Source organism: Xenopus laevis, chromosome 2L (genome assembly GCF_017654675.1).
Source record: "Xenopus laevis strain J_2021 chromosome 2L, Xenopus_laevis_v10.1, whole genome shotgun sequence".
Taxonomy (NCBI): Eukaryota; Metazoa; Chordata; class Amphibia; order Anura; family Pipidae; genus Xenopus; species Xenopus laevis.
In genome coordinates this window covers 13,118,965-13,407,322 of record NC_054373.1, presented here as the reverse complement: position 1 = coordinate 13,407,322, position 288,358 = coordinate 13,118,965, and the positions used below count along the sequence as shown (strand labels likewise).

General features: G+C 41.1%; 4 protein-coding genes and 1 long non-coding RNA gene across 13 annotated transcripts in view; 1 reads left to right on the top strand and 4 right to left on the bottom strand.

Moving 5' to 3' along the window:
• Positions 1–65,514, bottom strand: part of rcan1.L (regulator of calcineurin 1 L homeolog) — a 76,698-nt gene extending 11,184 nt beyond the window's left edge. The window contains exon 1 of one of the 3 annotated variants that reach the window (XM_018244784.2): positions 65,131–65,514. In XM_018244784.2, the coding sequence (XP_018100273.1) occupies positions 65,131–65,514 (384 nt within the window). 3 annotated transcript variants of the gene reach the window in all.
• LOC121399814 (lamina-associated polypeptide 2-like) lies at positions 44,575–46,051 on the bottom strand. Its single transcript, XM_041581557.1, has 2 exons — positions 45,942–46,051; positions 44,575–45,841 (listed from the first exon to the last, which is right to left on the bottom strand). Exons 1-2 carry the CDS (start codon positions 45,986–45,988, stop codon positions 44,575–44,577), a joined length of 1,314 nt encoding a protein of 437 aa, XP_041437491.1. The 5' UTR covers positions 45,989–46,051.
• LOC121399815 lies at positions 63,068–65,030 on the bottom strand. 4 transcript variants are annotated; one of them, XR_005965283.1, is made up of 4 exons: positions 64,838–65,030; positions 64,504–64,807; positions 64,246–64,359; positions 63,068–63,719 (listed from the first exon to the last, which is right to left on the bottom strand). It is a non-coding gene; the product is annotated as an uncharacterized LOC121399815 (long non-coding RNA). The 4 variants fall into 4 exon arrangements; XR_005965281.1 differs by having other exon boundaries at positions 64,246–64,397; positions 64,694–64,807; XR_005965282.1 differs by having other exon boundaries at positions 63,068–63,681; positions 64,208–64,807.
• A 1,587-nt stretch (positions 65,515–67,101) lies between the features above and the next one.
• LOC108707869 (chloride intracellular channel protein 6) lies at positions 67,102–93,833 on the top strand. 2 transcript variants are annotated; one of them, XM_018245921.2, is made up of 7 exons: positions 67,102–67,154; positions 72,576–74,653; positions 88,017–88,126; positions 88,970–89,095; positions 89,611–89,717; positions 89,950–90,131; positions 91,002–93,833. In XM_018245921.2, the coding sequence occupies exons 1-7, from the start codon at positions 67,106–67,108 to the stop codon at positions 91,161–91,163; spliced, it is 2,814 nt and encodes a 937-aa protein (XP_018101410.2). In that variant the 5' UTR covers positions 67,102–67,105; the 3' UTR covers positions 91,164–93,833. The 2 variants fall into 2 exon arrangements, with proteins under 2 accessions (XP_018101410.2, XP_018101409.2); XM_018245920.2 differs by lacking the exon at positions 67,102–67,154 and adding an exon at positions 67,839–67,909.
• Positions 93,834–121,230: 27,397 nt separating this feature from the next.
• runx1.L (RUNX family transcription factor 1 L homeolog) lies at positions 121,231–280,474 on the bottom strand. 3 transcript variants are annotated; one of them, NM_001086497.1, is given in 8 exon segments: positions 121,472–124,218; positions 129,124–129,291; positions 150,375–150,566; positions 163,230–163,334; positions 184,443–184,599; positions 193,811–194,064; positions 279,975–280,087; positions 280,325–280,474. In NM_001086497.1, coding segments are annotated over 7 exon segments (1,431 nt in total). In that variant the 5' UTR covers positions 280,033–280,087; positions 280,325–280,474; the 3' UTR covers positions 121,472–123,721.
• Between the last annotated feature and the right edge of the window lie 7,884 nt (positions 280,475–288,358).

Below are 288,358 nucleotides of genomic sequence, written 5' to 3'. Positions count from 1 at the left end.
CAGGTTGCGGAAGTGCATGTTTAAGGCTGATATTCCTTGGCCAAGGCAGACGGCTCTGGAGGTTCTCTGAGCTGTTGAGTTTTTACGAAAGCTGAGCTAACGCTCATGTGTGTTTATAAAGCAGCCGGTTAAGCCCCTCCCTCCCGGGGTAAATTATTCACTTCTTGGCAAATAGGGAAGCAAATTCCTGAGCTGAAGTGTGAGCAGTGCTCCCAAGTACACAGAAACTGCTCCTGCTCTGTAAGCTGACGTCAGCCTTAGTCACTTTCCCTATGCTAATTCACTTGGCCTTTTTTTTCTTCTCTCTCTCCCTGCTTTGGAGAATGGAAAGAACAGCTGAGTTTTGCATAGCTGCAGCTTTATCAAGAACTCTTACTGCATAGTTTCCACTGCTAGTAATTCTATTCAGCCGTCGCTCTACATGCACTCGCTCTCTCTCCGCTCCCCAGCTTGTCTTGAGATGGAAAATGTTACTGCAGGTGTCTGTCAGGGGGGCGTCAGGCTGTAAGGAACAAAATATTTACGATAATCCAAAAATAATGGATTGCTCAGCATTATCGGAAGGCAAAATGAGCTCTAAAATGATAGGGAAACAAAAGAATTTAACTGATTTCTATGGCAGAGTTTTTTGGTTCAAATATCTGCCTACACCCCTGACAAGGTTATTGATATGTAAAACATATTGTTAACATATTTTAACAATCACCCTGCTATAGTTCTTGGCCAGCAAATAAGCACTCACCCCAAATCTCCCCCTAACTGGCCTTCAGGCTGGGCCCCCTTAGCTCATAACAAGGTTACAGATATATAGAAACATTGGGGTAACAGTCACCCTGCTATAGTTCCAGGGATACCCAGGGCACAAATAAACACTCACCCCAAATCTCCCCCTAACTGGCCTTCAGGCTGTGCCCCCTTAGCTCATAACAAGGTTACAGATATATAGAAACATTGGGGTAACAGTCACCCTGCTATAGTTTCAGGGGTACCCAGGGTATAAATAAACACTCACCCCAAATCTCCCCCTAACTTGCCTTCAGGCTGGGCCCCCTTAGCTCATAACAAGGTTACAGATATATAGAAACATTGGGGTAGCAGTCACCCTGCTATAGTTCCAGGGGTACCCAGGGCACAAATAAACACTCACCCCGAATCTCCCCCTAACTGGCCATCAGACTGGGCCCCCTTAGCTCATAACAAAGTTAAAGATATATAGAAACATTGGGGTAACAGTTACCCTGTTATAGTTCCAGGGGTCCCCTGGGCCGAAATAATCACTCACCCCAAATTCTTTCCTAACTTGCCTTCGGGCTGGATCCTCATAGCTCATAACTGGTTTTGCTTCCAATAAGGATTAATTATATCTTAGTTGGGATCATGTACAAGGTACTGTTTTATTATTACAGAGAAAAATGAAATCATTTTTAAAAAATTGGATTATTTGGATAAAACTGAGTCTATGGGAGACGGCCTTTCCTTAATTCAGAGCTTTCTGGATAATGGGTTTCCATACCTGTATTAATCTACATTCGACCTTTGATAAATAACCTAAAAAACCTTTAAAATCGTCCTTTAAAATCGTCCATAAATGTCAGTATACGGTTTCTTTAGCCAGTGTAGCCGCTTTCATCTACAAAAACGTAGCCAGAACCTGTACGGTGAGGGATGGATTGCATCGTATATATATTATATAATCCCATGGAGCCACTGACCCAGTTCTGCGGAAGCTGGATACAGATTTATATGGACACGCTGCTAAAACTATGGAAAACACAACTTTTCTAAGGAGCAGCAAACACCAACCAGTAATTCCTTTAAAAGGAACACTGCTTATTAATCTCACACTTGCCTTACATGGTGTATTTACATAACAGACCAGAAAAGAAACTTCTATTTAGCCAAAGCTGTTCCGCCTCAAAAACAGTGACTTTGTGGTACGATCCAGCTCCAACTTGTAACAAACATCAAACGTTTGGTTCGAGGCTGCCGACCTCACATGTGGGAATACTGGACTTTACTGGTGCGTGCAGGAGGGTTGTACGCTGCAAGCCATAACTTGGATGCTGGTATAGATATTGCACATAATGATAATAAGAAAGCACAAGAGAGAAAAGAATAAGAACAGACGCAATGTTTTGCACACATTTTGTTCCTTTATTTCACAATCTTTTTAGATTGTAAGTTCTAATGTACAGGGCCCTCTTTACCCCCTGCACTGAGCAGTATTTTTAAGTTTAATTGCACACCTCTGTGGAATATGGGCTGGGCCAAATATTTTCCCAAACTTTTTCTTTTGTGTCCTTTATTTTTTGGGATACCACTGTTTGATTTCCCACTAAAGCAGGCGGAATGTAACAGGTGTAAAGTTTGCTCCAACTTTACAGTCATCACAAGAGGGGGGTAGCAGGGATTGTTGTAGGGGACCTAAGGAACATATCCAAAATACAATCATTTATCACCCAAGAAGCTGCCAAAATTCTTATTCACTCTCTCGTCATATCACGTCTAGACTGCTGTAACTCTCTTTTAATTGGCCTCCCCCTCCAGAGACTGTCACCTCTTCAGTCCATAATGAACACTGCTGCGAGGCTCATACACCTCAGCAACCGCTCCTCCTCTGCCTCACCATTCTGTCAATCCCTGCACTGGCTTCCACTACCTTTCAGAATAAAATTCAAATTAATGACCCTGACATTCAAAGCACTTCAAAACTCTGCCCCACCCTACATCTCTGAACTCATCTCTATATACTCACCCAACCGCTTACTAAGCTCCTCTACTGACCTGCTCCTGAACTCTTCTCTCATTACCTCCTCACATGCTCGCATTCAAGACTTTGCAAGGGCTGCACCCCTCCTCTGGAATTCTCTCCCATGGTCAGACTTTCTCCCAACCTTTCTGCTATCAAAAGGTCTCCTAAATGCACTTCTTTAGAGAGCCTTCCCTCACTCTGCTTAACTACCAAATGCAACACCTCATACAGACAGGGCGAATTGACGTAATTCCGGGACTTCTCAGATTTACTAACGGGTGCTGGCTAAATTCACTAGCGATGGAGATAGATTGTAGCGCTACTTTGCACTCTGCCAAGTGAATTTTCGCTCTGGCGAATGGACGTAACTACGCAAATTCACTAAGATGCGGATTTTAATGAAAGTTACCAGATTTGCCTTCGCCACCTCAGACCAGGTGAAGTGCAAGAGTAGATAGGAGTTTCTCAAAAAAGTCCCAAAAAGTCCCAAAAAACGCTGGCAACTTTCCAGTTTTTCAGGGTGATAGGCTGCAAAAGATCGTAATTTTTTTTGGGTACCCGGCTTCCCCCCTACATTTCCTAACATATGACACATAAACTATACACTGGACACATGTAAAGGCCAATATAACAACTTGGAAAGTTTTAGGGCTGGGGGCACAGACAGTAACATATATATATATATATATATAACGTCAAGCCATTTTGCACAATTGTACAAATGGAACTCTTGCTGTGGAAGTATAGAGGTTCAGCAAGATTTCGGTAACCTCAGAACCTAAGAAAGATGAAAGCATTTACTGGTCAAATTGGTTTCTATAGGAAACTAGAATGGAGGCAAGTTTTCTTCTGTTACTACATTGCCCATTAGGCCCATGTAAATTTGTTTGTGACTGGCCAACGTTGCATCGGGCGCAATACTTTTTGACACCATCAAACACAACATATTGTGGAGCACACAGACGATTGCGCATGTGGAGACCCAACGTGCACACCAAAAATCAAGACCAAGGACCTTCGTTGTTCAGGTTTCCTGGAGAAAGCGTCAAGTGGAAGCAGTCACTAGGGGTGCCCCGAATCCAGGATTTGCTTCGGGATTCGCCCTTTTTCAGCTGGATTTGGCCGAATCTTTCTGCACGGCCGAACCGAATCCTAATTTGCATTTGCAAATTAGAGGTGGGGAGGGAAATCACGTGACTTTTTGTCACAAAACAAGGAAGTAAAACATGTTTTCCCCTTCCCACCCCTAATTAGCATATACAAATTATGATTCGGTTCGGTATTCGGCCAAATCTTTCACAAAGGATTCGGGGGTTCGGCCGAATCCATAATAGTGGATTCAGTGCATCCCTAGCAGTCACACAGCAACTTCTACTCTCTGCGATGATGGAACGATACACATGTAATATTCCAAGCCAGGATTTTATTTTATCCCCTTGGGTTATTTCCAGGTGTGGGTGGTAGAACAAATCCATAACACCGGTGGAACAATTGCCCAATGCCTGTCTCATAGAAACAATGGAACGATAGAATTTCAGAATAACAGAGACCTTAAATAAACTCACAGAGACAAATTAACAGGCAAGAAATAGCATCAACAGTGCACTCGCCGTCCTACGTTGTGCGAACTCATCGATAAATGGTAGATTGCAAGCTCTTAGGAGAAACTCTACAACACTTTTATGAATCCATGGCTCTTATACGGAGACGTATTGCCAGTCAGCACGTACTTCGTTCTATTGTTCTAAGGAGATGTACCCATACATTCACTGAGCACCACTTTGCTTGCTCCTTGGACCCTCAAACACTATAATCCTTCATATACAACTATTTCTCATTCAGCAAGAGGCTAAAGTTTGGCTGGACATCCCTAATCTCTGCACTTAATTCCTTGGTTGGTCATGCTCGGTCCCTTTCTAGAAAACAATTTACCCAAGTGAAGAGAAAATATTTACACTACAGGCCACAACAACCTACAGTAACTTATCTGCTCACAAAAAACAAATTTCCTTCAAGCCAGTAAACACTATTAACCCAGATAAGAACCGGTTACAAACAAGATGACACTGATTTGGACGGCAACTGAATGTTGTGTGACCCTGAATCTCTCAGGAATCACATTAGTGTGTTTGCCAAATGACACTTTTATACACACACATAAAAAACCTGCAGCAATGAAACTGTGAGGTCTAAAATTACTTTGAGGAACCAACATTTCCAACTGATAAGAGATGTTAAAGCAGTTCAGCCCACCCACATAGATATCTGGTCAGAGAACTTGCTGGAAAAAGTGAGTCTGCTCATGTTGCTGATACTTTTATTCACACTAAAACACATTCGCATATTTTAAACTGGGGTAACAGCAGCTTGGGTTTAGGGTCAGGGCACACGCTCAGATTCGGGGAGATTGGTCGTCCAGCGACAAATCTCCTCTTCTTCAGGGCGACTAATCTCCTCGAACTGCCTCCCACCGGCTAGAATGTTAATGGCACTCTGAGCGCTTCGTTTTCCGAAGTCGCTCGAAGTTTCCTTGTGGGGCGACTTCGGAAAACAAAGCGATCTGAGTGCCATCCTGTCGGCAATTTACATTCTAGCCGGCGGGAGGCAGTTCGGGGAGATTAGTAGCCGTGAAGAAGAGGAGATTTGTGGGGCGATTTATCTCCCCGAATCTGAGCGTGTGCCCTGACTCATAGGGGCAAATTCACTAAAGGACGAAGCGCCTAACGCTAGCGTTAATTCGCAAGCGTAGCGCATTTTCGTTAATTCGCTGATTCACTAACAGAAGCTGGCGTAAATTCGCTAGTGTTAATTCGCATATTTCTGAACGCTACCTTTTACGCCAGACTTCCTTCGCCACCTCAGACCAGGCGAAGTGCAATAGAGTAGATAGGGATTGCTTCAAAAAAAGTTAAAAAAATTTCCAAAAAAGTCCCAAAATTTGAATTTGCATAGCGCTGGCGAAAATACACCTGGCGAAGTGCGGTGAAGCGGACGCTGGCGCAACTACGAATCTTAGTGAATTTGCCCCTTAAAGAGTAGCATAATAAATGATAGTTCCCCTTTAGCAGTGGATAAGGTACACTTAGGGTTTCCACCTGGCCGGTATTTTACCGGCCTGGCCGGTAAAAATGATGGCTGATCCCAATGTTATTAATAGGGAAAAAGATAAATATATAGGAAGGCCGGTATTTTGTTCCATAAAAGGTGGCAACCCTAGGTCCACTAAAGGGAAAAACTAGAGGAAACAGATACAGGAGGGGAAAACCTCAGTGCCCAAAAATATCCCAGTTTGCAGTAAAATGCAGCTGACGGCACAAATATTTCACATAAATTCTGTGCATATTTTCTGGAATGAGAGCTCTTGAGATTTACTTTTTTAAGCATTTCCTTCCTGTAATTCTGTCTTTGGGAAAAAGAAGCTTCCTTCCTGCTGTTATATAAACTACAGATGTTATATGCAGCATTAAATGAGCTCCGCTGGTAGGAAATATTGATTGCTGATGCATGCTGTAACCCAAGCTCTGAAAGGCACACTGCGGCTTCCAGCAGATAAATCTTATTTCATGCTTAGGCATCCTGTGGAATTAGCTAATAAAATTGGCGAAACCGATCCTTCGCTTGACGAACCCGCCCCATAGAACAACATTGCATAAAGTGCCATTACATCATGAAAGAGCCAATAATTAGATAAAAAGTGAGCAAACAGAGAAGACTGATTGGCAGAAAAGCACAAACCACAGTCTAGCCTTGAGCCAAAAATTGCCCTTATTTAAAGGGGAAATAAAAGCATGTGTAATAGTTGTGTAAAATGTGGTATACTCTAACTTTACTTTGTTTCAAACTTAAAAAATGCAGTTTTACAAAATCTTTGTTATTGATATTGGTACATGGCATGTTTTACATTACAGACCAAACTTGGCTGCTGGAATCCTCCCCAAACAAATGGGGATGCACCAAATCCTGGATTTGGTTTGGGATTCGGCCGAATCCAAGAACCTGGCCAAACCGAATACAAACAGTATATAACTTGAAAAAAAATCAGTTTGCAGCGGGAATTTCCACCCGTGTGCTGGATTTTTTGGCACTGAAGGGTTCAGATTCGGTTCAGTACTGGTTGAACCCTCAAAAGCAGTATTTGGCAGAATTCCGGATCCTTTGTGAAAGATTTGGCCGAATACCGAACCCAATCCGAACCCTAATTTGCATATTTAAATTAGGGAAAGGAGGGGAAAGAGAACCACAAGCTACGGAAAAGGTTAAAAAATGTTTGGTTTCCGTGTTTGTGTGATGAAAAGTCATGTGGTTTTTTTGGATTCGGATTTGATTCAGACAAATACGAATCTGGCTGAAAAAGGACAAATCTTGGTCGAATCCCGAACTGAACCGGTGCATCCTTAATCTCTACAAACAAAAATGTCATGCAACATATGCAAACATATTCTTGGGGCCCCCTTTTACAGCAAATACAGGAACATCCCTTAATAATAATAACACTCAAGACTATGAATTTCTAATCCTTCTTAGTCAGGCCAAAGTTTTGATTTTCATAACTTCAATTTACTAGAAAATCATGTAAACATTAAATAAACCCAATAGGCTGGTTTTGCCTCCAATAAGGGTTAATTATATCTTAGTTGGGATCAAGTACAAGCTACTTTTTTATTATTACAGAGAAAAAGGAAATCTTTTTTTTTTATTGGATTTGGATAAAATGAAGTCTATGCCTTTCCGTAATTCAGAGCTTTCTGGTTTCCCGATAACGGATCCCATACCTGTGTGTACAATTTCGGGAGCCAGCACTAGACTGCTGTGTCTGCTGAAACTCACTAGTACCAAACATCCGCACTAGGAACAGATAAACATATTTCATGGGAAGCCTCTAGCAAACAACTAATGATACCCTATGGTCTAGCAGCCGACATTACAGTTACAGGTGTCTGGCCCACGGTAATTATAGGTGCAAGCTCATCAGGCAAATGAATTTGCTGTATCTGTTTGGAAGATATAGTGCAGCCAACCAGTCATCTTAATTACAGGTTTCTAGTATCCAGCTCTGAAAAAATGTTCCATTACATAGGCTGAACCATATTGTTATATGGAATTCATTATCTCTCAGCTAGTTAGCCATAGGTGGATGACCTGGGGCATATTCAAAAGGATTGTGCAATATACTGTATGTTCTTAACTGTAGCAAGTATTTATAATTGTAGATTCTTTCCACTTTTCATTAACTCGGGTGTTGTTAAGACACAAGGTTAGGATAGGAAACTCATGGAGATTCAGCTGTTGTCGAACTACATCCCCTCCCAGGTTCTCCGAGATCGGCTAGTTAGCTGTTTGCTAGGAGGTGTTTCAAGTTCAGACGGTTGCCTATTTCCATTTTAAGGTGAATCAGCAAATTCATATTTTGTCAATAGAAAATAGTTCTATTTATGAAAATAGAACTACCACCTGTATAAATAAGGATTCTTCCTGGATCTGTCCTGGGATGGTCATTGTCAATAATTGGGATGTTTTGGCCTGATCCACCAGGTAGAGTCAAATATTCAGCATGTGCAAGTGTCCCAGAGCTGAGAGAAGCCATTGTGAATAACTGGACCCCATGGGCAGGGCCGGAACTAGGGCGAGGCAGGGTAGACACCAACTTAGGGCCCAATAGGGGGTGCAATTATAGAATTATTTTTATTTTTTTTCCAGTTTTTACTTGGCCTTTAATCGTGGTTTTTAAATCTAAGTGATCGCTGACTAACTTTTTTGACCACCCCAGCCCTGATTTCCATCTGACACATGTACTTTTAATTTCCTTTGCGCTCCCCTACCCCTTTCATGCTGGTCGGAACCATCTCTTGCGGTGTATGGGTGTGTACGTCATTATCATGGCTGATGGGTAGGGTTGCCACCTGCCCGTTATTTTACCGGCCTGGTCGGTAAAAATGACGGTTGATCCCAATATTATTAATAGGGAAAAAATATAAATATATAGGAAGGCTGGTATTTTTTTGTCCAGGAAAGATGCAACTCTATTGATGTTAGAGGAGGCCGAGACCTGGTGCACTGGGGTAAATAATGCTGAATAAAGAGCCAGAATGTTGCAAATTTTTTTTCGTCATTGGCTGCTGACTGCTGCCACAGGTATATGGGGGCAATCTGAGGGATGAGTTTATTTGGCTGGATGACTGCTGGCATAGGTACATGGGGGCAATCAAGAAGGGGGTGAACATTTTATTTGGCTGGATGAGGACTGCTGGCACAGGTACATGGGAGCAATCAGGGGGGTGAGTCAAGGGGCGATTCTGGCCCCACAGCCGCCTGAGGCAGTTTGCTGTTGCTGCCGCCCCCTACCCCGTGCACTCAACTTTTTGCGTCGGAGGGGGTCTGGCGGGGTCCACGAGGGCGGCAGAGAGGGCCAGGACACTAGTGCAGAGAGAATAATTGCGCTCTATGCGCAAGAAGAGCCAAATTTCCAGTTTAAAGAACTAATTTGGCTTTTAAAGTACCAGGAGCGGCATTTTTGCGACTCCTTGCCGCCTCGCTCAACTCGTCTCATTGGCGCAGCGCCCCTGGGTGAGTCTATTTGGCTGGATGATGACTGCTGGCACAATCATACCCTGTTTTTAAGTTTTGCCACATTTCGCACTGCTTTTCTGTGGTTCCACCAATATATAATGCATAATAAATTTCTCTGATGTTAATTTTTCCTGGATTTTTCACCATTACACCCCTGAAAAACTTAATATGGGGATTCTACTGTATTCCACTTTTTGTAGCCATGTTTACATTTTGTTTTGGTTTAACTGACTAATAATATTTGTATTGTCAATATTTATAACTACACAACTTGAATGTTTCATTTGTTAATGTGTCATGAGAATTCACAATGGTAATAGAGAACCTATTCCTTGGCCCTGCCCATGGGCAACATTTAGGATATTTTGTATACAATATGTCAAGGCTGCTTGCTCTGAGCTACAGAGATGGATCTAACTGGGTCACTTGGCAGCTACAGCTCATTTGAGGATTTCTAGCTCTTAAATTTTCTTTGGGATTATCTAAAAAAAAATATAAACCAGGAGCTACAGGGGCTACTGAGCAGATACCTTCAGTCTGTAGTACTACCTAATACTATAGGTATGGGACCTGTTATTCAAAATTCGCAGGACCTGGGGTTTTCTGGATAACGGATCATTCTGAAGTTTGGATATTTATATCTTAAGTCTACTACAACAAATAATAATAATAATATTAAATAAACCCAATAGGCTTGTTTTGCTTCCAATAAGTATTGATTATATCTTACTTTGGATTAAGTACAAGCTACTGTTTTATTATTACAAAGAAAAAGGAAATCATTTTTGAAAATTTGGTTTATTTGGTCGAAATGGAGTCTATGGAACACGAGCTTTCTGTAATTTGGAGCTTTCTGGATAATGGATCCCATACCTGTACTACTACTTCTAGTATTCTAGAACATGATTAATGATCCCGAAGTTAGGACAGAATGTATCCCAGTTCCTTCCAGTATTCGGGAGAAGTTAGGTTATTGGTCAACTTTTTCCTCCACTTAAACCGACAGCTGAAGATCGGGATCAATGTTGAATTTGTTGGTATAAATGGAGGGCCAGAACGGTTTATAAGGGCACTCGTGGTCTTTTGTATGTTCTGTTGGAACTCTGGAGGCACCCTAGTAGCCTGTCTGGCTGAAGACCACATACACAGGCATAAAACATATTATCCCAAATAATTTGCCAACACATCAGTTTTTGAATAGATCAATTACAAGCAGAGTACACTTAGAATGTTGATGAGTTTTGGGGCCTATACATGGGTAAATCTGATGTAACTTTAGTCTTTCCATGTTTGGAATAAACTGGTTAGTATCTGCTCCAGCTAATAAGAAGTTCTAGCTTGTCTCAAGGAACATTGCCACCATATACAGTGGGTATCAGAAAAGCATATCTCCAAACCACACACAAACATAACACTGTTTATAATGAAAACACACCTCTCGCATGTGAACCGCCAGGAAACCAACATGTGTTTCCACGAACATGAATAGGATTATCTCATCAAGATATACAGTGTCGTGCAACCATAAATACCAGTATGGGCACAATGTGTCTTGTTTCCAACAATAGAAAGGTTACTTCACACTTGTTCTTCCACTGTGTATACAATAAACAGGTAAATAGATGTCATGTAGGACTGAATGAATATATTTAAAAAGCCACTAAATTCTGCTACAAATTATTCGGCCTTAATTATTTAATCTCTATGATCCTTAAGGAATGTTTGCAGGAGTGCAAGCTCTTATGCAATCAATAGCAACGGGTGTGCAGATACATTAGATAAAGGAATCTGTAGTCAACTGCAAAATTAGATTATATAGCTAAGAAGCCCATAAGAAATGTCACATCATTGGCAGACAGATGACATCCAAGGTGTTTTGACCAGAGGTTTGTGTGCTTGACCAACAACCAACCTGATACAAATATAACATGTGTGCCATTAGTCTTTAACCATACCTCCCAACATTTTGGAAGTAAAAAGACCACACCCCTTTCTGTGGCCACACACCCTAATTTCCATGTTTGTTTTAAAAAATTTGGCAGGTTATGAAAGTTTGAAAATATTTCTCCTTATCTAAACTGTGTTTTTGTGTCTCAAAATTGTTACAAAGTATCTTATTTGCACCTGTTAGGTGTTCTGGGCTCTCTGCTAAAAGCCAATTAAGTGAGAAACTTTGTTTCTTTTTCTGGCTGTTCAGTGCAGAGAAAAGAGGGACTTTCCAGTACAAATGAGGGACTGCGGGTTGAGCTGTCAAAAGAGGGACTGTCCCTCCGAAAAAGGGACAGTTGGGAGGTATGCTTTAACTCGTGTATATAATGCAAGGTGCCTAGCTAACATTTTGGCTCCCATTGTTAGAGAAGATGAGCTCAGTGACTATGAAACAGGTATAATTACAGCCGGGGGATACAGTGGTGAAGACTCCAAACTTACATAGAGATTCCTCAAGTATATACTAAAAATATCTCAGGACTGTTAAACACTATAATGTCTTTTCATTTACAAAGTACCAAGAACTTGCTAAAAACAAATATGGCACCCATGCCCACAAATAACCTAAAGATTCAGCACCTTCAAAGCCTTTATCCAGACTAATGACACACACACGGTTTATGTTTAGCATAATTACCCAAACACTCTGGAAAATATTCTATAGATGACCCGTTTCGTGGCACCGTTTCAGAAGCTCTAAATCTGGCATCTTCGTTCCTTATAATTTATTTAATTGCTTAAGTCGGCTTCGCCAGCTGCTTATTTCTGGATCCCAATTGCAGGTTATGCGTCTCGTCTGAAATAGCCGACCTCACTCGTGTGTACACGGCCGGGCAATTATATATTACATATGTGGGGTGTGTCATTTTTCCAACTTCTTAAAAACATAAATATGTGAGATATGTCTTTTTTTTAATTTTTCTTGACCTTATGCACTGGGAATATAGTTCACTTCTGAGGAACGGTGAGACAAAGAACTGTAATTAAACAACTCTCTTTTGGGGGCATAAATAAAACTCTAGTTTTAACAAGCGCAGAACAGTGCAGAGTTGTAAAATATCTATTGCATTAACGTTTTCTTTTACATGATTCTGTACCACAGTAATAATAGAGTTTATGGGCCCTGCAGCAAATCATCAGTTCAGCCGGGCCCCAACGTTATTTGGTTAGAGCTAAATAACCAAGAGACAACTATTTAGCACCTGCAGGAGGAATCAAATTGACCTCACAATGGGCAGCATTGCAGTAGGGAGCCTTCTCCTGATGGACACACATTTCAGGGATGTACCAAATTCAGGATTCCCCGAATTCCATTAGATCTGGCCAAATAATTACCATGTAGCTACACCCATGTCTTTTAGCGACTCCTTTTTCCTGTCTTGCTGCTAAAAATTGTCTATTTTTCCCAGAATTTAGAAAGCCCCAAATAAAATTGTTGCTGATCTAGAAAACATGCCAAGAATGCTTAAAGGTGTATTAGAACCAAAATCTTGCATGCAAAAAAGTCAACAATACAAAGCAGACCTGAAACAGTCTTTCCAAAAAAAATTAAAAGTTTTATGGAAAAAGACAGATATACTGGAAAAAGAGCAGAAATACGGAAAAAACAAACTGGAAAACCAGATAAAAATATCATTAAGGGGAACAAACTGAAACTTGAATAGACACAGACAAACTAACTACTACTCAACTTTCTTAAATAGCTGAAAATTCACAAAAGAATACAAAATATTTTTTCCAAAAAAACTCAATTAGAATGTTAATGAATAAGCCACCTAAAGTTATGCGACTCTAATGGTAATGGCACATGGTAAGATTTGTCACTATCGCTGGCAACAAACATTTAGAAAATTGCTTCCCATGATATAACATCAGGATTGCTGCAAGTTGGTGCCTCCGACTCAAACTCCAACTCTTCTGTAAAGGAACAGTAACACCAAATATTGAAAGTATATCAAATTAATTTAAATATAACAGTTGCTCTGCACTAGTAAAACTGGTGTGTTTGCTTCAGAAAGACTACTTTAGCTTATATAAATATGTTGCTGTGTAGCCATTGGGGCAGTCATTCAAGCTGTAAAAAATAAGGAAAGGCACAGGTTACATAGCAGATGACAGATAAGCCCTGTGCAATGCAATGGTGTTGTATCTGTTATTTGTATGTAGAGATTGAGCAGGCATTTCTAGAAACCAATATTCCAGGCAGACTTTTCAGTTAAAAAGTATTTACTTTATTGAAGAGCACTAGGACACAACCGGACGCGTTTCGTATCAACAGGATACTTAATCATAGGCTATTGGGCAGGATTGCATTGGCTCATTGATACGGCCCTCTCCTGATGGCTTTTCTTGAATAACGGCAAATGAAGCACATGATCCTCCAGCTTTTCCTTTAAAGCATTTTTATTACAGCGGAAAAGTAACAAGCTTTCGGAGAGAACCCCTTCCTGAGGGTTCTCCCCAAAAGCTTGTGTTTCTTTTCCGCAGTAATAAAAATGCTTTAAAGGCAAAGCCGGAGGATGATGTGCTTCATTTGCCGTTATTCAAGAAAGTATTTTTGTTGTCTCTGAGGCAGCTTGGGAGTGGATGCACCCTAAAAGAATTAAGTTGTGTGCTGAAAAAAAAAAGTGTATTGGACTCTCCTGATGGCCTACATTTACCTTCACTATGATCCGATTGTTGATCTAAGGGCTGGCAGCAACTCCATTTCCACATAAACCCATGGAGCTGCTTCTACATGGTCACCATAATTCCACATTATCCATCAAGCCTGCCACTACATCAACATTAGTCCATGAGGGAACCAGATACCTTAATGAGTTTTGCTCTATATTTAGCTGTCTGTGTCTGCTTCATATCTTGAGATTACTCTGTGGTTGGGTTTGTCCTAAGCACCCGATGAAGAGCCATGGAATTCTCACTTCAAATCCTATCAACACAGCTACCCCTTTCTCAGCATATTTTTATTTATATTCCACATGTTTCCACCCAGCAGCTTTGAAGTTGCTTGTGGGGATGCTGGAGTCCCCATTTATGGGTAGGATGGATCTGAGGGACATGACATTGTATAGGTAGACAGGCTTGTGTTTAGAGAGGTGGCAACAGGGAGCGATGAGCTTGCAATGATTAGCTTGTTCCTTTCCATTGCCCGGCTGTACTTGTTGGAGCATATGCATTAAGGAACTTGTTATGTTGTGGATATTAATAGCACTGCTGAGATTTGTTATGTGTTTGGCTCCTTCCCATCAACATTTTTGGCATTCAGATATATAAAAAGCTGCATGTACAATGACCAATTCAAAAAACAAATACAGCGACCAGATCAGCTCAAAAAGGGTTCCTGTGCTTTCAAACAGAAAAGCAGTACTTACATAGTTACATAGTTACATATTTAAATTGGGTTGAAAAAAGACAAAGTCCATCAAGTTCAACCCCTCCAAATGAAAACCCAGCATCCATACACACACCCCTCCCTACTTTTAATTAAATTCTATATACCCATACCTATACTAACTATAGAGTTTAGTATCACAATAGCCTTTGATATTATGTCTGTCCAAAAAATCATCCAAGCCATTCTTAAAGGCATTAACTGAATCAGCATCACAACATCACCCGGCAGTGCATTCCACAACCTCACTGTCCTGACTGTGAAGAACCCCCTACGTTGCTTCAAATGAAAGTTCTTTTCTTCTAGTCTAAAGGGGAGGCCTCTGGTACAGTGATCCACTTTATGGGTAAAAAGGTCCCCTGCTATTTGTCTATAATGTCCTCTAATGTACTTGTAAAGTGTAATCATGTCCCCTCGCAAGCGCCTTTTTTCCATAGAAAACAACCCCAACCTTGACAGTCTACCCTCATAATTTAAGTCTTCCGTCCCTCTAACCAATTTAGTTGCACTTAGTCTCTGCACTCTCTCCAGCTCATTTATATCCCTCTTAAGGACTGGAGTCCAAAACTGCACTGCATACTCCAGATGAGGCCTCACCAGGGACCTATAAAGAGGCATAATTATGTTTTCATCCCTTGAGTTAATGCCCTTTTTTATACAAGACAGAACTTTATTTGCTTTAGTAGTCACAGAATGACACTGCCCAGAATTAAACAACGTGTTATCTACAAAGACCCCTAGATCCTTTTCATTTAAGGAAACTCCCAACACATTGCCATTTAGTGTATAACTTGCATTTATATTATTGTTGCCAAAGTGCATAACCTGCATTTATCAACATTGAACCTCATTTTCCAATTTGCTGCCCAGTTTTCCAGTTTAGACAGATCACTTTGCAAAGTGGCAGCATCCTGCATGGAACCTATAGTTCAACGGTTCAATGGTACTTGCGACCCATTGAACGGTTACTATATGTGAAGTAAACGTTGCATCTTTTATTACATTTCACTAAAGAGTATCAGCAGCCAAAATGCTCATCTAACAGAAGTATTGGTCGGACGCCCAATAGCCTGGTTTGTGGATTGAGCATGGATGGTTAGTGGAAAACTTGAACAGATAGCATCTTCATACCGTTTTTATTTTCAATCACTCATCTTATAACTTTTTGCCCCAAATTAAAATTTATAAAGATTTATTTTACCCAACGAAGAATTCCAGGAATTAGAGGAGGGACCTATTCAATACAATTGAAGGTAAAGTAATTGCTGTCGAACTGGGCCTCCTAGGACCCGACAAAGAAACTAGGACCCACTATCACAACAATCAGATGAAGTTAGTGCCAAATAAAATAAGAGGTTAGTTATACTGGCTTTTGGTTGAAATAAGAAAGGCCTGGTGAGGATTGTCCCAAACAGAGGCCCACTGGTATATCCTCTGGTACTATGTCACGACATTCTGAACCTGGAGTTATTTGTTTATCCCCACAATGCCAGACAGAGAAAGAGAGAGAATCAGAAAAAACAGCACTAAACTCATTGTTGCACAGTAAAAAGAATTCTACAGCTGAACCCCATATGAATATGAATGAATGGCTGAAATATCTACTGTATATGAAGTACAACCAACCACATATTAAATGGTATATACAGTATATTGTATAGCCACACAGTGCAAAGAACTGTGCCGGGTGAGATCTGCCATATTGTTTCCTATTACTTTTGAAAGGGCGTTCCTTAAAAAAACAGCAGCACTGTGCAATGGCGTCTTCTGTAAGGAGAATAAAATATAACCCCTAAGAAACACAATATAGATATCAGTACAAAATCTGATTATTGGAGGAGGCTAAATATGCCAAGATAAAGGCAAAATGCAATGTAGCCCACGTGATGGTCACCGTTTTTTCCATCAATACAGCAAAAGCCACAAGAAAATATTACTCAGTTCCCACAATCTGGATTGTTTCAGAAGAAATTAATAACGGCCCCCTCTAGTTTTTTTCTGTTTAAGGTGCATAGGAGTCAGAGGAGAGTTAAAATGTACAAAGTCAATGGAAATTGCTAAATGAAGACCACATTTTCCTGTGTGCTGAAATCACTCGTGGTTTCTTTTCAGTGCTCCGGAGGAACCTGCAATAGCCACACAAAGTAACCCCTTCAGCACTACTAGTTCTACTTGCCTGGTACACATCTAGTTTCTACTGGGGATCTTGTAATTTTATATAAAAGCCCCTACAAGCAACCACGGTTACCTTCTGTATTCCTCCAGTGCTTTCCTTAGCTTATTTCCACATTGTTATTCTAGAATGACCTGGACAAAATTAGTTGCACCTTTTAGAAGTTATTGGGATTTCAAGCCGGTTCTTCCTCGTTAATTTGTAAGGAAACTCACCTGTAAGGGCAGAGACACACGGTCAGATTCGGGGAGATTAGTTGCCTGGCGACAAATCTCCTCTTCTTCGGGACAACTATTCTCCCCAAACTGTCTTACCGTCGGCTATAATGAAAATTGCTTCTTTTTCTGAAGTTTCTTCGTGAGGCAACTTTGGGCGTTTTCAGAAAACGAAGTGGTGCATTTTAGCCGGCGGGAAGGCAGTTAGTCGCCCCGAAGAAGAGGAGATTAGGTAATGTGGACTCTAGCAATCACATTGCTGAAATTGCAAACTGGAGAGCTGCTGCATAAAAAGCTAAATAACTCAAAAACCACAAATAATAAAAAATAAAAACCAATTGCAAATTGTCTCAGAATATCATTCTCTACATCATTCTAAATGTTCATTTAAAGGTTAACAACCCCTTTAAAGACAAAATCAGGCCGGATTTGTGGAGAGGCCACCAAGGCCCGGGCCTAGGGTGGCAGAATTTTAGGAGGCGGCATGCTGCCCAACCACACCCACATTGGTTCAGATATACTGGTGATGAAAAGGAGATATGATAGTTTTTTAAATCTTCCATGTGGCAATTCCCATTGCTCTGGTCCCAATGATAAAAATTTGAGTGATTTTAGAGAGAGATCTGAAAACTACAGTTGGGAAAAGACATCCTTCAAATATGGGAGAACTGGTGGTAGAGGAGTAGAAAGCTCAATCATGGCTATCTGGTGTGTCTAATTGGTAACTGTGGCACTGGTTAGCGTTCAGGCTCTGTTACTTGTGTGATGTTTTCCCTGGATGCTCCGTCTCCGGCACCCTGCATAAATCCAATTTTATCCACAGAATGGGAATCACTCACAGAGGCAGATTTTCCTGCAAGTTAGCTTTTTATTGTGCATCCACACGACATGTTTCGGACCCACTGGTCCTTTTTCAAGGACCACTGGTCCTTTTTCAAGTGAAAAAGGACCAGTGGGTCCGAAACATGTCGTGTGGATGCACAATAAAAAGCTAACTTGCAGGAAAATCTGCCTCTGTGAGTGATTCCCATTCTGTGGATAAAATTGGATATCTGGTGTGTCTCCAAATATTACGTCTAGGGGTGGGGCAATCATTTATGTCATTCTCTTTGAATCTGATATAGATATGTAAAGTACTAATTTGAAAGTTCTGTAATCTTAACAGAGAGACAAGGAATTGTGGAAAGTAGGCTTTGTCGCCAGACTTATTCTGCAGTTCTTTACTTATAAAGAAGTGCAAAAATTTTATTGGCCATAACTGTGTAAAATCCACAACCTTGCATAATTTAAAATGTACGTCCTAGTGATGCAGACTAAACGGTTTTGCAGTCTACAACATGCACCTGAAATGAATCTCTAATTATGCAGTGAGCTATTAAATATAATAATATATAGCCTGATGGAAACATTCTTGCGGTGACATTACCCAATGCTTACATTGGCAGGTAAAATCTGCTCAATTGCTTTATAGGACTGACAAAGTCTATATTTAATCATTAGGAACCTGTCAGACCAGTTGCGGCTGCTGATGGTAAGAGTTCTATTCCCGTAAGTTAACAATAGCAAAATACAAATAAACAAAGCGCATTCAAACCACAACCTGCGCAAAAATGTAATTAAGCAAAATTAAAAAAACCTGTCAGGCACCATTAGAAAAAAAAGAATAATATCAGAACCAAAACCACAATTTAGGCAAAGAACAGTGCTTTTTTGAAGAATATGGATTTTGGCCAAAACTTTAGTGACACATAGTTATGTAAGTTTAAAGCTCTAGGGGAAAATACCAGCTAAGGCTAAGGTTGCATGTGTCCAGATTTCTTAATTTGGAAATCCGGACAGGCAGTTTTCACCCAGACAGCCCTCCTGAAAACCAGGCTGTCCGGGTGAAAACTGCCTGTCCGGATTTCCAAATTGGGAAATCTGGACAGGGCTTTAAAGTGAATGGTGCAGTGATCAGCCAATCAGCGGTTGCGACAACATCGAACCCACCCCCAACATCATCAGGCCACCCCTCGAACCACCCCCATCTGGTTTACCACTCGGCAAAAGATGGCAACCCGAGTCAAGGCTGGGGCCAGTATTACAAATGCAATGTATTTGCCAATAAACAGTGTCGTAACTAGATATTACTGGGCCCTACAAAAAAATTACTTTTCAGGCCCCAGAGGTTGTCCTGTTTTACCAATATTTGTTAAAATTATATATGAATTAGGGCCTCATGGGGCCTATATATATAGGGTCGCCATCTTTGTGCAGCTCACTATCCTGGCCGAGGGTGGGGCCATGACATCACCGGAGCAATACAGTGATGTTGCAGCCGAGACGTGTTAGGTCACATGAGCGGGGCTATGATGTGGCTATCAGCGATTGGCTGATCGCCATGTCAATCAGGAAAGATCCTGCCCAGTTTTCCTTTTTTGGAAAACCGGGCAGACTGTCTTGATCCAGGCAGCCCTTCTGAAAACCGGGCATGTCCGGGTCAAATCCATACAGGTCGCAACCCTACCCCTATACCTCCTGGCCCCAACTGCAGCTGCAGGGTCTGCTTACTCTGTAGTTAGTCCCCTGCCTGTAAATTTGTAACTATCCGCCATTCTGTCCCTGGTCCATCTTTAACTCACCACAAACTCCTCCAGCCAATCCACTTACATCACTACTCCTCCCCCTTTTTGCATCACCACCTGCCCCCCATGTCATTGCTCCACCCCATAATATCACCAATCCACTCCTCGTTGTCCCGTCCCGGTCACCGCAGGCCAGAATTTTTCTAAAAGAAATGTGGCGACCCTATTGTAATTTTTATCAGATGATCTATTTTTTTCACATTTCTCAAGTTTCCAATTTGGTTTCAGATTTTCGGCTAAAGCATTTGTCATAGATTCAGAATTTGGCTGAAGACAATACTTCTGGATTTGAATTCCTAGACAATGGCACGTTAAAGGCCTACGTCCGAAAAACACTTTCACATTTTGTTCCTGAATATTGCAGTGAACATTTAAAATTTCGGTCCATTTATTATTATGGCAACATTTTTTCGAGCATGAAATGCAACTTTCCAGTAAGGGTTCATTAAATGTAATGTAAACATCTGGCAACGGATCATTGTTTATAAGTTACTTAGATGTTTTTGAATCCTAAATCCTTTTTGAAAGATTTGGCCGAATACCGAAATGAATCCAACCCCTAATTTGCATATGTAAGTTAGGGAAATGAGAGGGAAAGAGAGTAAAAAAAATATTAAACATTTTTGACTTCTTGTTTGTGTTTGTCACATGATTTTTGTATTCAGATTCGGTTCGGCCAGGCACTTGGATCCTGGATTCGGTGCATCCCTATTTATAAGTCTGTACAATTGTCAAGGCAAAAAAAAGCATAAGATGATCCATAAATCTCATCCAGAAAGTACACACTAGTCAGGTTGTACATCACATTCTAGTATTTCTCCAATGTCTGAAACACCTCGTGCCATGCACCTAAAACTAAACATAAATAATGTGGATTTTATAGTTTTTGTATTGTTTAATACAAACTTTCTCCAACTCTGCAGAACAAGTGGCCGCAGCAAAATAATTCTCCAAATAGAATCCCAGTTTATCTGTTTAAATCTGGCTCCATGATCTTTGTCCCTGCAGCTGGAGTTGGAAACAGTAAAGGGGATGTTAAGGCAAAAATAAAATCCAATACAAATCTCTACACAGTTGCCGACTGCTCTACAGGGAAACAAACAAAGCTGCTTGAGTTCTGCATGGCTGGGAAGTAAGGCGGGGGCTCCCCCTGCTGTTCATAAGTATGATTGTTTCCCTGCAGAGCAGTTAGGGACCATCTGACAATTCCTATCCACAGCAGTAAATGAATTGAGAATTTTACTGCATACAGTCAGGTTTCTTATAAAAACAGTACACATTTTTTTAATAAAGTATATTGGTTTCTTTTTCATTTAAGAAAGTAAAAATGTAATTTTATTTCTTTGCATTTACATGCCCTTTAATAGGTTTTAAAGGGTTGAGGTGACAATTCTGCTTGTGTTTCTGTCATTATTTCCCCTCTAGGCCTACAGAAAAGATGAACACTCAATAATGTGAGAAAATCACTACAATAGGAACTGATTGCTTAAGATGGAAAGTTTGGTGAATATTCCCTTTCCTGAAGCCAGTATTGGACGGGATTGGCTGGGGTTCATGATAAACAGTTATGAGGTCATGTAAAAAGCCCAATGTAATTAATTTCCTTTACTTAGAACTTCTAAAGAATCCAAAGTGAAAACAGCGTTATGGGAAAGAAATCTTCTTTACCTGGATGTGCCCTCCTTACTAATAAAAATATTAAATAAGGAAAATGCCTTTATGAAGAGGTCCCTCAGGCTGATTTAACAAGGGATAGGTGTAGGCGCTAACACGATAAAAGATAACCCCTCTAATAGTACAGGGATGAGAGTCCGCCCATACTCTTCTTGGATTGTGAGCTTATAAAAAAAGATTGGGGACATTTCAATAAACGGCAGTTATTCCACAATTGTACTGATGATGGAAAAAGTATGTGCAAGAAAATGGCTGAAGCATATATTCATATTGTAGGTTACAGCTATCTTTAAGTCATTTTGGACTACTTCACCAAATTGTTTTTGAGCTGCAAAAACTTGAGAATTATATTTAATCTGTATTAAAAGTCACTGAACCCCTCAGTGACTTATAATATCCTTATTATTTACAGTAGGGGGTACATTATCCCTTATAATACATGAGTGATACTCAGAGTTCCCTGTATAACTCAGCCTGCAGCCTTGTGCCTTTATATGGTTACAGAAACCCTCAGTGACTTCTAATATCCTTATCATTTACAGCAGGGGGTATATTATCCCTTATAATACATGAGTGATACTCAGAGTTCCCTGTATAACTCAGCCTGCAGCCTTGTGCCTTTATATGGTTACAGAAACCCTCAGTGACTTCTAATATCCTTATCATTTACAGCAGGGGGTATATTATCCCTTATAATACATGAGTGATACTCAGAGTTCCCTGTATAACTCAGCCTGCAGCCTTGTGACTTTATATGGTCACAGAACAACCCCTCAGTGACTTCTAATATCCTTATCATTTACAGTAGGGGGTACATTATCCTTTATAATACATGAGTGATACTCAGAGTTCCCTGTATAACTCAGTCTGCAGCCTCGTGCCTTTATATGGTCACAGAACAACCCCTCAGTGACTTCTAATATCCTTATCATTTACAGTAGGGGGTACATTATCCCTTATAATACATGAGTGATACTCAGAGTTCCCTGTATAACTCAGCCTGCAGCCTTGTGCCTTTATATGGTCACAGTACCCCTCAGTGACATCTAATATCCTTATCATTTACAGTAGGGGTACATTATCCCTTATAATACATGAGTGATACTTAAGGGGACTGATGTGGATGATAAAACATATACTATAAACCACTGTCCAACATCCAGCCCCATATCAAGGACAGAAATAATAAAGAGAAGACATGGATGACTTCAACGGTGCCACTTTATTATTATACATGGCTTTACAGGCGCGTGTTGAACACATGTCATATAATGGCACAGGAAACAACTTAAAAATAACCAAGTTCTCCTTCAGTGCAAGACCCAGTAACAGCTCCATTCACGGTGCCTGGTTCAGAGGAAGCTTTTCCATTTGCTGCAGATTTAATCATTCGCTTTCTTTAGAGCCACGAAGGGCCCGTTCTGTCTCTCCACACGGCCGCACTGTCGGAACACCAGCTAATTACATGGCTATGACATGGCCTTCAGCCGGTGTCAGAGAGAGATGCAGAGAACATGAAGGGAAGGTTCCATTCTTGCCTCAGGTGGGAAACCATAGCCTCTTTTCATCTCCGGAAAATCTATTTACTATTTAATGGCTTGGTTTACCCAGTTATAATTAACAGACAATAACAACATTGTTCTTTATTTCATCTCCTCCCCTCTGCAGGATTCGGGGAATTGTATAATAAAAGTATTCTTTCCACTCGTATCTCCCGTGGGTGATTATTTCAGGAGCGAGAATGTCAGACATGTGCTCCCAGCTCTATTCTAACCTACTGTTCTGCTCCTCAATAAATCTCCTGGTTCTCTGCTTAGCATTAATAAGGCACATTGCCTGGCGTCTCTCATTGTAAGAAAATGTTTCATGTTGTATTTTGCTTTTTTAACTCTTACTTCTGCTTCACACTAAATGGTAACATGTAATAAGGTCTCCGAAATGACCAGACTGAGTTATCATTCCCTAATGACATGGAAGTAGTGGTTGACATCAGGGCCGCCATCAGGGGGCGCTGGGGTGACAATCGTCCCAGGGGGCACGGCCATGCTATGTTTCCAGGATTAGCCGGGACCCCTTGAGCTGCCAAAGTAGGAACTGAGTTTCGCCAAAGTAGAAGCCGAGTTGCGCTGAAGTAGAAGCCGAGCTGTGCCAAAGTAAAAGCAGAGTTGGACCAAAGTAGGAGCCGAGTTGCGGTGAAGTAGAAGCCAAGTTGTGCCAAAGTAGAAGTCGCGCCGTGCTGAAGGAGGAGCTGAGCCATTGCTGAAAGGAGCCGAATGCCACAGAATGGAGCAGAGGAAGAAGAATGGTAAGTTCCACTGAACTCCAATGACCTTTTTTTTTAATTAAACCATTGGGCACTATTTTTTTTTTTTACTTGTAGGGGAGGCCCTGGTCACTGATGTTTTTTTTTTAACTTGGGTAGGGGATCTGGCCACCAATGTTTTTTTTTTTACTTGGGGGGGGGGGGCCTGGCCACCAAGGGTTATTTTAAATTGTATGGGTCCTTGGCCACCAATGTTTTTTTTTAACTTGTAGAGAGGCCCAGAAAATTTTGTTTTACTGGGCCCCGCAAATTCTGATGACATCCACTAGTCTATGGGACATACAGTGAAAGTGTAATTTCAACAAAAATGAAGATTCCCCTCAACATCACCACTGTACTAAAAGGAGAATTCACTAAGTTTTGGAGAATTAACTTCTCAGTAGTGAAAATGGACTTTGCATTGGCGTCAATTCTCCACTCTTCTCCAGGTTACATTTCTCCAGTGTTCTCCAATTTACTAAGAGCAGAAGAACGAATTGTCGCCAAGACAAATTCTTCCAGGTTCAATTATAAAGCTAGACCAGCTTTAAGATCTCATTATCAACATCACCCCCCCCCCTCAATGTAATTTTTCCACATGGCGAAAATATACTGGTAAAGTTTCACAGGGGATTTACTCCAGGAGAAAATTTGTCACCAAATTGATTTTCAGTGAAAATGGACCTGGCAAATTGAGGCGAACTTTGGTGACGTTAGATGAAGTTCTATGGTGCCCCAAAATGTTCTCCATAAACGGACTTCGCCCACTTACACATCATGACTCTACTTAAATATTTAACATGGAATGAATGACTCAGTGGCTGCATATCCAAGAATGAGGAGAACTTCATATAAACATGTTACTATTAATAATAGTACTAACAATTAATATGGCTTATATTGCTAGCATTGTCTACAAAGCCTTTAAAGAAACCTTTAAGAGGAACAAGACACAGACTAAAATAATTCCATTAGGCATTTATAAAGGGAACGAGAACACGTAGGTATAGCAGGTGTTTAAGTCAGGGATGTCCAACAAAAGCCCTTCCAGCCATCCCTGAAGTTAAAGGTGGTGGAACATGCCTAATATATTTTATCATTGTTTTAGAGTTCATTCCTTGAATTGACTTCAGGCCTGTAACCGATACGGTTCTTTCTTCTGTAGAGGTTTGTCCTAATTCGCCCTTGATCCCCTGCTTACACTTCTACTTCCTTTCACCTTGTCATTACCGAGCAGCTGCCAAAATTCTATCTGCCAACTCAATAACCTCCGTAAAGAGTCCGAGATATTGTTTAAACCCAGTTTAAACTCTTGTCTACCTGCCAAAAGATCTCATCCTTCACATAGCTGCTTTATGGAAAACATATTGGATTTGTCATGAGTACACATTCCAGATTATTTAAAGCTCAGTGGAAGTATATGTTTGTCATGGAACCCACGAAAAAAAACAATCCATCTATTTTAAGTTGATAAAAAAAATTCCCATAAGGCTCACCAGGGCTTAGTATGAAACATAATAAGCTCAACTCACCTCAACAGTCTGAGGACTCCAATCACTTATAGACTACTGTTAATGTTTTTGTCTATTCTAAGGCCTTAGTCACAATGGTGACTTCTTGCCTGCCGGTTCTGACCCAGGAGTAATGTGCCCATTGCAGCTCAAAGATCTCAATGTTCTCTAGTCATGATATGTCCATGTATCAAACATACAAGATTAGGTGGGTCTATTTATCAGACTGTGTAAAAAGTGGAGTGAAACATTGGAGCAACCAATCAGATCTCTGCTTTTCTTTTCTAACTGTTGAAATCTAATTGCCGATTGGTTGCTCTTGGCAACATCACCGGTAATGCTTCAATCCACTTTTTACACTGCATGATAAATAAACCCCTAACGGACATGTTTATTAACATTAGAGATAAATATCTCCACAGATTTCTGGAGATGTTGCCCATAGCAACCAATCAGATATTTGCTTTTGTTTTCTAAATTGTAGGTGATTGTTTAAATCAAATTACTATGGAAATCTGTGGAGATATTTATCTCCAATGTTAGTAAACATACTTCTAAAGGTGGAAATACGCAAAGTGATCTGCTTGTTTGGCGAAGTTGCCAAATGAGCGCATCTCTCCCCGATATGCCCACATGAGGTGGCTGATATCCGACTGATCTGATTGTGGGCCCTAGGCCCGACAATCGGATCATAATGCAGCAGTATGGGTGGTCGGAGATTTTTAGCTCTGCCCGATCGACATCTGGCCGATTGTCGGCCAGATATAGATGGAGGATGCCCGTCGGAGGGCCCCATACATGGGTCAATAAGCTGCCGACAGCTTTTATCGACCCGTGTATGGCCAACTTTAGTGTCTCTGCAACCAGCTGGGAGGGAAGCTACGGCAGTTGGTGCCCAGGATGACACTGTTTAAACTCATCCACAGAACATGAAAGAATGGCTGCTCAGTGATCCCAAATGATAACAGTATTTCTCATCATGGCAATCCAATTATTTTACTCAACAATCTGCTAAACAATGATGGGCAGCAAAATGGCTCTATAAAGCTCAGCCCCTTGCTATTATGTTGGATGCAGCTTTGTGGGTTTTTTGATACGGACGACTCAGCACCAAGAATCTATGGCTTGTTGGGGGTCATTTATTTAAAAAAATTAGCTGGGAAAAAATTATCATTATCTTAGGAGCCACTAACAAAGAACTGCCTCAGGCTCCAAAAGGACTGCTAGTTATTATTACTATTGACTACAAATCTCCAGTTGCTGAACAATCAGATCAGATCATCTCTGTGTCAGAAGAGCTCCACTTGGCGGGCAAGAAGCAGCGGCCACGATCACCTGATGTCATCACTCCGCGTTTTGGCAGGAATATTTTTAACGAAAGGACACCAGAGACCCAGGTTTAATAGACAATATAGGTCTTTCTTGGTAAAGCTCCTGGGTGCTCCTAAATTGCTATTTTGCCTTGACCCTTTGATTCCTGGCTTCCTGCCTTGTTCCTGAGTACGTTACTTGCTGAATGCCGTGAACTCTCTTATTCAGCTTCCTCCCGACTCCAACCTACTAGAACAGCTAGGCCCTGATACCCTGTAACATGCAACTTATTCCACTTGCAACTCCAAAGGGACATCAACTACAAGAAGAAGCAACGGTTGACATCATATCAAGACAGATGGAGTCAACCTCTAACTCTTCAGATGCTAAATTACTCCCAGAAATTGCCAACAGCCTTTTGACTGGGACTTGTAGTGAGTAGCTCTAGCCATAGTTCTTCCACAGCAACCCATGTGTGCCAAAAGCCTTTGATGATGATAACACAATAGAAGTGCTATGGGAGACGATAAGAAACCCTTGGCTTTTCTCCCTCAGCTTTGAGGCAGATGAACATATCACTATTTAGGAGTAGTTATCCACAAAAAGATTAAGGCTTAATCCAGGTGATTCGGGGAGATTTAGCGCCTGGCGACTAATAGCCTCTTCTTTGAGGCGACTAATCTCCCCGAACCGCTTCCTCCTCTTTTTCCTCGTGAGGCAACTTCGGAAAACGAAACGCCGGGTGTGTCAAAATGCAGGCGACTCTCATTACAGCCGGCGCAGGAGGAGAAGAAGCAGTTCGGAGAGATTAGTCGCCTTAAAGAAGAGGCGATTATTCGCCAGGGATCTAATCGCCTGGTGTGGACTAAGCCTTAGACAAGCAATAGGCAGCTTGTGATCCTCTGTCTCCTGGTACCATCCCAGGTGTCAGGGTCACTTTAAAGAAACAATCTTGCTAAAGAAACAAACAGATGTGATATAACCCGACACCTTGTGACACGCACAGATAACATTCTAACAGTTTCCATTACTTGACAGAACTGAGCGCTTTCATGTGAATCTCTCTGCCCTAATTTGTGCTGTTCGAGTAAACAACATTTTTCCACTGGTTAAAGGTGAAGCGACAAGGGTGAATCTGGTGCAACATATTGCAAAATAAAGCGAGTTCCCCGACTCCAACAAGCAGACAGCAGGTAGAACAACAGATTGTGGGATGATTAACAGAGGAGCACAAGGAATAACAGAAACAATACAGTCTTATTGTTAGTGGTGTTTAGCCATGGAGGGCAGTAAATAGTCAACCATTGGAGGGACATCATTTGCTTCTATGGGAACCCTCTGTCCAAAGCAGTTAAATAAACCTATATTAACTTAGAGCTCTACTTGCCCTTTTAATTGCTAAGCCAGGTATCCTTTAGAACAGTGATCCCCAACCAGTAGCTCGTGAGCAACACGTTGCTCTCCAACCCCTTGGATGCTGCTCTCAATGGCCTCAAAGAAGCTGCTTATTTTTGAATTCCAGGCTTGAAAGCAAGTTTTAATTGCATAAAAACTAAGTATAGTGCCAAGTAGAGTCTCTTGTAGGCTGCCAGTCTACATAGGGACTACCAAATAGCCAATCACAGCCCTTATTTGGCACCCCAAGGGACTTTTTCATGCTTGTGTTGCTCCCCAACTCTTTTTACATTTGAATGTGGCTCACAGGTAAAAAAGGTTGGGGACCCCTGCTTTAGAAACTGTGAGCAACATTCAGAATTAAAAGGAGTTGGGGAGCAACACTAGCATAAAAATTGTTCCTGGGGTGCCACATAAGGGCTGTGATTAGTACATTTAGTAGCCCCTATGTGGATTGTCAACCTACACTGAGGCTTTGTTTGGCAGGACACCTGTTTTTATACAACCAAAACTTGCCTCCAAGCCAGGAATTCAAAAATAAGCTCCTGCTTTGAGGCCACTGGGAGCAACATCCAAGGGGTTGGTGAGCAACATGTTGCTCGCGAGATACTGGTTGGGGATCACTGTGCTAAGCATTGAATCCAATAGGAACCCAATATAAATATGCTGGTTCCAATAATACTTCATATTGTTTGGGGGATACAGGTTTATTTCCATTCTGTCATATTATTTCAGGTGATGTTTTTTTTTTTTATTTCTGATCACCGAAGAGCACTACTAAAAAGAATATATAGTGGCATGGCTTTAAAGGAGAAATAGCTTAACTAAAGAAGTAGCTAGAAATGTTTTACATTATGTTTTGTGCTTCTGTACCAGCCAAAGGCAACCACAGCCCTTTAACAGTAAAGATCTGTGTCTCCAAAGATGCCCCAGTAGCTCCCCAACTTCTTTTCTGCTGATTCACTGCACATGCTCTGTGCTGCTGTCACTTACTGAGCTTAGGGACCCACTCACAATATACAGTACACATATAATAGAAATGTCACAATATAAGGCTGATTAGTAATTAATACAGATAATTACTACATGGCAGCACAGAAACCAGTGCAATTAGCATCAGAATTTAATAATCAGCAAACCTGTAGCATCAGCTTATATTACAGGGGAAGCTCATTTTCTGCTGGATAATTAGTGACGAGCCCTAAGCTTAGCTTCTCAACAGCTGCTCAGAGCCCACTGAGCATGTGAGTGTCACAGACACTTTCCAAGATGGTGACCCCCTGTGACAAGTTTGAAGTTCTGGATCATTGCTGCTATTGACAAGCTGAAACTTTAGGCTGGTGTGATAGTTTCCCTATATAAAATATGGCATTTTTAGCCATATAAAATTTTAGGGTTTAGTTCTCCTTTAAGGACTTGAGCGTCTGGGTAGGCCAGTGACAACATACAACTGTCAGCTCCAACCATCAGCCAACATGGTCTTCCACGTTGGTTAATCATTTCTGGTGCCATAAATGCAAGTTCTTGTACATTTAAAGAAGTCAATTACTGCACAGACAGCCAGTTGCCTCTAAAATATATCACATACAAAGGAATAGTCAACACCTTTCAAACTGGGATTTAGGCTGCATATTACAGATGCTAATCTTCCCATCATGCCACACCTACTGGATGCCGATGGCTACAAGCAAAGCTCTACATCAGCAAATAGTTCATAATAGCATTTCATTATGTAAAATCCTGGTGCCAGGGCCAAATCACCTACATGTATGCAGTCACGTATATGATCCCATGTGAGAGTGAACTTACTGAACTTAGAGGTAGAACTCTTGTGGCCTCCAACATTTCATGAAAATACATGGCCAAAAAATAACAAAAAGGTGGTATAAGGGGGATACCGTTAATGGCTAATTAAGATAATCGGAGAACACTACAGCTTAATCATATTGAGCTTGAAAAAGGAACTAAAATGTTCTAAAAGCTTGTTATAATTATCTTAGTTAGTCAATAAAGGTATCACCTTTTATACCAGCTTTTTGTAATTGTTTTGCCCTGTGACTGGTTAACACAGTACAACAACTTTACCTGCAATAAAAAACATGCAATCACTGTATTGAGAATTACTACTTATCTAATATGCCAGAGGTCACCCAGACTAGTTGCTGGCTACTGTTTGCTATCTGATCTTGGCCTGCTCTTACAAAGTGCATGCTGAAACACTCTTTTAGGATATGCAGTGAATTAATAAGAATGAGAGGTTAATGTTCAAAACATGAGACTTGAAGGGTTATATACCGGTAAGTAAGACAAGGTCTGGTATTCTATCCAAAGAAACTTCTTCATGATAGTTAAACCTATGGGTCACCAGCACTGCAGTGATCCCTGAGCCTTGCAGTGATCCATGTTACTTCCCTGAGCCTTTCAGTGATCCCGGAGCCTTGCAGCGAGCCCTATTAATTCCCTGAGCCTTGCAGTGATCCCTGAGCCTTGTAGTGATCCCTGAGCCCTGTAGTGATCCCTGAGCCTTGCAGTGATCCCTGTAACTTCCCTGAATCTTGCAGTGATCCCTGAGCCTTGTAGTGGTCCCTGAGCATCGCAGTGGTCCCAGTTACCTCCCTGAGCCTTGCAGTGATCCCTGTTACTTCTCCGAGTCTTGCAGTGGTCCCTGTTACTTCTCCGAGTCTTGCAGTGGTCCCTGAGCCTTGCAGTGATCCCTAAACCTTGCAGTGATCCCTGAGCCTTGCAGTGATCCCTGAGCCTTGTAGTGGTCCCTGAGCATTGCAGTGGTCCCTGTTACTTCCCGAGCCTTGCAGTGATCCCTGTTACTTCCCTAAGTAACCTTTCAGTAAGCCCTGAGCCTTGCATTGTTCCCTAAACCTTTCATTGAGCCATGAGCCTTGCAGTGGTCCCTGTTTCTTCCCTGAGCCTTGCAGTGATCCCTTGAGCCTTGCAGTGCCCAACAAATGGAGCTGAGAAGAAACCCAAAAGCTGAGTCCACCCCATTGCTGTGTCTGTAGAACAAACGTGATGATATCAGCTCATAGACGGAAGCCACTCTTGTCTTTAATGGAAGTTAAGTAATACAGATGTCATGCTCCTTACATACAAAAAGAACTTGAGTGATTGTCAGTGTAAAATGGCACAACAGCCTGAAACTAGAATTCTGACCATATCTGTGTCACATTATTCTTGACCTGAATAAGGACCCCTGTGACTAAGTTCTTCCACTGGGCAACTTTCCACAGGCAGAGATAGAACATAACAAGCTGTTCTTCAGAAACAATAGCCAATAAGGAAAATGTTTTTTGCGTAATAATGCCCCAAATAGTTTCACATAATGAGTCCCCTGTAGCACATGGCCATATGCAACGCAGCCACAAAGATCTCAGCACTGACAGATAAAAGGCAAATGCCTCAATGTCATAATTCCCAGTGATGAATAAGCCCAAAATAGAGCTAAACTCCCCAATGGAGTGTGCAGAACAGAGGGACTCACTTATAAATATATATATATATATACTTGTCTCTTTCCAGTGAACATCAATTCTTTCCTAACCAATTCTACCCATACAGCTCACTATATAACCATATAAACCCAGTCAGTGATCAGCTGCACATTGTGACATCAGCTACAGTGAGTTCATCAGTAATTCAGTAGAGACTCAGGCCTATTAGTCAGGTTAGAAACACCGGCTAAATTGGGCCAACTTCCCTCTTTCATTGGCAGGACACATGTGCACTTGTTTTCTATTTTTTTTTCTATTTCAAGAACAAAAGTATTAAAAATGAATTCCCCTCCTTCCCTCCATGGTTGCAAGTAACAGTGCAATAATCAAGAATTTTCTAAACTTTTCTAATTTGATACAATAAGGGTGGCCATATGTTTGGTGATTCAAGCCGGGCTCATATCTTGCTAAGGCAGGCAGTGGCGGAACTAGATATTACTGGGCCCCACAGCAAATTCATATTAGGGCACCCAACATATCCAGAGTTGTCCAGTTTTACCAATATATGTTGAAATTGCTCTTTATTTGGACCCCATGGGGCCCCCTATACCTGGGCCCCCCTGAAGCTGCAGGGTCTGATTCATCTGTAGTTACACCCATGCAGGAAAGTTAGAAAATTCTGGTGGACAAGTAAGGATTAAATGATAAGCTAGTTGGGATCGAGTACAAGCTACTGTTTTATTATTACAGTGATAAAGGTAAGAGTTTTTTAAAAATTACAATTATGTAATGAAAATAAGAGATGGTTTCCCATAATTCAGAGCTTTCTGGATAAAAAGAATTCTGTATTACAGATTCCACACCTGGTAATACTAATAACGCTTCATGCAAGTGCAAAATTTGGGCACAAATTGACCAATGCCTGATGTTATTGTTCACCAATCTGGATGCAAATTAGTGTCTGCTTTGGCAAATAAGAACAAGAGTTTGGTGCAAACAATGAAATGTGCAATTTTCTGTCCACTGCGGATGGAATTCTGGGTAAATTCTTTGGCTGGTTTGCAAAGGCACAAAGGAATTTGCATTTTAGTTCTGGTTTGAAATATTTACACACCTTTGTGTATATACATTATGGTCCCTTTGTCCCCTATTTTTAGTATGGACCCGCACGCTCTCTATGTCAGCATTAAACACAACTGCACATAGCTGGCCCCTTTTCGTTGGTGACATTAGGACCTTCGGTGGTCCAGAGTGTATTTAGGATTAATCATTCTTTGAACCACATCCAGACCACCGGCCAGTGGTTATAAATAAATCCAGCCCACCTCATGGAACAGTTGGATAGCAATGTACTGGAAAATAAATGAAGTTAACAAGGTCACCCAGACCTTTGCTCATGGAGAAGGTGGAAAAAATAATCTCAGCACTTCATGAAGAACCGTTAACTGGCCCAGTGGAAATCCCACTAGCTTTCCAGCCAAGGAGCCACATTTCACCAGGCAATGGAAATAAATGTTGTCTCCTTACACGGACAATAAATGATTTCCATTTGATGCGGAGTTATGAGGACCTGAGTAACAGGATACCTTTAGGACCAATACCACCATAAAAGGTAACACTGCCATTTACTCCAACCCATCAAATATCAACATCAAACATCGCACTAGAGAAGGTGTTTGAGCTCAAGTGAATATGCACTTGTGTTCCTAAATGAGCTCTCTAGTGTCTGCCATGGTGAAAGTAGCATGATATCTGTGTCTTGAGCATGGTTTCCGTTAAATAGTTTTTTTTGGACGAGAGCAGGAAAAATGGCTGATGCGTCTAAACAAAGCATAAAATCATGTTTTAACACAAATTTCTCTATATGCACAGGTTGATGTGTGCTCATGCAGATGTCTAAGAACAGCGGCTCACAAACTGTGGGGCTGGCCCCCCTGGAGGGTCTTGCAGCAGGTGTAACCTGTTAGGGTGATATTTGGAGGCATGCCTCCAAGACAAAGCCCAGCTTGAAGGTCAATTAGGGTCAGATTTAGGGTGAATTTGCTGTTATAGAAATTTGTAGACTGAAAGGACTGAAATGTAAGTGTTTTCATACAGTATAATACTATAAGCTAAAGTGATCCTTGCAAAGGAAGGGTTCGACCTAAATAAAGTCCAACAGTCATTGGCTAAAGCTCCCCATAGACGCGAGGATTCTTCTTGCCGAACGACCGATTTTAGGGAAGCCCGACCAATCCTTCGAAATTATCGTGCGGTTAGTGGTATCCTTACGATTTTTCGGCCGACATCTGTCGGGAAATTGATCGGCCAGGTCAAAAAATCTTTGTCGGTCCCAGTGCAATCTATCTATGTTTGCAGGGCCAAGCAGGCAGCTCCCCTTTGTTTTCCTGGTAAATTGGTCTTTTTAGTTGATGGTAAATTCGTATGATCGTTCTGAGAAGATCGTGGTCTCACGATCAGGATCTGATCTTTTAAAAATCTCAACATCTATGGTCAGCTTTAGGGTTAGTCCAAGGTGGTCTGGGGTGGGCCAGCAGGACATCTATAAGAAGTTCCAATAAGCTGAATGATGTGGTATTGTGGGTTGTGGCTATATGCAGAGATATTGGGCTGATCCAATTGTGGGCCCTAGGGCCCAATGATCAAATCATGACGAAGAGCAGTGTCAGACTGGAAAGCCAGGGGCCCATCAGAAGACCTTAGGCTGAGGGGCCAGTTTCCAAACAATTATTCCTCCTCCCCTCACTCAACCTCTTTATTCTCCTAGTCTTTTATCTCTTACTATACTCTATTCTTCCATTATTAAGCCTCTTTGTTCCTATAAAGAAATAAGGAATGACCATAAAATAGGCCAAATGGTTAGAAGCAAGAGGCCCACTGACACCTGGGCCCACCGGCAGTTTTCCTGAGATCCCAGTGGGCCAGTCCGACACTGATGACGAGAATATGGGCGGTCAAACCAAAGACAGCATCAACACACTGATTTGGGCCTTCATCTGATGGGGATTTTTAAACCTGGCTGATCAACATCTGGCCAATTTTCCACCAAATATCGATTGGGGGTAGCTGTCGGAGGGCCCCCATAAACTGCCGAATATTAAGGCAGCCCATATTAAATCGGCAGCTTATATTGGCCCGTGTTTGGGGATCTTAAGGCTTATTTGTTTATGTAGCTGGGCAGAGGAGGGTCTGACACAGTTTGGGCACAGTTTTTTGTTACCATCAATTAATTGAAAGTATTTTTTGACTGCCTACTTATCTCAAATACTTTACAACCACACATTAATCTCATAACTTAAACTTATTAAAAGGACATAAAGCCAAAGCACAGGTGAAAGAGTTTGGGATCTGGTATAACGACATTAACCTGCATTTAAAAGGAAGTAGGATAAAGTGAACTGCTTGGCAATCAGGAAGGAGAGAATACAGAATAGAGGTTATAACTTTCCCTGATTTAAAAGGAAATAGATCATTTTTATTCAGGTACAATGGTGTATTTTGGGGTTTTAACTGGGAAATTTGTTTAGACTAATAAGGGTACACTAGTTTCCTCCATGACTGACCCGTAGTGTGTTCGGCAGAGGCTTTTGATATAGAGGCTTACAAAAGCAGAACTATCAGCAAAAAATCATCAACGTGACCTATATAAAACTTTTAATGTAGAATAATATTTTGAAAAGAACATTTTCAATATCAGTATCACTTTAAGTCTACTAGAAAAAAAAAAAACCCAATAGGCTGGTTTTGCTTCCAATAAGGATTAATTATATCTTAGTTGGGATCAAGTACAAGGTACTGGTATCATTACACAGAAAAGGGAAATCATTTTTAAAAATTTGGATTATTTGGATAAAATGGAGTCTATGAGAGACGGCCTTTCCGTAATTCTGAATTTCTGGATAACGGATCCCATACCTGTACAGGATTGTTCCCGTTCATTCCCATTTAAACAAAAAATTCTAATTGATTTGCTTTCTTGCTTAAAGGAAAACTATACCCCCAAACAATGTAGGTCTCTATAAAAAGATATTGCATAAAACAGCTCATGTGTAAAATCCAGCTTCATGTAAATAAACCATTTTCATCAGGTCTGGATTGGGAGTCAAAATATGCCCTGTAATTCCAAACACACAGAAGCCCAAACAGCCCCCTACCAGCCCACAACATGGTAACTTCCTATGGAACCGTACAGCAGCATCTCTGGCATTTGCCAGAACCCACAGATTGCCAGCCGGGGCCTGATTTTCATAATAACATACTTTTTTTAGTAGTATGTGCCATTGGGTAATCGTAAATAGAAAACTGCCATTTTGAAAAATAATGACCATGATTCATCATGGTGCACACAAACATACCATACATTTTAGATCACATGAGCCAATAAACAGACAGAGTTCTGTCTTTTGCTTCCTCACTTCTTCCTGTTACAGTTAGAGTTGTAGTATTTCTGGTCAGGTGATCTCTGAGGCAGCACACAGACCATCACTGGTGGTTCAAGGCAAGAGATGTAAAAGGACAATGTTTACTTATATATATATATATATATATATATATTTTCCAGTTTGGTAAGATTCTTTATTATGTCACTTAATTCGATATAAACGATCTGGAGTAAAGTTTTCCTTAAGGGTTGGGGCAGACGAGCAGATTCGGGGAGATTTAGTCACCTGGCGACTAATCGCCTCGTCTGCGTGGCGACAATCTCCCCAAACGCCTTCCGTCTGCCTTCCATATGCTTGAATGAAGAATCGCCTACGCTAATGCAGTTGAAGCGCCGCGAGTGTATTAGCGCAGACAATTCTTCATTCAAGCAGATGGAAGGCAGTTTGGGGAGATTGTCGCCACGCAGAAGAGGCGATTAGTTGGCAGTCGACTAAATCTCCCCGAATCTGCTTGTCTGCCCCAACCCTTAAGATCATTTTTGAACATTGATTGTATCTGCACCAGGGCCCAACATATACAGTATAACAATATATTTAGCGCAGACCATTCAATGGAGTTATCTCTCCTTGAGTGTGTGGAGAGGAAGAATCTCAACAAAGGAAATATTTGCAGCTGATAGTCTCCACTTAAAGTGTCCTGGTATTCTGGTCATGTCTCTTTGGTTAGATAGCGAATGGCCCGGCCCTCTCGGAAACACTGATTCTATAGCAGGGATATGCAAACCAGCTGTTGCGATGGCCAGTGGAAAAAAGTCTGTGGAATATTAGGCCGGGCCTGTGTAGGCAGAGAAAATACATGTACCATATCTTTTCCTTATGCCGGGTGATGCATGTCTGTTGGCAGAACATTTTACAAGCTGCTCTCATTTATAAGGTCATCACTATAAAATATAATGTTTCTTTTAATGTTTTGTATTCACTCTGCCAACTATTTAATGCAGTGACTGGGGAAATGATCTTGCTGCCTAATATATGTGGAACTATAACTCCCAACATCTCCAGAGCAGGGCAGTCCTTGGTGGTTGAGGGGCCCTAGCATGCATTGAAGTGTAGGGCCCCATATCGATGCTGGCTGCTCACTCACTTACTGCATGGACATCAAGAGTTAAGGTAGCCATAGACGCTGGCGTTGTGGCCAAACGAGCGGATCTTTCCCTGATATGTCATTAACAAGCATGGCTATATCGGGCCGTATGGCCGAACGATCAGATTACGATGCGCAATGGGCTCCGGCGGGATCAGTCGGGTCAAAATCAAACTTGTCCAATTGACCAAACGACCGATCTCTGCCGGACGAAAGATGTCGGCACTCTCCACACATGATCTGAAAATCGTACGGAAAAAGTTTTGGGTAAAACTACAAAAGACATTAAATATTGCTTTCCCATTTATACAAAGTGAGAGGCAACTTCGGGCGACTTCAGAAAACGAAGCGTTTCAAGTGCTGGAAGCAGTACGAGTGTGGGAGGCAGTTCGGGGGGAATAGTCGCCCCAAAGAAAAGGAGATTTGTCGCCGGGCGACTAATGTCCCCGAATCTGAGCGTGTGCCCTGACCCTAAAAAGATTAGGAATGCGATGCTCGAGGCCTTCCAGCTGTTCTTTCTAGGGCAGCAATTTAAACCTTTTCTGGTGTTCATGTCACTGTGGGATAAAAGGGGGAAAAGATAAAGAAAAAAAAAACATCAGTCTTATTTTTGCTGCATGTTATTCCAGGGGGACTCATTGGTGGGGGAAAAAAATAGGAGCTGGGCTGATCAGGTATATGACAATGACCCCCACTGACTTCTTGTAAGAAAAATATAACAAAGAAGGATGGTACTGGAAGGTTAAAGATTGACTATTTGTATGCTAGGAACCTGTGATTGAGACAATTTGTAATTGATTTTCATTTTTATTATTTGTAGTATTTGAGTTATTTTTCTTTTTATTCAGCAGCTCTCCAGTTTGCAATTTCAGCAAATCTGACTACCCTAGCAACCATGCAGTGATTTGAATAACTGGAATATGAATAGGAGAGGCCTTAGTAGAAAGATGAGTAATAAAAGTAGCAATTACAATACATTTACAGCCTTACAGAGCATTTGTTCTTTAGATGGGGTCAGTAACCCCCATTTGTAAGCTGCAAACAGAAGAAGAAGACAACTAATTTTAAAACTATAAAAAATAAATAATGAAGACCAATTGAAAAGTTGCTTTAAAACCACCCCTTTTAACTATGGCGCTGCTTCCATGTCGTCAAAATAGCCCCCATTATTAACAGCCGTGGGCCTTAGTGTCAATAGGACGACTGGTCACCCAATCATTTGTCCTTCTATCCCTGCACCATGGCCATTCCTCATTTTTGTATGAGATCAGGCAGAACAAATACAGAATAGAGTCTGTGGTTCATCAGTTTAATAACAAGTCTGATTAAATATAGTAATACTAACTGGTTTTCATACAGGACTGTGGTCAAGGCCAGGCTTGCATCAGATTTACTTGCCCTTTATACAGCCACGGTGACAAGGCAACAACTGTACACACCAAGTCACGTGATGTTTGTCTACTTTTTTTTTTTTGGAAATAATGACAGTGTGTGGCGGGTTGCATGACAGCGCCTAAACATTCTATAGTTTCATGCACGAATATAGCAACAGCACAAGATATGCAGACGAAGGAATTCGCTTTCAACAACACATTTCTGCAGAAGGAAAATAATGAGATTCCGCTGACAAAGGCCGAGCGAGGGTTGGAAGAGATATTTGTGATTTCAGTGTTTCTATGTACCTTTGACTCATTGTAAAATACAGCCCAGAATAATATCACCTCGCCTGACTTGCTATAAGAGAAAGTAGGCTTAAAGGAAATATATTCGGCAAAAAAAAAGTCTGAGGTCATTGTATAGTTGGCACGACAGTTGCTGCTCTGCAAGGCCCCACTATGCCCACACCCAGGGTTGTCACCCCTAAACAGTTTTGGGAGCCCAGTGCTCTCGATTCCCATGTCCAAAGTGGCGGCTTTTTTTATGACACTTTCCTATCAGATGACTTTCCATCCACAGTGGAACAAACCACAAGTAAGAGTTTCTGCTGTGCTTTGCAGTGAGTAACCTTCCCTCTGCCCATTGTTTATATTTCCATGTGAAATGTGTAAGCAGCCCTGCAGTCACATGAGCACTGAGCTTTAAAGGGGTTACGTTAACTTTCAGTATGATGCAGAAATTGATGTTCTAAAACAAAGCATTACGACAAATGTGTAGCCTTACAAAGCATTTGTTTTTAGATGGGGTCAGTGACCTCACATTGTAAAGCTGGAAAGAGACAGAAGAAGAAGAGACACAACTCAAAAACTATATAAAAATTAAGTCCAATTGAAAAGTTATAAAATTAGCCATCCTATAACTAAATACTAAAAGTTTAGCGCAGCGAAATATGTTGGCAATATATAAATATATGTTAAAAATAATAATAATTATTAACAAGTTAAAAGTTAACCACCGGGCAGAAAATGCATTGCCCCATCAACCCCCATGGTGCACCAGGCTATTGTAATGCTCAAAGTACAATCTGCTGTGACGTCAACTTCACAGATGGCCAATAGGTTGCACCCATAAAACTTGCACGCAGACTATTGGCCAGGGCATTGCAGCAGTTCATGCAGTTGTGTCCTGGAACTTATCTGACCATACCTGACCCTAAGGGCAGAGAAACATGGTCAGATCGGGGAGATTAGTTGCCCGGCGACAAATATCCTCTTCTTCGGGGCGACTAATCTCCCCAAACTGCCTTCCGCTGGCTAGAATGAAAATTGCCGGCAGGATGGCACTTGGAGTGCTTCGTTTTCCGATGTCGCCGAAGTTTCCTCGTGAGGCAACTTCGGAAAACAAAGCGCTCCGAGTGCCATCCCACCGGCGATTTTCATTTTAGCTGGCGGGAAGGCAGTTCGGGGAGATTAGTCCTAAAGTGGCCAAACACTCACTGACTCACAGTATGTTGCTACTAACCTCATATTAAAAACCCCACAAAAAGTTCTATCCCTCCATCTGTACCCCAAATGTATGTCTCCATGCCATGTGCTATTAGATACACTGCCAGGATCAGGACTGCCCCTGAATCTACTAGGACGCTGCACTAGGTGCATTGTTGCCCTAAGAGCCTTACATTATCCTTATAATATATATATAATATCAAAACAGGGGGGTTGTGGGAGCACTCTAAAGGCTTTAAAGTATATATATAAGTATAATAAATGCTATTGCATATGTACCCAAAACAGGGGTTATTTTGTTACAAAGTTATGATCATAAAATTGATAAGCCACCATACCACGTCAAGGTAAACCCCGAATGGCGGTCCCTAACTTGTTTTATATTTTATGTGCATTTTAGCATTACCTGTAATCAATGTCCGTTGAACGCTGTTTTTTCAGTGAGGGCTAAATCCTCCCCAGCCAGCAATCAGGCTTTTAAAGGAGAGATATTCCCAAAACAATATTTTGGGAATATCTCTCCTTTAAAAGCCTGATTGCTGGCTGGGGAGGATTTAGCCCTTAGTGAAAAGAACAGCGTTCAACGGACATTGATTACAGGTAATGCTAAAATGCACATAAAATATAAAATAAGTTAGGGACCGCCATTCGGGGTTTACCTTGACGTGGTATGGTGGCTTATCAATTTTATGATCATAACTTTGTAACAAAATAACCCCTGTTTTGGGTACATATGCAATAGCATTTATTATACTTATATATATACTTTAAAGCCTTTAGAGTGCTCCCACAACCCCCCTGTTTTGATATTGTATATTTAGCCAGGAGCTGTGGCATAGCTTCAGTGGTTGTAGCACCCCATACCCCCCCTTTAAACTAGTGGTGATCCTATGCTTTTAAAATTGGGCGTTTGTTTTGGGAATATCTCTCCTTTAAAAGCCTGATTGCTGGCTGGGGAGGATTTAGCCCTTAGTGAAAAGAACAGCGTTCAACGGACATTGATTACAGGTAATGCTAAAATGCACATAAAATATAAAATAAGTTAGGGACCGCCATTCGGGGTTTACATACATACACACATATACGCTCAAGCCCTAAACACAGCTCTGCTTGCATTTAAAGTACCTTTTCCCCTTTGAGTTAACGTTTAGTATGATGTAGAGAGTAATATTCCCAGACAATTTGCAATTGGTTTTAATTTTTTATTATTTTTGTGGGTTTTCAGTTATTTAGCATTTTATTCAGCAGCTCTCCAGTTTGCATTGCCAGCCATCTCCATGTTACCCTAGCAACTATGCATTGATTTAAACAAGAAAGATTAATAAAATAGCAATAGTAATAGTAGCAACATTTGTAGCCTTACGGAGCATTTGTTTTTAGATGGGTTTGGTGACCCCCATTTGAAAGCTGGAAAGAGTCAGACGAAGAATGCAGATAATTGAAAATATTGAAAATAAATAATGAAGACCAACTGAAAAGTTCTATAACATACTAAAAATTAATTTAAAGGTGAACCAACGCTTTAAATATAGTTAAAACAGGAAATTGTTATACTTACCGTAATTTCTGTTTCCTGGTCACATTCCATGGCAGCATTCACCAATGGGTTAACTGCCCTGCGGGCCTCTGGACAGGACCTCCCCTAACAAGTTTAAAATGAGAGCACACCCCCACTTACTTGTCTTAGTCTAAAGCCAGACCCCTGGGGTGGGAAATTCCTTGGTGAATGCTGCCATGGAATGTGACCAGGAAACAGAAATTACGGTAAGTATAACAATTTCCTGTTTTCCATGTCACTCCTGGCAAGCATTCACCAATGGGAATTCCAAAGCTTCTGAAAAAAAAAAAAAAAAAAAAAAAAAAAGGGGAGGGCACACAATATAGCGACAAAGAAAAACAACTGCTCTATTCAGCAATGTATAACTGATTCCAAAACTCTTCTGCCAAATCTAGCCTCTTGGGAGGCAAGGACATCCAGTCTATAATGTCTTATAAATGTATTGACTGACGACCACCTCGCTGCTCTGCAGATTGCTTCTGGCGATGTTTTGGCTTCCATTGCCCAGGAACTCGCCAGTGCTCTTGTAGAATGGGCTTTCAACCCCCGGGGAACCTCCCTGCCTGCTATATTGTAAGCCTTGACAATTGCAGCGACAATCCAGGAACTCAATGTCCTCTTGGAAGGGGCTTGACCCTTTCTGAACCCACAGGGTATGACAAACAAATGATCAGATTTTCTGTATGTATCAGTCCTTCTCAGGTATGTTTTAATTGCTCTGACTACATCCAAAGTGTGCCAACGTACTTCCTTTTCCGACTTCGGAGCTGGACAGAAGGAAGGAAGGGCTACTTCTAAGTCCATGTGGAATTTAGACACCACTTTGGGCAGGAACTTGAAGGCAGGTCTTAGTATAACCTTATCTTCAAACACTATTGTATGTGGTTCTGAAGCAGACAAGGCAGCCAACTCTCCCACTCTACATGCTGAAGTGACCGCCACCAGTAAAATGACCTTTAACGTGAGGTTCCACAACGAGGTTTCCTCCAAAGGTTCAAAAGGGGCTTTTGATAGGGTATTCAACACAAATGGCAAATCCCATGGGGGTGAAAACGTCTTTATGCAAGGCTTAACTCTCATAAAGGCATTAAAGAATCTTTGAATCAGAGGATCTGATGCCCAACTGGCTCCTGTTAATGCAGAAATGGCTGACACTTGAACTTTAAGTGTACTTAACTGGAGACCTCTTTCATAGCCTGAATACAAGAAATTCACCAGCAGAGGTGCCGTCGGGCAGGCTGGATCTTGCCCTTGAGATAGCGCAAACTGAACAAAGACATCCCAGATTTTATAGTACTGAGTTGAGGTAGAATTTTTTCTTGACCTTAGAAGAAAATTCACCAGATCCTCCTTTAAACTCAGCTTGTTAAGCCTCTGCCTTTCAATCTCCAAGCCACTAAGGCTAGGTGATCCTTCTCCTGATACAGAAATGTTCTCTGTGACAGCCATCCTGGGAATTTTGGAATTTCTTTGGGGCCTGCCACGGCCAACTTGTGCAGCAATGGAAACCAGGGTCGTCTCGGCCAGAAGGGAATTACTGCTATTGCATCCACTGCCTCTCGATCCACCTTCTTCAAGACTTTCCATATCAGTGGAATCGGAGGAAAGACATATATTAGGTCTTTGGACCAATCTTGTCTTAGACCGTCTACGGCCAATGCCTCTTTGCAAGGGTATCTTGCGTAGAACTTCTGGCACTTTCTGTTTTCTGCCGAAGCCATGGCATCTATCTGTGGTCTTCCCCAGACTCCTACTAAGTCGTGGAAGATGTCTTCGTGGAGACTCCACTCTCCTGGATCTAGGGTCACTCGGCTCAAGAAATCTGCTCTGAGATTCTCTGTGCCCGGCAGGTGCACTGCTGACAGGCTTTTTAGGTATCTCTCTGCCCAAAGAAATATCGGTACGGACTCTTCCAGCAACGTAATACTCCTGGTTCCCCCTTGCTTTTGTATGTAAGCGACTGCCGTGACATTGTCCGACAATACTTTTACGCTCTTTCCTTTCAGCATTTCCGAAAAAGCAAACAGAGCCTCTCCGATTGCTCTTAGTTCCAGCACATTCGAGGGAGTTTCCTTCAGGGACCATGACCCCTGGGCAAATTGATTCTCGCAATGGGCTCCCCAACCTGAACCTGACGCGTCGGTAGTCAGTACTACCCAGTCTGGTTCTTCTAGATGTAGACCCTCGTCCAGGTTTCTTTGTCTGCACCACCAGCTTAAGCTGTGTTTCACTTCTTGAGGCAGATGTATCCTTCTGTGCAAATTTAATTGTGGGTTCCTTACTTTTCTCAATAGAAAATTCTGCAGACCTCTTAAGTGCCATCTTGCCCACTTTACCACTTGTATGGTAGAAGACATTAGACCCAGAATTTTTAAGCAACAATGCACTGTCACAACTGATCGGCCCCTGAAGTCTGCTATCGCCTGAATTATTTTTTGCTGTTTTTGGACTGGAAGGCTCACCAGATTCTTCTCTGTTTGAAAATTTGCTCCCAGAAAGATTAGTGACCTTGATGGAATAAGGTGGCTTTTTTCGATGTTGACAAGCCAACCGTGTATCCCTAGAAATTCTAGCACTCTCTCTGTGTGTTGCCTTGCCACTTCTCTTGAGCTCGCAGTCACCAAAATATCGTCCAGATAATGGAAAGTTGATATGCCTTCTTTCCTTAACTCTGCTATCAGGGTAACTAGAACTTTTGTGAAGACCCTTGGTGATTGTGACAGCCCGAACGGTAGGCATCTGAACTGCACGTGAATTTTGCCCACTGCAAATCGAAGGAACTTCCTGTGCTCTGGACAGACTGGAACGTGAAAGTAGGCATCCTTTAGGTCTATACTTGTGAGCCAATCTCCTACTGACACAGCCTGAATGATGGAGGCCAAGGACTCCATCTTGAACTTCTTCTTTTCCAGAAACTGATTTAGTTTTCTCATATCTAATACCGGTCTTAAAGCGCCGGATGCTTTCTTTACTAAGAACAGCCTTGAATAGAATCCCCTTCCTCTTTCTTGAGACGGGACTACTTCTACTGCTTTTAGTGCCAACAGCTGATCCATGTATTCCTGAATCAGGTCTTGACTTTGTTTTGCATTTTGAAATGAAGAAATTAGACAATAATCCCTCCTGGGGACTTTCAAAAACTCCAAACGAAAACCTCTTTGAATTGTATCGTACACCCATTGGTCTTGTACGGACTTGGCCCAGATTTGAGCGAACAAGGTCAGCCTGCCTCCTATCTCTGTCTGGGCCAAGGTAATCTCATTGTTGTTGCGTTGAGGCTGAAGAAGAGGAGAAAAAACTTGCTCTCTTCAAATTACTTCTGGCACCCGGGCGTCCAGCCCTCCAAGAGGATTGTCTTGAATATTCTCTCCCGGGTCTGTATTGCCTTGATGCCCTAAACGATTTATCTTTATCTCTGAAGTATGGAGGTTCAAACCTTCCTCGCTTCGCCTTGTTTTCTTGAGGCAGAAAAACACTTTTGCCTCCTGAGACCTTTTTAATAATGGCATCCAGTTTTTCCCCAAATAACATGTCTCCCTCGAAGGGAAGTTGGCACAAATTCGTCTTTGATGCTGCGTCCGCTGCCCAAGGTTTCAGCCACAGAGCTCTTCTTGCTGCCACCGAGAGCGCCATGGACCTCGCTGTGAAATGAACCAAATCCAGTGAAGCTTCTGACATGAAGTCAATGGCTAGTTTACAATCAGCCAGCATCTCTAGTAATTTTTGTCTTTTAATATTAGATGAAATCGCTTCTTCTATATTTGAGAGCCATACTTTCACTGCTCTTGAGACAGATGTTAGAGCCACTGCTGGTCTGCAGGCTGCCCCTGCTGCTGCAAAAGATTTCTTTAAATTAAACTCCATTTTCTTCTCCATTGGCTCTCTAAATACTGCTGCGTCATCCACTGGAAGAGTCGTCTTCCTAGCCAGCCTGACCACAGCTGCATCGACCTTGGGAGGAGAGTCCCAGAATTTAGCATCCTCCTCCTCAAACGGATATTTCTTTTGAAACTTCCCAGCCGTCTGAGGTCTCTTCTCAGTCTTCTTCCACTCTTCTTTAATAATCTCTTTTATTGAGGCATGCACTGGAAAACCTGCCGACCTCTTCTTTAACGAAGGAAAAAGCTTATCCGCCGATGAAACTTTTGAAGAATCTGTGGGAAAGGTCAATGTTTGCCTCACCGCCTTGATTAGAGGTTCAATCACTGATACATCAAAATTAGATTCTTCCTCGGACTCAATTTCCCCTTCGTCTGAGCCTAAGGGTGAGTGTACTTCAGACAACTCTGACAATTCCCCTTCTGAGATTTCCGACAGTGATTCCAACTGTCTGGAGTATGAATGCCTCTGTCTCTTCTTAGAGCCAGTCGCTTCCTGAAAACCTTGCACTACTGCTTGTTTTATGACCGAAGCTAGCGACTCTACAAGGGCTTGATTAGCCTTAGAGCCTGAAGGTACTGGCTCTTCCTGGACCACAGGAGAACTTTTCTCTGGTGTTTTATCTTTCTTTTCCGAGACAGGGAGGCTGCAATAACAACAAAACAAAATTTAGAACCATGGTACACAATAATTATTTCGTAAACTTTCTCTCTCTATCCCTTTTTTGCAGGGAAGTAAAATCTCACCTTTTCCCTTTGGGGTGAGGTGTCTTGCCCGTAGTACTGGATTCCATGCTTGTGAGTACCTGCAACAGAATGCCACTACTCAATTAGAGACCTGCATAAGCAGTCCTGTCTTCCTTAACATTGCACAACTGCACAGTATACATCCCACAGTGCAACATTTTGCAAGGGTTGCTATGCATATAATTACTATAGTTACTATTATTATTAGGGCTACACGCCATAGCCACAGGCTGTTTGGCGCCAAAGAACACTTCCGTGTTCACATAATGCTGCCGACATCGCCGCTGCCCTGAGGCAACCTTGGCGTTCACGCATCTCCTGCGCTATACAGCGCTACTTGCCTTACCCCCAACAACAGGATGGCCGAGAGGGGTTCCTACCTTCCCTCCTTACCGGTTTTCCTTGTGTGCTAGCGCACGAACACCGAAGCGCACCTCGCGTCTTGTTATGACGTCACTTCCGGTTCCGCTTGTGACGCTTCTATACAGGCGCGTCCGCACCTTGCAGCATCGCCCACCTAACCCGTTTAAACGGGAGGTAACAGCTTGGCCCTTAGGCTGTTCTTGCCCTCTACGGCCCTCCTCCACTAACCCCTACAAGGGGAGTATCGGACTTCAGCATCGAGGATGCCAGAGAGAGACAGAGAAAGCACCCTCGTGCTGGAAATAAGGCACTTGCTTCAAACGCCTTCTTCCATCCATCCGGCCTCTGGACAGGACAAAAAAGACAAGTAAGTGGGGGTGTGCTCTCATTTTAAACTTGTTAGGGGAGGTCCTGTCCAGAGGCCCGCAGGGCAGTTAACCCATTGGTGAATGCTTGCCAGGAGTGACATGGAAATATAGATACAAAGGGATATTTCCCCTTTAAAATCACATGCTAGGGTCTCGTTGCTGTATTGCAGCCCAGTTCCGTTCACCAGTTCTTGCACAGTATGAAGCTACAATTTGGATTTGGGTGCACTTGTTGCCGGCTGGGCCAGACAAAGCCCACGTAGCCACAAAGCTTGTCTGAAACAGCGATGATTTATTTCCAGTGACAGCTGCTCAGGTGAGTCTCATGATGCTGACCCAATGGAAATCGCTGCTCTCCCAGCTCTCCAGCTAATGTACCGTGACAGTTGCGACGTATCCTCACCAGTCTCTCTGCACAAACAATGCCAGGCTGGCCAACGGCTCGGGAATTTCATCAGAAAAACAATTTCGCTTGTTTGGATGTGAAATTCAAGTAGAACAGAATTGTTTGTAAAGCTGAACGGAGATGAAGCCGCCCTGACGCTTGCCTGTCTGGCAGAGGGACACTGAATTGATTGATGGGTTCTGCCCAAAGATTGTGACACAGGTGATGTCAAACTCAGAGCCAATCAGAACGCAGGAGTGTCTGGATCATTGCCTATTATGCTTGTCCAAGAGATCATCCAAGCAATGCTATGCAAAAAGAAAGAGTACCATCACATTTTGTGACTTAAATTCGTCAGGCTTAGGCCTACCCCTTTGCAGACATTTACTCAGGCCCCATCTGACCAATAACAGTGACCATAACTAGTCCCTCATCCCCCTTACATTGGTTTGGGAGCCAATACTTTACAGCTGGGATTGGACTTTCTGTATCAAGGTGCGAGACATATGAGAGAGAGAGAGAGAGAGAGAGAGACTGTATGTTAAAGGGTGCAGTGTTACTATTGTTTACACCACCGTTGCACAGAAACCTTCAGGGCTAGTCCACACGGGGAGATAGCGACGCGTTTGCGGTCGCGGCGACAAAGCGCCGCGACAGTCGCCGCGACCGGCGCAGGCGACAGTTTTGTATGGGCGCCTATGTAAAAACGCCTGTGCTAACCACACGAGGCGATGCGCTTTTCAACAGTCGCCTGAAAAAGCCTGGCGAGGCATTTTCAGGCGACTGTTGAAAAGCGCATCGCCTCGTGTGATTAGCACAGGCGTTTTTACATAGGCGCCCATACAAAACTGTCGCCTGCGCCGGTCGCGGCGACTGGCGCGGCGCTTTGTCGCCGCGACCGCAAACGCGTGGCTATCTCCCCGTGTGGAATAGCCCTCAATGAATACAGTAAGAGGGTGGGAAAGAGATAAGAAAGCTGTTCAGGGTTATTCTTCTACTGCCAATGAACTAAACAACTGCTGGAATCTGTCTGTGTGGGTGCGACTAATTGTGCAGCGGTGTCTTAGTTCCCAGACAGTTGTGGGTACAGTATGGGCAACAACGTTGTACAAGGCTGCAAAGAGGACTTGTGTTTGTTTGGGGCAGGTCACAATAAAAAAAAAGAAGAAAAAATGTTATTTCTTATTTTCAATCACAAAGGAGGAAGAGATATTTACTCCATTCGAGCTTAAAGGGGTTGTCCACCTTTCAATGAACTTTTAGTATGATGTAGAGGTTGATATTCTAAGATGATTTGCAATTGGGTTTCTTTTTTTATGATTTGTGGTTTTGGAGTAATTTTTTGGAGCTTTTTATTCCGCAGCTCTCCAGTTTTCAATTTCAGCCATCTAGTTGCTAGGGTCTAAATAACACTAGCAACCATGCACTGATTTGAATAAGAGACTGGGATATGAATATGAGGGACTGAATAGAAAGATAAGTAGCAATAACAATACATTTGTAGCCTGACATAGTGTTTATTTTTAGATGGGGTGAGTGACCCCCATTTGAAATCTGGAAAGAGTCAGAAGAAGAAGAAGGCAAATCATTTAAAAACTAAGAAAATAAATTGCTTAGAATTGGCTATTCTATAAAATACTTAAAGGTGGACGACCCTTTCATGGAAAAAGAGAACAATGCTCCATTACTGTGACCTGTAAAACTGACACACGCAAGTCACTTGTGATTCCCTCCACTCAACTAGCAAAGGATTGTCCCCCAAAACTGCACCTTACTGACCAATTTCTGATCTGGGGCTCAATTTTGGGGTGGAAAATCCCATCAACTGACAAACCCTCAGCTGGCATTTCCTGCTACACGCTCCAGGTCTAGTAACCCAAAGCAACCAACTGAAAGCTGTCATGCATTGCTCTACTGCAGTTAGAATAATGAAAGGAGACATGTGATTGGTTAATATAGATTACTCAGCCAGTCTGGCCAGTCTACACGGAATTGCTGGCTGGGAGCGTGAATAGAAAGATGATGTTTTTCTTTTTTTTTTATAACATTATTACTTAATTGCGGAATGGAAAAATGCAAATATGTCTGAGCCATAAACATTAGCAATTCATTAGTGGATTTTAATTGGATGGCAGTGACATTCGGGACGCTGCCATGTGACACAAACTCTTTGGAGGGGAGAGGGGTTCACAGTACTAAACTTTTATAGCAAGTCTTGCGAGTGAGAACGCGGCCCATATTAAACCTCTGGGAAACATCTGTATTGTAAACAAGGTGGCCCCGCAGGGCCTATTTACCAATCTAATGGCTTTTGCATCATCCCATAACGTTCCTGGCAAGACGGCTGGAAACTCTCTGCCTCACTGTGATGTTCAATGGCTCTTTACTAACAAGGTGACGGCAGATAAATCACATGTCGGTGGAGACGCAACGACCTGTGTCTATGGCTTTTCTTCTTTACAACGGGAGCGGATAATGAACGAGTTGTTTGTGGGCAAATACATAAAATAAAAACACTTGGAAGTGTCAGATCCCCTGTGTCTCCTCCTGCACCGTCAGCCATGGATTAGAGAACTGCCTGAACTGCTTCACTTGCTCTTATTCACACTGCCAACTGGGCCCCACAGTAAATTCATTATAGGGCCCCCAAAACTTTGAAAGTAAGGCATTTATGATACACTTACATTGAAACTGCTGATCAGTCAGTGCCCCGCTGAGCCTCTCTATACCTCCAGGGCCCCCCAAGCAGTCACAGGGTCAGTGTTGGAGCACATATGTAAGAAAGAATAAATGTTATATCTTATTTTCCAGCCAGGAAGCCTCTGATCTCTGTCCTCTGATTGGTACAGGGTACCAGCCACATGACGGGTACAGCACCCCTTTAATCACAAAGAAGGAAGAGCTATTTACCTTATAGGAGCCTAAAAGGGTTCTTAAAGGAACAGTTCAGTGTAAAAATAAAAGTGGCTAAATAGATAGGCTGTGCAAAATAAAAAATGTGTCTAATATAGTTAGTTAGGCAAAAATGTAATGTATAAAGGCTGGAGTGACTGGATGTCTAACATAATAGCCAGAACACTACTTCCTGCTTTTCAGCTCTCTAACTCTGAGTTAGTCAGTGACTATAAGGGGGGCCACATGGGACATAACTGTTCAGTGAGTTTGCAATTAATCCTCAGCATTCAGCTCAGATTCAAAAGCAACAGTTGTGATCCATGTGCCCCTCTAGTCTCTAATTGGTTACTGCCTGGTAACCAATTAAGGGAAACCAAGAGAGCTGAAAAGCAGGAAGTTTATTATGTTAGACATCCAGTCTCTCCAGCCTTTATACATTACATTTTTGCCTAACTAACTAAATTTGATACATTTTTTTATTTTACACAGCCTATCTATATTTACCCAGTTTTTATTTTTATACTGAACAATTCCTTAAATTAAATTTTAGTATGATGTAGAGAGTGATATTCTGAGACAATTTCCAATTGGTTTTCATTTTTTATTATTTGTGGTTTTTGAGTTATTTCACTTTTTATTCAGCAGCTCTCCAGTTTGTAGTTTCAGCAGTCTGGTTGCAAGGGTCCACATTACCCTAGCAACCATGCACTGATCTGAATAAGAAACTGGAACATGAATAAGAGAGGGCCTAAATAGAAAGACGAGTAATAAAAAAAATCTCAACAACGTTAAATTACAGAGCATTTATTTTTTTTTAGATGGGGTCAGTCACCCCCAAAGCTGGAAAGAGTCAGAAAAATTCAAAAACTATATAAAAAAAGAAGAAAAAAATGAAGGCTAATTGAAATGTTGTTTAGAATTAGCCATTCTATAGCATACTAAGGGGCACATTTACTAAGCTCGAGTGAACGATTCGAAGTAAAAAAAACTTCGAATTTCAAAGTTTTTTTTTGGGGGGTACTTCGACCATCGACTCGAACGATTTGAACTAAAAATCGTTCGACTATTCGACCATTCGATAGTAGAAGTACTGTCTCTTTTAAAAAAAACTTCGACTACCTACTTCGGCACTTTAAACCTACCGAGCATCAATGTTAGCCTATGGGGACCTTCCCCATAAGCTATTTTTGATCGAAGGAAAATCGCTCGATCGATGGATTAAAATCCTTCTAATCGTTTGGTCGAAGTATTTGCGGTAAATCCTTCGACTTCCATATTCGAAGTCGAAGGATTTTACTTTGATGGTCAAACATCGAGGGTTAATTAACCCTCGATATTCAACCCTTAGTAAATGTGCCCCCAAAAGTTAACTCTAAGGTGAACCACCTCTTTAAATAGGAGCGTACTATACAGTATAGGGGTGAAGAAGAGGGGATAGTGCCAGAATGGTAATATTCTCTTATTTCCCCTACAGAAATACGGATTGGCAGGTTTCTAGTATATTACATACATTTTTTTCTTAATTTCTCCAAACCCAGTATTTACTGGGGACACAAATCCCAAGCCATGGGTTTATCTCAGCTGAACTCTGAAACAGAACATCATGTAAGTACATAAGATTCATTTGAGTTCTGCAAAGCTGAAAATCACAGGGTGGAAAGAGCTGAATCGCAGCACTGAGTTCCTAATGATGTTGCATTAAAAGGCACTTTGGATCACTAGAATTGTAGGATAATTACTGGTAGTGCCGGGCATGTATTAGAGCAGCACAATACTCTCAGCCAACTCACTAGAACATGTAATGGAGCAATTTCTGCTGGTTATTCTCTGCAATCCTCACTACACTGGCAACTCAAATCTATAGCAAGTGCTGCCGGTTCAGTTGCAAAGAGCCCATTATATCAGTATTTTAGCAGGGGGGACAGAATTCACCCGTCCTGCTGACTCATGTTTGGATGTTGGCTCCGCTCATAATTGTTGGGAATGAACAATCAAAAGCTTTCATCACAGTGACTGCAGAGTGCGGTTGGTCTTCACGTTCACAATCGGGTCATTCAGCCGACAGTTTTACATCTTAAAGGGATATGACTTTTCATTATTCCGGTTGTTCAGTTTTAAATGTAACTTTTAGTATGCTGGAGAGAGTGATATTCGGAGACAATTTGCAATTGGTTTTCATTTTTTTTTTTCAGCAGCTCTCCAGTTTCAGCAATCTGGTTGCTAGGATTCAAATTCCCCGGGCAACCATGCATTGATTTAAATAAGTGACTGGAATATGAATAGGAGAGACCTGAATAGAAAGAGGAGAGATAAAAAGTAGCAATAACAATACATTTGTAGCCTTACAGAGCATTGTTTTTTGGGTGGGGTCAGTGACCCCCATTTGAAAGCTGGAAAGAGTCAGAAGAAGAAGGCAAATAATTAAAAAAAAACTATAAAAAAAATAATGACATATTTAAAATTTAAACCAATAACCAACGCAAACACATCACTTTACATATATGAGTCCACAGGTCCCTCATTAGGGCCATTATCAGAAATCAGGGGGCTCATAAAAGTAATTGTCATATTTGGGCCAAACCTCCCCCCCAACCACACCATGTATAACATTTGCTTAGGCTCTAAGCATTATACGTAACAGTAACGGATGTTGGAGCACGAGTACCAGGATACACACTCCTCAACACAAGCACAGAAAGGGACTACAGGTGTGGGATCTATTATCCAGGATGCTTGGAACCTGGGTCTTTCCAGAAGTCTATGCATGTTTGTGCTTGATGCTGACATAGGATAAAATCTATACCTGGGGCCACTAAGGCAGAAGCAAATCTAATTGGCTGTGGTTGGCTCGGACTGGAATAATTACACAACTTTAATCTCTAACCAATGCTCTCCTGTTCCCTCTTGGGATTGTTTAGATTGGTGACGTGCCAGTCATTCATTTGTCTTGGATTTTATGGCTTTGTTTGCATGGAAAATGATGATGAAACAATTCAGGAGAAAAAAAACGTCTGGCTCCGAGTTCATTGGCCTGAAAATGGGACATCGGCCTCTGTGGTGGAAACTGCATCGACAGCAAGTAGATCCCAGAGCCCTGGGCATGGGTAACACACAGACTTCCCGGGGTCTTCTAAACAACTATGTCCAGGAAAAGACTCTCAGGGGTGCTGGGAGTTGTAGTTTAGCTTGAAAGTTACTGGTATAAACACACACATGCTGATGGGAGCAAGCTGCTCAAAAAAGAAGAACCTGTAGATATATCTGCTAGAGACCATTAGGATCTCTGGGTGGGATTTAGTAATATAATAGATATAGAATGACAAGATGGGGACACCAGGGCAAGACTGAGTTGCAGGTAGGAAAAGAATAGGACAGATGATATAGTAGGGCAAGATGGGAGACAGTGGGAGACAAGCTGGGTCCAAACTGAGTCACTGAGCTGCAGGTAAGGAAAGTATGGGACAGTAGATATTTTAGAGCAAGATCGGAGAAAAACAGGACCAGAACTGCAACTTTCCTGTTACTGATTTCGGGGAAAGAAATGGACAGTAGGTCAAAACTGAGAAAGAAGGGCAAGATGGAGAAAAAAGGGCAAGAATGTATAGAGAATGAATAGTGTACCCCAATTTATGGCCTTTTATTATTATTATTATTATTAGTATTACTATGATGTATTTATAGAGCCAACATAGTCAGCAGCACTGTACAATTAATGACCATGGGTATATACACTGAACAAGATCTACATACAGAGCAGCTAATAACTGACCACAAAAGGTATAGAGGTGCAACCCTCCCGAACCCACAGACAGCTGAAGGCTGTCCCAGACTGGGGAGAATAGTATTACAATTATATATATTAGTACATATAGTATTACAATTATATATATTAGAAAATACTAGGAGCACTCAAGGATGTAGCAATAAATGAATTTATTGAGGTTTTACAAAATCCCCCACATCAACACGTTTCGGTTTCGGCCATGTTTCAAATGAGGAGCACCCAGGATTCGATTGTTCGATTGAAGTTTGGTGAGTGCCGGTGTACATATTGACTATATATATATATATATATATATATATATATATATATATATATATATATATATATATATATATAATACACAAAAGCCATGAATATCCTGTAAATTATATCCTTATAAATGGTGAGTTGTGTATTATAATAAATAAAGTACCCCCTGTTGCAAAATATGAGGATATAAGAAGTTACCTCGGAGTTCCATGACTTGTATAAAAACACGAGGCCTTCGTTTTTTGCTTTTATATGGTCATGAAACTCCTCGGTAACTTATAATATCCTTATATTTTACAAGAGAGGGGACTTTATTCACTATATAAAGTCCCCTCTCTAATAAATATATATTTATTAGGGTTGCACCGAATCCACTATTTAGGATTCAGCCGAACCTCCGAATCCATCGTGAAAGATTGGCCGAATACCGAACCAAATCCTAATTTACATATGCAAATTAGTGGTGGGAAGGGGAAAACATCTTTTACTTCCTTGTTTTGTGACAAAAAGCCCCACCCCTTGCATATGTAAATTAGAATTCGGATTCGGTTCGGCCTGGCAGAAGGATTCGGCCAAGTATCTTTTTGAGATAAACCCTGGTGTGCTTCAGCTTTTTTTCTATATATATATATATATATATATATATATATATATATATATATATATATATATATATATATATATATATATATATATATATATATATATATATATATATATATATATATATAAAGCTAATTTTGCCATGGCACCCTGAGTCCCACCCAAGAACTGCTTGTAGCCTATAGAATGGATTGATGTGGCGATTACAGCAAAATAAGCACAATTCAACAAACTTTGTCCAGAGTCAATCCAGAAGCATTTCAGAACAGAGGCAGTGTTATTAGCCCAGTCACAGCTCAGCCTATGGATCATAATATTGACAATGTGCAAATAAATAAAAAAACTAAAGAACTTGCTCCCTCTAGTGGACATAAAATACATTGACTTTCAACACAAATTTCTAGCAAAAAAAAAAAAGGTGCCAGCTGTTAACTTCAATTACTATTTCTTATCACTGTGATTATATACGACGCTATTCATGAACAGGTGAACCTCATATTTACATTGTGTTGCTCAAGCAACTCTGGCATTCAGAGGGTTAAAAGCCACCCTATCAAACATGAAACTACAGCATTCTATATATACTCTCCACTGCAGAGTCCAACCTCACAAACCTTCGATGATAGAAAGCAAGATGCTTCTGATTCAGGTCACAGTTGCTGTATTCTTTGTGGCTGTGGATTCAGGTGTCTGTGTTACACCCTTGGTAATCGATAAGGCATAAAGGTGAATCAATCACAGCTCCAAGCAGTAGTTTTAAACTGCAAAATATTTATTAGCAGTGTTTGCGCACTACATGTTTCGGGCAGTGCCCTTTTTCAAGTGAAAAAGGGCACTGCCCGAAACATGTAGTGCGCAAACACTGCTAATAAATATTTTGCAGTTTAAAACTACTGCTTGGAGCTGTGATTGATTCACCTTTAAACCTTCGATGATGGAAATACCTTGTAATGGTTATTATGGGAAATACTGGGCTAAACCCATGGGGATTTGGAAAATATTGTAATAAGTGGAACACTTTGGGGTCATTTGTGGAACAAAATCAAATGACCTAATGATGTTGCTCAATGTGAAACAGTTACTTCTGCTTTTATGCTGGAAACTGTACCCTAGATTTTCCTTCAAATATAAATCAGCAGGTTCATTTTTTCTTCTTCTAAGAGGCAGATATTTATCTATTACTTTAACTCTCTTTCTTACCAGTTTAAGTTTTATTCTCTTTAAAGAAACAGTAACACCAAAAAAAAGTGTTTTAAAGAAATGACAATTTATGGCACTGTTGCCCTGCACTGGCACAACTGGTGTGTTTGCTTCAGAAACACAATTATATTTACAAGAACATTATATTTAAACAACCTGCTGTGGGAGCAGCCATTCAAGCACAGGATACACAGTAGATAACAGATAAGTACTACTATAGTTTATATAGCCATGGGGGCAGCCATTCAAGCACAGGATACACAGTAGATAACAGATAAGTACTACTATAGTTTATATAAACAAGTTGCTGTGTAGCCATGGGGGCAGCCATTCAAGCACAGGATACACAGTAGATAACAGATAAGTACTACTATAGTTTATATAAACAAGCTGCTGCGTAGCCATGGGGGCAGCCATTCAAGCACAGGATACACAGTAGATAACAGATAAGTACTACTATAGTTTATATAAACAAGCTGCTGTGTAGCCATGGGGCAGCCATTCAGTCTAAAAAAGGAGAAAAGGCACAGGTTAAATAGTAGATAACTGAAAAGTTCTCATTGTATTCTACAGAGCTTATGTTATCTGCTATGTGAACCGGAGCCTTTTTTCCTTTGAATGGCTGCCCGCATGGCTAATTCTAAAACAAACAAATTAAAATCTCTAAAACTCACCTAGATTCAGTGCTTATTCATTAAAATACTAGAAATATAGACTAACGAATAATGGCATTCAAGCATTCAAATAATTATGTGCTAATTCAATAAAATACTGAAGTATAAAAACAGTATAATGAAATACAATGCGGTAAAATATTGCAAGAATAAAAGTGGGTTAAATATTGAGCTACTACGTTACTGGAAGTATAAATGCTGTAAAATGCTGGCACAGAGTGGGTTAAAGAAGAAGGAAAGCTAATGGGGCATTTTAATGCCAATAGATTAGCTACAATAGTGCAAGATAGAACACTATATTTATTCTGTAGAATGTTTTACCATACTTGAGTAATCAGCTCTAGACACTGTCTATGTTTGTTTAGGATAGCAGCTGCAGTATTAGCTTGGTGACATCACTTCCTGCCTGCGTCTCTCACTGATAGCTCTGGGCTCAGATTACAGCAGAGAAGGGAGGGGGGGAAGAGGAGCAAACTGAGCATGCTCAAGCCCTAGCCCTGGAGGTTTAAGATGAAAATAGGAAGTCTGATACAGAAGCCCATGAGTACACAATAGAAGGAAAGAAATGCTGTGTTTCTTTTGACAGAGGACTCAGAGCAGCATTACTTTGAGGATTTACTGGTGTATTTAGGTGGACCTTTCTGATAAGGCTTACTTAGTTTTAACCTTCCCTTCTCCTTTAAATGCAAATCCAATAAATTGCTAGATGTATAAAAACAGTGGAGCTAATTGGGTTAAATGGTGAGCCAATAAAATGCAGCAAAGAAAGTATAAAGCTGTAAAATTCACACTGGGTTAAATGCCGAGACAAAACTTTTCTATACAGAGTACAGTATAGACCAATAACACAGGCACTAGATGGGTTAAATGTCAAGTCAACGAAATGCAGGAAGCATAATTTACACTGGTAATGAAAGAGTTAAATATCAAGCAAACAAAATGCTAGAGGTATAAAAGCTGTTCAGCACTGGCAATGAGTGGGTCAAATACTGTGCCAATAAAGTATAGAATCTGTATAATTCTGGCATTAAATGGGTTAAAACTAATCCAATAAGGCACTGGAGCAATTATCTATCTATACCTGGAAGGTCAGACGTGGAGCAAGGAGGCAGCTGTTGTGAAAACTAGGGATCGACTATTTTGGATTCGGCCGAACCCCCGAATCCTTGGTGAAAGATTCTGCCGAATACCGAACCGAATCCTAATTTGCGTATTTTTTAGTACCTTGTTTTGTGACAAAAAGTCACGGATTTTCCTTCCCCACCCCTCATTTGCATATGCAAATTAGGGTTTGGATTCGGTTCAGCCAGGCAGAAGCATTCGGCTGAATCTGAATCCTGCTGAAAAAGGGCGAATACCAAACCGAATCCTGGATTCAGTGCATCCCTAACTGCCAACTGAACTGGCAGTTGCCCTTAGCAAACCATTCTTAATAGGGCAAGGGGGGATGTCAGCATTCATCTCCCCCTAGTTGAATTAATGTGTAACAGCAGCGGGATTGACTTGCAGAAGCTAAAAATCATAAAATATTATTTTAATTAAAAAGAAAGCATTAAAAAACAAACAAACAAACATAACTTATCAAACAAGTGTATTTTTGTCTGATTATAAAACAGCATTTCTCTTCCATTTTTAACATAGTAAAACAATACAGGGTATGGGCCTTTATTTCTCAGTATAGCTGCATTAGCTGTGGTGCATTCTATATAAACCACAATGATTTCTATACACAAGTGCAGGAGAGCTGAAAACACTGGGACCCAGTCATTTCTATGAAGCCTGACAAGTTCTCCAGAATAAAGGTCCCTAAATATCTGTATATGTGAGACAGTTAGAGCAAAATATGTGCCAGAGCCCCCTCTAGAGGATATGTAGCGTTCCTACAATACAGATGGTAAAAGAGCTGCACAAATACTGATTAAAGAGGTTGTTCACCTTTATGTTAACTTTTAGTATGATGTAGAGAGTAATATTTTGAGACAATTTGCATTTGGTTTTCATTTTTTTATTTTTTGCGCTTTTTGAGTTGTTTACTAGCTCTTGCAATATCAGCAATCTGGTTGCTAGGGTCCAAATTACCCTAACAACCATGCATGCATTGGAATATGAGACTGGAATATGAATGGGACAGGACCGGAATAGAAAGAGAAGTAATAAAAAGTAGAAATAAAAATACACGTGTAGCTTTACGGAGCATTTTTTTTTTAGCTGGGGTCAGTGACCCCCCATTTCAAAGCTACAGTGATACGCGTTATGTTGGTGCTATATAAATACATGTTAATAAAAAATAATAGAAAGAGTCAGAAGAATAAGGCAAATCATTTAAAAACTATAAAAAATAAATAAATAATGAAGACCAATTGAAAAGTTTGTTAGAATGGGTCATTCTATAATATACTAACTTAACTTGAAGGTGAAGCACCCCATTAAGTAAAATTGCATTCAGGAAAATCTTCTTGAAAAGACATGCAGCTTTCCATATGTCATACAACTGCAACTCCAAGCAACATATGGCAACAGATGTTCCCACGCCCGTAGCCACGTCTGCTCACAGTTGGCACCCAGTATGGCCAGTTTAGTACCATGGGGAGAAACTGGTAAGATTGGCAGATATACTAGTGCTGAGAACGGGTTTGGGGCTGGCGTGAAGGTCAGTAAGCAAATAAATGAAGACATAAAGGGGTTAACTTTTAGGGCAGAGACAGATGAGAAGATTCGGGGAGATTTAGTCACCCGGCAACAAATCGTCTCTTCTTCGGGCGACTGATCTCCCCGAACTGCCGCCCGCCGGCTAGAATCTATATCGCCGGCAAGATGGCACTCGGAGCGCTTCGTTTTCCGGAGTTTCCCCGAATCTTTTCGTCTGCCTTGTACTAATGTAATAGAATTCTAAGCAACTTTCAGTTGGTCTTCATTATTAATTTTTTTTTTATAGTTTTAGTTTTAACTCAAAAGCCACAAATAATAAACAATGAAACCCAATTGCAAATTGTCTCAGAATATCCCTCTCTACATCATGACCAACTCCTTCAATGCCATTGAATTGTAAATGGATGTTATTGGATGTCACGGTGCCATTCCTGGTGACAAATCCCTGTAAATAAATAGAATAAAATAAATCCCTGTCTGTAAATTGTGCCAGCCTTCTAATAAATCATGTCCCTTTCATATCTCACCCCTATACCACAATCTCAGCATTCTTACAATGGGCTGGGCGTGCGAGGATCTCCATGGCAACCATCCCAGTTGTCCTGATGTGCACTCGCAGGGAATAGCAAATCTAAAACGTATAACGGAGCTTATCACTCCCTCCTGGCCGGAAGCTGCGTTCCGTCTGCCATTACTGCCCATACAGAACTTTTAGGGTTAATGCTTAGTTAACAGCCCCCCACTCTTTAAGGGACACTTATGAAATTCCCCTAAAGCGTCCTAAATAAATGAAATGATAGTCAGCCCTCCTGCACACCCACGGTATATAAAAAAATATGTATAATGTGCCAATGGAGCTAAGAATCCACTGTAAGACGCCATGAAACATCTAGCTCCACCCACACAATCTCACATGGTGGAACACACGACGGACTATTACAGGTGGGTGGGGTTATGTTAAGCCAACATACGGAGACTGTTCACTTTTGTCATTGAACCTGATGAAAGGGAGAGTCCCAGGCATCTATGTTTTATCTACTAAGATTATTCTAGTATCAGAGTGAGACCAAGCCCAAAATCACTCAACTCCACCCACTTTCCTGTAAGTCCCACCCAGCACTGTAATCCAAAACTCCGGTCAGTACAGCTATGGGATTTGTTTTCCAGAAAGCTCCGAATTACGGAATGGCAGCCTCCCATATACTCCATTTTATCCAAATTTTCTCTATAATAAGAGAACAGTAGCTTGTACTTGATCCCAACTAAGATATAATTAATCCTTATTGGAGGCAAAACCAGCCTATTGGGTTTATTTACTGTTTACATGATTTTCTAGTAGACTATGAAAATCCAAATTACGGAAAGATCCCTTATGCGGAAAACCCTAGGTCCTGAGCATTCTGGATAACAGGTCCCATACCATCAGTTATGCAACAAATCCAGGATTGGGGTCGGGATTCTGCCGAATCATTCTGCCTGGCCGAACCACATCCGAACCCTAATTTACATATGCAAATTAAGGGCAGGAGGGAAATCACGTGACTTTTTGTCACAAAACAAGGTAGTAAAAAAAGTTTTCCCCTTCACAACCCTAATTTGCGTATAGGATTCCGATTCGCTTTGGTATTCGTCCAAAATAGTGGATTTGATGCATCCCTAGTTAGGAGATACGCTCTGCAATATGCAGTTTCTATAGGTGTCCTGCTTTCGAGTTTGGATGTGGGCAACCATAGTCGAGGCAAACAACATGGCAGCTCCCACTTACACGTTTAACGCATAGAAGCATTCTGTATGCGCAGTACACTGAATCCTTATGTTTAGTTATCCTAAATTTAGTTTCCATTTAAAGCCTAACGCACACGTAGCGACACACGGGGGGATTATAGATATTCTGAGAATATTACTACTATCTATAAAATAGGCAGTAACCAATGAAATTCTGTATCTAGTACATCTGCCCCCCCCCCCATGCCGTTGTTTGAGCTTGCCCAATTTTTGGCAAAATAATTTCCACTTTTAATAGAATAAAAGCCAGAGAGCGTGATGGGGGGGGAAGGGGGGAATGACGAGCTCCCGTTATACTAATGAGACAATTAGATGGAGGGGGTGTGAGCACTGGCAGCATTAGAGGGGGATGTGCTAAGTCATTAGTTTATTGCCTTTATCTGATAACTTAATGCTAATTGGAAATGTGAGTGACAGGCTATAGTTTCCTCCATTTAGCTGATTAATGCCGGAGATGGAAGCTCGGGGGAGGGGGGCAGCTATTTTAAGGACGAGCGTTTGAAGCTGCGCTCCCCTGCATCCCGTTTTTCTGCGTTCAGCCGCAGGGGAGCGCAGGAGTAGACGCATTCAGTTTTTTTCAATGGGGCTGTACTCACACAGGCGCCTGTAGGCGCCGAACGCAGGTTGAGACGCAACATGCTGCATTTTTCTCGCGTTCGGCGACTACACGCGTCTGTGTGAGTACAGCCCCATTAAAAAAAGTGAATGCGTCTATTCCTGCGCTCCCCTGCGGCTGAACGCATAAAAACGGAACGCAGGGGAGCGCAGCTTCAAACGCTGGTCTGTAAGAGCCCTTAGGATTGGGGTGGGCAGCAATCAGAGAATGCCCAGTAACCAGACGACTCCTTGTAGACAATGGGTCATGAGTCTGACACCAGCTAGAGTGAATATTCACCCATACCTGCAGCTGCCATTCATAGTCGCCACACACAGAGCTCTGGTCGGAATTGAACCCCAGCAAATGGGCAAAGCCAAGAACCAGACTGCCTTGTACATGGTCTTCTATAATGTAAAAGGATCTGCATCAAATGTCAATGTAAACTATATTCTACCTGTGATAACTAGGGATGCACCGAATCCACTATTATGGATTTAGTCGAACCCCCAAATCCTTCATGAAAGATCCGACCGAATACCAAACCAAATCCTAATTTGCATATGCAAATTAGGGGCGAGAAGGGGAAATCATTTTTTACTTCCTTGTTTTGTGACAAAGTCACAGATTTCCCTCCCCAAACCTCATTTGCATATGCAAATGAGGGTTTGGATTCAGTGGTGTCTTTCAGTTCAGCCAAATCCTGCTGATAACAGAAGCACATAAGGCAGTGACTTAACTAGATATTACTGGGCCCCACAGTAAATTCTTTTTCAGGCCCCCAAAATGTCTAGAGGTTGATTTATTTTACCGATATTGAACTTGTATGTGAATTAGGGCCTCATGCGGCCCCTATACCTCCTGGACCCCCTGCAGCCACAGGGTCTGACGGGTGCTCCTGGCACCAATATGCACCAATGGGAATGCAGAGTGAGGGAAGCTGAGCCAGGTGCACATACAGCTAAACATACAAAGCAGAATATTCGCTTGTCTGTGGGGCCAAACAAGGGCCCCAAGCAGATCCTTTCTGTGCCCCCCCCTTCCCACATGGCTTCTATTGCCCCTCTTTATTCTATCTGCCCACATGTGGGTGGAGAGAAGTGTGTATCTCCGCCTACAATGAGCAACATGGCAGCTCTCACAGGAAGCCTCTGCAAACTGGTCAATTTTAAAGGGAAGATAAACTCTAAAGATAATGAATAAGGATTCAACCCCCCCCCCCCCAACCAGCCATCATCTTTAGGGCCACTGCTCTTTACAAGTGGCGTCACTACATCCACATTCCATTGTTTCACACATATAAGGGCAAGTAATTCCCATTGCAATAAAATCATGTGATGCTCCAGGTTAGCACTCTAGGGGCCACACCTTAAGGCTTCTTCCCTGCCCCAGAAGAGTTATCTGTGTTTGATTAATAAAATCCCCCTGTGTACAGCAGCCCATGCAATATACCCCCCCCCCCCCCGCACTGATACCCGGCTGTGTATAACCCTATCAGCTTGTACATTAATAAGCCACTGTGTGCAGCAGCCTGAGCCACTATATCCCCTGTACCCCATAATGCACCCCAACTCCATACCTACATATACACCAGCTGTCTGCACCCCAACTCTATACCTACATAAACACCAGCTGTCTGCACCCCAACTCTATACCTACATATACACCAGCTGTCTGCACCCCAACTCTATACCTACATATACACCAGCTGTCTGCACCCCAACTCTATACCTACATATACACCAGCTGTCTGCACCCCAACTCTATACCCGACATATACACCAGCTATCTGCACCCCAACTCTATACCTACATATACACCAGCTGTCTGCACCCCAACTCTATACCTACATATACACCGCCTCTCTGTACCCCAACTCTATACCCGACATATACACCAGCTGTCTGAACCCCAACTCTATACCTACATATACACCACCTCTCTGCACCCCAACTCTATACCTACATATACAGCAGCTGTCTGCACCCCAACTCCATACCTACATATACACCAGGTGTCTGCACCCCCAACTCTATACCTACATATACACCAGCTGTCTGTACCCCAACTCTATACCTACATATACACCAGCTGTCTGCACCCCAACTCTATACCTACATATACAGCAGCTGTCTGCACCCCAACTCTATACCTACATATACACCAGCTGTCTGCACCCCAACTCTATACCTACATATACACCAGCTGTCTGCACCCCAACTCTATACCTACCAGCTGTCTGCACCCCAACTCTATACCTACATATACACCAGCTGTCTGTACCCCAACTCTATACCTACATATACACCAGCTGTCTGCACCCCAACTCTATACCTACATATACAGCAGCTGTCTGCACCCCAACTCTATACCTACATATACACCAGCTGTCTGCACCCCAACTCTATACCTACATATACACCAGCTGTCTGCACTCCAACTCTATACCTACATATACAGCAGCTGTCTGCACCCCAACTCTATACCTACATATACACCAGCTGTCTGCACCCCAACTCTATACCCGACATATACACCAGCTATCTGCACCCCAACTCTATACCTACATATACACCAGCTGTCTGAACCCCAACTCTATACCTACATATACACCACCTCTCTGCACCCCAACTCTATACCTACATATACAGCAGCTGTCTGCACCCCAACTCCATACCTACATATACACCAGGTGTCTGCACCCCCAACTCTATACCTACATATACACCAGCTGTCTGTACCCCAACTCTATACCTACATATACACCAGCTGTCTGCACCCCAACTCTATACCTACATATACAGCAGCTGTCTGCACCCCAACTCTATACCTACATATACACCAGCTGTCTGCACCCCAACTCTATACCTACATATACACCAGCTGTCTGCACCCCAACTCTATACCTACCAGCTGTCTGCACCCCAACTCTATACCTACATATACACCAGCTGTCTGTACCCCAACTCTATACCTACATATACACCAGCTGTCTGCACCCCAACTCTATACCTACATATACAGCAGCTGTCTGCACCCCAACTCTATACCTACATATACACCAGCTGTCTGCACCCCAACTCTATACCTACATATACACCAGCTGTCTGCACCCCAACTCTATACCTACATATACACCAGCTGTCTGCACCCCAACTCTATACCTACATATACACCAGCTGTCTGTACCCCAACTCTATACCTACATATACACCAGCTGTCTGCACCCCAACTCTATACCTACATATACACCAGCTGTCTGCACCCCAACTCTATACCTACATATACACCAGCTGTCTGCACCCCAACTCTATACCTACCAGCTGTCTGCACCCCAACTCTATACCTACATATACACCAGCTGTCTGCACCCCAATCTGCCCCCATAAGCCCTAATTTAACCCATTCTTGCACCCAGACCTCTGACTGTGAGGCTATTGGAACATATGCTGAGAAATAACAATTCTTTACATTTATCTCCAACACACAATTCTGTTATATTTCATTATTATTATTAATAACAAGCAGCAAAATGGGGATTAAGCACCATATTGGGTGTTCTTTCTGTAGCCCCCCAGTGACCCCCAGTCTGTGTAAATTCCCCCCTCCCCCCAGGACTCAGCCAAACAAGCAGCTCACCCGGTACATCGCATCGTAGAAGAGACAGGGCTCCAGGCTGCAGCCGATGAGAGCGGTGGGCAGGGCTCGGAGGTCGATCGCTTCCATGTCTGTGTCCAGGAAATCCCAGTCGCTGGGTGTCTGATGCGACTCTGCGGCTGCCGCTGTCGGGAAGGCTCCTATGTGCGCTGCCAACTCCCGGAAGCCTTTATCCATTCTGCACTCTCCGCTTCTAAACGGCCGAGCGGCCACGGGCTTCTCCCATTGTCTGTCCCGGAGGGGCACGTTGTGTATTGGGCCCAGTGTGAGTTGCCGCAGAGCTGTCACCGGCTCCCCCTCATACAATGTAGCAACTTCCACTGCTGTGACGTCATCTGACAGGGACTTGTGCCACCACAGCGACATCTAGCGGTCAGAATTAGTAATTGCCACAGCTTAGTCTTATGGCTCACGTGGTGCAGCCCAGGCCAACTGCTCCTCCCATCATAGAACTACAGCTCCCACAATCCTCCCTCACTCGCTGCTTTGAGTTTTCAATAAACAGCTGGATATCATGTACGTCTGGATACTGTTTCTAATAAGCCTAATATATATGTTTTGTTCCATCGTTCACCTTTGAGTTATAGTAATGCAGTTGTGTAACTAGATGTTACTGGGCCACAAAGCAAATTATTTTGTGCCTAGAGGTTGACTTGTTTTACTAATATTTATTGAAATTGTATATGAATTAGACCCTCGTGGAGCCCCTATTCCTCCTGGGCCCCCCTGCAGCTGATTTTATGATATAGAGAGCTTTTTATTCAGCAGCTCTCCAGTTAGAAATTTCAGGAATTTGGTTGCTAGGGTCCAAATCACCCTAGCAACCATGCATTGATTTGAATAAGAGACTGGAATATAAATAGGAGAGGCCTGAATAGAAAGATGAGTAATAAAAAGTAGCAATAACAATACATTTTTAATAGTATTTGTTTTTTATAAGATGTCAGTGACCCCAATTGAAAGCTTTAGGGCTCTCACACACGGCCGTTTTTGCGCCGAATGCAGGTGAAATGCAACATGCTGCGTCCCACCTGCGTTTGGCGCTTACATGCGTCTGTGTGAGTACAGCCCCCTTCACAATAATTGAGTATGTCTTCTCCTGCGCTCCCCTGTGGCTGAACAGAAGAAAGCGCAACACGGGAAAGCGGGCAAAAACGGCCGTGCATGAGCCCTTAAAGAGCCAGAGGAAGAAGGCAAATAATTCAACAACTATAAACAAATAAATAATAAAGCCCAATTGAAAAGTTGCTTAGAATTGGCCATTTTATAACATACTAAAAGTTAACTGAAAGGTGACCCCCTTTAAAGGACCAGTAACATAATTAAAAAAAAAAAATTAGTTTTTTTTTAACGAAAAAAAAAAAAAACCACCAACACAGTTTAAAGCTTTTATTAAGAAATTACTTACCGATTCTCTGCATGCGCTGCTCTTCAGAAACGGCGACTGGGCAACGATCCATCGTGTGGCGCTTGATTTTTCCTCCCTGCCTCCTATAGGAGTTATGTGCCTTTTTCTTCGGACTCTTTGCAGCTTTCAAATGGGCGTCGCTGACCCCTTCTAAAAATCAAATGCTCTCTAAGGCTAAACGTTATTGTTATTGCTACTACTATTGCTATTCTTTCTATTTAAGCCTCTCCTATTCATATTCCAGCCTCTTATTCAAATCAGTGCATGGTTGCTAGGGGAATTTGGACCCTAGTTACCAGATTGCTTAAAGGACCAGTAACATGAAAAAATTTTTAAGAAAAATTAATTTGTATCCAACGAAAAAATAACACCAACACATGTTAAACTTTAAAATCGCAAAGTCTTTATTTAGAAATAACTTACCGATTCTCCGCTTGTGCTCCACTTCAGAAAAGGCAGCAGGGCGACCATCCATTGTGCGGTGCTGAATTTCTCTTCCCTGGCTATCTCCTGTAAGGAAGACAGGGAGGAGAAATCGAGCGCCGCACAATGGATCGCCGGATCACCTTTTCTGAAGAGGAGCACAAGAGGAGATTCGGTAAGTTACTGTATTTCTAAATAAAGACTTTGCGATTTTAAAGTTTAATATGTGTTGGTGGGTTTTTTTCATCGTATACAAACACATTTTTTTTAAATATTTTTTGATGTTGCTGGTCCTTTAAAATGCAAACTGGAGAGCTGCTGAATAAAAAGCAATATAACGCAAAAAAACACAAATAAAAAATGAAAACCAATTGTAAATTATCTCAGAATATCACACTATACATCATACTAAAAGTTATCTCTAAAATGAACAACCCCTTTAATTGATACAAGTTCATTCTGTCCGATATCCGTTGATAAAAGAGCCCTGGTCACAAGAGCTTGCCATCTATTATTATAATATAATCATATATTAATTGTGTTTCTATAGAGCACCAGCAATCTTGACATACCGTGGGTTAAACAGCTGTTGGGCTGATATTCTTGTTTCCCATGGGTGGGGCCCTAGGGCAGTCTAAGCAGCAAAAATAGGCACCATTTCTTCAGTCTGAATAGACACAGAGATATAAACTATCTCTTTAAAAGTCTTTAAAAAGCCAAATAACTGGCTCATGACTATGTAACTACTATCTAACGATGATGTCATAGCATTTGAATATAAGCCAATCACATGTATGCATTGCCATTGTAGGAAAACATCCCATAATTGCACATTATATGTCAGCAGCACCCAGTAGTTGTTTGTATTCACAGGGGACTGCCCAGCTCCCCCCACAACAGCCCATAATATGCACAAGCCCATGGCTACAGGTGAGCTCATTAGTCTTAAGGAATCACCTGTCCTTGTCTGAGGCTAAACCTTAGGGCAAGGCCAGATGTGGCGTTTTTACGTTGCGTTTTTAACTGCACTACCACTGAAACTAATGGAAAATGCACTATGGCAATTCACACAGGGCGCTTGCAAGCTCAAATCCGCGACGGGACGCAGTATTGGCGTTTTTTATCAGTAACTCCAATACGTCAAGAAACTACCCAATCAATAGACTCTATGGGATCTGCACGTTTGAAACCACACTTTACGTAAATACGCAGTGGATCCGACAGAAGCGCACAGAAATCGTGCGTGTAGTTCTACCCCAACACCCGACCTAGTAAGATCCTTAGGGCTTTTACAGACGAGCGATTTTACCTGAACTACCCTGCGTTCTGGTTTCATGCGTTTACACAGGTGAAATGCAACATGCTGTGTCCCAACCTGCGTTCGGCATTTACATGCGTCTGTGTGAGTACAGCCACATTGAGAAGAATTACTTGCGTCTACTCCTGCAGCTGAATGCATGAAACCGGAACGCAGGGTAGTGCAGGTAAAAACGCTTGTCTGTAAGAGCCCTTATACTGGGAGTGATAGCCGTGCATTAACCCTTACGTGTTCCAGTGATTCATAAAAATGCTGTGTGCTCTCTCTGTGCATCTATGCAAAGCCTTAAATGGGTGGTTCACCCTTAAGTTAACTTTTAGTATGTTATAGGATGGCTAATGCTTAGCAACTTTTCAATTGGTCTTCATTTTTTCTTTTTTATAGTTTTCGAATTATTTGCCTTCTTCTTCTGTTCTGTGTCTTTCCAGATTTCAAATGGGGGTCAGTGACCCCATCTAAAAACAAATGCTCTGTAAGGCTACACATTTATTGTTAATTTTTATTACTCTTCTTTCTATTCAGGCCTCTCCTATTCATATTTCAGTCTCTTATTCAAATCAGTGCATGGTTGCTAGGGTAATTTGGACAAGCCCTTTAGTGCTATATACAACAGTTGAAGTCCAGACCTGTATCTGACACTCACCCAGTGGGTCAACCAATCAGTGATTAGATTTTTCCAGCCAGCTGCAAGAAAACAATTATCTGATTGGTTGCTGTGGGTAACTGCCCAGGTGCAAATTTGCCCTGAGTTTATAAACGACCCCCAGTAACCGACAAGTTGACCCGTATTTTGCCCCTGCAGACCCACCAATTGCCGTTGCCTGTTTCAAACGTTACACAGAAGTGATGCCACTCCAAGTCGCCCGCATTCCTCCCGACTCCTGTGCAAAAGTGATTAGACAAGCAATTTTACCTGAATTTTTTGTAAGGGTTTATTTTTGCTTTAAAGGGGTTGTTCATCTTTAAAGTAACTTTTATTATGATGTAGAGAGTGATATTCTGAGACAATTTACGATTGGTTTCATTTTTTACTATTTCTGGTTTTTGAGATAATTAGCGTTTTATTCAACAACTCTCCAGTTTGCAGTTTTAGCAGTCTGGTTGCTGGGGTCCAAAGTACCCTAACAACCTTGTATTGATATAAATAAGAGATAGGAATATAAATAGGAGAGGCCTGAATAGAAAGATGAGTAATAAAAAGTAGCAATAACAATACATTTGTAGTAGTGATGTGTGGGCCTGCACTATACCCGTGGGTCGGGCTGATTCGGGCTGACCTCGCACCCCCTTTTTCGATGACCTTACAACTGCCGGCTTCCAACTTACAGGTTGAACTTTTATAGCTGCAAGCCTGCTTGTCCCGCCCCTTTTGTGATGTCATTGGCAGGGCGGGTCTATAAAAGGGACCCCGGAAGTCAGGTTCGGCGGACGCGGGTAGGGGCGTGAGCGGGTTGGGAAAAACCCGACCCATCACTAATTTGTAGCCTTAGGGTGGTGGCAGACAGGGAGATTAGTCACCCAGCAATAAATCTTCTCTTCTTCTGACGACTAATCTCCCCAAATGCCTTCCTGCCGGCAACAATACGAATCGATAGCGGGATGGCATAAATTTCTGAAGTTGCCTCACGATTCGTATTCTTGCCGGCGGGAATGCATTTCGGGAGATTAGTCGCCCGAAGAAGAGAAGATTAATTTCCCCGTCTGCCACTACCCTTACAGAGCATTTGTTTTTTTAGATGGGGTCAGTGACCCCCATTTGATAGCTGGAAAGAGCCAGAAGAAGAAGGAAAATAATGAAGACCAATCGAAAAGTTGCTTTGAATTGACCATTCTGTATAACATATAAAAAGTTAACTTAAAGGTTGACCACCCTTTTAAGTGAAAGGGTTGACTGTTTCGTCACAATATAAAGTACCCTCTTAGGGTGGGCCGTACGTTAATAACTCACTGTCCTCTTATTGTTTGTCATGGAAAAAAACCTACTCATTCCTGTATTCACCTCACTACTCACTGACGCACTTACTATTTGTAATGGCAAAGACAAACATTACACTGATAGCTCTCACCTTGTCGTGTTCTCACTCCCCATTGCCTCCCGGGCTTGTCAGATGCAGCTTCACAAATAGCCAAGAATTACAGAGAAGGGGCAAATTAAAGGCGATTCCAGATTTAGAAGTGCTTTATATAGAAGGGACTTGTAATTAGGCACAATGGAATCTCTTTCAGGTTTTCCCTTAATCACTAGATCTGTCCCTTACCAAATAACCCAGCGCCTCTGATCCAAAATCACAGCATCTATTATGGCATATTTGTGGCTCAACCTGATCTTTTATTGGCTTCTTACATCAAGCTCACCCAAAATGTTGTCAAAGAAATGTTGTGCTTCGGAAAAGAATCTGCATTATTTTAACTATTTATGATACCTCAGTGGTCATGTGTTTGCACTGTCATTGGTCCGTTCTCACTCATATATATTGTTACTGTCTCTATACAGGGTTATTCATATACTGCACCATCTCTCCCTACTATCCCTGCTATCCCACAGTCACACTCCCTTCCCAGAGACTATTATCCACTGTTACTATAGGCACCATCTCTCCCTACTATACCTGCTATCCCACAGTCACACTCCCTTCCCAGAGACTATTATCCCACTGTTACTATAGGCACCATCTCTCCCTACTATCCCTGCTATCCCACAGTCACACTCCCTTCCCAGAGACTATTATCCACTGTTACTATAGGCACCATCTCTCCCTACTATACCTGCTATCCCACAGTCACACTCCCTTCCCAGAGACTATTATCCCACTGTTACTATAGGCACCATCTCTCCCTACTATACCTGCTATCCCACAGTCACACTCCCTTCCCAGAGACTATTATCTACTGTTACTATTGGCACCATCTCTCCCTACTATACCTGCTATCCCACAGTCACACTCCCTTCCCAGAGACTATTATCCACTGTTACTATAGACACATCTCTCCCTACTATACCTGCTATCCCACAGTCACACTCCCTTCCCAGCTTCCCAGAGACTATTATCCACTGTTACTATAGGCACCATTTCTCCCTACTATACCTGCTATCCCACAGTCACACTCCCTTCCCAGAGACTATTATCCACTGTTACTATAGGCACCAGCTCTCCCTACTATACCTGCTATCCCACAGTCACACTCCCTTCCCAGAGACTATTATCCACTGTTACTATAGGCACCATCTCTCCCTACTATACCTGCTATCCCACAGTCACACTCCCTTCCCAGAGACTATTATCCCACTGTTACTATAGGCACCGTCTCTCCCTACTATACCTGCTATCACACAGTCACAGTCCCTTTCCATAGACTATTATCCCATTGCTACTATAGGCACCATCTCTCCCTACTATACCTGCTATCCCACAGTCACACTCCCTTCCCAGAGACTATTATCCACTGTTACTATAGGCACCATCTCTCCCTACTATACCTGCTATCCCACAGTCACACTCCCTTCCCAGAGACTATTATCCACTGTTACTATAGGCACCATCTCTTCTTACTATACCTCTAACCCACAGTCACACTCCCTTCCCAGAGACTATTATCCCACTGTTACTATAGGCACCATCTCTCCCTACTATACCCGCTATCCCACAGTCACAGTCCCTTTCCATAGACTATTATCCCACTGTTACTATAGGCATCATCTCTCCTTACTATACCTCTAACCCATAGCTACTATTCCTTTTGGAATTCAAGAGACAGACTCAGCAACAACTGAAATAAATGCACCCCCTAAAGAAATCTCTTGTGCATAGCATAAGCCTTGCTGGGTGGTCTGTGGCTTCAGAAGTCTTGAAAACAAGTTCTGTTAAACAATGTAAAAACATCACTAGAAGGGATTTGCTGGGCCCTGTGTAGCTGTCACATACTTGCAGTCTCATGATCAGTTATCAGTCCAAACATTAATGTCCCAGCTACTGTATTACAGTGGGTGTTGAAGGTGACTTATTGGCAACTGCAAGAACTAAACAAGAGCTGCATAGGCTAATGAATTTAAATGCACCTCAGTTTTATTTCAGTGACTTAGAGAATATCACAATCAAGCAGCTACTGTTGTGTCCCAGAGCCTATTGGTACTGTGGGAGGGGTGTACAACTGGGTGTGGTGAGATTTGGAAAGTGCTGTTAGGGGACAGAAGCACAAGGACCGCACTGCGCAGACTTAAAGGATTTGGAATGTGCAGAGAGCTGTGACTTTAAAAGCACTAATCCTTTATTTATCCAGGTCGTCGCCTTAATCAGCAGGGAAACAGCAAGCTCCGCAAGCAGAGGAGAAGAGAATCTGTGCTGGGTGAGAGAACTGACACTCAAAGGTGCAAAAAGGTGACAAGCATGGCAGAGTCTGCAGGACAGCCACATGTTCAACTTCAAGCAGCAACAGACCTGAATGATAAGGAACCAAAATCACATGGAGGGGAAGAGTCAGGGCAGGTGGCGGAAGAAGCAGGCCCCACTATCCACATAGATAAGGACCCTAATGCTGAGGGCAGCCATGGATCTGGGGGTATGAATGGTGAAGCAGTGAAAGATCCAGATGAAATAATGTCAAATAGTCCACAGGAACCTCCAGAGAGACAAGGAGAAAAGCAAGTGGCAGAGGATGAACCTCCTCAGCCTCAAATTGAACAGGAACCTCCAGGGGTTCAAGAAGAAAAGCAAGAGGCAGAGGAGAAACCTCTTCAGCCTCCAATGGAAAATGAACCTGCTGGTGATCAGCTCTTACAGTTGGACTTGGGAGACATCTCTAAGGAAGGTAGTGAGGTAGAAGTTCCACAACTAGAAACAGGGGGTGAACATGCTGATAAAGAAGAAGAGATAAATGAGGTAGAAAAAGGAATTGAGAATGAAAGCAGTGAAAGCAGTGAGAGCAGTGAAGGGTCCTCCAGTAGTGACGAGGAAGAGGAGAAGGACCAAGATGCAGCTGGGGAAGAGGAGAGGGAGCAAGTTGTAGAAGCTGGGGAAGAGGAGAAGGAGAAAGTTGTAGCAGCTGGGAAAAAGGAGAAGGGGCAAGGTGCAGCAGCTGGGGAAGAGGAGAAGGGGCAAGGTGTAGCAGCTGGGGAAGAGGAGAAGGGGCAAGGTGTAGCAGCTGGGGAAGAGGAGAAGGGGCAAGGTGTAGCAGCTGTTGAAGAGGAGAAGAGGCAAGGTGTAGCAGCTGGGGAAGAGGAGAAGGGGCAAGGTGTAGCAGCTGGGGAAGAGGAGAAGGGGCAAGGTGTAGCAGCTGGGGAAGAGGAGAAGGGGCAAGGTGTAGCAGCTGGGGAAGAGGAGAAGGGGCAAGGTGTAGCAGCTGGGGAAGAGGAGAAGGGGCAAGGTGTAGCAGCTGGGGAAGAGGAGAAGGGGCAAGGTGTAGCAGCTGTTGAAGAGGAGAAGAGGCAAGGTGTAGCAGCTGGGGAAGAGGAGAAGGGGCAAGGTGTAGTAGCTGGGGAAGAGGAGAAGGGGCAAGGTGTAGCAGATTGGGAGGGGGAGAAGGAGCAAGATGCAGCAGCTGGAGAAGCAGAGAAGGAACAAATTGTAGCAGCTGGGGAAGAGAAGAATGTGCAAGATGGAGCAGTTGGGGTAGAGCCAAAAGAGCAAGATGTGGTAACTACAGAGCATGCAGGTGAGGGAGAAATTAAAATAGAAAAAGATTTAGCAGCTGAGGAGCAAGGGGTTGAGGGGCACACAGAGGAGAATCAGCAAGTAATTGAGGACAAGGAGGATAGTGAGGATGAAGAAGAAAAAGAAGAAGCTGAAGAGCAATCAGGAGAGGTAGGAGAACAAGAGTATTTAGAAGACGATAAGAAAGAAAAAGCTGATGGAAGTGCAGAGGGTCCTACTGCAGGGGAAGGAGATGTGGGGTCAGACACAAAAATGCAGGACAAAGATAGGAAACAGGGAGAGAGTGTCCCATCAGAAGAAAACAAAAGTGGGGAGAATGAAGTGAAAGAAAGCCAAGGAAACAATGCAGAGTTGGTGGAACCTTCTGGTGCAGGAGAAGATGTGCTGGATGCACCTCAGGTGGACAATGTAAATCTAAAAGAACCTTCAGCAGAAGATGAAAACAAAACAAATGTTCCATCTCAGGTAGACTTGGTGATAGAACCAAGTGATGTTCCTGAACAGTCCCCTGAAGATCCCTATGCTAGAACAGAAGAGAGTGTATTACAGGAGGAAGGACACACAGCAGAGGAGACTCTGAATGCAGAGCCTGACACTGGAGGTGAAACAAATATCAAAGAAAATGGTATGAGCCCCACCAGTAGCCCAGAGACACAATTTCTGACCCCTGAAGCCCTCCAGGAACATGACATATCACTTTTTGTCAAGGTAAGGGTTCATCTCCTTCAGTTGGGTATGAATGAGCACAGCGGTGTCTATAAATCCCAAATAACTGTATTCATTGGATATATTTACAAGTAGTTGAGCAGGCACTCCATTGTCGTATTTGCTGTGCCAGGTCATTAGGCATGGGCAAATTTTGTCTCAGAGTTTCGTTGTGGAAATGACGCCCATAGACTCCAATGGGAGAAACCATTGTCTCGCGTCACCCATAGACTTTAATGCATTTCGGCGAATTTTCGCTGACAGCGTATTTTTCGGCAAAGATTCGGCAAATGTCTGATTTCATCTCTACTTCCACAATGTGGCTCTAAAGGGGCTATAACTGTGATAGGCTATCACAGTTATAGCCCCAAGCAATTTAGACTTCACTGTCTAGGAAATTAGAGTATGTCCTCCCTAAAGTAGGACACTTTCCCTTTAAAAAAAACAAACTAAAAAAGCTTAGGTTTGTGCTACTGCCACATAACAGCAAATATCTATGGTACCACTCAACAAATAAGTATTAAATCAAAAATACGAAAATATGGTGAAAATAATAAAGGAGAATACACTCACAGTTCACCTCAGTCCCAAGGTGCAAAGACCAAAAACACTGTATCCAAAAGGATGTGAGGATCTAAAAAAAATAAAGAAACAAATGTAAAAAGTAGAAAAATTTATTAGGACATGAAGACCTAACGCGTTTCGTGCATATTGGGGCACTCACTCATAGGCTCATTTTTGGAGCTCCTCACATCCTTTTGGATACAGTGTTTTTCACTTTCCCTTTAAAACTTTCTTCTTGTGAGGTGGAAATTGATCATTTTGCCAGGGGTTTGCCTCCAGCTAAGGAGCTGAAAGGGAGAATATCCATTGCACTGGTTACTAAGTTCCTAAAATTAATTGTTATTAGAATGGCACAACTGAAGGCTGTCTGGGGGTGCTGGGAGTTGTAGTTAGTTAAGAGGTCCAACAAAGTTTGTTTCGCCCATGGCGAAGATATTGTCCAAACAGATTAAAGGGGTGTTATATATATAGAATGTTATAGAATGTCTAATTCTAAGCAAAGTTTCAATTTGTCTTAATTATTTTTTTTCTTCATAGTTTTTTAATTATTTGCCTTTTTTTATAAATCTTTATAGCCACTGTATATATTGCTCAGTGCCTGTGATGGATTACCTAAAATATCCTGGAATGTTTGGAGAACAAGCCGAGTAAATGAAACCCATAGCCTTCTGACCACTGAGCCTTTCCCCCCTATAATTTGAGGTTACTTCTCTGGACTGTAATTTGCACAAGTCTGAGCTTTAGAAGGATTATTTCTGTACTTTGGAGGCACTTTGGAGAGCAACGAGTAGAGTGAGCACACGATAGGTCTTGTCCTTTTACTGAACCAAACTGTCAGTGAAAAGAAATGGAACAGAAGCTCCCAAATGTCTCATTAAATTAGAGAACTGGGGCTCAGTTGGTAATATATGTGTTAAAGGAGTGGTTTGCCTTTAAAGGAGAACTAAACCCTGAAAATTAATGTGGTAAAAAATGGCATATTTTAGATGCTGAACTTATTGCACCAGGGTAAAGTTTCAGCTTGTCAATATCAGCAATGATCCAGGACTTCAAACTTGTCACAGGGGGTCACCATCTTGTAAAGTGTCTGTGACACTCACATGCTCAGTGGGCTCTGATTGGCTGTTGAGAAGCTAAGCTTAGGGCTCGTCACTAATTATCCAGCAGAAAATGAGCTTCCCTGGCTGTAATATAAGCTGATGCTACAGGTTTGCTGATTATTAAATTCTGATGCTAATTGCACTGGTTTCTGTGCTGCCATGTAGTAATTATCTGTATTAATTACTAATCAGCCTTATATTGTGACATTTCTATTCTATGTGTACTGTATATTGTGAGTGGGTCCCTAAGCTCAGTAAGTGACAGCAGCAAAGAACATGTGCAGTGAAGAAAGAAGAAAAGAAGATGGGGAGCTACTGGGGCATCTTTGGAGACACAGATCTTTACTGCTAAAGGGCTGTGGTTGCCTTGGGCTGGTACAGAAGCTCAAAACATAATGTAAAACATTTATAGCTACTTCTTTAGTTAAGCTTTAGTTCTCCTTTAAGTTAACTTTTCGTATGTTATAGAATGGCCAATTCTAACCAAGTTATCATTTGGTCTTCATTTTATTTTCTATAGTTTTTTAACTATTTGCCTTTTTCTTCTGACTCTTTCCAGCTTTGAAATGGGCGGGGGGGGGGAATAAAAAAATAACAAATGCTCTGTAAGGCTACAGATTTATTGCTATTGCTACTTTTTATTACTCATCTTTCTATTCAAGGCTCTCCTATATATATTCCAATCTCTTAGTCAAATCAATGCATGGTTGTTGTTATAGAATGTGTTAAAAGTAATCACGGATTGGTTGTTATAAAAGGGGTTGTTCAGTTCAGTTGTCTTCAGATTGTTCCCCAGAAATAGACTTTTTTCAATAACTTTTCATTAATTATTTTTTACTGTTTTTCCAAAATCTAAGTGTAAAGTTTAATGTCCGTGTCTCCGGTGTTTGAGTCACGGACAGAGTAATTCAGTAATTCAGGTGCAGATTCGTGATCTGCTCCAACCCGTGCCCACCCGCACCCGCTCTTCCGGGGTCCTTTTATAGACCTTTTATAGACCTTTTATAGCAGTGCAAGGTCGACCCGAACACGCCCGACCCCCGGGTAAACCGTGGGTATCGTGTTGGCCCGCACATCACTAGTGCAGATTCTAAACTGTTACAATTTTACAACATTTAGTTGATACATTTCTCAGCAGCATCTCTGGAGTATCAGCAACTATTGTATCAATTCTAACAGCTGCCTGTAATGAAACTCAGGGATTCTGCTAAGCTAAATGTATCAATTTTGAACAATTTACAGGGTCGGCGACCCCCCTCCCAGGCCTGCTTCAGAAGGCCGAAAAATGACACTTTACACTTCAATATTAGAAAAACTGTGACACATAGAAAATAGAAAGTCATTGGAAAAAGTAATTATTTCTGGTGATCTATCTGAAACCAACTAGTTGTTTGAAGGTGAACCCCCCCCCTTTAAAGATAACGGCCCTGGTGCAGTCTAGTCCTCATGTTAGTAATGAACCCTTGTTTTTTTAGGATCTGTTTCTAGGAGTTTGCCCAACATGTTTTTTTTCAATTGAAAGCATGAAATCACCCTAGTTACACCAGATTCTAAACTAACATTTCTCTTAATTCATTTTATTTTAAACTGGTTGTTCTCAGCTGAACTTAAGAGGAGTATGTTTAATTGGTATTACTGTCTCACCCTCCAGTTATAGCCTTCCATACTTCCATTGTCTCTCAGTCTCTGCATGACTCTCTTTTGTCTCTGCAGCCACTGGGTGCACTTATCTGTGTGTGTGCCATTTTTACACATTATGGGGCACATTTACTAAGCTCGAGTGAAGGATTCGAAGTAAAAAAACGTTGAATTTCGAAGGTTTTTTTTGGGTACTTCAACCATTGAATAGGCTACTTCGACCTTCGACTATGACTTCGATTTCGAATCGAACGATTTGAACTAGAACTATTCGACCATTCGATAGTCGAAGTACTGCCTCTTTAAAAAAAATTTGACTACCTACTTCGCCACTTTAAACCTACTGAGCACCAATGTTAGCCAATGGGGACCTTCCCCATAAGGTTTCTAAGCAATTTCTGATCGAAGGAAAATCGTTCGATCATTGGATTAAAACCCCGTTCGATTCTAAGGATTTAATCGTTCGATTTGTTAACTCAACCCTGTATGTCTGTGACCTGCTTGAGTGTAGCCCAATGTTGTACACGTGTTCCCATGTAATAAGCACAATTCTGCAGGAACAGCCTCAAAGTTTGTTTTGCTCACAGCCTGATGCCATGAAACTTTATCAGCACAAGTATTCCCATATTCAGTTACAGCCCCTTAAGTTTGCTTATAGCCTAAACACAGAGAATTAGGGACTGGAATGGAAAAAGTGGAAAAAACATTTTGTACTTCCTTGATTTGTGACAAAAAGATTTCCCTTCCTGTCCCTAATTTACATATGCAAATTAGGATTAGGATTCAGTTGAGCCAGGCACGAGGATTCGGCCCAATCCAAATCCTACTGAAAAAGGCCGAATCCCGAACTGAATCCTCGATTTGGTGCATCCCTAGTTTCTACGGGACAGTCCAGGTTTTGACAGCTTAGCCCACAGTCCCGGATTTTTATTGAAAAGTTCTGAGTTTCTCTATGATCTCCTGCACTGACGCCAAAAAAGATATAACGTTTCTGAAAATTAATTAAAGGAAAACTATACCCCCTCGAACAATGTAGGTCTCTAGAAAAAGATACTGCATAAAACAGCTCATATGTAAAAACCCTGCTTCATGTAAATAAACCATTTTCATAATAATACACTTTTTTAGTACAGGTATAGGATCCGTCATCCGGAAACCTGTTATCCAGAAAGTTCCGAATTACGGAAAGCCCATCTCCCATAGACTCCATTATAATCAAAGAATACAAATTTTTAAAAATGATTTCCCTTTTCTCTGTAAAATATAACAGTACTTTGTACTTGATCCCAACTAAGATATAATTAATCCTTTTTAAAAGCAAAACCAGTATATTGGGTTTATTTAATGTTTATATGATTTTCTAGTAGACTTAAGGTATGAACTTCTAAATTATGGAAAGCCCCGTTATCCGGAAAGCCCCAGGTCCCCAGCATTCTGGATAATAGGTCCCATACCTGTAGTATGTGCCATTGGGTAATCATAAATAGAAAACTGCCATTTTAAAAAATAAGGGCCGCCCCCTGGGATCATATGATTCACGGTGCACACAAACATACCAACAAACCATACTTTTTAGGTCACATGAGCCAAATAACAGACAGAATTGTGTCTTTTGCTTCAACACTTCTTCCTGTTACAGTTAGAGTTGTAGTATTTCTGGTCAGGTGATCTCTGAGGCAGCACACAGACCATCACAAAATGGTGGCTCAAGGCAAAAGATGTAAAAGGGCAAGATTTACTTAAATATATATCCCAGTTTGGTAAGATTCTTTAATATGTCACTTAATATGATATAAAATATCTGTTGCTTAAATATTCATATATAGGGGTGGGGCAGGTGCGAACCTATAAAACAGGAAGTTGGAAGCCAGTAGTCTATGGTCATGGGAGGGGAGAGCAGGCAGAAAAGATCAACCGGAACCCACCCAAGACCCACAAGAAGAGCAGTGGGGTCGGCCTGAACTCGCCCGACCCGTGGGTATCAGCCCGGCCTTCACTTCACTGATAGTCAGGTCCCTTGGTAGAAATGAGACTCACAGCTTAAAGGGCCATTCACCTTCATTAGCAAAACTGTAATAACACATAAAACGTGGACCTAAAACTCCCAGAAATGAGTTCAGACCTGCCAGATTTTGTAAAATGGACATGGTATTTCGGGGTGACCATAAAATGGACGTTACGCACATCAGATCTTTTTGTTCCCATTTTTTTAAATTTTGGGAGGCAGGTACACATACCTCTCCTGCCTACCCCTAGTTCAATGATTATCCCATTTCGTTGGCCCTCCCTCTACTCTAGGCCCAGCACATCATATGGCAGAATAGGTATTGCCCTGTACTAAGGACAATGCTGCAGAACCATTTGAAGATACAGTGAACATATACAATTAAAACCCTACAATATAAATGAAAACCAACAACAACTGATCATTTAATCACAGAAAGCAAACATACTTGAAAGTTGAGTCCGTTTCCTTATCTCACCTTTGAAACTTCTGCGTTTCTGCCCATTTTCTGAGCTGAAGGTTATTCAGAAGGTGAGGGGTGCGCTGGAGTGAATGTTTCCCTCTAGGCTCAAATCAGAGTATTGTATGGGAGAATGAGGAAATATTATAATACAGAAAATCCCATAAATAACCTGTAAAACATGTAAAATCATTTTTACAAGAGAAGCCCAACTAACAGCTAAACTGAGCTCTATGACTCCATAGATCAGAATGGAGTCCAAAAGCTCAGAAGCAATACAGAAGGGGGTACATTATCCCAGCAGCCTTGTGCCTTTATATGGTCACACTACCCCTCAGTGACTCCTAATATCCTTATCATTTACAGTAGGGGGTACATTATCCCTTATAATACATGAGTGATACTCAGAGTTCCCTGTATAACTCAGCCTGCAGCCTTGTGCCTTTATATGGTCACAGAACCCCTCAGTGACTTCTAATATCCTTATCATTTACAGTAGGGGGTACATTATCCCTTATAATACATGAGAGATACTCAGAGTTCCCTTTATAACTCAGCCTGCAGCCTTGTGCCTTTATATGGCCACAGAACCCCTCAGTGACTTCTAATATCCTTATAATTTACAGTAGGGGGTACACTATCCCTTATAATACATGAGTGATACTCAGAGTTCCCTGTATAACTCAGCCTGCAGCCTTGTGCCTTTATATGGTCACAGAACAACCCCTCAGTGACTTCAAATATCCTTATTATATACAGTAGAGGTTACATTATACCGTATATAGTGATAGATACTCAGAGTTTCATGTTTGTTAATTTTGAAGGAAGACTTAAAAGTGTTAAAACAAGAACCCTTATTAAAATGCCTTGGTCTAATCTGCTTTTCTGAGCCCCAGTGTTCCAATACAAGGCACCCTTATTTACGTTCTAATTCCTCCTAAGCAATGAAAGAGGATGGAGGTTTCTCTGCAGTGATGGTGAATGTGTGGCTGCTATTTTGTCAGGTTATTAAGAAAGGATTAGGCCTAACAAAGAAAAAGAACCCAATAGAATTTACACTAATCTATTCCAACACAGCATAAATTCCTGTTAGTGCTTAATCACATGCCCGAGGGCCTTGCACAGGATTATTGTACCTCCCTGACAGACACTATTCCTAGACTTTATTACTTAGATTTGACTCTTCTTGCATTGCTGTGGGACTGGTGTGCATATGGTATTACACGACACTAGCAGTTCACTCTTGTGAACTCTTGAGCTTTGTACGTTTTTATTACTTTGTATCCCTGCGTCCTGACACTAATTAAAGGGGTTGTTCATCTTATATTAACTTTCAGTTCTGGGCCCCGCAAGAAAAGCTGATATCCAGGGCCCACTAGAGAAGCTGACATTCAGGGCCCACTAGAGAAGCTGACATCCTGGGCCCACTAGAGAAGCTGACATTCAGGGCCCACTAGAGAAGCTGAGATTTATGGCCCACTAGACAAGCTGACATTCAGGGCCCACTAGACAAGCTGACATTCAGGGCCCACTAGTAGTGCATACCTCCCAACATTTTGGAAAGAAAAAGAAGAGCAAAAAAGTTGGCACGTGTAGCGTTGCAAAAATCTTTCGACCACACCCATTTTTGTCGCCACACCCCCTAATTACCAGGTTCATTTTACAAAATTTGGCAGGTTATGAAAGTTTGAACACATTTCTGTGTTTTTTTGTTCAGTTATTACAGTTTTGCTAATGAAGGTGAATTGCCCTTTAAGCTGTGAGTACAGTTTCCCCAATAGACCTGTTATCTTATATTGTTACAATTACTTATTTGCTTATCTGAAATTGTTACAAAAGTTTTGCCACCTGGTGGCTGTTCTGGGCTCTCTGCCAAAAGCCAATTAAGTTAGAAACTTTGTTTATTTTTCTGGCTGTTCAGTGAAAGAAAAACAGGACTTTTCAGTACAAATGAGGGACTGCAGGTTGAGCTGTCAAAAGAGAGACTGTCCCTCTTAAAAATGGGACAATGGGGAGGTATGCACTAGAGAAGCTGACATTCAGGGCCCACTAGACAAGCTGACATTTACAGTGGTGTAAATACCTCACGCCACATCACCTGCCTAAAATATTTGAGGGGTCAGATGCTTTGTCATGCTTCACAAAGGGATACTACCCTGAAACGTTGCACAAACTGCAAATAAACACACAAGGGTCTTTCCCTGCTTGAAACAGCCGTGAGTGGCAATGATTTTCTTGGAATCATATGTTTGGGAGGGTGCCGATCCCCCCTTCACTGTGCACCGGACGTTATTTACAGAAGGCCAGGGTGTGTGAGCGGCCATACGTTCTAGTCAGGTGCGCTCAAACACGACAACTGGCAAACCCAAGTACATGGCAGCCTGTCCTGCTTTCCCCACCAGTTAGAGATGCTTTTAGGTAGATAAGAGGCTGGGGATCGGGGAAAGGAGCGGGGTGGGTGGCTGGTCACTAGTTTCTACAACTATAGAGGAAGCAGTCCCTGTGGTGCAGGCCCCTTGCATCCGTGGGGTCTGCTTCTTCTATAGTTGTCACTGCATTCAGGGCCTACTAGAGAAACCGATTTCCAGGGCCCATTAGAGAAGCCACATTCCTGGGTCCACTAGAGAAGCCAATTTACGTGGTCCATTAGAGAAGCCGATTTCCATGGTCCAATAGAGAAGCCGATTTCCAGGGCCTACTAGAGAAACTGATTTCCAGGGCCCACTAGAGAAGCCGCTTTCCAGGGTCCACTTAGGGTTGCCACCTGGCCGGTATTTTACTGGCCTGGCCGGTAAAAATGATGGTTGATCTCAATGTTATTAATAGGAAAAAAAGATAAATATATAGGAAGGCCAGTATTTTTTTCCAGAAAAGGTGGCAACCCTAGGTCCACTAGAGAAGCCGATTTCCAGGGCCCATTAGAAAAGCCGATTTCCAGGGCCCACTAGAGAAGCTGACATCCAGGAGATCCTCTGATACTCTGTCTTGCCGGCAAGTCCAACCCTGACAAAGCCATTTATTCTCCTTTCTGCCTCAAAACAACATTTTGGGTTAAATTTGCCTTTTGCTCCTCCTTCTGACCCCCATGTACCTGTACACTATAATTAACAATTGGTTAAAGGAAGTAGCAGAGCGATCCTTGCAACACACTGTACTCCTTTCTAGCAAATACCTGTACCTAAATAATCCCCTGTATGATACAGAATAACCCCCGGTATTACAAGTCACCTTGGAGTTAGGTGACCTTTGTGGAAAACCGGCCTCGGCATGTACAGACACGTAGTTGCTTTTTTTTCAACTCAAGGCTTTAACCCTTTCCCTGATGACAACGTAATAGCACACACCATTCCGGGTTCAGGTTTACAGGAAAAATGCTTCTCCCCCTGAATCTGGCAAAACTGTTGTCAGGGCAAAGGTTAATCATTTCATTACTCGGTCTCTCTCGTTCTTTCTTTCTGAATTCAGCAGAAATACAGGGTCAGAAAGTGCTGCAGTTATAGTTAGGGTTGCCACCTTTTCTGGAAAAAAATACCAGCCTTCCTATATTCTTGCCATTTTTTCCTATTGATAACACTGGCGTCAAGCATCATTTTTACCAGCCAGGCCTATAAAATATCGGCCAGGTGGCAACCCTAGTTATAGTATATATTTCTATTAGGTGCTAATAGAAAAGAATAAAAGCCATTATTTCTAATGAGGCCTCAGCCATGTTCTCGGCAGCATGATCACATTATACAAACAAGTTTTAGCAATTGTGCCACACTCTGTATATTTATAGTACCCTGGGGGCACGGCTCCACCAGAACATGTAATACCCTCCTGTGTACACTAGGGGGCAGAGTGTTACTTATACACTACACAACTCTCTCTTGCTGGGAAGGCTGTGATCATTACAGTTGTTCTCTCTCTGTTGGTTGCAGGAGACAGCTGTGCCTCTAAATATGCAAATGTAACCTTATCCGTGTATCATCAGAGTCTTTATCTTGTATAGAGGAACAGGGTCATTGCAAAGTGTGTACATTCTGCATTTTATTAATTGCATAAAACAATAATTGCATTTTACCACCCCCAGCCCATACCTAATAAACACAGATCTGTTGCATGCAGGCAGCACAGTATTTATGTTAGAACATCTCCCAACTTTTGGAACTTTGCCCCCTGCCCTCCAGTTCTTAAATGAAGCCTTGGTGTGTAGTGCATTATGTTTGGGATTAAATGAGAAGGAAACCCTAAAAATTAACATGGCTTAAAATGCCGTATTCTATATACTGAACTTATTGCACGAGGCTAAAGTTTCAGCTTGTCAATAGCAGCAATGATCCAGGACTTCAAACTTGTCACAGGGGGTCACCATCTTGGAAAGTGTCTGTGACACTCACATGCTCAGTGGGCTCTGATTGGCTGTTGAGAAGCTAAGCTTAGGGCTCGTCACTAATTATCCAGCAGAAAATGAGCTTCCCCTGTAATATAAGCTGATGCTACAGGTTTGCTGATTATTAAATTCTGATGCTAATTGCACTGGTTTCTGTGCTGCCATGTAGTAATTATCTGTATTAATTACTAATCAGCCTTATATTGTGACATTTCTATTCTATGTGTACTGTATATTGTGAGTGGGTCCCTAAGCTCAGTAAGTGACAGCAGCACAGAGCATGTGCAGTGAATCAGCAGAAAAGAAGATGGGGAGCTACTGGGGCATCACAAATGCCCACCTGCGATCAAGCAGGTCCAGATGGACAAATCCAAATGTCCCCTGCCCCCCCCCCAGTTTGGAATTCTTTTGGGTGACAGTGCACCTTGAATTGCTACCAAATGTGTCCCGGGCATGGTGCCTTCAACTCCCGGCACTCCCAGCATCCTATTGAGCTTGAAACATCCATTCTGTATATTTGGAAACCAACTAACGATAACTGCATTCTACATATTCTACACATAGAAGCCCTCTGGTGCTGGAGTCTCAGGTAGCTGTAGAGGAAATCGCACACCCACGACACCCGTCCAATATGGTAGTACCTGGTGCCCGGTGATGGAGGAATCGGCAAACCTCTAAAGTAGATACGAAAAAGCACACCGGCACACAGGATTTGAAGCTGCAGGGCGAGCCCTTGCAATTTTTTAATGCAGTGCAGGTGCACTGGAGTCTCAGGGTAACCCTATGGGTCTGAGCACACGCTCAAATTCGGGGAGATTAGTCGCCCGATGACAAATCTCCTCGTCTTAGCGGCGACTTATCTCCCCGAACTGCCTCCCCTGCCTTCCCTGCTAAAATGTAAATCGCTGGCGGGATGGCACTCGGAGCGCTTCATTTTCCAAAGTTGCCCAAAGTTGCCTCACAAGGAAACTTCGGGTGACTTAGGAAAACGAAGTGCTCAGAGTGCCATCCCGCTGGTGATTTACATTGTAGCTGGCGGGAGGTAGTTTTCGGGAGAAAAGTCGCCCCGAATCTGAAGAGATTTGTCGCCGGACGACTAATCTCCCCGAATCTGAGAGTGTGCCCTGACCCTAAAGGTGGCCAAAGACGTAACAATTACGATCTTTCCTGGAAAAGTTCTTTCCAAGAAAGATGGTTTGTTTCAATACACACGTGTAGAGCTGAATTGTCAGATATACATATAGAAACAATAGAATTCTACCTGTATCTGACGATTCAGCACTAACAATGGCCGATGTTCTGGTGCCTTCAAAAGTGCCAAATCAAAATTTTCCACTTGGGCCGATCAACGAGCCAAATCTTCTGGCAATATTAATCAGCTCGTCTCCTACTATAGACGCACCGAATATCTTACGGAAATTAGTTTTGTGTGATAGAATCGGTGCGTGTATGGCCACCGTTTCTGCCCTCTGGGGGCCCCTCTCTAAAACTGGCACTGGTGGATGCTGGCATTTCATAGGTTAAACTACAAAGCCTATATATATTGGTTTGTACTTGGCTGTGTTGCATTAAGCTCAGGCCTTGCACTATGGCAACTCTCAGCATTGCCATGTGAGCAGCTTGTCCCTGCTTATGGAAAACTACTCTGTCCGGCCTCATCCGACGGGGGACAATTTACTGTTGCCAGGACAATGGGGCACAAATGAGAGAAACGTGCTTTCCCAGGCACTTGTCCTACAGCAGTAAATTGCATTTTACAGCCCAGCTGGAAGGCTCTTTGACGGGACAGGAGTTTACTCGGCCGAGGTCACTCTCACTTACAGCTCGGGCATGTTCTCTGATTGTTATGGACTTGCTCCAGATTATTTCACATGTCCCATACAATGAGCAACGGGAATCCCATTTTCTTTTGTCTCCCGAGGGTGCCCTTGTGTTGCTGTAACATCTCTGCTGCTGCCATACCGGCTTTTATGGGCTCTAATTGCAGGTATTTCTCTTATACACAGTATGGGGAATCTCCTGGAAATGCCAGAACTGGAAGAATTTGAAGAAAAGGTTCTATTTCATTTCAGTTAAATATTTATGGATTTCTGCATCATGGTGCAAATATGCCCAATAATGGTTTTCCTTAGCAACCAGCAATTAGCTTTAAATTAAATGTCTCATTGGTTGCTATGGGTTACTGGGACGCAAGAATACTGCTGTAACACAGAGGATAAAAGGCACAGAAGAGGGCCAAGTAGCAAGTCCCTGAAATCAATATTTTGCAGTTCTGTTCCGTCTGATTAAAATGAGGAGTTGGTGGACATAGACGCACCGATGATATCGTACAAAATTTTTTTCGTACGATATTCAGTGCGTGGGAGACGAGCCAACACATATTGACAGAAGACTTGGATATCGGTTGGCTCGTCAATCAGGCTGGCCGGAAAATTTTGATTGGGCAACTTTGAAGGCACCCAAACATAGGCCATTGTTAGTGCTGAATTGTCAGATACAGGTAGGCCTGGCCAGTAAAAACGATGGTTGATCCCAATGTTATTATAGGGAAAAAAAAAAAATATATAGGAAGGCCGGTATTTTTTTCCAGAAAAGGTGGCAACCCTAGATACAGGTAGAATTCTATTGTTTCTATATGTATATCTGATGATTCAGCTCTACAGGTGTGAATTGAAACAAAACGATATTTCTCGGAAAGATCTTTCCCAGAAAAGATCGTAATTTTAACGTCTATGGTCACCGGATTTCTGGGAGAACATTGATTTAAAGGTTCAGTGCAGTTCACAACCCCCGTCCTGGTGGACTCTTTGCCAACGCCCCTATTACTCAGTAATTAAATTGGTCCCAGATCTGTTTGTATAGGGGGCCTGGAACACTATCTCCAATCTCCTCATTGTTAATCTGTCTCTGTACCCCACACTTTATTAGGAGTATGTTTGCCATTACAGTTGCTTCTTGGAGATAATTATACAGCCTGACAACTCTCCCTTTAAGAGCAATGGAACACATTGAGATTTGGAGTGTTTTGTTTTCCCAACTATTAGCTCCATGGGTGGGGGACAAAAGGTTCATAATTGCCACCCGTTCACTGGAAATGGTCCAAAACAGTTTAGATACACACAGAACTCATCAGACCATCCTATATTTGGGAATGTATGGAGGTCACAATGGGCCGGTTGTAGTTCTCCGAGCATTTCTCTGAGCTGTTTGTTTTCCCTGTCCCACAGGCTGGCAGCGATGGAGAAAGTATCGGCAACTGCCCGTTCTCCCAGCGTTTGTTTATGATCCTTTGGCTGAAGGGTGTGATATTTAATGTCACCACGGTGGACCTCAAGAGGTAAAGAAGTGATAGCATTGGATTGAATTTGTTTAGTTGAAAATAATAATGTGCCAATTTTTAATTTTTAACATTGTCTCCATTAATGCAATTATTTGGAAGAAATCTGCCAGAAAAATTTCTGTTTTGCCACATTTTAATACAGTATACTGCCCTGTCATAAATACAGCCCATATCATAAATTCATTGAAATTCACTGGAATTGATCAGGTTTTTCATTTCCAAGGTGGGACAGATTGGTCAGTCATGTAAAGGTGGCCATATACAGGACATTTGTGTACACCTTCTTCTTGATTGACCAAAGACTAAATGGACGCTGAGCATATGAGGGGTCACACGTGGTATGGTCATCATCCTATTTTCACGAGTGATTGGAACAGCAGGAAATAAACAAGAGCTGTGGCTCCTCTTCCCATCCTCTTCTGCTGATTATTAATTATTATCATTAACTGGCCAATGGTGCGTTGGCAGAAGAAATTTCCACTGCCCAGTTGCCAAACCGACAGATATTCATAGTACGTGAGACCAGTTGGGATCTAGAGGCCACCGCAGGCTCCGACTGGCAATCTGTGGGTTCTGGCAAATGCCAGAGGGCTACCATAGAAAGTAATAATTTAGTGGGCTGGTTTGGGCCTCTGTGTACTTGAAATGCCAGGGCCTATTTTGAATCCCAGTCCATTGCTGGGCCTCCATACACTTAACCAACAAGTTCTCCTTGAACTATAGAATTCAGGGCATGTTGCATGTTTCAGCATCACTAGTAATGTTTCAGCATCACAAATGTGCACAGGAGCAGTTCTTCCATTCTTGTTCACTTACTTACCTTTGTGTTCTGCAATGTAGAAAACCGGCAGACTTACAGAACTTGGCTCCCGGGACAAATCCACCTTTTATGACATTCGACGGAGAAGTTAAAACTGATGTAAATAAAATCGAAGAGTTTTTGGAAGAAAGATTAACAATGCCCAGGTAATATACACCTTAAATTAAAGTAATGCTCCTATATTGGTGTGCCACGGAATAGTATAGGAAACAGAACAATGTTCAAGTGGTTCGATTTTTGGCCCTTTTTTAGGAGTAGTTTGTTCTTTCTAAGTCTGCTGTAGGAACCATTGAAATAAAACCATTTTCAGGGTGGTAGTTGCAGGGCAGAGCATGCTAGAAATGCTAACTGCTGTGGGTGACCAGACCTGGACCTGTTTCCCTGTTTATATCTAGTTCACCAGCATACCTTGAAAAATGCCAGTGGACCTCACAGCACCTGCTCTCCAGCATTGGGGAGTATGGCATTGGCAGCATCCAATGGGGGGGGGGGGGGTGATTGGCAGAGCAGGAGGAAGAGTGGTCAGCGAAGGAGACTTGGAGGCTAGGACCTCTGGTGTATTCAAGGTTCTCCAGTCTGACACTGATGTTACCTCCTATTACTACCTTTGGTCTAATATGCAATTCTGATCTGATTTTATCTGGTTTTATTCTTTATTCAGATACCCCAGACTTGCACCAAAGCACCCCGAATCCAGCTCAGCTGGGAATGACGTATTTGCAAAATTCTCAGCCTACATTAAGAACCCTAGGAAAGATCTGAATGTTGGTGAGTTGAAGCCACTCACATGCCCACTCTTAGCAATCAATTCATGCTCTGTGTACCCTCAGCTTTGTAAAGTAAGTCATAGCAGCCAATCAGTATTTAGCTTTAATTTATCTACTTGGTCTAAATGGCAGGCTTTGTGTCCCACTTTGTCTGAATATGGTCTTCGTGATCTCTTGTTAAGAAGCACTTGGCGTTGGGGTGGTTGCTGACCATATGCTTCTCTGCTTCTCAGTTTTAGAGAAAGGCTTCCTAAGGTCCTTAAAAAAACTAGACGACTTTTTGAATGCACCACTGCCTGATGAGATTGATGCCTACAGCACTGAGGACATCACCGTCTCCAGCAGGAATTTCCTGGATGGGAATGAACTGACTTTAGCAGACTGCAATCTTTTACCCAAGCTCCAGATTATTAAGGTTTGTATTATAGATAAACTGATGCTGAAAATGTGTTCATAAACCAGAACAAAAGTCCCAGTATCAACGAGAATGGGAGGGAATGAATTAGGTAATATGAAAAGATGAGTCACAAGTCTGACAGAGGGGGACCACCAGCTGGCGGTGGGAATGGGGTAGTTTGGTTGGATGCCGGGCCAAGTCATAATTCCTTGGGCATCTGAAAGTAACTAGTTCATACAGAATTTGTACCAAAGATAAACCCTGTCAGTAACCAAGGTAAGTGGTACATACAGGATGATTAACATTGATGTGTTTTACCCAGAAGTAAGATGTTTGGCTCAAAAAGAATGAGTAATTACTTTTGCACCATGCCCAAAGAGTGAGAGAGAGGGCAAGGTGAGTGGTACATATAAAATGGGTCATCAAAAAAGTGGTAGGAGTTTTGCTGGAGTTTTTCTTTTACTTTTTACCTTTTTTTTTGCCCACAAACTTGAATTATGATAGATTTGCCTCCTAGATTCAGATGAACTAAAGCAGGAGTCCCCAACCTTTTTCACCCGTGAGCAATATTCAGATGTTAAAAGAGTTGGGGAGCAACACAAGCATGAAAAATGTTCCTGGGTGGTGCCAAAAAGGGCTGTGATTGGCTATTGGTAGTCCCAATGTGGACTGGCAGACTACAGGAGTCTCTGTTTGGCAGTGCACCTGTTTTTTATGAAACCAAAATGTGCCTCCAAGCCTGGAAAAATAAGCACCTGCTTTGAAGCCACTGGAAGCAACATCCAAGGGGGAACCATCAGAGAACGTATTATATATCCACACTGTTTTTAATATTGTATAATGGGAATAATCTCATGCATCGCCTTTACAAATGTTTTTCTTTTCAAGGTTGTAGCCAAAAAGTACAGGAACTTTGAGATCCCGACCGAAATGATGGGCATTTGGAGATACCTGCATAATGCTTACGCCCGAGATGAGTTCACCAACACGTGCCCGGCTGATTCTGAGATTGAATATGCCTATTTGGGAGTTGCCAAAAAAATCCAGTGAGAATGAAAAGCACACAGGGCCCATGTATCAGAAACACCTCCAAGCAGTAAACCCCTTCTGTTAAGGTTACAACGTGGGTCAAAACTGATACTATTTACCAAACGTGGCAGAAATTAAATTGATCACATCTATGTTTGTTTGATGGAAATGTACAACCTTGGCAACAGATAATGGTCATGTATGGGGGTATGGGATCTGTTATCCAGAAATCTCAGTTAATGGGATTCTCCATAAAAGAGTTCCTTGTGTCATGTAAAAGCACCATACCTTAAGACTACTAAAACATTTAAGTGTTAAAAATCAGCATCAATTTATGCAGTTTGATCACCATGAAGAACAAAGTATGTTCCTATTAATACAGAGAAATAGCAAATCTGTCAAAAACAAGACCCTTTTGTATAAATAGGAAATGCAAAAGTATGGCTGCACTTTGGAGCTTTCCTGGAAATCACATTTCTGGAAAACAGATCCCGCACCTATCCCTTTGAGGAACTAGAGTTTAATGCTTGAACTTGATTCAAACGATGGAATCCTGACAAGTCCAATGTTTTACTTCTTGTTTGCCAAAAATGTATTTATATTGCCACATTCTACATTATACCTTGCTGAGGGTATGACTAGTTTTAAGTTTTTTACAAATTAAGCAATGTGTTTGACATATGTAGAATTTTGTCAGGGAAATCAATGACTTGAGCCCATAATCTCTAAAGTCAACCTTGGGAATTGTTAGCAAAGAAGAGGTTCCTCAACTGTGGGGTTGTCCATCTTGGAGGCTTGGAGTATGGGCAGTTGGGTTCAGCCGGAAGGCCAATTAACATGAGAATTGGAGAGACTAGAAACTTGCTCTCCTAGATACACCTAAAAGCCCAACTTGAGGGTCAGTAAGGATGAGATACATGAGTATGAATGACTGATTATATTTTTCTATATTGTTGCTCATTTCATGAGGTTAGGGAGACCCTTACCAAAGGTGGGTCCTTCAAGTGGGACTTGACCTGAGTTTGATAACCAGTAATCTAAAATGATGCAATGCCCATGAAAATATCAAAAGAAAAGTGTTAAAGGATATCCACTAGTTTTTTTGTTTTATTCAGTCTTGACTCCTATCATCCTTACAAGATATTGAAGACCTCTCTGGACTCTGCTGTAAACAATTTCATTTTTGTACATGATTTACCTTTGGAGATGAATCACTGCATCACACAAAAGCCACAATGAAATCAAAGTAAATTAAACCCATATTTTTGGGATCTGGGATTCTGACATCTTACTTATGATGCCCCACAATGCCAGATGGAGCACTAGGGACTAGGTGGAAAACGGTTCTATTTATGCATTATAAAAAGCTTCTGTCCTTAAAGACAAGATGTTCTACCTTTTGCAAAGAGTGATTCATTCATTCATATGTAGGGGATGGGAGCAACCATTGTCTTTGCCTGACTCGGAGATAGATTAGGCAGATATAGCAGAGCTTCTCCTAGGTTCCAAGAGCAGATGGCCCTCTCCTCAATTTCAAGGTAATAACAAAGTACAATATATTTGGCAAAGGATATAACTCATTTCTGTATTTAATATAAGGACCACATATAAGGTCTTTTCCTCCAATATAGTAGAATATTATAGGAGATCATTATAGGAGTTATAGCCTTTCTTTTTTTTTACTTGAAACAATTATAGATAACAGTTCTTATTCGTATTCAACATAGCTCAGAAGGACCACAAGTGATTTTAACCTATATACTCTGGTATGTTGATGACAAAAATGAATCTGTTTTCTAAGCTTTCTAGGATTTTTGATCATTATGCCATGTTCTAAACGGGCAGCGAAGGTGAATGGTGTTCTTCTACAATTGCTAGAATATCAAAGGTTGCCTCCCCTTTCATAATGCAAACCTGCAAAAATGTTTGTAAGTCCAAGTCTACTACAGTTGATGTACTGGAAGACCATTAAAATGACCAGTATCCTGATCACATATATATATGCTAATAATCTCCAACCTGTGCAGTTCATGAATCTTTGACTGCAGTATATCACATTTTGCTGACATTACTAATAGTCTTTGCTCTTGGTCTAGTATCCCAAAGGGACCAATGATCAATCAGATTATTTCAAACAAAAGACCTGTGTATGCTACATGCTGGTTGCTATTGTGGTTACTAGAACTGGGGATTACAGAGGTTTTGCATATATATATATATATATATATATAATAGTGACATAAATAAGGATGTGGCTGCCACCAGAGAGCAAGAAAAGGTCCATTGACTGGAACTACCTTGAGTCTGGAACCTGTTGGACAGCACTGCCTTAACCCTGAAGACCCCACACGTGTCAGCATCAGCGATGTTAATTGACTTAAGTTGAAATATTCTACTTAATCGTTGTTTAGCCAAAAACCTGGCCTGTTTCTAGATCTGAACTTGGAGACCCAACCTAATATGCCGAGGCCCTACTATTGCTTATATTTAGCCTTCTACCAATTCTAGACTTGTTTCTCGGCGACACGTGTCCATGTAAGCTGTGAGATCTCTAAGGGCTAAATGTAGGTGTTGATATACTGTAGCTGTAAGTTCCATTACTGGTCACTCTCAGTTGTTTCTCATGTACCTGATGTATTCTATGCTCACATGCCTTAAAGATTTATAATGAAATAAAAGATCTAAACCATATTGTTATTTTTTTGGTCTTTAGCATGTCAATTAAAATGGTTCTTCACACTACAATAAAATGGGGAAGACATAAAACCTCTAATAACGTTGTACAGTAGAGCAACACAAAAGTGGTGTGTGGGTCAGGAAAAACTCAAGCCACACCCACCCCTAACTTGCAAATTGTTGCCATTGTATACCCAGGCCCAAACCATACCTGTGTCTTCTCACTCTGTACATTACTTCTGTGCACACCTCTGGTTCCTAGGCAAGGGAATCTTCAGGAGAAGAGGAGGAATATACTTCCCCAGTCTGACCCGCACCCAACCCTAATCCACAATGGTTGGCCAAAATTTCAACCAGAACTCGTGGTCAACCCACAGTGGGATTTGGGTCAACCCGCTAATCACTACTACGCAACAACATACCTTTCACTCACTTTAGCAAAAGCAGATCTACACCAAGTCCCCAGCTCCAATGTGAAGGTCACTATACCCAATAACAAAAACAGTAGAGACGGAGTCTGGACATTTGTCCACCACGGACTAAATGTGTTTGTTATACACAGAATGATTCCCATGATTTGCTACGGGAATGGTGACAGAGGATTTGAGGTGTTTTATTAGTAGTAATAATAATAATGTGAAAACAAATTCTACAAACACAATTCAATATTTATTACATACAAATTTGGCTACTTATCTTCAATAGGCACAAGAACATATCGTACCAAGTTAGACAACATGCTTAATAAAGCTATGTACACTTTATACAATTAATCCATAATGACTAATATCAAGTCTAATTAGGATCTATATTAGCACAGGAATGATGAAAAATAAACCAAATAATATGATGCTAAAAATAAGACACACAAGCTCTACATTAGGAATTAAAACAAAAAGGATGACAATATATTTAGTTCATTGTATTTGACCATCGGTGCAGCCGGCTTGGAAACGGTATTAACAAAAATATCTGTCATATGATTAATCTGCCAATTACCCTTTGGGCAATGTATTCTTCCATTCCTATATGACGGCTTTACTTACACATACACGTTAGCAATAAATAATATTTGCATGTCATTCATATTAAAATCCAAATATACTCAAATATACTCAACATTAAGGGGCAGATTTATCAAGGGTCAAATTGAAAATTCTAATTTTCAAGTTATTTTTATGGTCAAAACTAAAAAATTAGAATTCTATTTCGAGATTTATCAAACTCTGGCCCTTCAAGAACTCAAATTCGACTATTCGCCACCTAAAATCTGTCGAATTGCTGTTTAAGTCAATGGAAGAGGTCAGGGATCAATTAAAGCCATATAGCCATTGAAGCACAGGATACACAGTAAATAATATATAATCCCATTGTATACTACAGAGCTTATCTGCTTTGTGAACTGTGCCATTTCTTTTTTTTCAGCTTTGAATGGCTGCCCCCACGGCTACACAGCAGCTTGTTTATATAAACTATAGTAGTACTTATCTGTTATCTACTGTGTATCCTGTGCTTGAATGGCTGCCCCCATGGCTACACAGCAGCTTGTTTATATAAACTATAGTAGTACTTATCTGTTATCTACTGTGTATCCTGTGCTTGAATGGCTGCCCCCATGGCTACATAGCAGCTTGTTTATATAAACTATAGTAGTACTTAGCTGTTATCTACTGTGTATCCTGTGCTTGAATGGCTGCCCCCATGGCTACACAGCAGCTTGTTTATATAAACTATAGTAGTACTTATCTGTTATCTACTGTGTATCCTGTGCTTGAATGGCTGCCCCCACGGCTACACAGCAGCTTGTTTATATAAACTATAGTAGTACTTATCTGTTATCTACTGTGTATCCTGTGCTTGAATGGCTGTCCCCATGGCTACACAGCAGCTTGTTTATATAAACTATAGTAGTACTTATCTGTTATCTACTGTGTATCCTGTGCTTGAATGGCTGCCCCCACGGCTACACAGCAGCTTGTTTATATAAACTATAGTAGAATTTCTGAAGCAAATACACCAGTTTTAGCAGTGCAGAACAACAGTGTGTTATATTTTAATTACTTTAAAATGCTTTCATCATTTGGTGTTACTGTTCCTTTAACTAATTTGAACCGGACACAGTCAGCAGAAGATACATTGAGTAAAGGAAAGTCACTCTGCTCTGCTCAGAACTGACCAGAGAAATGTCAGGCAACTTTTCTGTACTCACTACCTTCATTTTCTGAGCAAAGACTTTCCTTTTGTCACAGACATAATTTCTACCCACTGTGTCCAAGCAGCCAATATGAACAGCAGGTGGTGCTGTTATTTCAAATTCATTATATTAGCAGTGTGAAAACTGCAATTATTTTAAAGCTAGAAATCAAAATGTTACAAACTGCAGAAGTGTCCGAAAAAACTTATCTGAGCTATTTCACATTCATTTGTTTTGAGATCCATTATCTGGAAACCCATTATCCAGAATGCTCCGAATTACGGAAAGGCCATCTCCCAGACTATTTTATCCAAATAATCCAAATTTTTAAAGATTTCCTTTTTCTCTGTAATAATAAAACAGTAGCTGGTACTTGATCCCAACAAAGATATAATTAATCCGTATTGGAGGCAAAACCAGCCTTTTTGGGTTTATTTAATGTTTACATGATTTTCTAACAGAATTAAGGTATGAAGATCCAAATTAAGGAAAGATCTGTTATCCGGAAAACCCCCGGGTCCCAAGCATTCTGGATAACAGGTCCCATACCTGTATTATATTTTGGGCTACTTCTGGGATCAGAAAAGGTAGTCTAGATACCAAAAATGATTTAGTCTATTAGCAACAGGACAGTTTGTCTCCAGTACACAAAGGTTACCAGCCCCCAGAGCAGTTCCTATCATTCCCAGCCATTGATTGTTGTTTGACAACCCCATGCTGTTGGTGGTCATATCACTGGAAAAGCTACAAAAGCATTTACTTAGATTTACTTTTCAGTATTTGTTTCCTGATGAAAGTGCCACAATATGCTGTATGTGCCATACATTTTATTATGGTCATATATATATGTATATACTGATATGTATATACTGACCAGGTCTCCAAACTAATGGATGATCACTGTGTTTGGCTACCCTCATCTTATTTCTAGTTGGGTGTTTCTGTATCCTTCAGTTGGGAGTCTACATACCCAGACTAATGCAGTCTTCATCTAATGGAAGATTCAGGCTGGCCTTATTGACATCTGATCAAAACAGATAGATATCAGTTTAGAGAAAAATCCCGGTGGGTCCCAAAGCCACTGTCGACCCAAGTCAACGTCTTCATTTGGGAACTACAGGCACCAATCATGGTCCCCACCCATAATTGTGTCTGCATGGGGTTAAATACGCAGTATGTGTAAGGTACTTGGTGTGTATCAGCGTGGTGGGGGGGTGGTGGCACTCGTGACTGTGGTGGGGGCCCTGAGGCAGGAGCCCCACTCCAGTCCAACACTGAGAAATATAGAGATTTATGTGCATTCATTGGGCTGCCCAAATAGTCAAGAAGGTCTAGATAAGCACCATCGGCCAATGTGTAATCAATTTAAACCATTTGCCCCCTCCTATAAGACATTAAAAAAAGCAAATTAACTAGTGAACAGGTTGTATACAGGTATTACATTCCATATAGTAACTAGGAATGCACCGAATCCAGGTTTCAGTTCGGAATTCGGCCAGGATTCTGCCTTTTTCAGCAGGATTTGGATTCTGCAAAATCCTTTTGCCCGGCCAAACCGAATCCGAATCCTAATTTGCATATGCAAATTCTGAACGGGGAGGGAAATCACGTGACTTTTTGTCACAAAACAAGGAAGTAAAAATGTTTTCCCCTTTCCCACCCCAAATTTGCTTATGCAAATTAGGATTCAGAAAGATTCATGGGTTCGACCGAATCCAAAATAGTGGATTCGGTGCATCCCTAATAGTAACATTCATAGAGATTTTCAGTTATGTTGCACACTGGTATGGTCAGTGTTTCTAGTCCCTGTAAATCAGATTATTACTGATAGTAATAATAATTCTATTATCACCATGGGTCTTGCTACAATAAATGCAATAAACCAGGGTTTAACAATTTTCATGATAACAATAACACTAACAGTCCTAAGAATTGCACACTGGTATGGTCGGTGTTTGTAATCCCTGCAAGTCAGATTTTTTACTGATAGTAATAATAATCATTATCACTATGGGTCGTGTTACAATAAATGCAATAAACCAGGGTTTAACAATTTTCATAATAACAACAACACTAACAGTCCTAAGAATTACAACTAAAGCCTAGCTCCCTATGAGCCTTTTGTCTTGTGTCATTCAACACAATGTCGTCCCCGAAAAGTTTCAGAATAAAATGACTTGGAAAGAGTTTTTTTCCCCCCATTTCATTACATTACTCGGAAAAAAAATATTAATATTACGATTTTTTTGTTTCATAAAAATGAACCAATGCAAAAAAAGTCATTCACCACACGCGTTTCGCTTCAGTGCGGAATCTTGAATTCCATTGTCGTGTTCCATTCCAGTAATCGCCGCGTTGGGTCGTTTCAAAGAGAGAAGGCTTGAATTACTTGTTTTGAATGCAGTATTTCCAAAAGCAAGCTGCAACACAGGGAGAGAGATTTAAGAAATTAGTCACTACTATTTCCATTTCATACACGCAGTTACTGGTGTCATTCTCTGGGGGATATTACTATTCTGCTTATCTGATGCATGGTGGAACTATTCCTAGGACCCGTTTTAGCACTGACGTCACCTGCTCACATCAAGTATGTTTATGGCAGTGCTATAATCTCAAAATGGGAGTCATTTCTTAGAAGGGTACTTTTTTTTCTTTTTCTTTTGATTTTTGACTCTTAAAGAAACGGTTTGTATCATTTATATAAACATGATTTTCTAAATGATTTTTAGAATTTATTTATAAATTATTTCAATTATTTTATTTAACTTTAATTAACTGAATGAATGATTTGAATAATTATTTTAAATAATTTATTTTATTTGTTGAATCCATTATTTTCATTATTTATTTAAATGAATTCAGTTTTTAATGTTTTGTTAATTGAATTTTTTTTCATTTATTTTCGATTAATTTAATGCATTTATTCAATCAATAGTTTTTTATTGTTTATTTTGAATATCTGAATGAATACAATTTTAGCTAATTTCATTAATGTATTATTTTAATTTCATAACATACTATACTTTTTTAAAGTATTAATTGTTAATTAACTAAATGATGCATTATTTTAATAATTATTCAATTTAATTGCATTTATTTTCATTGATCAATTATTTTTAATTTTACTAATTGTGCCTTTTAAGTATCTCAATTTTAATCAATTGAATTGATGCATATTTAAATGTAATTAATTATTTTATTTGTTTTAATACATTTGTTTACTAATGGCAATTCATTTTCTTTACCCAGCCTTATTTATTTAAAATTTCTTTGTTAATATGAGTAGTAACTGTTACAGAGGAAGTGTTTTCTATATTGAAAGAAGCCAATATATCATCAATATAGCTCTAGTAAATTAGTTCTTTTGTTGGCCACATCACTATGAAAAATGATAAAATACTCCGTAAGAAAAAAAACAAATTTTTCTTTGTTGTCACTTAACATAGGAAAACTTGACAATAATGGAAAGTGGGGTAAGTAATTTAGAACCCACAAATATCACACTAAAACACAAGTTTATGAGTTCTTTAGGTTGCTTTCAATTCCCAGTGTATATTTTCAGTGACATCTGTGTTTAATCCCACACTTTCTGTGTTTTTAATCATCCATTAGGCTCTGTTCAGTTCTCAATGCAATGGCAACCATAATGGCTAGTGCATAGTGTTGCCTTGCTCAATCTTATGGGACTTTTTGCCTGGAGACCACACTTTTGGGTAAGTACTTTCTTGAACATCCATCACACTTCTCATATAGCTTCAGTTCATAAAAATAAGCCAGGAAGTATTTTCAGATGAGAATCACCTGCCAAGTACTAGTGCTAATTATGACTACCAGAGAGCGAATGGAGGCCCATTTTGAGCTGTGAAAACACCAGAAATCTCCCCGATATTACCCTAAAGTGCCATCAGCCGAGTGACTTTGCAGATGGAGGGCCAGAACCAGTGATAGACAATTTCTCCATTTTCCCCCGACAAATTCTTTTCAGTCATTGATAACTCCTATGTCATTTACTGACCCCGTTTTTTTGATTTCCTGGGTAAGGACTGGGAAGCCTTCCTAAAGTGTTTCCCTCGGACAGGATTCAGCTCCGTCAAGTCTTCAGTCTGGTCAACTGACTCTTCCAGATGTAGGATGGGATTGGAGTGCTCCTCTCGCAGTTCCTCCTGCACAGAACCGATAACAGAAGAAAACCAACAGAATGAAATGGCCTTCAAAAACATCACAAGGAGGAAGCTTATCAATAGGAAATATAAAAAATTTGAAATCTTCTCTGGTCTACATTTCTACAGAGGACTTTATAAAGCAATGTCCATAGTCTAAATCTAGATGCATTAATGTAATGCTTATGTAGGATAATTCCTCTGGCATGGTTATTATATTTTGGCAAGTCACCAGGAATCGGGTTTAGGCAGCAGAAGCATGTGCCTAGATTGCAACTTGGAGGTGGGCAACGAAGGCCCTGGGCACTTGCCTCTTCTTGAACTTTGCCCCTGTGGGTATTGCACATATGGAGGCAGCACTGTACAACATGGAATGGGAGAGCGAGCTTGAGGAAGGGTTAGAGGGGTTTGGTGGAAAATAAGCATGCAGCCTATCATGGGATGGATTTGGTAGCAATCCAAAGGGCATATGAGTAGGCATCCTTTCCTTGAATGCCAGTACCTCTTGAGTGGTTTTTGCAAGTCACTTCCTATTATCACTTTGGGGCTAAATTATTTTAGCTTTGTTCTTCAGTCTTTTTCCAGTCTCCCCTTCCCTCCAAGGAAAGCTGGAGGGCTGCCACTACCATTCACTGTCATGCCTCAATGGTCTCTAAAGAGACCTAAGTATTATAGAATCATTAATACGTCAACACAGAGCTTTGCTTCTCTGCATAATTCCACTTGTACATATGTGAGCACTGCTAAATGTTGCCCTGACATCTCTGTAGAAGAATGCCCCTAGGGATCATATTTTTGATGCCTATAGATAATGCATCAGCCGAGGCAAGCAATACATGGAATCAAATAAACTCGGATACATATACAGGCATAGGATCCCTTATCCAGAAACCCAATTTCCAGAAAGCTCCGAATTACGGAATGGCTGTTTCCAATAGACTCCATTTTATCCAAATAATCCAAATTTTTAAAAAATTATTTCCTTTTTCTCTGTAATAATATAACGGTAGCTTGTACTTGATCCCAACTAATAATATAATTAATCCTTATTGGAAGCAAAACCAGCCTATTGGGTTTATTTAAAGTTTAAATGAATTTCAAGTAGACTTAAGGCATGAAGATCCAAATTATGGAAAGATCCCTTATCCGAAAAACCCCAGGTCCCGAGCATTCTGGATAACAGGTCCCATACCTGTACCAAACATGAATGAATTCCTCTTACCATTCTGTTCTTCTTTCCAAATAATTTGGGGTTCGCTAAAAATAAAATAAACAGAATATCAATTAAAGTGTGATCTCCAACAGCTGCCCACCTATTGTATAAAAAAATTGCATTAATATCTATCTGCTGTGTATGTTTCAGTTACATAGTTGTTATTTTAAGGAAGGCTCTCCTATCTGATACCTGATAAATAGTGATGGCCAATTGTATTAAAGTCAATGGGCATCTGAATAATTTTGATGCGCGACAATGTTTATGCATGTGCCTACTCTGATGTGCACCCAAATTTTTTCTACGCCCCAGATTTTTTGCTGCCAAATTTTCAAGGCAGTTTCATGAATTTAGAAATTTTAGAAATTCACATCAAATTTTTGCCTGGCAAATGTATTCGTCCATCACTACTGATAAAGGTTCACCAAGGGCATCTAAAGGGCCTCAAATATATATATGGAGTCTTTCCAGATCTACGGAGACTCTCAATAAAGGCCATGCACAAACCTAGGGATACTCCCTGCAATATAAATAAATATAAATCCATCTTATGATCAGACACATACATAAGAAAATCTTTTATTTATCCTATTTAATGTAAGGAATATAGTGATAATGTAATGTCCTGAAAGTGGGTCTTGCCATATAACATTCTACCCCATAAACCCTTCAACCCCATATACCCTTCTATTCTATCCTTCAATGATGGGCTTATGGCTACACTACTATTTAGCACTGGAATTAAGAGTCCAATTTTCACTCTACACATTTGTTTAAAGGGTCAACTCAATGGTGCCCTGGGGCTCATATTTGATTTGTTTTAGGAGCAACTCAGTGGTGACCTGGGGCTCATTCTACAAATGGGTGTTTTATGACAGTTTAAATCATTTTCTGTGCAACGAGGGCAAAGAATATATTAAGTAGTAACATTTTATTTTCTGCCAGAAATGGCGTAAAGTACTCTTTAAAGTCACCCTAAAGTCTTATATATAGATATATAAAGAATACAATCCTAGCCTTCAATGTAATGGTCTAAAGTACAGAAGGAATTATGAATTTCTACAGTACTTTGGAGATTACTACTACTACTACTGGATATTACTACTACTAGTGTCTGTCCTAGACACTATGGGGCAAATTCACTAACCTGCTGAGTTGCGCTAGCGCAGCCTTCGCCGAACTTCGCCAGGGTGCCGCTAATTCACTAAAATCCTAAATTGCACTCAGGGAGGTGAAAGGTAGCGAAGTTGCGCTAGCGTTAATTCGTCAAGCAAAGGGAAATTACACTAGCGATGCCTAATTTGCATACGGTGCCAAGTTAAAGTACAATGGACATATTATGTAGCAGCAAATACATTACACTACACAAGCCTGGGAAAGCTTCATAAAATAAAATAGAGGTTTTATTTTGCCCTACACATGTGGCTACTGTATAGTTTAGGTGCCATATGTTAGGAAATGTAGGGGGGAAGGAGGGTACCCCCAAAAAAATTCACCCTTAAAAAAGGAAAAGACATCAACTTTTTTTGAAGCAAGCCCTATCTCCTCTATTGCACTTTGCCTGAGGTGGCAAAGGCAAGTCTGGCGCAAGAGGTAACGTTCAGTAAAATCCGCAAGTTAGTGAATTGGCATAGTTATGTCCCTTCACCATAGCACAACTTCGCCTGGCGTAAGGGTGCTAAGTAGCGCTAGAGTAGGTCCACTTTGCTAGCGAATTTACGCCAGTGCCCATTAATAAATCAGCGGAGTAACAAAATGACGTCACACGGGCGAATTTGCCATATCGTTAGCCGCTTCGCGCTTTAGTGAATTTGCCCCTAGGGAAGTCCATTTATGGATCTATATATAAGCAATTTTTCAGCTGGTCTTCATTTTTGTTATTATTAACCATCTTTTTCTACCTTATTCTGGTCTGCAACTGAAAATGCTATCTGGTTGTCCAGGTCAGTGACCCTGGGGACAGCAAAAAACAATTCTAAAGATTTACTGTAAGGCTTTAATTTTAATCATTATTCTTATTTGCTATTTATTTTCTTTCTATCCAGGCCCTTTATCATTCATCTCCTATTCTGAACTCCCAACTGCTGCCTGGTCATTAGGGCAATTAGGCTGTTAAAATTCCAAGCCTGGCAGCTGCACAACAAAAAATGTTAATAATTCCAAATAACACCAAGAAAAAAAAGTGTCGGAAAATCATAACATTTGATAACATTTGATTTAAAGGCAAACTACACCTTTACATTTCCAGTCAATCAGAGAATTAAATGACATTTCCTTTACAATAAAGAAAGCAAAGCTAAAAAAATACAATATAAAGTTTGGAGACATTAATACATTAGAGATTTTCTTGCAAATCGAATTTGCAAATTATAGACAATTAGATGAAGAAGAATATCTTATTTGAGGTGTTCTGGACGGGCCAGTGGCATTTGATAAACTGTAGGAACATCTGACCTACTGACCCAGGCCTTGCACAAGCTTTTCATTGGACGGGTCCTTTTTTTCCCTTGACTTTATGCATTTATACACAAATAACATTTACATCAGCGACTCAGTCCTGTTCCCTCGTTTAGGGCCCTTAATGTACATAGTTTCACATTCTTCCCATTTATAAAATGAGTATCCAGGCAATAAGTCTGCCTAAACAACCTGTAATACAGTTCACAAGCTCCTCCGCTGACAATGCCAGGCACACAATACTCAGCCCTATACAAAGGGTGGTGGGAGGTGCCGCATGGATTTACTGTATGCAGAATTCAGGGAGTTTACATTTGCCCATGATTTGGCATTACCAAATGTCTATTGGTTTATCCCAATATTTCACAAACATGTGCTATTGTTCCATTCATGTACGATTCATTCTTAGGTTTCACCAATATTGATGTCAACACATTAACTGGTAGTGATGGGGCCCATAAGGCCAATCACAGTGTAACCAATCAGGATTGACGGAGAGTGTAACCAATCAGGATTACCCTTACAGGACCATCAGTTGAATTGTTCACTGTTTCGTAAATTTCACGGGAAATTTGCGAATTTTCCGGCGAAGCGAAATGGCCCAAATTAGCCCATCACTACAATTTAGGTATATCAAAATAAAACAGGTTGCCATTACAAAGTGCCAATTGGTCAGTTTGGCCTCGGGAAATGGAACATTAACACTGGTGATTAGTATGATGGCCATTCCTATCCAAAGATACTGTAGACTGAGAACGTTCAGTATCCAGTGAATTTCCTATGTGACAATGGACTGGATGGTCCTGGAGATCCACGGATATGGGTACAGGCCCCAGATAAGATTCATCTTCTCCATTTGGCTCAGTATGTGTGTGGGCTTATTAGCCAGAAATTCACTGATTCAGCAATCAGAAATGCTTAAAGGGTTGGTTCACTTTAAGTTAACTTTTAGTATGTTATAGTTTTTGAATTATTTGCCTTCACTATCAGTGGCGTAACTACTCACCGGCAGGCCCTGGTATAGGATGAGCACCTGGGTCCCCCTGTCGGGCCCTCCCCCCTATGAATTGTGTGCACTGTACAATCTCCCCCTGCCCAACCACCCACAATATCAATTATCGTGGCTCCGGTGGGCCCCAAGAGAGTGCGGGCCCAGGTGCCATCGCACCCCTTGCACCCCTGGTAGTTACGCCACTGTTCACTATTCAGCTTAAAAATGGGGGTCACTGACCCCATCTAAAAAACAAATGCTCTGTAAGGCTACACATGTATTGTTATAGCTACTTTTTATAACTCATCTTTCTACTGAGGCCTCTCCTATTCATATTCCCGTCATATTCAAATCAATGCCTGGTTACTAGGGGAAACTGGAGAGCTGCAGAATGAAAAGCTCAAAAAACATAAATGATAAAAAATGAAAACCAATTGCAAATTGTCTCAGAATGTCCCTCTCTACATCATACTAAAAGTTATATGTTTTGCTATAGATATGTTGGAGTTCTGTATATAAAGGATAATAGTAATAATTGTTACCTCTGACTCCAGTAATTCTGGCGGCGAACCTGGAACTGGCACTTTTCTCTGCTTTATCCAACAAAGCTAAAAATGTCACCATGATCTTCTGCTGCTCTGGCTCCATCTCTTCCATTTGTGTTTCTTCCTTTACCTCTGATGAGCACAACACAACAGAGATGCTCAGTAAATAAAGGCAATGAATCTTATATAAATTTGCTATCAGAATCTCAGCATCCATGGCAATACATAGGAAGGAGCTGGTAGATATTGCAGCATTGGGGCATATTGTTATTTATTTGTTGGAGTTTCCAAACTGCTGTCTCTTTCATGCATACACAACACAGACACTAATAAACAGCACCCACTAATGAGTCAATAGGGTTTAATTATTACCAAGGAGGAAGTGTTAGAATTCTAATGGGAGCAAATTTGCACCGATAAGTGCCCAAAACTTGTGCAGGACGTGCTGTGCACTGGATTAAGAATCCGGCTGGAGGTACAGAGTAATCATAGAGAGGGAACCCCTTACAGCTCCGGGCACTCCCTCGTCTGTGTTACGAGTCTTTCCAGAGGATTCCCACGTGCTACCCCATTAACCACCCTCTCTGAATGCAGAACTGGAAAATGTACCCAGCATAGTGCAGTGCAAAAAAAATACTGGGCTTTGTGTGTTGCCCCACATATGATCTAAAAAAATTTTTGCATAGTAAAAGAAAACACAATTCTAAACAACTTTGCAATATATATTCATTATACATTATCTATGGTGTTTAAGTTATCTGTATATGTATTGCTATTGAAAGCAGCGTCTGTCCCTTTCTATTCTCAGCACTGGTGGTTCAGACTGTTGATACAACGTAAGACAAGGCAGCTGATTAACAGCCCTGTCTTTGCTGCTGGGGAGCTAAGACTTTTGCAATATTGTTTAAAAAGTAACAAACGGGAGTTCATTAAATGCTGCTTCCCATAGAAATTGTTTTTACAAATAATTTGAAGGAGGTAATTTATTAAGACTCAATATTTTCTGGTCTGAATTGTTGGGGCAAAAATTCTAATAGAATGTTTCGAGACTTATTACAGTATACCCAAATGCTGCAAAAAGTCAAAATCCTAAAAATTCGCCATCTCAGACCTGTCGAGGTCCTGTATAAATATATGTCTGTGCTGGGTTTAGCCCAAAAATCTGATCTTTTAGGGGGTTTTCGGGCAAAAAAGTTGATTGATTTGGGGAAAAATCCCAAAAAATTCTGGAGATTCAGATTTTCCCTCGATTTTATTGAGTTTTCTCACGATCCGATTAAATCAAGTTTTTTTTTATTAAGAAATAAGCTAAAATCAGGCATGGAAGGTTTTTAACTAATATTATGAGATGAATTTGGATTTTAGCAAATCAGTTAATCAACGTATATTTGTTTTTTATATGTTTTGGGGTTGACTTTAAGTTGCTTTTAGGGGGTTATTTAACTAAACCACAAATTTATCTGGTTCGGCTTTTTGTGGCAAAAACTAACATTTTTAGTGAAAAAAACCCTTCAATTTTTATTATACCCCGATGCAGCAAAAAGCCCAAATCTGAAAATCTGCCATCTCAGACCTGTCGAGGTCATGTATAAGCCAATGGGAGATGCCTCTATCCCAATTGGAAGTTATCATGGCTATTCAGGGGCTGATTGATTAAAATTAGAGAAAACCACAAGGAACTGGAGTTTTTTGCATCTTGGATTTTTGAGATTTATCAGTCGAATAAATCGTGAACATTGAAATGAGAAAATAGGTGATTAAAACCTTTTGCACTTCGACAGCAGTTAGTGTGGGGAGGGTATATTTTAACATTTAAGCAGTTTTGTTTACTGAGATTGGAAACACTGGGATTTTCATTTGCAATCAAATTTTTTCTATAAATCTACTTATTACAGAGAAAAAGGAAATATTTTTAAAAAAATGTGGATTATTTGATTATATGCTGAGCTTTCTGGATAACGGGTTTCTGGATAACGTATCCCATACCTGTACCAGCTAAGATATAATTAATCTTTACAGAAGGTAAAACAATCCTATTGGGTTTAATTAATGTAAAAATTATTTAATAATAGGCTTAAGGTATGGAGACCCAAATTACGGAAAAATCCTTTATCTGGAAAACCACAGGTCCCGAGCATTCTAGATAACAGGTCCCATACCTGTACAGCACCAACACATTTATTTTGAAAATGTTTATTTGATTTTCATATTAAACAAATGAAATCAGAATGACAGCAAATGTTAGGCAGATGAAGAGAATATGTTCTATTCAATATAATGGCATGATATTATAAAAACTGTATACCATTCAAGAAAACTAACAAGAACTAACTAAAATTAAATAAGCCAGTGGATGTACAACGAAAGAAAGAAAAACGCCCATTCATCGACTGGAATGCCGGAAAGAACATCTTACAATTGAAGAAACCGCATTATTTGATACTAGTATTAGAGTTACAAATTTCAAAAGAAGGAGACCAAATCAGCCTAAAAGAATCTTTGGAATTATTCCCTTTGGTTTAAGTTAATAAACTGGTTCATATAAGAAATGGTTAGGGATGGGCGAATTTTCTCGCCTTGTTTCGCCGCGAAAATGATGCCCATAGGCGGCGTGCGTCTGAAAAAACCCACACGACCAAATTTTTTTGACGCCTATAGACTTTAATGGGCGTCCGCGACATTTCACCGGCGGCAAATTTTTGGCGAAACGAAAGGGGTCAAATTCGCCCATCCCTAGAAATGGTGTCCGATAATGAGGGGGGTTCTGTTGGTAACCAGGAATTAAATAAAGCTTTCCTAGAAGCAGCTAGAAAAAAAACAGGCAATAATTTAATCTCATGGGAGATAAAATTTGTTTAAAGAACTGAAGAAAACATTATATTATCTAGATGCAATAAAGAAAAGCACAGAGACAATAAAAATAAAAATAAAAATTTAATTTTTATTTAATTTTTATCTTCAGTTTAAAATTCAAAAAACTATTGACTTCCCTCCAAATAGATCAATCTTTGGACAGGACCATAAATAATGGAAAAGTGACACATTCGGGGTGGATTTATCAAGGGTCGAATTTCGAGGGTTAAAAAACCCTCTAATTCGACCCTCGAAGTAAAATCCTTCGAATTTGAATATCGAATTCAAAGGATTTAGCGCAAAAGCTTAGATCGAACGATCGAATAAATCAATATAAACGATTCGAATGATTTTATGCGATCAATCGAAGGATTTTTATTCAATCAAAAAAAACTTAGAAAAGTGCTGGGGAAGGTTAATCTGGCCAAGTATGAAGTCAAATTTTTTTTAAGGGACGGTACTTTGATTATCGAATGGTCGAACGATTTTTACTTTGAATCGTTCGAATCATTCGATTTGATCGAATTTGACCAATTTGATGGTCGAAGTACTCAAAAAAATACTTTGAAATTCGAACATTTTATTATTCGAACTATTCACTCGAGCTTAGTAAATCTGCCCCATCAGTCTCGTCACATTTAGGACAATATGATATAGGGCTATTAGAGGAATTTTTCGAAATTGTTTTTCCATAGCCTTGGTGGATAAGCTTAAATTGTTGTATCTTCCAACTCTCTGCTCAAATTAATTAATTGTAATCATTAATAGATTTCACCAAATCTGAAAAAATTCAGTCCATTTGATGGAAGGTTTTGATAACGGGTGTGAGTCTCTACTATAAACATAGCAACACATTTACACAGTGCGTTGCTACTGAAATAGGTAATGGCAGGTCTGATAAACATGGCATGAAATAAATTAGACACCGTTATATAATTAATTCAGAGCAACTTCTACATATTTTTAGAAGTTAAATTATTTTAAGAGACTTCATAATTAAGTACCTATTTCTTGCAACAAAAAAAAAGGAAACTTTATCCTTCTCCGATCTTGAATCAGAGAACAATTTTTTTATAACATTTGCGACTGAAATCATTTGGGGAATTTTTTTTTTTAGATTTAACATTTATAGAAGATAAAATATATTTTCAGCGGAAACCGAATTTTCAAATGGATTTAGCATTTAAAAAATTCTGACCAATGCAAACAACGTAACTTCTAAATATTACATAATACAAATAAAATGCAGAGAAAAAGAAGTCCCAATGCCCCAAGCCAATGGCAACTACAGATAGTACATACCATGCAGACTAAATAAATCACAAGCAGCTACTAATTACATTCCATGTTATCCGTCCAGTTAAATATACAGTATATGATGCCAGGTTCCATTCTGATGCCATAGCAGATGGGCAAGGGAGGAACATACCTTCACTAAGCTGCTGGTTCTGTCCCATGAGTGGAGAAGACCTCACCTGGCGAGTCACAAAAGCAATGGTTGCAATAATTAAACCAAGAATTGCAAGTCCGTTCATTATTGGATTCCTCTAAATTAGCATCTAACGGAGCACTATGCGCCTCTGGGGAAGGCTTGTCAAGAGGGTCGCAGATTTCTGCCTGTCTGTATGAAGCAGCCGCTCTTTTAAATCTACCTCTACCCTCATGACCGGGGCCAACAAGACCCCAATCAAATTCCACTTTACTCGCTCACATTTCTGACATTTGGTGATGTGTCTCCGGCTATTTTGTGTGGTTTGCATTGTGCCTTTCTAGTAATAGAGTTTCCAACGTCAGAGTCCCTTTCTCTGCTTGTGCAAACACATTAAATGTGTGTTATCACTGCTTGCACAGAAGAATCCCCCAAACTTTGGAAAGGACTCCTGTCTCGGCTATCTGGATGTTACAAACTATCTACCCGTTGCCATTGTCTCCTTCTGCATGTTAATAAGGATGCTAATTGAAAAAAAGGGATTTGAAGCATGCCATTGACGTGAGTGGTTGGCATAGCAAACGTCCCAACAGTGCAATACATAACTAAAAGTCATAGAAGTTAGACTCAGACGCATCACTGAACAGCTGCGTGGCACATATTCCTCTTTCTTACATCATATATATATATATATTGGATGATGTAACCCCTACTGTAAATTATAAGGATAGTAGAAGTCACTGAGGGGTTACGTGACCATATAAAGGCACAAGGCTGCAGGCTGAGTTATACAGGGAACTCTGAGTTTCACTCATGTATTATAAGGGATAATGTACCCCCTACTGTAAATGATAAGGATATTAGAAGTCACGGAGGAGTTATGTGACCAAATAAAGGCACAAGGCTGCAGGCTGAGTTATACAGGGAACTCTGAGTATCACTCATGTATTATAAGGGATAATGTACCCCCTACTGTAAATGATAGGGATATTAGAAGTCACTGAGGGGTTATGTGACCAAATAAAGGCACAAGGCTACAGGCTGAGAAACACAGTTCCAGGATCTCTGGCTATTACTGGTGACTGTATTGTTTCAAAATTTAAGCAAATACATTATTGTCCCCAAAATGACCCTAATTGCTTAATATTACCTATCATTTTAAGGCACAAAATATTTTTCATGATGTGTCCGTTTCAGTTGTGCAATGACATATAACCAGGTAATGTCACTATGACAAATACCCCATATTCAGTATTTACATGTCTAAACATCCAACAGCTTTTTATAGCCTAAGGAGCCTGATAATCTTGAATATGAGGCAGCTATAATAATATGTAGCTTGGAATAAATAATTCCTTTTAAGCCCTATACATATTTTACCTTAGTGTCTATGAGCTTCCATATAATTATTCTTATTATTATCCTGGGTTCTATAAAAATGTTACTAATTTAGCTTTGAGTTCAGCTTCAGTTACTAAAACGTGTCAAATATAATAATAATACACCCCCTGTTGTAAAATATAAGGGTATTAGAGGTCATACCCTGCTCCATGACCTGTAAAGCTCTCATTCTTCAGGATCTTACCTTTATATGGTCATGGAACTCCATGGTGACTTTTGATATGCTTATATTTTACAATAGGGGGTAAATTATTCATTACGTAAAGAACAGCAGTAGGTATGGCCTAGTGGTTAAGGCTATGGAACCTCACCTTAATGTAATTAAGGTGAGGGACTTATCCATCTTTGAGTTCCAATCATTGATCAGGGTCCCCCTTAGCTCATAACAAGGTTAGAGAACTAATGAAACATTGGGGCCTTAGTCACTTAGCCATAGTTTCAAGAATATCTGGGTAGAATAAATATTCTCTCTCCCCAAATCTCACCCTAGCTGGCCTTTCATCTGAGGACCCCATGAGGAGAGGACTACACGCATCCTCCAATGCATTCACAACATGACTTGGTATCTCATCAATGTAGAGGCTCTTGTTCTGTTCACATTGAGTTGGCCAATGAGTTGGAGCTAAATATCTATTGTAAGCTTGTGGGATCCACAGCAGACACTTTCTTCACTTTTTATTTACACACAGGGGTGACCATTTTAACATACAAAACCCTAAATCATACAAAATAAATCCACAAATGTGATGAGTTCCCTCACTAAACTGGACCCTTTGTGGACTACCAGTGAGGAAACACTTGTATTGGGGTCACCCCTGTACTCACTATCCTTCTTTGGGGGATTTCTCGATTTCTCACTCAGACAGACTCTAGTCTCTCTGTCACTTTGTCATGGGCTCCCCCTGCTCCTTGTAGTGGCAAGTAGCACCCCAGTCCCTCTGGGAGTCCCTAACACAGACAGGTAACTTTTCTAATAGTCCTCTCATTAGCATTTAATACTTTCCCACAGGACAGTCTCCCTATGGAAAGTGAGCTCCAATACGTGAGCTGGACTACTGGATCAGAATACATGGACTACCTGTTCCTTCCAGAATACTCCAGCTTCCAAGATCTGGCCACCAAAGGGGCAAATTTACTAAAGGGCGAAGTGACTAACACTGGTGAAAATTCGCCAGCGTGATGTCATTTTGGAACTTCGGCGATTTACTAACGGTTGCTGACGTAACTTCGCTAGTGAAGGAGATAAACTCTAGCGCTTCTAGCGCGAGTTTCTGCTCAGACCAAGCGAAGTGCAATAGGACTGCCTCAAAAAATTGTTGAAAATTTTTCTAAGTCCCAAAAAACGCTGGCGTCTTTTCCTTTTTTCAGGGTGATAGGCTGCAAAACAGCGTAAAATTTTTTAGGGTAACCGGCTTCCCCCCTACATTTCCTTACATATGGAACATAAACTATACAGTGGGCTCATGTGTAGGGCAATATAACAACTTGATTTTATTTTATTAAGGTTCCCTGGGCTTGTGTAGTGTAATGTATTTGCTGCAACATATACGTCCATTGTACTTTAACTTCCCGCCGTATGCAGATTAGGCAACGCAAGCGTAACTTTGCTTCGTTTGACGCAGTAACACTAGCGTAACTTCACCAGAGTTCGTAGCCCTGGATGCAACTTCGGATTTTAGTGAATTAGCGTTGTCCTGGTGAATCTACGCCTGGAGAAGTGTTGCGCTGTGAGCGAAGCTGTTGCTGGCGAATTTTCGGAGGTTAGGGAATTTTCCCCAAAGTCTTTAAACAGAGAAACCCTTCTCTGTAGTGATGGGTGAATTTATTCGGCAGGTGCAAATTCAATGTGAATTTCCGCATTTTGATGCCGGCGACAATTCTGGCGCCATTGACAATTCCAACGCCGGTGACAATTTACAGCACGCCCATTGACTTTACTTTTGGATAAAATAGGCCCACATCAAATTGTCGGCGGCATCGGAATTACTTGCGTTTCGCTAATTTTTCGGGACAAATTCGCCCATCACTACTTCTCTGTTTATTAACACCCTGACATCTGCTACACATTATTAACCATTTCCTTGGTCACTCTACCACACTATCCACCACCCAAATGGTTCCCACATTGACATTCAGCCCCTAATCTTGAGAATTTTCTTTTACCCTTTTCCATCCCATATTATCTGTACAAGTGTCTGAAGCAGCCATATTGTTCTAAGTGGCAGCTAAGGGTCTATCAGAAGTCAAATAACTTAAAGGGACTTAGAGGCACATTTATCAAGGGTCGAATTTTGAATTCATGTGAGTTTTTTTTTTAAATCACATGAATTTGACTTTACTCGAAATTCAAACATTTGATTATTTATTAAAAAAATGGAATATGTAAAACTCGAACCAATTCGAACCGAACTCTAATCGGGTTTTTTTTCCGAAAAAATCTCGAATGTCAGGAAGGCTGCAAACATCTTCAAATTGGTCATTGGACTTCTCCAATTATACATGAATACCGCAGGTTTTAGGTGGCGAATAGTCGAATTCGAGTTCTTAAAGGGCCAGAGGATGATAAATCTCGAAATTTGAATTTGAATTAAAACTCGAACTGAGTTTGGATACTTCACATAATTTCAGAGTTTTCACTCAAATATAATTTTCAAACTTAAATTCTAATTTTCAATTCTACCCTTAATAAATCTGCCCCTTAAAGTAGCCCAATGTGTCATTGATCCAATGGGGGAATACATCAAATGACCTCTCTGACCCCCTGAGCACATCATAGCCTTTGTCTCACATGTTTAAATTCCCCTGCGATTGCTCATCAATAGACTTTTTCCCCCTGACATTTAGATTTTACAGTAGAAGTCAGAAGCTAAACATCCTTGTGTGGAATGTCCACTGTCACGTCCCAGCTGTTCTCTGCTTACACAGCCATTTAGCTTCCCTTGTGTACAAACACCCGGGATCTCCGGTTTCCGGCCCTGGATCTATAGGCCTGGCTTTTGTCACATTTCAGGACTTGCCTTTTTTCCGGAGAAATGTTCCGTGTGCACCAGTGGGACTTATGTACGACTTAGTGAATATGCTATTAAACAGCACAAGTGCAGGGAAGGGTCATGTTTGTCACCTTTAAGAACTGGCCTATGTCACCATCTGACCCTGGATAAATGTCGCCACCTGTAGGAGGGGCTTCCAGATTTCAAAGGGGAAGTAAACCCAATTGTTACTCACCACACGGAAAAGTTGAACAGAAGATTTTAATGTACAGGCACACCAGAGGCTTTTCATATCAGGCACACATACACACCAGCATTTTTCTTCTTTAAACATGTCGTTACACAATTTCCTTCTTTCCAGTTTCTCTTTAAGTAGGCACACCTTCCTTGGGACTTTGGATCCCACCTAACCGACCAGTGGTCCAGCATATACTCCACCCGTATCCCCCCCACTCTCCAATAGTGGCCCGATACCTTCAGGGTGATACCCCTCCGCGCTTCCAGGTTAGGCCCTTTTTATCCAAATCCTGGCCTGTAGCCTCGGTGTCCTTCATACCTAGTCCTAAACTATCTGGTTCCCTCACTTACGAAGTGCCCGTAGGAAACTAACTCCACTTTCCTCCTTGATGGGGCCACATCTGCACTTACTAAATATCCTGACTATCTGGTGCTCGCTCACTTAAGATCTTTACTGTCTATCTTCTCCTATCTACTGTTGGGGTCTCCACTCACCAGCCAGGTGATGATCCTTCGGCCACACCCTCCCATCAAGACAGCTCACCTTGGGCAGGGCACCCCCTTTTATACCCTTCTCTGTCCCACAGTGGCCTCTGGTGGCCGGGGTAAAAACTACACCTAAAAATAAATTAAAGACCTCTGTTCCCATCAAATAGTGGTTCTCAGAAATTAAATCCAACACACTTAAAGGAGAAGGAAAGGTTAAAATTAAGTAAGCTTTATCAGAAAGGTCTATATAAATATACCAGTATACCCTCAAAGTAATGCTGCTCTGAGTCCTCATAGTCAAAATAAACACAGCATTTCTTTCCTTCTATTGTGTACTTATGGGCTTCTGTATCAGACTTCCTGTTTTCAGCTTAAACCTCCAGGGCTAGGGCTTGAGCATGCTCAGTTTGCTCCTCTTCCCTTCCTTTCCCACCTCTCTGCTGTAATCTGAGCCCAGAGCTATAAGTGAGCAGGGAGAGACTCAGGCAGGAAGAGATGTCACACCAAGCCAATATGGCAGCTGCTATCCTAAACAAACAGAGAGAGATTTTAGAGCTGTTTACTAAGGTATGGTAAAGCATTCCGCAGAATAAATATAGTGTTATAGCTTGCACTATTGTGTCTAATCTATTGGTAATAAACTGCCTTAGTAGCTTCCCTTCTCCTTTAAAGGCACGGACCTCCTCTCAATATTTAAGTTCCAGTTAAATGGTACTGTACATAAGTGAAATATCAGTGATCCATGCATGATGCCTGGGCTCTTGGTTGGAATCTGTAAGAGTCTGGGAGGCAGGACACCTGACCTGACTGCTCCAATAGCGCAGCTGGAATGTGAGTTACATAGTGAATAAAGTACCCCCTCTTGTAAAATATAAGGATATTATAAGTTACCGAGGAGTTCCATGACCTTATCAAAGCACGCGGCGAAGAGGCAAGATTGTTTTTATACAGGTCATGGTGACTTCTAATATTCTCATATTATTTATTACTAGACATTAAGCCCGTTAAAATAACGGGCGCTAGAGGTCCGTGGGGCACATGCGCAGTAGTGCAATCCCACGTACACAGGGACTGGACGCAGAGACACTTCAACTTTATTATATAGGATAATACACAAGTTTCAGTGAGTCATGTGACAGAAATGACATCACTAAGCACCGTTTATAAGGATATAATCGAATATTCATGGCTCTTGTGTTTTATAATAAAATGATGTCAGACCGCTCAATAAGTAACAGACAGTTACATCTCTAACTTGTTCCAACGAGTGGCATTACATTGTGTTTACGCAGATGTGCCCCTGTAGTCCCTGCCTGTGGAGCAGAATCTCAAATGATTTTACCAGGAGCCTTTACTTACAATGTAGACTACCTAAAGGGGGACTTTCATTTGTAGGGGTGGCTTCTCAAATGAACTCTTCTCCTACCCCTTGTCCTACCAAGCAGACAGAATAGCAGCTCCTGTTGCTGAGTGCCATGGCTTCCTCACATCTAACTACCGTTCCCCATCAAGGATTTGCCCAACTTATCCTCAGAGACACTGACAAGAATTGAAATGCCTCCCTGGGCTAAGTTTGCCATCTTTAACTTCTGCAAAAACGGGACAGGGGGTGGGATGATGTCATAAGGGACAGAGCAGTGACATATAAGGGTGGGGTTATGTTTGTGCCTTATGGTAGGACTACATGGACATTTAGACATGATCCGACACTCTGCAACAAAGCGACAGCGTCAAATCGCATGCGACAGAAATAAGGTAAGTAACGGAAATGTCGGATGAAGTCGCAGTGTTGATCCAACGTGACACGACGGTCGGATCAATGCTGCAACACCATGCATTCACTTCCGTCGCCGGCGTTTTGTTGCAGTGTGTCGGATCGCAACGAAATTGTCCATGTTGTCCTACCCTTATGTGGGCAGACTTTTGATATCAGAGGTGGTTATTAACCAGATTATTGTTCAGGTTTCACAAGGCTAAACCCAAAGAGGCAGCTGCCCTAAGAAAAAATGACGGTTCAGGTCAAAACCAAACAGGTGTGCGCCCAACATTCTGGTGGCATTGAAAATGTATCAGTATCTGTTTAATAAAACCCTCCATACCCCTGAACAGGGTCGGACTGGACAGTGGTGGGGCCCCTTGGTTCCAAAACTCTGGGGGCCGCCGGTGCGGCACGCATACACAAAATCCGGTGCGACAAGCAAATGCCGTTTTGCATGTGCAAAGTCTAGCGTGTGCCACCGCCAGTTGGTTTTTTCGGGAGCCCGGCAGATCAGGAGAGGTGTTCTGTGTCGGTGGGGGCCCATGAGGGTCGGTGTCCCGCAGGCCCAGTCCGACCCTGCCCTTGTATTTATAACTAGATATTACTGGGCCCCACAGCTAATTATGTTTCAGGCCCCCAAAATATCTAGAGGTTGACCTGCTTTACCAATATTTATTGAAATTGTATATGAATTAGGGCCTCATGGGGCCCCTATACCTCCTGGGCCCGCCCCCTGCAGCCGCAGGGTCTGCTCCCTCTGTGCTTATTTTCTGGACTGGGGCCCCTCTTTACTCCCGAGTCCACCAGAAAAAATTATCCTGAACCTCTAGAGCAGAAGTCCTGTGCTGCTGCCGGGGACCAATATGCAGTCCCTTGCAGGACACTTGTGCTGAAATGCGTCCCTAGATTGCGAAGGTCACCTACACTTGGGCTTTGGTCCCATCACTTCGCAAGCAACATAATCTTTAGCAAACAGCACCGGGGACACACAGAGCTATGATGTCATTGGTACCAGGAAATGGTTTTTTTTGCAAAGGAATCAGCCCTGTCCCTCTCCATTGCTCTCTCCTTCCCCTGCCAGACTTACAGTATGTCATACATGGCTGGTGCTGACTACTGAATTGGGATCCCTTAAAAGGGTTGTTCACCTATGAGTTGACTTTAGGTATGATGTAGAGATTGATATTCCGAGACAATTTGCAATTGTTTGCAGTCTTGTTGCTCAGGTCCAAATTACTTTAACAACCATGCATTGATTTGAATTAAACTCCCCATAGACGCGACGATTCTTCTTGCCGAACGACCGATTTTAGGGAAGTCCGACCAATCCTTCGAAATTATCGTGCGGTTAGTGGTATTCGAATGATCGAACATCTTACGATTTTTCGGCCGGCATCTGTCAGGGAATTGATCGGCCAGGTCAAAAAATCTTTGTCGGTCCCAGTGCAATCTATCTATGTTTGCAGGGCCAAGCAGGCAGCTCCCCTTTGTTTTCCTGCCAAATTGGTCTTTTTAGTTGATGGTCAATTCGTACGATCGTTCCGAGAAAATCGTGGTCTCACGATGAGGATCTGATCTTTTAAAAATCTCAACATCTATGAGTCTAAGAGACTGGAATATAAATTGGAGAGGCCTGAATTATAGGAAGATGAGTATTAAATTAGTAGCCTTACAGAGCATTTGTTGTTTAGATGGGGGTCAGTGACCCCCATTTAAAAGATGGAAAGAGTCAGAAAAAGAAGGCAAATAATTCAAAAACTATTAAAAAAACAATGAAGGCAATTTGAAAAGTTTCCAGAATCAACCATTCTATAACATAGTAAATATTAACTTGTGTTAACTTTGTATAAGATTGAAATATTCCCAGTATGGTAGATATGTGACCAGGCTCATTCACATAACACAATGTGTAGGTATTTCATTTGTATTCTTAAAGGGCCTAAATGATTCCAGCAGAATTGTGCTTAGTACACATGCTGTTATAGAGTTCTTTTATGCTCCAGCTCAACTAGACCTACCCTACCTCTCTTATGTCCTGCCACACCCATAACAATGGCAATGCCTGTCTAGCTAAGATTATAACAAAACAGGAGGCATATGGGAGATGAAGGCTGCAAGCAGACTGTTATCCAGTAACACTTTTATAAAACTTTAGACTGGGATATCAAAGCGAAATAATATCATAAAGAGGACACAGTGGTGTTTGGAAGTTTATTTATTGAGACAATTCAATGTTCAACATCCAAAACAGACCCACAGCATTACGTGTATTCTGCAACTAGCGACACGCCATGGACTTATACTTATAAGCTCTGTCCGGCCAATGGGACAAGGCGATTCCCATGCTGTTTAGAAAAGTGAACAAATAAGTGAACTGCATCTCGAACAGAAAAAAATAAGCAGATCTCACACTTCAGTGTTTGTAAGACGAGACAAAATAGTACAAAGTACACCCTGTAAAGCTCTTTTCTTTAAAGCGCTGAGAACCCAGTGCCGGGAAGCAGCTATTTACATTTCCATAAATACAACCTTTATATAACCAAGGAGGGGGGACAGAGCATTTAGGTAGGACTGACCCAACTCCAGGGATGCGATTATACAGATGGGGAATTCTTGCATAACCCATTATAGGAATCATAGGTGGGTCACCCCCCAAAAAAGTCAATGTTTTCAGGGACGAATGATAAATATGGCTAGATTTCAGGTACGTCAGACTATGTACAGTACCTACTCCAGGCAGCAGTGTTTTTGGCTAATGTGCCTCCTCCCAAAATTTTAAAGTTGCAATGCAAGGCACCAAGTACAGAAATCATGGATTGTGCATTTTTTTTGCACTTGATAAATGACCCCTACCCAGTACATTAGGGCAGTAAAAGGCAATGGAACATTCCTGACATCTAGTGGTTGAATGAAGTACTGTCAGAGGGGAGGCAATTCATTTCCATACATTTATCTATTTAACATTTAATCAGTAAAAAAAAATCAGTCCCTTCCAGTAAAGGAATATGTATTATTTTGGTCTAAGATTGTGAATAACTGAGAAGGTTCCAATTGGCTGCGAAATGAATGCACTGCAGGTTCTCACCACGAGCAGAAAACACTTCTAGGCTTTTTTTTGGCAGGCGGATGACCAAACTAAGAATTTTATGAAATGTTTTGTTTTAAAGGCAAATATGCCTAAAATATATTTATACAATAAGAAAAGTTGAAATGGAACCCGGTTATGTTAAATAGGGGACATGAATAAGAAGCTGCCCGCAGCAATTTCTTTGTTAGGTTTTATTTCTATCAAATACTTATTCTGACTCCCATGGGCTCTATACACAGGGACAGGTATTAACAAAAAAAAATGTACAGCATCAGCACTTCCTGGGTCAGTACCTCTGTGCTCCAATTCAAGTACCATTGTTTGTTCCGAACTATGAGAGTAACAGAATATGTTTCCCTAAATGAACTGGGACTACAGAGGGATCATGCCAGGGATGTATAGAGATGAACGCAGGGCATAGGATAATGCAGCACCTACTGGTTGGCTGGACCTTATATAAGGAACCCATGTTGGGCCAATGAGACATCTTTATAGTCTGACCCCTTGGGGGACCAGAGTGCTTATAGGATCATAACATATGTCTGTAACAAAATTTGTAACAGGATTGCCCTCTGCTGTTCCATGTGGGCACACACTTCATTTACTCTGCTCAGTTTGATCGCTCAGTGTGATGGGGGCTGTAGAATTGAGCAGACGGACACCAGGAAATGCTTCCTGCCTCAGTAACAGTAACCAGAAGGAACAGCAGAGGACACTTTCGTTACACTATTAGCAGATCTGCTGATATTGTGAAGAATAAAAGAAAACAATTCATGTAAATTGTAAATGTCCCCAGATAAGCACTCCATGCAATTTTACATTGTGATAAAGGTGGGTATGTCTCCTTTAAAGGATAAGCAAACCTTTAAAATAAGTGAATGTAAAACTGATGAGAGTGCACTTTTGTCATTTACATTCATTATTTATTTTGTTTTCAGTATTAAGGGATACATCTACTGTTAATATGAATGAATTTTGTTACAACAGCGCCACCTGCTGGTCAGTTTCCAACCAGTTGTCAGGAGAAAGAAAGAGGCTGCTCTGATGTTTTGCTCATTAAAGATTTGAGAAAGGTTTCTAATTCTTTTCCTAAGCAGAAGAACGTCTTATCTCGTCTTTCTCCTAACAACTTCCTTGACTACTTGGTGATCAGAATGGTCGGAAACTGACCAGCAGGTGGCGCTGTTGTAACACAATTGGTTCCTATTAACAGTACAGATTTCCCTTAATATCTTTGAATAAAAAAAGAAATAAATAATGAATGTAATGACAAAAGTGCTTAAAATGGCAACCTCATCAATTCTACATTAACTTATTTTAAAGGTTTACTTATCCTTTAAGCAGGAAATACATATGGCTCAACTACAGGCAACATGGAAACAAATCTATGTGTTCAGCAGTTTTAGGCTCTTTTATTAATTGAGGAACGTTCATAAGCAAAGGCCCAGGGGCATTATGGGAAAAACATCGACTCCACTTCCGTTAGTACCATGTTGGAAAGGCTATTAGCAAAACCAAGAAAACGCTCCCTGGTGCATTTGTAACAGTACATACAAGGCGGCTCCCATCGATGATTCATAAAAGAAAATCACTTGGAGAAACTAAGCAAGCATGCTCAAATTTTATTTTCCATTTGGCCACCGAGGGGCGCTGACTCAGTGGAATTGAAGCAAGAGCGTTCATTTTACCATGGCAGAGAAAGCAGTATGACAGCTCCTACACATATTAATAAATATACACATAAATAAGGCTCCCTGTGCAGAACCTAGGCTTTATTTAACATTTTATAAAAAATAATAAACCCAACGTATAAATAAGGTTACATTTGCCTTTAAAATGAGATCATCTTTTTTTTTGGAAGATTTAGGCGTAAATTCAGTGCAAATATTTTCTTTGAAATATTTTTTTTTTTTTTTTTTAAAAAACAACACTTTGGCCATTTCATACATTGAACTAAACGTGCTGTCAGCAACCTGTCCTGTATGTTCCAGTGCTTTCATTGGCTAAAGGAGGGATGAGCACTTTGAACATCCTAACGCTCTGATTGGCCCCAGGTTGGTATCAATATCTGAAAGGTTCTGATAAACTGATTGGCTGGAAGTTGTTCTAATCATGTGAACAATCTACTGCTTGGATTGGGTTGGTTTGACCGTGTGATTAACTGCCACTTGATCTTAATATAGTGACATGGGTTTTACTGCGAAATGCGTGACCCCAGTCCTGTCCCACCCGCTCTAATACTGACTGCTGAGTCCACCACTTCACCAAGCTCAGCACCCTGAAACACTCACTATGCTGCTCTACTGATTCCAGTTTAGGAACATAAGAATGAATGGGATTTAATAATAGTCTATTCTGCGCTATAAAGGAACCTGCGGCGCAACCTGATTGGCCAGTTATGCAGCCAACCAGCTTGCTGAGAGGCAAGGACTTGGAAATTGTGTGAACTTATGCCCACCCTAAACTCATTAAATGCAGGTTAGTCTAAATGTAAACACCCCAATTCTCTGATTGGCTGTAGGTTAATCTACTGAACAACCTCATGCTTTGGTTTGCTATGAGTTGACCCAATTATTCAGCCACTGGAAACTACAAATTGCAGCATAATCAAATATCTTGGAGGATCAGCTTGTAACCCTTGTAATTCTGAAGTTCATGTAGTGCTGTTCTCAGCACTTTTGCAGTTTGCATTCATGATCCGTTCTATTTTTCACGATATTAGCAGTTTTACACTGAATTTGAAACAACAGCACCACCTGCTGTTCATTTTGGTCAACTCCCATCAGCTGAAAAAAATTTTTGGGCCAGATTCAATTCAATTCAGAAACATTTATCTTATTGTTTATCATGTGAAAAACTCTATTGAAGTCTATAGGGAGAAACTGGATCTCAATTAGGAATCTTGAATTGAATTTCACCCATGAGTTTTCCGGTGATAGACCCGGAGATAACTGTTTCTCACTGAATTGAATCTGGGAAATTGAATTGATAGTCTGCTTAGTAATAACCAAATAACAATCAGATGCCTTTTCTCTGCTCACTAACCTCATTTTCTGAGCAGAGCAGCATCACAAGACTTCCCTCTTCTCATAAAATCAATTTTCCGCAGATTTAAGTTAAGCAAATGAACAGTAGACAGCTGCTGTTGTTTCAAAGTGATTGCATTAGCAGTGTAAAAAGTGCCAATATCTTGAAAACAAGAGAAAATGATTGCAAAAAGATCTCAGAAGTGTGATATGAGCAATTTTACAGCAATTTATTTCGAGCATGAAGGGGGCAAAATGAGCACCATATCAAGGCCATGTTATACACATAAATATGTTCCTTTGAGCAGATCCGATCGAGCTTGTCCAATCAGTTTAAGGGGGAAATGCATTTAAATAAAAGTAATTCATTCTAATATAAAATAAACATGTAAACAATAGTCTTGTATCGTTTGGAGCGTACAAGTTTCAGCGGATACGGACACCCTGAATTTTTTTTACATATAAATAAAGCACACGTTTTTTTCCAGTGGGGACCCAGCAGGTCACTGAGCGGCTACACTGAGCACAGGAAATCTTACAAAAAAAATATACAAAAGTTTATGTAAAAAAAAATGGATCATAAATGGAAGCTAAAAATGCAAACAAAATAAGCAAAAAAACAGTAAGGTGCCTATTAACAGGGTTGCAAAATTTGAAATTTCAGAGCAGGGTCATTTTTTTTTTAATTTTTTTTTTGGGGGGATTTTTTTTTTGTACAAAGGGAGTGACATTATATTACACAGGCTGTAACAAGCCACAAAGCCCAGTCTTTGTAATGTTCCAATAATTTAGCGTATGGTTCTGGAAAAAACACATATTGTAAATCTGGATTTAATAATTTAAAAAAAAAAATTGTAATCCAAAATATGTTGAAAATACAGAGGAAATATTAAATCCTGGGGAGGAACAGCTTGTGGCCTGTATGCGTATTCTCTCCGTGTATTCTCCTTCTATCTTTGCCTTTTCACAGCGTCGCTAAACCAGAAGAGGCTTTCACAGTTTTTCCACCTGTCCAGTATCTCATTCTTCCGACGTGTCCTCCTTTAATTACTTGCATGTGTCAACAACATCTCAGTATGGCCGCCATACGGCTTCCTCAAGCCTTGGGGTGCTTCCCATGTTGGTAGGAGAGTTGCTATGGCTTCCCTCAGCCTCCACTACATCACTTTGGTTTGGAAGGTTGGGGTTCAAGAGAGTGGACCCCGTGGAAGCGTTTGTGCAAGGTGGGAGGATGCGAGGCGGAGATCGTTCTCCTCCTGACATCATAGAGAACTGGTGGTAGGATCCAGCGGATGTTCCATAATAGAGATGGTAAGATGGAGAGCTGGTCTGAAAGGGATTACTTTGTGCCTGGGAAGATCCAGGATATGGAGGGGGTAGGTAGGTGTGGTACCTTGTAGCAGAGGTCATTGCTGACATGCCGATTCCTATACCTGAAGTGACCGGTGTTGGGGTGTAGGTAAAAGCCCCTGGGTAGTGCATACGTGGATCAGAGATGGAAGGAAGAGTGGAGAACTGTCGGTCAATGCCAACTCGAGGATCACTGAATGCTGTCAGGTCCGAGGCTCCTGAGAAGAAGGAAAAAGGCAAATAATGACACTTTGAATATATGATTATCTAAAACACATCTCAACAAAATTATACAGACCAAATACAATATGGTGACACCTGTGTCTGCAGGTCTGACTCCCCAGACCTGCATTGATTGATAGATAGGGAGAAAGATGGCCCTGTATGGAAGTGGTATGATCCATACCACTTCCTGGTTGCTGAGAGCAGCGTGTTGGTTATGCGTTATCCTGGCTTACAAAAGAATTTGCTTCACTTGCTTTTAAGAACAGTCTGAATTAAGCTGCAGTTATAGACACTTCACAGGGCCTCCAAGTTCCATGTACAAACACTTCAAAGCAGACATTTTTTTCTTTGAGGCAACATCAGTTTTTCAACAAAGTTCAGAGTTTTCTTTGTAAATCAGGTCCGAACTCGCCCGCAGACAAACAGTGCGGCGTCTAATTGCCAGGGCTGTGTTTGCTCTTCTCTGTTTGGGATAAGATCATCCATTTTTCATTGCCTTGTCTCTATCTCAAATATGGAATCAAGACCCTAACATGCTTTTCTTGCTTTTGATCTTACAGTTACATTTTTGGGGTTTGTATAATAATGACAAAGTTACATTTAAAGGGGAACTTATCATCTGTCATCCACAAGCAGTATAGCTAGGTTAATAAAGCCAGCCTGGACTCAAACCTGGCTAATGGGGCAAGGGTAGAATTGTAGTTACCGGAGTCAGCATAGAGTTGAAGTTTACAGAACTCATTTAGAGCTGGAGCTAATGGAGCCTGTGCAGAGCTGGAGCTAATGAGCCAGTGTAGAGTTGAAGAGCCAATGTAGAGCTGGAGCTAATGAGCCAGTGTAGAGCTGGCGCTAATGAAGTCAGTGGAGAACTAGAGCTAATGGAACCAGTCTAGAGATGATGCTAATGGAGCCAGCAGAAAACTAGAGCTAATGGAGTTAGTATAGAACTGGAGCTTATGAATCCAGTGTAGAACTGGAGCTAATGGAGCTAGTGTAGAACTGGAGCTAATGGAGCCAGTGTAGAGCTGGAGCTAATGGAGCCAGTGCAGAGCTGGAGCTTATGGAGCTGGTGAGGAGCTGGAGCTAATGAAGTCAGTGGAGAACTAGCGCTAATGGAACCAGTCTAGAGATGATGTTAATCGAGTCAGCAGAGAACTAGAGCTAATGGAGCCAGTGTCGAGCTGGAGTTAATGGAGCCAGTGTAGAACTGGAGCTAATGGAGCCAGTGCAGAGCTGGAGCTAATGGAGCCAGTGGAGAGCTGGAGCTAACGGAGCCAATGCAGAGCTGGAGCTAATTGTAGAGCTGGAGATAATGAAGTCATAGGAGAACTAGAGCTAATGGAACCAGTCTAGAGCTGACGCTAATGGAGCCAGCAGAGAACTAAAGCTAATGGAACCAGTGTAGAGCTGGAGCTAATGAAGTCAGTGGAGAACTAGAGCTAATGGAGCCATTCTAGAGCTGGCGCTACCAAACTTTGAGAACTGGCAACACTAAGCAAATTATGATGAAAGGATGGAAATATCAGTGGACAGGAAGCTGATACAAAGAAGTCAATGCTGAACAGGAACATATGGTATAAATAATGTCAGATTAAAGAGCAGGTATATTGTCAGACTATTTACTGGATGTGAGCGCATGGAAAAGCTTCTCTCAAAGCAGTTCCTCCAGTTCCAATGGGTGAGAGAAGGGTCGATCCTCTCACCAGAGCCAAGAGACAGTCCTTTCCTTCTACATATTTCTACTATTTAGAAGTGTGCAGGCGGGCGAAGCTCCATTCATGGTTCTCTTACAACAAGCAACACTGTGTCATATGGATTCCAGGCGTGCAAGGCTGACACTTTGTGCTTCTTACAGTTAATAAACTCTCTTGTCCTAATTGTAGCGCAGCCTCATCCTCGGGGCACCCAAACCAGACTGTGCTCCCCGGGATAACAAGGCAGTATTTCATGCCAACCAAAACTGAGCTCATTCATCGAATTCATTCTGGGGACACAGTGCTCTGCCTGTGCTTCTGCCCCCCCCCCTATTAAATGTGATGAAGGTTTTAAAGGCAAAGTCATCATCTCCATTAAATATTAGATAATGTAGGGTAGGGCAAAATGAAGCCACAGCTACCAAAAAAAAGTGATGGGCGAATTTGCGCCGTTTCCCCCCGCGAAATTCACGAAACAACAAAAAATTTGCGAAATAGCGTTTTTGACACCGGCGTCTGTTTTTTGATGCCGGTGTCTGTTTTTTGACGCCGGCGTCTGTTTTTTGACGCCGGCGTCCTTTTTTTGACGCCGACAAATTCTTGCGGCCGTTTTGCAAATTTATTCGCCGCGAATTCGCACCTGGCGAATAAATTCGCTCATCACTATCCATTAATGCTGCCTATAACTGACGCTAATGATTCCTCAGAGGCGCGAAACAGGCAGGAAAATAAAATAGGGCTCTTATTTACTAAATAAATAGTGCTTACTTATATTGAACTGCCTATGTGTAGTGGTTCCTTGGAGGTGGGAAACAGGCAGGAAAAGAAAACAGAGCTCTTATTTAATAGTATATTTGTATATAATGTTGTCCTTTTTAATACTGCACTGCCTATACTCGAGTCTAGTGGTTCCCCAGCGGCTGGAAACAGACAGGATAAGAAAACAGAGCTCTTGTTTAAAAAATATATAGTCTTTATTAATATTGAACTGGCTGTAATTAAATGTAGTGGTTCCTTGGAGGCGGGCAACAGGTTGAGCCTGTTTCCCGCCCCCGAGAAGCCAATACACTCAGCTATGAGCAGTACAACATTAATAAAGTATATATATTTATACGAGTAGGGCCCTCTTGTATCAATCAGTATTTGTACATGATATGTATGTTTGATGTATACACCCATCTATTGGACAGTGCTTTTTTAAAAATGTGTTGATAACTCCATTAAATTTGTGCACAGAATCGAATCTGTTGCCATGTACAGCAGCTCTATGTCACTAAAGTTCTCGTGTTATATACACAGCCTATTTGACAATGGTACACATACCCCAAGCACCTCCAACACTGGGCGCTGCTCTACTTGGAAGGTAAGAAGGGATTAGGAGAAGAGAAGGTAAATTATAAAGAGCTGCTGAACACCAGAAAGCATACAACGGCCCCATACTAAACGATCCTTGTCTGATGGACTGATGAGGTATGGGAATAAATCAGTTTAAAGCCGAGAATGAAATGTACAGCTGTTGTGAGGAGCAACAACGTCTGATGTTGGGGATAAGAGAAAAACTATTTTGTCTGTCCCAGACAAAGAGATATTTTTTGCCTCCAGTTAGATGGTGAGATAAGTTCAGCAGTCGCACACTGTATCTCCGCTTCCTTCACAGCCCAATGATAATCTCTCATCGCCGGGCTTGCAATGCGTCTTTCAACGCGGAAACGCAAGTGGCGCTTCATTCAGGGCGGAATATACAGAGCTGGTGGGGGTATTTGGAAACGCAATAACTGTTTCTTTATATTTGCACTTTATTCTGATCCTGGGAACAAGATTAACCCTGTCACTGCTGCAAGGGGTTAAGTGGCTCGTGCAGTTGCATAACTAAATATTACTGGGCCCCACAGTAAACTATTTTTCAGGCCCCCAAAATGTCTAGAGGTTAACCTGTTTTACCAACATTTATTGAAATAATATACAAATTAGGGCCTCATGGGGCCCCTATACCTCCGGGGCCCCCCTTCTTCAACTGTAGTTACAGCCCTGGGCTCCTACAGATAACGTCCCAATTAATAGGATGGCCGGCGTGACTTCCATATTGGGCCATGGTTTAACATAAAGTACAATCAGTGCAAAACAAACAAGCCAAAGAAAGAAAGAAAGTGTTGGTGAGACAAGGAGCGGCGTCTGTCTGGGAGGGCCGGGAGCTTTGTAGTATCACATTCAGCGGGAGTCTGCTCTCTCTCTCTGTGTATAAGCAAATCCACAGTGCAGTTTCCTAGGGAAATCCAGTCGTCCATGAACAATCATTCAATTGCAACCGAGCAGCCCAGTCTTAGTGAGTAATGCTAAAGTATGTCTTAAAGGGGAACTAAAGCTTAGCTCAAGAAGTAGCTAAAAAAGTTGTACATGATGTTTTGTGCTTCTGTACCAGCCCAAGGCAACCACAGCCCTTTAGCAGTAAAGATCTGTGTCTCCAAAGATGCCCCAGTAGCTCCCCATCTTCTTTTCTGCTGATTCACTGCACATGCTCTGTGCTGCTGTCACTTACTGAGCTTAGGGACCCACTCACAATATACAGTACACATAGAATAGAAATGTCACAATATAAGGCTGATTAGTAATTAATACAGATAATTACTACATGGCAGCATAGAAACCAGTGCAATTAGCATCAGAATTTAATAATCAGCAAACCTGTAGCATCAGCTTATATTACAGGGGAAGCTTATTTTCTGCTGGATAATTAGTGACGAGCCCTAAGCTTAGCTTCTCAACAGCCAATCAGAGCCCACTGAGCATGTGAGTGTCACAGACACTTTCCAAGATGGTGACCCCCTGTGACAAGTTTGAAGTCCTGGATCATTGCTGCTATTGACAAGCTGAAACTTTAGCCTCATGCAATAAGTTCACTATATAAAATGTAACATTTTTAGCCATATTCATTTGTAGGGCTTAGTTCTCCTTTAAAGGGACACACCTGCATCTCCTATGCACTGTACAGAAGTATTTCACGGGGGTACTCCTTTGTACAATACGGTGATTTGATTAATTTATAATATAAGGATGAAGAGCTAAATGCAATATTGGAAGGGACCCCATCCTATTCCCATGTACTACTGCACTTGCACGCTCTCATAAATGCTGCTGTGCTGTTTGTGCACAGGTTGGTGCACTAATTCGCATTCTCAGGTCACTGCATTGGGGGAAAGCCCTTACCTGAAAGTCGGCTGGAGAGCTCAGCGCTGAGAGACGTCATACTGCTTGCCCTTCCTGGAGATATGGGGGTAGCAGGGTGTACAGACTGAGTTGCTATGGATCCCAGGTACTGGTAGGACTGATCATACGACCAAGGAGGAGACGCCTGGACTTGTCTTGTATCTGCAACTAAAGTGACAAAGTCATCAAATCAATAGGTTTTCCTGTGGCCAGAAAATAAGAGATAAAATCATAGGGCGCCCCCTATCAGGTGTAACAGACATTTCATTCCAAGTTCCCGACCCACAGAGCTTACAATGGCATAGTAGCTGTGATTGTGAAGCTGGGACAATGAACAGCCTTATGGGAAAAATGTGCTACAAAATGACATGCACGAATTTAATACACAATATTAGTTAGGCAAAACAAGGTGCTGGTCCACAGAGCTCATAATCTAATGTTTCAGTGGTTTATAATTCAAGGGCCGGTCACTCAGCCTGAATGAACAAAACAGCTTAGTATCCATTATCAACAATTATCATTCAATTAATGGCACTCCATTAAGTATACTCCATGATTGTAAGCTCTTTTGCACAGGGCTTTTCTCACCTCTTGTACCGGTATTGGTTGTGATGTATGTAACTCATTATGTTCTATGTATGTAATTAATGTGATTTAGTTGTATAAACACACTTACTTTACAGCGCTGCAAAATATGCTGGCGCTATATAAATAAATGTTAATAATAATAATGACTACACACAAAATAACATTTACACACTGTGCTCCTGCAGTTGGTGCATCCACCACAAGATGGCAGCAGAGGGCCGCAGCGAGAGTGATATAAAAAGACGCACCTAAGGGTCCTATAAGAACACATATCAGTGGGTTAGACTGGGCAAGGGATTCTCCCATACATTTCTACTCACAGTCTAACGTGAAACGAACAACAGATACTAAGCGGCCCAATTACTCACACGCGTACGGTTCTGTCAATTACTTTCAATTTGACAATAATTAGAGAACCTACCATTGTATTATAGTGCTGTTTATTATAGTGCTGCTGCACATAGAACCATAGAGATGTTAAAAGTTAAATTTAACTGTCATGGCTATTGAAAGCAGCAGCCTTCTCACTGCTAGTTCTGACTATTGACACAATGTAGAGGAAGTAACTAGTATGAGACATGCATTACAAGGTATGAGTCAGCTCTCCCTGCAGCAGTATTTCAGTCTGAGTCAGCAGTAAAACTTTGCCCACATACACAACTGTGTGTTTTAAGAGGTTATAAAATAGAATTAACCCCTTCTTATAAATAAAGTATATGCTCTCTTTAATGTTCTAACCTTTTCTGACCTTTGTTAGCACATGTGGCTGCATGTACAGAACCTGTGTGTCCGACACATGGAACAGACAAGGGCAAAACACACTTCTTTGTAGTTCACTCACCATATGTGTCACAGCAGTGCCCCCGATAATCTGCTCATGTGAGACTTACACCTCTCCCCTTCTGAACATTCAGTCCCCTGTGCTCACATCATAGTGACTGTCACACTCTCTCTCCCTGTATCTCCCTCTGTATTTCTCTTTCTGTATATCAATTTCTCTGTATCTCTGTCAATGTTTATCCCTCTCTGTATCCCTGTCTCTGTATTTCTCTCTCTGTATCTCTGTCTCTGTATTTCTCTCTCTGTATCTCTCTTCCTGTATTTCACTTTCTATATCTCCCTCCCTGTATTTCTCTCTCTGTATCTCTGTCTCTGTATTTCTCTTTCTGTATCTCTGTCTCTGTATTTCTTTCTCTGTATCTCTCTTCCTGTATTTCTCTTTCTCTATCTCTCTCTTTGTATTTCTCTCTCTCTATATCTCCCTCCCTGTATTTCTCTCTCTGTATCTCTGTCTCTGTATCTCTCTCTCTGTATCTCAGTCTCTGTATTTCTCTTTCTGTATCTCTGTCTCTGTATTTCTCTCTCTGTGTATATACAGTATCTATGTGTATATATGTCTCTCTCTCTGTATATATGTCCCTGTATCTCTCTCTCTCTATCTCTCTCTTTCTCCGTATCTGTTTCTCAGTGTGGCAAATTCGCCAGCGACGGTTTCGCTCACATCGCCACACTTCGCCAGGCAAAAATTCGGCAGGACAACTCTTATTCACTAAAATGCGAAGTTGCGTCCAGGGTGCCGAACGATGGTGACGTTGCGCTAGAGTTGATTCAGCAAGCAAAGCGAAGTTGCGCTAGCGTTGCCTACTTTGCATACGACGGGAAGTGAAATTTCAATGGACGTATATGTTGCAGCAAATACATTACATTACACAAGTCCAGGGAACCTTAATAAAATAAACTCGAGTTGTTATATTGCCCTACACATGAGCCCAGTGTATAGTTTATGTGCCTTATGTAAGGAAATGTAGAGGGGCAGCCGGGTACCCTAAAAAAAATTACAATCTTTGCAGCCTATCACCCTGAACCACTGAAAAGTCGTCAGCGTTTTTTGGGACTTAGAAAAATTTTCAATTTTTTTTCGAGGAAGTCCTATCTACTCTATTGCATTTGGCCTGGTCTGAGGTGGCAAAGGCAAGTCTGGCGCAAGCGGTAACGTTCCTTAAAATCCGCATCTTAGTGAATTTACGTAGTTACGTCCAATTGCCAGAGCGAAAATTCTACTTCGCTAAAGAATTTTCGCCAGCGTTAGTCACTTCGCCCTTGAGTAAACTTGCCCCAGTGTATCTCTGTCTATGCTGTGTATGTCTCATTGTATATACTGTGTGTCTCTAAACTTGCTGTTTTTATAGAGTGGAATATCACATATGTCCCTTATAACAGAACATTCAGAGTGCAGTGGCCAGACATCCTATGTAAAACTTTTACATATTACTCATATTACTTTAGACTTCTGAAACCTTAACAAGTTTATTAGAGACTGATGTAAGAAGGCTACACAGGGCAAGGAAACCAACTTCGCTGCAGCCATACAGCTCTCATTAGAAGAGCATTACAAATATAACAGGTATACTTTAATATAAAGTCACACCTTGGAATAAGCACTTCCTTTTCATTTAATGACTCCTATAATTCATTCCAATTATAAAAGTGATCAAAAAGATTTTAGCAAGTCCCAATCAGTGTCGCAAGTCTGTCTGTCTGCCGGAAATTTGCCAGAACAGAAGCCTTTGGAATGTCTCACAACTGGCTTCCAAACATCTCCTAATGGCACATATCCTATATGATCCCAATTGGAAGCAGCAGTCCTGTCCTGCTTTATGGCTGACATTCTAGCTATCTCTCTAACAGGGGAATCTATCACAGTGTCACAGATTCTATTTCATACCCATTGTAAGCAGCAGTTCTGTCCTGCTTTATGGCTGACATTCTAGCTATCTCTCTAACAGGGGAATCTATCACAGTGTCACAGATTCTATTTCAGCAGTCCTGTCCTGCTTTATGGCTGACATTCTAGCTATCTCTCTAACAGGGGAATCTATCACAGAATCACAGATTCTATTTCATACCCATTGTAAGCAGCAGTTCTGTCCTGCTTTATGGCTGACATTCTAGCTATCTCTCTAACAGGGGAATCTATCACAGTGTCACAGATTCTATTTCAGCAGTCCTGTCCTGCTTTATGGCTGAGATTCCAGCTATCTGTATAACATAATTGAATGTAACAAACATATCTAAACAGAAGCATGTGAAAAAATGAAAGAGCAATATTAAAAAAGTGAAAATTTGGGATGACAGCATGACATTAGGGAACATAGATGGCAAATAAACACTTTAAATCCTCTTCACTTTGATGAGGGTGTTGGGTTCCATGAATAGGTGTTTGGTTTAAGGAAAAGAAAAGATGTTGGGGAGCCAGAATTCTATGAACGCCGGTGGTCTTGGCTAGAGACGGCCGTACACTAATTAGAAGTGAAACAGATTAATCAAGCAGGTTGGCAGCACCGGTCCATGCTATAGCGGAGAGAGAGAGAGGAGTCTTTGAAGCTAACACCCATTTTATTGTGTATGATCTCATCCTTCTGTGCCGAGAAGAAAGGGATTTGTAAACCAATAAAGTGGGAAAAGATCCGGAGGCAATGACAGCGCACGGCCAGGGGACATCACTGCCCAATAAATGTAAACTTGAGCACTCCAGCTTGTTTTACATCTCAACACACACAGAGAAGGAAGGGAGAAGAAAAAAAGGATTGGGTTATTTTACCAGCTTAGAGACAGACAGCGACTTATCAAATGCAACCTTCATAGCACAACAGATGAGGTCACCTTGCAGGAACACAGAGGGGGAAAACGGTCCCGAAATCTTCCCCGGGGGCACAGCTTAGATCTATCTACAAGGTGTTGTGGAAAAGCATGGAAAGAAAATAAAAGGTGTATTGTTGTAGCCCGACTTTTCGAGTGATGCTGATAGATGTCGGGAATTGATGGATAACTCCAAGCTGACTCTTTAAGGCTCATCTAACAATTAACCGCAATGCTTCATAGACTGAGATGATATAACAAAGTCTGCCAGTGGTCTTTGAATTATTTGCCTTTATTAAACCCAAAACTTAAATAGGACATGTAGCATCCCACATGACTTGTGCTCAGAGTGCTCTTCTGATCCCTTTTGCAATGTACATATTTTTTGTGATATTAGCAGTTTTGCACTGCTCATATCATTCAGGCGTTACCGGAGTAGGGCTGTATTTTCTAGAAAGGCATCAGCAGCTTTAGGTGGGGCCTTTGGTTGCCTATTTAGAAAATAAATTATATATTTTTTAAAAACATTTGCCAGTCTGCCACTGGATACTTGTTGGTAAATCAAATGGTAGAGATGGGGGCAGTGGGAGGGGGCAGTCGCTTTTTACTAAATCAGAAAATATCTTGTTATGTAATAAAAGGCACTAAGTTGGCCCAGGAGCAGTAACCAATAGCAACCAGCAGATAGAATTTACCAGTCGCTTGTTAAAAAGCAAACATCTTATTGGTTGCTATGGGTTACTGCCCCTGGGCAAATTTAGTTGCTTTTATTACATATGGGCAATTGCCTATAAACTCTACAGGTCGACTATATATGTCAGCCTCTGCCCCTGCAGAGCTTACAATCTAAGGTCCCTATCACATTCACACACACTAGGGTAAGTTTTAACGGAAGCCAGTTAACCTGCCTGTATTTTGTTGGAGTGAGGGAGGAAATTACAGTACCTGGTGGAAACCCACAATAACATGGGGAGAACAAACAAAGGTAATGCCCTGGCGGTATTTGAACCTAGGACCTCAAGGCAGCAGGGTTCATCATTGGTCAACGCGGTAAGAGAGATCAAGCCCTGTTTCCCCTATGTTTATAACCAGCGTAGACTCCTGTGAATACAGATCCATAGGACATAGTCAAATCAATCAAAAACAAAATGTTGCAAAATGTTTAATAAAGAAATAAGAAACAGAAGAGCATGAGGTGAAGTTCCCCTGAGCACTCACTGGCTTGGACTCCGTTGAGATAAATATATTTACTTCCTTTTTTTCTCTCTTACAAAAGATGTTCTGTTACAATACTTTGTTCTTGTTTCTGTTTCCGGATTTCGTGCAACGGTATCCAACACTTTCTTGTACAGCAACTGCTCACATCCCCTTTTAAAGGGAAACAGCAGTGGCAGGAACACATAAGGCCTTAGACTAAGGTCAGGTTTTGGGGGGGGGGTTCGGATTTAGTTGAACCGCAAGTAAAGCAAATGATTGACAGCTGCACGACAAGGAACAAAGATCTCTCACTCATGAATTTTGTACAAATTCACAATAACTTTAGCAGCTAAGGTTTCTTGGAATAAACTGCCCCAGCAATGAGCACCATAAGGAATAGGGTGATTGTGTAGATAAACCATATATATATATATATATATATATATATATATATATATATATATATATATATATATATATATATCATGGAGCAAAGTTAAAGGCAGTGATGTGGTCGGTCAAGACTTTCTAGTCTGAATCATGGCTGGGGTTGAAGTCCAAGTAAAGACTGAGTGAGTAAGACTCAGGTAGGGTAGGAATGGGATTAGTGAGTCAAGGCCAAGACATAACAGAGAATCACCTTTGAGGCCATAACTCATATAGGCAGACATTAAGGGGGGTTATTTACTAAACTCCGAATGCAAAAATGACAAAAATTTGAGATTTTTTAAATAAAATCGGACTTTTAAAGAATCACGAATTTTTCAGACTTTATTAAAAATTTATGGAAAAGTTCGGATCTGAAAATCCGGCACCTCAGACCTGTCAATGGGAGAAATTACAAAGATTTTTTGATGTGCACTGGGTTTTGGGCAATACCCCGAAGTTTTCAGAATTTTCGGGTGAAAATTACGAGAAAATCATGAAAATCGGATGAAAAAGTCCAAAAAATTTGTGAAATCGAATTTTTTCCGGCATAGCAAATTTGCAGGAAAATGTTATAATAAATAAGAGTAAAAAACCCTGAGCGGATTTGATTGGAGTTTGTAGCAGAAAATATTGAGATAAATTCGAACTTTGATAAATAACTTTGTAATTTCAGCAGTCTGGTTGCTAGGGTCCAAATTATCCCAGCAACCATGTATTGATTTGAATAAAAATCTGGAATATGAATAGGAAAGGCTTGAATAGAAAGATGAGTAATAAAAAGTAGCAATAACATTTGTTGTTTAGGTGGGGTCAGTGACCCCCATTTAAAAGCTGGAAAAAGTCAGAAGAAGCCGGCAAATAATTCCAAAACTATACATAAATAAGGTTAGTTGAAAAGTTGTTAACATTAGCCATAGTATTACATACTACAAGTTAACTTAACCTTTAAATATCTAATGTTGAATAGTTACTTGCACTGATGGAAATGGAATCAATACATCTTATTCTGAATGCAATTCATGGTGAGGCTTTAAATCCAAGTAAAGATTGAGTTTGGGGGTAAGTTGGGGGGGTCAGCATTGAGTAAAGACTAGGAATGGGAAGGGATAAGTGAGTCAAGACCAAGGCAACAAAGGACATCACTCAAAAAGCAGAAGACAAAGAACAGACTGATGAAGTCTTTTTAAGAATACTATATTGGTCTTCAAAGGTTTCTGAAGTCAACAAAATGGTCAGAAGACCAACATAGTCTTGAAATCAAGATGTAAAGAATGGTTTTGATGACAATGATGGTGAAACAGAATAACAAGAAGGGTCAAAGTCATGGCACCTCCAAAACCATAGGTCTGGCTGCCCTGTTAAAGAAGAAAGGAAAATGATCATAGAGACTCCCAAGAGCCCAATATCCAACAGAGGTCCTTATGGCTGAAACAGTCAAAGTGTACTGTATATACCAGCAATGCCCAAGCTCTGCAAATGTTATACCAGCACAGTATGGTAACAAGAAGGTGCCAAGAAACCCTTAGCTTAAGGATATAGAACAAACAGAAATGCCCAGTAGATAATGCTACGTATAAAAGTTTTCTCACCCAACTTACTGGCCTTAAACCAACTATATGTCTCCTTAGTTCTAGCCATATATAAATATGTACCACTGAAACCCAATATATAAAAACTCAAGAGCCGCTGTAACCGGAGAGAAAAGCTTTGTGATATATTAGTGGAAGTGGGGGGGATAATAAGTGTCTGTTTGCTTGGTGCCAAGGATCCTGAACATGTATCAGAGGAACAGGTGAAATAAAAATTAAGCAAGTGTTACTGGCAGCAGAGATTAAACCTTATGAGCCACCAGATAGCAAATGTGAGAGTGTATCGCTGACACTGGAGATCTAGTAATGCCGTGACTGTGGTATTATTAAACTTAAAGGGGATGAAAACCCCAAAATAACATTTTTGCTGAGTGAAAGAAAATATAATTCTCAGTAACATCTCCTCTATATGCCAACATTAAAGTGGCCGATATCGGGCTGAATCAATCGTGGGCCCAACGATCAGGTTACAATGCATCCGAAATGAACCTGAATGTGGCCACTCCAGAAAATATATACAGTATAGGTATGGGACCTGTTATACAGAATATACAGAATACTGGGGTTTTCCAGATAAGCGGTCTTATCTCCATACTTTAAGTCAACTAAAAAAAATAGTTTAAACATTAAACAGGATTGTTTTGCCTTCAATACATATTAATTATATCTTAGTTGTATGTACTGTTTCATTATTACAGAAAAGAAGGAAATCATTTTAAAAAATTTTATTAAAACTTAGTCTATGGGAGACAGCCTTTCTGTAATTAAGAGCTTTCTGGATAATGGGTTTCCGGATAACGATCCCATACCTGTATATGATAAAAGTAAGAATGGCTTTGTAATAATTCAGCCTGTTGTGCTCATTCTTTGTTGAACTACAACAGCAAACATACCCAAACTACAACACTCAAATACCCCATAGATTTTGGTAAGTGCTTAAACGTATAATTTTACAACAGTTAAAGGCCCAGTAGTGTATCCCAGGCCCTGTTATGAGCTTAGTTGGGGGGTAACCAATTTGTAAGGAAGAAACTGCTGTCCCTCTACCATTCCATGCTCAGTATTTGAATTAGAGGAAGAAATACTGAGCAGAACTAATATGGACTTTAAATGTTGGCAGTCGCCTCCGTTATGTTGCCTAATCGTGAAAAAAAAAAACCTCTCCCATCAGAGACGACTTGTGCTTGAGAGGTTCCTAACAAGAGTCTCATTGTCTCAGACAGGTGTGAGACTGGCAGGGATTCCCAGCCGAGACGGCACGGCCAGAGCAAAGAACATGCACCAACCATTCAGGGATGGCACTGCAGCCAGCGAGAGACTCAACAATTTAAGGCTTAACACGCGCTCACACACATAAATCAGCCGAGGATGTACCAGCCAACCATCAGCATGTTGGGCACAAGCCTGCAGACTGTCTGCGCCCATCAGACTTTGCCTGTTTGGGTTATTGGAAACCCTCTTTCAGTCTGGGTGGAGCAGCCAGCAGGCATATTTCTCCTTGCCTTATCTTGTCTGGGCAGCCCCTAACTTATACAGGGTTTTTTTTTTTTTCAATTTAGCTGCCACATAATAAATTAATGAACTAGAAAAATTTAAGATAAGACCTTTATTAACCGCTTAAGAGAGGGTTCCCATTTATAATAGCTACAGTATATATACTTGGAACGGGTTATGGTGCTGGGGAAGTGAGAAGAAAAAGTTGCCTATGCCAGGGCCAGACTGGAAATCTATAGATACTAGCAAAGCAAAATTACCAGCATACAGGACACAATCAGGCCCGGCTTTAGGACGGCAGATTTTATGGGTGGCATGTGCCCAGCCGCTCTATGGGGAGCACTAGGGACGTGTAGCTCCCACGCCCCGCTGGGGGTAGTGTGGGTGGAAGCTAGGACCGCACGCCCGGGTGCTAGGACCACGCGGCCTAGGTCCTATCCGGAGCAGGGTGACCCTTGCGTATTTATTAAAGTGTAAAGTTTCATGTTTGAAGAAGGGGTGTTCCCCCAAAACATTATACTTTAATAAATACCCTTGCATAGTGTCCTGTGTGCCGGTACTTTTGTTTTGCTAGTATATTGCAGGGTGCCTTTCTCTCTTACTGTGCACTGGACCATCGCTTAAAGGCAAACTGTCACGAAAATGAGCTTGATCGTACTGAAATAAGAAACTTTCTAAATACAATCAATTACATATTCTGCATCGTTTCTGAAATAATCAAGTTTATCTTCACTATCCCTCTCTCAGCATCTGTTTCTTTAAAATCTGTCTTCATGCAGCAGTTGGGTGTCAGATGAATTATTCAATATATTTTATAGGGGGGCTTCCTTTCCTAGCAGATGTATTAGAGCTCACTCACATAAATGATTCCAGTACAAATAAAAAATATATATATTTATATATATATATATATATATATATATATATATATATATATATATATATATATATATATATATATATATATATATATATATATATCACAAATTCTGCATGTAGAGAGACACAATGTCTGGTGATTTTAATAGAGTGAGGTCTAATACATCAAAAAGAGCCCCTCTATAAGATATATTGGATCTAATTGTCAATGAATATCTGACACTCAACTCCAGAATGAAGACAAAATAAAGAGAAACAGATGTTGAGAGAGGAATAGTGAAGATGAACTTGGTTATTTCACAAACAGTACAGAATATTTAATTGATTATATTTAGAAAACTCCATATTTCAGTATGCTGAAGCTTATATTACATTTCATTTTCGCGATAGTTCCCCTTTAACAAGAGGCCAGGGTGTGCTGTTGGGTTATTTATTGGACAATATATAGATACTGACAAATCCCACAGGGGCTGCTGTAAATGCCACAGACAGTCACTATTTATCTGACCCGAGGCCTCTGTGTATTTGATCTCAGTCTCGACCCTCCCTGTACTGCCTGTTTTCTGAGGTAATTTCGGCCTTTTCAGTGGCAGGGTTAACTTGAATTTCAGTGACTGGGCTGTTACTGTGGGTGACCAGGAGAGGACAAATTAGGGTGACTCCTGAAGAATAACATGAGGTGACATGTCTGCTGACGCCAGTCTGAAAATGGCTGCGCTAGTCAACCACCTTGTGATGTGCGAGACCAGCTTTAACAAGCTCTATGCAAGCTCTGTGCCTATTGTTATGTGCCTGACAGATACAGGTCACATGACTCCAGCAGGAGAAGGCAAAGGATTCTGGGAGGTAAAGTCCATTAAGTGCGGGGGGGGGGGAGGAAGGTTGGCAAAACAGTCAGGTTTAGTAACTTCAAGTAACAATTACTTACAAAAGCGAAAAACGATCAACATGACCTATAGGTAACTTTTAATGTAGATTAATATTCTGAAAAGAAAATTTTTAGTATCAGTATCACTTTAAGTAAAAAGTTTGCTGTGAAACCCAAGCTGAAACCTCTCCCTAGAAAATATTTTCCAGTAAATAACTGTCTCGTTTGTATCTAAATTTCTGTTCCGTGACTAAGTCTCCCCCATCGCTGAGTGAAAATCGACTGGCTGCCTCAGCTTCCTCTTGCTCAGGAGTTCGGACGAGGCTGTTAGCTGTTCGTGCCAATAATAGACCAGAGGCCGCACAGCTGCGCGCCTGTCGCCATTGCCCTGTCACACACACACCTGTCTGGCCTTATGCTGGGGCCGGAGTCACAGCTGCCAGTGGCTTTGAAGGGGTTCAGTTCTGACTGGGATCAATTTGATACCCTGACAGAACCCCCTCGCTATGTCCCTTTAAATCACAGCAAACATACAGGCAACAAATTACAAATAAAACCATTCCATCTTTGTAATGAATATATATCAGAAAGTTGCTTAAAAGTATGTTTCCTTTCATTATGTTTCGGTGGTGTTCCACCTTTTAATTAAAAATATACCGTATTTCTAAATTTGTCGTGGTATTTAAATTCAAGGTACAGGTATGGGACGGGGTTCTCAGGGTTTTCCGGATAAAGAGTCTTTTTGTAAATTGGCTCAGCATATCTTAAGTCTAATCTACTAAAGAATCTTTTAAAAGTTCATTAAACCCAATAGGATTATTCTGCCTCTAATAAGGATTAATTATATCTTAATTGGGATCAAGTACAAAGTACTGTTTAATTATTACAAAAAAAAAAAAAAAAAAGGAAATAATTTCGTCAGACTGTGGGTGGGGGCTCCGTAGCCCACTGTGGCTGCCATTTCCAACACAGTCCGACCCTGATTTTAAAATTCTTAAACTATTTGAATAAAATGAGAGAGTCTATGGGAGATGGCCTTCCTGTAATTGGGAGCTTTCTAGATAACGAGTTTTCAGATAAAGGATCCCATTCCAATATTTGAAAACAATTAATCTCACCTGTCTATTAATCGTTAACATTTAGACCATAAGCTTCATCAGCATGGCTCCCTTACTGTATACCTCACTGCTGAAACACAAGATCATACACCCAAATATTAAATATTGTCTATATTAACTGACACCGATACCCTTCCATTGCAGCAGGGGGAAGTAAGTTGTTAGCAGATAAGGCTTATTTGCTGCAGCCGGTTATAGTATAGTATAGATGTACCAGTCTCTCTCTCACTAGTGTATCCCAGGGAGGCTATATCATGTGCGATACACACACACTTTGTTTTACTCCGCAGGATATCACTGTAGCTGTTGTGTTACACCACTAGATTTTGCAACAGCATTTTGCTTTGTAAACAGAGACAGATAAAGGCTACGGTAAGCAGGGTTTCTTTTGCCAGTGCTTTAATGGCAGGGAGTGGGGACTGTGCCCTTTAGCTATTAATAAATACATTTGATGTCATTGAATAAGCCACTGCTCATATTTAACCATTGCCAACAGCCCGGATTTAACTATTTCCAGACCTATGTCAGGCAGCTTATATTATAGTAGGAGATGTGGCTGAAATGTGTCCCTAGGGAGACTCACATCGCCTGTCGCTAATATGACTATAGGCACTGATGATCATAGAATTTTGGTGCTTTTTTCTGGCCTGGGTACAGGGAGTAATGAGCATGCAGGTTACAAGAAGGTGAATGCGTTTCACAGGAATTACAAATTCTCTCCAAATAACTTGTTTAGAAGGTCAATATTCCAACTTTCATGTGAGAAAGTCATAAAAGCTACCTAACGGGAAGAATTTGGGAACAAACTGTGAATGCTTTGCATCTGCCTTCATCATAGAATGATGACAGACAAATAGATAGATGAAAAGAAAGAGAGATAGATAGATAGATGATAGATAGATAGATAGATAGATAGATAGATAGATAGATAGATAGATAGATAGATAGATAGATAAATAGATAGATGATAGATAGATAGATAGATAGATAGATAGATAGATAGATAGATAGATTGATAGACAGATAGGTAGATAGAAGGAGACTGATAGAAAGCTAGGTAAAGGATAGAGAGATAGATAGATAGATAGATAGATAGATAGATAGATAGATAGATAGATAGATAGATAGATAGATAGAGAGCTCGGTAAAGGAAAAGACAGAGAGAGAGATAGAGAGCTAAGTAAAGAACAGCAAGATAGATTGATAGATGAAAAGAAAAAAAGATAGATGATGATGATGATAGATAGATAGATAGATAGACAGACAGACAGACAGACAGACAGACAGACAGACAGACAGACAGATAGATAGATAGAGAGAGAGAGCTCGGTAAAGGATAGATAGATCAATAGATAGATAAATAAGAGAGATAGATTATAGACTTCTATACACATAAAGAAACATCAAGCTGATCCATCTCATATAAAAATAAATATCTAGATAAATCAGGTTCGATCAGTAGAAAGACCTACACTAATGCATTTTACTGAACAGTTATTGTGATGTAAAATGGAATTATCATTAGGGCATATTTTCCCTTTAAGTGTTAAAATTATTTTTGCTTTTCGTGCATAAATCATCCTCCCCCCCTTTCAGTAATCAATACATTGAATTTTTAATTGTATGGAAACAGCACTGAACAAATGGTATCTTTAGATTATATTTCCATCCATTATGGCAGCCTATTGAACGGCGCGTCTGTTCTGCGCTTCATGGGTCATTTATAAGGCGTTATCACATGCTCTGGAATTTCCACTTGGCAGTCATATTGCAGGGAACAAAAAAAAAATCTCTTTTCTGCGAGGATCCTCGGAGCCCCGGAGAGAGTGTGATAGTCATATATAATTATAAATATCTAGTATGTACTGGCAGAAAATCCCGGCAAGAAATTCTCCAGTTGAAATGACTAATGTTCTACTAATCCTCAAGCATGATGTTGGGCTATGAAGGGGGTATAGAATGTGACCATATTCCGAATGCCTCTCGCATTTCCGTGGGGCTTCATCAGCTGCTGGGGGAATAGATTTGGAAGATGTCAGAAAATATATATCTATAGGATCTGTAAGATACTTTTATGTTAGAGTCATGGGGCATGCTGGAGCTGGCCCTTTTATTTTCTGCAACGTAGCAGCATTTGGGAGAGGCCTTATTTTAAAATTGCAACCAGTCAAAAAGATTAGTACTGGTTACTCTCACTACTGAACGCCCACTGATGCTGGTATGTAAAATTATTACCTACATTACTGCCTTGATACTAGCTACATGCATTGGTATAGGGCAGGGATTCCCAACCTTTTGAACCCGTGAGCAACATTCAGAAGTAAAAGGAGTTGGGGAGCAACACAAGCATGAAAAATGTTCTTGGGGTGCCAAATAAGTGCTGTGATTGGCATTTAGGTAGCCCCTATGTGGATTGTCAACCTACATTGAGACTTTGTTTGGCAGTAAACCTTATTTTTATACAACCAAAACTTGCCTCCAAGCCTGGAATTCAAAAAGAAACACCTGCTTTAGGCCACTGGGAGCAACATCCAAGGGTTTGGAGAGTAACATGTTACTCGTGAGCTACTGGTTGGGGATCACTGGTATAGGGTAAGTTCAGGACAAGGCTTCTTCCATCTAACTTATTTTAATAGCTTTTACTATCTGAAATGTAGTGACATTTGATAGCATTGAGTCAGTGACTCTTAGCAGTGGGCCAGCCTAGGAAACAAAGATGGCAGCTTACTTTTATCAAACATTGATTTGTGAGGGTGCAGTCATTTCTGTACTGTTTATAGGTACAGGCATGGGACCTGTTATCCAGAATGTTCGAGACCTGGGGTTTTCCAGATTACAGTTCTGATAACAGAATTTGGATCTTCATACCTTAAGTTTACTAGAAAATCATGTAAACATTAAATAAACCCAATAAGGATTAATTATATCTTAGTTGAGATCAAGTACAAGATGCTGCTTTATTACTACAGAGAAAAAGGAAATTCATTTTTAAAAATGTGAATTATTTGGATAAAATGGGAGTCTATGGGAGACGGCCTTTCCATTATTTGGAGCTTTCTGGATAATCGGTTTCCAGATAATGGATTCTCTACCTGCTTAATATTTAGATCACAACAGGGGCCTATGCAGTTGACATTTCTTGTCTGATGGAATTTTCCTTCCTGCCCAAGAACTAGATATCGATCAGGCAGGCCATGGTTATGGTCCTATACAAGGACCATTAAACTGCTGACTTGAGGTGGCTGTACACTGGCCGGTTTTTTATGGTATCTGACTGATCGGCCAAATGCAAACCTCCATGTTTTTTTTACCTACAATGCACAATACTAACCATTAAAGCGGACCTGTCACCCAGACATAAAAAGCTGTATAATAAAAGTCCTTTTCAAATTAAACATGAAATCCAAATTATTTTGTTATTAAAGCATTCATAGCTGTTGTAAACTCATTTAAAAATCTCAGCTGTCAATCAAATATTGCCTACTCCTCCTCTATGCCTTAGGCAATTACTTTCACTTTCCATTCAGCACTTCCTAGATGTCACTGCTCTCCCCACATTCCCCCTCTCTCTTCACCATTTAATTGTGTAACCAGGACATGGGGATGGACATCGGGTCCCCCATTCTGGTGCACAAACAAGATTTTGAGATTATACAAGGCTTGTTTTAATAACAGTGTCCACAAAATGGCTCCTGCCTGCTTGGTATAATTATGAGTTCCCAGGCTGAAGGAAACAAAATTCAAATCATTTATATAGTTTAATTAACGTTAATTTTGCTTGACTAATGTGATAAAATAGGATTTGGAATATTTTTTTGGGATGACAGGCCCCCTTTAAATAAACCCAATAGGCTTATTTTTTTAATGATTAATTAATTATATGTTAGTTTGGATCAAGCACAAGCTACTGTTTTCATATTATTACAGAGAAAAGGGAAATCACTTTTCAAAAATTAGTATTGTTTGGATAAAACGGAGCCTATGGGAGACCGCCTTTCCGTAATTCGGAGCTTTCTGGATAACGGGTTTCCACATAACAGATTCCCCTGTACTGTGTATTAAAATGTATAATTTGATTTACTGTGCTGTGCAATGTGTGAGGATGCATAACTTCGGAGAGTGTTCTGCCAGCAAGAGATTATAAGGGACTATTCTGTGTAAAGAAACACTGGCCATTGGCCTGGGAACAGAGGGCAGACACTGAAAATTCCCACTGAGATTTCACAAGCACCTGCATAAACCCCCTCTGGCTCCACCAAGGGGTTAATATGGGCGTTAACCCTTCAAGTGCCAGGAGCGCTGAAATTCCATCCTAATAACAACAGGTGGTGGCTTGTTTCCCAGTCCAACTATTTATCATCCTGGAAGCCATCCAGATTCTAACCAACAGCAGTGTAAACTGGCAGTGAATGTGAAACAGTGGCAATGGGCCCTGTGGGCGAGGCATCGGATTACCTTTAAAGGGAAAATGAATATACAGATCTTGAATTAAAGATAATTTGGAACATTTCAGTGTTGGATTCCAAGTGGTTGCGAATCCAAAAATAAAATAAACTATATAAAAAAGAATGTCCCATGCTCATTAGAAATTTTCAGTGGTTTAAAAAGTGAATTTGATCCCATAAAAAAAGGTGCCAATGATACTAGTGGCTGCACGTTGGGTGTTCCTTATGGAGGAGACAGCCCATATATTCAGCTTGTTTTCACACTGCAGGTTTGTAACTGGGAAATGTTGGTACAGAGCCACTCGCTATTGTCTTCGAAGCACTCGCATTGCTGTACAGACATGTTACCTGCAGGCCTGTTTGCCAGCGCTCTGATAAACACCCCATTGTATCTCTTTCCCCTCGGTGCCTTAAGCATTTCATGTGTGAATACACTTTTGTCTGAGAGACTGATGTTCCTTCCCCAAGAGCCCAAAAAATCTGCCGACTTTCATAATCAAAGAGACCTTTGGCAACACAGAATAAACCTTATTAAATACATCACTAAATATGATTGGAGAAAAAAGTAACAGACTCGCTGCCAGTTATTCATGTTAAATGTAGCAGGAGGGACAGTTGTAGGTGGGGTACCCTTGGGTGCTTGGCATGGTGCTGCTGGCAACACAACAAATCTACATTCTGCTGTATAGATTTTACATATAGTGGGCCAGTTATCTCACACACATATATGGCTGTATGTCCAAGGAAACTATATAAAATGGGAAATACAAAGAATTAGTTCAGACAGGCACATTAACCCTTTAGATCTGTGCCTTTGAAGACACTCGGCATCACGAACATGGGCTTTTGGGTGGCTATATAAATGTACAGCCCTGGGAAGACAGAAACTTGGATAACAGGACAGGGAAATCGATAAGAGGGAAAGAAAAAGAACTTGAAAATTAGAGATGCATCAAATCCAGAATATAGTTAAGAATACAACTGAATCTCAGAACTTTTTGAAAAGATTCTCATTGGTTGCCCAAACTGAATCGGAACCCTTCTTAAAAATACTCTGTAACTGAAGGTGTCAAATTTTGGAGATTTTGCTCAGATCTGAAAATTCAATGTCCTGAGAATTTGGTTCAGTATTAGGCCAAACTGATACAATATTCAAGATAATGTAAAAATACCCGATCAATGCATCTTCTAGGAAACCATTGGTGCATCAGTCATTCTGCCATATCACCGAGAATATGTAGCATAGTAATTAAGTTTATACCCCAAATCTCATCCTTATCAACCTTCAGTTTGAGTTTGGGAATATACGAATTAGGAACCAGTTTATGCAATGTATTAAGTACACCAGATGAGCTTACTACTATGCACACGCCCCAGACCTTCAGCAGAGGGAGCAAACACCAGGAAACATCAGAAGAGGGTGGCACAGGCATTACATTTTATTTTCCATAACTAAGACCCAATGCCTGACGCGTTTCGTGTCTACCAGGGACACTTAGTCATAAAATGGAAGTTTTTAACCTTTTACAATCTGACTCTACTACTTTGTGGGTCCAGGCCAATGCTGGCCTCTTCTGATGTTTCCTGAGTTTTGGGATCACAACCCTAGTGACTGAAGTTTCGGAGGGCCTTCTTGTCCATCATTTCAAGAAAACTTGATTTAAATTTGTTTATGACGCTACACAACAAACTTTAGGTGTGCACTAGAACCTGCTCCTATCTCAGGATGTAGGAAGAAATATTTAATGGAGAAACCTCTTCTTTACAGCACAATTCTCAAACTGGAGGGATCAGCGTCTGCTCCCCCAATTAATATTCCAGCCAAACAGGAGCTGCCGAGCTGTGAGCATTTCAATGCAAGAGCATCGCTTCTGAACTTCACAGGAACTCCGATACCCAAAGATGTTTTTAGAAGAGAAACACTGTAAAAGCCTCGGGGGCAAAAAGACAAAATCATTGCACCTGGGAAACTACAAAAGGCTCATGTACAAAAAGGAAAACTATCACTTTGCATGAGTTTTGCATGGCCAAAGAGCCCGTCTGCAGATAAACGGCTTTTGTGTTCTCTAATTTATGTTCAGTCTGCGCAACGAGTAATCTTTCAGCCTCAGAGCTTTTTGATGTGGTGTGTCTGCACCTTCGCTGCTTGTCTGTGGATGTGTTTGGTTAGATGATCTCAAGCCAGCAGGTGGACCTTACCTAATGAATTATGGCGGGAGTGCATGTGTACTGTAAAATTTGATTAGAGTGCATGCAGATGGCTCACTACATTACACATTGTTTTGTATGATGGAAGATTGATTAGTTCATCAGATTTTTAAGGGGTTACATCTCACCAGCGTAGAAATGTCCAAAGAAAACATACTGCTCATGAACTGTTAATATAGATACATACTAAATGGCAACATGAGGCCCCTACATAGTCCCCCCTCTTAAACCACCACATCTTCAGAGTCAAAATGGCCTTGCTCCTCAGTACAGCAGGGTTGACTGCCACCATATTTGCCTGTTTCATTTCTGATCCCTAGCTTCCTGGTGCCAGAGGCATAACTACAGCCCCAAATCCCTACCACCAGCTGTGCGCACACTCATAAACACCATCCTATGGACCCCATGGGTCTGGTTCTGGCTTCTATTACACATTTTCCTGGCTGATGATCGGTGTCAGGAAGCAAGGGAGAAGAAGTTAAAGGGATTATGTCATTTTTAAGATGTAGTTTCTATTTCCAAATTACACTGTTTACACTGCAAATAATTCACTCTAAAATATAAAATGTAATTCCTGAACCAGCAAGTGTATTTTTTTTTAGTTTTAATATTGGTGTGAAGGGAGCCATCATAGGTCATTTTGCCTGGTCATGTGCTTTCAGAAATCGCCAGCACTTTAGGATGGAACTGCTTTCTGGCAGGCTGTTGTTTCTCCTACTCAATGTAACTGACTGTGTCTCAGTGGGACCTGATTTTACTATTGAATACTGTTCTTAGATCTACCAGGCAGCTGTTATCTTGTGTCAGGGAGCTGTTATCTGGTTACTTTCCAACTATTCTGTTGTTAGGCTGCGGGGGGGGAGGAGGTTTGGGGTGATATCACTCTAAATTGCAGTACAGCAGTAAAGAGTGACCGAAGTTTATCAGAGCACATGTCACATGACTGAGGGCAGCTGGGAAACTTTCAATATGTCTAGCCCCATGTCAGATTTCAAAATGAAATATTAAAAAAATCTGTTTTCTCTTTTGAGAAACTGATTTCAGTGCAGAATTCTACTGGAGCAGCACTATTAACTGATTCATTTTTAAACCTTGACTGGCATGTGGAAACAAGGCAGGGGTGATTCCCGGTGGGATTTGAGGGGGGGGCATTTTAGCTAAGTGGATTTAGTTTGTCTTTAAAGGGTAATTTTGTTGCAATTAATCCACAAAATTATAGTGAGGGTTTAATAAATGTTTTCACAAATAAAGACTCTTTTATCATGGGTACAGATACAAGTACTGGAGTACCAGGTGGTGCACCCATTGATAGAACACCAGTGTGCTCTAAGTTTATGATACATATACTGTATATAGAGAGGGTGCTTACATTTGAGGGGATTTGCTATAATAAGCCCCAATACCTGATTCCTTCCCTGGGTTTTAAGAAATGCCAGACCCAATTTACAGAGTCAGTGGGGAATGTTCTCCAAACACAGAGACCCTCTCCTCTAAATACTCCATTGGCTTAACATCCATTTGATTTAAGTCGGATATGGTGGGGCATGCCAGGCATGTGTGACTGTGTGTGGGAGCTGCCACCTGTCGTCTCCTTTGCCATCAATATAGCAGCTCCAATCCAGCCTGGATCAGATTTACAGACCATTGCAAAAAAAATGTTAAGTAATCGTTCCCAGCAGAGCACTTTCTCTGTTTTGAAACAAGAATTTTGAATGGAGTGGCACCGTATTTGTCACTAAAATTTACCGCACTGGTATACAATTTTCTAAGGTTAGACACACAATGGCACAGTATTTTTTTCCCACAAATCTAATACCATTTCCCTGGCACAAAATGTTGTGCTAGCCAGTTGGCACAAGCAGTGGGATACCACAGGCATGCATTAAAAATTAAATACGTTTTATATCATTTGGATATGAATGAATGACTATTTGTACCGATAGGGTAACAGTTTGCTCGACTTCTAGTAACCCATAGCAACCAACCAGATATTTCTTAGATGATACCAATTGCTATGGGACTGGGACAAGCCAACTTCACACCTTGTAACCCTCATCCAAATAGAGGGGACCCTCCCTAAATGTTTCACAGCCTTCAGAGATGAGAAACCTATAGATATATCAGCAGATGCACATAACTTGCCTATATAATTTCTCGGTGTGTCAAACTCATAATTTAAAAAAGGAGTTTCAGATGCTAAATGAAAGAAACGCTTTAATCTGTTAACAGAAAGGTTTAGTAACCGGCAATTTCCCGGCAGTGGGAACCATTTTTAAAGTGGTCATTAAATGTAATTTAAAATTAATTCAATTTAATTAAATTCAGCAGAGTGACTTGGTGACTGTGCAATCAGTTCTACCATAGAAAAGGGAGTGGGAAAAAGCCAGTTACTCCTAGGGTGGATGTCAGGGCCCTGGGGGAAATATATCTATTTTGCAGGGGACCACTAATTATACAAAGTAGGAAATGCCTAACTGATGACCCTTTGGCTGTTGAACTCCTTGAACTCCGCCGTGGGCTGCCGAAAAGAGAGCTATGGAGAACACACATAAAGTGCTATGTCTCCTTCATGGCCTGCTGATGTACAACACCCAAGTGCAGCTTTGAAGTGCACCTAGGTCAGCACTTTATGACCTAAGAAAAGTCCCTTTATACACTCAGACACAAAAAAATTAGACTGTTAGCTCTCTGGGACAAGATCTTGCATATATACAGTATTTATGTATACTCTTCATTATAAAAAAACACAAACCCACATGAGCTGGTTTATAAACAAAAGAGGGGGTTCAGTACTTACCTTGTATCTGACCCTGAGGCTGAGGATTAAAAGCTGCGGAATGATTTAGGGTGGCACGTGGGTTGGGCATGGGATTTGGGTGATGCGGGCTGACCCTCATGGCCGTTCGGCGAAAATGTTCCAGTTCACTGAGTCGTTCGGAAAAGGACAAGTTTCCCGGTTTTGTCTGTTCATCTAATTTCTGTCGGTGTCCTATGTAAAAGGGGAAGACAAATCAGAATTACTTTTGGATATAAAGCACCTAACAAGGTGATATTGAAAAGAAGGGCCGTAGATTAAGTTACACTTTTTTGGGCTTAAAATATGTCATCTACCTCCAGGTTACCCGTCAGACTAATTATGAATTCTGTATGGATACAATAAAATCCTATTCTACAGAGAGGCAAACTGCATAGACATCCAAAAGCATAAAATTCATCCTCTGTGTTCTGTACCCCTTAAAGCTACACAAAGCATGTATCTTATCCTACCAGCAAGTATTTACCACCCTAGCAGGACTGCCGTGTGACGTTAACCTCTTATTAATACTATTTTTAACTCTGATTATTACTATTTTTACTCAGTGAAATACAATCTTGTAAACACTAGGTCCAGCCCAGTGCCTTTACGGTTTAGTTGCATGTGGAACCTAAACTGTAAAGGGGAAGTTCACCAGTCACTGAAATGTTTGTATTCTGTTGATGAAAGAATCCAAAGCTACTTTGTGAGCAACTAATATTCCCTCTCTGTCCCTTTTTAAAAACATAGGGGACATAACTGACCCCCTAACTATTTTTCTCCCTAATCCACCGACAGTACATCCCAAAACCAAACCCCTTCTGCAGCCACTGGATCATTGCTACCAGCTGTGGCATTTCAAAGTAAATATACAGTTGCTGCAATTTTTTTTTTTTTGTTAAATAAAAGTAAGCATAAACTTTTATGAGGGTTTGGTACTGGAGTCGCTGGCATTTCTCGTGCTAGTGGCTTGAGACAGTATGGCAGTATATCAGATTTCACACCGCACAGAGAAACGGATCCAGCTTTAATGCCATTGGATTTTTTAAAAGAAAAAAAAATCTCCAGCAGTTTAAGGAAAAAAATGGAAATAGCAAAAGGCTGGTGTTTTGGCAGGACAAGAGCCGATCGCTCCTTAATTTGTCAAGCATGCAAATCCCAGACCTCAATTTAGCTCTTCATTTCATGACAGTTGACTTGAATGCAAACACATTGAGTCACGCAAGCTGTGTACATATGTTGCCTGTCTCGTACATACACGCTATTTTAAGCTCCAGCCTGCTGTACTGAAGGGCTGGGCCGCTAAAGAGCCTTATTAAAGGTTCTGTGCAACACAAATTCCGGCGCTGCGAAGCCAAATGCTTTCTAAATGGTTTTTTAAAAGGGAAGAAAAGGCGGAGGGGGGGGGGAAGAAATTCAATTAACATGAATGGGAAACCTGCAGCAGATCAGCTATTATTGAGCTGAATATCCTTTTTAAACTATCATGTGACTTAAGATTCTAGTTAACAGGGTCAGGGCCCAAAATGAAATGTAGAGAAACTCCATTTTTTTTACAATCTATAATACCAGTAACAGCCTTTGGCTACATTACACATTAATCTTTAGCCTTAAAATAAAATGTTTTAGGGGCTTAACATTATATTTACTGCAACCAAGTTCATAAATTGGTGTTGATCTTAACTGCTGTATCTTTATATTTGTGTGTGTGACAAAGAAACCCTCAAACACATTAAAGGGGTTGTTCACCTTTAAATAAACTTATAAAGTATGATGTAGAGAGTGAAATCCTAAGACAATTTGCATTTGGTTTTCATTATTTGTGTTTTTTTAGTTAATTAGATTTTTATTCAGCAGCTCTCCAGTTAGCAATTTCAGCAGGTTTCTAGGGTCCATATAATCCTAGCAACCATGCATTCATTTGAATAAGAGACTGGAATATGAATAGTAGAGACCTGAATAGAAAGATGAGTAATAAAAAGCAGCAATAACAATACATTTGTAGCCTTACAGAGCATTTGGTTTTCAGAAGGGGTCAGTGACCTTCATTTGAAAGTAGTGATGCACCGAATCTAGGAATCGGGATTTGGCAAAGATTCGGCCTTATTTAGGAGGATCCGAATAAACAAAATCACGTGAAATTTTCATCACATAAACATGGAATTTAAAAATGTATTAACACACTGAGCATGTGGTTCTCTTTCCCCTTTTCCCCCCTAATTTACATATGCAAATTAGAGTTTCGGATTCAGTTCGGGATTCAGGCAAATCTTTCACAAAGGATTCTGGATTTGGCCGAATCCTAAAATTGTGGATTTGGTGCATCCCTATTTGAAAGCTGGAAAGAGTCAGAAGTAGGCAAATAATTCAAAACCTTTAAAAAAAAAAAAAAAAAAAAAAAAAGGCCAGTTGAAAAGTTGCTTAGAATTAGGCATTCTATAACATACTGAAAGTTAATTTAAAGGTGAACCACCCCTTTAACACAGCCCAGAGGCTTGTGTAGACAATGCCACATATGCCAGTATGAAATCAATTCATCTTTGAATTTGATCTGGTTTTAGATCAGAATCAAAATGTGAAAAAAGCGGTATTTATAAACATTGGAGGCAAACATCACCAGTGATGTTTCTCATATCAACCAATCAGCAATTAGATTTCAACAGTGACCTACATGTTATAAAACAAAAGCAAAGTTCTGGTTGGTTGCTATGGGTGATGTATGTCTACATATGCCCCTTAGGGTAGAGGCACACAGTGCTGTTTGGGGGAGATTTGTTGCCCAGCGACAAATCGGCATTTCTTCGGGCGACTAATCTCCCCACAGAATCTAAATCGATGGCAGGATGGCGCTTGTTTTTCCGACGTTTCCCCCTGAGGCAACATCGTAAAGCAAAGGGCTCTAAATGCCACCCCGCCGGCGATGAAGTGCCAAGGAAGTAGGCACGAAACGCATTAGAGAATCACATACCCTACCGATCTATGTAATTTTAATCGTTGAAATAAAGCTGGATTGATATTATATGAGTCTGTCTCCTGGTATGCTCCGATCAGCGCTCCACAGCGAGTTCTTGTGTCCATGTTTTACGCGGTTGGAAGTGACTGACATATCGCGAGAGCAGCGGTCGGTTGGGAGACGGAACACACAGGGTGAGCTCCGCTATTACCGCATTGTTACTAATTGCAGGGAGATTAGTCGCCCAAAGAAGAGGCGATTTATTGAGATTAATCTCCCCGAATCTCCACATGTGTCTCTGCCATAATTGTGTAGCCGCAGGTCTGTACAAGACTTGTGTGTAGCCAGCTAACCCGGGTAGTTATATCTGCAGTCATTTGTTTGTGTAAAACTGGCATGTAGCAAGCAATATCCCAGGTAATCTCTGCAGTCACTTGTTTATATGAGACTTGTGTGTTGCCAGAGTTATCCCAGATAATCTCTGCACTAACTGTGTGTTTTGCCAGAGTTATCCCAGGTATACATGTCAGCAGTCACTGTACAAGACCTGTGTGTGCAGCCAGAGTTATCCCAGGTAAACTCCACAGTCACTTGTTTGTATTAGACCTGCATGGGAGTTATCTCAAGTATATATCTCTGCAGCCATTTGCAAAGCTGAATGCCTAGGTATAATTAGATTGCATAGCTTAAAATAACCTGAATTCCTCTTTGGATGACTGGGTCTGTACCTGTATGCTGCTACCCTGCATTAAGACAAGCTCGTAATTTATAAAATTGACTTTGACTGTTACTCCCTACATCTTTGAAGCTAAGGGTGAAATACCTGGGTATTTTTATACCAAAGGACCGGAGTTGTTTTAGGGAAGGAAACTGAAACTGATATTCTATGAAAAGCCTTGAAGCAATCGGGGCCAACAGCAGTGCTAATTATTTTTCATAATCATGCTACAGTTTACTATATACAGACAGGAGATTGAATATGAGGAAATGTTTGGATTTTCATGGAGACAGCCTGATTCTCTGGACCAGAAAGTTTTCATCTAATGTTACAAGCCTATGCAGCTGTGCCCGGCTCCATGGATCTCAAAGATCTCTGATGTAGGACATTTGACTAAGTGGAGGATATAAACCAAATTTTGCCTAAGAATCTCTCCTCTCTGTAGTTTTTCCATACTCTTGTCCACTCCCCTGGGTAGAACTTGGCAGACAGACAGACAGGAGGCATTCTTTCAGAAAGCAAAGTCTCCTGACTGTCAGAACTCCACCCACAGACAGTTTTAAAGAGTTTTTTTTCTACTAACTCCGGTCCACATGACTCTGGACAGATCCAAACCACAAACTTACTGTTATTTTGCCTGAGAGTACAGGCAGCACAGAGCAGAGTGGATCACAGTCTTTGTGCATACTAACCTTTCATGAAGAGCAGGGGCAAAACCATAAAATATATTAGAAAAATCCATTACAAGTACAAATATGACATAACTGAGAGAAGATGGAGAGACAGATTCATCTTCTTTATGATACATCTGCTTATAATTTAAAGGAAGGAGCTGGTAGGATTCTTTTCATATATACACATAAGCGCGTGCAGATTCGTGATAAAAGACAATTTAGGCTTTGATGTAAAAGAAGTTTAATTGTTATAAATAGTTCCATAAATCCTTTTGGCAGGGTTATTATATTCTGTATCTAGGTTAAACTGCTCGTGGTGCCTTTTTCATAGGACCATGATGCGTGTACTGTTTGCATTGCAGATGAAAACAAAACGCCTGCAGAAAGTACTAATGAGATTTTGTATTGGCCTCAAACGGAATTTGTAAAAATAATAATAAAAAAAAAAATCACGTAAATCAGAAGACAACAAATATGTTACTGTATATTTACACAGACATAACTGATTGCACAGAATGGAAGCAAACCATGAACCATTTGCTCAAACCCCTTTAGCTTACAGTGTAATAAAATCCCTCCTTCACCTTGTACCATTGTGATTTGATCGATTATGGGGCTTGACGTCCCTCTGCTTTCCAGAGAATCTATGCACCAACCACTATGGAAAGCTGAGGGACTTCAAGTTCCAGAATCCATCACTTCACAATGAAATAAGCGTGGAGGAGGGATTATATTACAATGTGAACCTAAGGGGAGAGGAAAAATGGTCCCTTCGAGCAGAGCCAAATATATGAGATCTTCATATTGAAAACACAGCTTCCATAATATTTAGATACTATTTTTTAATTTCGATTTTTTTTTGCAGAACATTCTAAAATGTAAAGGCAAAAAAATAAAATCCCATTTTTACTTTTGAAAAAGAAACCTATCTCCAATATACTTTAATTAAAAACTGTGTACCGTTTTTACAAGAAATATATATATATGAAATTCTCCTTTCATTTACTGCTGTGGATAGGAATTGTCAGACGGCCCCTAACTGCTCTGCAGGGAAACAATCATACTTATGAACAGCAGGGGGAGCCCCTGCCTTACTTCCCAGCCATGCAGAACTCAAGCAGCTTTGTTTGTTTCCCTGTAGAGCAGTCGGCGACTGTGTAGAGATTTGTATTGGATTCTATTTTTGCCTTTACATCCCCTTTACTCTTTCCAACTCCAGCTGCAGGGACAAAGATCATGGAACCAGATTTAAACAGATAAACTGGGATTCTATTTGGAGGATTTTTTTTTGCTGCAGCCACTGATTCTGCAGAGTTGGAGAAAGTTTGTATTAAACAATACAAAAACTATAAAATCCACATTAGATTACGTGACAACCCAGGACCTATCGGCTTCTGGCAGATATTATTTGACTTGTGCTGTTTTGATAATTTATGACGATCCCTAAGCAGCCCAGACCACACTGAGCATGTGCACAGTCTTGGTCTTGCAAAGATGTTTAACAAAGTTACAAGATGGTGACCACCTGTGGCCAACTTTGAAAGCATAAATCATTTGTTTGATTAGGCTTGTGGTGCAGTAAGTTCATGTTTATGTTTATTATACAAAATACAGCATTTCTAGCCTTATTCTATTTTAGACTTTAGTTCCCCTCTAAAGAATTCTCCATGACGAGTTTGCCTTGAAACGTATAAGGTGCCAAAGGTTAAGCAAAGGGCCTGCTTTATTGATTTATTCTAACAACCAACGGTGCCCTTTTCACACCAGTCTCTCGTAGCCATGCAGAGCTGCGCCCTTGTGTAAGATGCCAGTGCCAAGATCCACCCTTTGCTTCTGTGAGCTGCCCTTCTTCCCACACAGCAGAGGCAAATACTTTCTCCTGGACACTGTTTGTGAGATAATTGTTTGAGACGAATACAAATGGAACCAAAACACACCTCAGACATTTGTATGCCACTAATATAGTTCCTCCAACAGCAAAAGCAATATGCAAACACTGATGCGAGATCAACAAAAAATTCCATTCCTGTATTGTAAGGTAGAAGACTTTTCTCAGTATAGTAAAGCCTGAGATTCATAGCCCTTCACACAGACAGGAAAGAACAAAAAGATACCCAAAGTTTAAATGACAACTATTCAAACCCAAACAAATTCCAATGTGTAGGTTTTTCTACGTGCTGTAGAAGCCATATATAATATTCTCATGCTAGATGGCAGCCTAGTAAACAGATCAGGCATGTGTTGCATGGCAGCTTAGAAAGCAGTGCAGTTAAAGGAAGAGTAACACCAAAAAACTAAACTGTTTTAAAGTAATGAAAATATCATGTACTGTTGCCCTGCACTGGTAAGATGGATCTTTTTGCTTCAGAAACTCTACTCTAGTTCATATAAACAAGCTGCTGTGTAGCAATGGCAGAAAATGAAAAGAGGTTATATGGCACAGGTTAAATAGTGGACTAACATGTTTTGATGTTACTGTTCCTTTAACAGCATGCATTTATCTATGCAGTATATGGATTTCATGTCGGCTTATTATAGGGATGACTTGACAACCTGAATAGAACATAAGGGTAATGACTGATTGCGCTCTCTGCCCTAGCAGAGAAGAAATTTTGATTAAAACAAAAACAAAATCTCTTGAAGTTACCAGGAGTGCCTTTTTGCTGCCCCTGGTAATTTGCGGGTTGCTGCCACCTGAGCCAAGTGCCCGTTTGTAGATGCAACTTCTCAAAATGCAACAGTGCAGGCCACGTAACTGCTGCCCTTTGAATATTCACTTACTAAACACTGCAATTTTTAAAACTTAAAGGGATCCTGTCATTGGAAAACATGTTTTTTTACTATTGAGTGCTGTTCTTAGCTCTGCTAGGCAGCTGTTATCTTGTGTTAGGGAGCTGTTATCTGGTTACCTTCCCATTGTTCTTTTGTTTAGCTGCTGGGGGGGGAAAGGGAGGGGGTGATATCACGCCAACTTGCAATATAGCATTAAAGAGTGATTGAAGATTATCAGAGCACAAGTCACATGACTTGGGGCAGCTGGGAAATTGACAATATGTCTAGCCCCATGTCAGATTTCAAAATTGAATATAAAAAAATCTGTTTGCTCTTTTGAGAATTCAGAGCAGAATTCTGCTGGAGCAGCACTATTAACTGATTCATTTTGAAAAAATGTTTTTTTCCCATGACAGTATCCCTTTAAGACTACCCCTTTCGCTCGTATGAGGCACTGTGCTCAAGCATTTTTGCGAGAACAAATCAGCCAATGGAGGGGTAGAGGTGTTACTTTTACTTCCACGCTTCCTGTCACAATTAGAACCTGCCTTATTTCCTGTCAGGTGATCAGTTACACAAACAACAACACAAAATGGCTGCTCAAGGGAAAATATATAAAAGGGGAATAATGACTGATATGTCTATGACAATTTGCTTCATTAATTAGTCACTTATTCGGATATGAACTGTTTGCTGGTGAAGTTTCAGTTCCGAATGTATTGCACTCCTCTAAATCTTGGCCTGGTTTTGCATACAGCCGATGTCTAAGAACGTAGCTCTCTTCTGAGGTAGAAAAAAAATCCTTTAGCTTGAACTTATAAACACGGCCAAAAACATCTCTATAACTCCATTTCTTCTTCTTATTAACTTATTGCTCAGTAAGCATATATACGTGCTGCCTTTGCAAAAGCTCGTGCTCTTTTCCCACAGACCTTTAAACACTTGAGATTTCTTCCCTCCCTTTTTATCCTTAAAGGTTTCGCACCTTTTCCACAAAACAGTCGCTTCACTGTTTTGGACTTGAGAAAAAATATACTTTTACGTGACAGCTCATCCATTTTAAGTGCTTCGGCCTATCCCTCTCTTGCAACACTTAAGCCCTCCTTAGATTTTTTCCCTCACAGCTGTGGAGAGATACAGTGAGCTACTGTGTGGTATTATGAAACGAAAGTCTCTGAGACGGTTCCAAGCAATGTACAAGCAAGTTATTCTTTGCACTGTTTTCTTTGGCTGCACGGCCCCAGACCAGAATGAATCAAACAGTATTAACTTTCAAGAGGGAAGTGGTAGGGTCAAGCAGAGCTATTTTGCGGCGAGATTGGGCAGATGGGTGCAGCGGGTTAAGGAGAGCAGTCTGAGGTACTGCGGCTAAGAGAAAACACAGAGCATTCATCAGCGCTGCTGGAATTGGGAAATTTAACGCGGATTTGTATGTTAAGGTTATGACACAGAAATCCGGTGTAAAAACAACAGGAAAACTAGCAGTGCAGCCAAAACCCCTGAAACCACAGGCATTTTATTTTATTTTTTTACAATGGAAAACAAAATAGAAAATTTTGTTTTGAAAGCGGCTCTGGATGTTTAATGATTCAAAAACAGGAGTCACTTTGGACCAATGGAGAAACTCAGAATGGGTGGGGCTTAGGGTGTCTAGTCTACTTAGCCACAGTTATTACATACCTCCCAATCATTTTGGAAAAAGAAATAGAATAGACCACGCCCATTTTGACCACACCCCCTAATCACCATGTTCATTTTACAAAATTTGGCAGGTTATGAAAGTTTGAACAAATTTGTGTGTTTTTTTTCAGTTATTATTGCTAATGAAGGTGAATTGTCCTTTAAAGGAGAACTAAAGTGTTGAAGATGGCACCTGTGAGCTCCGCTGCGCTGACTCTGCATCGAGGGGTAATTAAAGGCTTGGGGCGTTTACAGGTATTAACACCTGTGCTTAGACAGGGAGGGGGGACTATGAAAGGTAGGGGGTAGGGGTTTTCATTAGTTTGGGGGTTTAGTTCTCCTTTAAGATGTGAGACTAACTTCTCCCAAGAGACATTTTTATCTTAATTGTTACAATTACTTATTTGCTTATCTCAAAATTATTACAAAAGATATCTTTGTGCACCTGGTGGCTGTTCTGGGCTTTCTGCCAAAAGCCAATAAAGTCTTTTCTGGCTGTTCAGTGCAGGAGATCAAAGAGAAAGTCTGGACATTTCAGTAACAAGCCGGGACTGCGGGTTGAGCTGTCCAAAATGGGACAGTTGGGACTGGAGTTATGTTATTAATAGAGGTCAATAAGTCAGAATTTTTTTACAGAAAAGGCGACAACCCTAGTGGGGCTAACCAAGAGTTAATATTAATATGTCTATTCATCTCAAGACTGAGATTTATTGATTATGCAGGTACATGTTTTTTTTTGTGGGGACAGTAATTTGGACGATTGGTGCTGGTGTATTAGATTGGTCTGGGCCCTTTTTTGTCTGGACCCTTTCTGGAGCACAGAGCTTTAAACCGAACATTCAAATCAAATTCTGGGGGCACATGCAATTGCCCCAGCTTAATTATCTTAGTAGAATCTAAATCGCTGATGGGATGGCACTCAGAGCCCTTAGTTTTCCGAAGTCGCACGAAGTTTCCTTCGGGAGACTTCGGAAAACGAATTGCTCCGAGAGCCAACCATGCCGGCGATTTAGGTTCTAGCCGACGGGACGGCAGATTGGGAAGATTTGTCGCTTGAAGAAAAGGCGATTTGTCGCCGAACGACTAATCTCCCTGAATCTCCACATGTGTCTGCCCTTAGAAGTACTCAATACTTGGAATCCAGACAGTTTTAGAAGCTATCTTTGTCATTATCTAAATACAGTTGTGCTGCAGCCTACAATAATATCAAGCATGGCCTTTTTGCTGACTTTTTTTTATTCTTAAGTGTAATTGATTTGGGAGGTGGAATTGTTTTTTTTTGTTGTTGTTGTTCTCCAAATGATATCACACACACTTTTTAAACCTCTCAGCACAGCGATTGAAATATTTTAGCTGTAAGGAAGGGTAGGCAAGTTTGTTATTTCTTTAGATTAGAGGTTATGTTGCTGGGTACAGTGTGCAATTAACATTCCAAGAAGCTACTCTGGCAGTTGGATCCTCTGCTTTTAAAGTTCAATGTTTGCTCAAAAGAATAAACTATTTATTTAATTATACTGTGGTGGGTTTTTTATTTCAATATATTTTTCCAGGGAGTGGGTGTGAATCAGAAAGTAATTCTGCATCTTCCAGCAGATGTAAATATAAAAGAATCCTGACTGACGCCGAGGCTGATATTAACATAAATCCCTGGATTCATCAATTTTTTTTAATCTAATAATAAACTTAACTACATGTTGTTTTTCCTTCTTCCATCTCATTTTAAATGACACTCGTTGCCTGATTTTTCTATAGGGGATTCTATAACTCTAAGGGGCCTATTAACTAACAATCAAATTTCAAGATTTATTAAAAGAAAAAACTCTAATAGAAAAATTCACCAGGTAAAAGCTGTCAAGGTCCTACAGATGTCAATGGCAGCTGTGCTGACCTTTTTTAATCAATTTGAACTTTTAGAGGTTTTCTGATTTGTTTTCTATATGAATTGTCTGGAAAACTTGAATTTTTAGAGGTTTTAGAGGTATTTGTAGTTTTTTTCAGATTGTTCAGCACTTTTTTTCATTCGCTCTTTTAAAATCCGGATCTTTTAATAAATTCCATGGCATTTGTGGTTTTAGAGAAAGTGAGTTTATTAGTGGTTTTTAAAAAACCTCTAAGACCACTAAAATGTTGATAAATAGGCCTCAACAACTCAGCTGCCGCTCAGCTAACCCGTATTTTGCTAATGATTTATATCCTCCTTTATCTTTATATCACCTGTGCTGCCGTTGGAAGAAATTCAGAAATCTTTCTGTATATATATATATGTATATATATGTATATATATATATATGTATATATATATCTATCTATCTATATATATATATATATATATATATATATATATATATATATATATATATATATATCTATATATATATATATACTAATCAGTCACCATTCTTACAGACCACATTTCTAATTTAAACAAATGTCATTTCTCCCGAACTATTTTTCCCCTTAAAATTCTTGGAAATGTCAGTATGTTTTATTAATATGTTTATTATAATGTTTAAGTGAGAAAGAGGGATGTAACAAATTTACAAATTTTAAGCAGTATGACAAATAAGCCAAATTATCCGATAACACAATTTTAGTTACTTTGTATATCCAAGCTCTTCAAGAATGGACAGAAAAGCTTGCTCTTAGCAGACCACCTACCCAAGTTATAGTGCAATACAGCTAAAGGAGGAAAGTTACCAGAGCTGTTTATTGCCAATAGATTAGTTCATTAGTGCAAGCAATCACACTAAATTTTTTTCTGCAGAATGCTTTACGATACCTGAGTAAACAGCTCTTGAAGCTCTCTCTGTTTGTTTAAGATAGCAGCTGCCATATTATTTTTGTGTGACATCACTTCCTGCCTGAGTCTCTCCCTGCTCACTCATAGCTCTGGGCTCAGATTACAGAAGGAAGGGGAGGGAGAGAGGGAGGAAAAGGGAGGGGGAGAGGAGCAAACTGAGCATGCTCAAGCCCTAGCCCTTTAGGTTTAAGCTGAAAACAGGAAGTCTGATACAGAAGCCCCTGAGTACATAATAGAAGGAAAGAAATGCTGTGTTTCTTTTGACAAAGAACCCTGAGCAGCATTAATTTGAGGGTTTACGGGTGTATTTATGTAGACCTTTCTGATAAAGCTTACTTCATTTTAGCCTTTCCTTCTCCTTTAAATAACTACTGTGATTAACAGACATTAGAAGAACTGTGTGGCCTTTTGCCAATGAAGTGTTTAATAGAAGATGAATATAGGGAGATCAAGAGAGTCTTGTTATAATGCATAAGCATTAACATGCTTTAGTGGAGTCTGGGGAATTATTGGATTAATACAGCCTTCATTGAAATATAAACTTCAACTCAAGATGTCTTTGGGTGGGGGTGCAAGCAGGGGTAACAGCTAGGCCACAGGGGATTCTGGGAGGTGAAGTGCAGAAACTGGACAGTTCACATGACCACATGAAAGGTATTTCGCACCACTTATGACAGCCCTGGCATTTTAAAAATTAACAGGATACAAATGCATATAATAAAAAATATGACCAATGGGAATGGCATTATTTACCAGCTCAAAAGGAGAATAATTGTGAACACTGGGGGTTCAGGCCCATTTAAGAGCACTATCCCACGGGCGTAATCAGCAGGAGCTAGGGAGACGTCAAAGACCCTATCACAGAGAAAGGAAGAGATGGTGGAGTCGGTGGATTTTAGCTGCTCATTTTATTGGGGTCCTATTCTAATTAGCTGGCAGACAGTAATAACTGGGGTATATGGGGCCCTATTATTTCGGATGGTGGCAGGCACTATCTAAGCTCACAAGTTATTTCTACTACCCCCCAGTCTGCTTACAGTTTCCATTATGCATTTGCTCTGCTTGCCTCCCCACCAATGACATCTATGATTGCAATGTTGGGGCATTTAAAGTTGAATCTTATTACTGACCTACTAGCATACTATATGCACACAACTGCTGTGTTGCTGCATAAACTTTAGTACTTTAAGCAGTATTGGCAGAGCTTTATTCAGCTTTAATCAGCAGACTCGCCTACTCATGGTAAAGAAGTCTCACTTACGCCGTGGCTCGCGAGGTCCATCCACTGTGATTTTAATGGCGCGATGGTAGGTAGCCACCTGCGGGGGATTGGTGAAGACAGTGATAGTCAGGGTGAAACTTTTTCCTAAAACAGAAACAGAATTTAACAGGTTAATCAATGCATGATTCAGCACGATTGATTGTTATTTCTGCAAGCAACACACTCTATTTAAAGGAAAAGTTAATCCTAAAATACACTTTCAGTATTAAGAACACCAAGGATTTATCTGACCCTCTAGATGTGGCCGAATGACTCAGAGAGCCAACGGCCATTGTCTTCTGGAATTCTATCCCATAGCAAAAATGGATGAATGTTTCCTTTAAGAGTAGTGAGGGGCGAATTTCTACCGTTTCGCTGCCGGAAAATTTGCGAAAAATTGTGAAATCGGAAAGTTCACGTAAAATCGTAACGTTTTCACGTAAAAATTGTGAAATTCGAACGTTTTCACGAAAAAATCGTGAAATTCGAACGTTTTCATGAAAAAATAGTGCAATTCGAACGTTTTCACAAAAATTCACAAAAATTCAAACGTTTTCGCTAAAATGGAGCAATTGAATGTTTTCACTAAAAATCAAGCAATTCGAACAGTTTCACAAAAAAAAATCGAGCAATTCGAACGTTTGCATTAAAAAATATCGAGCAATTCGAACGTTTTCAATTAAAAAAAAATCTATCAATTACAACGGTTTCACAAAAAAAAACGAGCAATTTGAAAGTTTTTACGAAAAAAATCACCTGCGAATTTTTTCACGAGAGAATCGCGAATTTATTCACCGGCGGCGAAACGCAGAAATTCGCCGCAAATTCGTGCCAGGAGAATTTATTCGCCCATCACTATTTATGAGTCTTATTCCTAGCGACCAGTCAAAAAGATACACAGCTAAAGTAAAATTGACTCTAGTGTACGATGCATATCTACCAATCCACAGCAACCAATGAACAGATCTGTTGGCCACCTGATTGATACCAAACCATCTGAATGGTTGCTATGGGTTACTAGACCTTATACAGCAGCCACAACTTCCAGCAGGCTGAACTTCTGCGTGAAAAACCAGTTTAGGTACTGTATGTGAAGCATCAGTTTCCTTTGTGCCCAGATGCAGTTTATTTGAGATGCCAAATATCTTAATGTAAAACATGTTCTTTCTAATAAAATTGATTAATGGATTAATTGCTGAGATGTAATTGCACACAGCAGTGCGGACATGTGGCGCCTTAACTGAGCAAAGCAATGAATTATTAGAGGATGGGTAAACGTGCAGACTGCAGATTAGTCAGGGAGCAGGTTATGCTGGTTAAACACAGCCCGAGGTTGTTGGGCATGAAGCATTTATAGAGTTTTTGGATAACACAACTCTGCCTATTGCTATTTTCAGAGCTGGGGTTAAAGGTATCGGCAGGAGGGCCCCCAGCTTGACAAAAAGAATTGGGTTGTCACCTCACCCCTTTTAAAACCTGACTAATATAATTAACTTGTTCTATAGATGCTGGATGTTCTTTGAGATTTATATACATGCATGCGTAAAAGTCCTTGCAGGCTGCAGCAGGCACCTACACTAATCACTAATTATCCATTAGACATATATATTGCCCAATCTGAACTTAAAGGGATTCTGTCATGATTTATATGATGGAGTTCTAATTTCTAAATTACACTGTTAACACGGCAAATAATTCAATCTAAAATATAAAATTTCATTCCTGAACCAGCAAATTTATTTTTTGTTGTTGTAATATTGGTGTGTAGGTGCAACTCAGGTCACTTTAGGATGGAACTGCTTTCTGGCAGGCTGTTGTTTCTCCTACTCAAAATAACTGAATGTGTCGCAGTGGGTCCTGGATTTTACTATTGAGTGCTGTTCTTAGATCTACCAGGCAGCTGTTACCTTGTGTTAGGGATCTGCTATCTAGTTACCTTCCCATTGTTCTGTTGTTAGGCTGCTGGGGAGGGAAAGGGAGGAGGCTAAAATCACTCCAACTGGCAGTACAGTTGTAAAGAGTGACTGACCTTTATCAGAGCACAAGTCACATGACTGGGGGCAGCTGGGAAACTGACTATATGTCTAGCCCCATGTCAGAGTTTTAAAATTAAATATAGAAAAATCTGTTTGCTCTTTTGAGAAACTGATTTCAGTTAAGAATTCTGCTGGAGCAGCACTATTAACTGATGCATTTTGAAAAAAAATTATTATCCCATGACAGTATGCCTTTAAGTCACAATGGTCATGCAGCTGTTGCTGAACTACAACTTCCAAGAGGTAGTAAGTATAGAAGTGCATAGAAATTCAGAATTCTGAACGGGTCCTATTGGAAGCAGACAGAGAAGCACTGCCTGATATGCCTGAAAGTGAGCCAAGGGTGCTTGGCATAATGTGTGTAACCTGATCTGCTTCCTAGCACACAGGGTGGAGGTGAGAGAAATGGCGAAGAAGAATGCCTAGATGTATCATGCCCCTGCTTGGTGGCAAGCGGCCAGTGCAAATGGATTATTAGGTAATGCCCGGCCTGAAATAAAAGAAAAAAAATAATGCTGGATATCTGTGTGAATCATAAATATTTGCCTTTTCTAAACGTTTATATAAAAGGGCTGGAAGGACTTTCACACTATTGATTTCATTTTCCCATGAAGTGCTTCAGTGCAAAGTGGTTTCAGCCACGCACTGGAGACTTCCGACATAAGAATTATGGGTAGGAAATAAAAAGAAAGAAAGCAGTCCTATTTTATAGCCTCTTGCTGTATGTTGCTGAGGACCAGTAATCATAACAGGCAGCTGAGGATTCTGGGAGTTGTATTCCAGAATATCAGAATTGCAGGGGTGGCCCTTTGGTGGAGCTCCACCCCCTTTCTATGATTTTGGTCCCCTTTTCAAACTATGGAACTGGGTTGACATCATCATCATCCACCAGGGTCGGACTGGACTGGCGAGACACTGGGAAAAAACCCGGTGAGCCCCGCCAGCCTAGACCGGCTATTAGCAATGTTCTCTGAACTCCCTTCAGGCCCCCGGTTGCTTCCATGAGCAGGAAAAATAGGTAGACGTGGGGGGCAGGCGGAGGGGGGTTGCAGCGTGGGGGGTCTCAAGTGTCTTTGCAACAGGGGCGGGGGGCCCCAAAGCAGACCCCAGGTCGACCCTGTCCACCACTGCAGAGCTGTAGCAAGTTACAGCGCTGCCCAATATGTCGGAGCTCTAAAAATGACATGTTAATAGACATGTTAATAATAAATACATGTTACTAAGTTATGCACTTTGGGTCAAATAGGTGATAATCTGTAATTTGGCTACGGAGAAATACCACTATTCTCCTCAGAGCAATGACCTGAATAAACAAACTAGTGATAGGTTGCTACCGTTTCTAGACCTAAACAAATTCCCACAATCCAGAAAAAGTCAGTCCATTATGCCACCGAACATAATTATGCAAAGCAAACCTGCCAAACAAATGAATTATTTAATAGATATACACTTGACACCATGTGCTTTCCATACAGACAGGGATTGTGCAGACAGGGGACAGCAGTGGGTGGAATTAAACTCCTCGTACGGAACAAGCTGGGTCCTAATATCATCAGGCCCAACCCAACGAGTGATTGATTAGTCAACAGATTCCTGAGAAAGAGTGAATTGCCACACACATTAGAATACACACCCACCTCTCTGCCGCCTGCACTGAGAACATCTGCTTTTCAGTATCCAACCTGATACCATCTACCTTATGGCTAAAATTGAATGTATCTGGTTGCTAGGGCCATTCAGCCTAGCGATCAAATAGCAGTAAAAGTGTCAGTATGCAAAACCACAAATAATGAAAGAAAACAAAAGCCAGTGATGAGTAGAATTTATTACTCAGTCAATTAAAAAGGCATTGCTTGTGTGGTTGCCTGTGGTTAACACCTTACGGTAGGACTACACGGACGTGTGACAAAACATATGCGACAAATCGCATGCGACGGAAATAAGGTAAGAGATAGAAATGTCGGATGAATTCGCAGCCTTGATCGGATGCAGACACAGCGCTAGGGTTGCCACCTGCCCGGTTTTGACCCGGACAGCCCGGTACTTTGAGGGGCTGCCCGGGTCTATACTTCCTGCCCGGTTTTCCAAATAAGGAAAACCGGGCGGGATTCCCTTGATTGACACGGCGATCGGCCAATCGCTGATCGACGCGTCATAGCCCTGCCCACTGACGTCACATCCCGCCCATTGACAGCACTGGTCCGTCCACTGACGTCACAGACAAGCCCACTGATGGCACAGACACGCCCACTGACGTCACGGTCCCGCCCCCCGCCCGGTCTCAGCCAGACATAAAGGTGGCAACCCTACAAAGCACGTGATTGCCGCATGCGTTTTGTCTCAGTGCGTCAGATCGCACCGAAAACGTCCGTATAGTCCTACCCTGGCCTTAAGGCCCCCATACACAGGTCGATAAAAGCCAGCAACTTATTGGCCCATGTGTCAGCAACTTATTGGCCCATGTGTGGGGCTATCCGACGGGATTCCATGGCCAGAAGTCGGTCAGATTTTAATCGGGCAAGTTAAAAAATCCTGTTGGATCGCGCCCGCATTTGTGCGTCTATGCGCTCCCACGATCTGACCGCCCGTATCGGATCCATTATGATCCGATCGTTGGATCCTAGGGCCCACAATCGGATCAGCCCAATATCGCCCACTTCAATGTGGGCATATTGAGGACTCTATAGCCACCTTTAGTTAGGGTTGTCACCTGGCCGGTATTTTACCAGCCTGGCCGGTAAAAATTATGGTTGATCCCAATGTTATTAATATTGAAAAAAGAAAAATATATCGGAAGGCCGATATAAAGGTGGCAACCCTACCTTTAGTACATGCAAGTAACATGGCAGCTCCCCACTCATATGCATACAGCACAGTAATTACATCATTGCAAAAACAAAGGGGATTTTTTATTTAAAAAAAAAAAATTATAACAGGATTAATCCTATGCATTTAAATAATAACTCACCCTGGTTTCAGGAGAAATTACCTGTTCCAAGATAAGAGATAATTAAAAGGATTGAATTACATTAGAACATTCTTGGGTGTACACGTATATCAGATATTTATATTCGTATATACAGGGCTCTCTTGGTGTTTCGGAGTATTGGCAATCCAACCCTGCAACAGTTTTACTAAATTTCAGCTAGCAGCATTGTATGGAGTTGTAGTTCGGCAGCAGTTGATATGGCCATGTTGAAGGAATTGAGAAGTGTGTGTAAATACAGTTACAAGATCAGAGTCGTGCAGATCTGTAAATATAGCAATACATCATGTCATGCCACCTACTAATTGCAGGTGAGACTCTGCAAGCATCGAGTCAATTATCTTGAGGTCAATCAATTATCAATTATCAGAGGCCACCCTATGGAGACTTACAAGCAGCTGACTGAGGGGTGCATAATGGTGAGTTTCACTCCTGCAAGTGCCAAATGGTATAGTTTATAAAGGTATGGAACCAGTTATCAAGAATGCTTGGGACTCGAGGTTTTCCAGATAACGGATCTTTCCGCAATTTGGATCTTCACACCTTAAGTCTACAAGAAAATCATGTAAACATAAAATAAACCCAATAAGCTAATTTTCCAATAAGGATTCATTATATCTTAGCTTGGACCAAGTACAAGGTACTGTTTTATTAATACAGGTATGGACCTGTTATCCAGAGCGCTGGAACCTGGGATTTTCCGGATAACAGATCTTTCCATAATTTGGATCTTCATGCCTTAAGTCTACTAGAAAATCATGTAAACATTAAATGAGCCCAATAGGCTGGTTTTGCCTCCAATTTGGATTAATTATATCTTAGTTGGGATCAAGTACAAGGTACTGATTTATTATTACAGGTATGGGACGTGTTATCCAGAGTGCTTGGGACCTGGGGTTTTCCGGATCATGGATCTTCCTGTAATTTGGATCTTCATACCTTAAGTCTACTAGAAAATGTACAAAAGTACAAGGTCCTGTTTTATTATTACAAAGAAAAGGAAATAATTAAAAAAAAAAAAATGGAGTCTAAGGGAGACAACTTTTCCGCAATTCGGAGCATTCTGGGTAACGGGTTTCCAGATAACGGATCCCATAAATGTACAGAGAAAAAAAGAAAACATTTTGAAAACATTATAATATTTGGATAAAATGGAGTCTAAGGGATTTGGCCTTTCCATAATTTGAAGCATTCTGGTTCATCGTCGGCCCCTGTTTTGATCCGATCATTGGCACCAGGTTGGCTTCCAAATTGGGCAATTATCTGGAGAACCTCAGTGGATATTTCAGTGTATGACCTTAATATATTGACTATATTGATATTCGAAGATAATGGCAGCTCAGCTTGTGCATCCAGAGGCTCACACTGTGGCACAACTACACTCAGTCCATATCAGACTACTGAATAAGCTGTTTTAGGGAAGGGGCACACGGGCAAATTCAGGGAGATTTAGCCGTCTGGCGACTAATCGCCTCTTCTGCAGGGCGACAATCTCCCAGAACTGCCTTCCCCCAGTGCCAATGCACACGCGACGCTTCGATTTCCGAAGTTACACAAAGTTTCCTCGTGAAAGTCGACTAAATCTCCCCGAATCTGCCCGTGTGCCCCTGCCCTTAGGGAGGGGGTAGAGGCCTGGTTTACAGCATATTTTTGCTTCTTTTTAATTCTGCAGCTGAAGCAGTATGGCAGTTCCCACACACAAATACACACATACCAATATACAGACAAACAAGGCTCTGTGCTCAGAATAAATGGCAAGAGGTGTGTGTCCATATGCCTCAGTGAACTTATATAGGGATAAAAGTGAAAGGGAGCCTTATTTATAAATATGATGCATTTCTATTTCAATAGCAGAGCCGAAGAGTTACAGCGCTAAGTAAAGTCCGTTGATGACGCCAGCAACGTCAAAAAAACACGTGCATGCACAATGCTAAGAAGAATTCTACAAATATAAGATAATAGCCAGCTTTTTAGAGCTATGCTTTTTAAAGAAACATTATCTTGACCAGTTACAGACCCATACACAACTTTTCATGCAGAATAAAAGACTCCTCTGCCGGCCTGATTCTTTGTACTCAATAAAGCAACACAAGGATATACTATAAAAATAAAGGCATCTTTTTTAATGCTGGCACAGTAAGCAGCATGACAGCTCACATATATATTTTTATTCATTTAAATATGCCAGTTTATAAGGCCGCCTGTATTATTCACATAGGATGGTGCGATTACATAGGAGAATGTGTATGGCTGCAATAAATCAGCAGGAAAATGGCCATAATTTACTTAAGTACAGGTAACAATTAACTAGGGAGTCTATGAAATACTTTTCAGTCATTAGCACTTGGCTCATTTATTAAGGCAAAATATTGTTCCTTGGAAAATCAAAAACAGCTGAGCGTCATGGGTGAAGGCCTTTCTGACCTAAAACCATTTATGAGTTGCAAAACTACAAATCCCATCATCCTAATGGCCATGTTGCCAGGGGCGTAACTATAGAGGAAGCAGACCCTGCGGTTGCAGGGGGGCCCAGGAGTGTAGGGGGCCCAATGAGACCCTAATTAATGAGCAATTTTAATATATCTTGGTAAAATAGGCCAACTTATAAATATTTTGGGGCCCTAAATTTAATTTGCTATGGGGCCCAGTAACAACTAGTTACGCCACTGCATGTTGCCATTTGCAATTCCAGGACAATTGAGGGCTGATAGATTTTTTTGTACTACTTACTACTGTTATTAAAAAAAACACTTGGTTTCTAGGGTGAGTAGGGCATGAGCAATCAGGCAACAGTTAAAAGTCCCAACTGGAAAGGTGAAAAGTAAAAACAAGACCATTTGCAAACTTTCTTGAAATATCACTGCCTCCACCATATTAAAAGTGAACGTTAATTGAAGTTAAGGTTAAGAAGTGGAGTGGAAATCCGCAGGCTTCACAGTAAAGGTAGTGAATGACCAGTTTTGCCATCCCGTGGGAGTGAATAATGACCAGACTTTAGTTAATAGGGGATGCTGGGTACTGTAGTACATAAATGCCAATCACAGAGCTTTTGTCATTGCAGAAGGCAAATACCCCAGTCCTTGGATCCTGAACTGACACAGAGGCAAAAGCTGCTGCTATTTTCTTTGACGTCAGCCATTTATCACTTTGTAACCTTAAAGCTTTGTAAATAAGGTAAAAATAGCATAGAACTCTTTTTAACATCTCACAGGGTTGGGCTTTTTTTTGTTAAGAATTGCATGTTTCTAGGGGACACTTCATTAAAAGGCCACACATTTTAAAATAGAAGTAAAACTACCAAGAAATATCTTTTGTAAGTCACAAACGAATCAGTAAAATGTTCCCAAGCTCCACTATATATATTTATTCCTTTAAATAAGATGTGCCTTTAAATAAGATTTTTTATTCCCCTGTTCTCTACAATCTGTATGTTATCATCTCCCATTGACCCATGCGGAGAGCAATTAAAGGTCAACTAGTACATGTCTACTGTGTCTTTTACCAGACCTGATATGGCAGCCCAATAGCCTCTGTACTACAGCTGTATTTACTCTGGCCTGAGGTAAGAGTCTATACCTAGTGAAAAGGCTTGTGCACATAAAATATCAACAAGAACTTTCCAAGTGCCTTCCTGGGTGACTTATAGGGAAAATCCCATGAAATGAGTTTAAATAAACTTTCAGGATGTTATAGATGGGCCTGATCCAAGAACTTTTCCATTAGTCTGCATTATTTATTGTGTATTTTTTGTATCTATTTTTCAGCCTTCAACTAAAAAAAATGTTAACTGCTTAATGGGGATCACTGAAACCGACAACCATTGAAGGTGAAGTCAATCGTATCTTTTTATTTTTTTATAAATTGATAGTCCTCTCTTACTCATCTCTCATTCTGCTGCCTGGTTGCCTGATAGTTACAAAACAATATTAAAAAAACAAATTCAAAATCCACAAATCTACAAATCCCATCATCCTAATGATGGGATGTTGTAATGTTCCTCACCAACCCCTTGGATGTTGCTCTCAGTGGTCTCAAAGCAGGTGCTTATTTTTGAATTCCTGGCTTGGAGGCAAGTTTTGGTTACATTTAAACCAAGTGAACAGCCAAATAGATCCTCCTGTAGGCTGCCAGTAACATAGGGGCAACCAGATCACAGCCCTTATTTGGCATCCCCATGAACCTTTTGCATGCTTATATTGCCCCCCAACTCTTTTTACATTTTAATGTCACTCACAGGTTAAAAAGGTTGGGGACCCCTGGTCTACACCATGCTAAAAGTTAATTTTAAGCAATCAAATTAAGGAGAAAGAAATGTATAGAAGGTACGTATGTCAGGAGCAGTAAACTGCCCAACTCAAGCCATAGCCCATGATTAGCTCCCAAGCCTACCCAGTCTTTAATCAGGGCAAGTCCTCCTGTACTTGAGATGGTCAATTATGGCTTCTAATACCACTGAAAAAGTTGACTCCCTGAGGCCCCTGAAGTCATAGCCTAGTGTTAACAATTGTCACCAAACAAGACAAGTCTCTTGCACAGCTACACTGTGCATTGTTCCCAAATCTCTTCTTTCCCTTTCACATTTAAATATGCCTCCTGGCAATGACACAAAGCGGAAAAGCAAGACGGATATTTTCTCTTTTGGAGGAAAAAAAAAGTTACTTTGACCTTGACTAGCAGCACCCATCAGTGAATAATTAGAGGATCAGTGGTTTCCTACAAATGTTTGTATGCCTTTTACATCTTTCGTTACCTTCTCCCCAAGCAATGAAATGCAGGGCCCTGTAGCTATGAAAGAATAAAGACTTTCCTGGGCGGGCAGGAGAAGGCACAAAAGAAGAGAAAACTCTTTGAAGCTATGGAACCTGTACAGCTGCGTGATGCACACAGCAAATATGCACCCACATTGACGACACCTGAGTTTGAAGGGAAGAAAAAGTGTCGAAGTTTAGTCATTAGCAGTTACGCTAATGAATAACAAATTATGGAGATTTTAGAAAGTTTAAAAAACAAATTTCTTACATAATTCAGAAACGGTAACGGTAAGGCCAAGGGCACACAGAATTCAAAGATGAGCAAGGGCACATGGAGCTCTCAGCCAGCATATTTTTTGCAGGCTGAGAGAAGCAGATCCCCTCCGTGCTCCATCTACATTGATTTGAATAAGATCCGCTTGCGTACAGTCACACAGAGCTGAGCGGAGGTGGAACCGAAAACGGGAAAGCAGGCATTTTTGGCTCAACCTCTGCTGCGTATGACTGAATGCATGTGGATATTATTCAAAACAATGGAGATGGGGCACAGAGCGGATCTGCTTCTCTCAGCCTGCAAAAAATATGCTGGCTGAGAGCAATGCTTGCAGGTTTTTGAATTATTTGCCTTTTAAAGGAGAAGGAAAGGCTAAAATTAAGTAAGCTTTATTAGAAAGGTCTACATAAATACACCAATAAACCCTCAAAGTAATGCTGCTCTGAGTCCTCTGTCAAAAGAAACACCACATTTCTTTCCTTCTTTTGTGTACTCATGGGCTTCTGTATCAGACTTCCTGTTTTCAGCTTAAACCTCCAGGGCACGGCCTTGAGCATGCTCAGTTTGCTCCTTTGCCCTCCCTCCTCCCCTCCCTGCTGTAATCTGAGCCCAGAGCTATGAGCAAGCAGGGAGAGACTCAGGCAGGAAGTGATGTCACACAAACCAATATGGCAGCTGCTATCCTAAACAAACACAGAACACTTCAAGAGCTGTTTACTCAAGTATGGTAAAGTATTCTGCAGAATAAATATAGTGTTATAGCTTGCACTATTGTTGCTAATCTACTGGCAATAAACTGCTCCAGTAGCTTTCCTTCTCCTTTAAGACTGACTTTTTCCCAGCCCACTGCTTGAGTCTCTGACCTCATGCAATATATACTATATAGCTAAAAGTATCTGTACTGCTGTCTGTTCAACATCTCATTCCCAAACCAATGGCTCCCACAAGAGCTAAATTGCCTGCACAGACAACTTGTGCAACAGTTTTCACTTGCTATGTGCATGCGTGTGAGGTCCCACTCTTTTGCATTACAAGCAACCTCCCGGTGCAGGCTGCCTAGTGCTTGAAGGGGCTATTTTAATATATACATTATTTCCTCTAACTGCAGTGCGGGATTTATTCTATTCAAAATTTGGAGGTAACAGGTGCCCTTTAAGATCAGAGGCAGACAACAAAACTCGGGTGATCCAAGCCAAATCACAGAGGTGTTACATTCTAAATAAATACAAGTCTGCTTGCGTTACAAAGAGAATCAGAATCCCATAAATATAATAAGCTATATAAAAAAAGCTCTGTTATTTACTCAGGTAAGATCCAGCAATATATTCTCCGCACCTCTCCCTAATCTTGTGACAAGTCTCACAATAGTGGTGTGACTTGGCCATCCCAAGTTCTCACATAAATAATCATCCAAAAAACTAAATTCTCAAACTCCTGGGAAAAGGTCTATTAAAGACATATACACTCTATTTATCTGAGCCCTTGTATTCTTACCTCTACCAACCCTTTATCTATGACACTGGGCAATTTGGAGAGGTCCATCATTATTGGTGGTATGGTATGTCGGCGGTACTTTTAGTATGTTATAGAATGACCAATTCTTAACAATTTTTCAATTGGTCTTCATTATTTATATATATTTTTTTATAGTTTTTGAATTATTTGCCATCTTCTTCTCACTCTTTCCAGCTTTGAAATGGGGGGTCACTGACCTCATCCCAAAAACGAATGCTCTGTAAGGCTACACGTACAGTATATTATTATTGCTACTTTTTATTACTCACCTTTCTATCTAGGCCATCTCCTATTCATATTCCAGTCTCTTATTCAAATCAGTGCATGGTTGCTTGGTCAATTTGGACCCTAGCAACCTGCTGAAATTGAAAACTAGAGAGCTGCTGAATAAAAAGCTAAATAACTAAAAAAAAACACAAATAATAAAAAATGGCAACCAATTGCAAATTGTCTCAGAATATCACCATCTACATTACTAAAGGTTAACTCAAAGGTGAACCATCCCTTTAACCAAATTCCCTATGTGGCAGCCAAGTTATTAGCCAATAAAACCCTTGAGCAAGGTCCCTGTTGGGAATGAGCCCCATTTTGAGTGTAACTTTAATTTTATTTATTCTTTTAAGGTAGAGATGCAACCCACTTTAATTGGTCCATCTGTTGTTAGAGTATGCTGGGTAATAGCATCCATTTTCCGCCCCTATATAAGATAATTTATGTCTTCAGGACAATTCAATTTTTTTTTTTTGAGAGTGCAGAACAGGTTAAGTCCCAGCACAGGGCCTCAGAGCCAGACAAGCAGGTTCTGCCAGTAGAGTGTTGAACTTGATATGAACGGTTGTAGCTCTGGAGATGATCCAGCACCAGCTTCCTCGCTACTCTTCCCCCAGCAGTCTAGCACTATGCACAGCGCACACCTCCAGCGCGCTCCATTTCCCAGCAGGGTTACGCCGTCTGCAACCGACCTGGTATTAATAAAACAGCGGGGAAGTTTGCTTTTTTTAGACATGAACTTCAAAGTGAAGATTCAACAAGAATAAGCCAAGAGAATTGAGTCCTTTCACCCCAGGCCTGCAGGAACAGCCTGCGCGGCTTATGTTATTTGTTAAAATAACTGACACAGTGCAAATAGGCCCATGTTCAGTCTGTGAAAATCCGCCACGGGAGCTCTCAACATTAGAGGTAGTTCAGCCGACAGAGAGAGAGATAATGAGGAAGTAAACCCCAAAAATAGATACTGTATTCCATTATTGCTCTCCTGTAACTACAAAAATGCACAGTTCACATATACAAATGAAAGGCATTTAGCATTAGAATCTGTAGCTGAGCCTTCATTCATATATATATATATATATATATATATTGAATATGCCAGCTGACATGTATCTGAATAACCACTAGACAAAACACATTATTTTTTCCATTCGAAGGATCAGCATCAACTAGAGATCAAAATTACCTATATGAATGCACAGGGCAGGACCTTATTATAAACTTTTAAAATTTTGAAAATATCACCAGATAGTGTAATGTCACCTCTAACCTTTTTTCTAACTTTGCTCTATTTTTGAAGAACTTCACCTTCTTCAAAAATATTACTGAAATTGTTAAAAGTTTCCCCTGCAAGTACTATTTAATTATATAGTATTCCTCTGTGTAAGCTAGTAGCAAACACAGAGGGTTGTTCCTGCAGAATTATTCTTAATAGCTGGTATAACTGCCAAACTGAGCTGATGGGAGCCATAGGCATGGCTAAAGGTGGCCATAGATGTAACAATTACGATACACACGAGTAGAGCTGAATCGTCAGATATACAGGTAGAAACAATAGAATTCTACTTGTATCTGATGATTCAGCACTAACAATGGGTGATGTTTGGGTGCCTTCAAAGGCATGACGAGCCGACCAATATCCAAGTCTTCTGCCGATATCGGTTGGGTCTTTTACCACCGAATATTGTACGAAAATTTGTTTCATACGATATTATCTGTGTGTCTATGGCCGCCTTAATGAGTTACTCTGTCACCTGGGATAAAAAAAGAAATAAAGGTATAGTGGCCCCAAATCATAAGCCATGTTGCCCTTACATTCCCAGCCCCAATGCTGATAAGAGAGCAAGCAAGGAGTGTATTTATTTACAATGTGCCTCAGGTTCCAGTGACTGAGAAAAGGTAGAAAAAATAAAACAAACTGGAACTTCAATCAGTGGTTTCACTGACCACACTTGTGGCTTACAGAGTGGTAAAAATACCCTTTCTATTCAAATTAATGGTTATAAATTGCCGGCACTCATGCACCACGGGTAGAAAGCCAGCGTGATTCAATGACAAACACTGAGCAGAGTAAACAAACCCTCACAGACTGTTGTGCTGGTTTGTGGTAATCTCTGCCTTCCCTATTTCTACCACATGGTCACACCGCAAAACTGCAGGATGTGACAGTCTCTGTGTCAGTTACAGTAACTGATATACAAACAAAACCCTGTTGCACTCCAGCGATGCGTTTTCAATAGTCGCCCAAAGTTGCCTCAAATTTCAGGCGACTATTGAAAACGCATCGCCGCGTGTGCATTAGCGCAGGCGATTTTGCGCTGTAGCCTATGGCGAAAAAACGCTGAGGCAGTTCGGGGAGATAGTCGTGCAAAAGACGTGGCGATAAATCACCAGGCGACAAAATCTCCCCGAATCTCCTCGTCTGGCCTTACCCTAAAATACTAAAAGAAAAATGAAAAATTATTATGTAAATAGGTTGTTTTGAAAATAATAAATAATAAAACAAATCATCTCAAACTTGAATTTTCATCAATATAAAAAAAAATAGTCAGAGTACTTCCTGCAGGGAAAAAAAGATTAAAAAAAATCAGTAAACTAAGTCCTGACTCAGCCCCTAAGGATGATGCGTACATTCCAGTCAGTGTTGCCAGGTTGGCGGTTTTCCAGTCAAATTGGGCTACTAATTTAAAGCCCAGTCAGATTTTAAAAGTACAATCTAGCCAAGGTACAGATTTGGGATACTTTTTGGGCCTTTGGCTAGTTTGTACTTTGGAAACCAGCCAAAGTTTTTCTTGCCCTAATGTGCCAAGCCAGTGTCCCCAGTGCATGTTGGTTAATGTAGTTTTTGTTTATTTGCCGACTGTCAAGTTTAATATAAGACTACAATACCCAGCATGCAATGGGACTGACTTGTCTATAAATCGGGAGTTACCAGATTTTGGGCTTTCCTCAATTTCAGACCTTTTACAGCATATATTGTGCTATTTTTGGGCTACATTTGAAGTGCCTCTTGCCTAGTTTTGTGCTGGTTTTGTAGCTGACTTTGGCTGGTTTAGATCTGGTGTGTCACATCAACCTAAATCTAATATGGCTGCTAATAATGTCATTGTAAATGCATGTACAAAATAACTATAAACTCTGGCAAGAGGCCCACGGGGACAGGGTAGAACATTGACTCAGGAAGACACAGGCAATATTAACTTCCCACAGAGCACAGGTATGATGGGAACTGAATCCAACTTCCTGTTTCTTTAACAGGAAGTTTATCTCTCTCGGTCCTACACATATAATCTCCCCCTGTCCCGGTCTGTGAATGAGGACATGTAAAGTAGAACTGGAGCCTAATGTAAACTGGACCTGATTTCACCATAACAAACTGCCGAAATGATTTTTGATCCTGTAAATGGAATTCAGCCAAACAGAAAATAACATTTATTCCAACAGCTGAAACCTTGGACACAATCACCCCCACAAATACCGAAAACCTCTCATCTGAATCCCGGTTTCTTCCCAAGATTTCTAAACCACATAAAAAGATAGAAATAAAACAATATCTATCCTATGAGAATGGCAGGCGCAGGAGACATAGCTCAGGTTTTGAGCAAACACGGTAACAGAACATTGCAATTCATGCACTGAAAGGCAAACAGCGTACACCTTAGGAAAACAGCGCTGTATTGTCCAGGTAAACATCAGAATGCCTTAGTCACTAGCTCAGACTATGAAAAAGCGACAGGCCATTAAATAATAACCAGTAACTCCTTGGGTACCAGAAGGTGTACAGTGAATAATGTACCTTCTATTGTAAAATATAACAATATTATAAGGCAAGGAGGAGTTCCATGACCATATGACATTTTTACAGGTCGTGGAATTGTGAGGCGACTTTTAATATCCTCATATTTTACAAAAATGGGTGATTGTTTATTTTAGTAGACAAGTTTCAGTGAGTCACGTGAGAGAAACGACATCACTAAGCACCAGTAATCAAAACCAAAAATTGGCAACGTAGTCCACTCGTAGGGTAAGCACCAGTAAAAACTGATGACATAGCCAAGCACCAGGATATAATTTACAGGATATTTTGTGTATTATATAGTGAATAAAGTACACCATCTTGTAAAATATAAGGATATTATAAATTACCAAGGAGTTCCGTGGCTATATAAAAAGTACAAGGCTGAATACAGTCTTTTATACAGGTCATGGAACTGTGACTTCTAATATCCTCAACAGGGTGGACTTTATTTACTATAATACACAAGTCTCAGTCAGTGACGCGACTTGAAATGACATCACTAAGCTCCGATTATAACCGATGAAATCACTAAGCACTGTTTATAAGGATATCATTTACAGAATATTCATGGCTCTTGTGTATTATAATGATTTCAACTTCCCAGAGAGAGAGGCATAATGTGACTTACTGGGGCCCTCAATGCATGACCCACAATACTCTACATTTCTGGTGGGAGTAATAATAATAATAATAAACTATATGGTACAGGGGTGGGACCTATTATCTAGAATTGATGGGAACTGAGGTATTCTAGATAAAGGATGCTTCTGTAACATGGATTTCCATACCTTAAGTCTACTAAAAAAAACTTTTAAACATAAAAAACCTAATAGACTTGTTTTTCTACAAATGTGGATCTCTAGATGGTCTATCAAAACTCCTGACCCCTGACTTGACATACATGCCCTGACAGGGGTAGAAGATTTTGAAACACCATGGTGGTGCTGTTTCACAATCTTCTACCCATGATGATTCCAATGGAAAGTGGCCATTGAAGTTACGTGCGCTGCCTTCACAGAGTTTGATAATCGTTGTGCTGACTACTTGTTACTATACATGCCCTGACAGTCAGACATTAGGAGAAAGACACATTTGGCCAGCTTGCACATTGATTTCAAGCATATAAATTTTGATGATAGAACCCCTGTGCAATCTTCTGCATTGGATTTTTTCGTTTGTGTTTGTTAAAAGCGCACTGTTTAACTTTGTCTGTTGCTTTCCGGAGAAATAACGAAAGCCTAATTTCCTTGTTATGCCTGTTTGACAGTTCTCTAGGCATTATAATGACTTCTCAAGAATAGGATCTTAGGAGGATCCTCCTCTAAATACATTTAAAGAGGAAACATCACTAAAATAATGCAAACCATCTCATTCGCTGAAGAAGAATGATTGGCTGCTGAACAAATATGTGAATGTGTTTTAATATACAAGGAGTAATAATATATAATATATAGACTCCCTTTTAAACTCCCACCCTAGGCATGTGCCTCAGGTTCCCATACAGATAATACAGACGTAAATAAAATGACATATAATGCCCATGCAACTTAACAAAAAGGTGGCTAATGGCTATACCATCATAAGAAACTAATATATGTCCCTTTTGTCAACACTAATTTAATTAACGATCCATTGCACAATACTTTAGAGTTGTGTCATTTGTGCTGCTGCTGTATGACATTTTCCAGCACACTTAACATATAATCAAGAGATAAAGCACCAGGTGCCACTTGTCAGCTTTAATGGAACAGTGGGTCAGCTATACTGTAATAAAGGTTAATTTAACCCCTTTAGTGTTGTAGATCCCCAATTCCACAACACTGACACTCAAGCACCTGACTGCCTCCACTGTAGAATTTACGTTTCCAGGTTCCAACACACAGTGCACATTTTATATGTATGGCCAGCACAGAAACGGTTAAAGCTAGGCCACCCCTTTAACATATTAGTCTCCTGTAATACACTAGTTGCCTTTCTACTGTATTCAGCAATGTGTGCACTGGGTGGTTTTCTCATGTATGACAGAAAATTCCCATATCACTTCCTCTTCTAGTACTTCTGGGACTGCCGGAGCTGCCCCCCTTTACATTCTACTGAAGGCAACGTGTTTTAATGGACCACAGAGAAGTGTGAGCTGTGGCAAAAATGAATGTCTGTATTATATTAACCTGTATCAGATTTCACCTCTAGAGCTGTCATTTTTGTTCCCCTGGGTGAGTTAATAAAATCAGAGGAATACTGGAATCTGATGCATTTCATATGTAAAAATACTCCTTTTGCTTGCATTCCGTGAGTTGAGCGGCTGCCGAGTGCCACTTTAATATTTTCAAGCACAGATGTAAAATATTCTATGGAATGATGGAAAGGGAGATATGGAAGCAAACGATGATGCACACGCTGTTTGCTTTCTTTTCACATTGCAAGCTGCAAGGGGTGGATTTTCCCTATAGTGGAGAGGGAGCATCCTGACCATCCCATAAAATACTCACCCCTGGGTTTAATTAAAAAAGTAATATAATTTTCTTTAACTAATGTAAGGCTGCCCATGCACTCTGATACTTATCCTTATTTATTGGCGAGCTCCTAGTTTCAAACATAGCACCTGATAATAAAAAAAAATCAAGGTGGCAATAAAACAACAGGTGCAAGTTAGCTCAAAGGCTGATCACGTATAGCAGTTGCTTTCATTATTCTTATTGCAGTAGATCAGTAGATGTTAACTGCTTTTGGGTTGTTATGGGTTACTCGACCCGTGTAAACAGGTGTTATTACATGGCTTCAACTCAAAACATTCAAGTAAAGTTGATAGTTCAGTTCACACATTATCCCACAGACTGGGTCGGCTTAAGAGTAGGGCATCATATTTACTATTATGGAAGAGTTAAAATTATATTGGCATAAGTATACAAACTGTTTATAGATACATCAACATGAGTGATACTATGTAAAGAGTATAGTTTTGGGGAAAATGTTATGTTATTATAGACTGTGTTGTATGGAGGAGTTTACTTCCTGATACATATCTGTTTTTCCCCTTATTTTCTGGTACACGGCTGCAGTCTGACACTTCTCAATAGCAGGGAAATTTGATATACAGTATAATACAGCACAGACAGTATCAGGCACTTGTCTTGCAGGACAAAGAGCAGGCTCAGTGACGTTATCTAACAGGCTTCTTTTTATAATGTCAATATTGTGTGGTTTTTCAGCTTTTTCAGTTCAAGCCCCATCTCTGAGGTCCAGTATTTGACCAAGGCCCCTTTAACTCCCAACAAACATGCTGTTGCATGAGCCCTTCAGCCATATTTCCATGAATATTTAAGTTGGCAGTGTTAACCCACAAATATCATTCTAACTGATTTGTAAGCTAGGTCTCCAGCAGAATCTAAAAAAGCAAATACTCATTCTCCACAAATGTCACTTTTGGCCTTTGGGTTTGAACCCCCTAGCCATGGCTGTGTGTCTACTTGAGGGCCATGAACAGGGATAGCAGGGAGAGATGGTGCCAATAGTAGCAGTGGGATAATAGTCTCTGGGAAGGGAGTGTGGCTGTGGGATAGCAGGTATAGTAGGGAGAGAGATGGTGTCTATAGTAACAGTGGATAATAGTCTCTGGCAAGGGAGTGTGGCTGTGGGATAGCAGGTATAGTAGGGAGAGATGGTGTCTATAGTAACAGTGGGATAATAGTTTCTGGGAAGGGAGTGTGACTGTGGGATAGCAGGTATAGTAGGGAGAGATGGTGCCTATAGTAAAAGTGGATAATAGTCTCTGCGAAGGGAGTGTGACTGTGGGATAGCAGGTATAGTAGGGATAGATGGTGCCTATAGTAACAGTGGATAATAGTCTCTGGGAAGGGAGTGTGACTGTGGGATATCAGGTATAGTAGGGAGAGATGGTGCCTATAGTAACAGTGGATAATAGTCTCTGGGAAGGGACTGTGACTGTGGGATAGCAGGTATAGTAGGGAGAGATGGTGTCTATAGTAACAGTGGATAATAGTCTCTGGGAAGGGAGTGTGACTGTGGGATAGCAGGTATAGTAGGGAGAGATGGTGCCTATAGTAACAGTGGATAATAGTCTCTGGGAAGGGACTGTGACTGTGGGATAGCAGGTATAGTAGGGAGAGATGGTGTCTATAGTAACAGTGGATAATAGTCTCTGGGAAGGGAGTGTGACTGTGGGATAGCAGGTATAGTAGGGAGAGATGGTGCCTATAGTAACAGTGGATAATAGTCTCTGGGAAGGGACTGTGACTGTGGGATAGCAGGTATAGTAGGGAGAGATGGTGCCTATAGTAACAGTGGATAATAGTCTCTGGGAAGGGAGTGTGACTGTGGGATAGCAGGTATAGTAGGGAGAGATGGTGTCTATAGTAACAGTGGATAATAATCTCTGGGAAGGGAGTGTGACTGTGGGATAGCAGGTATAGTAGGGAGAGACGGTGCCTATAGTAACAGTGGATAATAGTCTCTGGGAAGGGAGTGTGGCTGTGGGATAGCAGGTATAGTAGGGAGAGATGGTGTCTATAGTAACAGTGGGATAATAGTCTCTGGGAAGGGAGTGTGACAGTGGAATAGCAGGTATAGTAGGGAGAGATGGTCCCTATAGTAACAGTGGGATAATAGTCTCTGGGAAGGGACTGTGGCTGTGGGATAGCAGGTATAGTAGGGAGAGATGGTGACTATAGTAGTAGTAGTAGTAGTAGTAGTAGTAGCGGGATAGTAGTATCTGGAAAGGTATTGTGTTTAAGGCATTTCTTATGAGGAGAGTAAGAGGATAAATGTATTTTTGAAAAAAAATTAAAAGGACAATGAAAGCCAGAAAAAAACTAATTTCATATGCGTTTCTATTTACAGATTTACAAAACAACTTCCTATTGAACAATGGCTTAAATAGGTTGTTGCTGTGACACTCCTTTACAGACAGTAGATATTTACATAGATAAGAATGCAGGTAATTTAATTAGCATTTTAATACCAAAACAACATGCATGAAAGAGAAGTCATACAAGGGTTCTCTCCTACTACTGTTCCTGCTTGCAGTGTTGGTCTTCTGACTTTATCATTTAATTTGGAATATTATTCTGTAGTAGGTAATAGTAGGTCCTGCTCCCCTTTGAAAATTACCTTGCATCTCTCTTTACTTCTTCTGGAGAATGCCACAGTTGTGAATGTCAATGATTGGACTCTATTTGGCACAGGAACTCACAGGTTCCATGCAGCAGAGAAGGACCCAGCCTGTATATTCCACCAATACTCACAGAAATGTGCAATATGAAATATGAAATAGGCCCATAGGCAGCCAGCAGTCATTTTTAAAAAGGAATTCATGCTACAACTAACAGTGATACAGAACATATCACATGACATGATTTTTTTGCTTTGGATCCAGTTCGGCCAGGTGCTTTGATTCGGCCAAATCCCGCTGAAAAAGGCAGAATATTGGCCGAATGCTGGATTTGGTGCATATCTAATTATTGTAAACTGAAGACATTATTGTTGAAAAAAGAAAAGCAGCAGACAGGCTGGTGGCACACGTGAGAATACAGGAAATATATATTATTTTAATATAATTTGGTTACCTCTTCCAGATCTTCCGACAAATCTCAGGTCATTGAAGCGGGCCACTTGACTCTTCATGGCTGCTGTGGCATTTCTTAATTCAGCAGAATAGTTCTCATCATTGCCAGCCATCACTGTCACCAGTGTCCCATCTGGAACTTCTCCCAAGGCCACCACCTGGCACAGGGAAAGGAAAAGGATCCACAGTGAGAAAGGTTTTACCAAAATCTTACCAGTCTGTCCAGGTCCTGTATTATCAGGTGAGAAATATATCATTAACTAGGTAATCTTTATCCATAGAATCAAGTGGGATTTAGGCTTGTTAATAATCCTGCACATTGTGCATGCAGCTGCCAGATCAGTAGCAGCATTTAGTCTGTATAACTATGAGATCAACCTGACATCCTTGGAAACAGAGAGGGATAATATTCATTGAGCACTGTAGAATAAGCGAGATAGACAGGCAAGTAATGGAACAGATACAGTCACACTGATAAAATAAAACATGTAGCAATGGATATACCATTTGACAGAGTGAGAAAAAGAGATAAATAAAATAGAAAAGACAGATAGATAGATAGATAGATAGATAGATAGATAGATAGATAGATAGATTGATTCATGGATAGAGAGAGAGATAAATAGATGTTGGGTTTTGCATATATCCAGTTATAATAAATGTAGAATTGTAAAGAAGTGTGAATCCTGTAAAAGAGAGAGAGAGAGAGAGAGCGAGAGAGAGAGAGAGAGAGAGAGAGAGAGAGAGAGAGAGAGAGATGATAGATAAATACATAGAGAGATACTGTAGATAGTAGATAGCCAGACAAAGAGCTAGAAAGAGAGAGAGGGGGGATAGATAGACAAACAGACAAAAAGATAAATAGATAGATGATAGATAGATAGATAGATAGATAGATAGATAGATAGATAGATAGATAGATAGATAGATAGATGATAGATAGATAGATAGATAATAGATAGATAGATAGATAGATAGATAGATAGATGATAGATAAATGATAGATAGATAGATAGATAGATGATAAATAGATAAATAGATAGACAGATAGATGATAGATGGATAGATAAATAAATGATAGATAGATAGATAGATAGATAGATAGATGATAGATAGATAGATAGATAGATAGATAGATAGATAGATAGATAGATAGATAGATGATAGCTAGATAGATAGATAGATAGATAGATAGATAGATAGATAATAGATAGATAGATAGATAGATAGATAGATAGATAGATAGATGATAGATAAATGATAGATAGATAGATAGATAGATAGATAGATAGATAGATAGATAGATGATAAATAGATAAATAGATAGACAGATAGATGATAGATGGATAGATAAATAAATAAATGATAGATAGATAGATAGATAGATAGATAGATAGATAGATAGAGCCTTTGGATGGGGGGATTGCAAATATGGGTGAAAGCCGAGGATCTATCACACAGTGAGCCCCAGAAGTAGTTATAGGTAGACACACTGGGTGTAGAAGAAAAAGGGCAACATGGCAACATAAGAAACTTTATGTATTAGTAGTGCCAAACCCGCAGCCCTTCTGTAGTTGTTGCAGCACACACTCGTAGCATCCACAGACAGCTGAAGACAAGGAAGGGCTATTGGGAGTTACTTTTCAACAGCAGCTGAAGAGCCACAGTCCTAGTTTAAATAATAACAGGGCGCCACAAAGTCTGTTTTAGTCTCCCATGCACACACGCACAAATGGACACACACTGATACACACAAACCCTAGGAGCAATAGACAGACGGTATATACAGGTATGCGACCTGTTATCCAGAATGCACGGGACTTATAATTATACTAGAAAACCATTAATAATTTAATAAACCCAATAGGCTGGGTTTGCCTCCAAATAGGAGTAATTATATCTTACTTGGGATCAAGTACAAGCTACTATTTTATTATTACAGAGAAAAAGGAAACCATTTTTAAAAAAAATTGGATTATTTGGATAAAATGGAGTCTATGGGAGACGGGCCATTCCATAATTCTGAGCTTTTCTGGATAACGGGCTGCCAGATAACGGATCCCATACCTATATAGTCATTTGGACACAGAGCTAGACAGAAAGAAACACAGATAACAGACAAGGCTAAACTTTATATCAATGACATAATTATGTATACAAGTCAGCTTTGCCCAAAACACATTAAGCAAACAACCACAAAAACAGGAAAGAGAACATAATTGACTGAAATTATTACTGCCTCCCCCACCAGCCAATGAATACTATCCATAGATATGCAGCTCATTTATTCAGCCAGCGCAGTATGAGATCTTACATGAACACCCCAAAAGTCAGGACCTAATGCCACCGAGTCCCCTCCAGGAGGCACTGGATTCAATAAGGCAAAGTAAACTGGCGTCTGCATTTCAGAGCTGAGCTCAATGCTTCATCTTTCAGAAGAAACACACATTAAAAAAAAATGAGACATGAAAAGCAATGGGAAAAAAAACTCTCCAAAAATGCTTTTAGACCTTATTTTCTTTTGTAAAGGTTGAAATAAACTCAGCAGACAAACAGGCGAGGTGCAGACTAAACCGACATGAAGGGGCTTGCACAATACACACTGTTTTGTCTCGCCGTTCAGCCTTAACGGATTAACTGTAAGTTCCACAGTTGTTATGTTTTGGGTTCCCTTCCAGATCTCCTCTGAATGGGTTAAATAGAGAGGCGGGATATTGTTTTATAATTGGATTTATAAACACAGGGACTTGTTTTTTTGCTGCAAACTGTCATCCTTTAATTTGCTGTTGTATCAGAGTTAAAGTTGTATTGGCTGTCAGTGTGCACAGCACTTTATGATAGGCTGATTGTGTCTACACAGTTATGAACTACAACCATGAAACCACTAAAAGAAAACATTTAAGAGGAAGAATTCCAGTTCCAAAGAGCTTGCAATCTAATGAAACATTAAAAAAAAAAATAAGGAAATGCCATTTCAAGCTGAAGCCAATATTTTGGATAGTAATTACTGCAATGTGTATATTGCTCAACATCTAACAAGGCTACTGTGTATTATCTGCCCCACGGAGCTGGGCTTTGGGGTTAAATCCCTGCAGATTCTCAGAGTTAGGAAGTTTGATAAATACCATCCGGAGTAGCTCTGCTATTCAGCCTTTCTGACTACAAATAAGCAGTTAAGGTTTTATATGTTTATATATATTTTTTTTGGAGAAGGGAAGATTGTGTCATCTGATCATCTTGAGCTGAATAGTCGGTATGGAGGTGATACGATTTTAACCCTTTGTTGAACACCTGTCCTCTATTAGGAGGATATTTGTGTCATAAAAAAAAGTGTCTGAATATCTGTAGAGAAATTTAAACGGAATACTTAGTTGGGTCGTGCATTAAAGTGACTGGAGTATTTACTAGCCTATTTCAAGGTACGGGATCTATTATATTATTGATAAAGCCCCCAAATACAGCAATTTCATATTACTCCTATTTAAGCAAAGAATTCTTTATTTATGGCTGACCTGCTTTATCTCTGTGATAATACGTTCTACTTGAAGGTAACAAAGTTGCAGAAACCCACGTCAGTGGCAAAACATTCTTTTGATTTTTTGTAATGCTTTTTAGTAGCCCTAAGGGCAGAGACACACGCTCAGATTCGGGGAGATTAGTAGCCCAGCGACAAATCTCCTCTTCTTCGTGGCGACTAATCTCCCCGAACTGCCTTCCGCAGGCTAGAATGTAAATCGCCGGCGGGATGGCAATCGGTGCGCTTCTTTTTCCAAAGTCGCCCAAAGTTGCCTCCGACTTCGGAAAACGAAGTGCTCTGAGTGCCATCCTGCCAGCGATTTACTTTCTAGCCAGTGGGAGGCAGTTTGGGGAGATTAGTCGCCCCCAAATAAGAGGCGATTTATCGCCGGGTGACTAAATCTCCCCGAATCTGAGCGTGTGTCTCTGCCCTAATGCATACATTGCAGATAGACCCCACCCTTATCAGGTGAACCCCAGGTCCCAAGCATTCCAGATAATAGATCCCATGCCTGTATTTATCAAAAACACCTTTTAGAATTGCAGATGAGGTTGTTGCATAAGCAAGAGAGACAGAGAAATTAAAAGGGGGGTTTACTCCGCCAATTAAAAGTCTGTTTTAAAAAAGTGCAGAGTATGTTTAACCACTTTTGGTTTGGTTATAAGTTTTGGTGCTATATGGTCGCAATATGGAGGTGTAATTTGAAAGTACCGCTCAAAAATAGGGGTTCATCATGCATAGGCGGGACTAGTGTTTGTAAAAAAAACTCCTATGCCACTTTTGGGAGATTTTGGAGTCAGGACGGTGCTGAAATGTATCTTATATTATGCCCTGAACCATAACTATAGAATCTCCCATAATCTCCTCAGAAAACAATGCCAATTACAGCTTCCAGGTGACCAGATATTGTGTTTTCTCTAAAGAGGGCTCCACTAAGCAACATTTTCTAGTTTGCTGTCGATTTTTCGACATATTTTCTTACTATTGCAAAAATTTACTAAGTAAAAACATCATTGTTTGTTATCAACTATTTCCTATTCATTGCTGAATATCACGGCAAATATAATGGTACCCGATTTCACTTGCCTAAAATAAATGCAAATGGAAATCAGCCCTAATTTCTCTGTTCCTTTAATTGCTGGCACAGCTGCTTTATATTAATAAAAAAAAGTCTATTTTAGTCCCACGTGTCGCAATGCTACGTGCTATTTGCAATGAATTCCTTGCACTGTTTATCACACGGTCGGTGAAATCCCTTATGTTTAGGATCCTTTAAAGATGCAAAGAACCAACATTTTTACAGCAACCGTTACAAACACCAGTCATTAAGATGTAATTAAGTGTTTGTCATTAGGCTTCTGCAAGAGTTATGCGGGGCATGTGGCCGGCATTCTATATAATGATAGGATTGTAGGGCGCATCACCTATAAATTCCACGGGGCAGATACAGTTACACAGGGCTGGGATGGACTGAGCACGTCTGAGTATCTCGCTTGGAACTTCACAAAATGTTATTTGAAAAGTGTGACCCATTTCCTATAGGAAACCAGCTACTTTCTCAATTAAAACACACTATTTCTTCTGTAAATATATATGAAATTGATACTTTTGGGTTTCTGAAGTTATCAAATGTGCTTTAATTAGATTGTAAGCTCTACAGGGCAGTGATCTCTGTCCTTCCTTGTCTCATGTACTTAATCTCTGTAAATTTATACTTATATACATAACAATGATTGTCCACCCTGTATATATTTTTCTATACTGTAGAATTGTACAGAGCTGCATATCCTACTGGCACTATAGTCAAATACAAGAGTCCTCTGCACTCAACCCATTATCAATATATTTATATATCTACTGGCACTATAGATATATATAGAGTTATATATAGTTATACATATCTGGACCATACATTTTAATTTTCCGTTAGCCCAGACTACCTGTGCCGGAAGGCATTTCCAGGTATCTATTACTCTATCTGAAATGTAGCGCTATTCTGTTACCCTTAATGTCCATGCAGAGATTTGGGGGTGGGGGTAATATTTATTATATTTTTTTTTCTAGCAGGTAACACATTTAGTTGAATTATTTCATATGTAAAAAAAAAATAATAAAAAAAATAAATAAAATATATATATATATATATATATATATATATATATATATATATATATATATATATATATATATATATATATATATATACTTCCCAGTTTTTAACCACACTCACTCTAGATCTCCAAGAAAAATTATGAATGAATAAATTCTATTTTATATGAAAACTCAAGATTGTGCATTTATCCTTCTATGGTTTTATATATATATATATATATATATATATATATATATATATATATATATATATATATATATATATATATATATATATATATTAAACTACCTTCCTATAAATAGCAATTTTTAACCGAAAACTTGTATAGGATAGTATATTCTTTATAATAATATTATATACTCTGGGCAGTGAGCAGAATTTAGCACAAACTGTTGAAAATAATCTAAGTTTTGTGTTTATTCTTATAATAATAATAATAACAGCAGATTGATGTAAAAAATAGATGATAGATAATAGTTAGATAGATAGATAGATAGATAGATAGATAGATAGATAGATAGATAGATGATAGATATATAGATAGATATATACGTAGATATATAGATAGATACTGTAGATAGTTAGATGATAAATAGATACAGATATGTGTTTAATTGGCTCTTATGAGACCATATTATTTGTAGTAATTGGGAGATACTAATTAGATTGACTCATTTTAATCTAATTAAAACTATTTTCCCCAATAAACATGGTAAAAAAAACCATTACATATACTTGGTTAAATTAACTTTTTTTTACAATTCATTGTAATTGTCATACCTTTCCGAATAATACTAACAGGGCTCGACTAATAGAAGAACATGTGATTTTCTATAGGACAAACAAGAAATGAATTCAGTGGAAAACACTGGGTAATCTATTATTTTTAGATTAATTCTTTATTGCTGGGAAGCTAATTATTTTCCCTGGTTATTGAATTACGCAGTGTATCAGTGCTACAGCCCAATAATCGCTAGTTGTTTATCAGCAGATTAGCTGTTATAGAATGTTCCCACAGATAATACAGTGGTATAAGTTTTGCATTATTACTGTCAGCATAAGCGGCATCCCCAGTTAATATACTGCTTTCCTATAATGTTTATATCACTCGATAACTGTATAAGTAAATATAAATACAAGTAAACAGGGATCCGTTATCTGGAAACTCGTTATCCAGAAAGCTTCACCTGTCTCCCATAGACCCCATTTTACCCAAATTTTTAAAAATGCTTACTTTTTTCTCTGTAATAATAAAACAGTGGCTTGTACTTGGTCCAAACTAAGTTATAATTAATCCTTACTGGAAACAAAAGCAACCTATTGGGTTTGTTTAATGTTTATTTGATTTTCCAGTAGACTTAAGGCATGAAGATCCAAATTACGGAAAGATCTGTTATCCGGAAAACCCCAGGTCCCAAGCATTCTGGATAACAGGTCCCATACCTATATATACATTCTTCTATTTACAAACTCTTCAGCTGCCAATAAAAAGTAAGTTTCTCTTGGTCAACAGCTTTAAATATGTGTGTATATATATATATATATTTTTTATATTTTTTATATTGCCTGTTTTTAAGTGTCCTAATAAAATTAATGATTTTTTAACTTCTTAAAGGCTCCTGGTGTGCACTCTCTCTATTTTATAATTTATATATATATATATATATATATATATATATATATATATATATATATATATATATATATATATATATATAAAATATGATAAATAAGGGATAATTAGTAAGTGAATGGCTTTCCTCCATATTTTAAATGTATATATTAAGGCTATAGAACATAGGGCTAGTATATAAAGGACCCGTGCCCCTTTATCCTTTATATACTAATATATTAAGGAGGGTCCTTTATATCAAATATACTGTTCTTATGTGTATGAGGGTTTCTATGCGGTCGGGCTAGTGAGTTTTGGAGTGAGCTCCCTGTATCTGTCAATAAAGGAGTCAGCAGCTCTATAAATTCGCCGTCCCCTTTGAAAGATTCAGCCAGACACATTTCAGGACAGTGAGTCAGATCTAGTGAGTGAATTATTTTACAGGACTATATTCCTTACTGGAAACGTTCAAAGGTGCAGACTGAGCCTCGGGTGCAGTTTAGGTTTTTGGGAGACGAGTTACAAAAAAAAAAAAAAAAGTTTCGTATTATCTCAGGCAACATTTCCAAATAGAGCCCTGATGAGCTGCATCTTATTCATAGAGGTGTCTGCCCTTTGTTAGTGGGACAGGGCAGGCACAATACATCTACATTTATATTAAAACAGTTCATTCAATTATAAGAGTAAAATCCCTACACCTTGTACCTTGGCTGCCCACTGTAATGCATTGGGAGATGTGGGGGATGATTTACAATAATTTTCACTGTTACAGCTCCCCTAAAAACCACGACACGGTCACTATTTAGTACTTTTAAAAGGATTGCTTCCCACCTTTTTCTATGGAAGCCAGCAGTAGAGCTTTTTATTTCTACCAAGTTGGCTTCAGACTTCTATAGCCCCAAAAATGTGGTATTTTGTTTCGGGAGTTGATGTTCAGCGACATCTGGAAAGCCACATTTTGCTCATGTTTTGCCTCACTCGGCCAATGGGTAAACTAGTGCTAATGGATGTTACTATATGGCTGTGCTAAGCATTTCAATCATGGTTTTATCAGTGGCCACTAAACGTAACATTGTTCGCAGAGTCCAGACTATCTGAAACGCACGGAGCTTGCCACAGAGGACTACAACTCCCAGCACCCTTTGCTGGGAAACAAAATCTGCTTTGTAGAAAATATTACTAAGGGCTTTTTCAGGTTGGGTTTGAGGACAGGCTAAGCACCTTATTCATAATGGGGACCTGCTTCTGTTGAATTCCATATTACAACCCCATCTTTAGCTGTTGGGAGATGCTGGGTTATACCGTTTATAACCTATAAGTAATAACTGCCGTTTTCTTTTCATTTTTCTGTTATTTGTGCCCCTGAGGAAGACCAATATGGTCGAAACACATTGGGCTCACTTTTGTTTTTTGAAATTTTTAATAAATATACTATGTAATGTTAAAAAAAAATAAGTGTGCAATCCTTTCCTGATTATAACCTATAAGTAGCGATGGGTGAATTTATTTGGCAGGCGTGAATTTGCTGTGGAATTTTCCGCGTTACGCCACCGGCGAATAAACTCGTGAAATTGTCAAATAGGCGTGCGTCAATTTGTCGCCGACGTTTCATGAATTTTTCCCTAATTTCTCAGCGAAGCGAAACGGCACAAATTCGCCCATCACTACCTATAAGCTTATGATTGAGTGTCTTAGGGACATGAAACGCGTAAGGCTCTAGATGATTGTCTACTTTTTAACCAACAATTTTTGGTCTGATCTACATGCAGCTTCCTAGTGTGCCCTAAACCTTTCTTTCTTTACAGTTTAACAACAGCTGGAGGGCACAAGCATGGGCACCCTTGTATAATAACTCCTAGCACCTGACAGTTGCATACCTGCTTAATGGCTGTGCCACAGGCACCCAGTATCTCTGGCGCTGGGTTTCCTTGGCTGGCGCTATGGCACAGCAGCTTAATTATAATGGGAATAATAATAACGCCATTAAAATCACAACTATTATAATTTAATTATACAGTGCCACACTTACTCTTTGCCCTACCCACGCACTTACAGCTTCCCTGCAGTTCTAGATTGCAAGCTCTTAGGCACAGGGATAATAATAATGAAACAGAGCCAGGGTCTTACCTTGAAAGCGATGGGCAAGGTCTTGTTGCACCTCCAGTGTGTGGGAAGCACCGAGCAGAGAAAGTTGGGGCTGTCTGTGCGGACCAGTTCTCCGGGATGATCGGACAATACTTCCACCATATTCCGGTCTGTACTTCTCAGTTTGCCCACCAGGGCGGCGCTGCTGTCCGCGATATTCAGCGGTATCGGTTCGCTCATCTTCCCCGGACTCAGAGTGGTGGAGGGCGGCGTGAAGCGGCGGCTGGTGCTGGTATCTACGGGGATACGCATCACAACAAGCCTGGTGAGTAAATCACTTTTAAATGGGCAGTCGCAACAGCTGGCAGTCAGTGATCGCTCCCAGGAGTCAATAGTTACGCTCAGGGGTCTCAAGAGACAGTGATCAGGCTAAGGAGTCAGTGATCACTGACATAATTCAATGGTTAGGGAGGCTGCACCTATGTACTCTCCCCAGGGAACTTTCTTCAAAGTTTCAGCAGTTTGCCCCAAGCAAGAGGGTAGTCTAGACAGTACCAGGCAGCCCGGCCACCACAATATACTGGATATCGGCTGAAAGGAACTTTGCCCAAGTCCTGGGTAGCTGCTGGAGTGAATTTGATCTCCAATTGGCTTCAACAGCTCCTCCAGTGGCCCTAGGAATAGGCTGAAATCTAGTGGGTGCTCTGTAGGCAGGACTGGGTGCCAAGCAGCATCTGAGGGCCCCTCTCCTTGGCATGTCACATGGGCTGCAGCATCTGGTGGCAGGTTACCCGCACTTTGTGGCTCTTCCTGTGGTTTTTATTGTGGGCACCCACAGAGGTAGTCACACCAGGCAGGGTGACTCAGATGGGCAGATATGTGCTCAGATTAACTCTTCCTGCACCTAAATGAGCTTCTTGCCCTCCCAGGGACAGATCAGGGTGCTGCACTCTCCCAGGTCCCGCGCATGCTGCTCACAGAGAGTGGGTGTTAGAGAGCTGCGCTGTAACTTGTGACTCGCTAACACTGAAGCTGACAGTTGGGAGGAGGACTAGTGAATTCCCGCTGGTGCTGCTCTGGGGATGGGAAGCGGCGGCTCAGCGCTCTCTTTCCCTCTGTGGCTCTGGGAATGAGACTCTGCCTGGAAATCAATTGCCTTTTACTGTAAAGAGTCCGGAGGAATGTCATTCCCTCAGACTCATTTGCATATGGGAAGGAGACGGCCAATCACGTCGCTTTCCGGGGCTGAAGCAGGGCGCGGCTCAGGTCACGGGAGCTGCCGGCTAATGGGTCGCCTCCAGCTACTGGACGCGGGAGCTCAGCTCGGGCGAGTGGAAATGAAAAGACTGGGGGGGACAGTGCGTGTGTTGTGGTACCTGACTGTCAGGCTGCAACTGTCAGCCGAGCTACAATTACTAAACTGTGGGGAGGCTCTGGACTTGTCCCAAATCACCCGCGTGTTATCCCAAAATAAGAACAAACAGGGAACAGTAACCCGACTAGGGGCACCTCCTCTTCATTGTCCTAGCACCCCCTGTGTTTTGTTTATAGAGCTCCAAACTGTCACTTAAGTTTCTATCCCCATGGCCTTGTTATTATGAACTGTTCTGGGGTTAATATTCCTCCCATTACTCCAGCCTCTATCCCAATGGGATCATTATTATTTGTTGTGGAGTTAATAGTGACCTTCCATCACCCCAGACTTTACCCCATGTTGTGCTTTTTGGGGTTCAGGCTCAGGCTGCCATATTGCAGCACTTTTATACTTAATGTCACTCTGTATATATCACTGGGCTGTTTATCATGGAGTTGCTTGGGATGCAGTGTCGGACTGGGACACGAGGGGCCCACCCAAAAACCTCAGACCAGGGGACCTCCTTTAAACCTTAGACCAGGGGCCCACTCTCAGTACTATTATTCCTCCTCTCCTCACTCAACCTCAAGTCTCTATTCTTTACATACTATAATCTATTATTCCATCTATTTAGCCTCTTTGTTCTCATAGAAATAGGGAATGGCCATGAAATAAGCCAAATGTTTAGAAGTAGGAGGGCCCACTGACACCTGGGCCCACTGGGAGTTTTCCTGGTATCCCGCTGGGCTATAGGCCCCACAGATAAAAAGGGAAAATCTTGCCAGTTATAGTAACCTGCTAGCAACCAATTAGATGTTTCCTTTCCAACAGATGACCAGTTAATGCTACCTGCTGATTGGTCGCTATGGGTTACTAGACCTCTAATATGTATATAGAGCCTTTACAACATGACTGTTACACTCTTTGATGTGAATGTGTCTCATGGTGTAAAAGTTATTAAAGGCCAAGTACACCTTGATAGCCGAGGAGCTGGGTTTCAGTGTTCTTATACCTGAGATGTGCTTCATGAGTCCCTGGTTAAACTGAGTAATCTTTCTACCACCTCTTCTGATTATCTGATAACGGGTGGGACACTGTTCAATGGGAGCCTTTCTAGAGACGTTTACAGAAGATCTGACACTCTATTATAACTGAAGTCTATGCGCCATTCAAGTCCTGGTTTTTAATCCCAGAATGCAGAGTTATAAAACCTACAGCAGATTTACACAGCCTGGCCCTCACCACTACATGCAATGGGAAGGGGGGGGGGTGCTTGTCTCATTGCTAGTAGCCAGATACACAAGAGAGGGGCCAGTTGGAGCCACAGCAGCTGGAGGACACGGTGAATAAACTTCCAGTAAATGTTACAGCAGGAATCCAGCCACGTTCTCCAACTCCCATTCACTCACAGCAAGAACATGAGGGGAGGGTGCCAAGCCCTGGGGGAGTGGGGGGTGAACCTGTGTCTCAGTCAGATCTCAGGGAAGAGCAGGAGGGGGGGGCAGTGCCCACGTTCTTCTGTGGAGCCAGATGGCACCTATATGGGCACTGCTGACCCAGGGACTGTGAGAGACTGAGTGATATTATATTATATACATACTCTATACATAATCTGTCTGTCTGTCTATCTATCATCTGTCTGTCTGTCTTTCAGTCTATCTATCTCTATCATCTATCTATCTATCTATCTATCTATCTATCTATCTATCTATCTATCTATCTATCTATCCATAATCTATCTGTCTATCGCTCTCTCTCTCTCTCTCTCTCTCTCTCTCTCTCTCTCTCTATTATCTATCTATCTATCTATCTGTCTGTCTGTCTGTCTGTCTGTCTGTCTGTCTATCATCTATATATCTATCATCTATCTACCATTATCTCTCTCTTTTTCTGTCTCTCCCATCTGCTCATCTATCTCTCTGTCAGTAGATTAATTATCTTTCTTTCTGTCAATCTAAATTATTTATTAATCCAAGCTTCACTATATGTTGACTATCAATCATCTATCCATCTCTGTCTCTCTCTCTCGTTATCTGAAAGATAATTAATTGTCTAGCATCTATCTATCTATCATCTATCTATCTATCTATCTATCCATCCATCCATCCATCCATCCATCCATCCATCCATCCATCCATCCATCCATCCATCCATCCATCTATCTATCTATCTATCTATCTATCTATCTATCTATCTATCTATCTATCTATCTATCTATCTATCTATCTATCATCTATCTACCATTCTCTCTCTCTCTCTCTCTCTCTCTCTCTCTCTCTCTCTCTCTCTCTCTCTCTCTATTATCTGTCCTGTCAATCTATCTCTCTGTCAATGGATTGATTATCTTTCTTTCTATCAATCCAAATTATCTATTATCTATAAATTAATTAATTATCGCTTTCTGTCTGTTTATCTCCATAGATATCTGGGGTTGGGTAGGTGGGTGGTATTAACAGAAAGAACAGTATATTTGTTACACACTGCAAATTGAATTAAAGGGGATACAGCTGTCACTGCCAACGCTCAGATATCCGCTCCTATATGTACGTGTGACATTATAAGCCCCTTTTAATTACATTCATTTTACAGGACTCGTCCCACAATTCTTTACTTATCACTGGACATGGGAGCAACTGGTGGCCAATAAACACAGCATGTTGGCCCTAATCAATGGAAAAGCAGAAAGTTGGTGGCACTGCGCAGGCCCGGACTGGCAATCTGTGGGTTCTGGCAAATGCCAGAGGGGCTGCCATAAGATACCATAGACAGTCATTATTTAGTGGGCTCATCGGGAGCTGATTGGGCCTTTCTGTAATGCCTGGGCCTATTTTGACTCCCAGTCCAGACCTGGCACTGTGTATCGCCCCTTGACACTTTCACAGTCGTTATGCAGCACACTTCAATAGTCAAAAGTCATTAACTCATCAGGGTGCATGCAACAAACGTATGTTCACCTCCATATACCTCCAATTCAAGTGTATATAGATTGCAGCACTCCAGGTTTTTCCATTAAAACCGCTTTTATTTCAATATAGCATAGCGACGTTTCGAATACAAACGATCCTTTATCAAGCTCCTTTATCGACATCCAGCTGACTGACCACTTACTTGGATACTAAAAAATAATTGACCCGTCTGTGGCCCCCTTAGCTCTCAGCAAAATTTAATTTGTGCAACCATCTTGCTGTTGTTGTACCACAACTTCCAACGTCTCCTTTGTTTTATCCTACAACTCCCTGCATCTTGTGTTTTTGTAGCTCTGCAACTAGAAGCTTATCATGAAATGCCACTTGGGGGGGGGGAAGTGGAGTTGGCAATGCAGGAGAATTTGTGTTCCTTCTTACACACAGCAGTGCTCGATCATAAAACTAAATATATAGAAATATTACACTAAATCATTAGCCTTTCCCCCTCCCCCACCAACCCTTTCCACCCTGTTGCATTGAACTACTGCAGCCACTAGAGGGCACCAACAGACTAGTTTGCTGCTATATACAGACCTAGACTGAGTTACCTGCTGCTGCATTTACTGCTGTCTTTGTAGCTGACACTTGGGATAGTCGCAGCAGGAGAGACCCGGCTGTCATATATTAACTAACATTAATTAATCTGTCCATTTTTTTTAGATCAGATAATCGCAGCCCACTGTGTTCATTAGCGACTCCAGCGCGCTCTGCACTTGATGTGCTGCTTCTTTAACACAGATAAAAACGCAGGAGATTAATCGTCTCCTTTTTAGCGACTGTTTTCCTCCTTTCTAAGGTCGGCAAATCTGCGACTGAATCGCAATCAGTCTTTGCTGCAGGTTCATGGGAAGCGACTCGATTGATTTCTTTGATCGGAATTTTTTTCGTTTGTTGTCAAATGTACGAGTCTGTAACCTTTATACACACAGCCCTAAATTAACAAGATTTATTAATAGACATAATACAATTACCTTCTACCCTTCTCTGCGCTAAAACGCTTTCCCTTCAATCCAAAACCGTTTCTATCAATTAATAGTCATTAATTCTCTTGTGTGTTTGTGATCGCCTCTTGAATTCCACATATTCCCGAAGATTTGGGGAACAAACCGATTTATATTTCTTATTAACCGTATATTTACAGCAAGGCTACAAAATAATATCGTTTTCTTCTGCTGTCCATAAACTAATACGATAATAAAATGTGTTATTTTTTTCTCCTGTTGGCAAAACGTGTGGATCTTTTTTAAATCGTTCCTGTAGCTACTTTTCCCATATTACGAATATTTAATGTTTCTTTAAATAGCATTCGATCTTCTTTATTGATAATTATTATACCACAAAAAATAATCATTTACATTTCATTTGTTTTAACGATTATATCCTAAACAGATCATTTTGATTATGTTTTCAATTTTTATAGACAGAATTACGCAATTATTGGATTTTTATAGTCGAGATTAAGCAAATATTGTTTTATTTATATATACATCTATTTATTTTTTATATTATGCTTAGAAATAAGACTGGAAGAAAGGTATTGGTAGTTAATCTTTCTCATATATTTTCAGCAGAACGAACAATTGCCCTTATATTGTCCAGAGTAGTATATTTGTTTTTTAAAAAAGGATTTTTTAGTAGTTATATGTCTGGATTATTTGTTCTGCCGGGAGTTGTGTCTGTGAGTCTCTGATAGGTTGTAATTACAGGTCGGGATCGGGTTGATACATTGTAGAAATGGAAAGGAATTGGGTAATACTTTGTAACAATGGGAGATTTTGCAGGCGGGTAACAATTTTACAACAGCGAATTAATTTGCCAATTTAGGTCTAAAAGCAACAATTCCATTCTATACTGTCAGAAAGGGATTATTATTTATATTATATTCAGACTAAAGGCAAGATCTGCGCATAAAAAAACCCACAGTTCGAAATCATCTGCATTTTATAGAATGAAATAATATTCGCCTTATGCGCATTTACGCACCATTCATTCAGCGATGTCGCTTCCCTCAAACATATATTCAGCGTCTTATTCGCTATTGGAGACTACATTTAAAACATGTCTGTTGGCAATTTCATATACAGGTTAAAGGGGTTGTTCACCTTTGAGATAACTTTAAATATGATGTAGAGAGTGATATTCTGAGTCAATTTGCAATTGGTTTTCATTTTTTTATTTTTTAAGGTTTTTGAGTAATTTAGCTTTTTATTTAGCAGCTCTCCAATTCGTTTTTTAAGCAATCTGGTAGTCCAAAGTAACATAGCAACCATGCATTGATTGGAATAATAGACTGGAATATGAATAGGAGAGGTTCTGAATAGAAAGATGAGTAATAAAAAGTAACAATAACAATACATTTGTAGCCTTACAGAGTGTTTGCTTTATAGAAGGGGTCAGCGACGCCCATTTGACAGCTACAGAAGACTCAGAAGAAAAAGGCAAATAACTATAAAAAATAAATAATGAAAACCAATTGAACAGTTGCTTAGAATTGGCAATTCTATACTTAAAGTTACCTTATAGGTGACCCACCCCTATATAACAAGAACATATCTGAAATGCAGCTCCTGTCTTGTTGCATGTTTTCTATGCACAGCCCAATTCCTATCAGTATAACAATGTCTATTATTATTATTATTATTATTATTATTATTATTATTATTAATAACAGGTATTTATATCTCCGTCAATTTCCACAGTGTTGATGAAGGAGATCAGGAGTCTGACTGATGCAGGAGATTTTTTATTTTTTTGTGCATGGAGGGGTTCATTCACTTTGATGCCAGTGCAGTAACCCATAGATACCAATCAGAGATTTGTGTGAAATAAACTATGTGCAGCAGACAGTTTAAAGCTAATTGCCGGTTGATTATTATAGATGGGGGCTCTGGACAGTTCATTTGTGATCCAAAAATGAAACTAACCCACTGACTATGATTACATACCCATGATGGTTGGGCATCTAGACATGTTGGCCACCTCTTATAAGATATATTCTCCCCCCCCCCACTCTAGGGGGCTGCAGCCCAGTGTTCTGTGTATTCAAAGCCACAGTTTCTCCAGCCTTTCTAACCACTGAATCTGGGCAGATTACACACCAAAATACTGTAAATAGTGTTTTTTTCCCCCAATTTATTCCAGGAAGTAAAGGAGATGTTTCCACTGCAAATAAGTATATAAAGGATAAAAGACGCATAAAGACTAAAGGAAAACAAAAAGAAACCTGTTCCAGGGTTTTTTCAGTAGTGACACATATATCTATAATTTCTGCTCTAGTTTTGGGGCTTCAGTACAAATGGACAAGGGAATCTCCCCCTAACTGGCAGTTATCAAACAAGCAGGGAAGTGCAAATCAATATGATCAAGTCTCCAGTGGCAAATTTGCCAGGGTGCTGCAGAAAGCTTCAGACCACAAGCCTGCTGTCCAAAATGTTTTCCCTCCCCCCAACCCTTCTGTTCTATTCTATTAAGCGTTTTGGGTGAAAAAACACTCAGACTGTATTGGACTGGAGTATTTGGGGCCCACCAGGGGCTGTCACCCAAGGTCCCACCATGGCTCCACTGCACAACTCTTCAAACTGATCCTCCCAACCCCAGAGCTGGACAGGCAGCAGGTCTGCAGTGCTGGCCCTTGATAGCTGGGGGCCCGCCAGGATTTCATCTGGTTTCCCACTAGGCCAATCCGACCCTGCACTCATCCTTAAATGTCTGCATTTCCCACTGCAAAAAATGGAACCCAGGAGAGGCATTTCTCTGTTAGTGGATATACGGCATCAAACAAGCAGATATTTGTATTAATTTGGTCATCCTGGTTCCAAATCCAGATATGCAGTTCGTGTGGGAAGTTGTACAGAACCACCTGTTGCAGGGACTCCAATGTGTGGTCCTTGGCTGACAGGCAGTAATGGATTGGGGCCAGTGTCAGACTGGGGTGCCAGGGGTCCAACAGAAATCCTCAGGCTGAGGGCCCACTTTCCAAACTATTATATCTCCTCTCCACACTCAACCTCTTTATTCTCTTAGTCTCTTTTCTCTACACACTATACTTTATTCTTCTATTATTAAGCCTCTTTGTTCCCATAAAGAAATAGGGAATGACCATGAAATAAGCCAAATGGTTTTCCTTGTATCCCGGTGGGTCAGTCCGACACTGATTGGGGCTACACTGCATACAGCAGTAGGGAACACTGTTAATTCTGGGGCCTTAAAATTTAATATTTAGTTTGATTTTGTATGTCACAGGACCAATCCTGGCCAACATCATTGATATCTGACTGTGCTCCCATTATATATCTTTTAGTGTTCCAAAACAGTGCCTACTATGTATAGGCAGATAAGTAATATGTATTATTTCAAAGTCTGGCAAAGGCATTTAAGTTAGAGAGCATAGAGGAACCTTGCTTTTTGTGGGGTGTGCAGAGGGAAGAGAAATAAAAGACACTGTTCCCCAATTTTATCTTATCCAACATGCAGCCTTTTCAATGTTGAATCTCACCTCTTGGTCAGGGATGGTGGGAACTGTAGTTTCATATCATGTCTGGGTTGGATTAAAATATTGGGGTCCAGGCCCCACCGCCACTTAGAACAGCCCTCCTCCTCCCTGCAGTTGTCCCTGTTAATGGAAAACTTTGGGCAGGTTTTTGCAGAGAGATTTCTGCTCTTCTGCACCTTCCCAGGGTGCTATTAGTGCCATGCTCCCCTCTATATAGTCATGCATTATGCAATGGAAATTGATCACATCCCAGATGAACAGCGTGGAGTCTACAGGAACGTAATGCTTCTCATTAGGGAATAATCTAATTACCCAGAATAATAGATCTGGGGATCCATTTACCAAGCTAATGACGCTTTCCTGATTGTTTACGTTTGCAGTTGGGCCGAAAATTGCCGCCCGCTGCCAGATTAGACCCTGCCGGGCTTATAAAGTGATAAAAAGATGTTTCATTAATAATTGCTTTATGTTTCGTAGGGAGAGGAGGCTGCTATAGATCTGTGTCTTGTATCAAAGAGCTGAAGGCACTTGGCAGCAGGAGCAGCGCAGGTCTACTGGGATTGAGGCGGCCATTCAAGGGGCATAAATATAGAAAAAACAGACCATGTGGGGGGTGGGGAAGCCCTAATTAATGAGCAATTTCAATATATATATATATATGATAAAACAGACTAACCTCCTGGAGTACTGGTGGACTGCTTGTACCTGTTTATAAAGTGTTTAAACTGTTGCTTTGTTTCCCCTCTGGTGTAAATGGGTGTATAGAACCATTTAGTACTTTATGGCTGGGAAAGTGAATTGGGGCATAAAGTAACAATATCACCAAAGTGACACCAGAAGAGAGAAGTCTATAATCTTGACTAAGTGCCTTAAAGGGGAACTATCGCGAATATGATTATTTAATATAAGCTTTGGCAAACTGAAATCAGAAAACTTTCTAAATACAATCAATTAAATATTCTGCATCATTTCTGAAATAATCAAGTTTATATTCACTATCCCTCTCTCAGCATCTGTTTCTCTTCATTCTGTTTTCATGCAGCAGTTGGGTGTCAGATGAATGATCCAATATATCTTATAGGGGGGGCTTCCTTTCCTAGCAGATGTATTAGAGCTCACTCAAATAACTGATTCCAGTACAAACAAAATCTAACAAAATAACTGCCTTTTGCACAAATTCTGCATGTAGAGAGACATGATGTCTGGTGATTTTAATAGTGTGAACTCTAATACATCTTCTAGGCAAAAGGAGCCCCCCTATAAGATAAATTGGATCTAACTGTCAATGAATATATGACACCCAACTGCTGAATGAAGACAGAATGAAGAGAAACAGATGCTGAGAGAGGAATAGTGAAGATAAACTTGATTATTTCAGAAACAGTACAGAATATTTAATTGATTGTATTCAGAAAGTTTCTTATTTTAGTATGATGAAGCTTATATTAAATTTGAATTTTCACAATAGTTCCCCTTTAATGGGAACAAAATGCATGGGGCCATTAGGAGATGATTATTTTTTAATTTAAACTGAAATAAACAATATTTTGCTTTATACTTGTGGCCCTGAGGATTTTCTAGTGTGCCTGAAGTCCCCTTCAATAGTATTGCTGTCAGAGAGAAGGGCGTACCGTTAATAACCCAGCTGGCACAGCACAAGACTCTTCTCTGCACTGTAGGTCTGGCTCTGCACAGCTAATTGTTTTCAGAAAGAAATGTCTAGGAGCCAAAATATCAGTCCGCAGCTTCTTTCTATTATCCCTGATTCAAGTCGCCTATGAACCCCTGCTATTCATTCCTCCACTCCCACACACACAGCACTTCCGTCAGATGGAGGACTTGGGAATTCATATTTGTAGTCTTAACAGGGGGAACATGTTTCTAATAAGTGCTGAAAGTGCTTTATTGGAAACCAGGACAAACGGAAGGCCTCCAGGATGCATTAATGTTTATCTAATTAGTGAGAAAGATGTAAGGGTAAGAAATTGCCCGTTTCCTCGTGCAAGACGCAGAGGGAGAAAGCTCTGTTATACAGCCATAAAGCAGGGCAGAACTGCTGCTTACAATTTGGATCAGATAGCATCTGTGCAGCCACTGGGACAGAATGCCTGGTTCCCACCGGGACTACAATCCAGGGACCCCCGGTCCCCTACTGTAACGCGCCGTGCGGAGCCATCTCGGCGCACATGCGCACAAAGTGCCCCCTTCGGCATGTACGTGCACACTACACCGTGCATTGCCGAAAATCCTTTTTTTTTAAAAAAAAAAACGAGCATTGGGAGAGGGGGTCTGGCCCGGCACAGTCCAATGCAATTGGGATCTGGCCAGCCACTAGGACAGAATGCTCTGTTATACAGATAGCTAGAATCTCAGCTGCCATAAAGCAGGGCAGGACTGCTGCTTACAATGGGGATCAGATAGGATTTGTGCAGCCACTAGGACAGAATGTTCTGTTATACAGATAGCTAGAATCTCAGCTGCCATAAAGCAGGGCAGGACTGCTGCTTACAATGGGGATCAGATAGGATTTGTGCAGCCACTGGGACAGAATGTTCTGTTATACAGATAGCTAGAATCTCAGCTGCCATAAAGCAGGGCAGGACTGCTGCTTACAATGGGGATCAGATAGGATTTGTGCAGCCACTGGGACAGAATGTTCTGTTATACAGATAGCTAGAATCTCAGCTGCCATAAAGCAGGGCAGGACTGCTGCTTACAATGGGGATCAGATAGGATTTGTGCAGCCACTGGGACAGAATGTTCTGTTATACAGATAGCTAAAATGTCAGCCATAAAACAGGACAGGGACGCTAGTTCGCTAACAATTTGATAACATTCCCTTTGCATACAGAAAAGTAATTATATTTTCCATTTTTTTACTACTAAAAAAAAACATGACACTAGACACTTTCCTCCCATTTTCTGCATTATAATATAGTACAAATTTCCATTTCCAATAAATGATGAAAGCACATCTGGATGCATTTAAATACATTTATATGGACAAGGACTTTTGTTGTCTCTGCTCTGAAATTAAATCTCAGTTTTATATCTTTTATTTCTGTGCCGTGGGCAGGAGGGACAAAGGCTTAATTCCAAGAAGAGGAGCTATATCAGTTTCCGGGGGCCTGGCTGGTTCAGTGCCTAGTGTATCCCTCAAGCCTTGACACCCCACAAACCCCAAATGGTTCCTCTAGGGAGATGCCAGCATGTGCTTCACAGACATCTTGTATCCTTGCATGTTTGCTGGTGTGGGACACCATAGCTTGGAGCCTGCCTTGCAAATAGATTTAATCTTTCTGATTTAAATATAAAGTTCCAGCATCTGGGGGCATCCTAATCAGTCCTGTCCCTTGGCTGGTAAGGAGCACAGAATCTGCTATAAACAAGTCTCTGGCACCCGAAATTTGCTTCTCATCTTGACAACAGATGTATTACCTCTGCCCCTAGTAGTTATTAAGGGGGTTATATATGGGATGATCAGTTTGGTGGGTGAGGTCATAAAACAGTGGCATAATGTTTGAGGCTCAGGCACTGGAGCAAAAAAAATAGTGGGTCACTAGCTTCCCCTGTAGATCCCCTAAACCCGACCTTGGGGTCTGCTTCCTCTATACCAGGGGTCCCCAACCTTTTTTAACCGTGAGCCACATTCAAATGTAAAAAGAGTTGGCGAGCAACACAAGCATGAAAAATTCCCTTGGGGTGCCAAATAAGGGCTGTAATTGGCTATTTGGTAGCCCCTATGTGGACTGATAGCCCACAGCAGGCTCTACTTGGCACTATACTTAGTTTTATGCAATTAAAACTTGATTCCAAGATTGGAATTCGAAAATAAGCACCTGCTTTGAGGACACTGAGAGCAACAGCCAAGGGGTCGGAGAGCAACATGTTGTTCATGAGCCACTGGTTGGGGATCACTGGTCTATGCTATAGTCACACCATAGTCATCAAACAAGCATTATTTTGCCAGATTTGGCCCCCAGGTCCTGGTACAAACCAAAATGATTCAGTGGGATCAGATGGGGCCTTGTGCAGGTCCATTAGGAGAGGACCATATTCATGATTTGATAAGATCCTAAGCCAACAGAATTGTACTGCCTTCTCCATTAATATCTCAACAAACCTTGAGAAGGTGTATTTTCCACTGCAGGGGAGGGTTCAAAGTGCAATTTTTTGGCCGCAGATTTCTATCCCCCCCCCACAATACAGTATTTTCACCAAGAATTGAAGCATAATGATATCCGTCAAATGGCATCTGACACAATGGTGCTCAGTGCATAAAAAGTGAATGCTACTGCCCATCCACATGGTGTTAAACATACAATTCAATTCACTAGGGGCAAATCTGTGGCGGCTATTGCTGTGGGAACTCTAGAATTACCACCACATCTCGGCATTCCCAACCATTAGAGAAAACTGCAAAGCCATTTTGGTGCTCAGTGCCAACTATGCAAATGTGAAAAGACTGAATTCTTACCTTTAATGAAGACTGTCAACTATTTGCATCTGTTTTAGTGCTCCCCACTTCTAATTATGATCATAAATAAGGCTCAGAGTGTGCTTGGTGGTGACCCCATGCCCCATACATGGACTAATCAGCTGCTCACTTTGTTGGAAGTTGCAAAATCAACATATTATAGTGTTGGCCTGTGTCCGAAATATCTGTGTCCGAAATATCAGCCTTCCAAGATCTAAGGGTAGAAGTACACGATCGCTTACACCTGCGATAGCCGATTCATCTCAGCGTGCCGGAACAGAAGCTATCGCACTTAAAATCGCATGTGGAGTTCTCCCCTAAATCCGAGAGATTTTTGGCCATGGCCGGACCACCCTCCGTTTCCCCCGACCACTGCCCTTGCTCCCTCACTTGGTCATGGATAAAAATCCTGTATATGGCCAGCTTAAATGGGTTGTTCAGCTTTAAATTAACTTTTAGTATGATGTAGAGAGTTATATTCTGAGACAATTTGCAATTTTATTATTTGTGGTTTTTGAGTTATTTGGCTTTTTATTCAGCAGCTCTCCTGCTTCCAATTTCAGCAATGTGGTTGCTAGGGTCCACATTCCCCTAGCAACCATGCACTGATTTGTATAAGAGACTGGAATATGAATAGGAGAGTCCTGAATAGAAAGTATAGGTGAGTGAAAGAATAGATGAGTGATAACAATAAATGTGTAGCCGTACAGAGCCTTTGTGTTTTGGATGGGGGTCAGTGACCCCCATTTGAAAGCTGTGAAGAGTCAGAAGAAGAAGAAGGCAAATAATTCAAAAACTATAAAAAATCAATAATGAAGACCAATTAAAGTTGCTTATAATTAGCCATTCTATAACATACTAAAAGTTAACGTGAAGGTGAACCACCCATTTAATCTCAGCTGACTGATAAATATAGTATTGGGTAAAGTATTAGTCGGACAGTCTTTCTGTTGCTGAAGGATAAAGTTGACATATAGAATTTCGGAATTAATAAAGAAGAAAAGCTAGTACCAAAAGAATATATAAGTGGGGGAGGGGGGGGGATAAAATTTAGATTACATTTATCAGCTTGTTATTGGTTCCAAGAACAGAAAGAAAACACAAATATATATAATAAACCTGTAATAATATATAATAATGACAAAATACAAAGTAATACAGGGAAGTAATACAGAAGTCTGCAGCTTGGAAACAGACAACAAAGTCTGCTTCCAAGTTAAAAGAAAGAAACATTTGGATATTGCCAAAAATAAAATGTGCATCAAATCCAAAGGTGTTTGCAATTCTTTAATATTAATTAATATTACAGGTATGGGATCTGTTATCCGGAAACCTGTTATCCAGAAAACTCTGAATTACGGGAAGGCCATCTCCCATAATCAAATAATTCATATTTTTTAAAATGATTTCCTTTTTCTCTGTAATAATAAAACAGTACCATGTACTTGATCCAAACTGGCCTATAATGAAGTCTTATTCGAAGCAGAACCAGCCTATTGGGTTTATTTAATGTTTAAATTTAGTAGACTCCTGGTATGGAGATCCAAATTACGGAAAGATACCTTATCTGGAAAACCCCAGATTCTGAGCATTCTGGATAACAGGTTCATACCTGGAATATATAATTACAAGCCCCTTTTCCATCATTCTAATTATTATTTGCTAATCGGTGAGCCCTGAATAAATTAGGAGAGGCATACATCCATGCTTGGGGGCTGAACACGCAGTCCTACACAAAAATATGTGACAAACCCTAATTTGCATATGTAAATTAGAGCACTATCAGCTAAACTGCATCATCTGTAGAACTTTTTGGGGCAAATTTCAGGCATTTTAGCAAGGTGCAGAAATTGCCCTCCTGCCCCCTCCCTGCACCAGCCCAAACACACAGGCTGAAAGAGATTCTGCTGCTGCTTCAAGCCTTTCTCCCTGACTCTATGGGAGGTGGCAGAGGGCACTTTCGGGCAGTTTTGCCCAGTGCAATATTTCTTCTTTACAGGAGGGGTAATTAAAGTGAAGACACACAAATAAGACAAACAACATTAATTACCAAAGAAACCAATGGGGGTTCTATTCTTCCTCATTAGATACATGGCCCAGGATAGTGGCGTTGCCATCCCGAAATGTGCCTGGTTCATAGTTGCCACGGCACCGACTCGCAGGCAGACGCCGGGACCCAGCTTCTCTTGTACTTCTCTCTCTCTATCTGCCCCTGAGATGATTACTGAGTGCAGACAAATTGAGATATGACAAGCAACCGGGCTTAATATATTTCCTTCTTGCACAAACCAAACTCACTGGAGATTCCACTTCAATATCGCCTCGGGCATCTTTGGGCCAGAAACTTCCCCTTAGCTTTTAAATGATTTTTTTTTTTTTATATATAATGAAAATGCATCTTGTTTTTTTCTGAATTCGACATCTTTTTTTTTTTTTTAAAAAATGTGCTTGAAATATTATTTAATTTTTCATGCCTTTATGGATTTATTATAGAACTTTATAGGGGTAGGTTATGGTTACTTTTTAAAAATGATTATCTTTTATTTATATAGCACTGACGTATTCCACTGTATAGAAATGATACATTATTGCTATCAGTCCTTGTGCCAGTGGAGCTGACAATCTATGGTCTCTATCACATCCACAAACACACACTAGAGTTACTTTTAGGAGTCAGTTAACTTGCCTGTAAGATGTTTGGGAGGAACCCCACGCAGACACAGGGAGAACATTCAAACCTTGCAGCCATATTGGAGAAGTTGAACAGAAGTCAATTGGCAATTGGGCATCCAAAAATGAGGTTTTTTGATGCCGACCTCTAGCAAGCACATCTTACCTTGTATAATGGACAGCTTTATTTAGTCTTTTAACTCTCCTTATACAGCCCCCCCCATAATCTTTGTGGAACCTCTCCTTTTTTGTAACAGTTGAATTCCCTCCAAAGCTTTGGCCCTTAAACCTGTGACACTTTAGACAAATATTTCTCCTCGAACCCACCATATAGACAAAGGTCTCTGCATCTGGCACATGAGAACAATTAGGAAAAACCATTAGTCCGAGACACATGTCTTTCCCTTGATGTTTGGTGCACTGGGGGGGGGGGGCATGGGAGTTGCCATGTACATTGGAGCTTGAGAAGACTTACGTTTGGCTGGGCAGCATATACTAAATAAAACATACTCGATGTTACCTTTGTTACAGAGAGGGCCATCTTTGGTCTTTGGGGGGCTTTGGGAATAAAGACTTGGGGGGTGGGATTGTTTTTCTACTTCAAAAAAGTTTTCCTGCGCTGTTACTGTTGCTTTTCTAATACCATGTTGACCTGCTGTCACTATCTTGCCCTGCTCTTACCACTTTGAACTACTCTCACCATCTTGTTTTATCATGTTCTCATACCCTTCTGCTGTCACCATCTTTATCTACTCTACTATCTACTCTCACCATATTGACCTACACTCACCATGCTGACCAGCATCTTTCCCTACTTTTACCATCTTGATCAACTCTCACCATCTTTGCCTACTCTCACTATGTTCTCCTACTCTCACTATGTTCTCCTACTCTCACTATGTTCTCCTACTCTCACTAGGTTCTCCTACTCTCACTGTGTTCTACTACTCTCACTATGTTGGTCTACCATCACCATCATCTTTATCTTCTCTCACAATCATGCCCTACTCTGACCATGTTCACCAACTGTCAACATCTTACCATATTGACCTACTCACACAACATTCTCCTATTTTCACTATGTTGACCTACTGTCACTATCTTTATCTACCCTCAGCATCTTGCTAAACATGTTCACCTACTGTCAACATCTTGCTCTACAGTTACAATCTTACACTACCTTCACAATCTTGACCTACTGTCACCATGTTGCCCTACTTTTAACATACTGACATACTGTTAATATCTTACCCTACTCTTACAAGTTTCACCTATTCTTACCAGGTTGATCTACTTCTACCATTTTCCCTGCTGTCAACATCATACTGGGCCCCATCATGTAGGCACCCCCCTAAAAATAGCCCTTCCAAAGGTTCTTCATTTTGAATTTTACTAATTAGAGACAGGGTGGCAGTGGTTCGCAGCCCTGGTAAGTGACAAATGTATATCAGTTGTAACATCGACATACACATATATCTGCTAATGATTTCTATGTTGTAAGGATGCTTGGCAGCTGCACAAGTAGTTTCTAAAACTGAACTTAGTCTGCACTTTGTTTTTCCTCTTTTGCCTTTCTACACAGGGAAGTAGCAACGTCCTGCTCCCCTGATCAGCAGGGTGCTTCAGCAATTAGAAGCATTTAATTTCCCACGCATAATGATTAAGACACTACCGTTTGCATCATTATCTAATAACACAATCGGCCCTGTATATGTGATCACTTGGAGTTCTGATCTATTACATTTCCTGGGATTCAGCAAAGGCAGAAAGTCTGTGAATATAATTAGTGCAACTATGGTAAATAAGGGCAAAGGACAATGCTGCTCTAATGGCAGCCAGTACCACTCTGCGCTGCCAATCACATGTCATGTGACATAGTTTTAAAACTGAAAATGCCCAATACTAATTACCTGTGCCCAGTTATTGCTAACTTGCTCTTTGTGCTCCTTGTGAACGATTTTGTACCAACTTAAATAGGTAATTCCCCTTTAAGTTAACTTTTAGTCTGTTAAAGAAAGGCCAATTCTCAATTGGTCTTGATTATTTATTTTTTTAGAGTTTTTCTTTAATTATTTGCCTTTTTCGTCTGACTCTTTCCGGCTTTGAAATGGGGGGTCACCGACCCCATCTGAAACACACATGCTCTATAAGGCTACAAATGTATTGTTATTGCTACTTTTTATCATCTTTCTATTCAGCCCCATTCCTATTCATAATGATTCATATCAATGCATGGTTGTTAGGTTAATTTGGACTGTAGCAACCAAACTGCTAAAATTGAGAGCTGCTCAAAAACCACAAATAATAAAAAACGGAAACCAATGGCAAATTGTCTCAGAATATCACCTTCTACATCATTGATGACAATTCACATTGTGCTTGATATACAGTGGGATGCCAGTATTAATGCAAATCTGACATGTAGCAGCTGGTGCAAGTGTATAACATAGCAAAGTTATATCAGTATAGTCAATTGCTGTCTCTATACAAATGCTGTTTTTAATTCTGCACCCCTGGCAGTTTTTTTAAATATGCTCTCGGGTGACAGGGTGACAGGCCTCTCACATATCCTTCCTTGTAACCGTCTCTGCCTGCAGTTCAGCAAGTGTTGATGGTGCCTGATATGACCCAACCAGCATTAACCATTTCACAATCTCCTGCCCTAGAGACACATGAAAGCCGGGAGAGGCCTTATTTCAGCAAGATTTGGGCAAGGTGCTTCCTGGCTGCACAGACGCTGTTGCAGGGAGATGTAATCATCCTTCTGCCGGGGACCAGATAACAAACACTTGTATCTCTAAGGACCCGGCCCTGCTTACAACATGTTATTGGCACACAAGAAAGCTCGGTACTTCATTTTGACTTAAATACTTGGGATCGTCCCTCATTTTCTGTTTTTGGACACCATGCGGGTTGATTTATTTTCCTTCAATAAAATAATGTTAAAAGCAGGGCAAGTTATTGGGTTTAAAGGGGTGGTTTACCTTTAAGTTAACTTCAGTAACGTAACTAGAGGGGGGGCGGGCCCTGGTGCGGGACGCACAGCCAGGCCCCAGCCCCCTCCGTACGTGATTTTCGGCCCGGATTTCAGTTGCGTGCGAGCTGGCGGGCGGCCCTGAGGGGGTGCTTGCCCTGGCCCGCTCGTACCCCCTGCTCCCCTGGTAGTTCCGCCACTGGTTAACTTTTAGTACGTTATAAAAAGACCAATTCTTAGCAACTTTTCAATTGGTTCTCATTATTTTTTTTTTATAGTTTTGTTTTTTAATTATTTGCCTTCTTCTGAATTTTTCCAGCTTTCAAATGGCGGTCACTGCTTCCATCTAAAAACCAATGCTCTGTAAGGCTTCAAATGTCTATAGCCTATGATTAAGTGTCCTGTGTAGACACGAAACGCGTCAGGCTTTTATTTTTTATACAAGATGCAATAAAACTTTTTTGTACTACTTTACCAATATTTTGAGACTCCTGGATTCTACTTAATTTGATCATATTTTTGGGGTACCGGAGTAGTGCCAGCTCTATTTTCCAGTATTGTATGTATTTTCTCCCCTTGCTGAAGGTTTGGAGCATGAGCACCCGGACCCCATATGGAAAGCGGTAAGCTTCCTTATATACTTTTTTCAATGTCTTTGCTTTTTATTAGTTTGTTCCATGCAAATGTCTATATACTCTATTTATCTGAGCCCTTGTCCTCTTACCTCTACTATCCCTTTATCTATGACAGTGGGCAGTTCAGAGAGGTCCATTATTATTGGTGGTATGGTATGTTGGTGGTACCTTTAGTATGTTATATAATGGCCAATTCTAATTAATGTTTCAATTGGCCTAAATTATTCCTTTTTTTTCTGTTTTTTAATTATTTGCCTTCTTCTGACTGTTTCTAGCTTTTAAATGAGGGTCACTGACCCCATCTTAAAACAAATGCTCTGTAATGCAACACGTATTATTATTACTCATCTTTCTATTCAGGCCTCTCCTGTTCAGATTCCAGTCTCTTATTCAAATCAATGCATGGTTGTTAGGGGAATTTGGATCCAAATTGCTAATATTGCAAACTGGTCAATAAAAAGCTAAATAACTCAAAAACCACAAAAAACTGAAAACCAATTGCAGATTGTCTCAGAATATCCCTCTCTATATCATACTAAAATGTAATTTAAAGGTGAGCAACCCCTTTAAGTTCCCTTTGAGCTCCAACATGTTATCAGGCACCTTAACCTCATCACTTGTGCACAGATACAGTCAATGGAAACCATAATGTTGTTCAGGGTGCCCACATTGGTGATGTTCTGCCCACTGCTCCAAGATTGGATTGCATTACAGAGCTTGTAGCATAGATGTTCTGCAAAGCTTCTCCATTGGAGCCAAGGGCTTCACAGAACTGGTTTGGATGGAGAGGACTTTCAGTTCCTGTGGCATCACTCTACCTCTAACTCAGAACTGCAGCTCTCATTTAAATGAGTGGGATCCTCTAAATCAGAAGGTCCAAGCCAAGTTGTATTGACGCCCAAGGCTTGCCCCACACCTGCACGACCCAATCCTATGACCAGCTCAGCTCAGTCTGCAAGTCACCTATAAAACCCTAAGTTTCACTTGGCCCACATTATCCTCTCCCTCAGCGCTCACGTCCCTTGCCATTCTCTGCAACTTATCCCCCCTTCCCAACTGCTAGTTCCTCTCTTCCCTACCCCTAGTTCCAGCCTTGTAAATCAGCAGTTCCTAAACTGTTGGTCCCACCTATTTTGTGGCCGTAGTGGGGCTAAAGGCTGAAGACCATTTAGAGTTAGATTTGAGTGTCTATTTGTTCTACTAACAAAATAAATTCAAATAAAGTGGAATTTTTGGGTATATAGATATAGCTGGAACTATAGCAGATGTCTCTGGGATTGACCAATCAAGTACAGTAATTCCGATATGGAACAAAGGATCTAGTTCCCCATTAAAGTCAGCGCTACTAGTCTGATTAGTACTGCAATACTTACACATACACCAAAAATCAGCCTTGAGTTTTGTACTTCAAATTAACTTACCCTTGGAAGCGGCTAATTGCATAGACATCTTCAGCCCTTTGTTCTGTTCTTTCTGCATTTATTTTTTTTTCGTTTAGCCCCTAAAGCCGATTCAGTATTGTTAATTGGGCTCCAGGGCAGAAGCAGCATTTTGCACTTTCTCAGACGGGGCTTGAGTTTGGGGAGCAGGAACGAGCCAGCCTCGCTTTCTTTAATAATTCAAATGGAAGAATTGTCTAGCTCCTCTTAACTGCTGCTTAAAAGTAATGAATTGATTTTCTGACATATCAGTTAACAATGTATCACCGTGACATGAAGTTGTGATTCTGCCGCTGATTGGGTTGGACAACAAGATGCATTATAGGAGTTTTGGGCTCACAGAGGGAACGGGCTGTTCTGTACGGTAGCAGGAAGGCACGGCAGTGCAAGAGTTAATCCAGGTCAGAAAAAGATTAATCTCACTGCTATTGAATTACTGAAAAATATGAGGCACGACATCATTATCCCAGAGACACTTTGTGGGGTAAGTGCCAAGCTGGTTTGGAAAACAACGTATATGAACTGAATGGACTTTTATTCTAGGGGCACAGAGAAGAAATCATTTTTATATAGCAACATACATCTATAGTATAGAAGGACTAAGTACAGGTATGGGACCTGTTATCCAGAATGCTCAGCAAGTGGGGTTTTCCGGATAAGGGGTCTTTCTGTAAACTGGAACTCCATACCTTTAGTCTGCTACAAAATCATTTAAACATTAATCCAACCCAACAGAATTGTTTAGCCTCTGATTCGGATGATTATACCTTAGTTGGGATCAAGTACATGGTACACCGGGTCGGACTGGGCAGGGGGGGCACCGGGAAAAAAACAGGTGGGCCCCGTCGGCCCAGGTCCGTACATACATCTGCCTCTTAATGCTGCAACCCCTTTGTCGGAGGTCGCTGCAATTTTTTTTTAAGTGTGCACTCTGTGCAGAGGGGGGCCCTAGGGCAGTAGCCCCGGTGGGCCCCGGGGCCCCCCAGTCCAACCCTGATATTACTTAATTGTTATTACTGGGAAAAAAAAATTTGATTAAAATGGAATTTATGGGACACGACCTTCCTGTAATTCGGAGCTTTGTGGATAATGGGTTTCCAGATAACAGATCCCATACCTGTATCCCAGGGTTTTACAATAATATAATGGGGAGTGTTTCTATTGAAGGTTTCAAATACAAGAGTCCTCTGCACTCAACCCATTATCAATATATTTAAGACAGCGACATTTTGTGCATACTGCTACTGAAAAATGCCTTACCCTTTAAACAAAACAGGGATTGTTTGTCCATATATTGCAATATATTTAAGCTGGCCAACTACGTCAAAGTCATCCCATATCTGGCCAGTCCTATGCTCAATTTCATCTGATTCATTAAGAATTCCAATATATGGACAAACAATCCCTGTTTTGTTTAAAGGGTAAGGCATTTTTCAGTAGCAGTATGCACAAAATGTCGCTGTCTTAAATATATTGATAATGGGTTGAGTGCAGAGGACTCTTGTATTTGTCTATATGTATTTTGTGGTCACAGCCTCATTGCACCCCTGCCTAATGGTTTTAAAAAATAGTGGTGAGGACAACTTTCCCTTGTTTTCTATTGAAGGTTTCACCACTTAGGGAAAGTAAATACTAGGCAAGCAGAGAGGGAGGTATAGGGGAAATGCCAACAGCCCTCACAGATCATTACCTGCATATTTCTATTTATTCATAGCTTGGGGAACTGCCATATTGTTAAATAGAGCCATTCTCTTCATCATAAAGCTGTGTAATTAGACCGTGTTTCAGGAGTGCCCAAGTACACCTGCCAGGGCCACCATAAGAGAGAACAGGGTGAAGGTCCCATCAGTGAAAGGAAAGTTCCAAGTCATGGGACGCAAAGGGTTGTGGGAGTCATCAGGGTATGAGTTTAGCCTGTTTTGGGTATAGTGAGACATAACTATTACTGAGGTGAAGTCAGGAATTTAGTTGCCTATTCTTTTTTATTTGGGCCCCATGCTACTTAGTTGCCAGTGACAACTGCCCAAGGAGCTCCGTCAGGCAGTGCACCAATAACTGGAGGGGCCTTGATGGCGCCCCATTATTTCTGATCATGTCAGTGTCCTTTACAATAAACAAAAGGCAATTTTAAATTTAAATTAACTTTTAGTATGATGTAGAGAGTGATATTCTAAAACAATTTTCAATTGGTTTTCATTTTTTTTGTGGTTTTTGAGTTATTTAGCTTTTTATTCAGCAGCTCTCCAGTTTGCAATTTCAGCAATCTGGTTGGTAGTGTCCAAATTCCCCTAGCAACCATGCACTGATTTGAATAAGAGACTGGAATATGAATAGGAGAGGCCTGAATAGAAAGACGAGTAATAAAAAGTAGCAGTAACCATAGTTGTGTAGCCTTACACAGCATTTGTTTTTAGATGGGGTCAGTGACCCCCATTTGAAAGCTGGAAAGAGTCAGAAGAAGGCAAATAATTCAAAAACTACAAAAAAACAAAAAACAACCCACCCCTTTAACCTTGACCTTAACATGTTGTTGATATGCTTAACCTTTGGTTGTATAGGCTAAATAATAATATAGGCTTTTATTATAAAGGCTGATGGAAATTGTAGTCAAAGACCCCTTTCAGTTCTCTATTTTATGTATGTGGTCAGGAACATAGCTTATAACCAATAATATTACAAATCTATCTATCTGTCCGTCTGTCCGTCTGTCTGTCTGTCTGTCTGTCAGTCTGTCTAGACGTTGTCTTGCTATAGCTTCAATAGTAAACAGAATAGCACATAACCAGCCACCCAAACATGTCACCCTCAATAGTCAGCTGCACACTTTCCTCATATGGATCTGGAAGCTCTTTGACCATAAACAACAGTTTATACAAAGAAGTCACATGGTAATAGCATTGACTGCAGTCTTGTATTTAAGGGTGTCCTATACCTTAAGAAAGAAGATCTGTTCACCCTTTTGCACATCTGTCAAGACCCTCATTGGGTCCTCTACACCCATAGGCCCCCAAAGGTCTGTTGTCTCTTTTGCTAGAAGAAAATCACAAATGACACATAATACAGGTATAGGATCCGTTATCCGTAAACTCGTTATCCAGAAAGCTCCGAATTACGGCATGATCATCTCCCATAGACTGCATTATATCCAAATAATCCAAATTTTTAAAAATGATTTCCTTTTTCTCTAATAATAAAACAGTAGCTTGTACTTGATCCCAACTAAGATATAATTAATCCTTATTGGAAGCAAAACCAGCCTATTGGGTTTATTTAATGTTTACATGATTTTTGAGTAGATTTAGGGCATGAAGATTCAAATTACGGAGAGATCCATTATCCTGAAAGCCCCAGGTCCAGAGCATTCTGGTTATAACAGGTCACATACCTGTAACTGTTTTGTATTAATAATGGGGCCCCAAACAGGATAATCTTCCCCAGTTCCTCAACACCACAAGCAGGAAAGCCCTTATCAGCTCTTATCAACAATATTCGCCTTGAGAGTTGTAGTCCAACAATAGCTGAAGGGATGTAAGTTGTACATCAGGTTGAGTGCCCAGCCTAGGTGTAAGGCTTGGGGCCCATCTAACAGAAGTTCAGAAATCACCATTAATTCACATTATGCAGATTTACAAAATAAAGGAAACCTGTGCGTATCAAATTGAGAGTAAAGGGGCCACTTTACATGCAAAAGGCCAGTGTGTGAGTACCTCCCGTGTGGCATATGCCGTGTGGAGTGTGCCTTTAAATGAAAAGGACGACGGCTGCTGAATAATTAACTGCACTTGATAGATGGGGAAAGGGATCCAGATTTGGCTCAATTCACTGATTGATTTTCTGACACAACAACTGAAAAGAGGGAAAGGCAACGACAGGGAGCGAAGTGTCAGTCATACGATCTGCTGCCAAATGGAATGATGCACTGCTGTTCTGCCTCCGGGGCCCCGGTGGGTTCTTAGAAATGGCAAGAAATACTCCCAGAGCCAAATGCACCCAAAAATAATATCTGGGAACACAATCATTGCCCTAAATATGTTTATCTATCCAACATGTATGATCAGTACCAAGAAGGCTGGCGGGGTAGTTGCAGCTGGAGGGCCACAGGTTAGACATCTCTGATTTTGTGAAATGAGTGACCCTAGACTTCCTTCATTGCCAGGGGACCCTTCTTCTAGAGTCCTGCGGCGGGTCGGGCACCCATGGGTTACCCATAAAAAAAGCATGTACCCTCCATAAAGAAGGTAGGCTTTTCAGGTGCAGGTCTGCGGGGTTGCTGGTCTGCGGGTCATGGGTCGGGTAGCGGGTCTCTTCCTGCTGCACTTTCCCTCCACTCCCCCTCCCATCTGACTTCAGGCACAGCTCTCTTACATCACACGGCACACTTCTCTCCCACAGCAAATTATTTTTCAGTCCCCCAAAATGTCTAGAGGTTAAACTGTTTTACCAATATTTATTTTATTTAACCTCTAAATGAATTAGAGCCTCATGGGGCCCCTATCTCCTGGGCCCCCCTGCAGCCACAGGGTCTGCTTCCTCTGTAGGTACGCCCAGGGGCGCGCCGCCAATGAGGCGAGCTGAGACGCTCGCCTCAAGCGGCAACGCCGGAGAGGTTTACAGGGGCTCCTGCACCTTTAAGAGCCGAATTTCCATTTTTTAAACCGGAAATTCGGCCTTACTAATGCGAGAGAGCGCAATTGCGCTCTCCGCATTAGTGTTCCTGCCTCCGCTCCGGACAGGTAAGTTGGCGAGGGGGGGCGGCATTGCAGGAGCCGACTCAGGCGGCCCTTAGGTAAGGATCGGCACTGGGTACGCCCATGTCTGCATGGAGCCCGTAAATTGCTGGTTATGTTACTGTTTCTTTTGATGTCCCAATGAGGCTGCTGTGATTGGCTGCTGCATTCATAGTCAAGTTCAACCAGTCCTGTTGCTGTAAATCCTGCCTTATTGCCTAGTAATGTCCCCATATATGACTTCTTCTTCCTGTGCAAGGTTACAGCTTGCTAGACTGGGTGTTATCTGGCATGGGTGGACCCCCCTTATTCTTATAAACTCAACCTGTTCCTGTGGCCTTTCAACTGTTGTTGAATTACAGCACCAAGTCCCCCCCAATAGCATTTAGCTGTCAGTGGGTGCTGGAAGTTTGGCAACACTGATGTATGGGGTTTCTGATGCCACCTTGGCTACCTTTCACCAGTTTCACCTACTCTCAACATATTGACCTGCTGTTGCCATCTTTCCCTACTGTACCTGCAATTGAATCAATGAAAGAAGCAGAACTGCTGCTGTGCAGGGCCCCGGGGCCCCTATTAGCAGTCTGTGCGGCACACTTGTGTCATTATAAAAGGAAATCCTAGTTCATATGCTTTAAGTTGACCTCCCTTTGCTAATTTTACAACCTGCCTGCACTGTTAACCCTGTTATTCACATGCAATCATTTCCTTATGGCCAGTGTCACAGTCAGGGGTGAGCCGACAGGTTTTGGGCTGGGAGGCAAATGAATGCGAAGATCAGTGGCCCTGACACTTTCACTCCAGGTTGGGACTGACACTTGTTACCAGGACACCTTGCACCCAACTGCCAGCTCTGCTTCTTCAGATGGAATCTCTGCCATCCAATGGCTTTTTATAGGGGAAACCAAAGCCATTCCTGCATTTGCAGAACTTAAGTGGGACAGAAACCCAAATACAAAATTTTACAGAATTAAAGTAAATGTAATTTTGAGCAGCTTACTTCCCACTGTTGATCTGTCCCTCCCTGATATCTGCACTGCTGGTTCTAACATACTACTAATTTAGCAGGGTCCTCCCTGCTAGGGGGCCTTAATTATTAACATCGGCCCCCTGAGTGAATGGCTATGTCAACAACTGAATTAGGGCCCCATAATAAAAAATAAAAATTGCCAGGCCCATGTCATTGAACCAGCCTGACCATACCCCATTAGAACAAAACACCTACCCACGCCACAAAATAGATTCTTCCAATTTAAGTAATCATGACTATAGATACTACTATATAGTTTAAGGCATTACGGCAGTATTAGTGAACCCCTCAAGCAGCAGTGAAAATATATCACAGCATCAAACAAGCCCCCGTAAACTATTACAGTACCCACAGAAGCCAAAAATATATGATTAATAAAATCATGCCAATCAAAGTCCGATAATGGATAACACCATCAAAATGTAATCATTAGGGATGCACCGACTCCAGGATTCGGTTCAGGATTCGACCAGGATTCGGCCTTTTTCAACAGGATTCGGCCCGAATCTTTCTGCCCGGCCGAACCAAATCCGAATCCTAATTTGCATATGCTAATTAGGGGCGGGGAGGGAAATCACGTGACTTTTTGTCACAAATCAAGGAAATAAAAAATGTTTTCCCCTTCCCACCCCTAATTTGCAAATGTAAATTAGGATTCGGATCATTATTTGGCCAAATCTTTCACGAAGGATTTGGGGGTTCTGCCGAATCCGAAATTGTGGATTTGGTGCATCCCTAGTAATCATAGCACACCATAGTATGCACCTGCTCCCCAAAATGTATAGCACCCATAATTTCCCCATAAATAAATCACATTACCCCCTAAATACTCATCTTCCTCATTTTGTAGTTGCCAGGATGTTGGATGTGCACCCGCCCCGTCCCCCACAAATTGTGAAAAATTTACCCTTCCCTGCTGCTCTGACGGGAGTTGGGACCAAAGGGGCGGCTGGAGTGTGATCCCTGGTAGTTATGCCACTAAAAAATGGAAATCTTGGGGGGCGTGGCCAGCGACGCATGGAGTAGGACGCTGAAGTGTGAGCGCTCCGAGAGAAACCCCTGACTTTACCCTGTAAACCCTCACAATCTGCCTCTATTGTCGCTTACTGCCTTTGTGAAGTACCTGCAGCCTGTCCGGTACCGTCAGTCATGGGCAGAAATAACCCTGCGAAAACTCCGGCACGATCCAAATCTGCAGAGCCGCACCATGCGCCTCCTCAAAATGGCGCCGCGGGGCCTGATACTGTGTGGGAGACTGCGGAGTCGGAACGAGATGCTGCGCAGCTAAGCAAGGTGAGCCTTAATGCAGCACGTTCCCTCAGTAAATTCGCCAGAACACCTGAGCAAGACCCTCCACCATCAGATTGCCATTCCATGGCTGCTGCTCCAGTATCCCTGGGGAAAGCGGTGTGCACCCAGGTGGAGCCCCCCCCAGAGCCTACTCTGGGGGAAATTATGCAACAACTTGGCTCTAATCACGTCTCTGTACTGAATAAGCTTGATGAGCTGAAAACAGACTAATATAGTGAAACTGGATGTGCAAAAACGTAGAGAGCGCACTCAGGAGACTGAGAGGCGCATATCAGACCTAGAAGATAGGACTGGGCCATACAGTGCTACTCTGGAGGCTCATGCTCGGCAAATCTCTATCCTACAAGCCAAAACGGATGATTTAGAAAACAGGCTACGGCGGAATAATATCCGCATTGTGGGTATTCCTGAGCGTGCGGAAGGCAAGCAAGTGGAGCTTTTTATTGAATTCTGGCTCGCTCATACCTTTGGCAAGAAACCGTTTTCACACTGCTTCATAATTGAACGAGCTCACAGAGTCCCAACGAAAGAGCCTCCCCCGGGGCACCCACCAAGGCCAATCATTGCCCGCATCCTCAATTACAAGGATCGCGATGCGATATTGAGGGAAGCCAGGATCCTTGGTTCCATACAATACGAGAACCATAGAGTTTCGATATATCCTGATTTTTCTATGGAGGTCCGTAATCAGAGGCTGAAATTCAATCAGGTGAAAGACAGACTACAGAAGCTGCAAGTTCCATACTCCATGTCCTTCCCTGCCCGTCTACCAGTGGTAAAAGATGACAGAGCCTTTTTCTTCACTGCTCCTGAAGAAGCGCGGCGCTGGATTGAAGCAAGTTTCTCTCCACCCTTACCTGCCCGACAGCCGCGAGATCAACGTTCACCAAGTCCTGTGCATCTTGAAGCCTAACATTTGGCTCTCCAGTTTTGATATGCTACCACCATTGTGAGGGAATTCCCCTGCCTCATGTCTCGGAGTGACATCGGCGTCAGAAGCAACGAAGACCTACTTTGTCTAAAGCCCTGGAACCGGAGAACTACGTTCTACACCCTTTGGTTCCTCCCCCTGCAGTTATGTTTTCCAGTTTTGGGAATGAAACCCGCTCAAGTTGGGGTGGAACGGGTGGGGAGGGGATGTTTTTTGTTTTGCCACTGCTGAACCTTTTACTGGATGTTGTTGTTCTGGTCCTACTCGAATTTGCCTATCTGCTCTTGGGCAGTCTCATTCTCTACTATTGGATTTACATTCCACTCGACCTCTACTTCCCCGTGAGTATGCCCTCTCCTTCTCTGAGACTTTCTCACTTTTTTAGACCATGGCGAGGTAAGACTGTTATCTTGGAACGTCCGGGGACTGGGTAGCCCTATAAAGAGGGGTCTCGTGTTTAAGGTGATTAGGAGGGTTAAGCCACATTTGATTCCCCTTCAGGAAACCCACCTTGAAGGCAAGAAGGTCTTGTACTCTGCGAAGATCCTGGCTGGGGGCCTGCTATCACTCCACCTACTCCTCCTATGCCAGGGGGGTTTCGATTCTGGTAACTAGGTCCTGTGCATTTACGTTGTCTCAAATTGTGACGGATCGCGAGGGTCGATTTATATTGTTAAACTGTTAATTGAATGGGAAAATGTATAATATAGTCAATGTATATATTCCTCCCCCTTTCAAATTCTGTGGGACTCGCTGAAGGCCTACATTCGAGGGCAGTATATCCTGCAAATCAAGTCCCATAACAGAAAAACTCAGCGTGAAATTGATATGCTAGAGGCTCAGGCACTAACTGCAGAAAGGGTTTTTACTCAGGGCCCCAACCCGCAAACGAAACATGATTGGGTTACAGCCCAAACAGCTTTGTATACTAAACAGCTGATGCAGGTCAGAAAATCACAACTTTACTTACAGTCCAACGTATTTGCCACAGGTGACAAAAATGGTAAATTACTGGCCTTACTGTCCAGGGAATTAACCCCCTTGACGAGCATCCCTGCTATTTGTGACAGCAACGACTCTTTAGTAACTGATCCGATTGCGATTAACAGGGTGTTTAAAGAATATTACTCTGACTTGTACTCCTCCCGCATAACGTTTTCCGCCCCACAGATCCACTCTTATCTATGTAACATTCCCTTACCCAGTCTGTCACAGGGCGATTCAGATATGCTTGAGGCACCAATCACTGACCTAGAGCTGAGTGCAGCAATTGCTTCCCTGGCATCGGGAAAATCTCCCGGCCTAGACGGCCTCCCCCCCGAGGTATATCATAAACATGAAAAGAAGATGGTACCGATGCTGACCCCACTATTCAATGGTGTATTGCGGGGGGGTGTCCTGCCTGACACCATGAGTGAGGCTCTAATCACCCTTATCTTGAAACCGGGAAAAGACCCGCATAAGTGTGCTTCCTATAGGCCCATTTTTTTGATCAATGCAGACGCGAAACTCCTAGCTAAAATTCTTGCCATTAGATTGAACCAGGTTATCACCAAAATAATATCACCTGATCAAACAGGATTCATTACTGGTAGAACGACAGACATTAATGTCCGTAGGCTATTTACTAACATTGTTGCACCTCACGCTAACGCCGGTCACAGGGTCATTGTTGCGTTGGACAATGAGAAGGCCTTCGACTCCGTCGAATGGCAATATCTCTGGGCCACGATGGAACTCATGGGATTTGGGCCGAACTTTAGAAACTGGGTGCGAGCCATTTACAGAAACCCTAGGGCTAGGATTAAAACCAACCAAAATGTCTCCTCTCCATTCTCGCTTCTACAGGGTACCAGGCAGGGCTGCCCCCTCTCACCCTTGCTGTTTGCTATCGCAATGGAACCCCTAGCATCCCTCATGAAGCACTCAGTGGAGGTTAGGGGTCTACAGGTGGGGCCCCATACTGAGAAGGTGGCAATGTATGCAGACGATACTATTCTGTTTTTGGAAAACCCTTATGACACACTAGACACAGCGCTTGCATTACTAGACACCCATACTACCTACTCTGGTTTGCGGATCAACTGGAACAAATCCATTATATTCCCCATTGATGACTTCATGCTTGACAACATTAGGTACAAGGCCCCCTCCAATGGTCCTCTTCTTTTAAATACCTAGGCGTTTGGATCCACAAGGACCTGGGAAAATATGTAGAACTTAATTTACAGCCCCTGTTGTTAACATTTGAAAATAAAATTAAAGCATGGTGCAGCCTTCCCTTGACACTCCTAGGCCGGATTAACCTGTTCAAAATGATACTATTGCCTAAATTTACGTATATATTCCGTCAGGCCCCGGTGGCCGTACCCACAAGCTTTTTTCAGAAACTCAGGTCGCTGCTGATCACTTTCTATTGGGCTGCCTCCTCCCCTAGAACAGCCCTGACAACGCTACACCATCCAGCTGACATGGGGGGGCTGGCTGCCCCCAATTTGTTCCTCTATTACCTTGCTTCTAAGTTAGTCAATGTCTGGTGGTGGTGTGCCCCAAACTCACACAATGCTGCTACTATATTGGAAGCTCAACTGGTGGGTTCTTATGAGGCCCTAAAAAATTTACTGTATCGTGGTAAAAGAGGAATTAGCGCCACCACCCCACTTATGCTTAGTACGATACAAGTGTGGAAGATAGCCCTACAGTACTTCCCCAGGAAGGTGAATGAATACTCTGGTTGCCTACCCCTATGGTTTAATCCTCATCTCCCCCAGCTGAGAACTATTCCAGATGTCCAACTCTGGGCTAACTGTCATATTAAGTATTTGGGCCAAATCACTGACTTGGGCGAGTTGCTTCCCTTTGACGATCTGAAAGTGAAGTTTCAGTTACCAAATACCATGTTTTTTCGCTATCTTCAACTTCGACACGCCTATAGGGCGCAATTTGGGGCCATGAAAATTGATACAACGCCCAGACGGCTGGAGGTTTTGGCTTTTGATTTGTCCCTTAGTAAACCAGTTTCACGGTTTTACTCCCTACTGAACACTCCTCAGAAACCAGTTTTACCGAAATTATTCTCTAGATGGTCTCTTGATGCTCCTCACCTTACCCCTGATATGTGGGAAGATGTTCTAGACAGTCACATGGCTGTGCTGATAAGTGCAAAAGACAAAATGATTCAATTTAGGTATCTGCATAGAACCTACTTAACACCCCATAGACTACACCTGATGAACCCCTCCATCCCGGATGTGTGCCCCAGGTGCAGCTCTTCCCCAGCAGACTTTATTCATATGGTGTGGAGTTGCCCCTGTGTCGCCATGTTCTGGAGGAGGGTGACAGAGGAAGTTAGCGGGCTCTTGGCTCTTATCATTCCTATGGACCCACTGGTCTTACTCCTAAATCAAGTTGAAGAAACAGCCCCCACAGTAGCTGAGAGGGCTTTGTTAAATTTCCTGTTTATTCAAGCGAAACGCTTGATTGCTCTCAAATGGAAGTCCGAGCACCCGCCTACAAAAAAGCAGTGGATCGAACTGGTGAATGACTCACTGCCCTTATATCAAATCACCTATATGCGTAGAGGTTGCCCCAAGAAGTTTGGAAAGATCTGGTCCCCGTGGCTATCCGATCATATGCCATCACTGCTGCCCCGCACAGAGGAAGTGTTGGATCTAGGGAACCCCCCGCCAACCACTTGAGAACACCCCCTAGTTTCTCCTTTCCCCCCCCTGATTCAGAAACGACAACATCCAGAACACGTTGGGTAAATGTTTTGTGTTTCATGTTCCACTGATTTAATTGCAGGAGTGTTATTTGTTATTTTATTGCAATGCAGCCTCTGTACCTTGAATCTCGGCCAGGCTGTCTGGCTAGTGGATGTGACCACTCTTCACAACTCCTCCTACTGTCGGGCGAGTTGTTCCTGTATGTCCTTGATACCGCATTATATTTTGACCTTGATTTATTATTTCTCTCCTGCCCTTATCTTTTTTGCTTTATTGTATGTGCTGTATGTCTGTTTACAAAACTTTTCAATAAAAACAACTTTTCAAAAAAAAAAAATGGAAATCTTGCACTTTTGCTTGCACTTCTGGTTCTGACTCATGAAACAACATAAAATCCAGCTGATAAACAGACCTGGAGGTGATCTCACTTCTGCTGATTAGCTTTCAATAACAATTCCATTTGCGCACAAGTTTAAAACAATGTATAAATGAATGTATATGTATTTAAAATGTTTTTGGGTGGAGTTCCCCTTTAACCTCTAAACGGGCCTGATAGGACTATCTGAATATATAAATAGCACTTTGGGAAGAGAGCTAAATGGGGGTCTGAATTTATCAGCAGTGGAACTGGGTGGTCTCTGGAACAGATGCAATTAAATTAGTTCCAGGAACCCCTTTTGTAATCTGGATCCAGGAGTATTACAGCTTTGGTGCAGCAAGTGCAGCTCTAAAGAACCTTTGTTATGGCTGCCCATGAAACCCAAGCACAGCCCTGCCTCTTAATCACACATCGCTGTTATCCTGCTATTTTAAAGGCCAATAAAGCTATTTCCCATATTTCCCAGGTTAACCCACTGTTTTATAGCCGGTTTGGTTTTCACTCGTCTGTGCCCCCCCGGCATTAAAGGAGTTAAAGGAATTTCTGTGTATTTGGTGTCAGTTTACATTTAGGGGGTAATTTATCAAAATTTATCTCAATATTTAACTGCTACAAACGTCAATCAAATCCGCTTGGGTTTGATACACTTATTTATTACTCTTTCCCAAAAATCAGATTTTTCCGGATTTTTCACCCCGGGTATTGCACGAAACCCAGCGCACATCAAAAAATCATTGGGACTTCTCCCTTTGACTTATATGCAACCTTTACAGGTCTGAGATGCCGTATTTTCTGATTTTTCCATCCTCGGGGTTTAATAAATTCCGAAAAATTCGTGATTTTTTAAAAGTCAGGTTTGATAAAAATGCATTTTTTTTTTGCATTCGGAGTTTAGTAAATAACCTCCTTAATTTCAAGTTAATACACTGAATAGTTGGCCCCATTATGGATAAAGGAATTGCCATCCAGACAGCAAGTCACATTAGTCCATTCTTGTTGTCACTGAAGATCTAAGAGCAGCTTAGCCAGATTTTTACATTGAAAATGTGTTTACAGTGAAACCCCGATTTTGTGTACCCTGATTATAAGTTTTCCTGCATTTTACATTTTTTATTTGTGGTCCCATCCATTTATAATGAATTTCAATGGGTGCATTTCCCACATTTTACATAATGTTTTCCCGGATTTTATAAACATTTTGTCCTGATGTTCCCAGAAATTACTTTGTCGCCTGTGACCTAAAAAAAAGAGGTTTAACATACTAACCAGATGTATATTTTGCCAGGGTTCTTTCTGTAAATAGTCAATTATAATTAGTCTGCCCCTTATACAGTCCTGCACCAATCACTTGTTGCTTTAGGTTGTGTATGTGACTGGCACACAGGCACATGCTGCCTTGTTGTTAAAGCAGTAAATAATGTTTTTTAAAGTAAAACTGACCTCTGTTCTTATATCCTTTCAGTACTTTAAAAAAAAAAAGTTGGTTTAACAAATTTCCCATTTGCAGGATTTCACATAATTCTTCCTAGCTTCTATTACAGGTTTTCCTGATTTTGCTTCCAGGGTCAGTTTTTCCTAATTCTCCATTATTCTCAGACAGGCTGACCATAGTCCTCCTAATCTTCTACCCAAATCATTCCTATTGCTTTATAATCAATGTGCATGACTCCAGCAGGGAGAGTGGACAAACTCTGCAGATCAGGGGTGTTATCATGGACGTATGGGGATTTTTTTTTGTTTTTCATAGGGCCCCGTTCTGCCTATTGAGCTTTTGGGTATTGTGGGAATGCTTAGATTTGTAGTTCAGTAACAGATGAAGGGCTGTAGTTTTGTCTCCCCTAACATGACAACTAATGAAATAATGTGCCTTTTAGCTTTTCACCAATTACATTTTGCTGGATAAGGGGGTCCCTATCGGGTTGAGGGCCCTACGTTATATAAATAAGGGGTCCCTGTTCTATTTTTTCAGAGTCAGACTGGCAAAAAACACCTTCCCTTGCTTTGGGGCGCCACATACATTTGCATTGGTTTCCCCTATAATAAGCCATTGGATGGCAGAGATTCCATATGAAGAAGCAGAGCCGGCAGTTGCGTGCAAGGTGTCCTGGTAACAAGTGTCAGTCCCAACCTGGAGTGAAAGTGTCAGGGGCCACTGATCTTCGCATTCATTTGCCTTCCAGCCAAAAACCTGTCGGCTCACCCCTGGCTGTGACACTGGCCATAAGGAAACAATTGCATGTGAATAAACTGTGGAGTCAGGGTTAACAGTGCAGGCAGGTTGTAAAATTAGCAAAAGGAGGTCACCTTAAAGCATATGAACTAGGATTTCCTTTTATAATGACAGAAGTGTGCCGCACAGACTGCTAATAGGGGCCCCGGGGCTCTGCAGAGCAGCAGTTCTACTGGAGTAATTAGTGCAATTGCAGGTACAGCAGATCAAGGAGGTGAACAGTAGGTTATGATGGTGACAGTACAGCAAGTCTTCCATCAGATATTGTTCTGGCAGAATATTGCAAGACCCTCATATAAGCTGTAATAAGTAAGCTGCAGACTCTTGTATGGCAGCCTGATGATTTGGAGACATAAGAAAAGATGCAGTATATTATAGACTACCTATACCTTTCTTTTTCTCACTCTGCTGTAAAGCAATAATCATTCATTGAGCTATAAGGCCTATCATCTTCCCTGGCCGTAAAGCAATAATTAGCGATTAGCTGGGCACTGATCACTGCTGATTTCTGCTATTGAATGAGCTACAATACAGTGACTGAAGGGAAGTGTAAAATATATTTACCAGTATTGTTATTCACCTTTCCCACTCTCACCTGTGGCAGTCGCCCTAAACTGATTGGGTTAAGCCTAAAGCCAGTGGGCCGGGGAGAAGCCGAGAAAGGTTTTTATCAGGACATCAAAGCCATAATTATAAGGGAAGCGTATCAGGGTTTGCTCAGAACATCAGCGTAACCAGTCTCTGAAGTCTCTTGTCTGATTATACAGAGCTGTAACTTTGATTCGCATCCAAGCCCTGGCAGTTTGATTCTTAAAGGGGAACTAGCCTAAATGCTTTCCCCCCTTAAAGGAACAGTAACACCAAAAAGTGTTTTAAATGAATGTAGTGTTGCTCTGCACTGATAAAAATGGTGTGTTTGCTTCAGAAACACTACTATAGCTTATATAAACAAGCTGCTGTGTAGCAATGGTGGAAACTGAAAAAAGACTATATGGCACAGGTTAAATAGTGGATAACAGATAACACCATTATGTTCTACAGAGCTTATCTGCTGTTTAACCTGAGCCTTTTCTCCTTTGAATGGCTGCCCCCATTGCTACACAGCAGCTTATTTATATAAACTATAGTAGTGTTTCTGAAGCAAACACACCAGTTTTACCAGTGCAGGGCAACACTGTATTATATTTTTATTACTTTAAAACAATTTAATTTTTTGATGTTGCTGTTCCTTTAATTACTAAGCCAAGGGTGTCTGCTTTGCAGCTCTCTAGATAGATGTTGACCTACAGCACCCCTTGATATCATTTGGATGCCAAGATAAAGCTGTGGGGTGGAGGGGCTGTGGGTTGGGTGGGGGGTCTGTGGGGTGGGTTGGTGGGGCCCTATGGCAGGTGGGGCCCTATGGTGGAGCCCTATGGCAGCCCTGGAATGCCCCACACACCCCAGTCAAACAATGGTATTCCCTGCAGCTTTATATATTAAATGAGAACAAAACAGGTCCAAAATGTAACAGCCACCACCTTGCCTGAGAGCAAAGGCAGCACAGCATTACAGGGACGTTCTCTGCATCCTTGAACTATGAGAAAGGAACTAAATGATTCCATCTCCTATGACGAGGATACTTACTGAGGTAAAGTTTACAAAAATGGGGGTCTGACCCAATTATTTGTCACTATATTAATAACGGCGTCATAATCGGCATATGTATTGTCGGTAAAGTATATGGTCCCTTTAAATCCATAAATAGAGTATAACATAATATTTATTAAGCGTCTATCTTTTAATCCATGAGAAATCCATTGTGTTCTCATGAAATGTTTCACACTTGGGAGGGAGCTCGGCTAAATTTAACTTTATGGGAGAAGGAGAAAAAAAAAACACCCCCTAATTAATAGTTTAAAGGAGTAAACAAAAACACATGATGGGATGGATGGTGCTGGCGCAGAATCTAACGGTAGTGCTTTGGTAGCCAACAAAGAGGCAGATGGTTGTGATTTCGATTAAAAGCACAGGACATAAAGTGCACAATGAAACTTGCACTGCCAGGCTATTTGGAAAGGGGACATTGATGTTAATGTAAGGCCAATATGGAGAACACGCTTTTTAAATAATAACCAGATTTTTCTATGTTATGTAACCCAAATAATCACTTTATTTGCAAAAGACACAGATTTTCTTCACTTGCGACTGGTGGAAGCTGAAACAACCTACTTGTGGTTTCCTAACAGCTTAGGCTTAGTGTTAGAGACAGCCGGAAAATTGGGGGTCCCATCTGAGGGATATGTTCTACCTGCAGGCTGTTATAGCTGTCAGGCCCGGATCTGTGAAAAGGCCACAAAGGCCTGAGCCTAGGACGGCAGAATTTTAGGGGGGCGGCATGCCACCCAACCACACCCAAATTGTATTGGAAGCACTGGGGATTCACAGGAGATACAGTGTTTTTTTTAAATTTCCTGTGCTTTCAATACCCAGTACTCCCAAACCGATGCTGAAAATTTGAGCATTTGCACAAAGGAAGATGAAGGGATGGGTGGCAATTAAAATAAGCTGGCCTAGGGGCACCTGCTATGTAAATCCAGCCCTGATAGCTCTTGTTGAACTACAGCTCCTATCAACCCCCACAGCCTTTACTAAAGACCTTAGTAGGAGCAGAACTAGGGGTAGGCAAAAGAGGCACTTGCCTAGGGCACAAACAGTGGCGTAACTACCAGTGGAGCAGCCCACACCCCCTCAGGGCCCCCCGGCAGTTCGCCAGTACATTAGCCCCTCCCACCCAGGCGTGAATTGGGAGTTAAAATAGGCCCTGAGATTTTCAAGTACAGAGAGGCCCAAAAAGCCCCCCACTATGACAGCCCCTTTGGCATTGGCCAGAATCCACAGATTGCCAGTTTGGATCTGCCCTACCCCCTAGTGCCTATGAGGTCTATGAAGAACAAAATAGTCCTCTCTTTGCATTTCAGAACCACAGCCAGGTTTGGACCGGGGTGTTCGGGTCTTCCAGGTTGCAGACTCAGGGCCCCCATCCAGTTTCAGACTCTTGTAAACGGCATCGGCCCCCCCCAGCTGCAAAGCCACCTCTTCACATGGTAGCGACCAAGGCCAGAGAGGGGAGCTTGGGACATCGGCAATACTTCAAGCACGGAGTGTGGCTGGGCCGGTGGGGCACATGAGAGCCCCTACGATCGGAAAGTGTACCTTCTACTTCCTTTCTGTGGCTGCAGTCAGTGAGGGGGGGTTATAGCAGCTAATGGACCTGCCGGGGAGCTGAAGTGATTCTGGGTCGGTGGAACCCACAAGGGCCAGGACCCACAGGTTTTTACTCGTTGTCCCGTTGACCCAGTCCAACCCTGACAGCAACATCTCCAAAGGCTTTCATTTAGGAGATCAAATAGACATTCTCACCAAATCTCACCTTAACTAACCTGCAGGCTGAGACCCCCTGGTTACTGCTCTAGGTCCCCCTCGGGTAAGGCAGTCCCACAGTCTGGGGGACAGTCACTGGAGAGTCCCTAAGAAATTGTCACCCCCCCCAGGTCAGTTGGGGTTAAGTCATCCTTTATACCATATACTTACAACTCTTTGCATCCTGCTCATCTGATTCCACATTTACCTAAAAAATTATTTGAATACATTTCTGCCCCTACTTTTTTTTATTTTGGAGAATGTGATGAGTATGACGAAGCAGAAACAGGCTTCATACATTGTTCTAGAAGGGAGAACTCAGCTTCCCAGACCGGCTGCCTTTGATGTGAGCCTGGGTGTTTAGATCACTGTATTAAATATGTGGCGAATTTCTTCTGTTTGAAAAGCAGTCGTCACACAGCGATGCATGCTAAAGGAAACAGCCCAGACCACCCCAATCTTGAGCTTTATGTGGATATTTAATCTCCTTCAGCGCACATCAAAGCACCAGCCTTGTCAGCCAATTAGGTTTCTTTATGTCAGCGTCTTGGTTTGTTTTTTCATCCAGTCTCTTTCAACGGTCGCCCGTTTAATATCGTTAGTAAAACAAATATATATATATAGTTTTTTTTCTAAAAATGGCCTTTTTGTCTTCCCTATTTATAGTAACATCAGTCAAGTGTTGGTACTTCATTAATTGTTCATTTTACTGCACACTGGCTGCATTCTGTGGAATAAATAGGGAACCCTTCAGTTTTTGGATGGTGATTTCAAGGCTGGAGTCTTTACAAAACTGAAATAAAATAAATCTTTCTGATGGCATTTTTCAGCATGAGTTTGTATATGTTTAACCGAGAAAAAAAAATATAGAGTTGAAAATAATAATGTAAAAAATGAGTATTATGGTTTGTCTTCAGAATTTTTGGGTCAAGTCTCCATTTGAGGTTTAACATTTGTTCAGGGACCCCCTTTGCTCATAACAAGGATACAAATATATAGAAACATTGGGGTAACAGTCATCATACTACAATTCCTGGGCAACAAATAATCATTCACCCCAAATCTCCCCCTAACTGGCCTTCAGGCTGGGTCCCCTTAGCCCATAACAAGGTTACAGATATATAGAAACATTGGGGTAACAGTTACCCTGCTATAGTTCCAGGGGTACCCAGAATACAAATAAGCACTCACCTCAAATCTCACATTAACTGGCTTTTAGACTGGGCCCCTTAGCCCATAACAAGGTTACAGATATATAGAAACATTGGGGTAACAGTCACCCTGCTATAGTTCCAGGGGTACCCAGGACACAAATAAACACTCACCCCAAATCTCCCCCTAACTGACCTTCAGGCTGGGCCCCTTAGCTCATAACAAGGTTACAGATATATAGAAACATTGGGGTAACAGTCACCCTGCTATAGTTCCAGGGGTACCCAGGGCACAAATAAACACTCACCCCAAATCTCCCCCTAACTGGCTTTCAGACTGGGCCCCCTTAGCTCATAACAAGGTTACAGATATATAGAAACATTGGGGTAACAGTCACCCTCCTATAGTTCCAGGGGTACCCAAGGCACAAATCTCACCCTAACTGGCCTTCAGGCTCCTTTATAGAATATAGCTTTTCTTAAATTACAACTCCCAGTATCCCCCTGGCAACCTCGACATTTAAGAAAGATGGTGGGCTGCAGGTTGAACATCCCTGAAAGAGCCCATAATTCATAACCTGGGGAACCCTCTTTCCTCTACCCTAAAACCAGATTGTTTTAGTTGGTGCTAATCCTCTGTTGGGTGACTAATTTGCTGTAGTTAGGCGACCCAGTCTGATGATGCGGTGGCAATATCTATTCATATTGAATGAACGAGTTTAATTGAATTAATGAAGTGGCCTCATTCTGAAAGCCCTACACAGGCCCTAGACATTTCCATCTTGTACCACAGAAAGTCAGGCTCGGAATAATGCAACGTGACTTAAATGGAGGACTGAACACAAAAATCCCAATGTGCATAATAGTCAGTAGTATGTGAAGTTGCAAGGTATGGACTAACTAGAAGGTCCCTGTCATAAGTGAGGGAGTCCCCGGTGGCTGCTGAGATTCGCTTCATGGCGCATATTAACGTTATGATGGAAATACATTAATGGCCATGCTAAAATGTGGTCGCATTTTGGCCACCAGAGTCCAGGCCTCAGAGGATAATTATTGACATTTATATTGCTTAACCGTGTAGCGGTTACTAAATTAGACGAGTTTAACCAAGTAATTGCATTAAGGAACTTTATGGAAGGCTTTCAACTTTTAATAGCCTGGAAGTTTAGGGTTTTTTTTTTTACGAATTAATCACCATTTTTAAAAATACATTTTATATAATGCTAACCTAATTTCCTTTTTAACGGCACATCAAACCTTGCAAATGTCTATACATAGTGAAATATCTCATACTATGCTGTAGGGAATTACAATAGGGGTGTTACTGACTGTTCCAACTGTGTCACTGACTGTTCCACCTTTGTTACTGACTGTTCCACTTGCAATACTGACTGTTCCACCTTTATTACTAACTGTTCCCCCTTTGTTACTGACCGATCCCCCATGTCACTGACTGTTCCACCTTTATTACTAACTGTTCCACCTTTGTTACTGACCAATCCCCCATGTTACTGACTGTTCCACCTTTATTACTAACTGTTCCACCTTTGTTACTGACCGATCCCCTGTGTTACTGACTGTTCCACCTTTATTACTAACTGTTCCACCTTTGTTACTGACCGATCCCCCATGTAACTGACTGTTCCACCTTTGTTACTGACCGATCCCCCGTGTTACTGACTGTTCCACCTTTATTACTAACTGTTCCACCTTTGTTACTGACCGATCCCCTGTGTTACTGACTGTTCCACCTTTATTACTAACTGTTCCACCTTTGTTACTGACCGATCCCCCATGTTACTGACTGTTCCACCTTTATTACTAACTGTTCCACCTTTGTTACTGACCAATCCCCCATGTTACTGACTGTTCCACCTTTATTACTAACTGTTCCACCTTTGTTACTGACCGATCCCCCGTGTTACTGACTGTTCCACCTTTATTACTAACTGTTCCACCTTTGTTACTGACCAATCCCCCATGTTACTGACTGTTCCACCTTTATTACTAACTGTTCCACCTTTGTTACTGACCGATCCCCCGTGTTACTGACAGTTCCACCTTTATTACTAACTGTTCCACCTTTGTTACTGACCGATCCCCCGTGTTACTGACTGTTCCACCTTTATTACTAACTGTTCCACCTTTGTTACTGACCAATCCCCCATGTTACTGACTGTTCCACCTTTATTACTAACTGTTCCACCTTTGTTACTGACCGATCCCCTGTGTTACTGACTGTTCCACCTTTATTACTAACTGTTCCACCTTTGTTACTGACCGATCCCCCATGTTACTGACTGTTCCACCTTTATTACTAACTGTTCCACCTTTGTTACTGACCAATCCCCCATGTTACTGACTGTTCCACCTTTATTACTAACTGTTCCACCTTTGTTACTGACCGATCCCCTGTGTTACTGACTGTTCCACCTTTATTACTAACTGTTCCACCTTTGTTACTGACCGATCCCCCATGTTACTGACTGTTCCACCTTTATTACTAACTGTTCCACCTTTGTTACTGACCAATCCCCCATGTTACTGACTGTTCCACCTTTATTACTAACTGTTCCACCTTTGTTACTGACCGATCCCCCGTGTTACTGACTGTTCCACCTTTATTACTAACTGTTCCACCTTTGTTACTGACCGATCCCCCATGTAACTGACTGTTCCACCTTTGTTACTGACCGATCCCCCGTGTTACTGACTGTTCCACCTTTATTACTAACTGTTCCACCTTTGTTACTGACCGACCCCCTGTGTTACTGACTGTTCCACCTTTATTACTAACTGTTCCACCCTTGTTACTGACCAATCCCCCATGTTACTGACTATTCCACCTTTATTACTAACTGTTCCACCTTTGTTACTGACCGACCCCCTGTGTTACTGACTGATCCCCCTGTGTTAATTACTGATTCCCTGTGTTACTGACTAATCCACCTGTGTTATAAATTGGTCCCCGTGTGTTACTGACTGATCCCCCTGTGCTACTGATCCCTTGTGTTACTGACTGGTCCACCTGTGTTACCGACTGATCCAGTGTCGGATTGGGATGCCAGGGGCCCACCAGAAAACCTTATGCTGAGGGTTCACTTTCCAAACTATTATACCTCCTCTCATTACTCAACCTCGTTATTCTCCTAGTCTCTTTTCTGTACATACTATCCTTTATTCTTCCATTATTAACCCTATTTGTTCCCATAAAGAAATAGGGAATGACAATGAAATAGGCCAAATGGTTAGAAGCAAGAGTCCCACTGACACCTGAGCCCACTGGGAATTTTCTTGGAATCCTGGGAAGCCAGTCCGACACTGGACTGATCCCCTGTGTTACTGACTGACCTCTCTGTGTTACTTACTGATCCCACTGTGTTACTGACTGATCCACCTATGTTATTAACTTATCCCTCATGTTACTGACTGATCCACCTGTGATACTAACTGATCCACCTTTGTTACTGCTTGATGCCCCTGAGTTACTGACTGATCCCCCTGTATTACTGACTGATCTCCCTGTGTTACTGACTGATTCACCTGTGATACTGACTGTTCCACCTGTGTTACTGACTGATCTTGCTGTGCTACTAACTGATCCACCTGTGATACTAACTGATCCACCTTTGTTACTGACTGATGCCCGTGAGTTACTGACTGATCCCCCTGTTTTACTAACTGTTCCACCTGTGTTACTGACTGATCCACCTGTGTTTTTAACTCATCCCCTGTGATAATGAATGATTCCTTGTGTTATTGATCCACCTGTGGTACTTACTGAGCTACCTATGTTATGTTGACCCATTTGTGTTATTGACTAATCCACCTGTGATAAACCCCATGCCATTGCCACTGCTAGGGTTCCACTTTTTCTGGTAAATTAATGAAGGCATAGCACACCAAGAAATGAGGTGTTTTCTGTGCAAACTGCTTAGTTGGATTTGTGGGTTCCATGGCAAAGTTTTCCTTGGTCTATGTGTAACAGATAACATCAGTAGACTAATGAAAATAAATATGTCTTTGGTTCGCATGGGTTTTTTGAACTGGGTGAAATTTTGCTCATGCTGCTACCCAATCAAGAATACCAGTACTGGGGTAAAACCCCATGACCTGCCAATTTCAGACGGAGCTTCCTTCAGTCCCTGTGACATCAGAAATTGAACAGAACGACAGAGAGAAGATGAAACAAACAAAAAGGGACAAATAGGAAAAGGAAATGAAAATCCTCTAATAGTTTCTCTTCTTTTACTGCCCCAATTATCAGATTTTGTGTATGACTTTAAGACAGTAGATCAAACAGTGAGCGTCACTTTGTACTTGTGCCAGTGGAACATATGATATCTCTCAGTGAGGCCGCTGCAAGCCAAGGAGCTGCTAGCTTAGTTTGCTGAGCATATGGGCCTGTGTTGGGGGAAAGAAATAGCTGAATTAATCAAACGAGTCTGCCCATGAACACGATTCAAGATGTATGACTGTTGGTGAGCGCCGGGGAAGACAAATCTGATCAGATTGTCTACAAAGAGAAGAACAGGAGAGTGTTAGGGGAAAGGCATGTGGGTTATTAGCCATGTAATCAGCTCACACTGATATTCCTCTGCTTTTATTAAGCTGGAGACGCCCAAAAAATCATGTGAAGCTTCCTAAGGAAACAATGGCAGGTGGAGCAGGAAAAGGTACTGCAGGTCTGCACGGCCTGCAGAATAAAACACAAGGCTTATCTTTATCTTTTCTCCTTGATGAAATACAAGCAAACTACCAAGTATATATTAGCTGTGTCTTGGCCATTTGGCTGCTGAATGGGGTATCTGACGGCAGGTTTGAAATACATGTTGGGTTAGGAACACTTTAGGCCATTGATGTGGTCCTCTTCTGAAAGATCTGCATGGACTCCTGTTACTATTCTTAGCAGTGACCCAAGCTCCAAATGTTGAATCAGGTAATATGGCTAGGATCCAGCAAGCCCACCAGCAAACCCGGAGAAATCTTGGTTAACCCTAATGCCATTGCGCAAGGTTGGCGGGGTATGTCTGATGGGCAGGGCTTTCAGAGGGGAGGAGCAATGTCACCAAGTAGGGGGTGGGTGTGGAATGTTAATATTAAAGGCAACAATCTGTAGCAGTGGAGGCCCACGAGGTCAGGTCCTTCTGTGCACCCAAGGGCCCCCAGTCCGACACTAGATTTGGCCCACCACCAGGGTGGTCAGATCAGGTAAAAATCCACAAATTTGCTACAATTGCCTAAGAGCAGTTATTTTAGCTTTATATTCTGCACACCAAATAGACAAAAATTATTCAATCTGTTACCCTTCAGTTTTTGCAGTATTACAGGTATGGGATCTATTATCCAGAATGCTTTGGACCAGGTGTCTTTCTATAATGGGGGGGGGGCTTTTAAAGTGATACTGACATGTTCCTAATAACTACAACTAGGAACATGTTATTGTTATTAAAGGTGTAGGACAGTGCTGTTTGTTTCTAAAGTGGCCCTAAACAGATATATAGATAATAAATAGGTAGAGGTAAGTAGATAGATAATAGATAGATAGATAGATAGATAGATAGATAGATAGATAGATAGATGATAGAGAGATAGATAGATAGATAGATAGATGATAGATAGATAGATAGATAGATGATAGAGAGATAGATAGATAGATAGATGATAGATAGATAGATAGATAGATAGATAGATAGATAGATAGATAGATGATAGAGAGATAGATAGATAGATGATAGAGAGATAGATAGATAGATAGATAGATAGATAGATAGATGATAAACAGAGAACCGATAATATAAATAGGTAGATAAGTAGATAGAGATAGATAGATAGATAGATAGATATAGAAAGATGTAGAAAGATGATCAATAGATAATAGAGATGCAAGAGATGGAAAGATAGATGATAAACAAAGATATAGATAATAGTTGAAAACAGGTAGGTAAGTAGATAGAAAGAAATAGACGATACATGATAAACAGAGTTATAGAGAATAGATAGAGAATAGATATAAGTAGGTAAGTAGATAGATGATAGAGCGATAGACAAAGAGATGGATAGAGGTATAGATGATAGATGATAAACAAAGATATAGATAATAGCTGGATATAGATAGGTAAGTAGATAGGTAAGTAAATAGAAAGATATCTGCTCCCCCCGTTGCTGCTGGTTATATTAGGAGGAATAGTAAGTGCTGCCCTGATTTCGTGCATGGGATTCAGTCGGAGCAGCAGTGAATAATTTGTTGCTATTAGCGGGACATGACCTTCTCCAATAGTAGCTGCACTTCATAGCTTGGATTAGAAGGCATCTCCAGCAGTTCCTTGTCATGCACAGCTGTGCGCTTCCTGATCAGAATAGCCAACCTGTTCTCCATTTGCCTCGTGCTTTAGTACATGCGAGCGCAGCGCGGAAACGCTGATACCCAGAAGCAGCTGCTGCAATTTCATTACAGAATTGCCTGATGTTCCTGCCAGTTCTGATAAAGCAACAGCTGCCGACTCCCAACTTTCATCTACTGATGGGGAAACACTTTGATGCTGCTGCTGATGTCACAATCCTCATGCTGTAGATTTCCTGCTCCACTTTGATACGAGTCACTGCCATAAAGTCTATTTATTCCTTTCTAGGCTGCAATGGATTCACATAGGGACGCCACCAGAACATGGGAATTATTTGTTCCCATATACAGCTCTGCCTTTCTTATTAAAGGGGACGTTCACCTTCCAGCACTTTTTTCAGTTCAGTTGTTTTCAGATAGTTCCCCAGAAATGAAGACTTTTTCCAATCACTTTCTATTTTCAAATTGTGACCGTTTCTCTAATGTTGAAGTGTAAATTTTATGTCTTTCTAAGGCAGCTCAGGGGGTGGGGAGTAGTCATGTGTGGGCCAAGTCTGGGGTGTTTCCGCTTCCGGCAGCATCTAATTACAGACGCGCTCCTGTTTGCCCCACCCTACCCCTTCGAGGATGTCAGAGATGGGGATGAGTCAGGAGCAGGTATATAGAGGTAAGCAGAGCGGCGGGTTTGTCGACCCACATATCGCTAGTGGCCCTGCTGCGCAGAATCCCTGAGTTAAAGTCCTGCGTGGAACCAATTTTTGGGACCCTAACCCGGCTCAAACCCACAACCAAAAACCGCAACCCGCATATTTACGCAAACCAATCCGCAACCACCATTAAACAGAAGTGCTGTTGCTGTGACACCATCAAAAGTCGGCAGAATCAGTAAAAAGTTTTGTTTAAAAGGCGTAAAATATATATATATATACAATGAGACTCACAACCTGACCAGTAACCCGCAGAACCACGACCTGCAGACCCGCGTCTATACCCCACCTGAAAATCCTACCCTCATCGCAAAGGGTACCCACTTTTTTTGCGGGTAACTCGCAGATACCAGCGTGTACCCGACCAGCTGCAGAACTCTACCCTGAGTTTCATTAAAGGCAGCTGTTAGAATTGATACAATAGTTGCCAATACTCCAGAGATGCTGCTGAGAAATGCATTAACTAATGGAGCAAATTGTACCTATATATATCTATATATACTATATTATGTAACAGGACGGTGCTCTCTTTGTAGTAGACTGATGGACACTATTGCAGACAGCAAGGCACCAAAATTATAGGCAAAGTCCTTTAAATGTGCTACAGCTGACTCCCAGCTATTTGGTTATGAGTTTGCCCCACTCCAGGGCCTCGTACTAGCAGGGTAACCCCAAGGGAGCCCAATTATTAGCTCACTTGTCACCTCCCTGGAACCTGTCAATAAATAAAATGGGGTCCCAATTAATACAGAAACCCCTTGCATGCATGGCTACTGCCTTGATCCACCCTGGTAACTCCTCAAGTATGTCAACTAGGGTTGCCACCATGTAGCTGTCGGTAAATTTGTAATACCCTTCAAAAAGACCCCTTGGCCTTCCCCCAATCCCCAGTAAACTTAGCTTTTCTGACTTTGTCCCCCGTCTGAAAATCTTGGTGCCATAGCCACGCCCCTTTTTGCGACACGGTCCCGCCCTTTTGGCATCACTATCCACCCCTTTTTGTCCTCGCCCCCCACGTGCCGGTAAAATATTTGGGAAAAGGAGGCAACCCTAATGTCAACCGCCACCCATGATCTGCCAAAAACCCACCCTCTCAACTGCAAGCCTTGCCGTTTTAGATACCCATGAAGTATACGATTTTTCATCTGGGGCCCATTTTTTTCTGCCACAGGGACCCTGATTGCTGTACCCCATATTCTTTTAATAGTGGCGCTGCCCCCTCCTAGATGGACCAGCCCCACAGTTTGTAACAATAGTTAGTTTGTAGTTAATAGCAGGGACTCAATCCCAAAACAGGTCTGAGATCAATTCTGGAAATTCATTATTCTGAAAGCTCCAAATTACGGGATCTCCCATAGACTTCATTTTTATCGAATCATCCTAATTTTTAATAATTATTTCCTTTCTCTCTGTAATAATAAAATAGTATCTTGTACTTGGTCCCAACCTGATATTATTAATTCTTATTGGAGGTAAGATAACCACACTTAGTTTATTTAATGTTCAAATATTTTTTTAGTAGACAAAGAGGGTTATTTATTAAAATCCAAATTTATCTCATTTTTACTTTATTTATTATTAAAAAAGCTCGAGTTAATCGGTTCAAGTAAAAACTCAATAAAATCGAGCAAAAACCTGAATCGTATGAAATCTCTGGGATTCGTGTGAATTCTCTCGATTTTTTCAGGCTTTTTCCGCGAGTTGCTCAATTTTTCAGGCTTTTTCCCGAAAAGCCCAAACTTTTTGGATATTTGCACAAAATTCCTGAAATGGTGGCATTTTCTGGCTAATTCCAGAGCAGACCACAGAAACGGCAAAATAGGATAGGGAACTCTACCATTGACTTATACACAACATCAGCAGGTCTGACATGGCAGATTTTTTTATTCAGGCATTTTGCTGCACCAGGTTTTAATCTTTAATCTTGAAAGATTTGAGTTGGAAAAAAAAATTAGAGTATTGTGTCAAAAATCCCAACCAGAGTTTAGTAAAAAGCATTCTGGATAACAGGTCCCATACCTTTACTCTAAAGGTGGCCATAGACGTAGAGATGTAGCCAAACGAATGGATCTCTGCCCCATATGCCCACATTGAAGTGGGCGATATCGGGCTGATCTGATCATGGGCCCTAGGGCCCAACGATCGGATCATAATGCAGGAGAACTGGCGTTTGGATTGAGGGACCGCATACACGCAAAGTCTGGCCGACTTTCGGCCAGATATCGATCGGGAAAGCCCGTCTGATGGCCCCACACACGGGCCAATAAGCTGCTGACTCGGTTTGTCGCCAGCTTTTAAAGGCCCGTGTATGGGGGCCTTAAGGGGTATATTTATCAAAGAGTGAAGTTAGGGAACGCCACTGTCCTCTACAGTGAAATTCCATCACTCTCCATTAATTTCTATGGGATTTTTAAAAGAGTTTTTATCAATGGTTGAAAAAGAAAGTTCATCCTTTAATAAATACACCTTTCAAAATCCCATACAAATGAGTGGAGAGTGGTGAAATTTCACATTAGTAGACTGTGGCGATCTCTAACTTCACTCTTTGATATATACCCCTATCAGTTTATATGCAGTTTGGGGAATGGCCATGATGTATGCACAGAAGGTCAAATGGTTGTGTGACCAAGAGGACCCTGGGGAACTTGAATTTTCCAGGTATTCTGGCAGGCCAGTCCAACACTGTAGGTACCTAACACAAGAACAAGAGGCAAGAGAACCCACACTTCGGCTATGCGGGTGGAGCGAATGATAATGGCTTGGAGGGCTACCTGCTACACCTGGACCCCCTGTATGACACGATATTGACTGAAATCTAAGATCATGTGATGAATCCTTACATATGGGTGAAATAAAAGCATTTGCCAAATCATTATGCCAATCTCTATTCCACAAGAGAGCGCAGCCACATTCCCTACAGTAAAGCCGACTGTTCTCTAACTTGTTTTCATTCCCGTCTGAGATCCTGTCCAATTAATTCACGAAGATCTGCCTTTAATTTCACGTTGTTTTGAACGTCATTAAATAATCTTGGTTTGGATGGTGCAGCCTGTGCCACCAGCTCCCTGCTGCGAGGAGTCCGGGTCAGACAGACAAATCATTGTTCTGTGAATCGCTGCCTTAAGATTCAATTAAATCCAGTTCAGTCTGCTTTGCTGTCACCCACTTCCCTTGTCTCTTTGAGTGTTTAACAAGTTACCGAGGGCGAGACATGCAAGGGGCACCCGAGCTCTGACACACAGCCAGGCAGGGGGACAGGGGACAAGGTGGGGGGGGGAACTGTCCCCTTTCTTAGAAACTAATGAAGTCACCACTGGCCGTTCTGCCTGTTAGTTCCTCAGACAACTGCCGGCGGATGATGTCCCATTATACAGTCCCCGGGGAGAGATTGTGCAGTTGGGTGACATGAAACATTCATTGCTGTGTGTCACCTGAAAAGGAAGTTATTCATCAGCGATGGCTCTTTAATGCGCTGAGTGAGATGTAAATGACCTCGGTGCAACGAAAGGAGACTAATTAAAGGCAAACTAAGCATTGATACCATGTTAATTATCCTAAAGAAGAGAGTGTGGCTAAAGCATTCTTCTTTGGTGAAGGAATTGGATAATTTTATTAAAAATAATAAGCTTGCAATTAGCAGCATGATATCAAGCAGGTCATTGGTTGTCACTTTTTCTTTATTTAAAGGACTTATCTCTGCCCATAAATTATCTGACTGCCGGGATTTGTGGCTCTGTGTCCCAGAATAAAAAAAGAGGAACATTTAAAAAAAAAAAGAAGAAATTGGGTCCTCTAAAGGGTTATTTTAATGCAGTTCTGAATGCAAGCACATGAGCACTAAGGCATGGAAAATGGCTTCATCATCATCATCATAAATATTTACACACCACTTATGTCTAGGGCATTGATGTGCTCTGAACCTTGCACTGAATTAAAAATCTAGAGAGAAGTACAGGGCGCATCCGAATGTATTTACAGGGCACTGCTGCATCTCATGCCCACCAGTGCATCCTCACTTGCGCAAGTATGCGGCTTGGAAAGGGTGTGATTCCCCCAGGGTCAGATGGGGCTGGTGGGACACCAGGAAAAAACCCGGTTGGCTCCGACCCTCATGGGCCCCACCTACCCAGAACTGCTCCCCATGACCACGTTAGACTGTGGACTTCCTGACCTCCCCACACCTGACCAAGAAGTACAGAGAAAGGAACGCACGTATTGGCGGGTGGGGAGGCAGAGGGGTGTTGCAGTTGGGGTGAGGAGCCCATTGGGGTAGTGGAAGGATGGGGGTGGCACAGCCTCAGGGCAGAAACCCATGGCTGCCGCTCCTGAATAAAGTGCTACAGGTACTATATTCATCAAAGAGATGCAGGGCTTTGCATTCCATTCTTTAGAAGTGATGAGCGAATTTAATCACTGGCCATGGATTCGCAGCGAAGTTCAGAATTTCGCCATGTGCGAATTTTTTCGTGAAACTGCAGCAAATATTTTGGAAAATTTTGCTGGCAAAAAAAACACCCATTGACTCATGCATTTGGAGAAAAAAGTCACCATAAGAAAAAACACCCTTTGACTTTATGCATTTGGAGAAAAAAGTCGCCCTTAGAAAAAAAATGCCCATTGACTTTAAGGGTCAGGGCACACAGACAGGGATCGCCGGAATCGATTTGTTTTCAGAGGGCGACTTTGCAGAACGAATCGCTCAGAGTGCCATCCCACCAGCAATTTACATTTTAGTCGGCGGGAAGGCAGGGGAGGCAGTTTGGGGAGATTAGTCGCCCAGAAGAAGAGGAGATTTGTTGCTGGGCAACTATTCTCCCTGAATCTGCCTGTGTGCCCTGACTCTAATGCATCAGGACAAAAAAGTCGCCATAAGAAAAAACGCCCATTGACTTTAATGCATTTGAAGCGAGAAAAATTGGAGTGTGTAAAAACGCCCATTGACTTCAATGTGTTTCGTGAAATTTCGCCGTTTCGCTCATCACTATTTTTCCTAGTGCAAAGACCTACACCTATGAGTACTGGGCAAGGTGCAGAGCACAGCTGGGCCACTGGCACCCAAGACAAAGATACCTACATATTTGCCCTACTATGTCTCATGTTCTCAGTTGGTAAGAATTAGAAAAGGCGGTAGAGGCATGTGCCAAACATCCTATTGCCCCAAGCCCATCCCTGGTGCCTCCAGTTCTACCTGCCACTTGTTATGGCTCATACCCAGTACCACTCTAAACTAATTAACACCTTTAGGCTTATTCAGACAATTTTCATGTAGGCTTCTGTCTTATATACTGGCATTTCGGGCATTTTGATCCTTGAGGTTAAAAACAAAACTGGTGTCAAACTGTCCAAAATCGCATCCAACTGACCCAATTGTCACCTGGAAATGTACTTGTTTACATTTTGGCTGAAGAATGAATATCACAATACCAATCAGCAGCAATAGCGAATGTTGACCTCTGTGCAAAAATACTAAAACAATCCAGCAAAATCGAACAAATGCCGGCACAGATATAGATGTGGGCTAGGATATAGATATAGGCTAGAACCTATACAAGTAAGGGTGCCTTATTAATAAAATCTATGATGTCACGTGATTGATCAAAGTTATATCTACCAATTTACCTTTTTCTGTTATTTCTAATATTCTTACTACCAAGGCAGATTGTTTTGATGATTGTAAGCTCTTCTGAGCAGAGCCCTTCAACCCTACTGCTCTTCTCTTGTCAGTTAATTTAATGTAAGACTGTTTGTTATACAATTATAGTAACAGGTTCTCTTGCTGCTGTTATATAAATAAATGATGATGGTGATGATGATGATGATGAAGGAGCCCTAAAGTAACTTTCCATGAATATGCAGGCAAGTAGGTTGCTGGGACACGGGATCAATTTATTTGCTGGTTGTTAGCACTTCCTTTTTTAAGTGCCTCAATAGATTTAATTACACCGCCTTCACAGTAAGTGGCATGTTGAAATTTGTTCTACCCTGCAGTCATGTCTTTTATATTCACACTCATTCAGAAGTTTAATAGGAGCCCTCTGGGGCAAGAAGCTGCCGGCCGATCGAATGCTCCGTCCTGATATTTGACACAACATGGCTCTCCTGCCGGAAGTGACTAAACCAAGGTCCACAACAAACAAGAATATGTAGGATCCAGATCACACAGAATAATAATAATACCATTTAAAATGTCAATCTACAAAAGGGATATTCATCCTGTATTGATATTGAAAGCAGTGTTTATCTGCCCCTGACTATTCTCTGCCCTGGTGGCTCAGACTGTTGATACATTGGGACAAATTTACTAAGCGAAGTGACTAACGCTGGCGAAAATTTTACAGCGTGACGTCATTTCGGTACTTCGCCAATTTACTAATGGCCGCTGGCATAACTTCACTAGCGAAGGAGATAGACTCTAGCGCTACTTCGCACTCTTACACCAGGCGAAGTTTTGCTCTGGGGAAAGAGCGCAACTTCACAAATTCACTAATATGCGGATTTTACTGAACGTTACCTCTTGCGCCATACTTGCCTGCAATAGAGTAGATAGGACTTCCTCTAAAAAATATTTGACATTTTTTCTAAGTCCCAAAAACGCTGGCGACTTTTAATTTTTCAGGGTGATAGGCTGCAAAAATTTTTTCTGGGGTACCCGGCTTCTCCTCTACATTTCCTAATATTTGGCACATAAACTATACACTGGGCTCATGTTTAGGGCATTATAACAAATCTATTTTATTAAGGTTTCCCAGGCTTGTGTAGTGTAATGTATTTGCTGCAACATATTCGTCCATTCAACTTTAACTTCCCACCATATGTAAATTAGCCAACGCAAGCGCAACTTCGCTTTGCTTGGCGCATTAACGCTGGCGCAACTTTCGCCAGCGTTCAGCGCCCTGGAAGCAGCTTCGGAATTTAGTGAATTAGCGGTATCCTGGAGAATCTACACCTGGCGAAGTGTTGTGATGTAAGCGAAGCCGTCGCTGGAGAATTTTCGGAGGTTAGTGAATTTGCCCCACTGTGAGACAAGGCAGCTGATTAACAGACCTGTCTTTGCTGCTGGGGAACTAAGACTGTTTAAAAAGTAACAACCAGGAGTTAAGAAAATTCTGCTTTTAGTAGAAGTTGCTTTAACAAATAACTTAAAGAGCACTGGACATAATAAATGTATATTGGAGCATTTTCTTATATAAGGAAATTTCTATTTTGAAGTTGACTAGTCCTTTAATAGCTCTCCCTTGATCCACTGAGGTGGAAGATACAGGTCAAGAATGGGTCACTACAGGGGGCAGTTTGTAGGTGGGGATGGAGCAAACTCTATGATACCCAAGCTGCTGTCAAGGTTAGCCTCAAGGTAGTGGTTGCATCTGTACCCACTCCTGTTTTCAATAGCAGAAGGGCTATTGATGTCAGTATAGGCAGGTTTCTTACAGAGATTAAACAACACAAGGCAGTAACACTTTTCTTAAGGAAAATAAAGACTTGACCTTTTTATTGCTACGCTGACTGATGGGCTGATGTTTTATCTGACTGAAGTTAATTATTTATTTCTGGTGCTGGGACATCAAATGCTTTGATGGACCCTCACTGGTTACAGGTAAAGCTGCATTAGTACTCAAACTGTGACATCTCAGCTTTCTCTAATGCTTCACCACTAGCAGTTGGATACATGGAAAGATAGCTTGCACCATGATAATATGCATTCAGTTTATTATTTTAAGCCTAGCGAGGATGTAAGCAGTAGTACTTTAGTCTTTAGAGAGCACCCGCTGCCTTGGACGCTGCCAGCCCATAGCCCCCTTAATGTAATAAGTAATAAATAAATACCCCATATTACGTTCAACATATAATTCATTAAAGCAAGCCAACAGAAACGACCTCTAATGGTGACATAAAGTGGTCATACTGATTTTTGTAGGGGTTGGTTGGTAGTTTTGGGTTGGTAGATTTAACAGCCCATCCTGAAATCCCACAGGATTAAACCTGGTCATTGGTACGTTTCCTGCGCAGGTGGATGTTGCAGTAGCAGATGAGGAAGTTCTAGGAGTCATAGGTCCTTGTTTTTAATCAATCCCCTTGATTGATAATGGTTTTGTTCATCCAGGTGGTTGGCCATATTTTAGTAGATTCCCCTCATAGCTGTGGGATGATCATTTAGATAACTGTAAAGCCAGGCGGTGTGTGGTCACCTTTAGTCATTTCTGGGACTCTGGTCTCATTATATCAGATTGTCATATTTTTAAGTTTTTAAGCCTCAAGGCTAAGGGTTCAGGTTAATTTAAAAAAAATATAATAAATTTGAAATAAGCAATTAAAACCACACTAGACACCAGTTCTGCTTGTAATGCAAGGGGACAGATAGGGGGGAAATTAAAGCGTTTGTATCTTATGAGTGCCACATTTTGTTAGAAAAAGCTTGAGGTTATATGGAGAATGAGAATGTTGCTTCTACAGGGGTGCAAATTAAGTTTTGGGAACTGATTATGCCTTAAGCCAGGGATCCCCATTATTTTTTTACCAGTGAGCCTCATTCAAATGCAAAGAGTTGGAAGCAACACAAGCATGAAAAAAAAAGGCACTGGGGATACCAGATAAGGACTAAGGCTATTTGGTAGCCCCTATATGTACTGGCAGCCCACAGGAGGCTCTGTTTGGCAGTACATCTGTTTTTTATGCAACAAAAGTTGCCTCCAAGCCTGGAATTCAAAAATAAAAATCTGATTCAAGAGCAACATCAAAGTGATTGGTGAGAAAGATGTTGCTCATGAGCCACTGGTTGGGGATGCCATAGGGGCAATTTTGAAAAATTGTGCCAAAGTTGCCGTCTCCGGTGGCACCATCTCCAAAATGGTGGCGCCCATGACCCACGTGGGCCATCACTGGTGCCCTGATGCCAACGTGATGACATCACGCACCTGCCGCAAACTTTGAAAATAAAAGGACTCCCAGGTCACGGGTTTGATGTCCGATTATAGGAATTGCTGAATCGTGTTCCTGGGTTTCCTAAATTCCTGAATTGTTATTTCCTGGCTTCTTGAGCCTCTGCTTGACCTTGATTCTGATTCCTGCTGCCTGCCTTACTGAACTCTTGTCTGAACTTGACTTTTGGATACCGCAAACTTGGACTTTTATCCCTAAGCTTCCTCCTTGGTCCAGACTTCTCCCGCTGGGAGCCAGTAGGCCCCATGACAAATGCCTTTTTTCTCCAGGGTGCTGTAAGCCCTCAGTAGGCCATTTATGTTGTTGTTGCGCTTTAGTAGCAGGAGTTAGGAGGGCAGGAAACGGTTGCACAATTACAACCTCAATGTGAGGTGCTGCCTCAGTCCTTCACATGGGAACTTTGCAGAATGTTATCTACGGCACCACGGCTCCACTTCTAGGAACAGACTCAGAGGCAGCCATGAGCATCTGTCCAGCATATTATATTTACTGTATTTCGCAATCGAGAAAGTCAATCACAACATTACATCTTCCTGCAGAGATGTTTTGACCATGCTTGGGGTAAATCTATTTTATTTCTAATTATTACACTTTAGTTTCCTATAACAGTTTGAATAAACCTTATAGGCATGTGTTACACGTGGAAACTTATTTCTATATGTTGCTGATGAAAAAGATGCTCATTGTGTCCCTGATGACACTTGACCATCTGGCTGTGACTCATTATCAGTGTTCTTGCAGCATATAAATGTCCAAAATACAAAAACTCATCAAACTCAACAGAAATAACCTTTTTGTCTCAGTGTGATATATAAAGTAAGGTGTCATTTTTAAATGAGTGCAAAGTATGCAAGTGCTACAGTGCAATATTCTTCACAATTTTTTAGTCCATTCCGGTACCTAATTTTAATGCATGCCTTGTCTGTTTTGACTGCCTCTGCCCTCCAGCTGAGAAAAGTTGCAGACCCAGTTTTCCCTGTATGTTCTAAAACGTTGACAGGCAAGCATTTTGCTTTATATTCAATAGTGTTAGGAGTGGTGACAGTCAGACAGGAGTGTCTCATCCATGGTTGATATCCAATCTAACATCCAAATCAGCTTCAGGAGGTAGGAATATGTTTTTATAAGGGTCCAAACAGGAACAACTACTCTATGCCATGTAGAGCAGAGGTTGTCCATGAGAAGACTGGCAGCAGTAGGACAAGATGGCAGCAATAACACTTCTGTTTCCAAGCCTGTGTAGTACATCAGTGGAACAACTCCCAACAACTCGCTCGGACTACACCAGTGGGTTCAACCTATGACCATATTTTTCCAGTTTATTTTCGTCGAAGGATAACTCCCTATAGTTGCTCAGTGACAGATGCACACGCTGGCAAATTTGAGCTTGGCTATATACAGAACCTCCACACATGGCTCTAGTTATGTCCTGCTTTTCCGATGACCTCCATATGCCGACACAAAAAGAACGGCTAGAAGCTCTTCCCCCAGCCTCTGAATCAGAGGCCCCCAAGACCGGCTGGGTTTATTGCTGAGTGGGGCAGCCACAGCGCATTTGACCCATTATGGACGTCCGTGACTCAATTAGTGACTCACACAAACTTCTGTTCTCTCCCTTTGCAGAACCTTTTTTTTTTTGATCTCGGAGCAGAGAGAAATTGAAGTCAGCTTCAACGGATTTTTTTATTATTTCAATTCAATTAAGATGAGGAAAGCAGACTCTAAAGCTGATGCAATAAATCCTGTGTTGGCTGCTCAATAAAGTCCTGTCTACGTTATTCGACGTGACAGCGTCCAAAAATAACAGTGTCCCTTTCTCCACATCAAAAAGGTCTCTTTTATTAGTGGATTAGAAGGGCTATGAGTTCATCAATAACTAAGGGGGACTAAGGCCCTAGCCATAAAGAATCTCCTGAGAGTTGTTTATTGTGTGAAAATCCCAGAGAGACCCTTGCCGCCTGTACGAGGGGCTTCCATGAAACGCAAGTAACTTTAGAAGTTAAACTTCCTGTTATTAACAGGAACTTTCTGTTATAAACAGGAAGTGTGAGTTATGATGTAACAGAGGAGGAAGTTCAGATCTTTAAGCTCCTCCTACAGGTGGCAAGGTATTCTGCATTGTGCAACAGGCCACCACCTTCCAAACCATGGGAGTTCATTGACTTCTCTCTCGAAGCTCCTGTGTCCATAGCTAATAATAAGGTTATAGGTATATGAAAATGCAACTGTATCAGCCATTCAGCAATAAAGATAAAATAATAACCATCAGCCTATGAGTAAGTGCCCCAACAGGCACGAAACGCGTTAGGCCTTTGCCAATATGTCCTAATCATTATGTTACTAAAATAATAACTAGGACAACAAATATATTTTCCCCCAAATCTTTCCCTTACTGACAATCTGGGCTTCCAGCAGTATCTGGTTCTCCCCAAATCTTCCCTTAACTGGTCCTCAAGTTACCCCTCCACCCCAGCCACTGCACCGGGACCCACAGTTTGGAAACTGGCTTGAACCCATTTTTTACTAAGCACAACAATACAATGCACATTGTGTAAGAATCGTTATATGTTTAAAGGGGTTATTCACCTCTAAATTAACTAAGGGGGTTATTTATCAAAGTCCAATTTTATCTCAGCATTTTCTGCTACAAACTCTGATCAAATCCGCTCAGATTTTTTTTACGCTTATTTATTATTACATTTTCCCGAAAATTTGCTTTGCGGAAAAAAAATCAGATTTTCACTTTTTTGAGATTTTTCACCCGAAAATTCATTTTTTTTTTAGATTTTTCACCCGAAAACTCAGATTTCTTAACTTTTTTGCCCAAAAACTCCGAAAACTTTGGGATATTGGATGAAACCCAGCGCACATCAAAAAATCATTGGGACTTCTCCTATTGACTTATATGCAATCTCGACTGGGCTGAGATGCCGGATTTTCTGATTCAGACTTTTTTCATCCTCGGGGTTTAATAAATTCCTAAAAATTTGTAGTTTTGCATTCGGAATTTATTAACTAAGCCCCTTATTATGATGCAGAGACTGATATTCTGAGACCATTTGCAGCTGGTTTTCATTTTTTATTATTTGTGGTTTTTGAGTTATTTAGCTTTTTATTCAGCAGCACTCCACTTTGCAACTTCAGCAATCTGGTTGGTAGGATCCAAATTACCCTAGCAACCATGCATTGATTTGAACAAGAGACTGTGATATGAATAGGAGAGGCCTGAGTAGTATTATGAGCAGAAAAAGTAGCAGTAACCATAAATGTTTGGCTTTACTGAGCATTTGTTTTTTAGATGGGGCCAGTAAACAATACTCTTGCAAAAGGACTTCCTGTGTAGTACCAGCATGATATCTGTTGGCAGTGAACAAAATGGCTTCCCCCTGGCAATTCTGTCTGTCTCCAACATTTTCAGGTCTAGGCAGTTGTGCAGATGTATATATATATACATATTTTAGTCACACACAGCTCTTTTATATGCAGAACTTGTACCTTAGGCGTATGCTTCCTTTAATCCTGAACATTTGTATTAATCAAGCAGCCTTTTCATCTTGCAAGAAAGACATGTTATGCAATACATATCAATGAAGATCTGTTTTCATTACTGTTGAACTGGTTTAAACTGGCAAATCCTAAATCCAAGTGATTATCTGTGTCCCAGTAAAGATAATCTGCTTGTGGTTAGTGCTTCCGTACCGACAAGTACCATAATAGAATATTATCGTAAATGTTGTAAACAGCCCATATTTCTGTCATTGGGAACTCCCATGATTAGATTGGGTCAATCTAATGCATTACAGCCCCTAGTAGCAACCTGAACCAGCGCCCATGCAACCTAAGTTATACCACTGCATAATTTTAAGCAACTTTGCAATATACATTCATTACAAATTCTATGTTTTTTTAATTATTTGTATATGTTAAGGCCCCCATACACAGGCCAGTAAAAGCTGCCGACAGACTGAGTTGGGCCATCCAATGGACTTCCCCGATCAATATCTGGCCAAAAGTCTGGCAGATCTCGATCGGGCAGGTTAAAAAAATCCTGTTGGATCGTGGTCGCATCTGTGCGTGTATTCGGCCCCGCGATCTGACCGCCTGTACGGATGCATTATGAACCAATCGTTGGGCCCGCAATTGGATCAGTCCAACATCGCCCACCTCAATGTGGGCATATCGGGGAGAGATACGCTTATTTGGCGACATTGCCAAACGAGCGAATCTCTACGTCTATGGCCACCTTAATGCTACTGAAAGCAGTGTTTGTCTCTCCCTTCCTATTCTCTGCCCTGGTGGCTCAGACTGTTGATACAATTTAAAGGTGGCCATTAAGATTTTTAAAAGATCTTTTCGCTATCGTAGGATCTGAAACGATTAAATGTACGATTTGTCCATCGACAAAAACTACCATCTCCAGCGATATTGTCTAGTTAAAGCTAGGAAACTGTGGTAAGCTACCTGCTCGACCCTGCAAACAATTGGGCAATTGATAAATTTCACTGTGACCGATGTCGGATGAAAATTGTTAGATGCACGATCGTACGTTGCCCACTAACCTCACAATAATTTGACAGATTTGTCGAGATCGCACGAAAATTGGTAGAAAATTCTTAATGTCTATGGCCATCTTAATCACATTTTTACTTTTTAGTGAAAAAGAAACCTATCTCCAATATACTTTAATTAAAAAATGTGTACCGTTTTTATAAAACACCTGACTGTATGCAATGAAATTCTCCCTTCATTTACTGCTGTGGATAAGAATTGTCAGACGGTCAGTAACTGCTCTGCAGGGAAACAATCATACTTATGAACAGCAGGGGGAGCCCCCGCCTTACTTCCCAGCCATGCAGAACTCAAGCAGCTTTGTTTGTTTCCCTGTAGAGCAGTCGGCAACTGTGTAAAGATTTGCATTGGATTTTATTTTTGCCTTTACATCCCCTTTACTGTTTCCAACTCCAGCTGCAGGGACAAAGATCATGGAGCCAGATTTAAACAGATAAACTGGGATTCTATTTGGAGGATTATTTTGCTGCAGCCACTGGTTCTGCAGAGTTGGAGAAAGTTTGTATTAAACAATACAAAAACTATAAAATCCACATTAGATTACATGACAACACAGGACCCAGTGCAGTCTGCCTATTCTGATTATTAATCAGTCTTTGACTGTGCTGTTTTGATAATTTATGACGATCCCTAAGCAGCCCAGACCACACTGAGCATGTGCACAGTCTTTGTCTTGCAAAGATGTTTAGCAAAGTTACAAGATGGTGACACCCTGTGGTCAACTTTGAAAGCATAAATCATTTGTTTGATTAGGCTTGTGGTGCAGTAAGTTCATGTTTATGTTTAGTATACAAAATACAGCATTTCTAGCCTTATTCTATTTTAGACTTTAGTTGCACTTTAATAGCAGCCTAATCTAATCTTCTCTGTTTTCATTTAGCTATTGGGTCAGCACTATATAATCCATTTGCCCCATGCCATTCCCCTTTAAGGAGCATGCTCTGACCTTTTGCTCATAATTACTGTATAGAAATGATTCCCAAACTGGGGTCTAGCCCCATTTGGGGCTTGGAGTAGTGAGAGGTGGCTCAGCCAGAAGGCTAGTAGGGTAAGAATTGAGGAGAATAACCATTTCCTCTTCTAGATACAGGAAAATCCTGCTTGAAGTTGGGGTAATATTTGGGGTGTATTTGTGTATATTGCTATATCTGTACGGGAGTAGGGGGTCCTTAACTAAAGGTTGGCAAGGTTGGAATGGGCCAGCGGTACACTAGGAAAACACCCAGTAGGCCTTGGCTTCATGTGCCCCCAGCCAACCCAATCCTGCTCCCCTGGCACTGCGGACGCTCCCACAACACTCCCTGTCACCCAATTACAACAGTTGAGGAATGAGGTAAAACATAGGTGGCTGAGGCAGTTGGGGGAGGGGTAAGAGGACAGAAGGGTGGATGTTGGGAGAGCAGTTCCCTTGATATCGCAAGGAACATGAATTGCACAAGTTTGACCACCACTACTGTAGAGTAATTGATCGATAAATTTCTAGCAACCACGTCCTACATTAGTGACCAGCAACTTGTTTTTAAAAACTGTTCTACCCCATTTTACCCTACCCACACGTTGGGCATAACTTTTATGTTTGTTGTGTCATGCTAAGCTTTCCCAAATCATTCTAAATACTAGATATTATATAAGGTCCAATTATAAACAGGTCCCCTGCTTGGATTCTCTAAAAAAAACACAGTTCTGCCTCCAAGTTCCAAAAATACAGGGTAACTTTGGCTGGGCAAAACTATCTTGATAAATGATTTGTTCTATTAGCTGAAGCATTAAATAGCAAATGGCCAAGGTGGAACAATTACAGCATGGCAATAAATGGGCTTTTAGGAATTGTTCGTAGAAAGATGGAGTTACACTGATATTAAGACGTCAAATGGAAATAATGTGCATATAAAAAAGGCTAAAGGTGTTGATGGTCGGAGCATTGAAATGAAGAAGCAGATGCACAGATATTAGAATGGAAGTCAGGCCGCGTGTGTGCATTGAATAACAGCCAATTACCCGCGGTTTCACTGTTTGGCCCAAAGAGTTTAGAGCAGCGACAAAAGGAAACTTGATCTATTTCAGGGACGGAATTAGTACTTCTTAACCTTGTGCCACCACCTCTGGGAAATTAGGCCTCCGTCTCTCAAACAGGCCAGGAAAATATTTCTAACGTGAGCTTCTGATATGTCAGATTAGACTTTTTGACACCCAGAGTCGCCATGTATTAATAAATATATATAATTGACTTCTGTAAGAAGAACTGAACGAGTGGGACACAGGAAATCACAAAAGTGAACTCATTTCATAACTTCAGCCATTTTCCTTTTCCTAATTCAATTAAGTTAAAATGAATTTATCAAGGATGCAGGAAATTGCTCTACTTGTGTCAAGTTTTGTGCAGAATAGATGGTTGGATAGTTGCAAACTTTAATTTTATAGCTGTATTTTGAATGGTTCTGTACACTATGTGGGCCTTGATGTCCGGGTCAGATCTAGGGGTAGGCAGTTGCACGAGGGAGAGTAACATAGAGAATAGGTGGCAAGGGGGACATTCTGACCAAGGTACAGGAAGGATTGGTCTGGGGGTATATAGACTGTGGTGTGGGTGGGGCCAAGTTGAATTGCTTTGGGTGCTAATACTACTTGACCTGGCTCTGGGTTCTAGAGTTCTAACTGGGTTTTTTCGTATAGGTATATCTTAGGATCACATCTCTCACAGAATGACTGGACATGCAGCCCAGCTCTGAAAGAAGTGGGGTGGCCTAGGCTGGGATAAGGGAAAAGAACCATGGTGTTTGTGGAGAACTTAGGTCAACTTGGTAGACCAGAGGGAAGGTTAGGTTGAGTGACAGATCTCCTTGTAACCTGCTGGGCCATTGTGACTTTGTATCTGAACCTGGACCTCTTTTAGAAGAGCAGATATCATTCCTGGGCCTCCTTTACTGTTAGCTAGCCCCAAACACAACCTGCCAATACTCCTGTAAATTTTGGGATTACCCAAATTTATAGCCCCACGTGGGAGAGGACCTGGTGGGGTATGGCCAAAAAAAAACCCTGGAGAGGTTAAAGGAATACTGTCATGGGAAAACATGTTTTTTCAAATGTATCAGTTAATAGTGCTGCTCCAGCCGAATTCTGCACTGAAATCCATTTCTCAAAAGAGCAAACAGATTTTTTTATATTCAATTTTGAAATCTGACATATTGTCAATTTCCCAGCTGCCCCAAGTCATGTGACTTGTGCTCTGATAAACTTCAATCGCTCTTTAGGGCTAGTCCACACGGGGAGATAGCGACGCGTTTGCTTTGTCGCCGCGACCGCAAACGCGTCGCTATCTCCCCGTGTGGACTAGCCCTTAATGCTGTACTGCAAGTTAGAGTGATATCTCCCCCTCCCTTTTCCCCTCCAGCAGCCAAACAAAAGAACAATGGGAAGGTAACCAGATAACAGCTCCCTAACAAAAGATAACAGCTGCCTGGTAGATGTAAGAACAGCACTCAATAGTAAAAACCCATGTCCCACTGAGACACATTCAGTTACATTGAGAAGGAAAAACAGCAGCCTGCCAGAAAGCATTTCTCTCCTAAAGTGCAGGCACAAGTCACATGACCAGGGGCAGCTGGGAAATTCACAAAATGTCTAGCCCCATGTCAGATTTCAAAATTGAATATACAAAAATCTGTTTGCTCTTTTGAGAAATGGATTTCAGTGCAGAATTCTGCTGAAGCAGCACTATGAACTATATTTAGAAAAAAAAAAGTTTTCCCATGACAGTATCCCTTTAAATATACACAAAACATCTCAAAAAACATGTGTGCCTTGTTAATATAGCATTGAACACCATTAAGAACTTTAATTACTTGCACTAAGCTCTTAAGTCCCCCAGCCATTAGACGAAGACCTAAAAATTTTTTTTTAATCCGCCCAATATGCTGGGGCACCACACTGCCACTTTTTTATGAATTTTATTCTTAGTTATTCTATTACTCCTCACAGAGTCACCTTGGCTCTTACGCACTTTTTGGATCTGGTGCTAGACCCCTGGGTCAAAGTGCGGATCTAGGGGGGGGGGGGATGTGTGGCCATAAGGTTTCTTCCTCTCCTGAACCCTGGTCCTACGAGGGTGCACCCAGTTGATGGGACCTTTTCAGAGGTCCACTTGTTTTCCTTGACGTTTTGGCGGGAGGGGAATGGATAAAGGGACCCCCTAGCCTTGTGGCGAAGGGAGTTCGAAGACCCTCGCCCCCTGCCCATGCCCTTTGGCCAGGGATAAAGGGGCTCCCGCTAGCTTCAGCTTCATCATTTTGCGTCTTTTGGTCGGGTGACCCTGGAGATTGGACTTAGCCTTTTTTTAAGGCACCCTTTCTGCACGTGTTTGCACTTTTATGTTTGCACTTTGCCCTTTGGGATTTGAAGCATGCTCAAGCTTCAATAAAAAAAAATTGATCACCAGTACCAGTGCCTACTAGTGACTTGGGTGCAATGTACTTTATCTTACATTATTTCATGGCAGTGTTATTAATAGAAAAAACAATACTAATGATATGCAAAGGCTGGTATTTTTTCTCCAGAAAAGTTGCCACGTATACTGATATATGTGGAGGTGTCATTGAGGGGTTAGTGTATTTACACCGTACGCTTTAAATGCACTTATTTTCATGTTGCTCTTAATGGGGTACTTGGCCTTACACAATAAGCTTATACCCCCATGAGTGTGGCAGTCAGACCACATATCATGTTATCCCATGTGCCATTGAAACCATCAGGCTAAGCCTATTTAGAATGCGTATTTATATAGAATAATTCGATACCTTTAACTTCAAGGCCTAAAGCAGAGAGATTAGCTCTCCCCTCCCCGTGCTCACAAATAAGTCACTATTCCTTCACTTTTATGTGGGAGAGAATTTTACTTGATATAAGCCTATAGAGAAGCACAAAAGATAATGGGGCCCTTGAACATGAAAAGCTTAACAGATTCGGCTGAGCAGCTGGCTTGTAACCCGAGTATGCCGGGCGCAGCGTTCCCCTTTTGTGTGCTTCCTCCAGCGGAGGGTCAAGCGACTGTCTCATGGCAGCTGCTGCTGGATTAAAGTAGGGGCCGTTGGGGCATAAACATTGAATTAGTTGTTTCTCTTTAACTCAAATTAATCGAAACTGTGTGCACGTAGGGGAACACCCATAGTTGGTAAAGGGATACTCGCATGGCATATTTAGTTCCCTCTTTTTACATACAGACTTATTTTATTTATTACACAAGAGCTATCCTTATTGATATGTTTGGGAAGCCCTCCTTTGAAGCCCAACATTTGCTCAGAACTCCTTCTGGTTATATTACGTGTATTAACCATACAACCATAATTCCAGGAATATCTAGAAGAACAAATCAACATTCTCACCTTCAGGCTGCCCTCCCTTCAGCCACTGCTCTAGGAACCTTAATGGAGGAGCCAGTGCTTTAGAGGCTCACATTTCCTATATGTTTCCCTTCCTACTTTATAGATAAGTCAGAGACCTCTCAAAGCAGTGGTGACATTAGCATAAACGATTCTTGATCTGAATTAAGGTGGCCCCTGAACAAATGTTGGATCAGAAAAAGGACCAGAAAAAACTATTTTGCTTCAAAAACCGTTCAAATTACACAATTCTGATAATTATGCTCTAAGCTTCAACCAGTGCCTCTTGGTGTATCTAAGAACTACAATTCTCCATTAAGCAGTAGCCTTTTATTGGCCAATCTCATAAAAAAGGCACCTCACACTTTCTCTACATCAGGGGTTCCTAATCTTTTTAACTTGTAACGAGTCACACTTGAATGTAAAAATTGTTGAGCTAGCAACACAAGTGGGAAAAAAAATCATTGGGGGGTGCCAAATAAAGGCTGTGATAGGCTACCTGATATCTCCATGTGGTCTGATGGATAGAACCTGTGTCTTTATGCTTCCAAAACATGAATTTAAGCCAGAAATTTCAAAACAGGCCCTTACTATGAGGCCACATCAATGGGTAGGAGGAGCCACTGGCTGGGGATCACTGTTCTAAATTATCCATTGTATCTTTTGGTGCCATCGCTGAGGGGAAACCCCGACTTCACAGCTCTCTTCTTTTAACCACTGTAAGCTGAAACATCTTTTATATTAAAGGAAGCCCTTGGATTATCTGAGGACATCTGGGTATATCTATTACAGCAGATCCACAAAGGCATTTTCATGACACCCAGGCTGTTCAAGATCTCCACTGACCACTTCTGATGACACCACCATTTTATTATAATCTGGCCCCCAAGCATGTACTATAGTGAATAAATGACCCACTATATGGTTACAGCAGAGCACCGCTAATTGGAATATTATGTTATGATCTAATTATAAATATTTATTCATGGTGATCAAGTGTCTTTAAAGGCATGGGGGTTTCCAAACTGCACCCAGAACTTGAGGAACACGATGTATCTCCTTTGCTGTAGGCTGCGCTGAGACGTGTATCTAGGTAATAAAATAAATAGCAAGGAGGTACCCCACTTTCAAGGTGGTCCAAGCTTCTATTAGGCCCAGCCACAAGGTGACATTATCATCAAGTACCATTAGATGTAACATTAGCAGCATCATTTCCTAATGAATATTTCAGGCCTGGGACCATTATCTCATATGCTAAATACATGCAACTGCCGCTTATATAACACACTGCAGGTGTCTGACTTGCACCAGAAAATCACCCCCCAGGTGACTCTCCCTATGGGATCATCCGGTGCAAGTGGGATACTGTGTAGTGCCTTTGTGCCATCTGAGCCATGCCCATAAATCAGTGAATGCGACCACAAACCACGTGTAAATGCTGCCACGCATGTTGGATGATATACATATGTTGCACTAATAACTGGCCCTTTGCCCACAAGCTTTTTCTGTGGTCACTGATGGAGGAAGCAGATCCATACATTGATGTGTTGATACATTACTGAACCGTAACAGGGACGGAGGAGGGGAAAATAATGTGAATGGACAGATAGATCAACAGTTCAGAGCTGACCACAACAAGGCAAAATGCTGGAAGGGTTACTGCCTGCTCTGCTCTCATTTCCCCTACAACTCCTAAAGGGTATTAGGACAATTTAGAATTTGTCAGAAGTCAATGTTTTCTGGCATATACCAATTCAAATAATTTTCACCTTAAAGGACCAGTAACGTCAATTTTTTTTTTTTTTTTTTTTTAAAATTAGTTTGTATTGAACGAAAAAAAAAAACACCAAGCCATTTGTAACTGTAAAATCACAAAGTCTTTATTAAAAAATAACTTACCGAAAGTCCACTTGCGCTCCTCCTCAGAAAAGCCGACAGGACGACGATCCATCGTGCGTCGCCTGGTTTCTCCTCCCTGGTTATCTCCTATAGAAGGCAGGGAGGAGAAATTGAGCGCCTCGTGATTGATCGTCGCCGTATTGCCTTTTCTGAAGAGGAGCGCAAGTGGAGTTTCTGTAAGTTATTTTTTAATAAAGACTTTACGATTTTACATGTTACATATGGCTTGGTGTTTTTTTTTCATTCTATACAAACTAATTTTTTTAAAAAAAAAATTACTTTGCTGGTCCTTTAAAGGGATGATTCCCCTTTAAGTTAACTTTTAGTATGTTATAGAACAACCAATTCTAAGTAACTGATGAATGCATTGGTTTTTATTATTTAATTTAATTTTTATCATTTTTTAATTATTTGTCTTCTTCTTCAGACTCTATCCAGCTTTCAAATAGGGATCCCCATCTAAAAAAACAAATGCTAGGTAAGGCTACCAATATTTTGCTACGACTTTTTATTACTCATCTCTTTATTCAGGCCCTCTCCTATTCATAGCCATTCGCCTCTTCAAGTCTACCAATGGATGCTAGGATAATTTGGACTCTACCAACCAGATTGCTGAAATTGCAAACCGGAGAGCTGCTGAATAAAAAGCTAAATAACTCAAAAACCACAAATTATACACATTAAAAACCAATGTCAAATTGTCTCAAAATATCACTCTCTATCAAGTCAACTCATGGTTGCTAGGGCAGTTAGTTCCTTAGCAAATAGATTGCTGAAATTGCAAACTGGAGAGCTGCTGAATAAAAAGCTAAATAACTTAAAACCCACAAATTATACACATTAAAAACCAATTGCAAATTGTCTCAAAATATCACTCTCTATATCAGTTAAAGGGCACCTGTTGCCAAAAAATATTATCCCCAACCAAAGGGACAGGCTAAAAGAGCCTGTATTCCGGTTGGGGGTAACAGTAGTTTTTATTTAAAAAAAATTACCCTTGCCAGTGCTAGGACACCCGTAGCGTGCGGGAGCTCCCAGTGCGAGCAACTATGTTGGGGCACATACATGCGTATAATAAGAGAATGTCGCAACTTGCTTATTATTTGCATAAGCGTCATGTCATAAGCGAGTTACGCGATCTGACCGACATGGGAGCTCGCATTTGGAGCTCTCTCCTGGTACTGGCTGGGGGCATTTTTTTTAAAAAGCTACAGTTACCCCCAACAAGAGTGCAAGCTCTATTAGACTGCACCTTTGGTTGGGGAGGATAAATCATTGGACATTTTGTAGGCCTAAAAGTGGCCATAGACGCAAATATCCGCTCGTTTGGCGACATTGCCAAATGAGTCGATCTTTCCCTGATATGCCACTAACGGGGATGGCTATATTGGGGGTAATCTGAACGTTCAGCCCTATGGCCGAACGATCGGATTGCGATGAGAGCTCAATGGGCTCCGGCGGCACAGTCGGGACCAAATGAAACCTGTTCGATCGACCAAACGACTGATCTCCGCCGGCCGAAAAATGTCGGGACTCTCCACACACGGGCCGAAAATCGTCGATTCGTACGATAGGATCTTTGCGTCTATGACCAGCTTAAAGCAATTTGTAACCAATCAAGAGAATTAGAACATGCATTAGGGCCAGATGCAGCGCAGGTTGCCAATGAGCGCAGGTTGCACACTCCTAATACATATATTCAAAATATATAATCTCTGTTACATAGTACAGGGCTAAATGCACTTTGTACCCCACCCTTTAGTGGAGGAGATTAAAGGTGCCAAGATCTCTGGTTCAGTTGGCTGACCCATTGGGCACAGTCTGTTCAGTCGTTGGTACCAGCACTAACTACTACGAGTAGTAATTGAGTGTGACTGTGTTAATGTTGAGGTCAGCACCAGCCGAGTGTGCAAGCTCATTTACATACTGTACGTGTTGCCCTATCAGCAGTGGGAAGAGATTGTGGTAGGATCAGTGGTGTGCGTGTGGCTTTCTGTTTTTTCACTTCCCACAAGTCATAAAATGTTTGTATTGTATCGACTGCCCGGCACACCAGCAGCGCCTGCTGTTTCACTAGAATTCAACTCCTTTCGCTCGACAGTGAATAATGTTATCATTGCACAGGTCCCTGGGAAATTGGATTTATTATAACTCACAAATGGAAAATGATTGTGGCCTTTAAACCTCTACTGCACAAGAGCACATTTTACTTTCTTTGAACCCAGGAAGGGCGTCAGCTTATATTCCATAATGCTCAGGGATGTCCTATGTAAGGGTGGGAGCAGGGGGTTGCAAACCCAATGCGGCCTTTGGTTGACAAGGGATTCTGGGTGTTGTAGTGCAAAGTGGCAACGTTTTTTTAGTTTCTATCTCTCAGGAAGGCTTGGGATTGGTTTCCATTCTTATTACATCTCCCATGTAATCAAGCATTGCCCCTTGTGATTGGTAGTTGGATCATATAGGCAGGTCCAGTACATCCTATACAAGAAAACAGAATGCTGGTGTGGTTGCCTTTGATAAATTGTGCTGAGCTCTATTTTAGCCCTTTGATACATATATGCCCCCTAGTGGTTGCCTCTGCAAATATACAAAATAGCAATGGCTGGGATGCACCTTTATCTGAACATCCCACACTTATAAGCAGGCAATAGATTCCACTTAAAGGGGTTGTTCATCTGTAATTTAACTTTTAATATGATGTAGAGAGTGATATTCTTACTCAAATTGCAATTGGTTTTCATTTTTTATTATTTGAGGTTTTAGTGTTATTAAGCTTTATATTTAGCAGCTCTCCAGTTTGCAATTTCAGCAGTTTGGTTGCTAGGGTACAAAGTACCAAAGTAAGAGACTGGAATATGAATAGGAGAGGCCTGAACAAGAAGGAGGAGTAATAAAAAGTAGCAATAACAATAAATTTGTAGCCTTACACCCATTTCAAAGCTAGAGAGAGTCAGAAGAAGAAGGCAAATAATTAAAAAATTATAAAAAAAAGAAAAAATGAAATCGAGTTGCAAAGTTACTTAGAATTAGCCAATCTATTTCATACTGTACTAAAAGTTAAATTAAAGGCGAACCACCTCTTTACTACAAACAATTCAATATATAGTAAATAAAGTACCCCCTTTTGTAAAATATAAGGATATTACAAGTTACCGAGGAGTTTCATGACCATATAAATACAAGAGGCTGAAGGCTGAGTGTTTTTATACAGGTCATGGAACTCCGGGGTGACGTCTAATATCCTCATATTTTGCCACAGAGGGCACTTTATTTATTATAATACACAAGTTTTATTGAGTTGTGTGACAGAAATGACATCACTAAGCTCTGATTATAACCGATGACATCACTAAGCACCGTTTATAAGGCTAAAATCTACAGGATATTCATGGCTCTTGTGTATTAAATATATATATTTTTATGAGACCATCGTTCATTATAATGACTATAAGGCACAGTGATGTTCCTTCACCTCCCCGCTGCCTACGTGCCATACTCTGTACCCGGCTGAAGCGAGCGGTGCCAGTCACTGCAGAACACACACATGTGAAGGACTAACTGAAATGGGGCGCCTGGGAGTCAGAGCTCTCGCATTTGCTGAGAACAGGAAAGAAGGGCCGACACCTCTGTGTGTGTTTTCCCATCTCTTTTTATAACAAGGACGGAACTGGTGCTGAGAGAGTTGTTATCAGAGAGCTGCAGCCCTGCGGTTTCCCTTCTCTTGCAACACATTCTTTAACTGTCACTTGCTCCTAACAAACAGGACACCTTCATGTGAGAGATCAGCTTTACTACTGCTCATGGCTAAAGACTGGGTCAGGTTACGCCTCCTAGGAGCCATGCCCAAGCCAAGCCATTCTATTAAGTTATATAATTAAATACTAGCAACATTTTGTATAATAATTTATATAAAATGGTTTTTAAGGTTCAGAGAAATAAGATGCCAAACTCCTCTTCATCATTGTGAGGGGTCATCATCTTCATAATTTACAGTAGGGGGTACATTATCCCTTATAATACATGAGTGATACTCAGAGTTCCCTGTATAACTCAGCCTGCAGCCTTGTGCCTTTATATGGTTACTGGACCCCTCAGTGACTTCTAATATCCTTATCATTTACAGTAGGGGGTACATTATCCCTTATAATACATGAGTGATACTCCGAGTTCCCTGTATAACTCAGCCTGCAGCCTTGTGCCTTTATATGGTCACAGAACCCCTCAGTGATTTCTAATATCCTTATCATTTACAGTAGGGGGTACATTATCCCTTATAATACATGAGTGATACTGATAGTTCCCTGTATAACTCAGCCTGCAGCCTTGTGCCTTTATATGGTCACAGAACAACTCCTCAGTGACTTCTAATATCCTTATCATTTACAGTAGGGGGTACATTATCCCTTATAATACATGAGTGATACTCAGATTTCCCTGTATAACTCAGCCTGCAGCCTTGTGCCTTTATATGGTCACAGAACCCCTCAGTGACTTCTAATATCCTTATCATTTACAGTAGGGGGTACATTATCCCTTATAATACATGAGTGATACTCAGAGTTCCCTGTAATAATCAGCCTGCAGCCTTGTGCCTTTATATGGTCACAGAACCCCTCAGTGACTTCTAATATCTTAAGCCTTCTGTTATCAGCCCTCCACCATGTAGGCCAAGACAATTCCGGCCAGGGGTGTAACTACAGAGGAAGCAGACCCTGCAGCTGCAGGGGGCCCAGGAGGTATAGGGGGCCGCACGAGGCTCTAATTCATATACAGTTTCAACCTTTGGATATGCTGAGGGCCCTAAAATGATTGCTGTGGAGCCCAGTAACATCTAGTTACATCACTGATTCCGGCCTCGGTATCACAGAAGTTGGACAGCACTGGTTTAGAGTACGGGGTACATTATCTCTTTTAATATACTGGTGGCTAAAGGCTAGAACTGCAAACTGATTAATTAGCTGTCAGGACTGTAAATGAATAAAATTATTATTTGAATATTGAGTTTATTCTTTATTAAAGTGTTGGGCCCACAGATGGCTTAAAACTGGGAGAAAGGGAAGGTATGAGCAGAGATGGGGAGAAAGTAAAGGGCAAGTAATGAGGATGCAGGAGAGGGTTCCAATAAGCAGAGAGGGTGAAGCCCAAATAATGGCACACAATGGAATGTTTATTGAATGGCAGCAGCGGCTAATGGTGAGATGGGAGGAAGCAACTTGTGGTGAAACAATCCATTGAATGTGCAAAAGGAGCGAGATGTTTGCAAGTAATTAACTTCACCGTCTATTAAATTGCTGCTAATTAGGTGTTTGCTGTGCTGATTGTGAAGGCTGGAAAGCTAATTGGGCTAATGACGAGAGACCGGAGTTCAGCTTGGCAAAAGCAGCGATTTCTTTGTGAGACGGGCGCAAGCTCTAGAACAGCCATGCAAAGCTGCCGGGTGTAATTACTGTGTGTGTGTGATACTGGATAAATAGGGAATTATGGGCAAAAAAACAATTATTAACTTTACTTTTGCAAAATGTTATAATCAGTGCAGCACTTTCATTGGAGAAGAGTATTTACTGCTATTCGCTGTTTCTACTGACTTTCAAACAACAGCAGTGCTGCCGCGCTTTCTGGCAGCGAGTCTAGAATCACTTGAATCATCAAAAGCAGAGCAGGATTATTTAAGGTGGCCATAGAGTAAGAAATCCACCAAACGAGCAGATCTCTCCCCGATATGCCCACATTGAAGTGGCCGATATCGGGCTGATCCGATCGTGGGCCCAAGGGCCCAACGATCGAATCATAATGCATCCGATACGGGAGCGCATACATGCACAGATGCGGCCGCAATACAACGGGATTTTTTAACCTGCCCGATCGAGATCTGGCCGACTTTCGGGCCAATAAGCTGCCGACTTGGCCTGTCGGCAACTTTTATCAGCCCTTGGGTGCCTTTAGCCTTTATCTGAAAGACTCATTTACATTTACAGCACTGCTGCTTTGTTGTCTCCTTTAGCTCTAAGGGCTATTCCACACGGGGAGATCGGCAGGCGTTTGCGGTCGCGGCGACAAAGCGCAGCGCCAGTCGCCGCGACCGGCGCAGGCGACAGTTTTGTATGGGCGCCTATGTAAAAACGCCTGTGCTAACCACACGAGGCGATGCGCTTTTCAACAGTCGCCTGAAAATGCCTCGCCAGGCTTTTTCAGGCGACTTTTGAAAAGCGCATCGCCTGGTGTGGTTAGCACAGGCGTTTTTACATAGGCGCCCATACAAAACTGTCGCCTGCGCCGGTCGCGGCGACTGGCGCGGCGCTTTGTCGCCGCGACCGCAAACGCCTGCCGATCTCCCCGTGTGGACTAGCCCTAAGTGTGGGAGGGATAAATGCTCCAGTATTGACCCAGTTTCATCCAAACCTCAAAATATAAAGGTAATGGGCAACAGGGAGATTTGCTGATTGCAATAAATTTGCGTTACTGCGGGAGACAAATCTCTCGAAAATGCCCCTCCACTGGCAATACAGGAATGGAACCTGTTATCCAGAATGCTTGGAACCTGAGGTTTTCCGGATAACTGATCTTTTTGTAATTTGGATCTTCATACCTTAAGTCTACTAGAAAATCATGTAAACGTTAAATAAACCCAACAGGCTGGTTTTGCTTCCAATAAGGATTAATTATATCTTAGTTGGGATCAAGTACAAGCTACTGTTTTATTATTACAGAGAAAAAGGAAATCATTTTTAAAAATTTGGATTATTTGGATAGAATGGAGCCTATGGGAGATGGCCTTCCTGTAATTTGTAGCATTTTGGATAGCAGGTTTGTAGATTATGGATCCAATACAGGTATGGGAGCTATTATACAGATCTTAGCTTGGATCACGTACAAGCTACTGTTTTATTATTACAGAGAAAAAGGAAATCGTTTTTAAACATTTGGATTATTTGGGTAAAAGTCTATGGTAGACGGCCTTTCCGTAATTCAGAGCTTTCTGGATAACGGATTTCTGGATAGAAAATGGGTTTCTGGATGGTAAAACATACTCTAAAGATCAATCTATGGTGCAATTTTCCAGACCTGCTCAGATCACAGACGGCGGTGTAAATACTGTGGGGGGGGGGGGTGCCGGAGACACAATAAATCTTATTGTAGGCGGCAGGGCAGGGAGCAATTTTTCAGAGCGAACACCAGGAGCTGTTCTGTATGAAGATGGTGGAAATTTTCGCCACTGTCCACAGAGAGGTGGCTTAGAGGTATGTTGGCAATTTGACATAAATATTTGAGGTGGGCAAAAAAACTTGTGATATATTCTTAGTATTCCGAGTAGCAACATTTTCACACTTGTACATACAAAGATGTCTTCATTTTTCACACTTGAAAAGTCCAAAAAAGAGATAAGCACTAAGTAGCTCTGCACTGCGGGAACATCTATAGTATAAACATAAATTGTGAATACTAGTGACGCCCCTTAATCCCACTTATATCTAACACAAAGGTGATTCTTTTCCATGGACTCATAAGCTTTTCTCTCACTTTATTTAAATTTAATTTTGCTTCATTTCGTGTTTAACTGATCAATAAATGTGATATTATTTTGAGCAGGTATTAAAAACAACAGCATGTTATATAGATCCAATAAATGCCAACCATTAATCCTGAGGCTAAGAGGGTACACATGTATTGGTGCTTTGTACCAGACAAATTTCACCCCGTGGGCACAGGGATAGGTAGGTAAAATGAACACCAGGAGGCAGAGGCAGTATTGAGTGGGCACTTGTGTTTCTACCATTTGTGCACTTAGCCTAAATAGATAGATAGATGATAGATAGATAGATGATAGATAGATAGACGGTAGAAGATTGATAGATCATAGATAGATGATTGATAGATGATTGATAGATGATTGATAGATGATTGATAGATGATTGGTTGATAGATGACAGATATAGATATATAGACAATAGATAGATAGATGATAGATATATACCATGTGTGCACTTAGCCTAAAATAGGAGATTCTACCATGTAAATGTCAATCTATATTGATTTATCTCTCCATTTTCTCCAACTCTATCCCTTTAGATTGATGAGTGGATAGATATTTTTATATATTTGTTTACATTTTATATAGATAGATGGCAAAAATAGATATTGATAGATAGATGATAGATGATAGAAGATTGATAGATCATAGATAGATAATAGATAGATAGATGATAGATGGATAGATAGATAGATAGATAGATAGATAGATAGATACTGTAGATAGATAGATGATAGATAGATAGATAGATAGATGATAGAAGATTGATAGATCATAGATAGATAATAGATAGGCACGATCGACCAGAGAGCCATGAGGGGGTGCCCCAAATCCTGGAACAATGTTAAAGTACCAGGATTCTAAAGGACTGGGTTTCCAAAGCTAACGTGCATTTTTGGTGGTGCCAGGTTTTTTTTATCCACATTCAATTATGCAAATTAGAATTCCGATTCAGTTATGCTCTTTTGTAAAGGAGTTGGTAATTCATTGAAACCAGAAAAAAAGTTTTGAATGTAGTGTACCACTTACATATTTATACAGGTAGGGGATCCATTATCTGAAAACCCTTTATCCAGAGAGCTCCAAATAACGGAAAGGATCTCTCCAATCGACTCTATTTTATCCAAATAGTTCAAATTTTTAAAAATGATTTCCTTTTTCTCTGTAATAATAAAGCAGTACCTTGTTTTTGATCCAAACTAAGATATAATTAGTAGAATTAAGGTATGAAGATCCCAATTACGGAAAGATTCATTATCTGCAAAACCCCAGGTCCCGAGCATTCTGGATAACAGGTCCCATACCTGTACATATACAAAGTTTTGCAATCATGAGAGGGCTACTGTAAGCTTGTATTTTCTATGAGAAATTCCCCATTTATGAAAGTAATAATAAGGCACTAAATATAGCATTTAAGGAAAGGACAACATAACCGTGCCCATTGCAGATCCCTAGTGAATTCTAAAGTATTAAATGTCTCTCCGAGCTGAAAGCTGCGCTGTGTTGTTATGTAGGCGCTACATGGACGTCTATGATCAGGAATAAGAAGAAAAACAAACACGCCTGGCGGTGTTACGAGAAGTTCCCTCAGTTTTACGGAAGGAATGTAATAAAGATCTAACACAGCTAAATTCTCTAGTAACAAAACAAAAAAAGACTTGTATTTCAATTCCCCCCCCCCCTTCTGCCACAGTCTTTTGCCACACGGAGAGTTTCTGATGCTCCACTGTGTATGACCAGTGTGTGGTTAGTGGGAAACTAATGTTTGGCCCCTTGGCGTTTCACCCTGTTTTCTTAATACAAGATACTTTGTAGCTCCGATGTCCATTCTGACTGACTGTTTGTCTCCCTCTGAGTCTCTATTGTTCACAAGGCTGGAAGGTTCTGGGTTGCTCTCTGTGTCCAGAAGCTGGAGCCACTAAGGATTAGTGGGGATTCTCCATTACCGCACATATTTTATGAATGTGTTTTATTGCCGTTACCGCTTGTATAATAAGTACAAGATGAACATGAAAATAAAACAGACCTATTCTAAAAACAACAGCATGTTCTCTTACCAGAAGGCCTTCAAGTTTATGGAGGAAGAACGTGTAACACAGAAGCTCATTATGGCACACAATATCTGAATATTCACTAGATAGCCTTCATGTGAATTGATTTTGACCACATCATATAATGAACGGGTTCTTTCCTTAAGAAGCACCAGGAGAAACACAAATGCTCACAAGTGTCCTTTCTCTCAGGGCTTTCTTTAGATGTGGTGGGGCCTGGGACTTATTGGCGTCCCATCATAACTAGGTCTGTCCAGCCTACAGCTCATCAGATGCTGTCAAACAACAAAGAACATCCTGCCAGTCTAATACAACATAGCTATCAATGTCACACTGCTCACTCTATTTTTTGGCTATTTTGGCCTGGGTCCCCTTGAAGGTCCAATCTTTGGCCAGGGTCACCCTTGAAGGTCCAATTTTTGGTCAGGGTCCCCTTTCACTCATTAAATGTGTATAGATATAGGAAAATAAAGATTAGTGATGGGAGAATATTTTCGCCAGGCATGGATTTGCGGTGCTAACGTTTTCGCCATGGAAAAAATGAGCTGCATCCTAAAAATCGGTGGGTGTCAAAATTATTGCTCCTCAAAATTATTTGACTTTAATGAGTTTAGCAAACTTTTCACCTTTTCTTCATTTTTTGCGAAGTTTCGCGAAATTTTCGGGTCAGATTTGCTCATCGCTAATAAAGATGTATCGGTTACTCACAGTTTTAATTATATCAAAGAGAGTAAATACATATTCACCACAAATCCCACCCTTACTGAGCTTCAAGCGGGACATTTAGGTGTATCATGAGACCATTTCACCCCAATTCTCACCCTAACTGGCCTTCAGGCTGGGTGACTCCTACCAAAGCTCCAATCCCCATCCCCCCATTGGGTCTAGCCCCAAAGTTTGGGAACTACTAGGTGTCATTCACGCAACATATTAAGACCCAGGGTCAGACTGCCCCACTAGGATAATGGGAAAAATTTTGGTGGGCCCTTGTGCCTGGGGACCTCAACTGTCGCCTGATGATACTCCAGCTCATCGCTTACTTTTGGAAATATTTTATCTAATTAGGACAGGATTTTCAGTTAAGCATAGGGAGGCAGAGCAAGACAATCAGCAGGGGAGGTTCTAAGGTGGACTCCAGGTAGGCCAAATTTATCAGAAGTCAATGAATCTCCCTGTATTTTTCTGGAATGTGGAAAACAACACAAACAAGGGAAAAATACTCCTTAAAGATAGTGCCCAGCTAAAATCCCAGTGCAGTAGTTAGTAGCTGGTATTTCTTTATTGTTTTCCATGGGTATCACATCATGTTTTTTCCATTACAACCCTTCAGTAATAAAACTGACTGCAGACTGTTCTCTGTGTTTTGATGGGGGAAACGCTCTATGTTATTGCCGAGCATTGAAACATTATAGCGTGTTGACACTGGATAGGAGAAAATAGTTGAACAAAAGCAGAGGAGGGCATGGCTTGCTCCGATAGAGTCCCAGACCTCTTGTGGTACACCGCAATGCATTCATATGTCACAGCCTTTGACAACGTTCAAAACATGCTGGAAGAAGCGCCTGGTGTTTTCTTAAATTTTCAAGTTATCGGGTTAAAAAAAGGGGAATGGATTTCCTTTTGTGACAAGTGTACAGGCTGATAAAGTAAAGCCCAAAGTACAGAACTTTCTGTTTTTTCCTCCAAACTCGCAGTTTCACCTGCCATAAATTTCATTGGCTGGAGAGGCCATGGTGGGTAGTCTGGGTAAACAACAAGCTGAATATTATGGGAAAGAACAATCCGTCTCCTGTTATTCTTGCACCAAAGTAAAAGGAGCAGTGTTGTTCCCATTGAGGTTCCCTGTTCAGATATTAGATAATAGAATTCAGCCTATTCATTGGCCTTTTAACCTCTGACCCTCTGAGACAGACTCTGGCCATGATGTTTATTTTGACTGTGACTTTTTTTAGTAGTAAATTCTTTTATTTTGTGAAATGTAATGAATTAGGACTGTCAATATAAAAGGAACTTCCATTTTTTTAAGTATTCTTCTGCATTTTATGTTTAATTTTAATTTTAATGAGCCATATATTTTTTATTTAAAAAAATAATAAAAAATATTAAACAAAATGTATTTATTTATTTCCTGGTTTGTTTAATACTTTGTAAGAGAACTGCTTTTTATAAATCACGGTAAAGGGATTCAATGGTACTATAGAAATGAAAACAACATAATATAAAGAATTTAAAAAAGAATAAGATTCACTTTAACTAGCTGTAGAATTACATTCTTTCACACTTTGTCTTAATTTTTTGCATTTCTTTCTTTTTTTTTTGCAATGGGCCATATATTTTTATTTGAAAGCAAAGTTCCCTCATTTTGTTAATTATGGTGCCCTAGTTTGTTATGAATTCATGTAAAGTGCTATATAAATTATAAAATAATAACAATATGATTAATTATATAATTATTATAATTATTATATAATATATTACATTATATATATTATATAATTATTATTGTATAGTTATTATTATAATTAATTGTATAAATTATAAAAAATAATACTATTAATTATTAAAGAAACATAAAAATAATATAAATACATAAAAATAAAAACAACAATTATACGTAAAAAAATCAGTTTAATATAGAAAGAAAAGAATGTGTATTTCAACTTAACATTTAATATGCCACAGAATTTTTTTGAATATATTTTTTTTATTTTCTTCTCATTCTTTTTCTTTTCAGACTGTATTTTAAAATACTAACTGGAATAGTGATGGGCGAATTTTTCCCTTTTCGCCGAAAAAATCGCGAATATGTATCTTTTTCTGGATGTTCAGTACAGGAGATCAAAGAGAAAGTCGGTACATTTCAGTATTAATCTGGGACTGCATGTTGAGCTGTCAAAATCAGGACTGTCCCACGAAAAGTGGGACAGTTGGGAGGTATGGTATAATAAATCACAAAAATCTTAATAATATTTTAATAAATACGCCTCTTAATGTGCATTATGGGTATTACACCAATATGTGTCATTGATGATATAGATTTTGCCAATATGTATAATATAAAAACAAGTTTTTTAATCTTAATAAACACAAGGATAATATTATATATTTTTTGCAGTCAATAATTGTTTGCAATAATATTTTCTGTGTAATATTAACGCCAAAAAGCAGCATCATTGTGATAACTTCTGCTGATTGTTATGGACTGAATGATTCGTAGAACATTGCACAACCTGAACTGTGTTTGAAGTGATGGGGGAGTCTAGGCTGTCAGTTAAACAGTGGCAGTAGGGTAATAGGGATGTGCCCCAGTTCCTCTGCACCATATTTCAATTAAACAAAATATATGTCCCAAAACCCAAAATTGGTAAAAAAATGCAAATTTTTTATTCAATATTGCATCATGGCATATTAAAAATTAGTACATACTGACCCCATATGACCCACCGTACGCGTTTTGTACCCTCCGGTACTTAATCATAGGTGTTTATGTCTATAGGGTACAAAACGCGTAAGGTGGGTCATACTTTCTAATTTTTAATATGCCATGATGTAATATTAAATAATTTTTTTTTATTTTTTTTACCAATTATAGGTTTTGGGACATATAATTTGTTTAACTGAACTGTGTTTGGCCAGCATTAGCCGTTCTTGGACTAAACGGGCTATTGGGGTATTGCCACTGCATTATAGTGTGCAAGTGCGCACAACAATTGGATGTATTTTTGCATGACTACAGTGGCAGTTGCAGGGGCAGTTCAACTCAGTCTGGCCAAAGCTGCCCCATAGATATGCATAGCTCAAAACTGTCCCGTTTTTAGAGGGACAGTCTCTTTTGACAGCTCAACCCGCAGTGCCTCATTTGTTCTGGAAAGTCCCATTTTTCTCTGCACTGAACAAACAGAAAAAGAAACAATGTTTCTAACTTAATTTTCTTTTGGCAGAGAGCCCAAAACAGCCACAGCTGTGTATAAGATACTTTTGTAACAATTTCAAGATATTGTAACAATATAAGATAACAGGTCCCTTGGGAAAAATTAGACTCACAGATTAAAGGGCAATTCACCTTCATTAGCAAAACTGTAATAACTGAAAAAAAAACACAGAACTATGCTCAACCTGCCAAATTTTGTAAAATGAACATGGTAATTAGGGGGTGTGGCACAAAAATGGGTGTGGTCAAAAATATTTTGCCACACTACACGCGGGAACTTTTTGTCCATCTTATTTTATTTCCAAAATGTTGGGAGGTCTGGATCTGCTCATTGGTCAGAGAGCTCCTAGTTTTCTTTGGGTTTTCTCAGCAGCCACAGGGTCTGCTCTACCCATTGTTATTCTCTTGAAACCAGTCACAAGTCTCTCTAAGGTGCAGCATTGTCAGAGGAAGGCACATAAAGACCCTCTGTGTCAGTTGGTTTAAATAAAACATTACAACTTTTCCCACCGAACCTATGACAAGTAATGCAAGGTGTGCCCAATGGCAATGTGAGCTCCATCTGTATAAAGTCTGTATTAACCCAATAAACATCTGCACTGAATGAAAAACAACAAATTAAACATTTAGTGCCCTATAGTAGAATTTACAGCACCCCCATATCAAGGCCATTGCTGCTTCATTAGTGACATGTCAAACTGCATAGGGCACAGTATACTGGCAGCTAAACAGGGGTTAAAGCTACTGATTTTTCATGTTAAAAACTTCCATCCGAACGCTACGGAGAACACACTGGTTTAGGAAAGAAATATGGTGAAGAAGGAATGTTCTGTCTAAACAAATAGGCTAAATAAGCTGCTCCCATAATTTACTTATAGGTCTGTCCAGACCATAATATTGTATCTACTGCTTCTTACAGTAAAACTGTGGGGAAGGCAATTCAAGCTGCAAATAGTATTTCCTGTTCTTCAGTTGTAAATCAGTTTTAAAACATAGCAGGACTCGGGTCTGATAGGAACTGGTTACCGATACCAATACAGACTGTAACTTTACCCTGCTCAACCAAAAGCCTGGAATCAGCAGTCTAAAACTGCAAATATATCTGAACCCATTTATATAGCAAATGAAAAAATCAATTGCAAAAGTGCTGGCAGGAACGATCTGAAGTTTACATTCATTTTATATTTGGGTTGAATAGAACGCCCCCCTTTTTTTGGGATCTGAGCTTTTCCGTCCCTAACTGTCTCCTTTCCTAGGGGGCAGTTGTTGCTCTGTAGCGGTCGCCAACCAAAAACAATATTTAGATGCACTCTGGCAATAGAGGGCAATAGCCGAAAATGAGGGGGGGCGTGGTTGCTGGGAGACCCCAGTGGTATCAATGTCCATACACACAAAGCACTTCTATTGTCACTGAATTCTCATTACTAGGGATGCACCAAATCCACTAGTTTGGATTTGGCTGAACACCCAAATCCTTTGCGAAAGATTCGGCCGAATACCGAACCGAATCGGAACCCTAATTTGCATATGCAAGTTAGGGGTCGGAAGTGGAAAACACCTTTAATTCCTTGTTTTGTGACAAAAAGGCACACGATTTGCCTTCCCGCCCCTAATTTGCATATGCAAATTAGGATTCGGATTCGGTTCGGCCGGGCAGAAGAATTCTGCCGAATCCTGCTGAAAATGACCGAATCCCAAACCGAATCCTGGATTCTGTGCATCCCTACTCACTACTCACTGTGCAACTGTTTAGTGAAGAAGAAGATTTTTGCGATTTTTTTTAGTTTGCGCCAGTGAGAAGTGAATGTCATAAAACTTCTTACGTTGTTACGTTCGCTCCAAAAGATTACGACACCTTCCAGCACTTCTTAAATGTGGGCAATGCGCAATGAAAATTCGCAATGTGATACCAGTTTAAATGAGAGTATTACATAGCGAAACGCAAATTTTAATTCTTATTTGTGCAAATTGTTTTGCTCTTTGCAACTTTTATTACATTCTTGGAACTAGCTAAAGAAGTCAGGGTGGGGTAACTGCCTCCTCTCACCCCCCTTCTGTGGACACCCATGACTGACGGAGCCCAAATGCAGGTTCCACACCCCCCTCCAGATGCAATGCTTACACTAGATTTACACCTATCTGCGTCTTTGGCAAACCATGAGGAGTGTGGGTCCTGCACCCTGCACCACTCCCCCGGTAGTCCCACCACTGCTCACTAGTGATGGGTGAATTTCCCGACAAATTCGTGAAAAAAAATCGTGAAATCCGGATGTTTTCACGAAAAAAAATTGTGAAATTTGAACGGATTCACAAAACAATCGTGAAATTTGAAAGTTTACTCTAAAATATTGTGAAAAAAATGTGAAATCCGCAAATAGACGCCGGCAAATTTTCCCAAGGAGATTCGTGAATTTATTCACAGGCGGCGAAACATGGAAATTCACTGCAAATTTGTGCCAGACGAATTTATTCTGCTCAATTCTATGCCAATACATCTCTGCCAATACATCTCTGCCAATGTCATTCGCTATAATACCACAGGCAAATTCTATTCCCCATTCAGGGGCCACAGCCTAAACAGCATCCAATCAATGAGCGTTTCTGATTGGCCGGGGCCCATATGCTTTGCTTGTTCTGGCACAGCTGAGGGAGCCCCCTCTCTCCGGGCCACTGTAGGAATGTGCGAGTCATACAAATCTGCATGAGTCAGTTGTGCTAAATCCCCCAGTAATGCCTGGAAAAGCCGTTTTATTTGCAACTAAGAAACTGTTAACAACTCGGATTCTTTTTGTGCCTTCTGCTTGTGAGTGTGTGAGCCAAGGGGAGCTGAGCAGCAGCAGTGGGGCTCTCACGATATGATTCATCTTGGGGTGACTATCAGGCAGCTGACTGCATTCCTCTACCCGGCTCTTTGTGTGAATGACTGTTGACTAACACATTTATCCTCTTAATATCAATTGACATCTGTTCTGTGGTTTAAAACACATCTGCACCCTCACCCATAGAATTCTGTTTAAAGCTGTAAGTCAGTGGCATCGGCATGGGGTGCTGAGGCTGGGGCCCTGCCTAGGGTACAACTCTGTGCCCCCTGAATAAAGGGGGTGGGTGAAGAAATCTCACTTGGTTTGGGAAGGGGCTGCAACAATAACAGGATAAATAATAACAGTAACATTTATCCAAAATATTAACTCTAGCTATAGTTGGACTACAGTTCCCAGAATCCCCTGACAACAAAGAATTTCATAGTTGCAGGATAATAACATCAGGAGAGCAATATTTTGCCCTCTACACCACCAGCATTAAGGACAACTCTGTAGATCAGTGATCCCCAACCAGTAGCTCATGAGCAACATGTTTCTCCCCAACCCCTTGGATGTTTCTCCCAGTGGCCTCAAAGCAGGTGCTTATTTTTTGAATTCCAGGCCTGGAGGCAAGTTTCATAAAAACCAGGTGCACTGCCAAACAGAGCCTTAATGTAGGGCGACAATCCACATAGGGGCTACCAAATGGCCAATCACAGCACTTATTTGGCACCCCAAGAACATTTTTCAAGCTAGTGTTGCTCCCAAATCCTTTTACTTCTGAATGTTGCTCACGGTTTCAAAAGGTTGGGGATCCCTGCTGTAGATAGTAACATAGTAAGTTAAGTTGAAAAAAGACCCACGCCCATCAAGTTCAAGTCTATATATAACCTGCCTGACTGCCAGTTGATCCAGAGGAAGGCAAAAAAACCCATCTGAAGCCTCTCCAATTTGCCTCAGAAGGGGAAAAAATTCCTTCCTGACTCCAAAATGGCAATGGGACCAGTCCCTGGATCAACTTGTACTATGAGCTATCTCCCATATCCCTGTATTCCCTCACTTGCTAAACACCATCCAACCCCTTCTTAAAGCTATCTAACTCTTATCGGGGGTAATTCATTAAATACATCTAGTAATTTATTTGAACCAATAAGCAGGCATCATTTCATTTGGTGCTTGTTTCATTGGAGAATTGATTGTTTTGTTGCTATGGGTTACTAGACATGGAACAAATCTTGTGACTACGAAGAGCATCTACAAGCTGCTAAATGTTGATTTAAAGGTGAACTTCAGGACTTGAGGTTTGTGTCTAAGGCCCAAGCCGCTGCTGTATGTCATTAGTGCAACCAACATAATGGTGACTGTAAGGGTTTAGGCCATAACTTAAATAAACGCTGAAAATAATCCCAGCACTCTGGCAGGCTAGTATTGTCATTGGAAGATAAGTTCAGGGCGGTCCTTAGTGTTGGCCAGAAGGTCTAGTTTGTTTATAACTCAACCTGCAGCCACATTTCAACTACAACTTCCAGCATTAATTGACAACTGCCATTCAGCAACAGGTGGAGAATGCGGGTTGGACAGGCCTGAAGAGACCTAAACGTTTTCTTTTGCATCTTCTTTCTCTGCAAACAATCTGCAGGGCCCCAAACAGAATTGGGGGCTTGGTGGTCCCCTTTGCATGCACCCCCCACAGACAGCTCCAAGTAGTGTCACTAAATAAACAAATATATTCCATTCCACCCAAAGCCACCAAAAACACAACTAAATAAGTTAATTTGTTTTGAAATGCTTCTCCAGTAACCCAAAAAAAAGTATAAACATGTCACAAATAATTGGGAAGTAACATTGGCCAGGACCTGAGTGACAGATCAAGGGCCCCAGTTTATATATTGTACAATATATATATATATATATATATATATATATATATATATATATATATATATATATATATATATATATATATATATATATATATATATATATACAGTGCAAAAATAACCACATAATATAATATGTCATTGCATAGTTTTAACAACATTTTCCTTTGTAATACTGAGAGCCCAGGACCAATACTCCCCTCCTACTGCCCTACCATTAATGGTGACTTACTTATTCTTACCATTTCCCCCCAAAATAATGCGACAAAAAAAAAAGAGAATAAAAACTCACCTCTGAAGAAGCACGGCGGGTATAAAGGAAATGACTGGAAGGCACTATGTGAGGCCATTGCGTGTGCTTCAACTTCCTGCCTGGGGTTTTAGTGTTTTTTTTTAAAAAATCAGCTGAAAAGTAAAATTTTGTTCAAATTTAAAGCTTGCAAGCCCAAAATTGCCCAAAAGTGCACCCATCCTCCCTGATTTGCACTTTCCCTATCTCGGCTCCCTGCTGCATCAAAACGTGCAGTTTAAGAAAAATTCAAAATGGTGCAAAAGGAAAAGTAAAATAAGAAACCCCAATATTAATAATAACAATTATAATAATAAATAGAGTGGATTGGCTGTGGTTAGGATTCCGCTTACCAATGTATGAAAGTCTTGTGGTTTTTTTATTTCCAGTCAACGAAAATGATTCGCCCCTTTCTGCTGACCAATATCCCGGATCCACTGTCGAGTGTCTGTGCTCAGCTTGTGGTTCTGTGGTTGTTTATGAGGCCCAAACAAGTCTTGCACACAACCCAAAATATGAAGAAAAAAAATGTAACTGTTCCCCTTTTTTATCAGTCTCCCCTTATTGGCTGGTTGGTATCACGTGACGTGATGTCTACGACTTTCTTTCCTTTCAGAGTTCTTCGAGTGGTTCCTCTCCACCTGCCCTCCCCTTGGCTGTAGCTAAAATACGATGCACAGAGAGGGCTTGTACGGAAGAACTATGACTCAGTCCCTTCTTATGCAAATAGTCCCGGGTAATGCAGAAGAACTCGTGGATGGAAGGCAAGCCACAATTCCGCACGGTGACTGAAAGCAGATATGGATGCAATTATCCATCACATCAGCTCAGCCTAGTCAGGAATAAAAGGACTTTAATTTATAGCTTTGTTTGGTGACCAGGTTTTTGGAGAGGATGCAAACAAATATATATAAAAAGATTGTATTTCCTTTCAGGGATGTCACTGGTGATGGCACCTGAGAGAGTTGGAGGGTCCCTCACAGGAGAAAGAAGATTAGGACGGCAAAAAATATATGGTCAATGATGTCTGGTCTTGGAAGAGATTGTGGTGATAGTGCTCCATACCGTATATGGAAATGTAATATGGGCTCAATTACATCAGAGGTCAAAATGTTTTTGTCCAAAATATGGTTGTGACCCCTCTTAGCCTATAAACATGGCTGTGATATTCACCACCCTACTACAGTCTCAGGTATATCCAGTTAAATAGGTAGTCAACCTCCAACTGGGACTTTGGGCTGGGCGACCTGCAACCATGAATTTTGGAGCCACTGGTTTATATAAACTAGGGATGCATCGAATTCAGGAATTGGTTCAGTATTCCACCAGGATTCTGCCTTTTTCAGCAGGATTAAGATTCAGCTGAATCCTTGTTCCTGGGCGAACTGAATCCGAATCCTTAAAATCATCTGATTTTTTGTCACAAAATGTAAAAAAGTTTTTAGCCACCCGCAGCTCTATTTTCCTGCACCTTCCTGATTTGCATATGCAAATTAGGGCTTGGATTTGGTTCAGGGGTGCATCCCTAACATTAACACATGGTGCACACATATGCAAAAACACACACACACATATATACCCAATGTCAACTATATTCCTCAACATACAGGTTCCTATGTACTCTACTATGCTTTGTTGGTCAATGCTCAAGCTTGACCACCTTCCAAAGTCCTGCCAAAAGCTGATGAACGTGACACTCACCCTAATATTGCAGAACACTGGGGTGCATCTGTGCAGAACGGATAACCCCCGACTCCTCCTGCTTCTTGTCCTCAACACTCTCTTCCTAATCATCGTCAGTGTCACATAACACATCCCTGCACCAGCATCTCATGTTATAATGAATACTATAAAAGTTATCAGTGCCCATAAATCATATGGACAAATTAGAAAGAGTTCTTCTTTCACCATCCAGACCAGTGGTTCCCAAAATGTGGGCTGTCCCCCAACACTTTTGCTCTCTTAGATTCTCCTGAAGCTCATCTTGTAGGCCAATTCCAGCAATATTTGGGAGGAACACTTTTTTATTGTCTTAGATATTCTTGGCATAATGGCTGAATGGCCAGTTTAGTAATATTCTTATATATTTGTACTTGTTATGAGCTAAAAGGGGCCCTGGCCAAATGTTAGGCCTCAAAGGGGTACTTGAACTGAACAAGTCCTACAGTCAAGGCTCTAGACATACATACGTCGAAACTGCTCATTCTGATAGTCTGGGACTGCACCTGAGTAAGATGTATGAACCAATATTAAGTTTAGGGATTCACAATGAAATCCCTTAAAAATATAAATATTGTTGACTTATTAACCACATGTTCCAGTCTGATTGATTTTGAATAGACACTGTGCTTTATTATTATTATTATTATTATTATCTGGCCCTGCTCCTGGTGGTGTTTCACAGCCTGGACAAGTTGGGTACCAATAGAGCAATTGTCATCAGTGTCACCTTGAAGGTCCAACCTTTGGTCAGGGCCCCCGTTGACTAATAACAAGACTATAGATATATGAAAGCATTGCTTTATCATCCTTTTAGCCATAGTTCCAAGTAGTGATGAACAAATCTGTCTGATGTGAATTTTCATAAAACTCATTGGTAGATTTTTTTGGGGTGACCTTTTACGCGGAGCATTTTGCAGGCCACTTTCTCAGAAAACATTGGAGTCTATGGGCATTTTATCGAAGTCAAAAATCTAAAAACAAAATTACCCATACCTGGTGAAAAGTTTTGCTCATTGCTAGTTTCAAGAAGATCTAACATAGTAAATACGTGTTTACCCCAAGTCTCACCCTAAATGGTTTTCAAACCAGACTTTCAAGTTTATCTAAGGTTGAAGATACACAGAGACACAGAACATTTGGGAAGGATACCTATTTGCTCTCTTAGGGTGAAGACGCACCGAACTACTAGTAGCAGCTACTTGTCATGGCTACAAAATAGACAATAGGAATACTTGGTTTTGCTAAGGCATTGCGTCTGTTTTAACTGAGGCAATTCTCAGTATTGTCTATGGCAGGATATTATTTTGGCATTTTGTACTCACAAAAGGTAATTTCTACAAGGGTCGGACGGGGCCGGCGGGACACCGGTAAAAAGCCCAATGGGACTCCGGCTCTTGTGGGCCCCACTGGCCCAGACCCGCTCCCTGCTACCTTACTCCCCCAACCACCATGTCTGGCCCTTGTCACAGCAAAAAGCGCGAGGGGGGGGCTGAAGGGGGCTTTGGCAGGGGTCCAGAAGGGGCTTTGCAGCAGGGACGAGGGGTCCTGAGACAGAAGCCCCAGTGGGGCTGGGCCCCCCAGACTGACCCTGGCTGCTATTAATATCTCCAGAGCTACTAGTAGCAGCTACTTTGTCTACAAAATACCCTGTCATAAACAATATTAAGAATTGCCTTTGCTAAAACATATGTAGTGTCTTAACAAAGTAGTGACAAGTTGCTACTAGTAGCTCTGTGTGTGTCTTCACCCTTAAAGATAGAGAATATGTATTTTTCCCAAATGTTACCCTATCTGGACATTACACTGAACCCCCCTGCCACTACTCCTAGGCTCCCTTCCCCTAACGCTTGTCAACATTGGCTGATGGCTGATTCAGTTAATGCCTTTAAGAATGGCTTGGATGATTTTTTGGACAGACATAATATCAAAGGCTATTGTGATACTAAACTCTATAGTTAGTATAGATATGGGTATATAGAATTTATGTGAAAGTAGGGAGGGGTGTGTGTATGGATGCTGGGTTTTCATTTGGAGGGGTTGAACTTGATGGACTTTGTCTTTTTTCAACCCAATTTAACTATGTAACTATGTAACATTGGCTATAGAGGTAATATAACAACAACAAAAAAATAATATGCAAAGTTTGCTCCAAGTCTAGTAACCAATAGCAACTCATTCGAGTTTTCGTTTTGGAATGAGTGGCTGGTACATGCTACCTCCTGATTGGTTGCGATGGCTTACTAGACACAGCGCAAACTTTGTGGTTTTTATTAAATTATCCCATAAGTCAGGGTTCAGCCCTAACACATTCATAATTCACCCTTGCGGCACAGTGTGAGTCCTGGGAGCTTATCCCCCAGCAATAGGAGTTCCAGTGCAACAATAATATCATCCATTTATTGCAATTGGCCTTGTCAAGTGGCTTCGCTGGAAGGTGCTGCTTATCTTCAGATAATTGTAGGTTGTGGGATCTCTGTTATTAGTCAGTTAATACTAGTAGTGCAAGGTAGGTCAGTTGTACTTAACCTTTACTATTCATAGAGGTGCAGCCAAGCATTCTCTGGGACAGGCTTGATCTTGCAGCCTCGGTGGGAACACGCTGATGAGCGGTGAATTCACAAGCAGGTCTTCTCAACTTCAAGGGGGAATCTAGGTGCCTACAGGTCTATTCAGCAGAGCTGAGAAAGGGCAAGAAAGAAAATGCACAATTAACCTCTCATTATGATTATTTCCAAACAGCACTAATTACATGCAGATCTATTTACAGGTAATTTTCTATGCGCAGTGCCCTGTGGAGCTTACTATCCAAGTGTAAGGCACGAACAGCAGTGAAAATATAAAGGAAGCAATGCCGTAGCTAATACAATGCAAGGGTAAATCTGGTTTACTTTTCATCTTATAGTTTTTAATGCAGGTATGGGATCTGTTATCCAGAATGTTGGTGACCTGGAGTTTTCAGGATCTTTCCATAATTTGGATGTTCATATAAACATTAAATAAACCCAATAGGCTGGTTTTGCTTCCAATAAGGATTAATTATATCTTAGTTGGGATCAAGTACAAGCTACTGTTTTATTATTACAGAGAAAAAGGAAATCATTTTTAAAAATCTGTATTTTTTTTATTAAAATAGAGTCTATGGAAGACTGACTTCCCATAATTCTGAGCTTTCCGGATAATGGATCCATGCCTGTTTATGAAAAAAAAAAAATATTTATATGCTTCTACAACCTTCTGTAAGATTTTTTTTCCTGCTGCAAACGATTCTGGCATTCCAATTTCACTGACAGGTGCTGAACTCCCTTGCACTTTTCATCTGGTACAACCACTTACTCCTGCTGTCCCTCGGGGACTCACAACTTGAAAACATTGTAGGGTTGACCAAGTATCTAAAAATGAAACACCCCAAACAAACTACTGTAAAATAGCTCAGAGTGCTCCTCTGAGCACTTTTTCAGTTGACATGATATTGTTTTCTTCTAGATTTCAGGATACCAGCAGTTTTAACACTGTTTCATTTAAAACAACAGCGCCACTTGCTGTTCATTACAATTCTCTGGCTACAGTTGGCTGAAAATAAAGTTTGCAAGAAAAGAAACTAGTGCAACATGTACTAGAGTTGTCAGAAAGTTTCCAATGGAGCCAAGGTTAGGCATCAAAGACAGTTTGGGTCTTCTGATGTCTCCATCAAGGTTTCTCTTTGCTTATTTTCCATTAAAGAGATTCACAGTGTGCAAATAGATTTTTACTGCAAGTAAAGGAAGTAGATTGAGACACATGAGTAACAGGAAATACACTCCCCCATGCCTGAACAACAAATGACTACAACTTTTTCAGAAGTAAAGCATTTGTTTTGCAGAACTTATAGCATGTATGTAAAAATATATTGCACAATGAAGCAGTGAAAGAACTTCTCATAAAAAAAAAATCTGCTTGGTCTATTCCCGAACTGCACTACTTTACATAATTTAACACATTGCTTTTTGGGTTTTTTTTTTTGTTTTTTTTTTTTTTACAATATTCATAATAAAAAAAGCTTAGCTTGGCAGAGCAAACAGGTCAGAGAGCAACAGTTTTAAAACATAAAATTTCATGAAAAACTGATATACACAGACTGCCCAGCAAGAAAAATTGACAAAAAGGTTCAAAAGTGTCCATTAGTGATGGGCGAATTTGTCCAGTTTCACTGAAAAATTTGCGAATTTCCAGGGAAATTCATGGCGAAAAAATTTCGGAATGCGATTTTTGCCGTCGTGTCAATTCTGACGCTGGCGTTAAATCAATGGGTATCCGAATAATGTTGCCATGTGACAGATCCGCTCCCCCCTGCCTGAAACTCTGCATTCCCTGACCTCTCCCCAACGGATAGAAGAAAAGCAGGTACCCACTGGTCGAGGGTGGGGAGGGAGGTAGACTGAGGAGGGTTGCGGCTGGTGAGGGGGGCCTTGAAGTTGGCAGACTTCAAGTCTGACACTGTCTATTAAGATTTATGTCCAATTTATAGAGAATTCCACATTCCATATTACGGCAGCCTCAATTTAATATGGCCCCCCAAAAAACAGAGAAGTCATGCTCTTTAGTCCTTTTTGCACTTCCCTTTGGTGTAATGACCTACACATCCCAGTAAGGATAATGACCAATAGACAAACACCAGACATGCCAGTCGGATTACTATAGAAAATTCATTCAGAGCACTACCTTAACCCCAGACTAACTTAATCCCAGTAGGTACATTGCAGACAATGGATTCAGAGAACTGCATTACCCCTAAACATCTCCGTAAGAATGCTGCAGAACATGGATTAAAACACTAAGACATCCCTGAAGGAACACTGCTGAAAATGGGTTCAGAGCACTGCATTAAACCCAGGCATTCCAGTAGGAACACTGCAGAAAATTAATGAAAAACACTAGATTCATGTCAGACATCCCAGAAGGAACACTGCAGAAAATGGGTTCAGAGCATTACATTAACCCCAGACCTCCTAGTAGGAACATTACAGAAAATGGATTAATACCAGCAAAAAGACCAAAATGGCAGCTTCAATGGAATGCTACAGACTCATGGGGCATCAAGTAAGAGCTGATTGTACCTGACACAGGGTTTGACCCCATGTCATGGGAAACATCACCCCCAGGTCTAGGGCAGTGCCTTCTATGCATCTTTTCCATTCTGTTGGATCTGTCAGTTTTACTTTTCTCCTCTCCCAATGGCTGGGACAGATTACAAGAAGAAGGGTAAAGTGAGAGAAGAGAAAGCCTTCTGGGGTCGCTACTTGTCTGGGGTGATGGTGCTGTCTTAAACCAGGTGCATATGGCAACTGCCCTGCATTCCATTGCCAACCTAAACATTCCTCTGTCCTTTAAATACTGAGAGCACTGACATAACACTTAGGGCAGAGAAACACGCTGCTATTTCGGGAGATTAGTCGCCCAGCGACAAATCGTTTCTTCTTCGGGCGACTAATCTCCCGAACTGCCTTCCCGGCGGCCAGAATGTAAATCGTAACGCTTCATTTTCCGAAGTTGCCTCACGAGAAAACTTCGGGTGACTTCGGAAAGCTGAAGCGATCTGAGTGCCATCCTGCCGGCGATTTACATTCTAGCCGGCGGGAAGGCAATTTGGGGAGAATAGTCGCACGAAGAAGAAGCCATTTGTCGCTGGGCGACTAATCTCCTGAAATAGCAGCGTGTGTCTCTGCCCTTAGGCTGAATATATCAGGTATAGCAAGTGATATTCATACATTTTTAGGCTATCCCATTCTCTACTCCCTAGCCCCACCAGAATACACAAGAATATGAGCACTCCATGTGATTATGCTGTGGGATCTGTCTAGGGGTGGAAGATGTTGAAGTAATGCAATATCCTCCCACTATCACCCAATATTGACTCCCCACTGATAATAAGTGCAAATTCCTGTCGCCCCACCCAAGACCAGTAAATAAGTGACTAATTCTCCTGCTAAGCATGAATTCCATTTGTCATGTAGGGTTGGGAAAGAGTCACACAGAAACCAGCTGAAGAACCTACGAAAACTTTGACCTTGATACCCTGCTCCTCCTCTGTTTCCTCCCAAGGAAATTCTGATGTCCACATACATGTGTGAGATACAGGTTATAGAAACATAAAGGGAAACTATTGCAAAAGTTCTGAAATCCACTGTTGATATTATTGACCTGAAACATTGTATGTATCATTGTAGGACTTTGAGCCTAAAAAGTTGCCAAGGAATGCTGTTGGCTATATCCACAGGTCAGAGTCTATCACTACAAGACCACATTACATGCATTAGCCTGTTCTTTTGTAGGAAAAGCCCATGCATTGATCAGGTGGCCCAACAATAAAACCCAATGAATAAGAGGATCATTTTCCCCTCTGGTGAATGCACAACACCTCTATTCTATTGGAAGCATTGTGTTCCCATTGGCTTGCCTCTAACAGTGAAAAGGCTTGGGGTTGTAATTGCTGGTTAGGAGGTAAATCCAAGCGGATAGCAGCTGGGATCAGAGCTTATTCTGGAAACAGATTAACATCTGCTTTGTTGGCGACCACATTATTCTGCAGAATTCCATCTGCTGCTAAAATTGCCTTTTTTCTCTAATTATGAAACACATGGAGTGGAGTTGTACAGTTAATGACAAAATTATACTTTTTTATCTTTTCT

What these genes read in the sequence shown, in the direction of transcription:
- LOC121399814 (XM_041581557.1), bottom strand. Translation starts at nt 45,988, where the DNA reads ATGGAATCCAGTACTACGGGCAAGACACCTCACCCCAAAGGGAAAAG. An exon ending in CCTCACCCCAAAGGGAAAAG is followed by an intron (nt 45,842 to 45,941) that starts GTGAGATTTTAC and finishes TTGTTATTGCAG; the next exon opens with CCTCCCTGTCTCGGAAAAGA.
- LOC108707869 (XM_018245921.2), top strand. Translation starts at nt 67,106, where the DNA reads ATGGATCGCCGGATCACCTTTTCTGAAGAGGAGCACAAGAGGAGATTC. An exon ending in ACCACGGTGGACCTCAAGAG is followed by an intron (nt 88,127 to 88,969) that starts GTAAAGAAGTGA and finishes TCTGCAATGTAG; the next exon opens with AAAACCGGCAGACTTACAGA. An exon ending in GAAAGATTAACAATGCCCAG is followed by an intron (nt 89,096 to 89,610) that starts GTAATATACACC and finishes TTCTTTATTCAG; the next exon opens with ATACCCCAGACTTGCACCAA.
- runx1.L (XM_041580854.1), bottom strand. Translation starts at nt 194,080, where the DNA reads ATGCGTATCCCCGTAGATACCAGCACCAGCCGCCGCTTCACGCCGCCC. An exon ending in TGGACCTCGCGAGCCACGGC is followed by an intron (nt 150,567 to 163,229) that starts GTAAGTGAGACT and finishes CCTTTTACATAG; the next exon opens with GACACCGACAGAAATTAGAT. An exon ending in GCTCTCCAGCCGACTTTCAG is followed by an intron (nt 124,219 to 129,123) that starts GTAAGGGCTTTC and finishes CCTTCTTCTCAG; the next exon opens with GAGCCTCGGACCTGACAGCA.